The 265,573-nt window shown below is 47.8% G+C and overlaps 6 protein-coding genes across 13 annotated transcripts; 4 read left to right on the forward strand and 2 right to left on the reverse strand.

Moving 5' to 3' along the window:
* The first annotated feature begins 12,110 nt into the window (after positions 1-12,110).
* On the forward strand, positions 12,111-32,394 carry LOC138782950 (uncharacterized). Of its 3 annotated transcripts, none has more exons than XM_069956977.1 (8): positions 12,111-12,195; positions 21,473-21,546; positions 25,468-25,741; positions 26,873-27,051; positions 28,016-28,289; positions 30,129-30,307; positions 31,012-31,285; positions 32,150-32,394. In XM_069956977.1, the coding sequence occupies exons 2-8, from the start codon at positions 21,474-21,476 to the stop codon at positions 32,325-32,327; spliced, it is 1,431 nt and encodes a 476-aa protein (XP_069813078.1). In that variant the 5' UTR covers positions 12,111-12,195; position 21,473; the 3' UTR covers positions 32,328-32,394. The 3 variants fall into 3 exon arrangements, with proteins under 3 accessions (XP_069813078.1, XP_069813077.1, XP_069813079.1); XM_069956976.1 differs by having other exon boundaries at positions 12,112-12,234; XM_069956978.1 differs by lacking the exon at positions 12,111-12,195 and adding an exon at positions 12,653-12,763.
* A 51,202-nt stretch (positions 32,395-83,596) lies between these two features.
* Positions 83,597-212,449, forward strand: LOC138782896 (uncharacterized). Its single transcript, XM_069956838.1, has 21 exons — positions 83,597-83,930; positions 106,065-106,138; positions 109,561-109,834; positions 110,563-110,741; positions 111,901-112,174; positions 137,531-137,706; positions 138,675-138,948; positions 139,866-140,044; positions 140,704-140,977; positions 141,871-142,002; positions 174,081-174,365; positions 175,753-175,935; positions 192,283-192,362; positions 194,191-194,473; positions 196,755-196,929; positions 198,807-199,852; positions 200,126-200,245; positions 201,802-202,511; positions 205,366-206,002; positions 211,900-211,973; positions 212,325-212,449. Exons 2-21 carry the CDS (start codon positions 106,066-106,068, stop codon positions 212,447-212,449), a joined length of 5,553 nt encoding a protein of 1,850 aa, XP_069812939.1. The 5' UTR covers positions 83,597-83,930; position 106,065.
* A 2,232-nt stretch (positions 212,450-214,681) lies between these two features.
* LOC138782944 (oocyte zinc finger protein XlCOF7.1-like) lies at positions 214,682-225,419 on the reverse strand. Its single transcript, XM_069956960.1, has 9 exons — positions 225,245-225,419; positions 222,740-222,886; positions 221,025-221,177; positions 219,866-219,989; positions 219,697-219,788; positions 219,374-219,440; positions 218,812-218,894; positions 217,223-217,343; positions 214,682-216,181 (listed from the first exon to the last, which is right to left on the reverse strand). The coding sequence occupies exons 2-9, from the start codon at positions 222,845-222,847 to the stop codon at positions 214,782-214,784; spliced, it is 2,148 nt and encodes a 715-aa protein (XP_069813061.1). The 5' UTR covers positions 222,848-222,886; positions 225,245-225,419; the 3' UTR covers positions 214,682-214,781.
* Positions 225,420-225,589: 170 nt separating this feature from the next.
* NAPRT (nicotinate phosphoribosyltransferase) lies at positions 225,590-243,504 on the forward strand. The gene is made up of 13 exons (XM_069956975.1): positions 225,590-225,868; positions 227,446-227,573; positions 228,405-228,487; positions 228,592-228,722; positions 228,909-229,024; positions 229,603-229,799; positions 230,382-230,522; positions 230,634-230,718; positions 235,509-235,589; positions 235,679-235,781; positions 236,245-236,402; positions 238,375-238,482; positions 243,300-243,504. Exons 1-13 carry the CDS (start codon positions 225,676-225,678, stop codon positions 243,366-243,368), a joined length of 1,593 nt encoding a protein of 530 aa, XP_069813076.1. The 5' UTR covers positions 225,590-225,675; the 3' UTR covers positions 243,369-243,504.
* Positions 243,505-245,323: 1,819 nt separating this feature from the next.
* EEF1D (eukaryotic translation elongation factor 1 delta) lies at positions 245,324-262,746 on the reverse strand. 6 transcript variants are annotated; one of them, XM_069956965.1, is made up of 9 exons: positions 262,742-262,746; positions 252,455-252,584; positions 250,738-250,809; positions 248,285-248,356; positions 247,673-247,766; positions 246,943-247,043; positions 246,385-246,600; positions 245,986-246,180; positions 245,324-245,407 (listed from the first exon to the last, which is right to left on the reverse strand). In XM_069956965.1, exons 2-9 carry the CDS (start codon positions 252,578-252,580, stop codon positions 245,369-245,371), a joined length of 915 nt encoding a protein of 304 aa, XP_069813066.1. In that variant the 5' UTR covers positions 252,581-252,584; positions 262,742-262,746; the 3' UTR covers positions 245,324-245,368. The 6 variants fall into 6 exon arrangements, with proteins under 6 accessions (XP_069813066.1, XP_069813065.1, XP_069813067.1 ...); XM_069956964.1 differs by lacking the exon at positions 262,742-262,746 and adding an exon at positions 262,247-262,346; XM_069956966.1 differs by lacking the exon at positions 262,742-262,746 and adding an exon at positions 256,812-256,828.
* On the forward strand, positions 262,671-265,567 carry TIGD5 (tigger transposable element derived 5). The gene has a single exon (XM_069956972.1). The coding sequence runs from the start codon at positions 262,887-262,889 to the stop codon at positions 264,555-264,557; it is 1,671 nt and encodes a 556-aa protein (XP_069813073.1). The 5' UTR covers positions 262,671-262,886; the 3' UTR covers positions 264,558-265,567.
* The last annotated feature ends 6 nt before the right edge of the window (positions 265,568-265,573 follow it).

Below are 265,573 nucleotides of genomic sequence, written 5' to 3' on the forward strand. Positions count from 1 at the left end.
GGGGAGCAACACAAGGGGGACAACATGGGGACATATATAAGGGGGACAACACGGGGGGGCATCTATAAGGGGGAAACATTGGGTGCCATCTATAAGGGGGATTACACTGGGGGGCATATACAATAGGGTATGCAAAGAGGGATGCATGTACTATAGTGGTCTACAAAGAGGCGGTGGCATATACTATAAGGGGGATCACATAGAGTCAGCCTACCCACTAAATGATGGTGTAAAGGGGCCAATACAGATGTGCAGTGTGTAGAGAGATTAGGATGGTGGCAGAGTGAGGAGCCTAATATGTCTGTCTGGAAGATTCTGTGGATTTGTGGCTCAGAGAAGTCCTCATAACGGCCCAGGGCAGATGGAGAAGATGAAAAGGGAAGAACTCTGATCAGAGAAGACGTCTCCTGTGAGTCACTTGATATAACTGCACTGTAATTTATACAGTGTACAGAGCCTGTGTAGAGTTGGGCTACCTCTATATGACTGGATCAGTGATAGTGTGTACAGTGGATTATTCAGTAGCAGCAGTGGTGATAATATGTGGTGGTGTTAGTCAGTATGTGGTGGTATTAGTCAGTATGTGGTGGTGTTAGTCAGTAAGTAGTGGTGTTAGTCAGTATGTGTTGTTATTTGTTACTTGTTATCTGGTACTGTGTTTTAATGGATTTAGTATACTGGATTTGGTCAGTAACAATATGGTGGTGATGGTAGTATTTGTGGTGGTAATATTTACCCCTTGTATATTGGTATTATACAGTATACAGGATTTGGTTAGTAACACTATGGCGGTAATATGTATGGTGATAATATTTCCTGTATACTGGTATTATTGGTAATATAGGTCTTGAGATATACCAATATCACTTGGTCAAGGAAGGGGGTAGGGGCAAGTTGACCTCTTGCACCAGGGCCCAAGAGACATTAGCAATGCCCCTGTCTACTATGCAGTGCTAAACACTAAAAAGAGAGAAGAGTCTGGGAACATCCTAGCCCACACCGTGAACCAGTCTAAAAAGTGCAGGGCAGTATCCTGAGAACAAGATGAACTAGCCTGAACTAGGACAAAGCTACCAAGGAAGGTCAACATATCCTATCTCTCAGTGCAGGTAACTTGGACACCCCCGGGAACTTAGCTTGACCCTGATAACCACAACTGCGGCTTGTATCACCCTTTTTGGACGGGTCACTCAACAATGTAGGGCAGAAGATGGTCAGACCAAAGTCTATACAAGGCTACAAGGACAATATTCACTCTAAAGTATTTCTCTAACGATTAGAGATGAGCGAACCGGGTTCGGGTTTGAGTCCATCCGGACCCGATCATTCGACATTTGATTAGCTGGGACTGCTGAACTTGGATAAAGCTCTAAGGTTGTCTGGAAAACATGGATACAGCCAATGACTATATCCATGATTTCCACATAGCCTTAGGGCTTTATCCAAGTTCAGCAGCCACTGCTAATCAAATGCCGAAAGTTCGGGTTCGGATGGACTCCAGCTGCTCCAGGTTGCTCATCTCTACTAACGATCCAGCAGAGCACATTACTACATTGGCTTGGGACCCCCTCGACAAACCCTTCTCCTCACCTCTACTGTTAACTCTTCAAGTACCGCTACAACTACCTCTCTTCCCTTTAACTTCTTCAAGCACAAACGAGCTAAGCACTAAAGTCTATGTGAAGATCTATTTTGTCAAAGTGTATTGTATTGCTAACAGAATGTACAGTAAAGCTGTTATATTTTTCCATCACTGGGACTCAGTCATCCTTTCCTCCGCACCAGCACCCATACACACTAGCCACACACCTTGGGTTATTTTTCCCCTTTCTGTGGGTGGCGGTACCAATAGTCCGGGTGGGTCAGTTGCCACTCAGGACAAGAGCCCAAGGGACCCATCACAGCCCGGCAGGACTATTTCAGGGGAACACAGCCAGCCACAACACAAAGCAGGTACTACTACCACACCTGCCTGCATCTCTGGCTGATCTGAAAGGCAAGTACCACCTAGCGCCCCAGCACCTACCACATGACTAGTTCAGATAGAAGCCCCGCCCTGATGACTACATAACAGGTCAGTCATTAGCATACAGCACAGGAGATGCAGTGCAGCATGTAGAACACTATAGCGCAGCTGTACATAAGGAGACATCGCATTACATGCTTTTATGCTGCATTTTTACTTTATTACCCTGAATTATTGTTATTATAGTTATAGAAAATATAGACTTCCAATCCAAGTGGCAGATACAGCTAGCCTTCCTCCCGAACCATCATCTACCTCAGGGACACAGTGACAGCTTGGCCATGGCCGTTCTCTCTCCTGGAAGATGTAATATCAGATGCCACTTACCTATAGAGGGAACGGAGAGCCGGAGTGCGGGGTGGATGTCACAGTCTATGATGGAGACGCCTCCGTGCCGGACAGTTATATCTTATTACACTCCAGCCCCCCACCCCCACCCCGGGCACTGCGGCTTTTCTGTGACCTTACCCCCTAAAGTGAAATATTTCTTGGGAAATAATAATAATAATAATGTTCTTTATCTAAGAATCAGCGACGCGCTCCAGAGAACATTATACTACAGAGGACGTCAGAGATTAAAGATTAAAGCAGGACTCCGGCGACAACATTATTCTTACAAATCACCTGGTGTCAGAAAGTTATGTAGATTTGTAATTTACTCCTATTAATAAATCTCCAGTCTTCTAGTACCTATTATCTGCTGTATGTCCTGCAGGAAACGGTGTATTCTCTCCAGTCTGACACAGTGCTCTCTGCTGCCACCTCTGTCCATGTCAGGAACTGTCCAGAGCAGGAGAGGTTTTCTATGGGGATTTGCTGCTGCTCTGGACAGTTCCTGACATGGACAGAGGTGGCAGCAGAGAGCACTGTGTCAGACTGGAGAGAATACACCACTTCCTGCAGGACGTACAGCAGCTGATAAGTACTGGAAGACTGTAGAATTTCAAAATAGAGATAAATTACAAATCTATATAACTTTCTGAGATCAGTTTATTCGATAGAAAAAGATTTTCACTGGATAACCATTTAACAAAGAAGATCGAGGGCCCAGTGCACAAGAGCTTACAATCTATGAGGAAATAGGAGACACAAGAGGAGTGAGGAGGAACCTGGAAAAAACTGAGTGACAACCACACATCTTTATTTTCTGCGGTTGTGCAGTGATTCCCATGTTATGCAGTTCTCATATTGGCCACCAGAGGTCAGTAGAGGCCACACACCTTTTCTGCTGCTCAGACTGGATGTTTCCTCCAGGTTACAGAGACAAAGTGGCGGCCATAGTAAAGAGTGTGTAGATAAAAGGCCACCGACACACACACAGAAGATGCTGTGGTTGAACAAAGTATGAACAAAATATTTCTCTCCCACCTTTCCTATTCTTTATTCTTTAGTGTTTACCTTTGTATAATGATGAATATATTATATGAGCTCTCATTTTTTTATATTGTCTTTGAATATCTGGTACCACATATTAATTATTTTACTTTAAGCTACTGGTTAGTATTTAAGTTTAAGTTACTGGTTAGCAATAATTCTCTAAATCCAAAAGAAGGGCAATGCTTTAGCCATGGTTGTCTAGAGGTTTCCTCCACACTGGGGTTTTTCATACCCTGAGTGCTGGAGGATGTCTCTTTGTGAGTTGTTGATTTGCTGTGTTTAGGTTTTTTCTATGTATGATGCATTTGATTAAACGTGGGAAATGTTGTATATAGAAACACATTGCAGCTTTGGTTTTGCGGTTTAGGAGTCAGGTGGAAGATGCAGCCCAGCTGAAGTGGACTCATAACTCATAGAGGATATCACACATTTACACTTGTGCACTGTCTGAGCCTTGTCCAGTCTTAAGGATATCCTAATGGCAGGTATGATGGTTAGGCATGGGAATGAGCATATTTTATTAGGGTTAATGGATTCCCATCTGGCGTAGTTATGCCTGAAGATACGGGATCTAAAGATCCGGGACCCCAAAATCCCTGCAGATGTGCATCACAGCTCCATTCATTCTGCAGGTGAAGACTCATCCTGGACCCATCAGTGCAGAGTCCTGACTGATTAGCAGAACAACCATCGTTTTGACAGGTAATCTGCTTCTCTACAGCAAGCAGTGATCTGTAGATTGCTGCTTACTACCTGGCCTCCAGGGCATTCAGTGGTGATGCTGTGCATCCCCACTTTAAGAGGTTGTCCCGAAAAAGCTAACTTGTTGTCTCCAAGTAAGGGATTGCAGGGGGTCCGACCTCTGAACCCCCTGGCGACCTCCCTATCAGCCACGGGTACAGCACTTGACCAGAAGTTCTATTTATTCTCTATGGAGCTGCCGGAGCGAGATGAGTACAGCGCTCGGCTCTTCCAGCAGCTCCATAGGAATGAATAGAGCTGCAGGTCACGTGCTGTACCCGTGGCTGATAGGTAGATCGCCAGGGGGTCTGGAAGTCAGACCCCCTGCAATCCCCTGTGGATAGGGGACTGTATAATACTGGTATCTACTACTATATACTATATTGGCACTGTATGAGAGTGATTATTGCTCTTTGTATAGTATGGCAATATTATTTGCCCTTTGTATACTGGTATGATTGGTTATATTTGTCTGGGTATACTGGGTTTGGTCAGTAACAGTAATATGACTATGTGTATAGGATATTTTCCCCTTGTATACTGGTATTATTGGTAATATTGGTCTGGGTATACTGGGTTTGGTCAGTAACAGTAATATGACTACTGTATGTGTATAGGATATTTTCCCCTTGTATACTGGTATTATTGGTAATATTGGTCTGGGTATACTGGGTTTGGTCAGTAACAGTAATATGACTACTGTATGTGTATAGGATATTTTCTCCTCATATACTGGTATTAGTGGTAATATTGGTCTGGGTATACTGGGTTTGGTCAGTAACAGTAATATGACTACTGTATGTGTATAGGATATTTTCCCCTTGTATACTGGTATTATTGGTAATATTGGTCTGGGTATACTGGGTTTGGTCAGTAACAATACTATGGCTATGTATATAGGATATTTTCTCCTTGTATACTGGTATTATTGGTAATATTGGTCTGGGTATACTGGGTTTGGTCAGTAACAGTATTATGGTTATGTGTATAGGTTTTTTCTTCTTGTATACTGGTATTGCACAGTAAATTATCTTTATTATTTACAATGACTCATTTTCACCAGTTACAGAACCTGAAGGGCCGGTGCGGTTCTGGGGATTAGGGAAGGTTAAAAGCTGGGTGTGGGGTATTTGTCTAATGGCAAGGGTAACAAAACGCATGGGCCCTTGTCCTGGTTGGGGATGTATAATCATTCTTCAGACGTATAATCATTCATGTCAGGTATAATATGTATAATTCTTGTATACTGCAGGATTCTGACAGATATTATATACAGCCCCAGTCAGGAATATCAGGTTTATTCAGTGTGTACATACGTGACTCAGTCTCCTAGCTGCCCAGGGGTGGTGAATGTCTCCAGGCCATAAAACCTGCACAAAAGGCTGAAAACACTTTCTATAGTCAGAGACAAATAATATTCAAGGGTCACAATGTCATCAGGAGAAAAGACCGGACGCCAGGAACGTCCAAAGCTTCCCAGATGAGACATTGTCAGATCCTGTGAGGAGGTTGTGGTGTAATAACCAGAAGAGAAGAGGGGATAGAGAAGAGAAGAGGCCTGAGCCTCAGGAGTCTGATGGTCGCACAATATGGCGGCTGGCTCTACCAGCCCAGAACATTATTCCATTTCCATTACTCGTTGCATCAAATATGACAGAAAAAACGTCGGCTCCATCTCCAGGAACGGAAAACTAGAATCCTGGAGCAATTAGAAGACGTTGTACAGCGGCTGGGTGGACGAGGAGATTCTAGGCAATGGATATTCCAATGTCAATGGATCCGGAAAAATAAACCCCAATGGGGAGATGTCCCAGAAGATCCAGTGGATGGAGGAGGATACTGGATGACACCTCTCCATTGTACATTCCCTAAGTGTGGTGCGGTGTTCTATTACAGTGCTCGGCCAGTGATGGTGATTGTCGTGACGCCAGAGGTAGTCCAGCACACAGGTGTTATTTTGGTACCTGCTTTGTGTATGGCCGGTTTGTACTGTTCCCAATGGTCGGTGACCTGCGGGCTGTGATGGGTCCCTTGGGCTCTTGTCATGTTTTCCTGAGTGGCAAAATTACCCAAGGTGTGTAGCAGGGGTGTACAGGTGCTGGTGCAATGATGACTGAGTCCCAGTAAAATAAATATAATGACTTTATTGAACAGTCTCTTGGAATACAGAACACTTGTGTTCACTAGATCTTTGCTGGGAGATACTTATAAGTGCTGATATAATAGTGGTAGATGAAGCGGTACTTGTGTAGCTTAGAGTTGAGCAGTGAAGAGAAGGGGAGCTTGTCAAGGGAGTCCCAACCCAAGGTAGTTATGTGCTCTGCCGGAACTTTTAGAAATAAGAATACTGAAGAGATACTTGAGAGAACTTGTGCCCGTGTTGTCTGACCACCTTCTGCAATAAAGTGTCGTGTTACCTGCGTAGCTAAGTGTCCAAACTTTTCCGGTGTCACCCGCGCTGCGAGATAGAGTATGTAGACCTTTATTACAGTAACTTTGCTCTATCCAGGTAAATTTTGCTCTATTCCTCTGTAGCTAGGATACTGCCCTGCACTTTTTAGAGACGCTGGTGTGGGCTGGGTTGTTCCTAGACTTGTCCTCCTTGTAGTGTCTAGCACTGCATGGTTGAAATAGTAGATAGCCTGAAGAAGTGGAGTGTCTCTAGTTGCTCCATACATGTGTATTTTTACTTTACTTCACAGCTGGACTGTCCCGGACAGGGGTCCTGATAGAGCCAGGCCCTGGCTTAACTACAGCAAGGTTGCCTACTCTGTGTGTGTCCTCCTCCCACGAGAATCAGAGGAAAACTGACGCTATACTTCCTCCCACCAAGTGACTACTTCCTACAAGGGTGAGTAAGAGCCCCTGTGAGTGGTGGAGAAGAATGTGTGCAAAGAGAAAGAAGAATAGGGATAGACAGAAGAGAAAGAAGTACCTCCATTGGACAATAAAATAAACAATACAGAAGGAGCAGTAACCCTTTGTTCACTACAGCTGTGCAATATATACAAGTTCACATACAAAACACTGACATATGATGGTGAAACCAATAAATACCTTCATCACCACCTGACTTTCAGTGAAGGGCTTTTGCGACAGGTGTCGTACAAGAAACACCCGTAGTGGGACACCATGTAAGGACAAACTATAGGTGGATCGGCTATCGGGAGGTTTGGTCTGGATGATCCCTGTAAAGACTCTTTCACACAGGCTGGTGCTTATTGAACATTTCCCATCAGTCAATCAGTTACAGGCCAGGCCGATTGCTGGATCATTTGTAACAGGACGATGTGCGACTTATAACCACAATTTTAGTGTTTTCTCGTTCGTCAGCTAATCACTGATTATTGGGAACATGTTTTCCTATGATTGCCCATTCAGCTGATATCATGTGGAAGAGGTAGGGCCCACGACTCCTCTATATGTGGTACAGGGCTGGACCATATGACCAAATAATAATTTTTTTAAGATTATGGACAATTCTCGATTCAAATCTCTTTTTTTGTATTTAATAAAAAAAATATTATAAAATGGGGACAGCAACTATATTGCTTCACACAATAACAGTGCCCCAATATAGTAGACAAGCCCCCTGTGTGCCCCCATATAGTAGATAATCCTCCTCTGTGTCCCCATATAGTAGACAAGCCCTCTCTGTGCCCCCCATATAGCAGACAAGCCCCCGCTGTGCCCCCCATATAGCAGACAAGCCCCCTCTGTGCCCCCCATATAGCAGACAAGCCTCCTCTGTGCCCCCCCATATAGCAGACAAGCCCCCTCTGTGCCCCCCATATAGCAGACAAGCCCCCTCTGTGCCCCCCATATAGCAGACAAGCCCCCTCTGTGCCCCCCAATATAGTAGACAAGCCCCCTGTGTGCCCCCTTGTGGTAGACAAGCCCCCTGTGTGCCCCCATATAGTAGATAATCCTCCTCTGTGTCCCCATATAGTAGACAAGCCCTCTCTGTGCCCCCCATATAGCAGACAAGCCCCCTCTGTGCCCCCCATATAGCAGACAAGCCCCCTCTGTGCCCCCCATATAGCAGACAAGCCTCCTCTGTGCCCCCCATATAGCAGACAAGCCTCCTCTGTTCCCCATATAGTAGACAAGCCCCCTCTGTGCCCCCCCATATAGCAGACAAGCCCCCTCTGTGCCCCCCATATAGCAGACAAGCCCCCTCTGTGCCCCCCATATAGCAGACAAGCCTCCTCTGTGCCCCCTATATAGCAGACAAGCCTCCTCTGTGCCCCCCATATAGCAGACAAGCCTCCTCTGGTCCCCATATAGCAGACAAGCCTCCTCTGTGCCCCAATATAGTAGAGAAGCCTCCTCTGTGCCCCACATAGCAGACAAGCCCCCTCTGTGCCCCCCCATATAGCAGACAAGCCCCCTCTGTGCCCCCCATATAGCAGACAAGCCCCCTCTGTGCCCCATATAGTAGGCAAGCCTCCTCTGTGCCCTATATAGTAGAGAAGCCCCCTCTGAGTCCCCATGTAGTAGACAAGCCTACTCTGTGCCCCCCATATAGTAGACAAGCCTCCTCTGTGCTCCCATGTAGTAGACAAGCCTACTCTGTGCCCCCATATAGTAGACAAGCCTCCTCTGTGCCCCCCATATAGTAGATAAGCCTCCTCTGTGCTCCCATGTAGTAGAGAAGCCTCCTCTGTGCCCCCATGTATTAGACAAGCCTCCTCTGTGCCCCAATATAGTAGATACGCCCCCTCTGTGCCCCAATATAGTAGATACGCCCCCTCTGTCTATGGGGTCACTCTCCTTCTCATCCCTTCTCATTTGGTAGTTGCCCCGGCATCTCCTCTGGGCCGAGCTGCTGCTGGAGGGTCTCGCTTCTGTGTGCAGGTGGTAAGGGTGAAGCAGAGTCTGCTGCAGCGCTGGATCCAGCAGGGGGCGTTCTCCTGGGGCTCTTCTAGCTGCAGCTCTAGGCCTGACTCCAGCAGCTGGAGGCTGCCAGTAACTGCGTCATCCGGGCCCTGAGCTCTGCTGCTTCCCCTGCAGTCTTCTAAAGAAATCAAATCATGAACCCCCCCTGGGGGGTGGGGGTGGTAAATTCATTTGACTAATCTCCCAGCCCTAATGTTATTTATATATATATATATGCCTGGAGCCCCGTAACGTTGATTATTTCGGTTAGCCAATGAGGGGATCCTATCAGCTCTCGGATGGATAGAAATAGTTTGGATAGTAAGGGCCGGGTGTAGAAGACTCTGGAATTTTCCCTAGAAATAGGTGAGATGTCAGTGATCCCTGCCTGACTGGTCGGACCAGACGCCTGGGGGAGCACTTACTGCACACAGCGACCATCATCCTCCACCTCTCTCATACAACCTGCCGCCCTCCGGCTGTTTCAGGACTACTACTCCCATCATACATGGATGGCCAGTACCAAAGATCTGGCTCTCTGAGGATGATGGGAATTGTAGTTTAGCAGCAGCTGGAGGGCGGCAGGTTCCCCATCACTGTTGTAGTAAGATGAGGCTGAGGTTTATGGAGACATTAAGGTCATCAAGGGGAACGTTTACTTATAACCAGTGATGAGCTGACCTGGGAATATTCAGACTCAACCAGTTCATTAGAACCCAGGACCTGAACCCCCTTGAAGTCAATGGGGACCCAAACTTTTGGCTACTACTGGGGTAGGGATAGGCAACTAATGGGGCAGGGATGGGTAACTACTGGGGTAGGGATAGGCCCCCCAGTATCTATCCCTGCCTACCCTGATCTACCCTCAGCTTCTATCCCTGCCTACACGGATCTACCCTCAGCCTCTATCCCTGCCTACCCTGATCTATTCCCAGCTTCTATCCCTGCCTACACGGATCTACCCCCAGCCTCTATCCCTGCCTACCCTGATCTACCCCCAGCCTGTATTCCTGCCAGCCCTTATATACCCACAGCTTCTATCCCTGCCTACCCTGATCTATCCCCAGCCTCTATCCCTGCCTACCCTGATCTATCCCCAGCCTCTATCCCTGCCTACCCTGATCTATCCCCAGCCTCTATCCCTGCCTACCCTGATCTATTCCCAGCCTCTATCCCTGCCTACCCGGATCTACCCCCAGCCTGTAATTCTGCCAGCCCTTATATACCCACAGCCTCTATCCCTGCCTGCCCCGACCTTTCCTAAGCCTCTATCCCTTCCTGCCCTGACCTTCCCTCAGCCACTACCCTGCCTCCCCTGATATACCCCCAGCCTCTATCCCTCCCTGCCCTGATCTACCCGAAGCCTATATCCCTGCCAGCCCTTATATACCCAAAGCCTCTATCCCTGCCTGCCCTTATCTACCCCCAGACTCTATACCTGCCTGCCCTGATCTACCCCCATCCTCTATACCTGCCTGACCTTATCTACCCCCATCCTCTATACCTGCCTGACCTTATCTACCCCCAGGCTCTATCCCTGCCTGACCTTATCTACCCCCAGCCTCTATCCCTGCCTGTCCTTATCTACCCCCATCCTCTATCCCTGCCTGTCCTTATCTACCCCCATCCTCTATCCCTGCCTGTCCTTATCTACCCCCATCCTCTATCCCTGCCTGTCCTTATCTACCCCCAGCCTCTATCCCTGCCTGCCCTTATATACCCACAGCCTCTATCACTGCCTGTCCTTATCTACCCCCAGCCTCTATACCTGCCTACCCTTATCTACCCCCAGCCTCTATCCCTGCCTGCCCTTATATACCCCCAGCCTCTATCCCTGCCTGTCCTTATCTACCCCCAGCCTCTATCCCTGCCTGTCCTTGTCTATCCCCGAGCCTCTATCCCTGCCTGCCCTGATCTACCCCCAGCCTCTATCCCTGCCTACCCTGATCTACCCCAAGCCTCTATCCCTGCCTGTCCTTATCTACCCCCAGCCTCTATCCCTGCCTGTCCTTATCTACCCCAAGCCTCTATCCCTGCCTGTCCTTATCTACCCCCAGCCTCTATCCCTGCCTGTCCTTATCTACCACCAGCCTCTATCCCTGCCTGCCCTTATCTACCCCCAGCCTCTATACCTGCCTGCCCTTATCTAACCCCAGCCTCTATCCCTGCCTCTCCTTATCTAACCCCAGCCTCTATCCCTGCCTCTCCTTATCTACCCCCAGCCTCTATCCCTGCCTCTCCTTATCTACCCCCAGCCTCTATCCCTGCCTCTCCTTATCTACCCCCAGCCTCTATCCCTGCCTCTCCTTATCTACCCCCAGCCTCTATCCCTGCCTCTCCTTATCTACCCCCAGGCTCTATCCCTGCCTCTCCTTATCTACCCCCAGCCTCTATCCCTGCCTGCCCTTATCTACCCCCAGCCTCTATCCCTGCCTCTCCTTATCTACCCCCAGCCTCTATCCCTGCCTCTCCTTATCTACCCCCAGCCTCTATCCCAGCCTCTATCCCTGCCTCTCCTTATCTACCCCCAGCCTCTATCCCTGCCTCTCCTTATCTACCCCCAGCCTCTATCCCTGCCTCTCCTTATCTACCCCCAGCCTCTATCCCAGCCTCTATCCCTGCCTGCCCTTATCTACCCCCAGCCTCTATCCCTGCCTCTCCTTATCTACCCCCAGCCTTTATCCCAGCCTCTATCCCAGCCTCTATCCCAGCCTCTATCCCTGTTGATCTTGCTTTAGGCTGCAAGTATTAAAATAAATAACACTGCAATGAACATGTGCAGTGAAATGACGGGGACATTTCTGTCTGCTGGGGATGGTTTGAAAGAGAAATCTGCCTGTAGTGTCCAGTACAGGGGTCACTAAGTTCTAACCGTCTGTCAGAATGTAACTCTCTCAGTTGTCACCCCAAGAGCTGGCAGTTGTGCTTTCCTCTCCAGCCACCAGGTGTCTCACTGAAGTCCTATAAGGGTTTAGCTATGCTGAGTAATTTAGCCAATCACAAGTCCAGACACTCTACCCTACTCTTCTTCTCTACCCTGTTCTCTTCCTGTCACATGACCCTATATAGGATAGGGGTTTCCTGTCAGGAGGGTAGTAGGGATTAGTTTGAGTCTACAGTTGAGATCAGACAAGGAACTCCTTCTTTTATCATTATACATTGGACAATACGACGTAATTGGCCTCTCACTCTTTTCCATTATCCTAGCTGTGGTAATTTTCATGCTGCACACATTTTTTTTTGGGGGGGGGGGGGAATCCATTAGGGAAGACTTTGTCGCCGTCCTCCTGTCTCACAGCCACCGGCCCCTCAGCACAGATGACCCGACCATTGTGCCATTTTAAAGCTTTTCAGCCTACCTAGCTATCCCAACCTCTCCGTACACTAACCAGCAGGAAAATGGCGGCAGGAGGAGGCGTAACCAGCATTATTATACCTCAGGGTCACATGTCCTGCCTGACCAATCCCAGAGTGCCAGGGCAGTGTGACATGTACAAGCTTGCAGCCTTTCAACAAACTTTATTGACAACCAACAAACATATACACAAACTGTGTATCGGTTTGCGTGCATGAACATGTGGGTTAATGCACGTACTCAAGCTTGGTGGTCCCAGTTTGCTCATCCCTACTCTTAACATCAAGTTTTAGAAAAACTTCAACACTATGAGATTGGTCAGCTCAACTAACATACATAATCTCATGGAGGAAGCGGTAACACTGATGTGTGACATACGGGTATATGTACGATACATATTGGATGTGGTAGTAAAGTGATATGTGCGCCCTCTACTGACAGCTAGTGGCCAATGCTAAAACTGCAATACCTGGCGATCAGTGCACAGCAGGATTATAGGAATGCTGGGATATGACCCCTGTGTGACCTTTGATGGCGGCCATGTTGGTTGCCACACAGCTTTTCCCGATGATTTTTCTGCAGGTCGGAATGGCCCGCGCAGTTTGTTTGTTGCTTTGCTGATCACTGGCCCTAATCCATGACCAATAATCAGCCCGAGTAATATGACTGCCGATCTGCATTGCGGTTATTGGTCTCAACAATTGGACTCACGAGTCAATACTATAAGCACCCTGCAGGAAACCTATAGTATTGCCATACAGTGACCATATAGTGATCAGATATCAGGGATTAATATTACTAATAACAGTGTGGTATCCCTTTATAGAGTGCTGTTCCTTGTCATCTGTGTAAAGTTTTCTCTCAGGTTAACCACTACTCACTACTGTTTTTGTGTCTTTAATGCACCAGTCACAGGTGCTCTCTCTCCTTATCCTATCCTTCCACCACTCACAGGAGGGTTTAGATTAGCCCCTGTAGGATGAGTTAGTTCTGTGTGGGAGGGAGTAGAGAGAGTTAGTAGTCGGAGGTTTGAGGGGATAGGCGTGTGAGAAGCTGGCTCTTAGAGAGACTTTATTCTTTATGCAAGTAACTACCACAGTTATGCAGTGCTAAGCTCCACTTAGGGGAGAGAAGTCACCTAGGATCACACCAGGAACCTCTCAAAATAATTCAGGGCAGTCTCCTGATACTAGAGGAACGGACTCAAGCAGGACAAAGCTACCAAGAGTAAAAGGTCTACGTATCCTACTGCGCAGTGCAGGATGACTGGGTAATTTTGGAAGTCTACTACAACCAGATAACCGACAACTGGGGCTTGTGCTACCCTCCTAGGATGGGTTCTAATCAGCTAGGATGCAGAAGACGGTCAGATTATAATCTATACGTGAGTACTAGTGTGGTGTCCCACAAGGGGTGTTACTATTATTCAAACCCTTCGCAAAAATCTGTACTTTTTGTGGTAATTTTACGGTGAGAGTAGTATTAAGGGTTGACCACTAGATGTCGCTGTATTATGTATGGATGTATGGAAGCTGCACAGTTGAAGGTTCGCAAAAGGTTATTGTGTTTGTGTGTACCAGAATCACCTCTTCTCTCTATTCTTCTATTGCACTCTTTTCACCCAATCACAGTGCACCCTACATGCTGTACAGGAAGTAAGTCCCTTGGGTAGGGGAGGAGCAAGAGCTTTCCGTTCGGGACGGTGTGGAGAAAGGACGCAAGCTAGATAGCTCTCCAATGCAGTCTCGTCCGGGCCCTGGCCCTCTGCCAGGTCCCCGAAGTTTAGTCTTAGCCAGTGCCCTGCATGGGTAGGACACAGGATAGCACACTGTCACCAACTTTCCCTCAAGTACCCACATAAAGCACTATGCAGTGTTAAACCTCTTAGGAGAGGACTAGCCAACAGATAACCTCAACCCACGCCGTGGACAAGGAGAAGTCACAGTGCAGGACAGTATCCAATATAGAGCCAAAGAGCTAGAAACTGATCCGGGTGGAACAAAGTTGCAGTAAGCCTATGAACTCCATCTCGCAGCCCGGTTGTCAGCAGGGAACCCTCAGCATCCCGCTCAGCCCAGGTAACAAGGTCTGGGACCTGTGTCACCCATTAGTATGGTTTGGCCAACGCTAGTGGGCATAAGGTGGTGTGAAGACTAAAGTAAAGGTCAATACACAGGCATAGGTGTTCTTCTTCTCCTTCTTCTTCTTCTTCTTCTACTACAAGTTATCTTCTATTGTATCCTCCAACATACCGGCAGAGCACATTTCTAAATGGGTTAAGACTCTCACGGCATCCTCCTGTCTGCTACTCTACCTCTACAACTCTATCAACACAACTTTCTTCTACACTGCACTTATCTCACAGATCTGGTTGTCCTATGTTCAAGTCTGTATTGGAACTTTTGTTAAGTGTATATCAAATATCTTCGTTATTACCTGCTGCACATTTACGAGTAGTAAACCAACTCAACGTTATCTCTGTGATCATTTGTCATCACCACCTACACAGCATATACACCGCAACCTTGGGACCTTCCCCTTTCTGTGGGTGTCGGGTCCTGCTATCCGGGAGGGTCATTACACCGCTCTGGCCATCCGTGACTACATCATCTGTGACACTATCCCTAGGGACCCAGTAGCAACCGGCAGGACACTGACCACAGGGGAAAAGGGTACACCCGGCTTATCAACTAAAAGCAGGCGTGCCAACACACCTGTGTGCCCACCTGCCACTGGCATCACGTGGCAACACCATAAGGTCTGGCTGTATCTCGGCCATCCACCTCTAGAGTGGTGTCACACTAAAGCACCTAGCAAGTGACCGTCCGTCCCTCCGATATAACACCTCACGGGGGGCACACGACACTAGTATCCCTTATCTCTTATCTACACTCCTGTTTTGGTAGAGTACATATCCTACATTGGGCAGGGCTCCTCTGGCAATTCCTCTCCTCTTCCTTTTTTTCACAAAGCACTTACTACTACAAGCACCTACTTCTACTAAGCACTGGTCTTACTCTATCGTCAGCAACTATGTTTCAGTAACAAATTTGCACTACCTATATTAAGTGTACTGTTCACCTTCAACGTTGTCCAGTAAAGTGCTCAATTTTTATTCTAAACGCACAGGTCTTATCTATCTGCACCTGCACCCAAACACACCACTGTCTACCTTTTTTTTCCACTTCTCTGTGGGTGGCGGTACCGACATCCCAGGTGGGTCTACTACCACTCCAGGTTACCGTGACAAGTACCCAAGGGACCCGCAACACTCGCAGAGGCTACTGACCATTTGGGGACAACAGACCGGCCAAGCAGGTACCAACATTACACCTGTACTACCACAGAACTGGCATTACGAGTAACATCACAGCACTGGCCGAGTACCACTGCAGCATTATACAAGGGACAAATAATACCATGTCCATATAGTACCAAGTATACAGTACACATGTGGAGAGCCCCCGGTGTGGTGTTATATCGGAGGATCGGCCAGTCACTTGCTGGGTGGTTAGGTGTGAATCCATTCCGGAGGTGGTTGGCTGAGGTACAGTCGGACCTTGGAATGTTATGTCGTGACGCCAGTGCCTGGTGGGCACACAGGTGTGATGTCACACCTTCTTTTATGTTTAAAGGTGGGTTTTACCCTTTTCCCCTCCTGCCGGGCTGCTACTGGGTCCCTTGGGTTAGAGTGTTCACAGATGGCCAGAGTGGTGTAGTGACCCTCCCGGACTACAGGAACCGCCACCCACAGAAAGGGGAAGTGTCTCAAGGCTGGGGTGTGTGCCGTGTCCGTGGATCGTGAGAAATCACATGTGCAGCAGGTAATACAGAATCCAGTGCTTGGATAAAGCACTGGATAACACACTTGACAATAGTTCTGAATAAATACTGGGCAACATAGCAATCTGATCTGTAGTAGAAGTGCAATGTAGGATATAGAGGTGTTGACTGAGTAGTGCCGAGTAGTATGAAGAAACAGAGTAGCAGAGAGGAGGATGCCGTGAGAGTCTCAACCCATGTAGTACTGTGCTCTGCCGGGAGGTTGGAAGATGAGGTAGAATACTTAGAAGAAGAACACCTGTGCCTGTGAATTGACTTAGTCAATTGACTGAATTGACTGAATTAGTCTTCACACCACTTTATGCCCACTAGGCTCGGCTCAACCTTCCTAGAGGGTAAAACAGGCCCCAGACCTTGTTACCTGGGGTGAGCGGAATGCTGAGGGTTCCTTACTGACACCTGCGCTGTGAGATAGAGTTCATAGGCGTACTGCAACTTTGCTCTATCCGGATCAGTTCCTAGCTCTTTGACTTTTGTGGATACTGTCCTGCTCGGTAACATCTCCTTGTTCTCGGCGTGGGTTAAGGTCGTCTCTGTATTGTCCTCTTCTAAGTGGGATTTAACAGTCCATAGTGCTGTATAGTGTTCTTTGCCAGAAAGTTGTTAGAGGTGTACTGTCTTGCGTCCTTCCCATACGGAGTACTAGCTAAGACTGGACATACGAGGTACGTGGACCTGGCAGAGTACCAGGGCCCAGATAGGACCACTGTGGAGAGCTGTCTAGCGTGTGTCCTTTTTCCACAATGTCTAACTTGAAAGACCTTTGCTCCTCTTTCACCCATGTGACTTACTTCCCTAGCGTAACTAACGTGCGCTGTGAGTGGGTGAAGAGTGCAACAGAAGAAACAAGAAGAAAGGTGATAGGAGAGAAGAAAACAAGATTCCTACAGATTCAGGTGACACACAGAAAAATAATAACCCTTTACATCCTTCAGCTCTGCAGCTTCCAAATAAACATATATGATACAGCGACATCTAGTGGCAAACTTTAGTACTGGTTTCATCACCACAATAGTTCAATAAGTACAAACTTTTGCAAGGGGTGTATATAACCGTAACACCGGTGGTAGGACACCACACACAGCCACTCTGTGGAGTATTATCACCCTGCAGAATATATAAGGTGATCGGGCACTGAGCAGACGGAGACATGGTAAGAATCCATAACTACTATGTAGGATCCACCGCCTCCTACACTCTTGGGCTGGGTTCACACTATGTATATTTGAGGCTGTATTTGTGAGGCTGTATAGCAACCAAAACCAGGAGTGGATTGAAAACACAGAAAGGCTCTGTTCACATAATGTTGTAATTGAGTGGATGGCCATCATTTAATGGCAAATATTTGCTGTTATTTTAAAACAACGGCTGTGGTATTGAAATAATGGCCATTATTTACTGTTATATGGCGGCCATCCACTCAATTTCAACATTGTGTGAACAGATCCTTTCTGTGTTTTCAATCCACTCCTGGTTTTGGTTGCTATGAGGACCTGACTTGCGGACCAAATACTGCCTGAAATATACATAGTGTGAACCCAGCCTATAATGAGAATTACTGTATCTTATATTATAGTAGATGGTATGCCGGATGCCCCTGAGTTATACACCACTGAGGTCGCTTAATAATAATGACTGTATAATACCACCATACCGTTATCAAAAAATACCGCCACATCCTGCACACACAATAGTACTACCACATAGTGACTATATAATACCACAATACTGTTAGCCACTAATACCATCACACCCTGCACGCACAACAGTACTACTATGTAGTGACTGTTAATACCACCAAACTGTTACCAACTAAGACTGCCACATCCTATACAAAATATACCACCACATAGTGACTGTATAATACACCATACTGTTACTGTAGACAACCGATATACAGAGACCAATATTCTCTCATACAAAAACCATATAATGGTATATACTAGTCCTACACCAGCTCAGCAGACCATATAAGTGCAGTTACATCCAGTGACCATAGGGGGCTTCTTATATGATTAAAGTTGTTCTCTTTCCTTTCTTCTCTCCATCTGGTCCAGACCACCATGACGGCTTCTTCTATGCATGACTCCTCTCTGCTGACATCTGTGCCCCCCCCCCCCCCCCGATGCCATTAACCAGTTAATCCTACATAGAGATCCTGCTAGACATCTCCGTACACACACACACATGCACGCAGCTGCTCCTGTATCTGTCATTAAGAAGGTAAGTGACCCCAGCCCCCACTCATCCTGATATGGGAGGGAGGGGGGTGGATATATCAGAACTCTGTGGTGCTGAAGATCATCTGTCCGGTACTGCAATACTCGCAGGGACGTTCCGTTACCCGGCCGGGTCGCGGAACGGCCAGTCTCATAGTGTGTCTCAAGTGTGCACATAGCCTAAGGGTTAATGACCCCAGAATAAGACGATCTCCACCAGTAGATGGACGGGTCGGGGCAGTTTGGTGAGAATGTTTCCTTCGGGGTAAATTCCCTAGATGAGGGGGAGGGGGCACCGGGGTGTAATAAGGTATAAATACTCAGCAGTGAGGCTGCTGCGGGGAGACCGGCGGCTGCAGGACCCTTATCAGGTGAGAACTCCTCTATAGGCATTAGTCACTGACTACAGAGGGCGCTCCATCATTCATGCCCTGTTATGTGTGATATGTATATAGTATAATGTTATGTGTGATATGTATATAGTATAATGTTATATGTGCACCCTGTCATATGTATATAGTATAATGCTATGTGTGATATGTATAAAGTATAATAATATGTGTGATATGTATACAGTATAATGTTATGTGTGCTATGTATATAGTATAATGTTATGTGATATGTATATAGTATATGTGTGATATGTATACAGTATAATGTTATGTGTGATATGTATATAGTATAATGCTATGTGTGCTATGTATATAGTATAATGTTATGTGATATGTATATAGTATATGTGTGATATATATATATATATATAGTATAATGTTATGTGTGATATGTATATAGTATAATGTTATGTGATATGTATATAGTATATGTGTGATATATATATATATAGTATAATGTTATATGTGATATGTATATAGTATATGTGTGATATATATATATATATATATATATAGTATAATGTTATGTGTGCTATGTATATAGTATAATGTTATGTGATATGTATAAAGTATATGTGTGATATATATATATATATATATATATATATATATAGTATAATGTTATGTGTGATATGTATATAGTATAATGTTATGTGTGATATGTATATAGTATAATGTTATGTGTGATATGTATATAGTATAATGTTATGTGATATGTATATAGTATAATGTTATATGTGCACCCTGTCATATGTATATAGTATAATGCTATGTGTGATAAGTATAATAATATGTGTGATATGTATATAGTATAATGCTATGTGTGCTATGTATATAGTATAATGTTATGTGATATGTATATAGTATATGTGTGATATATATATATAGTATAATGTTATGTGATATGTATATAGTATATGTGTGATATATATATATAGTATAATGTTATGTGTGATATGTATATAGTATAATGTTATGTGTGATATTGCAGCGCCCGAAGCCCGGCGCGCGCGCTGAGAGATGAGTCCGATGCCCATAGAGAATGACGGAGCATCGGACTCCCCATTCATTCTCTATGGGCATCCAACTCTGCTGTCAGCGCGCACGCCGGGCTTCGGGCGCTGAAATCTCCGTGACCCGACCAGCTCAGGAAGCGGGACCCGGCGGGATCATGTAAGTATAGGGGGATCTAACAGGGGGTCGGGAGCCTGTCACCACGGCACGGGGAGTGACAGGTGTCCTTTAATGCAATGTTCCTCCCCGCCCTCTAAGAGCCATAGCGCTTTTATTTTCCACCTACAGGGCTGATTGGGGTCATTTTTTGTGGTATGATCTTAATACCTTATTGGTGTAACAGAAAAATTTTGATCGCTTTTTATTAATTATATATATATGTTTTGTTTTTAAATAAAATCAGCAATCCTGGTGTGTTTCGTTTTTTTTTTCGTTTACGCCGTTCACTCTGCGGGAATAATAACATTATATTTTAATAGATCGGACAATTCTGCACGCTACCATACATATTATGTTTATTTATTTACATTTTTATTTTTATAATGGGCAAGGGGGGTAATTATAAGGGGTTTTTAATACTTTTAAAAACTTTTTTTATTACACTTTTTTTCCCTGTAAAACATGCAATCTAGCATAACATAGATCAGTGTTATCGGCAATCTATGCATAGAGCTTGCCTGAGAGCAGACTCTATGCACAGATCGCTGAACCGACAGGATGGAGGTAAGAGGCTCAGCCCGTCGGTACATGCAATCGGGACCATGCCGCGGGGGTGCCGATCATTCATTGACAGGAGCTTCTATAGATATAGATCGCTATAGATATATACGTATTACTGTCGGGAAGGGGTTAAATAAAGGTTACGTTCTATACAAAAATAGCCACTGGGGAAACAAAGTGCATATTTCCGGAGTTCTCTCCCGAGAATACTTTAGAAGGATCCCTGGCGTGGACAAGGTGTACCCTAGAGGACGATCACCCCTCCTGAGGGTTTAGCACTGCATCTTAGAGTGTGGATAAGAGAGAGAAGAAGTGTAATAGGAAAGTGTGGGAAGCACCTGCACCCGTGATTGGACAACACAGTAAACCAGTGAAACAGAGGTTAACCCATTATCTCCTTCAGTTGTGTTCATATAAGACAGAGTTATACAATAGAGAGTGACACCTAGTGGGGAAACACAAATAAGCACCTTCATCCTCTTTCTGCAATACCTGAAAAAAGGACTTTACCCAGATGGAATAAAACTTAGTGGACCACCGGTACCAGGACACTAGACGTCCCTTAGTGGTAGTTACCCCACCTCTAGCACTGTATTCTTTGGCTGTAGAAATACTTGAAAAGAATCAGTTGCAGCATCGAGTCCCTGAAAAGGAACCTGCGTCCAGGCCCTGGGTAAGCTTCAGCAGGAACGGGCTCTATACTCTCTATACTGAAATACTAACTAGAGCCTTCTGGAAGCTTTATAGAAGAGGACGGCACTAATCTTTCTGGAAAGGACTAAACCCTGGATTGTTTTTAGTGTTGTGTGCTTTTTTTCTATCTTAGTAGTTTCTCAAGGCTTTTTTATTTCAGATGTTCAACATGAATTAACTTCTCCCTCCATCTCTCATCTGCTTATTCTTCCAGAATGAATCTTCTGTGGTCTCTGGTTCTGTCTGGATCTCTGTGCCTGGCTCTGGGATGTAGCCCCCCACCCGGAGGTGAGGAAACATCTGCATCCAGGAGTGCAGGGCTGTAATCAGGGCCGGATTAAAGGGAGGGCACCAGGGGCACGTGCCCAGGGGCCTCCACCAGCCTCAACCCCGAAGTGGTGTCTGGAAGCCAGTCCCACGCGCAAAAAGCATGTTGAAACCCGACCTGGACACAGCACTGGCCACACTGCATGCTGTCCAGGGAGGGAGGGAGGTGTAGGGTTAATCCTGTGTAAGCATCTCCCTCCCGGCAGGCTCAGACTCCCCCCTGGTGGGTCTTTGAATGGATTCTTCCTGTCAAGCTTCCAGGTGCTGGGACCTCAGCAAGGAAACCTGATCTCTCCAGTAGGGATTTGACATCATGGAGCCTGCTGGAGGATCTGTCACAGCAGGGGTATATACTATCGGGGCATATATTAGAGCAGGTGTATATACTAGGGGGGCATTATTCAGAGCAGGGGGTATATACAATAGGGGCATATATCAGAGCAGGGGTATATACTATAGGGGCATATATCAGAGCAGGGGTATATACTAGGGGGGCATATATCAGAGCAGGGGTATATACTCTAGGGGCATATGTCAGAGCAGGGGTTTTTACTATAGGGGCATATATCAGAGAAGGGGGTATATACTATAGGGTCATATATCAGAGCAGGGGCCTATATATGATATACAGCCTGTGTGCAGTGTATGGTATAGAGCCTGTGTGCAGCTTATGATATATAGCCTGTGTGCGGCATATGACATATAGCCTTTGTGCAGTGTATGATATATAGCCTGTGTGCAGCCTATAACATGTAGCCTGTGTGCAGTGTATGATATACAGCCTGTGTACAGTGTATGGTATATATAGCCTGTGTGCAGCGTATGACATATAGCCTGTGTGCAGCCTATGATATATAGCCTGTGTGCAGTGTATGACATATAGCCTGTGTGCAGCCTATGATATATAGCCTGTGTGCAGCGTATGACATATAGCCTGTGTGCAGTGTATGATATACAGCCTGTGTGCAGTGTATGGTATATATAGCCTGTGTGCAGTGTATGGTATATAGCCTGTGTGCAGCCTATGATATATAGCCTGTGTGCAGCGTATGACATATAGCCTGTGTGCAGTGTATGATATACAGCCTGTGTGCAGTGTATGATATATAGACTGTGTGCAGCATATGACATGTAGCCTGTGTGCAGTGTATGATATACAGCCTGTGTACAGTGTATGGTATATATAGCCTGTGTGCAGCGTATGACATATAGCCTGTGTGCAGTGTATGATATACAGCCTGTGTGCAGTGTATGGTATATATAGCCTGTGTGCAGTGTATGGTATATAGCCTGTGTGCAGCCTATGATATATAGCCTGTGTGCAGCGTATGACATATAGCCTGTGTGCAGTGTATGATATACAGCCTGTGTGCAGTGTATGGTATATATAGCCTGTGTGCAGTGTATGGTATATAGCCTGTGTGCAGCCTATGATATATAGCCTGTGTGCAGCGTATGACATATAGCCTGTGTGCAGTGTATGATATACAGCCTGTGTGCAGTGTATGATATATAGCCTGTGTACAGCATATGATATGTAGCCTGTGTGCGGCATATAACATACAGCCTGTGTGCGGCATATGACATACAGCCTGTGTACAGTGTATGGTATATAGCCTGTGTGCAGTGTATGATATACAGCCTGTGTACAGTGTATGATATATATAGCCTGTGTGCAGTGTATGATATATAGCCTGTGTGCAACATATGACATATAGCCTGTGTGCAGTGTATGACATGCAGCCTGTGTGCAGTGTATGATATACAGCCTGTGTACAGTGTATGATATATATAGCCTGTGTGCAGTGTATGATATACAGCCTGTGTGCAGTGTATGATATATATAGCCTGTGTGCAGTGTATGATATATATAGCCTGTGTGCAGTGTATGATATATACAGCCTGTGTGCAGTGTATGATATATATAGCCTGTGTGCAGTGTATGATATATAGCCTGTGTGCAACATATGACATATAGCCTGTGTGCAGTGTATGATATACAGCCTGTGTACAGTGTATGATATATACAGCCTGTGTACAGTGTATGATATATAGCCTGTGTGCAGCGTATGACATATAGCCTGTGTGCAGCCTATGATATATAGCCTGTGTGCAGTGTATGACATATAGCCTGTGTACAGCCTATGATATATAGCCTGTGTGCAGCGTATGACATATAGCCTGTGTGCAGTGTATGATATACAGCCTGTGTGCAGTGTATGGTATATATAGCCTGTGTGCAGTGTATGATATACAGCCTGTGTACAGTGTATGATATATATAGCCTGTGTGCAGTGTATGATATATAGCCTGTGTGCAACATATGACATATAGCCTGTGTGCAGTGTATGACATGCAGCCTGTGTACAGTGTATGATATATATAGCCTGTGTGCAGTGTATGATATACAGCCTGTGTACAGTGTATGATATATATAGCCTGTGTGCAGTGTATGATATATACAGCCTGTGTGCAGTGTATGATATATATAGCCTGTGTGCAGTGTATGATATATAGCCTGTGTGCAGTGTATGATATACAGCCTGTGTGCAGTGTATGGTATATATAGCCTGTGTGCAGTGTATGATATACAGCCTGTGTACAGTGTATGATATATATAGCCTGTGTGCAGTGTATGACATATAGCCTGTGTGCAGTGTATGATATACAGCCTGTGTACAGTGTATGATATATAGCCTGTGTGCAGCATATGACATATAGCCTATGTACAGTGTATGGTGTATATATAGCCTGTGTGCAGCATATGACATGTAGCCTTATATTCACATGTACCATATCCTCTATAGATATAGAATATAGCCTATATTCACATGTACCATATACTCTATAGATTATACACAGCCTTTAAGTACTTTCTGGGTGCTCTTTACTGCTTCAGGTAGTTTATATGGTTGGGAACTGAAGATGGGACCTAGATGTGCAAGTCCAGGTGCTGCCTGCGATTCAAAAGTGCATATGCTGCTGTGGGGGCTGACACAGGGGGCAGGAGAGCACAGAAAGTACTAAAATGCTGTGTTCTCGCATTGAATAAAGTGTGAACACACAGCGATGCTCACCCCTCCCCCATCCTGTCTCTAGGGCCTGGCATCTTCCTCTGGACTGCAGCCTCTAGGGACCATCATATGCAGAACAGAGGAGGATGCTGAGCCATACAGTCAGCAGTGAGGAGGGGTAGGTGCTAAGTCCCCTACAGTAATCAGCCACCTGTATAGATTGCTGTATGGTTTATTTGTTGGGGAAGAAAATGGGGGGGCCCCCAACAAAATTGTTGCCCAGGGCCTCCACCAACCTTAATCCGGCCCTGGCTGTAATATATGTATATCAGACATTGGGATGGATTATAACATGGGCAGCGGGTCATGACACCCTGTAACCTCAGGCACTCGGCACCCAAGAAGATGTAAACTAACATCATGGTATTATTTAGTAACTATTGTCACTGTTAGTAGTTCAGGCCCCATACGGCCCCATGTGCTCATTGTCTGGCACTGTTATGTAGGCACCAGGTCCAAGATACCAGTGTCCAATAATCTGAGCTGTTATTCCAGGATTACAGTGACTTCCAGCAGCAGACGATCAGCCTACAAGTTGCTTCTTGCTCCTTCCTATGTCCTGTCGGGTGGAGTCACATTGTTCTGTAGTAGGATAAACATGATGATAAAAATCTTTTTATGGAACCATCTTATCAATGTGAATGGCATCTTACAAGAACATCCACCTCTTTACATTTATTTCCCAGTCCAAGTTCTTTTTTCTAATGTTTTCTGTGAGTTATGAGGAGATACAGACAGCAGGAACACAGCAGATAAGGACTCACACAGCTCCATATACCTGACAGCTCTTCTGCTCTTATTTCCACAGCCACAAATATAGCAAGAGATGGAGAAGCTTCCCAGGATTCTATTGCAGTTGATGGAAACGCCAAAAATGCCATAGATGGGAACAAAGATGGAACATACAGCAAGGGCTCCTGCACTCACACCTCTGGTGCACAGAATCCTTGGTGGAAGCTCAACCTGAAAAAGAAATACAAAATATCAACTGTTGTCCTAACAAATAGGCAGGACTGCTGTCCAGAGAGGCTGATGGGAGCTGAGATCCGAATCGGTAACGACCCCAACAACAATAACACAGTGTAAGTTCATACTAGGCACCAATAACTCTTTCCTTTCCTGCAGACCAAACCAAAACTTGTCCTGTCTTGTGTTCCTCCACAATGTCCCATCGTATGTTCCTCCACAATGTCCCGTCTTGTGTTCCTCCTCATAGTCCCATCTTCTGTTCCTCCATAACGTCCCATCTTGTGTTCCTCCTCAATTTCCCATCTTGTGTTCCTCCACAATGTCCAGTTTTGAGTTTCTCCACAATGTCCCAATTTGTGTTCCTCCACAATGTTCCATCTTGTGATCCTCTACAATGTCCCATCTTGTCTTCCCCCACAACGTCCCGTCTTGTGTTCCTCCTCAATGTCCCATCTTGTGTTTCTCCACAATTTCCTGTCTTAAGTTGCTCTGCAATGTTCCGTGGTGTTCATCCACAATGTCCCATCTTGTGTTCCTTCACAATGTCCCATCTTATGTTCCTCCACAATGTGCCATATTGTTTTTCTCCTCAACGTACCATCTTGTGTTCCTCCACAATGTTCCGTTGTACTCCTTCACAATATCCCATCTTGTGTTTCTCCACAATGTCCCATATTGTGTTCCTCTACAATGTCCCATCTAATGTTCCTCCACAACGTGCCATATTGTTTTTCTCCTCAACGTCCCATCTTGTGTTCCTCCACAATGTCCCGTCTTGTGTTTCTCCACACTGTTCCGTTGTACTCCTTCACAATATCCCATCTTGTGTATCTCCACAATGTCCCATCTTATGTTCCTCCACAATCTTCTGTTTTGTTCTTTCACAATGTCCCATCTTGTGTTCCTCCTCATAGTCCCATCCTCTGTTCCTCCATAACGCCCCATCTTGTGTTCCTCCTTAATTTCCCATCTTGTGTTCCTCCTCAATGTCCAGTCTTGTGTTGCTCCACAATGTTCCGTCTTGTGATCCTCTACAATGTCCCATCTTGTGTTTCTCCACAATATCCCGTCCTGTGTTCCTCCACAATGTGCCGTGTTGTGTTCCTCCACAATGTCCTATCTTGTGTTCCTCCACAATGTCCCATCTTCTGTTCCTCCACAATGTCCCGTCTTTTGTTCCTCTGCAGTGCCACATCTTGTCAGGGATCTGATCATCAGAGGGTTTTACTGATTTTCTCTTTCAGGTGTGGCAAGGTCACGAATGTTACGAATGCCAACTTGTCTTTCTGCTGTGATGGGATGGAAGGTCAGTACATCAGCGTGGTGATCCCAGGACGTGCAGAAGCCTTGACACTATGCGAGGTCGAGGTTTATGGAGACCCAGTCACAGAGACTCTCCCCGCCTGTATCCCCCCACCTGGAGGTAAGAAAACATCTAGGCCCAGGACTGTAGATCTATAATATATATATATTAGGATGGATTATAGCATAGGCAAAGAGACATTACAACCTGTATTATTTAGTAGCTACTGTTGATATTTTGGGGCCTATATGGCACCATGTGCTCATTGTCTGGCACTGTTATGTAGGCACCAGATCCAAGATACCAGCGTCCAATAATCGGAGCTGTTATTCCAGGATTACAGTGACTTCCAGCAGCAGACGATCAGCCTACAAGCCGCTTCTTGCTCCTTCCTATGTTCACTCAAGTGGAGTCATAGGGGGAGATTTATCAAAGGGTGTAAAATTTAGACTGGTGCAAACTGCCCACAGCAACCAATCACAGCTCAGCTTTAGGCAGTGCTGAAAGGAAAGCTGAGCTGTAATTGGTTGCTTTGGGCAGTTTGCACCAGTCTAAATTTTACACCCTTTGATAAATCTCCCCCATATTGTTCTGTAGCAGGATAAACATGAGTGTTATTTCTTACTTAATCTATTGATGGAACCATCTTATTTATGTCAAAGGAGTCAAAGCACATCCACCTTTTTACCCCATGTGCTCATTGTCTGGCACTGTTATGTAGGCACCAGGTCCAAGATACCAGTGTCCAATAATCGGAGCTGTTATTCCAAGATTACAGTGACTTCCAGCAGCAGACGATCAGCCTACAACCCGCTTCTTGCTCCTTCCTATGTCCTGTCGGGTGGAGTCACATTGTTCTGTAGTAGGATAAACATGATGATAAAAATCTTTTTATGGAACCATCTTATCAATGTGAATGGCATCTTACAAGCACATCCACCTCTTTACATTTATTTCTCAGTCTAGGTTCTTTTTTCTAATGTTTTCTGTGAGTTATGAGGAGATACAGACAGCAGGAACACAGCAGATACAGGACTCACACAGCTCCATATACCTCACAGCTCTTCTGCTCTTATTTCCACAGCCACAAATATAGCAAGAGGTGGAGAAGCTTCCCAGGATTCTATTGCAGTTGATGGAAACGCCAAAAATGCCATAGATGGGAACAAAGATGGAACATACAGCAAGGGCTCCTGCACTCACACCTCTGGTGCACAGAATCCTTGGTGGAAGCTCAACCTGAAAAAGAAATACAAAATATCAACTGTCGTTCTAACAAATAGGCAGGACTGCTGTCCAGAGAGGCTGCTGGGAGCTGAGATCCGAATCGGTAACGACCCCAACAACAATAACACAGTGTAAGTTCATACTAGGCACCAATAACTCTTTCCTTTCCTGCAGACCAAACCAAAACTTGTCCTGTCTTGTGTTCCTCCACAATGTCCCATCGTATGTTCCTCCACAATGTCCCGTCTTGTGTTCCTCCACAATGTCCCCTCTTGTGTGCCTCCTCATAGTCCCATCTTCTGTTCCTCCATAACGTCCCATCTTGTGTTCCTCCTCAATTTCCCATCTTGTGTTCCTCCACAATGTCCAGTTTTGAGTTTCTCCACAATGTCCCAATTTGTGTTCCTCCACAATGTTCCATCTTGTGATCCTCTACAATGTCCCATCTTGTCTTCCCCCACAACGTCCTGTCTTGTGTTCCTCCTCAATGTCCCATCTTGTGTTTCTCCACAATTTCCTGTCTTAAGTTGCTCTGCAATGTTCCGTGGTGTTCATCCACAATGTCCCATCTTGTGTTCCTTCACAATGTCCCATCTTATGTTCCTCCACAATGTGCCATATTGTTTTTCTCCTCAACGTACCATCTTGTGTTCCTCCACAATGTCCCGTCTTGTGTTCCTCCACAATGTTCCGTTGTACTCCTTCACAATATCCCATCTTGTGTTTCTCCACAATGTCCCATATTGTGTTCCTCTACAATGTCCCATCTAATGTTCCTCCACAACGTGCCATATTGTTTTTCTCCTCAACGTCCCATCTTGTGTTCCTCCACAATGTCCCGTCTTGTGTTCCTCCACAATGTTCCGTTGTACTCCTTCACAATATCCCATCTTGTGTTTCTCCACAATGTCCCATCTTGTGTATCTCCACAATGTCCCATCTTATGTTCCTCCACAACGTGCTAGATTGTGTGTCTCCACAATGTCCTGTCTTGTGTTCCTCCACAATCTTCTGTTTTGTTCTTTCACAATGTCCCATCTTGTGTTCCTCCTCATAGTCCCATCCTCTGTTCCTCCATAACGCCCCATCTTGTGTTCCTCCTTAATTTCCCATCTTGTGTTCCTCCTCAATGTCCAGTCTTGTGTTGCTCCACAATGTTCCGTCTTGTGATCCTCTACGATGTCCCATCTTGTGTTCCTCCTCAATGTTCCGTTTTGTGTTCCTCCTTAATGTCCCATATTGTGTTTCTCCACAATATCCCGTCCTGTGTTCCTCCACAATGTGCCGTCTTGTGTTCCTCCACAATGTGTCATATTGTGTTTTTACACAATGTCCCATCTTGTGTTCCTCCACAATGCCCCATCTAATGTTCCTCCACAACGTGCCATATTGTTTTTCTCCTCAACGTCCCATCTTGTGTTCCTCCTCAATGTCCCGTCTTGTGTTCCTCCACAATGTCCTATCTTGTGTTCTTCCACAATGTCCAGTCTTGTGTTGCTCCACAATGTCCCATCTTGTCTTCCTCCACAACGTCCCATCTTGTGTTTCTCCTCAATGTTCCGTCTTGTGTTCCTCCTTAATGTCCCATATTGTGTTTATCCACAATGTGCCATATTGTTTTACATTGTATTCCTTCACAATGTCCCATCTTGTGTTTCTTCACAATGTCCCATCTTGTGTTTCTCCACAACGTCCCATCTTATGTTCCTCCACAACTTGCTAGATTGTGTGTCCCCACAATGTCCTGTCTTGTGTTCATCCGAAATGTTCTGTTTTGTTCCTCCACAATGTCCCATCTTATGTTCCTCCTCAATGTCCCGTCTTGTGTTCCTCCACAATGTCCCATCTTGTGTTCCTCCACAATGTCCCATCTTCTGTTCCTCCACAATGTCCCGTCTTTTGTTCCTCTGCAGTGCCACATCTTGTCAGGGATCTGATCATCAGAGGGTTTTACTGATTTTCTCTTTCAGGTGTGGCAAGGTCATGAATGTTACGAATGCCAACTTGTCTTTCTGCTGTGATGGGATGGAAGGTCAGTACATCAGCGTGGTGATCCCAGGACGTGCAGAAGCCTTGACACTATGCGAGGTCGAGGTTTATGGAGACCCAGTCACAGAGACTCTCCCCGCCTGTATCCCCCCACCTGGAGGTAAGAAAACATCTAGGCCCAGGACTGTAGATCTATAATATATATATATTAGGATGGATTATAGCATAGGCAAAGAGACATTACAACCTGTATTATTTAGTAGCTACTGTTGATATTTTGGGGCCTATATGGCACCATGTGCTCATTGTCTGGCACTGTTATGTAGGCACCAGATCCAAGATACCAGCGTCCAATAATCGGAGCTGTTATTCCAGGATTACAGTGACTTCCAGCAGCAGACGATCAGCCTACAAGCCGCTTCTTGCTCCTTCCTATGTTCACTCAAGTGGAGTCATAGGGGGAGATTTATCAAAGGGTGTAAAATTTAGACTGGTGCAAACTGCCCACAGCAACCAATCACAGCTCAGCTTTAGGTAGTACTGAAAGGAAAGCTGAGCTGTAATTGGTTGCTTTGGGCAGTTTGCACCAGTCTAAATTTTACACCCTTTGATAAATCTCCCCCATATTGTTCTGTAGCAGGATAAACATGAGTGTTATTTCTTACTTAATCTATTGATGGAACCATCTTATTTATGTCAAAGGAGTCAAAGCACATCCACCTTTTTACATTTATTTTTCAGTCCAAGTTCTTTTTTCTAATGTTTTCTGTGAGTTATGAGGAGATACAGACAGCAGGAACACAGCAGATACAGGACTCACACAGCTCCATATACCTGACAGCTCTTCTGCTCTTATTTCCTCAGCCACAAATATAGCAAGAGATGGAGAAGCTTCCCAGGATTCTGTAGGATATGGGGGAAACGCCAAAAATGCCATAGATGGGAACAAAGATGGAACATACAGCAAGGGCTCCTGCACTCACACCTCTGGAGCACAGAATCCTTGGTGGAAGCTCAACCTGAAAAAGAAATACAAAATATCAACTGTTGTCCTAACAAATAGGCAGGACTGCTGTCCAGAGAGGCTGATGGGAGCTGAGATCCGAATCGGTAACGACCCCAACAACAATAACACAGTGTAAGTTCATACTAGGCACCAATAACTCTTTCCTTTCCTGCAGGCCAAATTGAAAATTGTCCCGTCTTGTGTTCCTCCACAATGTCCCGTCTTGTGTTCCTCCACAATGTCCCGTCTTGTGTTCCTCCACAATGTCCCGTCTCGTGTTCCTCCACAATGTCCCATTGTATATTCCTCAACAACGTTCCGTATTGTGTTTTTCCACAATGTTCCATGTTGTGTTCCTCCACAATGTCCCATCCTATGTTCCTCCACAAGGTCTCATCTTGTTTTCCTCCACAATGTCCCGTCTCGTGTTCCTCCACAATGTCCCGTCTTGTGTTCCTCCAAAACGTTTCATCTTGTGTTCCTCCACAACTTCCTGTCCTGTGTTCCTCCACAACTTTGCGTCTTGTGTTCCCCCACAATGTCCCATCTTCTGTTCCTCCACAATGTCCTGTCTTGTGTTCCTCCACAATGTCCTGTCTTGTGTTCCCCCACAATGTCCCATCTTGTGTTCCTCCACAATGTCCCATCTTGTGTCCCTCCACAACGTCCCGTCTTGTGTTCCTCCACAATGTCCCGTCTTGTGCTCCTCCACAATGCCCCGTCTTGTGTTCCTCCAAAACGTTTCATCTTGTGTTCCTCCACAACTTCCTGTCCTGTGTTCCTCCACAACTTTGCGTCTTGTGTTCCCCCACAATGTCCCATCTTCTGTTCCTCCACAATGTCCTGTCTTGTGTTCCTCCACAATGTCCTGTCTTGTGTTCCTCCACAATGTCCCATCTTGTGTCCCTCCACAACGTCCCGTCTTGTGTTCCTCCACAATGTCCCATGTTGTCAGGAATCTGATTGTCATAGGGTTTTACTGATTTTCTCTTTCAGTTGCAACAAGGTCACGAATGTTACGAATGCCAACTTGCCTTTCTGCTGTGATGGGATGGAAGGTCAGTACATCAGCGTGGTGATCCCAGGTCGTGCAGAAGCCTTGACACTATGTGAGGTCGAGATTTATGGAGACCCAGTCACAGAGGTCACCAAGGAGAATAAAGTCTGCTGGTAGCGCTTTGTTCCAGAAAGTCTTCAGAAAATCAGATCTTTTCTTTGACTTGGCCGGTTTTTCAGCATCTCCAGCTTTTTATTAAAACTAAAAAATAAAATTTTTCTCTTTACTTGAACCCAACCTCTACATGTGTGGATAGGGGGCACTTTATCTACACCAGCAGTGCAACATATGCCCTCTACTGACCACTAGTGGACAAAGTGAAACATAACATCTGGTGTATGACTGTATAATGTGACCTATTACATCACAGAGGGAGTGACATCATAGATGGGTGACATTATCCCTCCTGTGACATCGTATTTCTATGATGGCAGACATGCAGCTCATTTTTCTCCTAATGGGGAAGAGCATCATTGTGGTGACCCCTGGGATGTTATGTGGGAGGATCGTCCGGTCACTTCCTAGGTGGTGAAGTGTGAGGCCTCTCCGGTGGTGGTTGGTTGAGATACAGCTGGACCTTAAGATGTTATGTCGTGATGCCAGTGATGGTTGGGCAGACAGGTGTGATGGCACGCCTGCTTTTATTTTAGAAGGCCGGTTGTACCCTTTTCCCATGTGGACAGTGTCCTGCCGGGTTGCTACAGGGTCCCTTGGGATAATATTGCCGGGGCTACTACGCTAAGGGTAGTAGTAGTTGGTAGTACTGGGTAGGGACCCGGTTAGCCACTTGCCTGATGGTATGTCACTGTATTGGCATGAGGGATAGCAGCTGTAGACCGGGAACCTGACCAAGCGGAGGCCGAGCAATTCTTCGTTGTCCTTAGTCAGGGCACCAATTATCACACCAATGCCAAGGTTCAGAAACAACAGTAGTTGTATATTTATTGTAACGGTGGTAACTAGTAGCAACAGTCTCTCCGGATGCAACCGGGAATAAGGCAGACTTGAATAAAGCAGAGTAATGGGTGATGCTGCAATAGTCTGTGATGATAGCGTGCTGGATGATGGGAGTAGTAGAAATACTGAAGTTGCGAAGCTGGGCGGCATGAAACTGAGATGAATACTTGCTGTGGATGATTTAGAGAAGATGATGAGAGGAATGACTGAAGAACGGCACCCAGATCTTTGGTTGAGATGAGAATCTTTAGGACTTGAGAGGGAAGACACAGCCAGGTCCCAACTGGACTGGAACACCTCTAGTGACACTGGAGCAGCAGAGCACACGTGTCTCTCTCCTAGCAGTGGAGAAAGGTCACACACACCCTATCCCCTTGAAGGTAGGAGATAGGACTCAGGAACAGCAGAGCAACACACCCTTCTCTCCTAAAGGTGGAGAGAAGACTGAGGTAGGACAGGAAGTCACATGGTATTCCCAGCCAAAGCTCGATGGCCATTGGGGTTACCATGGAAGCAAGGGACAGTCACGTGACCCCAAGCCATTGCATCATCACCCCAGTAGGACATATAGGACCAAATATACATGAGAAATGAGTGAAACAGCAGACCTGAATACTGAGGCGGTGACACAATATACAGTTTGCTGTGGACCATAGCTTTCCAGAACAGAGGCAATAACACATTGACTGATTCAAATATACAGACACACTTCGAAGGCAACAATAAGGAAAGAAACTCTGTTCTGGGACACTGCAATATCATGGTTGGCCGGAGTGGTGTAGCGGCCTTCCCACAGAAAGGGGAAATATCCCAAGGCTGTAGTGTATGCTGTGTAGGTGTGAGGAGAAGAATCACAAAGTCTCTTTATCATAAATAACCTCTTTTTTACTTGAAAGGTACTTGTGTGCAGCAAGTTATACAGCTTTTCTTTAACAGTAGAAGTTTCTCTTGAGAAAGCACTTGATAATACACTTGATTATACTTGTAGACGAATACTTGACAATACAGCAACCAGATCTGCGATAGGAATGTAGTAGAGGGTACAGTCGTGTGAACTGAGTAGCGTGTTGAGAGATACAAAGGATCAGAGTAGCAGTGAGGAGGATGTTGTAAGAGTCTCAACCCAAGTAGTACTGTGCTCTGCCATGATGTTGGAGGATGTTGTAGAAGAATACTTAGAAGAGGAAGAAGAAAGAATATTTATGTCCGTGTATTGAACTTTGGGTCTTCACACCACCTAATGCCCACCAGTGTCGGCTGATCCGTCTTATGAGGGTGATACAAGGCCCCAGACCTTGTTACCTGGAATAAGTGGAATGCTGAGGGATCCCTGCTGACAACCACACTGCGAGATAGAGTTCATAGGCCTTAGCAACTTTGCTCTATCCGGATCAGTTCCTAGCTTACTGCTGTCTGTGGATACTGTCCTGCTCTCGAACTCTCCTAGTCCACAGCGTGAGTTGAGGTTGTCTCTGACTTGTCATTTCCTGAAAGGGGTTTAACACTGCATAGTGTTGTGTAGTGTTACTGAGTAGAAACTGTTAGCTGTGTCCTGTCTTGCTTTCTACCAATACTGGGTTATGGCTAAGACTGACCCACTTGAGGGTGGGGCACAGAGAGGACCACTGTAGAGAGCTGTCAAGTTTGCGTCCTTTCTCTACAATGTCCAACACATAAAAACTATGCACCTCCTCTACCCATTTGACTTCCTTCCTCATCGTAACCAAAGTGCGCTGTGAGTGGGTGAAGAGTGCAACAAAAGAAGTAAAGAGAAAGATGATAGGAGAGAAGAGAGAATTCCCATAGGTTTACAGATCCATGTGACACGCAGATATACAATAACCCTTTACATACTTCAGCTGTGCAACATCTATGTACATACATCTAATACGGCGACATCTAGTGGCGAAACTTTATCATTTACTTTATCACCACATGTATACAATAAGTACAGGCTTTTTCTAAGGGTGTAACCAATAGCAACACCCGTGGTGGAACACCACATCTTTATAAAGGGTTTGTTAGAAAAGTAATTTATGAATTCCACAGCTAATATTCAGTTAATAAAGTGGGTCCTTGTATTACCCCAAGAAGAAGACAACAACTGGAAAAAGCGTCCTCAATGAAGGACCAAAAACATGTGGATCCCAAAGCCACTTACCCATTATTCACAAACTTGCTCTTCATCGGTGAAAGCTCTAGTCACACACAGTATCTGGCTAGGTCAATGCACTTTTCACACACAGTCTCTGGCTATGTACGAGCTGCCTGTATGAGATGCCTGTATGAGAGTGCATGTACGAGCTGCCTGTATGAGAGTGCATGTACGAGCTGCCTGTATGAGACTGCATGTACGAGCTGCCTGTATGAGAGTACATGTACGAGCTGCCTGTATGAGACTGCATGTACGAGCCGCCTGTATGAGAGTGGATGTACGAGCTGCCTGTATGAGACTGCATGTACGAGCCGCCTGTATGAGAGTGCATGTACGAGCTTCCTGTATGAGACTGCATGTACGAGCTGCCTGTATGAGAGTGCATGTACGAGCTGCCTGTATGAGACTGCATGTACGAGCCGCCTGTATGAGAGTGCCTGTATGAGACTGCATGTATGAGAGTGCATGTACGAGCTGCCTGGATGAGAGTGCATGTACGAGCTGCCTGGATGAGAGTGCATGAACGAGCTGCCTGTATGAGAGTGCGTGTACGAGCTGCCTGGATGAGAGTGCGTGTACGAGCCGCCTGTATGAGAGTGCATGTAGGAGCTGCCTGTATGAGACTGCATGTACGAGCTGCCTGTATGAGAGTGCATGTACGAGCTGCCTGTATAAGACTGCATGTACGAGCTGCCTGTATGAGAGTGCATGTACGAGCTGCCTGTATGAGAGTGCCTGTATGAGACTGCATGTATGAGAGTGCATGTACGAGCTGCCTGGATGAGATGCCTGGATGAGAGTGCATGAACGAGCTGCCTGTATGAGTGTGCATGTATGAGCTGCCTGTATGAGAGTGCATGTACGAGCTGCCTGGATGAGAGTGCATGTACGAGCTGCCTGTATGAGAGTGCCTGTATGCGACTGCATGTATGAGAGTGCATGTATGAGCTGCCTGGATGAGAGTGCATGTACGAGCTGCCTGGATGAGAGTGCATGTACGAGCTGCCTGGATGAGAGTGCATGTACGAGCTGCCTGGATGAGATGCCTGTATGAGAGTGCATGTACGATCTGCCTGTATGAGATGCTTGGATGAGAGTGCATGAACGAGCTGCCTGTATGAGAGTGCTTGTACGAGCTGCCTGTATGAGAGTGCATGTACGAGCTGCCTGTATGAGAGTGCCTGTATGAGACTGCATGTATGAGAGTGCATGTACGAGCTGCCTGGATGAGAGTGCATGAACGAGCTGCCTTTATGAGTGTGCATGTATGAGCTGCCTGTATGAGAGTGCATGTACGAGCTGCCTGCATGAGAGTGCATGTACGAGCTGCCTGTATGAGAGTGCCTGTATGAGACTGCATGTATGAGAGTGCATGTACGAGCTGCCTGGATGAGAGTGCATGTACGAGCTGCCTGGATGAGAGTGCATGTACGAGCTGCCTGGATGAGAGTGCATGTACGAGCTGCCTGGATGAGATGCCTGTATGAGAGTGCATGTACGATCTGCCTGTATGAGATGCCTGGATGAGAGTGCATGAACGAGCTGCCTGTATGAGTGTGCATGTAGGAAATGCCTGTATGAGAGTGCATGCATGAGCTGCCTGTATGAGTGTGCATGTAGGAGACGCCTGTATGAGAGTGCATGTACGAGCTGCCGGTATGACAGTGCCTGTACGAGCTGCCTGTATGAGAGTGCATGTACGAGCTGCCTGTATGAGAGTGCATGTAGGAGATGCCTGTATGGGAGTGCATGTAGGAGATGCCTGTATGAGAGTGCATGTACGAGCTGCCTGTATGAGAGTGCCTGTATGAGACTGCATGTATGAGAGTGCATGTACGAGCTGCCTGGATGAGATGCCTGTATGAGAGTGCATGAACGAGCTGCCTGTATGAGAGTGCATGTACGAGCTGCCTGAATGAGAGTGCATGAACTAGCTGCCTGTATGAGTGTGCATGTAGGAGACGCCTGTATGAGAGTGCATGTACGAGCTGCCTGTATGACAGTGCCTGTACGAGCTGCCTGTATGAGAGTGCATGTAGGAGATGCCTGTATGGGAGTGCATGTAGGAGATGCCTGTATGAGAGTGCATGTACGAGCTTCCTGTATGAGAGTGCCTGTATGAGACTGCATGTATGAGAATGCATGTACGAGCTGCCTGGATGAGAGTGCATGTACAAGCTGCCTGGATGAGAGTGCATGTACGAGCTGCCTGGATCAGATGCCTGTATGAGAGTGCATGTACGATCTGCCTGTATGAGATGCCTATATGAGCTGCCTATATGAGTGTGCATGTACGAGCTGCCTGTATGAGAGTGCTTAAACAAGCTGCCTGTATGAGAGTGCATGTACGATCTGCCTGTATGAGATGCCTATATGAGCTGCCTATATGAGTGTGCATGTACGAGCTGCCTGTATGAGAGTGCTTAAACAAGCTGCCTGTATGAGAGTGCATGAACGAGCTGCCTGTATGAGAGTGCATGTAGGAGATGCCTGTATGAGATGCCTATATGAGCTGCCTATATGAGTGTGCATGTACGAGCTGCCTGTATGAGAGTGCTTAAACAAGCTGCCTGTATGAGAGTGCATGAACGAGCTGCCTGTATGAGAGTGCATGTAGGAGATGCCTGTATGAGAGTGCATGTACGAGCTGCCTGTATGAGAGTGCATGTACGAGCTGCCTTGATGAGAGTGTGTGTACGAGCCGCCTGTATGAGAGTGCATGTACGAGCTGCCTGTATGAGAGTGCCTGTACGAGCCGCCTGTATGAGAGTGCATGTATGAGCTGCCTGTATGAGAGTGCATGTAGGAGATGCCTGTATGAGAGTGCATGTACGAGCTGCCTGTATGAGAGTGCATGTACGAGCTGCCTGTATGAGAGTGCATGTACGAGCTGCCTGTATGAGAGTGCATGTACGAGCTGCCTGTATGAGAGTGCGTGTACGAGCCGCCTGTATGAGAGTGCATGTACGAGCCCCCTGTATGAGAGTGCATGTACGAGCTGCCTGGATGAGAGTGCCTGTACGAGCCGCCTGTATGGGAGTGCATGTACGAGCTGCCTGGATGAGAGTGCATGTACGAGCCGCCTGTATGAGAGTGCATGTACGAGCCGCCTGTATGAGAGTGCATGTACGAGCCGCCTGTATGAGAGTGCATGTACGAGCCGCCTGTATGAGAGTGCATGTACGAGCTTTGCTATGCTCGACCATCAGACTGCTGCATTTGAGCTCCACTTTGGGTGTTAGGAAAAGCTGGATACAGTCCTGGGAGAAGTTCCCCAGAGCTGTACCCAGATTTTCTAGACACCTGGAGCGGAGCTCAAATGCAGCCGGCTGACGGCCGAGCATAGCAAAGGGTTTCGCTAGAAGTGCGGGAGGTGAATGTGGGCAGGCGAGCTGTATGTGGTTCTGCAGCAGGCTGAGGTGTATTAGGAGGTTCTGCAGCAGCTGAGGTTTATTAAGAAAGGCTAGGGACACTCTTGTTGTATCTGTACTGCTGTGCAGACAACAGCAAAATGGCGCTACCCAACAGTACACATAATAGCACCTTTCCTCTCTTTGTTTCCCTGTGAAAAGAGGAGGGACAGCCTCTTTTTTTCAGCATTCGTCTTTCAGGCTGCTTTTACCAGCAGTTTCCTGCTGGAGCTCCCCCTGGTGGCCATCACTGGGAAATATGGAAAATTAGATTGTTAATTTTTCATATATACTTACATGAAAAAAAAATGAAAAACACTTATAAATTAACAAAGAAAAAAATAAATTCAGTTTTAACACTTTCAATTTTTTTTTTACTTTGCGACACATTCCCTTTAAAGGAGAAGAGGAGAAGTCCGGCAATTTTTTTTAAAGTATTGTACTGCATCCTCCCCCCCCCCCCCCAAAGTAATACAAATCCCCAATGTACACTTATTACAGGAAATGCTTATAAAGTGCTTTTTTTCCCTGCACTTACTACTGCATCAAGGCTTCACTTCCTGGATAACATGGTGATGTCACTTCCTGGATAACATGGTGATGTCACTACCTGGATAACATGGTGATGTCACTACATGGATAACATGGTGATGTCACTACCTGGATAACGTGGTGATGTCACTTCCTGGATAACATGGTGATGTCACTTCCTGTATAACATGGTGATGTCACTTTCTGGATAACATGGTGATGTCACTTCCTGTATAACATGGTGATGTCACTTTCTGGATAACATGGTGATGTCACTTCCTGGATAACATGGTGATGTCAATTCCTGGATAACATGGTGATGTCATTTCCTGGATAACATGGTGATGTCACTACCTGGATAACGTGGTGATGTCACTTCCTGGATAACATGGTGATGTCACTTCCTGTATAACATGGTGATGTCACTTTCTGGATAACATGGTGATGTCACTTCCTGGATAACATGGTGATGTCACTTCTTAGATAAAATGGTGATATCACTTCCTGGATAAAAATGGTGATGTCACTTCCTGGATAACATGGTGATGTCACTTCCTGGATAAAATGGTGATGTCACTTCTTAGATAAAATGGTGATGTCACTTCTTAGATAAAATGGTGATGTCGGGTCCTTAGAGGACATTCAGTCTCTACTGGGAATTCAGATGAGAATCTTAGGCTAATGGGAGCACATGGTCCACTCCACCTGCAGTGTCCTGGGGTTAATGACATTTCTGTATAATGTTATATTGCTGTAAGAAAATGATTGATTGGCAGCCACGTGTCACTCCCGCAGCCTATCAGAGGCTTGTTCTAGAGCATGGGTCTCAAACTCGCGGCCCTCCAGCTGTTGCAAGACTACAATTCCCATCATGCCCGCGAGTTTGAGACCCCTGTTCTAGAGGGTTCTAACCAATGGGATGTCGAGTTGCTTCAGCTATTTCCCACCACTAGAAGAATAGTCCCAGCTCCCTATAGAAGGCTCCCTGTAGTCAGTTCCTGGGTGGTGTAGTGCAGCGTAGTAGACGTGAGGAGCGTATTCTACAAGTTGTATCATTTCTAATAACTAGCAAGTATTATGGCCTACTACATCCTCACAGGGGGAACTACCACTAAAAGTGACCCTACCTGGGGCCACCGGCTCTCTACAAGTTGTCTTCAGGAAGTCCTTCAGCTGAGCAGGACTATCCTCAGCCATAGTACCCTACTGAACCTTACTCAATCTCCTTGGTCAGTCTTGAGGGATTAGCTTCCCCTGGATGTCCTAGTATCTTTTACTAAAATTCAAGTCGCTAGACCCTGACAGAGTTCCGTAATGCCTAGGCAGGTCCTTTGGTAGACCCCTAGCCTCAACTACAAGTCAACCTACTAAAACTACTTGAAGTGTCAATGTCGTTTTAACATGTCAAAGGTTTTGATCTGTCTGTGTGAGTGATCAGTCCCATAACGATGGGGAGAATGAGCGAGGACCTGTGTCACATGATATCAGTCGGACTCCGTACACTTACATAAGCAATCAGTCAGAGCCCTTCTCCTCACCTGACAGAGAATCGGGAGAGGATTGCGCTTAGCGTGGTCTTCTACCACTCGTTCTCCCAATCTGTAAAGGTCTAAACACTCGGACCGATCAAAACTATAGACGTCAATTTATATAAAGATCACTATTTTTCTCGTCTTTATAAATATGGTAATAAAACAGGAAAATTATTAGCTAACTTCGCAAAGAGTAAACGCCCTATCTCCCATATCAAAAATATGAAAGATCATAATGGTTTATTACATTCTGATCCAAAAACTATTTTTAATATTCTTCAAAAATTTTACCCATCCCTTTACTCTTCTGATCTTATAGATCCTTTAGCGGGTCAACAGTTTCTCCAGTCTCTGAATCTTCCCAAATTGGACGAATCTTCTCTGGCATCATTAAATGCCCCCATCTCTCCTGAGGATATCTCTAAAACAATATCTTCCCTTCATAATAATAAAACACCAGGGCCAGATGGATTTAGTGGAGAATTTTATAAAGTTCTAAATACTGATCTGGTTCCAACTCTCCAAAAAGTATATCAACATATAATAGATAATAAATGCATGTTACCTTCAGGGGAAATGGCTTATATTAGATTACTCCATAAACAAGGGAAAGACCCACAACTTCCATCCTCATATCGGCCTATTTCTCTTATAAATCAAGATTTAAAAGTTCTTACGAAAATTCTGGCTGACCGGCTTGCTTTATTTCTCCCTAAGTTGATTAGTAGCCACCAAGTTGGCTCTATAAAGGGCCGCTCAGCGATAACTCATATTAGGACAGTTCTAACCGTACAGGAAGTAGTACGACGAAGGGAAAATCCAAACCATTCACCAGGACTGCTTACCTTAGACGCTGAAAAGACATTTGATAATCTTAACTGGGAATGGATGGATATGACCCTCTCTCGTTATGGCATTACAGGACCTTTTATAGATCTTATCTACCATATACAATAACCCAATAGCTCGCATTCATACACCTCCCCATATTTACCCTGAAGGTATAGGTATAGCAAAACAAAACCTTTTATATTTGGGAATTAAAATTGGACGTACCCCTTCTTCTCTCTACTCATTAAATTATATCCCAATCTTCCAAAAAATAGAACAAGAACTTGATAGATGGAAAAATTTACCCCTTTCAATCTTAGGCCGTATTCATCCTATTAAGATGATGTCATTTGCTAAATTATTGTATCCCTTACAAATGATCCCCTTACTACTAAAACATAAGGATATTTCTCAACTCAGATCAGCCTTTACCAAATTTATTTGGAGGTCAAAACGACCAAGAATAGCATATGATACTCTCATCCTCCCCAAACATAAAGGTGGTGCCCAATTACCTAATATCAGATTCTATCATTTGGCCTCCATTTTCAGACACATCAGAGACTGGATTAACGGTACTTCTTTCTTTTCTAATTATTCCTTGGAGTCTGCTCTTTCTTCTCCTTGGCCTTTGGCTTCGCTTCTTCACTTCTCTATTTCAGAACTACCCTCACATTTAAAACACAATGTTATTATCGCTGATACCGTGGCCACATGGAAAGCTTTAAGAAAATTGTATAAACTCCCATTTAGTTATTCTAAGTTTTTCCCATTATGGGACAATCCCCTCTTTCTACACGGTAACACCAATCCTGACTATATGGTATGGAAACAAAAACAAATCACTCACTTAAGTAACATACTGGACTCAGATAAGGGAGAGTTGTTATCTTGGGAAAAATATAGAGACATGTATGATATCCCTCCCCATCACCAGGTTTTATTTGAACAACTGTGTTCTTTTACTAAACAACGAATGATTTTGATTTTCTATGCTCCAATTCTTCTCCCACCTTATCTCTTTCACAAATATACCGTAGGATAGGTGCTGATTCCTTACACAAATCTCCTCCCCCTTTTCTCCGGAAATGGGCTGCAGAAATACAAACAGATCATTTGGAACAAAAATTGCTAAATAGCATCGGATATGTTACTGCAGCCGCTCCCAGTGTGAGATGGAGGGAAATCCACTTCCGGCTACTCCATAAGGCAATTTACGCTTTTCACTTTTCTTACTCCGCCATGCCAGATGATTTCCTGACATATTGTCCAAAATGTAAAGAACCTAGCGCAGATTTATTACACTGTGTTTGGTCTTGTTCTCAAATTCAGACCTACTGGCAATTAGTACAAACCTTTATTCAGAATACATGGAATGAATCCATACCTCTAACTCTACTCAGTTATGTTTTTCATGTTGTGGTGGTCGGGGATGGAGATCTCTCTGAAAAACCTATAGCCTCACAATGTATTCATCTTACTCTGTTATTGGCCTTAAAGACTTACTAAACCACTGGATCTCTGACACTTCCCACTATTCCTGAGCTAACAACCTCGCTTAAAGAAACTCTTCATTGGGAAATGCTGGATGCAATCCGCAACAAAGATGTTTCCACAAAAAAATTCATTAAAAAATGGAAATTTTTTCTCATAAAGGTTATGTGGCAGGAGGAGAGGGAAGCTGTTATGAAACACTTTTGTAATACTGTTTGGTATCAGACGGCGGAGGCAAGGGGCACCCTAGGAGTACTCAGAGTTCCTTAATTATATTAGAGATAGAGATTCTTTATCTACATTTCTTTCTATCCTGTAGAGCATTCATTTTTGTTCTTTAGATTCTATTGTTTTTTATAGCAAAATTGTTTTCAAACTAACTTTATTGTATCCTATTTATGTCTTCCTTTGATATGTAACTGTATTGTTATAGATAAAATTTGAAAAATCTAATAAAAAAATTTGGGAAAAAAAACTATAGACGTCTCTATGATGTTTTTCTAAACGAATCTGAAGCTTAAAACCACCGTGTCTCTGTCACCAGCAATTTTCAAGTAAAGTTATTCAAGAACCTGAACTCTGTGATTACTACTCAAAGGCACCACACTACAAGGGACCCCAAGGACTACACAGACACCTTTATCGGGCATGTGCTGGGACCCAGGCAGGGCATCTACCACTCCGGGCACCATGACAAGTGCACCCCTGGGTTACCACACCCCTATACTTATAAACTCTTTGGGAAAGCTTTCTAATGGTGGAGTGTCACAAACTCGCCGGACGTAGGTGGGGAACAGAACAAGACAGTGAGCCCTAACCACTAGAACCCACCTTCTGACCCTACCTACTTGCCTCAACGGCCCTAAACGGCCGTGGACAACCACGGTGTCAGTCCCTGTCCTACACCAGGTGATACACAAAACAAGACAGACGAAACAAACACAATAATGCAAAGTCTACGGTCCGGGTCAGCAACGGCGGTCAGCGAGGTACAAAAACGTAAGGCAGAAGAAGAGTCAGAGACAGACAAGGAGGTCAGGGCAGGCAGCAGACAAAGCAGGTTGGAAGATCAAGCAATAGGTCAGGCAACAGAAGTAACAGAACCAGGAGAGCTGAAGCGCTTAGCTGAGTAACACTCAATAGCCAGCAGGGAAATGAAGAGCCTGCTGCTTTTTTATCTGGAATCAGGGACTGGGTCCAGCACTTGATTGGATCAGCCCTGATCGCAGCACCCAGCTCAGCTGGACAGGTCTATAAGGAGTAACCCCTGCACTGCCAGAGTGTAACAGGCAATGCGGGTGTGGCTGGGAAACTAAGACAGCATTCAGACAGGACTGCAAACAAAAAACAACCAGAGGCTCAGCGCTTCCTCAGTCGCCCAGTACGGACCGAGGAGCGCAAAGTCACATTCCTGACAGTACCCCTCCTCTTATGAGGGGCCTCAGGACCCTTATTTAAAGGACCCGGTTTAGAGGGGTTATGGTCATGAAACTTCCGGATGAGACGTGGGGCAAGTATATCCTTACTGGCAACCCACGTATTTTCTTCAGGACCATATCCCTTCCACTGGACAAGATATTGGATGGAATTTTGAATTTGACGAGAGTCCAATATCCTGTCCACTTCAAACTCCAGCTCCCCCTGGATGACCAGAGGAGCAGGGAGGACTGAAGGAAGCACAGGATTAACATATTTTTTGAGAAGAGACTTATGAAATACATTGTGAATTCTCATAGACCCAGGTAATCGTAATCTGAATGAAACAGGATGAATGATCTGTGATAACGTACGGACCAATGTACTTGGGTGCTAGTTTACCAGAGGGAACCTTCAATTTCAAGTTTTTAGTTGAGAGCCATACCTTTTCTCCTATACCGTAATCTGGGCCAGATATGCGTCTTTTGTTCGCCTGTTTCTTAGCTGTCTCTTGGGCTTTGACCAAGTTCTGAAGAGCTTGGGCCCAAACTGTGCACAGTTTAGAATAAATACCTTCGGCCGAAGGGTTTACGGACTCTGACGCACGTACAGAAGAATATCTGGGATTAAAGCCATAATTACAATAAAATGGCGACATCTTGAGTGACTGATTTTCACGATTATTTAGAGCAAATTCCGCTAAGGATAGAAACTCTCTCCATTTATCTTGGCTCCCTGCAACAAAACACCTCAAAAATTGTTCCAGAGATTGGTTCACCCTTTCTGTCTGGCCATTAGATTGTGGGTGAAAAGCCGACGAAAAGGATAATGAGATGCCCAGCCGACCACAAAATTCTCTCCAACATCTGGAGACAAATTGTACCCCCCTGTCAGAAACTACATTTTCTGGAACACCATGCAAACGTAAGATATGGTTTATGAACAATGTAGCCAAGGTACGAGCATTAGGGAGCTTACGCAGGGGAATAAGGTGACACATCTTAGAAAATCTGTCAACAACCACCCAAATGACTGTTTTTCCCTTAGAGGGTGGCCAATCGGTAATAAAATCCATAGAAATATGAGTCCAAGGTCTGGTAGGCACCGGAAGGGGATGGAGGAGACCTTCAGGTAGTCTACGCAGAACCTTGGATCTGGCGCAAGTTTCACAGGCGTCGACAAATGATTTGACATCTCTTGCCCATGAAGGCCACCAATAATGCCGTGAGAGTAAGTACTTAGTACCTGCAATTCCCGGGTGACCAGCCAACACAGAATTATGAATCTCCTCCAAAACCTTAAGGCGAAGGTTTGGAGGAACAAACAGTTTAGACTCAGGAGTGTTCCGGGGAGCCAGAGACTGAGATTCCGCAATCCGAGCTGCCAGATCGGGTTGCAAAGTGGCCACCACCACCCCGGGTGACAGGATGGTCTCTGGTTGCTCCCTGGGAACCGTGTCGATGTCAAAGCTGCGCGATAAGGCGTCAGCTTTAACATTTTTAGACCCAGGTCGAAAAGAAATTTCAAAATTAAATCGTGTAAAGAACAAAGCCCATCTGGCGACGAGGAGTGAGACGTTTGGCTTTATCCAAATATATCAGATTCTTATGATCTGTTAACACCTTAATTCTATGTTTAGCCCCTTCCAGAAAATGTCTCCATTCATCAAAGGCTAATTTAATGGCCAGAAGTTCTCTGTTACCTATGTCATAGTTGCTTTCGGCTTTGGAGAACTTCCTAGAAAAGTAGGCTATGGGTCTGAGGTTGGTGAGGGTCTCTGAACCTTGTGAGAGAACTGCTCCTACCCCAACCTCAGATGCGTCAACTTCAATGACAAAGGGTTGTTCAAAGTCAGGCTGAGTTAACACAGGAGCTTCAGCAAAACACCTCTTAAGCTTGTCAAATGCCAGGATAGCCTCAGGACTCCAATTAACCAGGTCTGCCCTCTTTTTGGTTAGATCAGTTAATGGTTTAGCAATAACAGAAAAACCCTTGATGAACTTTCTATAGTAATTGGCGAATCCCAGGAACCTTTGTAGGGCCTTAAGGCTACTGGGTCGCTCCCAATTTTCAATGGCTGTCACTTTAAGGGGGTCCATACAAAATGAGTTGGAGGTGATCTTATACCCTAAGAATGAGACCTCCTGTATCCCAAACTGGCATTTTGACAGCTTGGCGCAGAGGTGATTTTGCCTTAGCAATTCTAACACAGTACGAACATGCTGAACATGAGAGCACCAATCAGGAGAAAATATCAAAATATCATCTAGATATACCACCAAAAAACGACCCAGATGTTCACGGAACACGTCATTAACAAAATGTTGGAAGACTGCCGGAGCATTACATAATCCAAAGGGCATAACGAGGTATTCGAAATGTCCCTCAGGAGTATTAAAGGCAGTCTTCCACTCGTCTCCCTCCTTTACTCTTATTAGGTTGTATGCTCCCCGCAAATCAATCTTAGAGAACCATTTGGCTCCCACAATTTGGTTAAACAAGTCTGGAATGAGAGGCAGAGGGTGTTGATTTTTCACAGTGATCTTATTCAATTCTCGATAATCAATACAGGGGCGTAGACCACCATCTTTTTTACCCACAAAAAAGAATCCCGCCCCCATGGGAGAAGAGGAGGGACGGATGTGACCTTTACGCAAGCTATCCTTGATATAATCTCGCATAGCCTCTCTTTCTGGACAGGACAAATTAAATATTCTACCCTTAGGGTACTTAGACCCTGGTATCAAGTCAATAGTGCAATCATAGGGACGATGGGGAGGTAATCCATCCATCGATCTCTCATCAAACACATCAGCATAATCAAGCAGAAACTCCGGAATCTCCCCATCATCAGAAGAACATTCAGCAAGCGACAAAGAAATACAATGAGGAGCACACTCTGGTCCCCATCGAACCAGTTCCCTGTTGGGCCAGTCAAACACGGGGTTATGCTGGTCCAACCAGGGTAACCCCAGAATGATATCAGCAGACAAATTTTCCATAAGCAAAAAGTCAAGCTTTTCAAAATGAACTGATCCCACCTTTACCTCAAGATGGGGGGTAATGTAGCGTATATTACCCTGAGCAAAAGGGGCAGAGTCCGCTCCAGTCACATTCAACGGACATTTAAGCTGAAGCGGACATGCCCCCAGACCAGACCAGAAAACAGTATTAATAAAGTTAGCAGAAGCCCCAGAGTCAACCTGGGCATATCCCGAGATAAATTTATCTCCCAAAGTCAAAGAAATAGGCAACAACAACTTCTTTTTCTTGTCGAAGGTTACCTGTGCACCTGAATGACCCCCTCGATAATCATTCAGGCGCTGAAGTTTTCCGGCGGTGAACCAGGTCTAGCGGTACATTGTCGTACTTGATGCCCCGCTTTGCCACAGTAGAGACACAGATGGTTCTGGAGGCGATATGCACATCTGGCCTTGGCGTCAGTTGACCCGATCTGCATAGGTTCGTCTTGCGGAGGGGACACAGGAGAGGAAGAAGAAGGTTTAGGAGGTAAGGTCAAAGGACATGAACCAGAAGGGAATTTAGACGTTTCTCTCTCTTTGCGTCTGTCCCGCATACGCCTATCTACCCGTATGGCTAAGGTCATAGTTTCCTCCAGAGTCTCAGGATTAGGATAGGCTACTAACAAGTCCTTCAGTTGGTCAGACAAGCCCGCACTAAACTGGAAACGCAGAGCTGGGTCATTCCAAGCAGAGGGTACACACCACTGCCTAAAGTCAGCACAGTATTCTTCCACTGGTCTCTTACCCTGTCTGAGTGTCGTCAATTGGCGCTCTGCCTCTGCTGCTCGGTCTGGGTCATCATACAGAAGGCCCAAGGCTGAAAAAAATCTGTCAATGGTCATTAAATCAGGGGAGTCAGAAGGTAGTGAGAATGCCCATTCTTGGGGTGGGCCCTGCAGGAGGGACATAATAATGCCCACCCTCTGGGTCTCATCTCCGGAGGAGCGGGGACGTAGCCGAAAAAATAATCTGCACCCCTCCCGAAAGGTCCGGAAATTTTTCCTGTCCCCCTTAAATTTCTCAGGGAGCTGCACTGGGGGTTCAGGAGCCTGCGGGGGGGTCAGACACATCTGCCTGGGCAAGGACTCTTGTTCCTGCACACGCTCAGCAAGGGTCTGAACCAACGTATTCAGACCCTGCATCTGGGTCACCAGGGTGTTCATAGGGTCCATGATGCAGGTGACCCAAAAATCTTCTTTCTGGCTGGCTATTCTGTCACAAACTCGCCGGACGTAGGTGGGGAACAGAACAAGACAGTGAGCCCTAACCACTAGAACCCACCTTCTGACCCTACCTACTTGCCTCAACTGCCCTAAACGGCCGTGGACAACCACGGTGTCAGTCCCTGTCCTACACCAGGTGATACACAAAACAAGACAGACGAAACAAACACAATAATGCAAAGTCTACGGTCCGGGTCAGCAACGGCGGTCAGCGAGGTACAAAAACGTAAGGCAGAAGAAGAGTCAGAGACAGACAAGGAGGTCAGGGCAGGCAGCAGACAAAGCAGGTTGGAAGATCAAGCAATAGGTCAGACAACAGCAGTAACAGAACCAGGAGAGCTGAAGCGCTTAGCTGAGTAACACTCAATAGCCAGCAGGGAAATGAAGAGCCTGCTGCTTTTTTATCTGGAATCAGGGACGGGGTCCAGCACTTGATTGGATCAGCCCTGAACCCAGCACCCAGCTCAGCTGGACAGGTCTATAAGGAGTAACCCCTGCACTGCCAGAGTGTAACAGGCAATGCGGGTGTGGCTGGGAAACTAAGACAGCATTCAGACAGGACTGCAAACAAAAAACAACCAGAGGCTCAGCGCTTCCTCAGTCGCCCAGTACGGACCGAGGAGCGCAAAGTCACATTCCTGACATGGAGAGAGCATGGGAAGACAAGGAGTCTGGCCTCTGATAGGCTGATCAATACAGCACTTACATGGGGTAACCTCTGTAGGGGCTGGGGACAAGCCAACTCTCAGCTGGTGGTAGACAGTAAAACATATGCCTAGACTTATATACCATTATATAGACGTGTATACCATTAACCCTTTTTACACTTCCGTTCAGCTGTGCTTTATAATAATAGTGCAAAAGAAGAGCCTGTGTAGCCCACGGGTTCTTCTTTTGCATAATCATGTTTCCCAGGGAGCAATGCACCTAGGATTTCATTGCATTGAACGCTTTAACCGGCAGCCGGAAGTGTCATCGTTTGGCTGGTCTCCCTGAGATCAGCGACATGTTTCTCATATTTGTAATGATAGCAAATACAGGGGGACATCTAGTGGCCAAAATGCAGTAATACAGTTACCATCCACAGAATATCCAATAACATGTATACCCTCAGTGCCGACCTACATATACACAGACCACCAGGGGCACCTAGGTTCTGGGAGACTGCAGATTACATTCATGGGAAATATTCCTTTGGAAGGTGTTATTAGAGAGCGGCTTTATAAGCCAAGGAAGTATAGCCAACTCACCAATAGTAAGGTCCATCCACACTTAGCCGTAGTGTCCACGTATCAGAAGAAAAGGAGCCTTGGATCAGCGTTTTGAACGTAAACCAAACTTGAACTTTATTATAACCACCCATAAAATCCCCAGTCAGACATCAGGACGCCCCAGGTCAAGCGCCAACGCGTTTCTGGTAGTAACCACTCTTAGTCATGACTGAGAAGACACTGCCATGTTCAGATATATATATAGCTATATATATATATATATATATATATATATATATATATATATATATATAAGACACCAAGAACGGGATGACCTGTGTCCTGTTAATAGCAGTAATCAAAACATTGTACAGACTATTATAAAACGTACAGACAATTATAAAATATACAATCATAAAACATTGTACAGACAATTATAAAACGTACAGACAATTATAAAACATTGTACAGACAATTATAAAATATACAATTATAAAACATACACACAGTTATCAAGGATCATTCCAACACTCAGTCGTCCAAATCCAATTCCTTTATTGTAGCATAGCAAAAAAAAAAAACAATAAAATCCTGACAATCGCTGACATGTTTCAGTGTATTCAGACCTTAGGGTCCATTTACACAGAAAGATTATCTGACAGATTATCTGCCAAAGATTTGAAGCCAAAGCCAGGAATGGATTTGAAAAGGGAGAAATCTCAGGCTTTCCTTTATGACCTGATCTCTGTTTATAGTCTGTTTCTGGCTTTGGCTTTAAATCTTTGGCAGATAATCTGTCAGATAATCTTTCTGTGTAAATGTACCCTTATGGTGCGTTTACACAGAGAGATTTATCTGACAAATTTTTGAAGCCAAAGCCAGGAATGGATTTGAAAAGATGAGAAATCTCAGTCTTTCCTTTATGACCTGTTCTTAGTTTATAGTCTGTTCCTGGCTTTGGCTTCAAAATCTGTCAGATAAATCTGTCTGTGTAAACACACCATGATTGTGCGTTTACACAGGCAGATTTATCTGACAGATTTTGGAAGCCAAAGCCAGGAATGGATTTGAAAAGAGGAGAAATTTCAATCTTTCCTTTACGACCCGTTCCCTGTTTATGGTCTGTTCCAGCTTTTTGCTTCAGATATCTGACAGATAAATCTGCCTGTGTAAACGCAGCCTTAGGCTATGTTCACACTGCGTATATGTCCGGCCGCATATTTTCACGGCCGGACATATACGCGGTAAACTCTGGCCGGAGATTTACGCTACTTGTGGCCGGCTACGTACGGACCGCGAACTTACGCCCGAAGTCTACTTACGCTTCCCGAGCGTCCTACGTAGCGATCTGACAGCGGTCTTTTACTTGGAAAGCTTCGCCTAGCCCCAGACACCCCACATAACTTTTTGGATCGGCACAAAAAGCTGCAAAAATGAAGAAATCACCACTCTGTACGGGACCGCATGTTACTCTACGGGCGTAAGTTACGGCATTTTCATCCGCAAACAATGGTCTGGTTCATTTTTTACGCCACCGCGTACGATCCGGGCGTAAGTTCGTACATAGTGTGAACTGTGCCGCCGTACTTCGTATACTTTCCATTATACGCAAACTACGTAAGTCTCCGGACGCTTATTCACGGAACGTGCTACGGCCAGAAACTTACGTAGTGTGAACATAGCCTTAGTCATAGAATAGGTGTGAACAAGTCTCTCTGTAATATATAGTATTTACATACAAAAGAAATGAAAAACACCTGTTGTCCTGGCCGCACCCTCAAAAATGGGGGGGGGGCTATCTGACTGAAGGGTAGTAAGTATTTAACCCCTAACTGAACATAAGAAAATACATACAAAAATATACACATAAAGAAACAAAGAAAAAAAATGTATATATATGCATGTATGTATTCAAAAAAACAAACAGAAAAAACAGACTATACACATAGGGGGACATTTATTAAGTCCGACGTTTTTTACGCCGGACTTATAAATGTCCCCGCATCTCCGGCGCTACGGAGATTTATGTAGAGGCGGACTGCCCCTACATAAATCCTGTGCGCGTTGGTGCGCACAGCCGAAAACCTACGCCACCTGAAAGGTGGAGTAGGTTTTCGGCGTATCTTGTAGTGTTAAAAATTATAAATCGCTCGGACTCTGAGTCCGCGCCCCCCGTTACACCCGCCCCTCCCCGGGGGTAAGGGGCGATTTGCGAATATTTTATTCGCAAATGGCCGTTTTGCGAATAAAATATTCGCAAATCGCCCCTTTCCGCAAATCGCCTTGATACATGTCCCCCAAAGAGTATTACATGTAAGAATACAAACCTAAGCAGAATCTAGGCAGTTTCTCTTGCACAGGTATCGAACATATTGCCCAACACCCACGCGGCGGCGACAGATGTTCCACACATTTGTATTTTTACATGTAATACTTTATGTGCATAGTCTGTTTTTTCTGTCTTTTTTTATACATATATATTTATTTATTTATTTTTCTTTGTTTTTTATGTGTTAATTTTTGTTTGTATTTTCTTATGTTCAGTTAGGGGTTAAATACTCACTACTATTCAGTCATATATATATATATATGTTACAGGTCTGAATAGACGGCAACATGTCAGCAATTGTCAGGATTTTATTGTTAGTTCTTTTGGATTTGGATGACTGGGTGCTGTTGTTCCTTGGTGATTGCTCGCACCTCTGTGCACCACCAGCAGGAGGGGATATACGTGCAGGTGTGGTCAGCTGATCATCCTTTCTCCTTGTACACACAGTTATAGGCCATGTTCCCACTTAGTATAACACCGGCCGTTCTGTGACCTTGCCAGATCACAGAACGGCCAGTGTTGCTGAAGATCATCCTGGCTGGTACTGCAGTACCGGCCGGATGATCTTCATTTCCTCTAAATTCAGATGCAGGCACACCAGTGTACGCCCACATCTGAATCCACCGCTGCACACAATGGAGCATGCGGACGGAGCCGCACACTCCATTGTGTGAACTGACAGGCTCTCTATGGCCGCTATTTATTGAAAAGCGGCCGCAGAAAACTGACGTCAGATCCCGGCCGGAGTGTATACTATGTGTATATAAATACTTTTGGGGACATGTATCAAGCGGCGATATTTGCAAATGGGCACTTTCCGCCCAGTACACCAAAAAATAAGCAGGAAACCTACTCCAGCTCTCAGCTGGCGTAGGTTTCCTGCCGTCCACACCGTGTATACACTCCCGCCGGGATTCCATAGACAGCCGCACTATTTAAGTTCCACAGTAATTACGTCCATTGTTGCAAATTGGCAAAAACGGCCGTGATTATTACGAAACTCACTAAGTGTGAGCATAGCCATAAGACGTACACACAATTACAATACGTACATACAATTATAAGATGTACACAGAATTATAAGACGTACAGACAATTATAAAACTCACACAATTATAAGATGTACACACAATTATAAGACGTACAGACAATTATAAGACGTACACACAATTATAAGATGTACACACAATTATAAGACGTACAGACAATTATAAGACGTACACACAATTATAAGATGTACACACAATTATAAGATGTACACATAATTATAAGACGTACAGACAATTATAAGACGTTGTCAGGATTGTACCTGGTAAAACAACGTCCTCGAGCTCTGGTCGCCGACTGCGATCATGGTGGCAAAATTAGTTGTTTACTTGCATCATTTTATTAGTGTGAACACAGTTTTATTCTGCTGTGGCATTTCTATTGATTCAGGTTAACGCCCTGCTTATTGTCTGGGAAGATTTCTTCCAGCAGGTATACAGTTAACACCTTGCCTTGGATAATGACTGACAGCCGGGTCCTCCTGTCCAATCTCTTGTTTCTCTGCTCCAATCGTCTCTGAGACCGGGACCTGGTTTCAGATAAAGCTCAGTCATTCCCTAGGCCTGATGCCTGCTATAGGATTACACTTGCTGTACCTGTTTCATGCTTGCTATTCTGGTGTATTCTGAACTCCTGTTGTACCTGACCTCGGCTTCTGACTGTTCTTTGGCTCTGTGATTCTGGTCTATAGTTTGATTCTCCTGGTTCTGACCCATTTTTGCCTGACTATCCACCATTGTGTTTTGTCTGTCTCTGTTATAGTCCTTGTCTTGTTTCACGTGTCACCCTGTTGCAGTGCAGGGAACGTCACCTAGTTGTCCACCATCATTTAGGGTGGTCTAGTGGCAAGCAGGTAGGGGCAGTGGGAGTGGGACAGTGTCAGGGCTTCACCTTTCCTTGTGTGCCCTGAACTGTCCTGACATTATAGCAGGCCCAATATTCCAGTCAACCCTCTTGGCGGTTCACTATGAGTGCTGATCCGTTAGTCAGTGACCGCCTGGCTGAGTTGGCAAATCAGTGCCAGGGAATGGCAGGTGTTGTTGACCAAATTTCACAATGTCTAAATGCCATGAATACCCATTCATCTGACACTGCTGCCTCACCTGTTACTTTTTCAGCCCCTGTTCTCCCTGTCCAGAACCTCCAGCGGAAACCTAGCATGCTTCTGCCAGATCGCTTTGAAGGCGACCCTGATAGATTCTACACGTTTCGTGAATCATGTCGGTTGTTTTTTAGGTTTAATCAGTTCCCGACTGAAGCTGAGAAAGTTGGGGTGATAGTCTCTCTACTAAAGGGTCCTCCACAGGATTGGGCACTGTCTCTCCCTCCTGAATTCCCAGAATGGTTTTCAGTTGACCGATTTTTTTGAAACCCTTGGCCAAGTGTATGATGACCCTAACCGAGTAGCACTGGCAGAGACCCATCTCCTGTCCATTCAGCAGGGCCGTCGCTCTGCTGAAGATTATTGCTCTGAATTTCGCCAGTGGTGCTCAGTAACTGGGTGGCCTGACCAGCCTCTAAAGACATTGTTTAGACAAGGCTTGTCTGAGGCTATCAAGGATGCTTTGGTAAGCCATCCTACCTCAGACTCCCTCAGTGACTATATGGCCCTAGCAGTTAGTGTGGATAGGAGAATTAGAGAGAGACGCAGGGAAAAACATGGGGTCTCCCCTTTACCGTTCAGATCAGGTTTTTCTTCTAAGTCTGCTCTTGCCTTGTCTGTCGCTCCTTCTCCACCTTCTCCTCTCAGTGAAGAACCAATGCAACTGGGATCGACTGACGCTGCTGCTCGAAGGAAGCACCAAATTGAGAATTTCCTGTGTCGATATTGTGGAAAATCTGGTCATTTCATCCGGGCCTGTCCCTCCAAGCCCAAGCCGGTGCAGGAAAAACTTCAGTGCCTGAGTGGTGACCGGGGAAGCCACTCAGGCACACAGGTACCTCACGTTTCTGTGAATAACGTTTTGTTACCGGTTTCTTTGTCCACTGGTAGTAAAACTCTTGCTTGCCAGGCTATGGTGGACTCAGGGGCTGCAATTAATTTTATAAATGCTGTTGTTGCTCGGGCCCTAGGCATTGAGTTTATTCCTTTGTGTTCTCCTTTCTCGGTCACTGGGGCTGATTCCACTCCTTTGACAGAAGGAAGAATTAAATTTCGCACTGCCGAAGTCACCCTCTCAGTGGGGTGTCTTCACTCTGAAAAAATTTCGTTTTTTGTTATGGAAAAAATGACCTCTGATGTAATTCTTGGTTTGCCTTGGCTTCGTCTCCATAACCCGGTGTTTGATTGGGTGACTGCTGAGTTACTGAAATGGGGTTCTAGTTGTCATTCTCATCTGAGCATTGTACAGACCTTAGAATGTACAGCTGATTCTGGGTCTATTCCTGAGTTCATAGCTGACTTCCGAGATGTCTTTGACGAAGTCAGCTCAGACCATCTTCCCCCACATAGGCCATATGATTGCGCCATTGACCTTGTTCCTGGAGCGAAATTCCCTAAAGGACGTATTTTTAACCTATCTGCTCCAGAACGAGAGTCAATGCGTGACTATATTCAGGAAAGCCTCCGGAAGGGTCACATCCGGCCTTCAGTATCGCCTATGGGGGCAGGTTTCTTTTACGTCAGCTAGAAAGATGGGGGTCTTAGACCATGTATAGACTACCGAGAGTTAAATAAAATCACGGTTAAGGACCAGCATCCTCTTCCTCTGATCCCGGATTTGTTCAATCAAGTTGTGGGTGCCCACTGGTACTCCAAAATAGATCTCCGGGGAGCCTACAACTTGATCCGGATCAGAGAGGGTGATGAGTGGAAGACGGTATTCAATACTCCTGAGGGTCATTTTGAGTATTTAGTCATGCCATTTGGTCTCAGTAATGCCCCTGCCGTCTTCCAAAGGTTTGTAAATGATATTTTTCGTGACCTTCTGGGTAGGTTCGTGGTCGTATACCTAGATGACATCCTCATCTTTTCACCAGATTGGACTACCCATCAAGAACATGTGAGGATTGTCCTCTCTAGGTTGCGACAGAACTATTTATGTGCTAAGCTGTCTAAGTGCCAATTTGGTGTCCAAGAGGTAGGGTTCCTGGGTTATATTCTCACTCCTGATTCTATTGGTATGGATCCCCAGAAAGTTTCTGCCATACAGGAGTGGGTACGCCCCATTTCACTAAAAGAGATTCAACGTTTTCTGGGTTTTGCAAATTATTACCGGAAGTTCATTAAGGATTTTTCTGTTATCGCTAAGCCCCTTACTGATCTTACCAAAAAAGGGTCGAACCCCACTGCTTGGACACCAGAGGCAGAACATGCCTGCACTGCTTTGAAGAATTGTTTCTCTACCGCTCCTGTTCTGGTCCACCCAGATCCTGAAAAACCATTTGTTGTGGAGGTTGACGCTTCTGAGACAGGAGTTGGAGCGGTCCTGTCCCAGGGAGCAGAACCGTACACCAACCTCCGTCCTGTGGCCTTCTTCTCCAGGAAATTCTCCACCTCAGAGATTAATTATGATATTGGGAATCGGGAATTGCTAGCTATAAAGTGGGCATTTGAGGAATAGAGACATTTCCTGGAGGGAGCCAAACATAGGGTGGTTGTGTTAACTGATCATAAGAACCTATTGTATCTTGATAATGCCAAGAGGCTCAACCCTCGACAGGCACGGTGGGCCTTATCCTTTACAAGGTTTAATTTTATTGTAACTTATCGCCCAGGTGCCAAGAATGTTAAGGCAGATGCCTTGTCTAGGAGTTTCGGTGCCCGTGATGTCCCCAATGAGGAACCTGAGAATATCCTCACCCCAGGAGTTGTGGTCGCTACTCTTACTCCCGATTTGGTGTCTTCCATTACTAATTCTCAAGAATTAGCGCCCCCAGATCTACCTCAGGGTAAACTTTTTGTGCCAGGTCACCTCAGACTTAAAATCTTGGAGGAAGTGCATTTCTCGGTCTTGGCAGGTCATCCGGGCATTGCAGGCACCAAATATTTATTATCCCGTACTTATTGGTGGCCATCTTGGGCATGGGATGTTAAGGAATTTGTTATGGCCTGTGAAACCTGCGCCAGGGCCAAGACTCCCCGGAGACTCCCTGAAGGGTTGCTTCATCCACTCCCTGTGCCCAAGAGGCCATGGTCACATTTATCAATGGATTTCATCACCGGTCTTCGCCTTTCCCAAGGAAGGTCTGTGATATGGGTGGTGGTAGACCGTTTCTCAAAGATGTGTCACCTTGTTGCTTTAAAGAAATTACCTAGTGCTAAAGTTTTGGCAGGTCTGTTTGTTCGCCATATTCTCAGATTACATGGTATTCCTTCCAATATTGTATCTGACAGGGGAGTTCAGTTCGTGTCAAGGTTTTGGAGGACTTTCTGTGGCCAGTTGGGTATTGCTCTTTCATTCTCCTCCGCCTTTCATCCCGAGACCAATGGGCAGACAGAGAGATTAAACCAGTCCTTAGAACAATATCTCAGGTGTTACGTCTCTGAATGCCAGGAGAGGTGGAGGGAATTCTTGCCACTGGCTGAGTTTGCCCTTAATAATCACGAGAACTCCTCGACACGACTGTCTCCCTTTTACTGTAATTATGGTTTCCACCCAAGGTACTCGCTACCGGTCATGAATCTGATCATGCTTCCGTCAAATCTGTAATCCGTCGACTGTGCACAGTCTGGGCTCAGAATCGTAAGAATCTGGAAAAAGCCCAACTCCGCCATGTACAATATGCAAATAAAAAGCGCTTGCCTGGGCCTAATTATGCTGTGGGAGATAAAGTATGGCTTTCTGCTAAAAATCTTCGTTTAAGAGTACCCTCAAATAAGTTTGCACCTCGTTTTATCGGTCCGTATGTAATCGCCGAAATCATCAACCCAGTATCCTATAAATTGCAGTTACCCAGGTCTCTTCGTATTCACCCAGTCTTCCATAAATCATTGCTCAAAAAATGTTTCACCAGTTGTTTTTAAAACACCACCTAGTCCAGTTGTTGTTCAGGGAGAGTTGGAGTTTGAATTGGAAAACATTATTGATTCACGTAGAGTGCAAAACTCAATTCAGTATCTGGTCCACTGGAAAGGGTATGGTCCTGAGGAAAGAGTTTGGGTGTCTGCTAGAGATCTCCATGTCCCAAAACTCGTTCGATTATTCCATTATACATACCCTTCCAAACCTGGTGGTTCAAATGAGGGTCCAGTGGCCCTTCGTAAAAGGGGGGGGTAATGTCAGGATTGTACCTGGTAAAACAACGCTCTCGAGCTCTGGTCGCCGACTGCGATCATGGCGGCAAAATTAGTTGTTTACTTGCATCATTTTATTAGTGTGAACACAGTTTTATTCTGCTGTGGCATTTCTATTGATTCAGGTTAACGCCCTGCTTATTGTCTGGGAAGATTTCTTCCAGCAGGTATACAGTTAACACCTTGCCTTGGATAATGACTGACAGCCGGGTCCTCCTGTCCAATCTCTTGTTTCTCTGCTCCAATCCTCTCTGAGACCGGGACCTGGTTTCAGATAAAGCTCAGTCATTCCCTAGGTCTGATGCCTGCTATAGGATTACACTTGCTGTACCTGTTTCATGCTTGCTATTCTGGTGTATTCTGAACTCCTGTTGTACCTGACCTCGGCTTCTGACTGTTCTTTGGCTCTGTGATTCTGGTCTATAGTTTGATTCTCCTGGTTCTGACCCATTTTTGCCTGACCATCCGCCATTGTGTTTTGTCTGTCTCTGTTATAGTCCTTGTCTTGTTTCACGTGTCACCCTGTTGCAGTGCAGGGAACGTCACCTAGTTGTCCACCATCATTTAGGGTGGTCTAGTGGCAAGCAGGTAGGGGCAGTGGGAGTGGGACAGTGTCAGGGCTTCACCTGTCTTTGTGTGTGTTTCCTTGTGTGCCCTGAACTGTCCTGACAGACGTACAGACAATTATAAAACGTACACACAATTATAAGACGTACACATAATTATAAAACGTACACACATTTATAAGACGTACTTACAATTATAAAACACACACAATTATAAGACGTACTTACAATTATAAGACGTACACACAATTATAAGATGTACACAGAATTATAAAACGTACAGACAATTATAAGCCATACACACAATTATAGCCTCTAGCACAAAGTCTATCTGGTTAAAGTCCGCTCAGGATAGCCTCTAGCACAATGTCTATCTGGTTATAGTCCGCTCAGGATAGACTGTAATCTCTATCCCGGCTGACACTACATTCCTGTTGGAATGAGACTTCATTGCTACAGTTACATCTCACCTAAAGGGACTGATCGCAGCGTATGAAAAGAAATCTTGACATGACTTTAGTGCTGACACAGATAGGCTATGTTCACACTACGTATATTTGAGGCTGTATATTTGAGGTTGTATATTTGAGGCTGTATAGCAACCAAAACCATAAGTGGATTGAAAACACAGAAAGGCTCTGTTCACATAATGTTGTAATTGAGTGGATGGCCGCCATTGAATGGCAAATATTTGCTGTTATTTTAAAACAACGGCTGTTATATTGAAATAATGGAAGTTATTTACCGTTATATGGCGGCCATCCACTCAATTACAACATTATGTGAACAGAGCCTTTTTGTGTTTTCAATCCACTCCTGGTTTTGGTTGCTATGAGGACCTGACATGAGGACCAAATACTGCCTCAAATATACATAGTGTGAACCCAGCCATATACTGTAACCAGTGGTTCGCAGTTCGCAAAAGCCTATACTTAAAAGCGTAAGTGATAATGTAGAAGTACCAAAGGTTTACCACTAGATGTCGTTGTTATAAGTGTTTGTATTCAGAAATTGGACAGCTGTAGGAACTAAAGGGTTACTGTTTTGCTTATGTATCACATGGGTCTGCACACCAATGAGAGTTCTTTCTTCCCTTCACCTATCATTTCTCTCTTCCCTTCTTACTCACGCACTCCTCATCCACTCACAGCACAGTTTACATGCTGTGGCATTTTTAATGAACTAAGCCCATTGTTCTTTTGTGTTAATTCTTATTGTGTGATGTTTTATTGAAAGGGTGACATCTGGTGGTGTAGTGTGGTACTGCAGCCCAAGTTTTTAGATCACTCCGCTCCCCCTATCTCAAACCTATGTGTATAATTGTCTGACAATTTAGCCTGACTGGCACTCTTCCCTCTACCCCATCTACTAACTGTCTCCCAACTAGCTACTTCATCCTCCTGCACCTCCAACTTCAAAATGACTTGTTGGTGGTGACAGTGGACTGTCTGCAGGGTAGGGAGAGAGAAAGGTCTTGTAAAACAACTCGAGTAGGTTCACCACTCCATCATAATTGTGCTAAGAATCCATAATGGTTCATACCTGTCCACAAACGTGTGCTTTAGGATCCAGGGAGGTGCAAACGAAACCCAGGAGCTTGCTGGGGATAAAGTGCAAAAGCCCAATAGAAAAAATATCCGTAGCACTCTGTCCCATAAATTCACGGTCCTTTATTAGATACAAGTACAAATAAATCCACTAAAAGAAGATGTGTACAGCAGAAAGGTCTTATCCAGACCCTCAGGTTCTCAGCTGGGGGGGCTTTAGAGAAGAATTACCTTTGTCCACAGGTACGACCTTCCACCTAATGCTGTCTGTGGGCATAGAGTGACACAGATCCAGGAATGCAGGCCTCACCTAGTGTGTAAAGTAAGCCATCGGGAGGGACCCCTAAGGAAACCTAACACATTGCAGCAGAATTCTTGGCTGTAGCTGCGCTTACCAAACTGCTGTTTATATATTCCTGTCAAGTGTTCAGGATGAGAATAAGACAGCCCCACAGCCTTAGCGCAGGAGACACTAGCCTGATATGGCTAGGACTAAAGATACTTGAAGTAAAAGATAGTCAAATATGGTCCCCACAAATGGGTCCTGGCCTCCAGGCCAGGCCACAAACAGTACTCCTCAGTAAGAACAGCTCTTGTACATGCTTTCTTTGATACAATACTACATAAGACCTGCCCCAACTAGCTCTACCTCAAGTTACATATTCCCCTTAGGAAGCTATATCTATCTGACTGGGCAGAAATCTCTCTGGTTATAGGTTAGTGTGGTATCCCACCATGGGTGTTGCTGTTGGTTACACCCCTCGCAAAAGCCTATACTTATTGTGTGTAAGTAGTGATAAAGTTTCACCACTAGATGTTGCTGTTATAAGTATGTGTACTCAGATTCGGCACGGCTGAAGTATGAAAAGGGTTATTGTTTATTTGTTGGTCACATAGGTCTGTGAACCTATGGGAGTCTCTTCTTCTTCTATACTATCATCTCCCTTTTTACTTCTATTTGCACTCTTCACTAATTCACAGCGCATCTTACAGTGGCTGTAGATAGTAAATCACAAGGGTTACAAGAAGTGTAAGCTTCTTTCGTATTTGGCTTTGTAGGCGAAGGACACAAGCTAGAATGCTCTCTACAGTGGTCCCTTTGGGCCCTGGCCCTCTGCCGGGTCCCCAGCCTACAAGTGTAAGTCAGCCTTAGTTAGGTTTCTGTATGGTGAGGAAGCTAGAGAAGATGCAACTAACTAAGTTTCTTCTTACGTAACTCTACACAACACTATGCAGCGTTAGACCTTTCACCGGAGAAGACAAGTCAGAGATCATCTCAACCCACGCCGTGGACTAGGAGAGTCACAGTGCAGGACAGTAGCCGCTAAAACAAAAAAAGCTGGGAGCTTATCCAGATAGAGCAACCCTGGGAGCTTATCCAGATAGAGCAACCCTATCTCGCAGCACGGTTGTCAGCAGGGAAACCTCAGCGTTCCGCTCATCCCAGGTAACAAGGTCTGGGGCTTGTGTGACCCACTAGGACGGGTCCCCCAACACTGGTGGGAATTAGGTGGTGCAAAGATCTAAAGGTCAAAACACAGGCACAAGTATTCTCCTTTCTCAAGTATTCTTCTACCTCATCCCGGCAGAGCACAACACTACTTGGGTTGGGATTATTACAACATCCTCCTCTCTGCTACTCTGATTCTTTGTATTCCTCAGCACACAACTCAGTCGGCACGACTGTACTCCTCGCTATACTCCTGTCAAAGATCGGAATGCTGAGCGGAATGCTGAGGGTTCATTGCGGACACCCGCTCTGCGAGACAGAGTTTCTAGGCTTACTGCAACTTTGCTCTGCATGGATCAGTTCCTAGCTCTTTGGCTGAATTGTGGATACTGTCATGCTCCGTGACTCTCCTTGTCCTCGGCGTGGGTTGAGGTTGTCTCTGGCTTGTCCTCTCCTAGGAGGAGTTTAACAATGCATAGTGCTTTGGAGTGTAACTAGTGAAGAAGTTGGTAACAGTGAGCTGTCCTGCGGGGTACTAGCTAAGACTGACTTGAGCTATGGGGACCTGGAGAGGACCAGGGCCCAGACAGGACCACTGTGGAGAGCTATCTAGCGTGTGTCCTTCCTCCACAATGTCCAAAATGAAAAGAACTAAGCTCCTCCTCCATCCATGTGACTTACTTCCTCGACAGCATGTTAGGTGCGCTGTGAGTGGGTGAAAGAGTACAATAGAAGAAGAAAGCTAGACTCCTACTGGTCTACAGATTAAGGTGACACAAAGAAAACAATAGCCCTTTGCAATCCTTCAGCTATGCAACTTCCATATGCATATACATAATATAGCAACATCTAATGGCAAACTTTAGTACTACTTTCATCACCATAATAACACAATAAATACAGACTTTTGCAAAGGGTGTATATATACGCAACACCCCTAGTGGGACACCTTATACACACACTGCTTGGGACATTTCCCATTTCTGTGGGTGGCAGTGCCGATAGTCTGGGTGGGTCACTGTTTCACTCAGGACCACCGTGATAAAAACACAAGGGACCCAGTAGCAACCCGGCAGGACACCGACCACAGGAGAACAAGGTGTAACTGGCCCTTTAAACTGAAAGCAGGTGTGCCACCATACCTGTGTGCCCAACCTGCACTGGCGTCACGACACAATACCCTAGGGACCAGTTACATCTCAGCCAACCACTACAGAGGTGGTGTCACACCTCATCACCTAGCAAGTGACTGGCCGTTCCTCCGCCATAGCACCGCGGGGGCTCACCACACTAGGAAAAAGAGGAGCGACTAGTGGGAGGCGCCCAGATCAAGGATTGGTTCTCAGTCAGTGGAACATCAAGTGGTATACAAAGGAAAGTACATGGTGGGATTGAATACTATGGCCTTCATCCCACAGCATTTCTACATACATAGAGATACCAACCTACACATGCTAAACACAGCAGTATACTGTATACAAGTTCTCCCCACAGGCTGTTAGTCTCTGTAGAAATCCTTCTCCCTTATAAATGTAGGATCAGATTCCAGGATTTAATCCTTACTCCACAGCTGGTAGATTCCAAACGATCCCATGCTCTGAAGCTGAACTATGGAAGAAGGGAGATGAGATGTTCCTCATGTAGGGCACCCAAATGCATATGGAGGGCGCACACTGACTGCATGTAGCACCTCCATAGATGTCATTATTCCCCCTGCGTTTAGTTGTGCCGCAACACACACACAGGTTTTAGGGCCCATTGGAGCTGGTTTGCCCACCCTCCTCTTTGATTTTGCAGTTTACAAGTTCGCTTTTTTGAAGTCAATGTCACAGCTGGCAAAGAGCACCTGCCAGACAGGCACTGGGCAGCAAAGGGATGTGCCTGGCAGGAGTCTGCTGTAGCACACTGTTTACTATCCCAACATGCCAGTTAGGCACTGCTTGCCATTGGTTTATATGTTATAAGTTCTTAATATGAACTAGTAGCTACCTACTGAACTACCCACCTGGGGAGAACCTACCTACTTCATGAGGAAACCTACCTGCCTACCGTTCACCTATCCACTGTTACCATGGACACAAAGGGAGGTACTGTTACCATTTGGGGCACTTTGGGAGGACAAAGGTGAGAAGTGAGAACCGTAAAATTTTTGAGCAACAGAATTTGCAGCGACGAGTCATGGCTGAAAGAAGAGCATGACTTCTGATCAGAAAAAGTTCCCCCTGTGAATCACTGGATGTAACTGCATTGTAATCACTTACTGAGTCTGCAGAGCCTGTATAAGACTAGGATCTACCTAGGAACTGTTTGGGGGTAAAAATTGGTCTGTGTGTAGTATGGCAATATTATTTGTCCCTTGTATAGTGGTATTATTGGTGATATTGGTCTGGGTATACTGGGTTTGGTCAGTAACAGTAATATGGCTATGTGTATAGGTTTTTGTCGAGGTGCCTTCCCAAAGAAGGCCTACTGTTGTTGGCTGTCTCCTAATTGAGTTGGAGAATGGGTCCGGATCCCCTCTCCCACACCATGCACTTAGAATGAGGACACAGACTACGTATCTTGCAAACAAGTCTGGTGTGTTCCCCCATCTCTGAGAACCCACCTTTATTTATACAGGAAAAACCAATGGATATGAATGTAAAATGCAAAGTCATACACTATGCACGTCATCAACTTCAAAAGAACGAATAACTACGGATATATTTTGACACAATAAGATTAAATGTTCAATTAAAATTGTTTACATAAGGATGTTGATACAAAAACATTTGTTATCTGCATGTGAATTCTAGAATAACATTTATTATCTGCTGGGAACAGACGGTGGACCAACTGTATGTCCTTGAAAAGGATTCAGTCATGTAGGAAAGTTCGTGAGAAAAGAATTTATTTTTCTTCTATTTTATCCTGTTATATCTTCCTTCAAACTTTGGATGGATTAACTCATTCCTCTCAGTTTTTTTCTCCTTGTATACTGGTATTAGTAGTTATATTTGTCTGGGTATACTGGGTTTGGTCAGTAACAGTAATATGGTTATGTATATAGGTTTTTTCTCCATGTATACTGGTATTAGTAGTTATATTTGTCTGGGTATACTGGGTTTGGTCAGTAACAGTAATATGACTATGTGTATAGGGATATTTTCTCCTCGTATACTGGTATTATTGGTAATACTGGTCTGGGTATACTGGGTTTGGTGTATAGGCTTGGTGTATAGGCTATTTCCTCATCGTATACTGTTATTACACAGTAAATTATCTTTATTTTTAGGGCTGATTTTCACCAGTCACAGAACCTGAAGGGCCGGTGCGGCCGGTGCAGCCAGTGGGGGGTGGAGGAGGGGGAGAATAAAGCAGAATAAAAGCTGGGTGTGGGGTATTTGTCTTATGTGCCTAGAGGAGCACAATACATGGGCCCTTGTCCTGGTTGGGGATGTATAATCATTCTTCAGTTGTATAATCATTCATGTCATGTATAGTATGTATAATTCTTGTATACTGCAGGATTCTGACAGATATTATATACAGCCCCAGTCAGGAATATCAGGTTTATTCAGTGTGTACATACGTGACTCAGTCTCCTAGCTGCCCAGGGGTGGTGAATGTCTCCAGGCCATAAAACCTGCACAAAAGGCTGAAAACACTTTCTATAGTCAGAGACAAATAATATTCAAGGGTCACAATGTCATCAGGTGAAAAGACCGGACGCCAGGAACGTCCAAAGCTTTAGGCCATGTTCATACACAGTGAGATGGAAGCTAAATACGGCCGTCATTTTCAGTGACACTAAAACAATGTTTGAACAGGAGAAGAAAATGGCCGTATTTTACAAAATTAGGTGATGAATAATGAAGGTGTTCAGTATATGGACGGCCGTTATCAGTTACTGCCACTGCCGAACAATTTCGTATTAACTTCAGTGAAGTATAAAAAAGCCGTAATTGTAACCTCATTATTACGCTCGTATTAAAAAACAAAAAAAACTATGCAGTGTGTGACCATAGCCATAAAGTGACCAATGAGCATAGAAATCATCGCACAACAGGTGGCCGTCTGCAATGTATGAGGAGACCCCATAGTCAGGTCTTCCAGGATGACCCACACCCCACACTGATTTCACACAATCAGATCCCAGATGAGACATTGTCAGATCTTGTGAGGAGGTTGTGGTGTAATAACCAGAAGACAAGAGGGGATCCGGCCTGACCGTTAGGGGTCTGATGGTAGCACAATATGGCTCCCGGCCCCACAGCCCAGAACATTATTCCATTTTGCATTGTATGTCGGCCGGGTGGATGAGAAGATTCTAGGCAATGGATAATCAAATGTCAATGGATCTGAGAAAATAATGGATCAGAAAAGGTTCCCCCTGTGAATCACTGCATGTAACTGCATTGTAATCACTTATTGAGTCTGCAGAGCCTGTATAAGACTGGGATCTACCTAGGAACTGTTAGGGGGTAAAAATTGGTCTGTGTGTAGTATGGCAATATTATTTGTCCCTTGTATAGTGGTATTATTGGTGATATTGGTCAGGGTATAGTATAGTGAGTTTGGTCAGTAACATTATTATGGCTGTGTATAGGATATTTTATCCATGTGTACTGGTATTAGTGGTCATATTGGTCTGGGTATAGGTGGGTTTGGTCACTAAGGGCCCTATTACACCAACAGATAATCTGTTGGTGTAATAGGGCCCTAACAGTATTATGTCTATGTGTCAATGTCAATGGATCCGAGAAAATATAACCCAATGGGGAGATGTCCCAGAGAATCCAGTGGATGGAGGAGGATACTGGATCACACCTCTCCATTGTAGAGCTGGGGCCCACGACCCCTCCGTTGTAGAGCTGGGGCCCACGACTCCTCTGTTGTAGAGCTGGGGCCCACGACTCCTCCGTTGTAGAGCTGGGGCCCACGACTCCTCCGTTGAAGAGATGGGGCCCACGACTCCTCCGTTGTAGAGCTGGGGCCCACGACTCCTCCGTTGTAGAGCTGGGGCCCACGACTCCTCTGTTGTAGAGCTGGGGCCCACGACTCCTCTGTTGTAGAGCTGGGGCCCACGACCCCTCCGTTGTAGAGCTGGGGCCCACCACTCCTCCGTTGTAGAGCTGGGGCCCACCACTCCTCCGTTGTAGAGCTGGGGCCCACCACTCCTCCGTTGTAGAGCTGGGGCCCACCACTCCTCCGTTGTAGAGCTGGGGCCCACCACTCCTCTGTTGTAGAGCTGGGGCCCACCACTCCTCTGTTGTAGAGCTGGGGCCCACCACTCCTCTGTTGTAGAGCTGGGGCCCACCACTCCTCTGTTGTAGAGCTGGGGCCCACCACTCCTCTGTTGTAGAGCTGGGGCCCACCACTCCTCTGTTGTAGAGCTGGGGCCCACCACTCCTCTGTTGTAGAGCTGGGGCCCACCACTCCTCCGTTGTAGAGCTGGGGCCCACCACTCCTCCGTTGTAGAGCTGGGGCCCACCACTCCTCCATATGTAGGATATATATATATGTGTGTGTGTATATTTCTGTGTTCCTTCAGATCCTTTGTTATATACATCCTGGTGAAGAGCCCCGAGCTCCGTAACGTTGATTATTTCGGTCAGCCAATGAGGGGATCTGCGTGACTGCTCTTGGATAGATAGAAATAGTTGGGATAGTAAGGGCCGGCTGTTATCCCTGCCTGACTGGTTGGACCAGACGCCTGGGGAGCACTTACTGCACAGCAACCATCATCCTCCACCTCTCTCATACAACCTGCCGCCCTCCAGCTGTTTCAGGACTACTACTCCCATCATACATGGATGGCCGGCACCAAAGCTCTGGCTCTCCAGGGATGATGGGGATTGTAGTTTAGCAGCAGCTGGAGGGCGGTAGGTTCCCCATCACTGTTGTAGTAAGATGAGGCAGAGGTTTATATAGACGTTACTATCATCAGGGAGCTGACTTCAGTATGAGGACGGTTCTTAGCTAATGTACATAATCTCATGGCGGAGAATAATAGTGATGCTAAGTTGTATGCAGAGGTCCTTGCCACATGACTGGGTATGAGGACCAGTGTATGAGGACCAGTGCATGGGGACCAGTGTATAAGGACCAGCACATGAGGAAAAGCGTATGAGGACTAGTGCATGAGGACCACCGTGGTTTCATCCAAGACCCAATGTCGAAATGTAACATCAGACTCTACAGAGACATGGGTGGTGTCCCACCACAAGTGTTCCTTGTCTTTACACCCCTCGCAAAAGCCTGTACTTCAAAGTATTAGTGGTAAGGAGGTATTACCTATATTTTACCACTAGATGTCGCTAGTATATGTAAGTATTGCATAGCTGTAGCAGTTAAAGGGTTATTGTCTCTGTGATCTGTGCACCAATGGGAACTCTTTCTCTTTTCTACCTATCTCTATCCTTCTCTTTTTCTTGTAATCTCTTCTCACCCACTCATAACACATATTACATATGCTGTAGGAAGTTGTCACATGGGGAGAGGAAGTGTAGCCACACCTTTGGGAGTCTTACTCTGGATGCAAGCCAGAGCGGTCCCTGTAGCCGTTAAGCTGGGACCTGACTTATGCCAGGTCCCCTGTTAAAGGACTCACAACTAGTCAGTATGCAGTGTAGTCTGAGGTGTGATAGGGAACAGATGCACATGGAAAGCAAGAGCACTCTCTTCTTGAAATCAGCACTTCTAATAACTACGCAGTGCTGAACGCACACCTAGAGAGGACAAGTCAGGGATCATCCCAGCCCACGCCGAGAACCAGTCTAAAAGTGCAAGGCAGTATCCTGAAGAAATAGGAACTGATACGGATAGAGCAAAGTTGCTAGAAGCCTACGTACTCTGTCTCACAGCACAGGTGTCACCAGGAAGCCTTGGTCACTCTGCTCAACCCAGGTAACAAGGTCTGGTGCTTGTGTCACCCTCTAGGATGGGTCGCTCGACACTGGTGGGCAATAGGTGGTGCAAAGACCAAGAGAGTAAAAACATGGGCACAAATATTCTTTCTACTTTCAAGTATTTCTATCTATTCTATTTCTCAAGTTCCGGCAGAGCACAGTACTACTTTGGGTTGTGACTCTCTCAACAACCTCCTCTCTACGTCTCTTAACTTCTTCTACCACTCAGCACGCAACTCAGTCAGCACGGCTGTACTCTCTTTCAAGCTCTCAGCACAGATCTGGTTACTAAAGTCCAAGATATCTTATCAAGCCAAAAGCCTGTTGTGTATCACTGTATCAAGTATTCGTGCAGTATAGAAGAGTTTATTTATTGTAACGGGACTCTGTGATTCTTACCTAAGCACCTACACAGGCATTACACCTTTCCTTGGGTCATCTCCCCTTTCTGTGGGTGGCAGTACCAATAGTCTAGGTGAGTCACAATTCCATTCCGGACCACCGTGATAAACACCCAATGGACCCCCAAATAGTCCAGCAGGTTACTGACCACAGAGGAAAGGGTATAGCCAGCCTCACTAAAATAAAAGCAGGTGTGCCACCATACCTGTGTGCCCAACCGGCACTGGAGTCACAACAGCATAACACCTGGCTGAGCTATTCCACGCCCAACCACTACTGTAGTGGAGTCCAGGGCCGCTTTAACCAGAGGGCACATGGTGCACGTGCACCGGGCCCACTGGTTAAAGGGGCCCCCCCGAGCAGGCCGGCCGTTGCTATGTGCGACCAGTGCGGTCACACAGGGCTCCGGCCACCAGCCTGTCAGGGGGGAGCGCCATGGATGGCTAATCTACTTACCCCTCCATGGCGCCCCCTGCAGGGCCCCCCCGTACGCCGCTGCCCCCACCCGCCAGCTGCTGCTGCGGCGCTTCAGCAGCAGCGATACTGACAGAGAGAGAGTCATTGGCTCCCTCCCTGTCAGTCACTCTTGTGGCCGCACTTCCTGCGGTCACAAGAGGCCGCACTCTCCCTCTAGTGCCCGACGTCACTGGAGCGTAAGGGGAGTGCAGCCTCTTGTGACTGCAGGAAGTGCGGCCACAAGAGGGAAGAGAAGAGGAACGTGTGGACCTAGGTGAGTAAGTGTTTGTTTTTTTCAATGTTATATGGGAGGGGGAGCGCATATAGTATTGGGGAGCACAGGGGAGCTATATACTATGGTGGAGCACAGGGGGCTATATACTATGGGGGAGCACAGGGGAGCTATATACTATGGGGGAGCACAGGGAGCTATATACTATTGGGGAGCACAGGGGAGCTATATACTATGGGGGAGCACAGGGAGCTATATACTATTGGGGAGCACAGGGGTCTATATACTATGGGGGAGAGCACAGGGGGGCTATATATTGGAGAGAGCACAGGGGGGCTATATACCATTGGGGAGAGCACAGGGGGCTATATACTATGGGGGAGCACAGGGGAGCTATATACTATGGGGGAGCACAGGGGAGCTATATACTATGGGGGAGCACAGGGGAGCTATATACTATGGGGGAGCACAGGGAGCTATATACTATTGGGGAGCACAGGGGAGCTATATACTATGGGGGAGCACAGGGGGCTATATACTATGGGGGAGCACAGGGGAGCTATATACTATGGGGGAGCACAGGGGGCCATATACTACTGGGGAGCACAGGGGAGCTATATACTATTGGGGAGCTATATACTATTGGGGAGCACAGGGGAGCTATATACTATTGGGGAGCACAGGGGAGCTATATACTATTGGGGAGCACAGGGGTCTATATACTATGGGGGAGAGCACAGGGGGGCTATATATTGGAGAGCACAGGGGGGCTATATACCATTGGGGAGAGCACAGGGGGGCTATATACTATTGGGGGGATAGCACAGGGGGGCTATATGCTATTGGGGGGAGAGCACAGGGGAGCTATATATTATTGTGGGAGAGCACAGGGGAGCTATATACTATGGGGGAGCACAGGGAGCTATATACTATGGGGGACCACAGGGGGCTATATACTATGGGGGAGCACAGGGGGCTATATACTATGGGGGACCACAGGGAGCTATATACTATGGGGGAGCACAGGGGGCTATATACTATGGGGGAGCACAGGGGGCTATATACTATGGGGGAGCACAGGGGGCTATATACTATGGGGGAGCACAGGGGGCTATATACTATGGGGGAGCACAGGGAGCTATATACTATGGGGGAGCACAGGGGGCTATATACTATGGGGGAGCACAGGGGGCTATATACTATGGGGGAGCACAGGGGGCTATATACTATGGGGGAGCACAGGGGGCTATATACTATGGGGGAGCACAGGGGGCTATATACTATGGGGGAGCACAGGGGGGCTATATACTATTGTGGGAGAGTGCACAGGAGGGCTATATACTATTGTGGGAGAGTGCACAGGAGGGCTATATACTACTGGGGAGAGTGCACAGGAGGGCTATATACTACTGGGAGAGTGCACAGGGGGGCTATATACTAATGGGGGAGGGCACAGGAGGGCTGTATATAACTGGAGGAGCACATGAGGGTCTATATTCTACAGGGACACCTTAAAACTATACAGTAACTACTGTATAGGGGTACAAGGGACCTAACTACTGTATGTGTTGGAGCCTAAAATATTTGTCTGGCAGATTCTGGAGAGAAGATTCACAGCCAGGAGAAGACTTCAAGGTGGCCCAGGCTGGATGGAGAGAAAAAGAAAAGGTGACAGACTCTGATCGGAGAAGACGCCCCCGGTGAGTCACTGGATGTAACTGCACTCTGTTATAGGGTTGTAGCGTTAGGGGTCATGATGTGGCAGTATTATGTAATGGTATCATTGGTGATAGCTTTCTGTTTTGTTTAGTGCAGTTTTTATGTAATATGTAATCACTGTATGTTGGAAATAGTGTTATAAGGTAACTACTGTATGTATTGGGGCTCTTGATACAGTGTGGGGGCAAATTCAGTACATTATACAATGTGCCGAGAGGGAAGGGGGGGGGGGGGCACTCTTGAGGGCTGTGCACTGGGCCCACCAATGTATTAAAACGGCCCTGGTGGAGTCACACTTCACCATCTGGCAAGTGACCGGTCGTGCCTCCCAGTGGGGCATCACCACACATGCAGACTGTGAGAGGTGTGGGAGCCCACTCCATCCTGCAATTGGATGCCACCAAGGCCTTCGTCAGGGTGGAGGACCTTCAGGATGTGCTGAAACTGTTTGGTTTTGGAGCAGGATTCATAACCAAGGTCTATGATATGTTATAGCATCAGTTATGTTGAATGGTCTCCACTCAGGGGTAATTAATGTAAGCCGGGACACAAAACATAACACTTCCACCATTGAGAATACATTGCGTCTCAGCCAATCAGTGCGCTGCAGTAGTGCAACACACTGATTGGCTGACCGGGACGTCCGTCCGGGAGCCCCCGAAATAAGCTGGAGTGTGGAGCAGGTAATGTATGCTCCGGCTGACAGAGGGTTAACGAGGCTGTCATTTACATATGTATTCCCATAGAAACTAACAGGCAATGGATCCGCAGCGGATCTGGTAGGTGTGTTTGTACCCTCAAATGGTAGCTTTACCTAAACTTTTGTATCTTTTCGAGCTGTGACTATCTAGATTGAAGGTAAATGGTTTTGAAGAATTAAGGCAACATTTAAAGCCTTGATCTGGGGGCGTAAGAGGGGAAGGATTAAATTAGAGGGTTTGTGTAACCCGGTCACAAAAGGAGGGGTGGGCTTAACGATATATACAGGAACTTTATGGCCACACAAACTCTACAATGGAAGGAATAGAAGCTATTAGAGATGAGCGAGCAGTGAAATATTCGACTTTCGAGAATTTGAATCGAATAGGCACCAAGATTTGACTATTCGAACAAATATTCGATCCCATTATAGTCTATGGGAAAAAAATTCTCGGCACTTGGAAATCCAAATTCAACCACTTGAAGGTCACCAAGTCCCCCATGAAAACCTCCCTAAACGATGCAAACACCTCCGGAATGACACTGGGACATTAGGGGGAGCATGCCTGGGTGCACCCAACACCCCAAAAATCGCAGTATAATGCCACTCTCCGCAGTTGTGGAGGAAAAATATTTGCAAACACTTTAGGAACGTTCATGGCATTGTTCACACATTTCCTTCATATTTCTTGCGCAGCGTTACATACATAATTCCAATGTGCGTCCGTAGAGCGTCATGTTATTTGCGTATCACGCATTACGCTGTACGAACGCCTTTACTGGAACAGTATGTATAACGTGCCCTTAGTGGGCTACTGGAACAGTATATATCAGGTGCCCTTAGTGGGCTAAACCAGGGACACTATAAGTCACTTGTACACACAGGGTACTGGAATGAATACACCTGCTGCTGATGCTGTTATATCATCTATTTCTTAGCACTGAGAAGCTTTGGATGCAGAGATGACTTTTTCGCTGGATCTTCGCCCTGAGAAGGACTTTTGGGTTCTGTAGTAATCATGCCTGACCAAAACGCTACTAAAACCTGTCTCTCCCTGCTGCAAGATCTCTCCCTGACTAGACTGAAAGCGCATCTGCGGTCGAGAGACGGGAGCCAAGTATTTAAAATTCAAGGTCATGTGGTTCAGCCATCCAATGAGGGTAGACGCCGTTTTGGCGCTGCGTGCGTACTCCCAGGGTCCCTCATGGCCTCCCTGCATGGTGATTGGATTTAAAAAAGCGCCAAGTGTGATGGGAGGGCTTTCGAATGTTTCCCGCGTATTCGTCACACTACTCGATTGAATTTGAATCTTTGGAATACCGCAATATTCAATCGAATACCATCTCGATCGAATCGTATTCGCTCATCTCTATAAGCTATATGAAATATTGGCCAAAAATCTGGGAAGAGGAATAATGGATCTATTCAGAATATTGGAATCAGAGATCTTGTAAGAGAAACAATGGAAGGAGTGGATAGTGGTAAAAACTTTGGTGAGACTCTGGATAACCCTAAAGGGAATTCAGAATCTAGAAGGTGTGTTAGACGTACCCCTGCTTTGGCAGAATACTAAACTTGGAGAGGTAGGGAAATTAGGAGTATTCCATAGGCTGCATGGGGCAGGGGTTAGACATGGAAGGTGTTAGAGAAGGGGAGGGGGTGCACAGGTGGGAAAATAAAAAAGGTTTTAAACTGGAGAGTTATTTGTGGTATGATCGCAGCAGATGGAAACCCGCCTCCATGATATCTATTAGAAACAGTGATGAGGCTGTGGTAGACGGCACGGGACAAACCATATCCACACTGGTACAACAAGTCTATCAAATTCCTGAAGGTAATGCCAGGATAACAGTCAGTGGCTAGGTAAGAGCCAAAAACGCCACTGCAAGCTGCTAGGATGCGGGAAAACATTGTCTATACCGCCCAGGTAAGAAAGAAAAAGCACTGTCTATATGTTCATACAAAAGCGGAAAAATACTGTCTATACCACCTGTAAAGAGCAAGAAAACGGGGGGGCGTGGCGAACCGCCGATGAGAGCAGCAGCTTAGGAGGAGAGCTCCCGGCCATCCAGCTACATCTGCAGCCAGAACACAGGCTACCAGCGGCGAATTACCTCCGTGTATGGAGAGGAGGATCAGGGGGACCCCCGGACCGTCCTGTGAGTGCCCTGATACGGACCCCAACTCTCGGGTGCTCCCCCCGGACGCCGCACGTCCAGCAGTGGTGTTGCGCCCCAGGCCTCGCGACACGTGGCGGCGGGATCTCCTTGCCCCCGGCGGTCCGGGAGGTGCATCGAGCCGGGCCCAAGGCTTGTCCCGTGTCCGCCGCTCTCGGGGACCAGCGCGGTGCAGCGGCCGCCGCTCCAGCTCGCACGGTGACGCGAGTGAGGCCGGGCAAGGAAGTGAGGCGCCGCCATCTTGCGGCCTACGCCACATGCCTCTACTGCGACACAGCTCCACCGGTGTCCCCCCTGGGTCTTCTCCTGTTACCACAGGTACTCCCTCCGGCACATTGGAGATCTATAAAGATCTTGGTCCTCCTATACCTCCCCATCTCTCCACCACACCTGGGTCACTGCCTAAAGACTCTTCCGTCTTAAAGGGCCAGCAGCGCATATCACAGTACATGATGGCTGCCAATACTAAATCTCAGAAAGGGGACAAGGTGAAGAGAGGAGGACAGACAATGGCGTCTAAGTCATCTGAGCCCAATACCCGATCTGCCTCACAAAGAGACGCTGATTGGCCTCACACTGACTCTGACTCCGAGACCTCTGTGGTGGGATCCAGGTCTCAAGGAGAGATGCGTGACATTCTATCTCAACTGCCTACTAAGCAGGACTTTAAGTCCCTGATTTCTGAGGTAAAGGAGGCCTGTAGAGTGGAAATTGCGGAGGTCCGGAAAGATTTACAGCATATATCCCTGAGAGTTGATACTCTTGAAAATGACCATGATTCCACCAGGGACTACATCGGTGCCTTGTGCTCTACTATCTCCACCCAGGCTCTTGCCCTTGATGACATGCAGCGCCATATTGAGGATCTAGACAACAGGGGCAGGCGCAACAACATCCGCATACGGGGTCTCCCTGAGGCGACTCAGGATACAGATCTGATGGACACTCTAGAAGGCCTGTTCAACACCATACTGGGTGAATCACCCAGTCACAAAATAAAATTTGATAGGGCGCACAGAGCTCTCAGACCTAAGCCTACCAATGGGTCACCAAGAGATGTCATATGTTGCCTACATGACTATGCCATCAAGGATGCAATCATGGCAAAGGCGCGCTCTCTCCGCGACTTAGACTTTGAAGGTGCGTCATTACAACTTTACCCCGATTTATCGTGGATAACATTACAGAAGCGCCGCCTCCTCCGCCGACTCCTAACTACTCTACGGGATTACGACGCTTCATATCGGTGGAACTTTCCCTTTGCCTTATCTGCTCGTAGAGATGGCAGATCTGCTGTCCTACGTAACTTGGCAGACCTCCAGAAGTTTTGTGATCTCCTTGACATTCCTGTTCCCAAGATCTCGGATTGGACTGTTGCACCTCCACCCCCACCTCCTCCACCAGTGTGGCAGTCTACACGTCAGAAGAGGAGACGTCCACGCTCTGGAGATTCTAGACCTGACCCGGAGGCAGAACTGATTAATGCCCCATGAGACCTCTACATAGACCAGTCGTGCTACCTGTAGTCCCCTGCTGGTCCTCTCACCCTGCTGCCGAAAGGCTTTGTTTCCTTATTTCACCTGGCTTATTTTAGAGTTATAGAGTTCCTTCATAGCTGGATGGCCTGAGTTCCATACCTGAAGTTGTATATCACTATGTATCTTTTGTTGGTGATTCCTTCCCCCCCCCCTTATGGGGATACTGTTGCTCAACCTATTGGTTGTGTCTTATGTTATATTCCACACTGAGTTTCCACTATTTTTTCTGTTCTTCCCCACTTCCTGGCACCGTATACCCAGGACCTGAGCCGAGTGCTTTGAACCCTATGGGGTTCTTGTTTTGTTTGTCTTGTGCTCCTGTTGTCTTTGTCAATCCTTCCCTTCCCTCTTGTCTCCTTCCCTTCCTCTCTAGGGTCCCTGCCGCAGAGATTGCACTACAGGGCATGACACAGACGGGACTTGCCAGCCGTAAGGTATCCTCTGTATGGGTAAGCTACCACATTCGCTTGGTCGTTTCATCATGCTGTCCCTATGGCTAAGTGTGTGACACTAAATGTGAAAGGCCTTAATTCTAATGTAAAACGTAGATTGGCTCTGCGGGAAATACAACATGCGAAGGCTGATGTAGCGTTCCTTCAGGAAACCCACTTCGATAGGGATGCTACATTTGCTTTTGCTAAGCATACCTTCCCCACAGTCATAGCCGCATCTAGTGGCTCTAAGCGAGCTGGTGTAGCGATTCTCTTTTCCCGCTCGTTTCCCATCCAAATCTCCTCCTCCTTCTCGGATCCGGGAGGTCGCTTTGTTATAGTGGAAGGTCAATTGCATGGGAAGCCCCTTGTATTTTGTAATGTTTATGCCCCCAACAAATGCCAAATCCCCTTCCTCCGTAGGGTGCTCAATAAACTCGCAAAATACCCGCCAGCCCCCAGAGTACTAGGAGGCGATTTCAACTTGTCCTTCTCTGAGAAGTTGGATAGGCACTCGATTCTGGGTCGCCCAGTGCCTGCTGACCAGGCAAGGCTGTCTGCCGAATTCCGTAAGCTTATCCGCAGACACCATTTATTTGATCTCTGGCGTATTGATCACCCTACGGAGAGGGAATACACGTTTTACTCACACCCACACCGCGTGCACTCTAGAATTGACTACTTCTTTGGCAATGTCCCTACTGTACGCCTCCTCGAATGTGCCTCTATCGACCTGATTTCATGGTCGGATCACGGCCTGGTGTTGATATGCCTTAAAAGCCTGAAATCTCCCACCCGCCAGTGTCATTGGCGCCTAAATGAGAGCTTACTAAAATATCCACTTTCCCGTGATTCGATCAAATCATGCCTTGCCACATATTTTCTAGAGAATAGTGGGACAGTCACCTCTGAATCGACCCTATGGGAAGCCCATAAGGCTGTCATCAGGGGACATTGCATAGCCCTCAGTTCACGACTGAAGAAAGACTCCCAACTGGCAATGTGCAATGCTAAATGTGATATCCAGACCCTAGAACGCTCCCTTGCCCAGTCCCCCTCCCTTCGGACGCTGAGGAGACTTGTAGCTGCGAGAGCCCGCCTAAAGGAACTGTCACTCTCTAAAGTTGAAAAGCTCCTTGTTTACTCTAAACAGCGATTCTACGAGAAGGGCAACAAAGCGCATACGCTACTGGCGAGAATGCTTAATGATAGGGCGTTAGCTCAGTCTCCTCAGGTCCTTAGGGATTCCGGTGGGCGACTCCACTATAACCCTGCTGATATTTCCTCCCTCTTTCTACAATACTACACTGATCTTTATTCTCTACCCTCTACCCTACCCTCTGACCCGGATGCTCGATCTCAACGCATCGTGTAGTTCCTGTCTGACTGCAACCTGCCGACCCTGTCTGCAGATGCCTTGGAGACTTTAAATGCGCCTATTACGGAGGAGGAGCTCTCGGAAGTACTGAAATCTCTCCCGTCGGGACGAGCACCGGGGCCAGATGGCTTCACATACCTTTACTACAAAACCTTCTCCTCTGAGTTATCCCCTCGGCTTCTTTCACTCTTTAACTCCTTTATGCATGGCTCAGCTATTCCCACAACACTGTCCCACTCATATATTACACTTATCCCCAAGCCTGGAAAGGACCCTCTAGACTGTGCCAATTATAGGCCTATCTCCCTTTTAAATTCAGACTTTAAAATCTTTACTAAACTACTTGCCACCCGCCTAGGTTATTGGCTGCCTTCACTTATCAATGCTGACCAGGTGGGTTTTGTGCCTGGACGACAGGGAGGGGATAACACTCGACGTGCCATTGACATCATTGATGCAGTCAATCAGCAGTCAGAGAGGGCCCTGATACTCAGTTTAGATGCTGAGAAAGCATTTGACCGCCTAGGGTGGCCATTCATGTTCGAGACCCTCCGTTGCTGTGGTTTTCGGGGACCCTTTATGGCTGCGATTGAAGCCTTGTATGCACGACCTACTGCTGCCCTCAAATTCCCACATATGATGTCTGGGACCTTTCCAATTCGGAATGGCACCCGCCAGGGCTGCCCGCTATCCCCTCTTTTGTTCGTTCTCTGTATCGAACCCCTGGCGGCGGCCATTCGGAATTGCCCAGACATCCGTGGTGTATCAGTCCGAGGCAAGGAGTCCAAAATCATGCTCTTCGCAGATGATGTCCTCCTCACCCTGTCGTCCCCTCATACGACCCTGCCGGCGCTTAGGGCCTTGCTCTCCCGGTTTGGGGTATTCTCTGGTTATAAAGTAAATACCTCTAAATCCGAAATCATGCCCCTTAACCTCCCTAACTCCACAGTAACACACCTTCGATCTGTCTTTCGGTTTAAATGGTCTGAGTCTTCTGTTAAATATTTAGGAATTCATCTTACGCCTACGTACTCTTCTCTATATACGACCAACTATCCTGCTCTTTTCAAAGAACTCAGGGCTCTTTTGTCCAAATGGAACTCCCATTTCATCTCCCTCCTGGGTAGAGTGGCTTCGGTCAAGATGACGATTCTTCCGAAGTTGCTTTACTTCTTTGAAACCCTGCCAGTACGAATACCCCTATCCGAGATAAAAGCATTACAGCGGGACATTTTTTAATTTATTTGGGCGACGAAGCGGCATCGTATTCCAGCTTCGGTTATGATGAGTAGTAAAACTCAAGGAGGTCTTGCGGTTCCTAATATCCTACACTATTATTATGCAACTCATTTACGGCAAATCACTGCATGGTCTAAATACCTAGCCTATAAGAAATGGGCTGAGATTGAAAAAATATGGCTAGCGCCTTTCCATCCCAACTCCTTTCTTTGGCATCCCTCTCCGCCTTCTTTTTCCCATTTAAACCTACTTGGCCCCATTAACTTTACTTTGCACATTTGGTCCACCTGCTCCTCCAAATTCAAACTTTATTCCAAAACGTCCCCTCTACATTCTTTCCTTCTTTATCCTGATTTCCAGCCTGGTTTACAATCTCATACAGTTAGGCTATGGGGTTCCAAAAAGCTGTTCCAGTTCGCTGACGTTGTAGACCCGCTTACACGCACCCTTCTCCCCTTTCATAGGATTGTGGACAGATTTGAGCTACCGTCCTCAGAGCAATATACCTATTTACAGATCCGCCATTTTATGCTGTCTCGCCTGGGATCCCTCACAGTCTCAAAACCATCTGCCTTCGAACAATTAGTGAGAGGTGGCACTTCTACATCGGGTTTGATATCAGATATTTATCGAATTCTTAATTCACCTTCTGATGGCTCCCAGGCTAGACATCACTACATGGATAAGTGGGAGGCAGTATTGGGCAGACAACTCCCGCCAGAATGTTGGGCTGTAATATGGGAAAGGGCCGCAAAATCCTCTATTTGCACCACATATAAGGAATCCCACTATAAGCTGTTAATGCTATGGTACCATACACCGGAACTCCTCCATAAGCTAAATAATGCTATCCCTTCACTTTGTTGGAGGTGCACAGGTAGTATGGGGTCGCTCCTCCATATATTTTGGGACTGCCCCCTTATCCGTCCATTTTGGGTGGAGGTTTGCAGGTTGGCCTCGACAGTCTTGGGCACTACCATTAATAGGGACCCAGGAATTTGTCTGTTGAATTTGTTCCCTAAGACCCTCCGGAAAAAACAGACAAAGTTATTACTCACTATCCTAACGGCGGCCAAGTCCTTGATTGCTCGTGCTTGGAAGCAGACGTCCCCTCCTTCCCGGCCCTGTCTGCTCACCAGAATTCGGGAGTTGCGCTCCCTAGAAAAGCTTACTGCTTCCCTTAATAATGCCATTGATAAGTTTGAGTCCATATGGATCCTGTGGGATTTCTTTGATATGACTTCCTCTTCTGGCAGCAGACCCTAGTTTCCCCGTCTCCCCCACCTCTCCTCCTTTCCTTCCCTTCCCCCACCTCCCTTGTGTTGAGTCCTGTTCTAGTCTGTCTGTGTTGTCTGTTTGTCAAAGGGTTTCATTATTGGACTGTAGTAAGGTTACAACCCCTTACCTGGGTCATGAGTGGCAGTAATTCCTCATCTGCTGACAGCTGCTGCGTTATTCTCCTATCTTACCTTTATTTGTAGGAATACGCTTTGCCATTATGATTATGTAAGATCTAGCTGTCACCAATGTTGCTTTATACCCGTGCCTGATATGTTTTATACTGCTGATACCCCATTATTCTTCTGTTTCGTACATTATTCTATATGTGCCATGTATTCCTTTGTTATGTCTTTGCTAAAAATATGAAAAATCTTTTCAATAAAAATTACAGTTATAAAAAAAAAAGAGCAAGAAAACACTGCCTATACCACTCGTACAAAAGTGGGAAAACACTGCTTATCCGCCTGTAAAAGAGCAAGGAAACACTGTCTATACCGCCTTTAAAAGAGTGGGAAAACACTGCCTGTACCACCCGTCCAAGACTGTGAAAACACTGCCTATACCGCCCATAAAGAGCAGAAAAACACTGCCTATACTGCCCATACAAAAGCTGGAAAACACTGTCTATACCGCCCGTACAAGACTGTGAAAACACAGCCTATACCACCCATAAAGAGCGGGAAAACACTGCCTATACTGCCTGTACAAGACAAGGAAAACACTGCCTATACCGCTCGTACAGTAGCGGGAAAACACTGCCTATACCGCCCTTACAAGTGCGGGAAAACACTGCCTATACCACCCGTACAAGAGCGGGAAAACACAGCCTATACCACCCATAAAGAGCGGGAAAACACTGCCTATACTGCCTGTACAAGACAAGGAAAACACTGCCTATACCGCTCGTACAGTAGCGGGAAAACACTGCCTATACCGCCCTTACAAGTGCGGGAAAACACTGCCTATACCACCCGTACAAGAGCGGGAAAACACTGCCTATACCGCCCGTACAAGAGCGGGAAAACACTGCCTATACCGCCGGTACAAGAGCAGGAAAACACTGCCTATACCGCCCGTACAAGAGCAGGAAAACACTGCCTATACCGCCCGTACAAGAGCAGGAAAACACTGCCTATACCGCCCGTACAAGAGCAGGAAAACACTGCCTATACCGCCCGTACAAGACCAGGAAAACACTGCCTATACCACCCGTAAAAGAGCGGGAAAACACTGCCTATACCGCCCATAAAGAGCAGGAAAACACTGCTTATACCACCCGTACAAGAGTGGGAAAACACTGTCTATACCGCCCGTAGAGGAGCAGGAAAACACTGCCTATACTGCCTGTACAAGAGTGGGAAAACACTGTCTATATCGCCCATAAAGAGCAGAAAAACACTGCCTATACAAGACTGTGAAAACACTGCCTATACCACCCATAAAGAGCAGAAAAACCCTGCCTATACCGCCCCTACAAGACTGTGAAAACACTGCCTATACCACCCATAATGAGCAGGAAAACACTGCCTATACCGCCAGTACAAGAGCGGGAAAACACTGCCTATACCACCAGTACAAGAGCGGGAAAACACTGCCTATACTGCTTATACAAGAGCGGGAAAACACTGTCTATACCGCCTGTACAAGAGCAAGAAAAAACTGCCTATACCGCCCGTACAAGAGCAGAAAAACACTGCCTATACTGCCCGTACAAAAGCGGGAAAACACTGCCTATACCACCCGTAAAAGAGCAAGAAAACACTGCCTATACCGCCCGTACAAGAGTGGGAAAACACTGCCTATACCACCCGTAAAAGAGCAAGAAAACACTGCCTATACCACCCGTACAAGAGCGGGAAAACTCTGCCTATACCGCTCGTACAAAAGCGGGAAAACACTGCCTATACCACCCGTACAAGAGCGGGAAAACTCTGCCTATACCACCCGTACAAGAGTGGGAAAACACTGCCTATACCGCTCGTACAAAAGCGGGAAAACACTGCCTTTACCACCCATACAAGACTAGGAAAACACTGCCTATAAAACCCGTACAAGAGCGGGAAAACACTGCCTATACCGCCCGTACAAGAGCGGGAAAATACTGCCTATACCGCTCGTACAAAAGCGGAAAAACACTGCCTTTACCACCCATAAAGAGCAAGAAAACACTGCCTATACTGCCTATACAAGAGCGGGAAAACACTGCCTATACTGCCTATACAAGAGCGGGAAAACACTGCCTATACCGCCCGTACAAGAGCGGGAAAACACTGTCTATACCACCCGTACAAGAGGGAAAACACTGCCTATACCGCCCGTACAAGAGCGGGAAAACACTTCCTATACCACCTGTACAAGAGCGGGAAAACACTGTCTATACCACCCGTACAAGAGGGAAAACACTGCCTATACCGCCCGTACAAGAGCGGGAAAACACTGCCTATACTGCCTGTACAAGAGCGGGAAAACACTGCCTATACCACCCGTACAAGAGCGGGAAAACACTGCCTATACCACCCGTACAAGAGCGGGAAAACACTGCCTATACCACCGGTACAAGAGCAGGAAAACACTGCCTATACTGCCCGTACAAGAGCGGGAAAACACTGCCTATACTGCCCGTACAAGAGCAGGAAAACACTGCCTATACCGCCTGTGCAGTAGCGGGAAAACACTGCCTATACCGCCTGTGCAGTAGCGGGAAAACACTGCCTATACCACCCCTACAAGACCAGGAAAACATTGCCTATATCACCCATACAAGAGTGGGAAAAAATGAAGGAATTTCGAATACTTACCTACCGGGAAATTCCTGTTCCTGGTAGTCCTACGGCAGCACACAAAGGGTTAAGTCTAGGATCCCGAGTGCAAGGCAGAAGAGACATGCTCAGCAGTAACCAATCAAAAAAGGTCACATGGTATAAGAGGCAGCAATAACCACACCTACACAGAGTTTTTTTTCTTCTGCTGCATTGATAGAAGAGACATATTTTATTTCTCTTGCTTATATTATTTATTTCTTTCTCCTAGCTTGCCTGAGCAGTGTCTGCTGGCACATCGCTAGGACAGTCAGGGGCTCTAAACTACTGTGTGTGGTTTACCCTGCTCTGCCTTGCACAAAGTCTGTTTTGTGAGAATCTGGAGCTGGGTACAAGGTAGCAGTGTGCTATTTTCCATCTCCTGGGGAAAAATTCTCAGAAGCTTGCCACCGAGACTAGGGATGGATTCTGGGTTGCAGTGTGCCACCTTCCATCTTTCTACATGAGACTCTCGGCCACGGAACTGCCGGATAAAGTTTTAGAGCGAAGTCCGACCAAAGGTGAGCCCCTTATAATATGTCATTTATTGCCTTTCCGGTTTTATTGTGTGCAGTATATTGCCCAGTGTGGGGAATTTTTGCATTATTTGTGGTGGATTATTACCGGATGTAAGTCCACACTCAGACCGGATGTTTATACCTGCTTGAATCCCTGTCGGGTTTGCACGTGGAGCCGGCGTCCTGCGTTCACGCCGCCGAGACCGGAAGTCGTCAGAGCTAGACCGGAAGCGGCTCGCTGCAGAGTCCGGGCGGGAGCGTTTCCCGCGCGCTGGAGATACACGTGCGGCGGGCGTTCCGGATGTCGGGCGCTGTAGCGTCCATGCCGGAAGTGACGTCCTCCCCCTCCTGGTTCCTCATTGGTCTATATCCAGGAAGTGGGGCAACCTTTTCAGCAGGGCAATAAAAGTTTACAGGATGTGTGGCAATTACTAGGAAGGGGGAAGGTTTACCCCTTTAAATAGGAGGCGGTCCCAGGCTTCTGTGCACTGGTGAGTCAGTCGCATTGCCCGGTGACCGATGTAAGTACCTCCTTATTTCTACCACCCATTACCTTGGGATATATGTTGACACATACATGTATTGTTTTTTTAGTGCATTATGTCTTCTCCTGGGGGAAAAAGTGTGTCCAAGACCAAGCATAGGTCTTGTGTGAAATGTGATGGTTTATTACCTGATGACAACAGTGGGGATACCTGCATACTGTGCACATCAGTAGCTGCATCAGAAACACCACTACACACACCATCCTTGTCTGATTCAATTAGAGATGTGATCCGCGCCGAATTGCGCTCTATGTTTGGGGATTCAGGTCCATCGGCCAAAAGAATAAAGACCGGCAGGTCCAATACTTCCCCCGCACATTCGGCGGATGCTTCATCCTCTGACTCGGATGTATCACAAGGGGACTACTACATGTTCCATAGGGATGATGTGTCTGCGTTAATTAAATCCATTAAAGGGACACTGGAATCGGATAGGAATTTAAAGGACAAAGCCCCTAGGGATGCGCTGTATTATTTCCCGGTTTCTGACAGCAGGTGCTTCCCTCTCCACCCAGCCGTGGACAAACTACTAAGGAAGGACTGGGAAAAACCTGAGAAGCGATTGGACACGGGCTCCCGCTTCAAGGCGGTTTACAAATTGGACGAGGCATCTACCTCGTCTTGGGAGGCTCCACCCAAAGTGGATCTGGCAGTGGCCAAACTGGCCAAGAAGTCTATCTTCCCTGCAGAGGACTCCACAATGCTGAAGGACCCTCTGGATAGAAAGGCAGACACCTTATCGAAAAAGATATATTCTGCCGCAGCAGCTTCCTCCAAGATCGCTTTGTCATCTGTCCCGGTCGCCAGGGCTCTTAGAGTTTGGCTAAGCGACATCACTAAGGACCTGGCCTCTAATGTTCCTCGGGAGGAGATTCTTGAAAAGATGCCGACATTAAAGGCAGCCGCGGAGTTCTTATGCGATGCCCCTCTGGATGCATTGTCCATGTCTTCAAAGATCATGTCGGCAGCCAACTCAACTAGACGCTGTCTGTGGCTAAAACAATGGCCAGGAGATGTGGCCTCAAAAAATCATTTTTGTTCACTCCCATTTCAGCCTGAATCAATGTTTGGGCCCCAGCTCAAGGAAATCCTCAAGGATTTACATGAGAGCAAAGAGTCGACGTTCCCGATGCCCAAGAAGCAAACATATAAGCCTGCTCGTCGTCAGTCTAGATCTTCACCTAGACCAAGGAAGGATTACAGGGCGAACAGGTTTAGAAATTTCAGGTCTAAACAGACGGGACCGTCTTCGGCGGCTTTATCTTCTAAAGGGAAAGCTGGGGCGAAGAGAGAGAACTTATGACGCCACCTTACCAATTCCATCGGTAGGGGGCAGGCTGAGATTGTTCATTCAACAGTGGGAAAGAACAACTACAGACAAATGGATCCTATCCATAATAAAACACGGTTACTGCCTGGAACTACAGTCACCGCCCCCAGATATGTTTTGCATAAACAGAGCTTCAGATCCAAATCTTCTTTCTGCGATCAAAGAATTTATAGGCAAAGGAGCTTTGGAACCAGTACCTCATCAGGAAAGAGGAAGTGGATGCTACGCCCATATGTTCCTGGTGCCGAAGCAGAACGGCAAATTCAGGCTGGTAGTGGATTTGTCAAAATTAAATCAGTACATGACCAAATGTACGTTCAAGATGGACAACATAAAGACAGTCATTGCATTACTAAATCAAAACGATTTTATGGCATCCATCGACCTCACGGACGCTTATTTGTATGTGCCAGTGGCACCATGCCATCGCAAATACCTGCGAATAGCTCTGCAATCGGACAGTCAAGTTTTTCATCTCCAGTTCACTTGCCTGCCCTTCGGTCTGTCGTCTGCCCCTCGAGTATTCACAAAAATATCTGTGGCATTGGCAGCGGCTCTTCGGATTCAGGGTCTGACAGTGATCCCGTACTTAGACGACTGGTTAGTAATAGCCGAATCAGCTTCTGTATTAAAAGTCCATCTGAACTCGACATTACGTCTGTTGCAAGCACACGGGTTTCTAGTGAACCAGGAAAAATCTCAGCTGAATCCATCTCAAAAGATCCTTTACCTGGGATTCCGGGTAGATTCCGTATTAATGAGACTCTTCCTTTCTCAGGCTCGAATCGACCGGCTGAGGAAACAAGTGATGGCTCTGAGATCTCGCCCTACGGTCACCCTCAGGGAAGCAATGAGGGTCTTGGGGACCCTTACGTCAACATTGGATGCTGTGCAATGGGCCAGGGCACACGTGCGGTTTCTTCAAATGGAAATTCTTGCCTCTTGGGACAAAAATCACCTCGCCCTGGACCATCCTATCTCCCTCTCTCCAAGGACAAGAGAAGATCTAGCGTGGTGGCTGAGCCATTCAGTCCTGACTGCGGGGGTACCCCTGATCCAACAGGACAAAATAATTCTAACTACGGACGCCTCTCATTACGGCTGGGGCGCACACATTCGGGACCAATGGGTCCAAAAGAGGTGGTCATCCAGAGAGAGCAGGATGTCCTCGAACAGGCGAGAGCTGAGAGCGATAAGATTTGCTCTCCTTCATTTCAGCCAGCTGCTATCTGGCCAGAATGTCTTAGTACAGACAGACAATCTGTCAGCAATGTTCTACCTGAACAAGCAGGGGGGCACGAGGAGTTTAACTCTCCTACAGGAAAGTCAAAAGATCTTCACATGGGCAGAACGTCACCTTCAGGACATTTCCGTGATCCATATCAGGGGGACTCTGAATCATACAGCGGATTTTCTGAGTCGCCATCAGCTTCTTCCAGGAGAATGGGAATTGTCCCAGGATACCTTTCGTCTAGTGACGAAAAAATGTGGAACTCCGGAGTTAGACGCCTTTGCCACAAGGCAGAACGCAAAACTACCGAAGTTCTGTTCAAGGAATCTGGCGGATCGTCCAACGATACTGGATGGCCTATCCATCTCATGGAAGACGATCTACGTTTATGCCTTTCCTCCTCCGGCTCTAATAATGAGAGTCCTAAGAAAGGTGAAGGAGGAGAAGGCTCAGACTCTGATGATTCTTCCCTACTGGCCACGCAGACCGTGGTTCCCGTTAGCCCTAAGTATGGCGGAAGGAAGAATATGGAAACTGCCTTACAAACAAGACCTGCTTGTACAGGGGGGGTTCTTCCATCCGAACATCCGTCTACTCCAATTAACAGCTTGGAGAATGAACTGAACGCCTGGAAAAAAGGACTATCTGAAAAGACTATCTCTACTGTAATAAATGCCAGGCGAGCTAGTACCCGGAAAAAATATGAAGGGGTATGGAAGACATTCACCTCCACTACCACAGATTACTCACTTCCTTCAATTTTGAACTTTCTCCAGAAAGGATTGGATCAAGGTTTGAAGCTTTGTACTGTAAGAGTTCAGTTTTCAGCCATTAAAGGAGAAGTCCGGCCAAAATTAATTTTTGATATGTTGTTACTTATGAAAAGTTATACAAATTTCTAATGTACATTAATTATGGGAAATGCACATATACTGCTATTTCCCTTAATTTAGTAGATCAGGAAGTGTTAGAAATATCTCTGAAGAAGTGACGTCACGACCCAGGGTGTAATTCCTATGGAGTGTCCAGCAGGGGGCGCTCTCTATATAGAAGTCTATGGGACTTTATTGTTTCTATGGGTTTCTATGTAATGTAATGTAATGTAGTGTACAGTGCTTTATTGAATGAATACATCTATGGAATACTTTGGGGAGCAAGTGTCCTTGCTCCCCAAAGTATTGCATAAATGTATTCATTCAATACATTCAATACACAGTAAGCCCGCCGATCCGCCGAATTTCCGCCGCATTCCCGCCGATCCGCCACACGCTGATCCGCCGCATTCCCGCCGATCCGGACCATATACATTGAACTACAGCTCCCATCATCTGCTTCTAGTATGAACAGGTGATGGGAGCTGTAGCTGGGTAATGGATATGACATGCCGCCGGGCGCAGGGGGGAGCCGCTCAGTACACAGGAGCGCTCCCCCCTCCTCCTCCTCCTTCCGTAATAACTTCCGCCTATACCAATGCTCAGTCCCTGCCTGGCCGCCGCTCTCCGCTCACATATACCGGCTCCCGGCATCAGCGCGGACACCAGGATGCATCGGGAGCCGGTATGTATGGGGGGAGAGCGGAGAGCGGCGGCCAGGCAGGGACTCAGCAGTGCTATAGGCGGAAGTTATCCCGGAAGGAGGAGGAGGAGGAGGGGGGAGCGCTCCTGTGTACTGAGCGGCTCCCCCCTGCGCCCGGCGGCATGTCATATCCATTACCCAGCTACAGCTCCCATCACCTGTTCATACTATAAGCAGATGATGGGAGCTGTAGTTCAATGTATATGGTCCGGATCGGCGGGAATGCGGCGGATCAGCGTGTGGCGGATCGGCGGGAATGCGGCGGAAATTCGGCGGATCGGCGGGCTTACTGTGTATTGAATGTATTGAATGAATACATTTATGCAATACTTTGGGGAGCAAGGACACTTGCTCCCCAAAGTATTCCATAGATGTATTCATTCAATAAAGCACTGTACACTACATTACATTACATTACATTACATAGAAACCCATAGAAACAATAAAGTCCCATAGACTTCTATATAGAGAGCGCCCCCTGCTGGACACTCCATAGGAATTACACCCTGGGTCGTGACGTCACTTCTTCAGAGATATTTCTAACACTTCCTGATCTACTAAATTAAGGGAAATAGCTCTATATGTGCATTTCCCATAATTAATGTACATTAGAAATTTGTATAACTTTTCATAAGTAACAACATATCAAAAATTAATTTTGGCCGGACTTCTCCTTTAACTCTTATTTAGGTGGGAAGTTCTCAAATGAGCCTTTAGTAGCAACCTTCTTGAAAGGAGCAAAAAATCTGCATCCACCGACAAAAGCACCTATTCCAACATGGGACCTGCAGGTAGTCTTAGAAGGGTTGAAACTTCCTCCCTTTGAGCCGTTACTACAATCTACGCTCCAGTACTTAACATGGAAGGCCGCCTTCCTGGTGGCTATCGCTTCAGCCAGGCGAGTCAGCGAGATCCAAGCTCTCTCTTCCAGAGAACCCTATTTTAAGGATCTCGGTGATGCGTTGTACTTACGAACACTGCCAGGATTTACGCCGAAAGTTTCATCAACAATTGATCAGGAGATTATCCTGCCGAGTTTACCATCCTTAGAGTCAGGTGAAGACCCTTTGGATGTTCGGCGTGCGGTTCTGCTCTACGTGGACAGAACAAAAGAATTCAGGAAGGATGAGAACCTCTTTGTCTTGTACGAAGGAAGACTGAAGGGGTCTAAAGCCTCTAAAACCCACAGTATATCAAAATGGATTAGGGATACAATTCTATTCTATTATTCATCCCAAGGACTTCCAGGACCCTCAGCCCTAAAAGCTCATTCAACCAGAGCCATAGCTGCATCCTGGGCGGAATCTGCTAATGTCCCTTTACAGGAAATATGTCGAGCAGCCGCATGGTCCTCGTCATCTACATTCTTCACGTATTACCGCCTAGATGTCTCTACAGGGGCGGCCTTAGGCTCTAAAATACTTAAGAGCTAAAAGTGGTGATTGTTGACCCTCCCTATGTTGATTTATACTGCTTATAAGTCCCTTTGTGTGCTGCCGTAGGACTACCAGGAACAATGGAATTTTAATACTTACCCTGCCGGGAAATTCCTGTTCCTGGAGTCCGTAGGCAGCACAAGACTCCCTCCCTATGATTTATATAAAGTTATTTGCTGCATACGAACTCTGTGTAGGTGTGGTTATTGCTGCCTCTTATACCATGTGACCTTTTTTGATTGGTTACTGCTGAGCATGTCTCTTCTGCCTTGCACTCGGGATCCTAGACTTAACCCTTTGTGTGCTGCCTACGGACTCCAGGAACAGGAATTTCCCGGCAGGGTAAGTATTAAAATTCCATTGTTCCTGGCGTCCGGAGGCAGCACACAATGGGTTAAGTCTAGGTTCCCTAGAACAAGGCAGAAGAGACATGCAAAGCAGTAACCAATCAGAATTGGTCACTACACATATATAGCAGGAAGGACCATCCACAGCCAGAGTTCGTATGCAGCATAACAATTTAATAGGGAGGGTGTGTTGTGCTGCCTCCGGACGCCAGGAACAGGAATTTCCCGGTAGGTAAGTATTCGAAATTCCTTCATTCCTGGGTCCTTCGGCAGCACACAATGGGACTACGTAGCAGTGAAATTAAAGGGGGGGTATAAATCCAATACTTATACTTCTAGCACTTTCCTGCCCAAGGCTGCTTCGCGTGTGACATCCAGTCTATAACAGGATGTAAATGTTGAGGTGCTTGACCACGTCGCCGCCCTGCAGATCTCTTGCAGTGGAACATTTGCAATTTCCGCCCATGATGAGGACACTGCTCTGGTAGAGTGGGCTCTTATTCCTGCTGGTGCTTGTAGATCTTGCAGTGAGTAGGATAGTGTAATGGCATTACGGATCCAGTTACAGATAATTCTTTTAGAGGCCTTGAATCCTTTCATCTTCCCCTCGTAGAGAATAAACAAATTCTCTGCCAGTCTGAATGATTTTACTTTTTTGATATATTCCAAGACTGATCTTCTGACGTCCAAGGGATTTCCTTCGGGGTCTAATGAAGGCAGGCTTGGGAGAACAATTTCTTGATTTAGTGCTGATTGAGAGGCAACTTTGGGAAGAAAACCAGGCATAGTACGCAAGAATAGGGAGTCTCCCAGATCCCTAAGATACGGTTCTCGACAGGATAGGGCCTGTATTTCGCTGACCCTACGGGCCGAAGCCATGGCCACTAGAAAAGCCGTTTTCCAGGATAAGTGGTGTAGTTCAGTGGAACTCAACGGTTCAAAGGGAGCTCTCTTGAAGGCTTCCAGTACTATATGCAAATCCCAGGATGGAGCGGGGGATGTTATTGGAGGTCTTAAGTTCCTTGCTCCTTTGAGAAACCTCGTGATAAGAGGATTGCCTGAGTACTTTCCCGCCATAAAGGAATTGATTGCAGCAAACTGCACCCGTATAGTGCTGAACTTAAGACCTTGGTTTAATCCTCTTTGAAGGAAGTTCAATACGCTTGAGACCGAATGATCTGAGGAAAAAGCTTGAAACGTTTTCCAGACTCCCGCATATTTAAGTCTGGTGCTCTTCCTTCTAGCATTGACCATTGTATTCAGGACATCTTCTGACAGATTTTCTGTGTTGATGCCGTTTAGTTCATCCGCCAGGCTGCTAATTTTAGATGGTCCAGGTTCGGATGTAGGAACCCCCTCTGCAAGAGTAGATCTGGAACCATTGGAAGTTTCCATATTCTGCCTTTTGCAAGCGCGTTTGCAAGGGAGAACCATGGTCTGCGTGGCCAGTAGGGAAGAATCAGGATGCACTTGGTCCCTTCCATTTTCACCTTGGAGAGGACTCTCGGAATCAGGGATAGAGGGGGAAAGGCATAGACAAAATTCCCCTCCCATGGTGTCGCCAGACCGTCCACAAATGTAGGTCGATGAGTCTGGTCCCTCGAACAAAACCTGGGGAGCTTGGCGTTTTGCCGAGACGCAAAGGCGTCTAGGTCTTGGACTCCAAATTTCTGAGTCACTTGATGAAACACTTTCGGTGACAGGGACCATTCCCCTGGGAGTAGAGTGTGTCTGCTGAGGATATCTGCAGATTGATTCAGTATCCCTTTGATATGAACTGCTGATATCTGGGCCACATTCCTTTCTGCCCAACGAAAAATGGACTGGCTTTCTTCCAAGAGGGACTGGCATCTGGTGCCCCCCTGCTTGTTTAGGTAAAAAACAGCTGAGAGGTTGTCCGACTGCACCAGTATACTCTGATTCTTCAGTTGTGACTGGAAGTGAAAAATGGCCAGCTTTATCGCCCGAAGCTCCCTTCTGTTGGAAGACATCAGCTTCTCCCGGGCAGACCATTCTCTCTGTATCCAAGAGTTTTGGACATGTGCTCCCCATCCGAACTGTGAGGCATCTGTTGTCAACACAACTTTCACCTGCGGGATAAGGGACACTCCTCGAGACACATGAAGAGGTTTCAACCACCAGCCAAGGTCTACCTGAGTTGATCCCGAGATTGTCATGTACTTTTGCAACGTACGATGATCTCTGTTCCATGCTGTCAATATGTCCTTCTGTAATTGACAAATGTGAGCTCGTGCCCACGGGACTGCATCTAGGGTCGATGACAGGGTACCTAGTACTCTCATAGCAGTCCTGATGGTACAGGTAGTATTGCTCAGCAGAAAAGTGATTTGTTTTCTCAATCTCTTGATTCGATCTTCTGACAGATATAACTTCATCTGTAGTGTGTTGATTACAAATCCCAGAAGAATCAAGGACTGAGAAGGAGCCAGTTGAGACTTCTCGAAATTCACTAGAAACCCGTGTTGTTGTAACAGATGGATAGACTCTGTGACTTGATAGGACAGCTGATCTGTGGACTTGGCGATGATTAGCCAATCGTCCAAATACGGGACAACACGAATCCCTCTGATCCTCAGTATTGCAGAGAGGACTATGCAGACTTTTGTAAAGACTCTGGGGGCTGATGAGAGCCCGAAGGGGAGACAGCAAAACTGAAGATGTTGAATCTTCTGATCCCAGAGAAAAGCTACTTGCAGAAACCTCCGATGAGCTGGAGCTATCGGGATATGGAGATAGGCATCTATAAGGTCCAACGACGCCAGAAAATCCCCTCTGTCCAGCAGCGGAATCACCGACTTGATGTTGTCCATTTTGAATGGAATCTTCTTCATAAATTTGTTTAGGTGAGACAGGTCTATCACTAACCTGTGTTTCCCGCTGGACTTGGGTACCGTGAAAATCCGCGAGTAAAATCCCTGGCCTCTTTGGGAACTGGGGACAGGCTCCAGGGCGTTCTTGGAGATGAATTCCCTTACAAGGGGAAGAAGATGTGGATCCGAGGACTTATTGAGAAAGTACTGGTCCGGAGGGATTGTCCTTAGCTCCAGAAAATAACCGCTTTTGATGAGGGACAAGACCCATTTGTCTGTTGTAGATTTTGACCATGCTGTTATGAAACGCCCGAGTCTCCCTCCTACGCTTAATTTTGGAAAATTGGCGTCATAAATTCGAATCTTTCTTCCCCGGTGTTTTCTTGGAAGAAGATGATGCTGACCCGGACTGCCTCGGTCTGAAATTTTTGAACCTGTTGGTTCGATAGTCCCTTCGTCTTTGGGAGGAGACTTAGCTTGTCTCCTAGTCTTAGAGGATGGCTTCTTAGGAAAAGGGAAGGAAGTACCTTTTTCCTCGTGCAAGTCCTTTAGGATATCCTTAAGCTGAGGTCCGAACAAACTCTCAGGCTGGAATGGGAGGGAGCAAAAATGTTGTTTGGACGATACATCTCCAGGCCATTGCTTAAGCCATAGACATCTCCTGGTAGAATTGGATGATGTCATAATTTTTGAAGCCAAAGCCAGAGTATCCACAGGGGCATCGCACAGGAATTCTGCTGCTGCCTTCATTGTTGGCAATTTCTCTAGAATCTCTTCTCTAGGTACCTGAGAAGAAAGGACTTTGGTGATGTCACTGAGCCAAACTCTAAGGGCTCTTGCCACTGGAGTTGAAGCCAAAGCCACTCTAGAAACAGCTGCAGCTGCAGCATAGGATTTCTTTGCAAGGACATCCGCCTTCTTATCTAGAGGATCCTTTAACATAGAAGCTTTTTCTTGTGGAAAGAAAGACTTTTTGAAAAGTTTTGCAACCGCCAAGTCCAGTTTGGGAAGAGCCTCCCAAGATGAGGTCTGTGCCTCCTGTAGCCTGTAGACAGATTTAAACCTTGATCCCACATCAAGACGCTTATCTGGTTTTCCCCAGTCTTTTTGCATCCAGGACATAAGTAAGGGATGAGAAGGAAAGGTTCTGTCATCGTTAACCGGGAAATAATACAGTGCATCTCTAGGGGCTTTGTTCTTAACAGATTTATCAGACTCTAGAGTCCCTTTGAGTCTTGAGACTTCATCCTTATGAAACAAATAGTAATCTTTAGAGATATCACCATCAGAGTCTGATGAGGAGGATTCCTCCTTAGATGAACCCACAGGAGAATTATTTGCCTTAGACAACCTTCTGCGTTTGGCTCCGGGACCCCCATCCTCAAACATGTTAGACAATTCATTTCTTATAATGTCCCGAATAGAATCTGTGAGTGAGATGTTAGAAGATGGAACTGCGGAACTACACAGAGTACATGTGTCAGTAAGATTATCCTCAGGCAGTGGCTGTTGGCAGGATAGGCATAATCTATGCTTAGACTTGCTTGAATTTTTCCTAGCAGGAGAGTCCATGCTGGATCTAAAACATACAATTGAATACAACAGCTTGCAGCCATGACAAATGCACAAAAACATGCCCCCATAAGGTAGCGGTACTTACAGTTCTGTCACAAGCGAGCGGCTGCCTAGCAGAGGGCACAGACGCAAGGAATCCCCGGGATTAAAAAGGATTTACCTGCCGGCCACTCCGTTCCGCCCCCGGACCGCCCCAGTCCTGCCCCCACTCCTCCCCTTACCTGTATTGACAGGAGCTAACCAGCTGCTGAGTGGAGTAGAGAGATACCGTGGATGTTTGACAGCGCGCACGGCTCCAGAGGGCGCCAAATTCAAACAGCCAAGTAAGCGGGTAGCCACGGGATGAGTGTGACGTCAGCACTAATCTCCTATTATCGCCCGTGCAGACAACAGAACTAATAAACACCCCAGAGTCCATAATGGGAGTGATAGTAAAAAATAAAGAAAACAGTACCTGTAAGCAGTCCACGAGTGCTCCATTTAAAAGTACATCATTATGGCCGCCGGGGAAATAAGACACTTAACCCCTTGTGCCTTGTCGATGATCTTCGTCCTTCTGCCGGAGGCATCATAACATCCAACAGGGAACGGCTGTATCATCCCGTAAGCCTTGACCATAGCGTGCTCCGCCGGTCTCCAGGGTGATGCTCAGTATATATTTTAGGTCCGGACGGAATGCTCACCGCAACCTTGAGTCCCGCCTAACTTATACCGACATACAGTCATAGAAACCCACACACAGTGAGTTTTTCCTCTATGATGTACTGACCGTCGTACCCCCAGACACTGATAGGGTAATCTGGAACAACAAAATCAATATTAAAAAAGAATGCATGAAAAAACACCATAGTTTCTTCTTACCATGCAGAAGAAAAAAACTCTGACTATGGGTGGTCCTTCCTGCCATATATGTGGAGTGACCAAATCTGATTGGTTACTGCTTTACATGTCTCTTCTGCCTTGTTCTAGGGAACCTAGACTTAACCCATTGTGTGCTGCCGAAGAACCCAGGAACACTGCCTATACCACCCGTACAAGAGTGGGAAAACACTGCCTATACTGCCCGTACAAGAGCGGGAAAACACTGCCTATACTGCCCGTACAAGAGCGGGAAAACACTGTCTATACCGCCCGTACAAGAGAGGGAAAACACTGCCTATACTGCCCATACAAGAGAGGGAAAACACTGCCTATACCGCCCGTACAAGAGTGGGAAAACACTGCCTATACTGCCCGTACAGGAGCGTGAAAACACTGCCTATACCACCCATACAGTAGCGGGAAAACACTGCCTATACCACCAGTACAATAGCGGGAAAACACTGTCTATACTGCCCGTACAAGAGCGGGAAAACACTGCCTATACCACCAGTACAAGAGCGGGAAAACACTGTCTATACTGCCTGTACAAGAGCGGGAAAACACTGCCTATACCGCCTGTACAAAAGTGGGAAAACACTGTCTATACCACCCGTACAAGAGAGGGAAAACACTGCCTATACTGCCCATACAAGAGCGGGAAAACACTGCCTATACCACCCATACAATAGCGGGAAAACAATGCCTATACTGCCCGTACAAGAGCGGGAAAACACTGTCTATATCGCCTGTACAAAAGCGGGAAAACACTGCCTATACTGCCCGTACAGGAGCGGGAAAACACTGCCTTGTTAAGGTTAAATTTAGATGTTGACCTCTCTCTATGGAGAGAAGCCAAAAACCCAGGTAAAGGATGGTTTTTTAATTATATCTAGAGTTGGAATCTGCAGTATTACCAGCTCGTCACTTATACGTCATGGACACAGATAAGACAATGTATCATGATTATAAGCCTGGAGAATGGCCCAAGTTTTATTATGGTCATCACATTTTATAGACCGATAAAATATAGGGTGGTAACAAATGCTAATAAGGCATAGATGAGGCGATGCTAGTGATTTAGTATTCATTATTATTATTATTCAAAAAGGTCAAAAAGGTTAGAACAACACATTCTCTGCAATGATACTTTCACATTATTCCCACTGTAACAGACAGGCAGCTTTCCTCTGAGAATGGCCTTGAAAGCTGATAAACAGGTCTCTGAGGGAAATAGTTCTTGAGACAAAACATTCTTTCTAGTGTCCATATCAGAAGTTTTCCAAGGTAAGAAATGTTCCAGCTATATGTTAACCCTATCAGGGACTCTCTAATGTACTGGAGCTTCTAAGCAAGAGGCCTATATATATGTGTAGTCATATAGGTACGGTGCAGGTAGGTAAAATCGCATATCCTGGCCTTATCAGCCTATACCGCCTGTACAAGAGCGGGAAAACACTGTCTATACTGTCCATACAAGAGCAGGAAAACACTGCCTATACCACCTGTACAAGAGCGGGAAAACACTGTCTATACCGCCTGTACAAGAGCAGGAAAACACTGCCTATACCGCCTGTACAAGAGCGGGAAAACACTGCCTATACCGCCTGTACAAGAGCAGGAAAACACTGCCTATACCGCCTGTACAAGAGCAGGAAAACACTGCCTATACCGCCTGTACAAGAGCGGGAAAACACTGTCTATACTGTCCATACAAGAGCAGGAAAACACTGCCTATACCACCTGTACAAGAGCGGGAAAACACTGTCTATACCGCCTGTACAAGAGCAGGAAAACACTGCCTATACCGCCTGTACAAGAGCAGCAAAACACTGCCTATACCGCCTGTACAAGAGCGGGAAAACACTGTCTATACCGCCTGTACAAGAGCAGGAAAACACTGCCTATACCGCCCATACAGGAGCGGGAAAACACTGCCTATACCGCCTGTACAAGAGCAGGAAAACACTGCCTATACCGCCTGTACAAGAGCGGGAAAACACTGTCTATACTGTCCATACAAGAGCAGGAAAACACTGTCTATACCACCTGTACAAGAGCGGGAAAACACTGCCTATACCACCTGTACAAGAGCGGGAAAACACTGTCTATACCGCCTGTACAAGAGCGGGAAAACACTGCCTATACCGCCTGTATAAGAGCGGGAAAACACTGCCTATACCGCCTGTACAGGAGCGGGAAAACACTGCCTATACCGCCCATACAGGAGCGGGAAAACACTGTCTATACTGCTTATACTAGAGTGGGAAAACACTGCCTATACCGCCTGTACAAGAGCGGGAAAACACTGCCTATACCGCCCATACAGGAGCGGGAAAACACTGCCTATACCGCCTGTACAGGAGCGGGAAAACACTGCCTATACCACCTGTACAAGAGCGGGAAAACACTGCCTATACCGCCCATACAGGAGCGGGAAAACACTGTCTATACTGCTTATACTAGAGTGGGAAAACACTGCCTATACCGCCTGTACAAGAGCGGGAAAACACTGCCTATACCGCCCATACAGGAGCGGGAAAACACTGCCTATACCGCCTGTACAAGAGCGGGAAAACACTGTCTATACTGTCCATACAAGAGCAGGAAAACACTGTCTATACCGCCCGTACAAGAGCGGGAAAACACTGTCTATACCACCCGTACAAGAGCGGGAAAACACTGCCTATACCGCCCATACAGGAGCAGGAAAACACTGCCTATACCGCCCGTACAAGAGCGGGAAAACACTGCCTATACCGCCCATACAGGAGCGGGAAAACACTGTCTATACTGCTTATACTAGAGCGGGAAAACACTGCCTATACCGCCTGTACAAGAGCGGGAAAACACTGCCTATACCGCCCATACAGGAGCAGGAAAACACTGCCTATACCGCCCATACAGGAGCGGGAAAACACTGTCTATACTGCTTATACTAGAGCGGGAAAACACTGCCTATACCGCCTGTACAAGAGCGGGAAAACACTGCCTATACCGCCCATACAGGAGCAGGAAAACACTGCCTATACCGCCCGTACAAGAGCGGGAAAACACTGCCTATACCGCCCATACAGGAGCGGGAAAACACTGCCTATACCGCCTGTACAAGAGCGGGAAAACACTGTCTATACTGCCCGTACAAGAGTGGGAAAACACTGTCTATACCACCCATTCAAGACCAGGAAAACACTGTCTATACTGTCCATACAAGAGCGGGAAAACACTGTCTATACTGCCCGTACAAGAGTGGGAAAACACTGCCTATACCACCCGTACAAGAGCGGGAAAACACTGCCTAAATTAGCAGGAGACACCTGTGCACACATGTCAAGTACCTCCTATCTTTCCCTCTCTACCTGCAGGAGCAATGGTGAGTATAAGATCATATTCACACTTGTGTTGTTTGGCAGCAGCTTTCTCCACTGGTAGTGCCTGCTGGGTTAGCAGTCGCTGACTGACACAGTGTTAGTTTAGTGTTGGCACTCATGTGGGCCAGGAGACCTGCACGTGGTACATGGGGTAATATGGTCTGATCAAATTATATACCAACATCCTGACGTTGGTTTTAAATGTAGCTGAGCGGCATTAGTGTCAGCCATAGGTGTGAGGTGCAGCGCTCCTTCCTCTCCATGTCATAAAACACTGCCTATACCACCTGTACAAGAGCGGGAAAACACTGCCATCTTGTCAGGGGCCACCGCCATAGACTTTGCTGTAGTGTCTTCTGACCGCCTACTGGAAGTGATCTCAACTACCTCACATGCCTGCAAGCATTGCAGCAACTGGCGGGAACTCATTACCAGTTATCACCGCTGCAGCGCTCCAAGGATCCTCGCAGATGATTGGTGAGCTGGATGTGGAGCAGGAGAAAGAGATCTAAAGGTATGAGAAAAAATATGCAAATATAATGTGGAACAAATATAAGGCTTCAACCCCCAGTCCCGGCCACAGAATAAAAATGAGGAAATAGTACAGGAGAAAGCCAAAGCCAGTTGATGGGTTGGTGGAATCGACCGCTCTCGGGCACAGATAGCCTAACTGCTTAGTGACCAAGCCGATTCCTGTTTTTTTGCGCTGGTCCTTATGAGCTCTTATTTTCCGCGACACCAGTTGTAATTTGCAATGACATAAAATTTGCTGCAAAACTGAAAAATAAATTGCACAGGGAAAATGGGGCTTTTTGAGGCGTCGTTTTTGCCCCATGATCTGTCGTTTTTATCGGTATCTTGCTCACAATTGTGCAACCGTTTCAACACTTTTTAAGTATTTTTTTGATGTCTTATTTTGATGTTTCTGGATTTTACCATACGACATCAGGAATGTGATCACTTAATGGTTCGGGCGATTACACACATGGCTATAGCATGTGAAAGAACTTTTTTTTAACACTAATTTGTAGCCCCCCTAGGGGACTCCTATAAACAATACATTGATTGCTAGTAGGGATCAATGCAGCACATATATCCTGCATTGATCTATGTTATCTGAGCTTGATTGCTAAGCAGCTTGAAGCAATAGATGAGCCAGGGACAGCGCCGGGAACAAGAGTAGGGCCTGGGGCATTTGTGTTTTGAGCAAAGAAAATATAATAAAAAGATTTCAATCTAGAAGAAGTTGGTATGCCAGATGCCCCAGAGAAATACACCGCATACACCGCCGAGGATGGATTCACAGGAAACAGTCATGTCGCCGCTCCTCTTCTGCAGAACTTGCTCAGTATAAACAGCAGAATGTTTCATCGCATGATGGACAGGCGCCTTGTATGTGCGGAGTAATCTCAGAGCCTTATCCTGTAACTGTACTCGTGTCCTGTGGGGCAACAAATAAACCTCAACTCTAATGATTCTGCCTCTCAAGTAGAATTTTCCTAACAATACTCTTATCAAATAATACCAACTAATACCGCCACACCCTGCACACACAAGTGACTGTATCATACACCATACTATTACCAAAGACAACCGCCATGCACAGACCGATATTCTCTCATACAACAACCATATAGTGGTAGATACTAGTCCTACACCAGCTCAGCAGACTGTATAAGTGATTACAGTGCAGTTACATCCAGTGACCATAGGGGACGTCTTATGTGATCAAAGTTGTTCTCTTTCCTTTCTCCTCTCCATCTGGCCCAGACCACCATGATGGCTTCTTCTATGCATGACTCCTCGCTGCAGACATCTGTGACTCCTTATTTTCGTGGTGCCCCCCCCCCAACGCCATCAACCAGCAAATCCTAAATAGAAATCCTGCTAGACATCTCCTTACACACACACACACACACACACATACGTACACACATACGTACACACACACACACACTCGGCTCCACTGCTCCTGTATCCTGTGAGCCCAGCCCCCACTGATCCTTATATGGGGGGTGGGGGGTGGATAAGGGGCCCCTGGTTACAGCAGACTTACCATAGAAGCATAGTGGTGCTCCCTCCCTGACAAATAAGGGTTAACCCCAGAATAAGACGATCTCCACCAGTAGATGGACGGGTCGGGGCAGTTTGGTGAGAATGTTTCCTTCAGGGGGTAAATTCCCTAGATGAGGGGGAGGGGGCACCGGAGTGTAATAAGGTATAAATACTCAGCAGTGAGGCTGCTGCGGGGAGACCGGCGGCTGCAGGACCCTTATCAGGTGAGAACTCCTCTATAGGCATTAGTCACTGACTACAGAGGGTGCTCCATCATTCATGCCCTGTATGACACTTCACTTATATGTTATATGTGCAACCTGTGATATGTATATAGTATAATGTTATGTGTAATATGTATATAGTATAATGTAATGTGATATGTATATAGTATATGTGTGATATATATATATATAAAATAATGTTATGTGTGATATGTGTATAGTATGTTATGTGTGATATGTATATAGTATAATGTTATGTGTGATATGTGTATAGTATAATGTTATGTGTGATATGTATATAGTATAATGTTATATGTGCACCCTGTCATATGTATATAGTATAATGTTATGTGTAATATGTATATACTATAATGTAATGTGATATGTATATAGTATATGTGTGATATATATATATAAAATAATGTTATGTGTGATATGTGTATAGTATGTTATGTGTGATATGTATATAGTATAATGTTATGTGTGATATGTGTATAGTATAATGTTATGTGTGATATGTATATAGTATAATGTTATATGTGCACCCTGTCATATGTATATAGTATAATGTTATGTGTGATATGTGTATAGTATAATGTTATGTGTGATATGTGTATAGTATAATGTTATGTGTGATATGTATATAGTATAATGTTATGTGTGATATGTGTATAGTATAATGTTATGTGTGATATGTATATAGTATAATGTTATATGTGCACCCTGTCATATGTATATAGTATAATGTTATGTGTGATATGTGTATAGTATAATGTTATGTGTGATATGTGTATAGTATAATGTTATGTGTGATATGTATATAGTATAATGTTATGTGTGATATGTGTATAGTATAATGTTATGTGTGATATGTATATAGTATAATGTTATGTGTGATATGTGTATAGTATAATGTTATGTGTGATATGTATATAGTATAATGTTATGTGTGATATGTATATAGTATAATGTTATGTGTGATATGTATATAGTATAATGTTATGTGTGATATGTGTATAGTATAATGTTATGTGTGATATGTATATAGTATAATGTTATGTGTGATATGTGTATAGTATAATGTTATGTGTGATATGTGTATAGTATGTTATGTGTGATATGTATATAGTATAATGTTATGTGTGATATGTGTATAGTATAATGTTATGTGTGATATGTATATAGTATAATGTTATGTGTGATATGTATATAGAATATTGTTATGTGTGATATGTATATAGTACAATGTTATGTGTGTTATGTATATAGAATAATGTTATGTGTGATAGGTATATAGTATAATATGTGGGATATGTATATAGTATAATATGTGGGATATGTATATAGTATGTTATGTGTGATATGTATATAGTATAATGTTATGTGTGATATGTATATAGTATAATGCTATGTGTGATATGTATAAAGTATAATGTGTGTGATATGTATATAGTATATGTGTGATATGTATACAGTATAATGTTATGTGTGATATGTATATAGTATAATGTTATGTGTGATATGTGTATAGTATAATGTTATATGTGCACCATGTGATATGTATATAGTATATGTGATATATATATATATATAGAAAAATATTGTGTGATATGTATATAGTATAATGTGTGTGATATGTATATAGTATAATGTTATATGTGCACCCTGTGATATATATATAGTATAATGCTATGTCTGATATGTATATAGTATAATGTTATATGTGCACCCTGTCATATGTATATAGTATAATGCTATGTCTGATATGTATATAGTATAATGTTATATGTGCACCCTGTCATATGTATATAGTATAATGTTATGTGTGATATGTGTATAGTATAATGTTATGTGTGATATGTGTATAGTATAATGTTATGTGTGATATGTATATAGTATAATGTTATGTGTGATATGTGTATAGTATAATGTTATGTGTGATATGTATATAGTATAATGTTATGTGTGATATGTGTATAGTATAATGTTATGTGTGATATGTATATAGTATAATGTTATGTGTGATATGTGTATAGTATAATGTTATGTGTGATATGTGTATAATATAATGTTATGTGTGATATGTATATAGTATAATGTTATGTGTGATATGTATATAGTATAATGTTATGTGTGATATGTGTATAGTATAATGTTATGTGTGATATGTATATAGTATAATGTTATGTGTGATATGTATATAGAATATTGTTATGTGTGATATGTATATAGTACAATGTTATGTGTGTTATGTATATAGAATAAAGTTATGTGTGATAGGTATATAGTATAATATGTGGGATATGTATATAGTATAATATGTGGGATATGTATATAGTATGTTATGTGTGATATGTATATAGTATAATGTTATGTGTGATATGTATATAGTATAATGCTATGTGTGATATGTATATAGTATAATGTTATATGTGCACCATGTGATATGTATATAGTATATGTGATATATATATATAGAAAAATGTTGTGTGATATGTATATAGTATAATGCTATGTGTGATATGTATATAGAATATTGTTATGTGTGATATGTATATAGTACAATGTTATGTGTGTTATGTATATAGAATAATGTTATGTGTGATAGGTATATAGTATAATATGTGGGATATGTATATAGTATAATATGTGTGATATGTATATAGTATGTTATGTGTGATATGTATATAGTATAATGTTATGTGTGATATGTATATAGTATAATGCTATGTGTGATATGTATAAAGTATAATGTGTGTGATATGTATATAGTATATGTGTGATATGTATACAGTATAATGTTATGTGTGATATGTATATAGTATAATGCTATGTCTGATATGTATATAGTATAATGTTATATGTGCACCCTGTCATATGTATATAGTATAATGTTACGTGTAACTAGAAAATGTACCCGGCGCTGCCCGGGTATAAAGTGTCAGTGTGTTAATTAGATTTGTTCTAAGGTGCCCAGGAGGCCAAGCTAAAGGTATTGTTTCATCTGAGTTAATCAGTGGAATTAGTGTATACCTGTAGTGCATAGTTGGAGGGGTTCTGTATACCCACAATGTATAGATTTAGGGGTCTCGCATATCTGTAGTGCATAGTTGGGGGGGCTGTATACCTATAGTGTATAGTTGAGGGAGGTCCTGTATACCTGCAGTGTACAGTTGGTGAAGGTCCTGTATACCTGTACTGTATAGTTCGGGGGTCCTGTATACCTGTAGTATATAGTTGGTGCTGTATACCTGTAATGTATAATTGGTGGAGGTCTTGTATACCTGTAGTTTATAGTTTGAGGGTCCTGGATACCTGTAGTGTATAATTGGTGGAGGTCTTGTATACCTGTAGTATATAGTTCGGGGGTCCTGTATACCTGTAGTAAATAGTTTGAGGGTCCTGTATAACTATAGTATAGAGTTGTTGGAGGTCCTGTATACATGTAGTGTATAGTTTGGGGTCCTATATACCTGTAGTATATAGCTGGTGGAGTTCCTGTATACCTATAGTATATTTGGGGTCCTGTATACTTGTAGTATAGAGTTGGTGAAGGTGCTATATACCTGTATTATAGAGTTGGTGTAGGTCCTGTATACCTGTAGTGTATGGTTTTGAGGTCCTGTATACCTGTAGTGTATAGTTTGGGGTCCTATATACCTGTAGTATATAGTTGGTGGAGTTCTTGTATACCTGTAGTGTATAGTTTTGGGGTCCTGTATACCTGTAGTGTATAGTTTGGGGTCCTGTATACCTGTAGTATATAGTTGGTGGAGGTCCTGTATACCTGAAGTATATAGTTGGTGGAGGTCCTGTATACCTGTAGTATATAGTTTTGGGGTCCTGTATACCTGTAGTGTAAAGTTTGGGGTCCTGTATACCTGTAGTATATAGTTTTGTGGAGGTCCCGTGCACTTGTAGTGTATAGTTTTGGGGTCCTGTATACCTGTAGTGTCCTGTATACCTGCAGGGTTGTATTTACCCGTATGGCAGTGTTATTCAGTCACAGTGTGTCGGTATTGGTCATGTCTGGTATGGGGGTGTTATCCAGTCACAGTATGGCGGTATTGGTCAGGTCTGGTGTGGCGGTGTTATCCAGTCACGGTATGGTGGTATTGGTCAGGTCTGGTATAGCGGTGTTATCCAGTCACAGTATGGCAGTATTGGTCAGGTCTGATATGATGGTGTTATCCAGTCACAGTATGGTGGTATTAGTCAGGACTGGTGTGGCGGTGTTACCCAGCCACAGTTTGCCGGTATTGGTCAGGTCTGGTATGGCAGTGTTATCCAGCACAGTATGGCGATATTGGACAGGTCTGGTATGACAGTGTTATCCAGCACAGTATGGCAGTATTGGTCAGGTCTGGTGTAGCAGTGTTACCCAGTTACAGTTTGGTATACCTGTTGTGCCCTGTATATACATGTACTGTATGGATGGAGTAGGGGGCCCTGTATATACATCAGCCCTGTGAGGTCATACGAGACCATTATAACCGAATGCAGCAGACTTTCCGAGGTTTCCCAGAAGAGCCGTGTGTAGTCAGTAGGATACTTCAGCTTTCCTGCTATTTGTCTTACTGGGGATCAGTTCCTTGCTGTGCTAACTGTCCTGAGAATACTTTAGAAGGATCTAAACCCTGGATTGTTTTCAGTGTCGTGTGCTTTTTTTCTATCTTAGTAGTTTCTCAAAGCTTTTTAATTTCAGATGTTTAACATGAATTAACTTCTTCCTCCATCTCTCATCTGCTTCTTCTTCCAGAATGAATCTTCTGTGGTCTCTGGTTCTGTCTGGATCTTTGGCCCTGGCTCTGGGATGTAGCCCCCCACCCGGAGGTGAGGAAACATCTGCACCCAGGACTGCAGGGCTGTAATATATGTATATCAGACATTGGGATGGATTATAGACTGGGCAGCGGGACTGCAGGGCTGTAATATATGTATATCAGACATTGGGATGGATTATAGACTGGGCAGCGGGACTGCAGGGCTGTAATATATGTATATCAGACATTGGGATAGATAATAGCATGGGCAGCGGGACTGCAGGGCTGTAATATATGTATATCAGACATTGGGATAGATAATAGCATGGGCAGCGGGACTGCAGGGCTGTAATATATGTATATCAGACATTGGGATGGATTATAGAATGGGCAGCGGGACTGCAGGGCTGTAATATATGTATATCAGACATTGGGATGGATTATAGCATGGGCAGTGAGACATGACACCCTGTAACCTCAGGCACTCGGCACCCAAGAAGATGTAAACTAACATCATGGTATTATTTAGTAACTATTGTCACTGTTAGTAGTTCAGGCCCCATACGGCCCCATGTGCTCATTGTCTGGCACTGTTATGTAGGCACCAGGTCCAAGATACCAGTGTCCAATAATCGGAGCTGTTATTCCAGGATTACAGTGACTTCCAGCAGCAGACGATCAGCCTACAAGCCGCTTCTTGCTCCTTCCTATGTCCTGTCGGGTGGAGTCACATTGTTCTGTAGGAGGATAAACATGAGTGTTATTTCTTACTCAATATTTCAGTGAAACCATAATATCTACTTCTTGTTGTGTTAGTCAGGTGAGATTTATGGGAGGATTTACATTATCCCTAGTCATGTCCTCTGTTATGGGATTCTCCTTTGTGAATACAGTAGAGAAGAATGTATTTAGTAGATTGGCCTTTTCCTCATCCTCCTCCACCATTACCCCCAGATTATTTTTGAGGGGACCAACATTTTCGGTTTTAAGTCTTTTGTTATTTATATAGGTGAAGAACATGTTAGCATTCCTATTACTTTCTGTGGCTATACTTCTTTCTGTTGCTATTTTTTCTTCTTTTATTTGTTTTTTACACATTCTATTCTTCTGTCTATAGTTGCTCAATGCTTCCCCACCACCTTCTTGTTTTAGAAGTCTGAATGCTTGTTTCTTATCATTTATTGCCCCCCCCCCCCCCCCCCACACCACCTACAGCTGTAGTTACCACATTGGTTTTCTCCTATTTCTACTGAGTTAATTCCCATATGGTATGTGTCGATCCCACGATTTACCCAGGATGCTCTTAAATAAGTCCCTGAAATCGTTTTTAAGGACCCGTCACCTACAGTACCTCAAACTTTATCATTGGTGCACCATGACCGCTGGGTCATCGCCAGCCCCTCCCAGTACTCTGTCAACCCGATCCGCAATCTGACGAACTCAAGCGCCAGGTACACATTGAATCAACAGGTGATGAAGTAATGTAAAAGTTTTGCCACTAGGTGTCGCTAGTATGTATATTTATATCTGTATATTGCACAGCTCTAGTGAACAAAGGGTTATGGCTTGTTTATGATCTGTGCACCAATGAGAGCTGTTCTTCTCTTCCACCTATCTCTATTCTTCTTTCCCCTTGAACTCTCTTCTCCACCACTAACAGGAGCTGTTACACACCCTGTAGGATGTTGTCACATGAGGAGAGGAAGTGTAGACCCACACTTAGTCAGTCTTAGCCAAGTTTCTGTAGAGAGAGGACGCAAGACAAGACAATCCCTGCTGTAGTCCAGCTGGGCCCTGGCTCTGCCAGGTCCTCCTACCAAGCCAAGTGTACTCTACGGTGGAGTGTGGTAGTAGTCAGACATATGCAAAACACAGAGACTCTTTTCTTCTTCAAAGCAACACTTATTTTTACCATGCAGTATTAAACCCCTAAAGAGAGGACAAGTCAGGGATCACCCCAACCCACGCTGTGAACATCTATAAAGGTGCAAGACAGTATCCTACCAGCTAGAGGAACAGACCCGGATAAAGCAAAGTTGCTACAAGCCTGCGTACTCTATCTTACGACGCAGGTGACACCGGGAAACGCTAGGACACTTCGATCAACTCAGGAATCAAGCACTGGGGCTTATGTCATCCTAATAGGACAGGTCACCCGACACTATAGGGCAACAGGTGGTATAGCGACAAAAGTCAAAACAGGGGCACAAGTATTCTTCTTCTCCCAAGTATTCTAAAGTATTCTTCTTCTACTTCTTCTAAAGTTCCAGCAGAGCACAGTACTAAACTGGGTTGGGACTCTCAAGGCAAACTCATCTCCATTACTCTGACTCCACTTCTCTAAACTCACTCTATTTCCTCAGCACACAACCATGCCAGCACTGATATTCTACCTCTACGGTTCGCAGCGCATATCTGGTCCAGTCAAGTCAAAAGTCTATTGTCTGCTTGTATGCTAAAGTATTCCTTTAGTAGAGTTTTTTGTTATATTTTATTGCACAAGCACCTACACAGCAGCTGCACCGTCCTTGGGTCATCTCCCCTTTCTGTGCATGGCGGTACCAACAGTCCGGGTGGGTCATAACTCCACTTCGGACCACCATGATAAGCGCCCAAGTGACCCCTCAGAACCGGCAGGTTACTGACCACAGGGGAAGGGTATAGCAAGCCTCAAGAACTAAAAATAGGTGTGCCTCCATACCTGTGTGCTGATTCAGCACCGGCGTTACGACAACCTAATGTCCAGCTGGGCTATATTCCACCGACCAACCACCACAGTAATACCAAACCAAAGAAGAAACAAGCTAAACACCATAATATCGCACACCTCCATAATAGAGTATATATTCAAATTTTATTTATACATAATTCCAAAGAAAAACAAGACAAAAAAAAAGCACCATAACAAACATGATTAAAAAAAATTAAAAAACCATATAGGTATATAAGCAATCCAAAGAGTGAGAGGATATGATAGTCCTCTCACTACATCAGGACATCACCAGAAAAAACAAATCCTTCCTCATGGTCAGAACAATATATATACTGTATATATATAATAATATACAAAGACTCAATCTTATTGTGCAGTATAGTAAAATACACAGATTATAAATATATAATTAAACCCAAACGTCACAACTGATTCTCTAAATATCCTCTACTAATGTGTCAATGATTATCACAAATGCACAAGAACAACTTGGTCTAAAAAGTGCTGAAATACAAAGTGCTCAAGTGCTTCAAACTATAACATGGTGTAAATGTACAAATATAATAAAACGCCAGTAAGGTAAGCACAAATAACAAGAAAGCTCATCTGATCACCCTATGACCATGAGATCCGGTGCCCTGACTGAGACCCAACGCATGTCGTCGCCGCAGTGACTTCATCCACCACAGTAATGGCGTCAGACTGTACCATCTAGCAAGTGACCAGTCGAGCACACACCACACAAATACCTGACAGCTCTTCTGCTCTTTTTTTCTCAGCCACAAATATAGCAAGAGATGGAGAAGCTTCCCAGGATTCTATTGGATTCGATGGAAACGCCAAAAATGCCATAGATGGGAACAAAGATGGAACATACAGCAAGGGCTCCTGCACTCACACCTCTGGTGCACAGAATCCTTGGTGGAAGCTCAACCTGAAAAAGAAATACAAAATATCAACTGTTGTTCTAACAAATAGGCAGGACTGCTGTCCAGAGAGGCTGATGGGAGCTGAGATCCGAATCGGTAACGACCCCAACAACAATAACCCAGTGTAAGTTCATACTAGGCACCAATAACTCTTGTCCCGTCTTCTTTTCCTCCTAAATGTCCCATCTTGTGTTCCTCCACAATGTCCCGTCTTGTTTTCCTCCACAATGTTGTCTCGTGTTCCTCCCCATGTTTCGTTTTGTGTTCCTCCACAATTTTCTGTCTTGTGTTCCTCCATAATGTCCTGTCTTGTGTTCCTCCACAATGTCCTGTCTTGTGTTCCTCCACAATGTTCTGTCTTGTGTTCCTCCACAATGTCCCGTCTTGTGTTCCTCCACAATGTCCCGTCTTGTGTTCCTCCACAATGTCCCGTCTTGTGTTCCTCCACAATGTCCCGTCTTTTGTTCCTCCACAATGTCCCGTCTTCTTTTCCTCCTAAATGTCCCATCTTGTGTTCCTTCACAATGTCCCATCTTGTGTTCCTCCACAATGTCCCGTCTTGTTTTCCTCCACAATGTTGTCTCGTGTTCCTCCCCATGTTTCGTTTTGTGTTCCTCCACAATGTTCTGTCTTGTGTTCCTCCACAATGTTCTGTCTTGTGTTCCTCCACAATTTTCTGTCTTGTGTTCCTCCACAATGTTCTGTCTTGTGTTCCTCCACAATTTTCTGTCTTGTTTTCCTCCACAATGTTCTGTCTTGTGTTCCTCCACAATGTCCCATCTTTTGTTCCTCTTTAGTGCCCCATCTTGTCAGGAGTCTGATCGTCAGAGGGTTTTACTTTTTCTCTTTCAGGTGTGGCAAGGTCACGAGTGTTGCCAATGTCAACTTGCCTTTCTGCTGTAATGGGATGGAAGGTCAGTACGTCAGCGTGGTGATCCCAGGGCGTGGAGAAGCCTTGACACTATGTGAGGTCGAGGTTTATGGAGACCCAGTCACAGAGACTCTCCCCGCCTGTATCCCCCCACCTGGAGGTAAGAAAACATCTAGGTCCAGGACTGCAGGGCTCTAATATATCTGTATTGGTATGGATTATAGCATAAGCAGAGGGGCATGACAACCTGTATTATTTAGTAGCTACTGTTAATATTTTGGGCCCTATATGGCCCCATGTGCTCATTGTCTGGCACTGTTATGTAGGCACCAGGTCCAAGATACCAGCGTCCAATAATCTGAGCTGTTATTCCAGGATTACAGTGACTTCCAGCAGCAGACGATCAGCCTACAAGCCGCTTCTTGCTCCTTCCTATGTTCTGTCGGGTGGAGTCACATTGTTCTTTAGAAGGATAACCATGAGTGTTATTTCTTACTCAATCTATTGATGGAACCATCTTATTAATGTCAATGGTATCTTACAAGCACATCCACCTGTCAGGACGGGGAAGTAGGGACAAGACGAGACAGTGGGCCCTAAGTCTGAACCCACCCACTGTCCCTACCTACTTGCCTCAATTGGCCCTAGGCAGCCGCGGACAACCGAGAAGACGTGCCCTATACTCTATAAGTGTAACACAGAACAAGACAGACAGAAAAACACAACAAAGGAGAGTCAACAAGCCAAGTCAGAACCAAACGGGCAACGTAGTACCAAATCAGGGATCAAACAAATAGTCAAAGGTCAGGCGGGAGGTCATTTAACGAGTTGAGCAACAGAGGAAATAGGAATGGAGATCGCAGCAGCAGACAGGGGGAGCTGGGATAAGAGTATGAACCTTAATAGCCAGCAATAATAAACTGGCCTCTGCTTTCATTTATGAGGATCAAGAGCCCGATCCGGATCCCCATTAGACCAGCATTCTGATCCTCAAGGTTCCGGACAGGCAGAGGCATGTGTCAATGAAAAACACTGCTCAGCTGCAGCAATCAAGGCTAGCAGTGAGCAGTGTAACTCCTGCATCGTCAGGAGGCTGAAAGGCAAGCAGGTGTGTCAAACTAAAAGTTAAAACGGACCCAGTTCACACCAGGCTCATTGCACATTCCTGACACCACCTCTTTACATTTATTTCCCGGTCCAAGTTCCTTTTTCTAATGTTTTCTGTGAGTTATAAGGCGATACAGACAGCAGGAACACAGCAGATACAGGACTCACACAGCTCCATATACCTGACAGCTCTTCTGCTCTTATTTCCTCAGCCACAAATATAGCAAGAGATGGAGAAGCTTCCCAGGATTCTATTGGATTTGAGGGAAACGCCAAAAATGCCATAGATGGGAACAAAGATGGAACATACAGCAAGGGCTCCTGCACTCACACCTCTGGTGCACAGAATCCTTGGTGGAAGCTCAACCTGAAAAAGAAATACAAAATATCAACTGTTGTCCTAACAAATAGGCAGGACTGCTGTCCAGAGAGGCTGATGGGAGCTGAGATCCGAATCGGTAACGACCCCAACAACAATAACCCAGTGTAAGTTCATACTAGGCACCAATAACTCTTTCCTTTCCTGCAGACCAAATTGAAACTTGTCCCGTCTTGTGTTCCTCCACAATGTCTAGTGATGAGCGAGCTTGGTACTCGATCGAGTATTAGGGTACTTGTTGGTACTCGTTACTCGGACCAGCATCTCGCGATACTCAAGGGAATCTCATCATCCGTTTCCTGTAAGTTTGGCGCTTTTTCTCAGCCAATAAACATGCAGGAGACTCTTTGGTGCATCCTGCGATGACGTGGGACCCATACATGTCGATAGCAGCGATTGGTTGGCCAGATCAGATGACCCTGCCATATAAAACTCGGCGCCGGCAGTGCTGGCTTCAGACGCATGCGGTGAGAGATCAGGGACAGAGCTGCTGCTGGTCAGGGAGAGTGTCAGTGTAGGATATAGCCTTCCAGTAGGCAGGGTATATACTAGCAATACAAACAAACAGACCTTTTCAGGGCTTAACAGCTTTTATTAACCCCTTAACGGCCGCGGGCGTAAGTGTACGCCCCCAAAACCTGTGCCTTAACGCAAACGGGCGTTTACGCCCGCGGTTTCCCCGATCGCTGCGTGTACACACGCAGCGATGGGGGAAGATGGCCTGCTATAATGTATAGCAGGCCATCCCTGCTTGTCGGCACAGGGGGGGATTAACCCCTCCCGTGCTGACGATCGCCGCTATTGGCTGATCAATTCAGATCAGCCAATGGCGGCAATATGCAGATTACCCGGAAAGCAATGGCGGTCGGTGCTGTCCGAGAACGCCAACGACCACCATTACTGTTAAAAGTAATGGTGGCCACGGTGCCACGTCCCGATCGCCGTGACCGGCGATCGGTACCCCATATAAGTACCTCATGAAAGGGTTAAAAACCTGCTTTGGACAGAGCAGGTATTGACCCATACTCACCTGATCCAGCGTCCCGATCGCGTCTTCCGGGTTCCGATCGTGTCCTCATCTTCGTCGGCGTCTTCGTCTTTTTCCGGCGGTCCCCATCGGCAATCATCGGCTCCAGCGTTGTCAAACTTCGGCTTTTTCCGGAATTTGCGTTCTACTGCCCCCTAGCGGCTAATAAGTGTATATAATACACATATCAGTAGCTATATTGTTTTTTTTTCCGCACCCTATCGCCGCTGAGTGCTGATCAGCATCGCACGTAAGTGCGCCGCTGATCAGCAACTCCTCCTTTTTGGCGTAGGGTGTTTTTTTCCTGTATCCTACAGCCACGGTCTGCTGATAAGTGCCGCACATAAGTGCGGCATTTATCGGCAACTCCTTTCTTGGCGTAGTTTTTTTTTTATACTTAATGTTAAAAAAACATGTAAAAAACACCATTACACTACACGGAATAAAGTTTTACACTACACCACTACACATTTGCATACCCCATATACCAATCCCCGTATAAAGATGGCCCCCAGGGTGTTTTCGGTGTCGGATGCATATGGTATTATTGCCTCCGACACCGAAACAGCCAGTGAGGATGAATGGGGGGTCCTTCTTTCCTCCATTCATCCTCATCATCCTCATCATCCAGTGACATGTCTGGGGGTAGCGTAGCGTACGCTGCCCCCCAGACACGTCTTTCCCGCCAGTACCGTCCTAATAAGAGATGACGGTATGGCGTGAAATTCTACAAACTCTGTGAGAGTACCTCAGGGTACACTTACAGATTTAGGGTAGGTGCACACTGCGGAATGGAGAAGGATAACCCTTTGTGCATTCCGCAGCTGGCACCCGCCGACGGACTGATGCAGGCGTGTGTCATAGACTCCATCCTATGCATGGGTTGATTCCATCGTCCGTCCAAAGAATGAACACATTGGACGGAGAGCGGAATCCGCCCGTGCATAGAATGGAGTCTATGACACGGATGGAGACGTGCGCCTGCATCAGTCCGCCGGCGAGTGCCAGCTGCGGAATGCACAAAGGGTTATCCTTCGCCATTCCGCAGTGTGCACATACCCTTAGAGTGTATGTAGGAAGGGACATCCGAATCCAGCCCCCAGATGTCCCCAGATACCTCCCCCCCCCCCCCCCATCCTCAGAGTTAGTGGGAAGATCGTTCGGGAACTGATTTTCCCACTGCTGGATAAAGGTTACCACCTGTACGGGGATAACTTTTATACCAGCACCCCCTCTCCCAGTCCCTCGCTGCCCGAGCTACTATAGCTTGCGGTACGATCCGTAAATATCAGAAGTAGTAATAAAGCCCTAATATTTATCAGCCATGGAGCGGACCCAGCACTTCTGGATATGAAGGACCCCGTATCGCACCAGGGCAACATTCTCCAGGTGACGTCCCCCACACTGGAAAACAGGAGACCCCAGAAGAAGCGCAGAGTGTGCCGTCACAGGGGGATCAGGAAGGACACCATTTTCCAGTGTGACACCTGTCCTGATCACCCCGGCCTCTGCATACTGGATCGCTTCAAGGCGTACCACACGTCATTGGGGTTCTACATTTTCTAAATTCTGTCCCTTATTCCTATTTCAGGGGTCACGTTGATCCAGGGATTATTCTGATCGCCATTAAAGAGTCGGGAAGGAATTTTTTCCCAGTGATGAGGCTACTGTCGTCTGCCTCACGAGGGTTTTTTGCCTTCCTCTGGATCAACACAGGTTTAATTTGATGGACACCTGTCGTTTTCAACCTTATAAACTAATAATTGGCCTAATACCCCCAAATAAATTAGAATTGTCCCTTTTCCCCAGCTGGAATCTAACAAGGGGGGCAGCGGTGATATGGCTCCCTGGTGACGGCCACATTTTGGACGTGAAAATGAAAAAAAAATTTTTTTTTATTTTCACAGCACATGTTCTACATATGTGCCTGTTACCAGTGGGGTCCATATGCTCACTGCACCCCTTGTTAGATTCCTTATGGGGTGTAATTTCCAGAATGGGGTCCCTTGGGGGGGGTTTCTACTGTCTTGGCAGAACAGGAGCTTTGTAATTGCGACATGGCCTCCATCCTCCATTCCAGCCTCTAAATGGCGCTCTGTCCCTTTGGTGGCTTGCCCTGTGCCCATATGGCACATTATGTCCTCATGTGGGGTATTTTTGTACTCAGGGTAAATTACCCTACACGCTTTGCATTTATTTTCTTTTTTAACCTTGTGGAAATAAAAAAAAAAATTCAAGGCTAGACCAACATTTAGTGTAATTTGTTTTAAATTTTTACTCTAAATCATTGATCTTGTCTTGATTTTTTCATTTTCACAAGGGGCTAAAAAATAAAAAAAAATAAAAAAAGGGGTAGAGCAATTTCCCCTGAGTACGGAAATACCCCACATGTGGACATAAAGCGCCATGCGGGTGTAGGGTAAGCCTCCAAAGGGAAGGAGCGCCATTTGGTTTTTTGAGGCTGGATTTGGCTGGAATGGATTTCGAGGGGCCATGTTGCATTTAAAAGGCCCCTGTGTTGCCAAGACAGTTGAAACCCCCCACAAGGAATGTAACAAGGGGTGTAGTGAGCATATGGACCCCACTGGTGACGGGCACAAATGTGGAACAATGTGGCCTGAAAATGAAATATTACATTTTTTACACTATAATGTTGGTCTAGCCTTAAATTTTTCATTTTCACAAGGGGTTAAAAGAGAAAAAAACACACAAAATGTGTAGAGCAATTTCCCCCGAGTCCGTAAATACCCCACATGTGGACATAAAGCGCCATGTGGGTGCAGGGCAAGCCTCCGAAGGGAAGGAGCGCCATTTGGATTTTGGAGGTTGGATTTGGCTGGAATGGATGATGAACGCCATGTCGCATTTACAGAGCCCTCGTGCTGCCAAGACAGTGGAAACCCCCCACAAGTGACCCCATTCTGGAAACTACACCCCTTAAGGAATCTAACAAGGGGTACAGTGAGGATATGGACCCCTGGATGACGGGCACATTTGTGCCATGAAAGTGAAAAAATGAAAATTTTCACTTTCACGTCACATTTTTCCACATTTGTGCCCATCACCAGTGGGGTCCATATCCTCACTGCACCCCTTGTTAGATTCCTTGAGGGGTGTAGTTTCCAGAATGGGGTCACTTGTGGGGGGTTTCCAGTGTTTTGGCAGCACGAGGGCTCTGTAAATGCGACGTGGCCCTTGAAATCCATTCCAGTAAAATCCAGCTTCCAAAAGCCAATTGGCGCTCCTTCCCTTTGGAGGCTCGTCCTGCGCCCGCTTGGCACTTTATCGCCACATGTGGGGTATTTCCGTACTCGAGAGAAACTGCGCTACATGTTTTGTGTTTTTTTTTTCCTTTTATCCCTTTGTGAAAGAGAAAAATTGAAGGCTAGAACAACATTTTAGTGTAAAAAATACTTTTGTCTTTTTTCACGCCATATTGTTGGGAAAATCTGTGAAGCACCTGTGGGGTCCAGATGCTCACCGCACCCCTTGTTACATTCCTTGAGGGGTCTAGTTTTCTGAATGGTGTCCCTTTAGGGGTGTTTTTTAGGTTTTGGCACCCCAGAGCCTCTGCCAACCTGAAGTGGTACAGTCAAAATTACCAAATATAACGGAGGCGTTGAAATTCACTAGGCGCTCCCTTATATCTGAGGCTTGTGGTTGCGTCAAATAGCGCAATAGGGTCACATATGGGGTATTTCTATAAACTGCAGAAACGGGGCAATAATTATTGGGGTGCATTTCTCAGGTAATAGGTTTATAATTATGAAAAATATTGGATTACAAGAGAATCTCTGCACAGAAAATTTAAATTTTCAAATTTCTTACACACTTAGCTTTTATTTCTGTGACTCCCCTAAAGGGTTAAAAAACTTTCTGGATGAGCTTTTGCAGAGTTTTTGGGGTGCAGTTTCTGAAATGGGGTGCTTTGTGGGGCTTTCTAACATACTGGACCCTCAAATACACTTTTAAAAATATCTGATTTTGAAATTTTACAGAAAATTTGGAAATTTGCTGCTAATGTTTTACGCTTTCTATTGTCTAAAAAAAATGAAATATAGTTTAATAAATGCTGCCAACATAAAGTAGACATGTTGCTAATGCTATTTAATATATAATTTATGTGGTATAACCATTTTCTGTATAAGCAGAAAAGTTTTAAAGTTGGAAAAATGCATTTTTTTACAATTTTTCACGTTATTTTGGGTTTTTTCCATAAAGATTCATTATAAGTATTGACTCCAATTTACCAGAAATGTGAAGTACAATATGTCACGAGAAAACAATCTCAGAATCAGCCGGATAGGTAAAAGCATCCCGAAGTTATTAATGAATAAAGTGACACAGGTCATATTCATAAAATTTGCTCCGGTCCTTAAGGCAATTTCAGGCCCGGTCCTTAAGGGGTTAATACTATTACTACAGACTGCTGGCTGGGAGTTGTAGTGCTGCTACCGCGATGTAACCAGCACACTGTGGTGACCGGCTGCTGGCAGAAAGGGGACATTAGGTGTTGCATACACACCCCTAAGAAGTGCTCAGTGTACTCTTTATTTGATTTGGGGGCTGATAGTCCTGGTGTACTGCACTGTATAGCTGGGAGTTGTAGTGCATCTCGCATAGAACTTACTTCACAGTTCATTGTATTGGGGTGACAAAGTGTGTGTACAGTTGTTGCCCATACCAGATAGCACCGTCAAGCCCCCCCTAAACTAGTGTGTACTGCACTGTATAGCTGGGATATGTAGTGCATCCTGCATAGAACTTCACTGCTCATTGTAAGGGGGTGTCACAGTGTATGTGTATAGTTCCGGCCAATACTAGATTGTACCGTGCAGCCCCCCCTAAACTAGTGGGTACTACACTGTATTGCTGGGATTTGTAGTACACCTGCATAAAACTTCACTGCTCATTGTAAGGGGGTATCCCAGCGTGTGTCTAGGTCCAGACACTACCAGATTGTACCATACAGTACCATACAGCCCCCCTAAACTAGTGGGTACTACACTGTATTGCTGGGATTTGTAGTACACTACCCCTCAAGTGATGATCCCTTTGCATGAGACAATTGAAAGATCTTCAAGGATCAAAGTCAAATTCAAAATCAAAACAGCGGTGGGGGGAGAGGTGGTGAGTCACATTATGCAGGGAATGCAGTCAAATTGAAAATCGAAAGGGTGGTGGCGGGGGTAGAAGTCAGTAGTTACATTATGCAGGGAATGTTACCCCAACTGCTGCAGTCAAATTGAAAATCGAAAGGGTGCTGGGGGTTGTTGGCTACTTGTTGCCTTAACTGGCACCCATGTAGACTACTGGTGTGCCTGCCCTTGCCTCGTTGTTGCTGGGCCTTAACTGGCACCCATGTAGCCTACTGGTGTGCCTTCCCTTGCCTCGTTGTTGCTGGGCCTTAACTGGCACCCATGTAGCCTACTGGTGTGCCTGCCCTTGCCTCGTTGTTGATGGGCCTTAACTGGCACCCATGTAGCCTACTGGTGTGCCTGCCCTTGCCTCGCTGTTGCTGGGCCTTAACTGGCACCCACGTAGACTATTGGTGTGCCTGCCCTTGCCTCGTTGTTGCTGGGCCTTAACTGGCACCCATGTAGCCTACTGGTGTGCCTGCCCTTGCCTCGTTGTTGATGGGCTTTAACTGGCACCCATGTAGCCTACTGGTGTGCCTGCCCTTGCCTCGTTGTTGCTGGGCCTTAACTGGCACCCATGTAGCCTACTGGTGTGCCTGCCCTTGCCTCGTTGTTGCTGGGCCTTAACTGGCACCCATGTAGCCTACTGGTGTGCCTGCCCTTGCCTCGTTGTTGCTGGGCCTTAACTGGCACCCATGTAGACTGGTGTGCCTGCCCTTGCCTCATTGTTGAGGGGCCTTAACTGGCACCCATGTAGCCTACTGGTGTACCTGCCCTTGCCTTGTTGTTGCTGGGCCTTAACTGGCACCCATGTAGCCTACTGGTGTGCCTGCCCTTTCCTTGTTGTTGATGGGCCTTAACTGGCACCCATGTAGCCTACTGGTGTGCCTGCCCTTGCCTCGTTGTTGCTGGGCCTTAACTGGCACCCATGTAGCCTACTGGTGTGCCTGCCCTTGCCTCGTTGTTGCTGGGCCTTAACTGGCACCCATGTAGACTACTGATGTGCTTACCCTTTCCTCGTTGTTGCTGGGCTTTAACTGGCACCCATGTAGCCTACTGGTGTGCCTGCCCTTGCCTCGTTGTTGCTGGGCCTTAACTGGCACCCATGTAGCCTACTGGTGTGCCTGCCCTTGCCTCGTTGTTGCTGGGCCTTAACTGGCACCCATGTAGACTACTGGTGTGCCTGCCCTTGCCTTGTTATTGCTGGGCCTTAACTGGCACCCATGTAGACTACTGGTGTGCCTGCCCTTGCCGGTAATGGCCACTTTATTTATTTATTTATTTTTCTAACCTTCAATTTAAATTTTTTTTTTTTTTTTTTATAAATTCTTTATTTAATAGCCACATTTTCCGACAAAGAAAAGCTGAACAATCAGGGATAAACACACCCCGAGCCAGAGAATTGCAAAAAAAGGAGAAACATTTGGACATGGGGGACACATGTAAATGTACACAGTAGAACAGGAAGGTAAAATTGAACATTCATGTCATATCGGACGAGAAAGTACGGTGTCCACATGTTCCATGAGTTATTGTGATGGCCCGGTGGCTACCCCCAACCGTCAACCCCTTCGTCCTTTCAGCTAAAGGACCAGATAGAGGAACTCCCAGCAAAAGACGCTGAGGTTCAGAAGGCAAGAAGATGGTGGGAGAAAAACAGAGGAGTAGGGATATGTGAAGAGGGGTAGAGGACAGGGGAAGAGGGGGGAGAGAGATCCACAGGGGAGACCGGGGGGGGGGGGGCCGGGTAAAAGAAGGGCGAGGGAAGGAAGGAACTACGGTAGAAAGAGAAGGAAAGAGGAGAGGAAGGAGAGAAGAAAGAAAGAAAGATAAAAATAAATAAATAAATAATAATAAATAAATAAATAAATAAAAAGGGGGGGAGAGAGGGAGGCGGAGGGAAGGAGGGGAGTAGAAGGAATAGTAGGGAAGGTCTGAGGGCAATGTCCAGGCCTAGGTGCCCTAACTATCGCAGGCCCGCAAGCACTCAGGGTGACATCTAAATCCCTCCAGTTCTCTGGGAGGGTTCTGGGCACAGCAAGGTTGCATATTCAGCCGTGTCCTGGAACTCCATCCAGGCTAGCCATGTACCTGTAAAACGAGCGTTCTGGTCGTGCAGCACAGCAGTCAGGTCCTCCATTCTCATAAGTTCATTCACCTTAGAGATCCAAAGAGAAACAGGTGGGGGGACTGTGCGCTTCCAGTAGAGAGGGACGCACGAGCGAGCCGCCATCACCAGGAAGCGCAGCAGGGAACGCCTGTACTTTTTTGTGGACAACTCAGTGTGGTGAAGAAGAAACAGGGCAGGCGAGAGGTCCACCGAGGGGCCAATGACCCGCCGGATGGTCTCCCCAACACTGTCCCAGAAAGCTGTGAGCACCGGGCAGGACCAAAGCACATGCAGGTGGGTACCCTCCGCAGTCCCGCATCTCCAACACATCGGATCCACCTCAGGCCAGATTGCATGCAACCGCACCGGCACCCGGTACCATCGTGTAAGGATCTTATAGCCCGCCTCTTGGAAGCGTGAGCTCACGGAGCCTTTATGGACCAGGGACATAATGTCGGTCCTTTGCGCCGGAGAGAGAGAGAGAGGTGGAGGTCATTCTCCCATGTCGTCAGATATGGAGGGGATTCCTGGTCGGGTGGGATCAGCAGGTCGTTGTAGAGAAGTGAGAGTGTATGACGCAGTTGGCCAGAACCCTCGCACAACGTCTCCAAATACGTCTTAGAGGTGGAGAATTGTACGGCAGGGGGGAGAGTGTGTAAAAAGTGTGTAAGTTGGTTAATACGCCATGCGCCTAGTGGTCTTGGGTCAGAAATGGCTTCCAAAGCCGCAGGAGACAGCCATGTTGCCTGGGATATGAAATGGGAGGCTCTAAAAATGTTGGCATTCGCCCACGCTCTGAAGCCTGGGTCCGAGATCCCAGGTACAAAATCCGGATGGCCAATAATCGGTGACTTAGGTGAGGTGAGTGGAAGCACGCGGTTGCGGACCAAAGCGTCGGCACAGGCTAGGAGTGTCGGGCCTATCGTCGGGTGTGAGCGTAGGTCTGTTAGGGAGGGGCCGGGGAGCCAGGGGATGCAGGCTAGAGGGATGCTGGTGGAGGACTGTTCTATTTGGACCCATGGCTTCAGTGCCGCATGTCTACACCAGTCCACGACCCGGGTGAGGACCGATGCCAGGTAATACAGATGGATATCCGGGAGAGCAACGCCACCTCTATCTTTTTTGCGACACAGTAAAGCTCGCTTAACCCGTGCCGGTTTACCGCCCCAAATGAATCTAGTCTGAGCGGAGGTCACGGCCTTAAGGAACGATTTCGGGACACGAACCAGCAGGCATTGGAAGGCATACAGCAACTTTGGCAGGAGATTCATTTTGAAAATGGCACATCTGCCGAACCACGTGAACAGTCCCTTGCTCCAATTGGCGCAACAGGACTGAACCGTCGCAAGAATTGGGGGGAAGTTAGCGGAGAAGAGCTCTTTCGGGTCAGCAGTGAGATTGATGACTAGGTATTTGAGCACCTTAGAGGCCCAGCGGAACCTAAAGGAGGCACAAAGTGACAACACCGTCTCACCGGGCAATGATATGTTGAGTGCCTCAGACTTTGCATAATTGATTTTAAAATTAGAGAGTGAGGCAAAGAGTTCCAACTCTCTCAGTATGACTGGTAGAGTAACCTGAGGGTTAGTAACAAAGAAGAGCAAGTCATCCGCATACGCGGCTACCTTGTGTACAGTGTTGCCCACTCGCAAACCCCCAATATCCTCAGTCCCCCGCACAATTCTCAAGAAGGGCTCTAATGTCAGCACAAAAATGAGGGGAGAAAGAGGGCATCCCTGTCTTGTGCCGTTGTAGATAGGAAAGCGGTCTGAGAGGACGCCGTTCACCCGGACAGTGGCAGAGGGGTTGGAGTAAAGGGACAGAATCCAAGATAAAAAATTTGGACCTAAACCTAAGGCCCGCAAGGTCTCCTCCATAAACGTCCAGTTGACACGGTCGAAAGCCTTTTCGGCGTCTGTAGAAAGCATGAACGGGGTACGGTGGGCCGAGGCATGATGAACCAGGTCAACTGCACGAATGGTATTGTCCCGGGCTTCAGGTCCCGGCAGGAATCCCGTCTGATCTAGGTGAACGGCGCCCCCAAGGAGGGGGGACAGTCTAGAGGCCAGGATCTTTGCAAACAGCTTCAGGTCAACATTCAAAAGGGATATTGGCCTGTAGCTGGCACAAAGGGAGTGGTCTTTCCCCTCTTTAGGGATGACTGAAATGACCGCCCTAGTGGTGTCAGTGGGGAGCGAGGTGCCCTCAGGGAGTGAGTTAAATGCCTCTAGGAAGTGGGGGGTTAGTAGTGGTTCAAGTGCCTTATAATATCCCAGGGAGAATCCGTCAGGGCCCGGTGCTTTCCCGGACTTGGAAGCCTTAAGGGCCGCACGGAGTTCTGTGTCAGAAAGCGGCTCTTCCAGAGCAGCGAGAGCCTCCTCAGGGAGACGTGGGAGGCCAGATCGGGCTAGATAGTCCCTGATACGGGAGCGAAAAGAGTGGCTGAGTGTAAGGGGATTAGATTGGTCTGTGGAGTATAAAGCAGCGTAGAAGTCGCGGAATGCCCGCGCAATGCCAGCCGGTAAGTGCTCCCGTCCTCCTGAGTCAGTAACGATTTGGGGGACATAGGTCCGGGTACGTTGAGCTCGCAGTGCCCTAGCAAGGGTCCGTCCGCACTTATTCCCAAACTCATAGAAATGGCGCCTACATTTCACCAATGTGGCTTTGGCTTTGTCCAGTAGATGAGTGCGGAGGGACTCCCGAGCAGCCAGTAGCCTCACCGTAATATCTTCCGTAGGGGCAGATTTGTGGGCCTGCTCTAGGTCTCGTAATTCTGCCAGTAAACGGGTCGTTTTAGCTGCTTTTTCCCGTTTAAGGCGCGCCCCGTGTTTCACCAGGATCCCTCTAGCTACGCACTTATGCGCCTCCCAGACCACCATAGCCGAGGGCTCCCCACCTCCAATGGTACTGAAATATTCGGTCAGGGACTGCCTAAGGTCCGCAAGGACCACAATATCCTGGATCAGAGATTAATTAAGCTGCCACTGCCATTGCACGGGGTACGGTTCCGGCAGAGCCAGAGTGAGAGAGATCATGGCATGGTCTGAGAACGTAATGGTATCAATCGCTGCATTTCTGAATAAGGATAAATGTCCGTGCTTCAACAGAAGATAGTCTAACCTTGAGTAGGTATCGTGTACTGGGGAATAAAAGGAGTAGTCCCTGTCCCTGGGGTGGCCAAGTCTCCATGTGTCAATTAACTGGTGTTCGTGTAGTAGGGCGTTCATGCGGGACAAGTGTGAGCGACTAACATGTGAGGATCCTCTAGAGGTATCCAAGGATGGATCCAACGCTAAGTTAAGATCTCCACCAACGACCAGTATCCCCTCCTTAAAGTCATCAATGGCATCGAGGTACGTCTGCATCGCATGTGCCTGGCCCGAGTTAGGAAGATAGAGGGAGGCAAAGGTAAATACCTGTGCGTTGATAAAAAAAAAGGGGAGGGGGGAGGGGGGGAGGAAGGGTTAAAGTAGGGAAGGTGGAGAGGAGGGACGGGAGAACAAACGGATGGGAGGAGGGAAGGGTCGAAGGGAAAAGGATGAAGGAGGAAAAGGACAAAAACCCGGGAGGGACAGAAGGGGGGGAAACCAGAAGGAGAGGACAGGTAGCACTAATACGTGTTCAACGGAGGCAGAGCTCCCAGAAGGAAATAAAGGAAAAGAGAGACAAAGACAGATAGAGTGGAGACGTAGAAAACCATGGGGTGAGGGGCCCCGAGCCACAACCTACAGATCCAACAAAACCCTTCAGAACAAAACGATCACTGAGCCTCCACATCCCCAACACAGCAATGGGTGTTAGGGTGCAGAGGGCCCAGGGCAAAGACTTAAGTTACAACTAAAAACAATGAAAAAACTTAATGAGGCAACACCAGAAGGCACCAGTGGGCACCAGAGTGCGAAACATATGCGGGTAAAAGTGAACCCAAGCAGATCGAACTGAGCAGTCCCCATGAGTGGAAACATAATGTGCGAGCAGACTAAAAACAGAAGTCCATCCCTGTGTCGGCCCAGCTATAGGGATGGCCGACGAAACCAGCACAGACAGAGTACGGATCCCCCATAAACAGATCCTCGCAGAAAGCAGGGAGGCAGTACGACTGTGTCAACCCCGTCGAGGCCAGGAAAGTGGACAAATAGCAGGGCCATTACAACAAGGACGGCTGATGACACGGTGGAAACTTGTTTCTAGTCAGCACCCGCGGGTGTATCTGGAGATGGAGACCGGATCGTGGAAAAACAGTAGAGGCGGATACAGTTGTGTCGCAGCCGCGACTTCTAAGCTTCCATCGGGAGTCCCAGAGAGAGGTCCACGATTGGTGGGGGCGAGACAGGTTGGGAATGGGGCAGATCGGTGGAGACTCTGGATCTGCGGCGGCGCAATTGCGCAATTGGTGGCGGCAGGTCCACAGCCAGCCAATCCGGAACGGAGATGGGAGGCCTGTCCAGAAAGGTGAACAGCTGCGGGAGATCCTCATGACATCTGAGGAAGAATGTAGCGGAGTCCTTGCGCACCATGACCTGGAAGGGATGGCCCCACCTGTAGGATGCCCCGGCCTCTTTAATTATTGTCAGGAGCGGCTGCAGAAGGCGTCTCATAGAGAGCGTGCGGGCGGAGACGTCAGGAAAGAGGCGCACTGTCGCGTTCTCATACTGAATAGTACCCGAATTTCTCATGGCCGCCAGTATGCTCTCCTTGTCTAAGTAGTAGTGTAAGCGGCACAAGACATCTCTTGGCTCGGCGTTTTCCCTCGCCGGTGCTCTCGCCACTCTGTGTACTCTGTCAATAGCATAAGTAGAATCCAGAGGTCTGGAGGTAGCCATGTTGAAGAGCTCAGACACTCTGCGAGGCAGTTCATCGCCCCCCGAAGCTCCGGCAGGCCTTTTATACGTACATTGTTTCGCCTCCCCCTGTTTTCCTGGTCATCTAGGAGAAGTGTGAGATGGCGGGAGTGTTGGCGGATGCGCGCCATGTCACTCTCCAGGAGATCCACCCTGGAGGACAAAATGGCGGATGATCCCTCCACTACCGTGGTGCGCTGGGCCAGTTCCTCCACCTCTGTGCGCACCTCCGCTATCGCCTGCTGGTGCGCAGATTCTATGCGGCATACAACCGCGTCCAAGTCCTGTTTCGTGGGCAGGGCCTGTATAAGCTCCCGCAGGAGCTGGAAGTCCGAGGGCCGCGTGTCACCCTGTGAGGAGGCCTCCCCTGACAAGTAGCGGTCGCGTGAGGGCTGCGGCCTGGAAGCCCCCGGCCAGTCCGTTCGTCCCGCATCATCCCTGGTATCGGAGTCTGCCCAGGACACCGGCAGGTGAGTTTGGCTGCTCGGGAGGGCACAGGGAGAAGGGGCCGGATGTGCAGCAGGCGCTATGTTGCCGCTGCCAGCGGCCTGTGGTCCGGATCCTGCCGGCTGGAAATACCTGTCTATGCGGGCGGACGCCACCGCCGAACGGGTAGCCGGGTGCTGGGATGTCCCCACTGTCTTTTCCTTGCGGTTTGCCATCTGGAGTGTGCTGTAACCGGCTTATGTAAGGGTGGATCTGCGTGCGGTGGCCCGGAGCTCCGACAAGATGCGTCCTCAAGGATCCATAGCTAAGCCACACCCTTCAATTTAAGTTTTAAAATCAAATCGACTTCAATAAAAGTGCAATTTTCACTGTTCAAAGAAAAAGACAGTGATAATGGTGGATCCTAATTTAGCATCCTTGTGTTATCCATTTCAAACCATATGACCTGTGGATGTAAACTTGTGGGTGTTCTCTACCGTCCTTTCATTTTTTAGCTCGGGGCCTCTGTATTGTTATTCTTCGTCCCTACCTCCAAAGAGATGCCTATCACGCACAACTGCATGAGGGTGTGAGGCTAAATCTAACCATAATCCGGCTATTTTACTTTTAGGCGCAGCAGCACTGCCGTGGGTAAGCGCCAACAGGCGGTGCTCAAACTGCTGAACAGCACCTTCTACCTTCCTTGGATGTTTTAGCCGTTTTGAAGGCAGGATTGACCAGGTCTTTTTACCAGTAGCTTCTTTCCTTTCTTGGATGTTTTAGTAGCCTTTTTGAAGGCAGGATTGACCAGGTCTTTTTAATACACAGGCTACCGCACTTGCCGTCTCTTAGAGACTCTTTAAAGGATTGAAAGTGTATTTGATCAAATTCCTAGGCCTCTTAAGCAGACTGTATTGTTCTCTGTGTCCTCACTGCCATGCTCTGACATCACACTACGTCTGCGGAGGAGCGGGACTGGTTGACGGGGGCCCGCCAATCCCGCCCACGCCAACCAGCCTGCTGTTTTTTTGTTTTGTTTTTTGTCTAGCCGTGGCTGGGGCCTCACCACCCCTGGTCGAGAGGCATCAACTCTACCCTTGATGGTGAGTGCTGACTGACAACTGGCCTAGCCAGTTAGCTGTCAGCACCCGGGTTCATGTCCACTATATATCCCAGCCCCTGGACTCTCTCCAATTTTTGGGTGGACTCACTTGTAATGGCTCTCTTTGTCTGGCCTAATTTTTGGGAGGCTCACTAGCTTCCTCACACACTTGTAATGGTTCTCTGTGTGTTCAAGGCCCTGCAGTGTCTGGCCTAGTTTTAGGGAGCCTCACTAGGTGTGCCTGCCCTTGCCTCCTTTTTGCTGGCCCTTAACTGGCATCCATGTTGACTTTTCCTGGGCCTTTACTGGCATCCATGTTGACTACTGCTGGGCTATAGCGCACACAGATTCCGCAGCGCTTCACCTATCTGTATGTTTTTGGGTGTGAGAGGAAACCGGAGTACCCGGAGGAAACCCACGCAAACATGGAGAGAACATACAAACTTTTTGCACATGTTGTCCTTGGTCGTCTTTGAACCCAGGACTCCAGCGCTGCAAGGCTACAGTGCTAACCAATGAGCCACCGTGCTGCCCTTGCCTCCATGTTGGCTACTGCTGGGCCTTAACTGGCATCCATGTTGACTACTGCTGACTACTGGTGTGCCTGCCCTTGCCTCCATGTTGGGTACTGCTGATCCTGCCTGGCCTCCATGTTAAAGCGTAACTGTCATGTTTTTTTTATTGCAGAAATCAGTAGTATAAGCGATTTTAAGAAACTCTGTAATAGGTTTCATCAGCCAAAAAAGCCTCCTTCTGTACTCAAGAAGCAATCTCCCAGCCTCCCCCCCCCCCCCCCCCCGACTTCTTATCTGTGCATTATCAGGCAAACACGTCTTCATTACAGAGAAGCCAGTGAAGACGGGCTCTGCTCTCTCCATTGTACGCCTATGGAGGGGGGAGGGGCCGAGGGAGATGAGGGAGCAGGAAGAGGTGACATGAAGGTCAGCTGTTTGTAGACTCTCTGGGCTCCTAAAACGCTAAATTCAGGTGTCAGAAAGGTCAGTGCTTATCTATGAACTTACTGAGAGAAGATTGCAGGGTGTTGTGCTGTGCAGAAATCCTCCGTGCTCAGTCACTCCTAACAGCCCCTCCCCTCTCCATAGCCACATAATGGAGACAGAAATCCTGCTTCATTTGATGTGAGGGGTAAGGCTGGGAGATTGCTTTTTCAGTACAGAAGGAAACTCTTTTGGTTTATAAAACCTATTACAGAGTTTCTTAAAATTGCTTGTACTGGTGATATTTAATGTTTTCAGAAAAATGGCCCTGAAATGACAGTTACGCTTTAACTACTGTTGCTCCTGCCTGGCCTCCATGTTAGTTACTGTTGCTCCTGCCTGGCCTCCATGTTGGTTACTGTTGCTCCTGCCTGGCCTCCATGTTGGCTACTGCTGATCCCGGCAGTTCTCTGTGTGCTCAATGCCATGCAGTGTTTGGCCTAATTTTGGGGAGGCTCACTTTCTTCCTCACTCACTTTTAATGGTTCTCTCTGAGTTCACTGCCATGCTAGGTCTGGTATAATTTTTGGAAGGCTGACTGGCTACCACTTCTACCTTGTTGACTCTGTCCTCACCGCTATGCTGTGTCAGGCTGAATTTTTGGGTGGTTCATGATAAGCTACCTCTGTTTTAATGGTTCCCTGTGTTCTCACTGCCATGCTGTGTCAGGCTGAGTTTTTGGGTGGTCCCAATGCCTACCTCTGTTTTAACCAGGCTGTTTCACAGAATTAGGCATAATGGTGCCATTAGGCAGCCTCAGAGGCATCCATACATGCTGCCCCTACTGTTTCCTCTCCATTTCCATTGTGTTTCCATCAATTTCTGAGGTTGACAGGTTTTCACACGACCTTCTCTCTACCGAACTTGAGTCCCCTCAAAAAATGCTTGAGTCTCCCATTGACTTCAATGGGGTTCGTTACTGGAAACGAGCACTTAAGTATCAGGAAATACTCGGCTCGAGTAACGAGCACCCGAGCATTTTAGTACTCGCTCATCACTAACAATGTCCCATCTTGTGTTTCTCCACAATGTCCCATCTTCCATTCCTCCACAATGTCTCGTCTTGTGTTCCTCCACAATGTCCCGCCTTGTGTTCCTCCACAATGTCCCGCCTTGTGTTCCTCCACAATGTCCCGTCTTGTGTTCCTCCTCAATGTCCCATCTTGTGTTCCTCCACAATGTCCCATCTTGTGTTCCTCCACAATGTCCCATCTTGTGTTCCTCCACAATGTCCCATCTTCCATTCCACCACAATGTCCCATCTTGTGTTCCTCCACAATGTCCCATCTTCCATTCCACCACAATGTCCCATTTTCCATTCCTCCACAATGTCCCATCTTGTGTTCCTCCACAATGTCCCGTCTTCCTTTCCTCCACAATGTCTCGTCTTGTGTTCCTCCACAATGTCCCATTTTGTGTTCCTCCACAATGTTTAGTCTTGTGTTCCTCCACAATGTCTCGTTCTGTGTTCCTCCACAATGTCCCATCTTCTGTTCCTCCACAATGTCCCATTTTGTGTTCCTCCACAATGTCTCGTTCTGTGTTCCTCCACAATGTCCCGTCTTGTGTTCCTCCACAATGTCCCATCTTGTGTTCCTCCACAATGTCCCGTCTTGTGTTCCTCCACAATGTCCCGTCTTGTGTTTCTCCACAATGTCCCATTGTGGTGTCCCACAGATAAGTGCTTTAGCCACCAGTCAGGTAGTTATCTCTTTAGTGGTAATTAAGTTGCATTCTTTATTTTTACCACTAGGTGTCACTGATATGTTTAAACATTGTTTTATGTTGCACAGCTGTAGTCACCTAATGAGGACCTGTCACCCCCGGTGCCGGGGTGAAAGGCTCCAGACCCCCCGCTAGGGCCCACTTCTTCGGCCGGGACCCGGCGCGGTCAAGTGAGTATGAGGGGCTCTAGCGAGGTCGGGAGCCATTCACCCCGGCACCGGGGGTGACAGGTCCTCTTATGGGCTACTGTTTATGTATCACCTGATCTGTACCAGCCAATGAGAGCTGCTCTTCTTTACCTACCTATTTCTGCTCTCCTCTCTTCTGTGCACTCTTCTGTACTTACACAACATAACCCCTGGATAGTGACTAAATCCCATACCGTAAAGGGACCTTGCTGGGGGCGGACACACAGCTCCCAGACAAGCTCCGCCCCAGATTTCATTGGCTGCTCCACTCCTGGCATCCTAGCAGTCAAAATCAGACCCTGCCGGACCCCCGACCCTAATCCAAACGTTTAGTATTCGGGTTAGGGTTGGGGGTCGGATTAGGGTTACTACATGACTTAACTATCCCCTTCCCACACAACAACCCTAACCCTCGGAGTTGGTGCTAATCAGGAGGGTTAGGGTTACCGTTGGGGTTGGGGCTGTGGGGAGGGTTAGACATGAGAAATCAGTGGGACGTAACCCTAAACCAACCCCCAACCCTAATCCTAATACTAAACGACTGGATTAGGGTCGGGGGGCCGGCAGGTTCTGATTTTGACTGCTAAGAAGCCTGGAGTGGAGCAGCCAATGAAATCCGGCCGGCGCGGGGCTTGCCTGGGAGTTGTGTGCCCGCCCCCAGCAAGGTCCCTTTACGGTATGGGATTTAGTCACTACCATAATCCCTGGGGTCAAGTTAGTCTAGTCTGGAGTGTGGAAGTAGACAGACACTTATGGAGAACACAGAGACTTTATTCTCTAAAGCAACACTTCTACCTACAATGCAGTACTAAACACCTAAAAAGGACAAGTCAGGGTTCACCCCAACCCATGCTGTGAACATCTCAACACAGTGCAGGACAGTATGCTAGAGCAGAGGAACTGATCCAGATTGAGCAAAGCAGCCAAGAGCCTATGTAATCTCGCAACGCAGGTGACACTGAGACATGCACAGATACTTAGCTCAACTCAGGTTACCAAGACTGGGGCTTGTGTCACCCTGATAGGATTTGTACCGCGAGACTGCAGGGCAAAAGGTGGTATATTGACAAAGGTCGAAACACAGGCACAAGTATTCTTCTTCTTCTTCTTTCAAGTATTCCTCTTCTAAAGTTTCGGCAGAGCACAGTACTACATTGGGTTGGGACTCTCAGGACAAACTCCTCTCCACTACTCTGAAATCTCTACTCTTCTCAACATGCAACCAAGTCAGCACTGCTATCTAACTTTCTGCCTCGGTATCTATCAGTACAGATCTGGTGAACACAAGTCTGTATCTCAACAGTCACTATTTATCTTGTTTCACAGCGACTTGCTAGTAAAGAAATTTACTATTTATTTATTTTACTAGCACTCAGTGGTTATTGCACCAGCACCTACACACACAAGCCACACCGTCCTTGGGTCCTCTCCCCTTTCTGTGGGTGGCGGTATCAATAGTCCGGGTGGGTCCCAATTCCATTTTGGACCACCGTGATAAGCGCCCAAGGGACCCTTCACAGCCTGGCAGGTCACCGACCATTGGGGGAAAGTATAGCCACCCACAGATTAAAAGCAGGTGTGCCTCCATACCTTTGTGCTGAGTAAGCACTGGCGTCATGACAACCTGCCACCTGGTTGAGCTATATCCCACAGGCCAACCACCACAGTAGTGGCGTCACACAGTACCATCTAGCAAGTGACCGGTCACAGGTGCAACAGAGCAGCTGTAACGCCCGGAGTAGTGGATCCACTGGACCGGCACCAGCGATGGCACAAACCTCACCAGGGAGCGGAGTCTAAGGGGCCGCTGGTTTTCACCAGAGCCCGCCGCAAGGCGGGATGGACTTGCTGCGGCAGGCGACCCCCAGGTCGCTACCCCTGGCTTGGTTGCTGGTGTCGGCAGGCGAGGCGTGGCTGGAGATGGCACAGGCAATAGTCTGCAGATGAGAGAGCACGTGACAAGCTGGACACAGGAACAAGTGGAGTGACAGGGGAACAGGAACCAGGAACAGGGACTAGGGACCAGGTAACGGACAGGACTCAGGAACAGGGACTAGGGACCAGGTAACGGACAGGACACAGGAACAACAGGGAGCTGGGCCAAACGCTATGGGAAGCATGTAGAGGCTCCAACACCTGTAGTGGGGCAGGGCTGGAATTTATAGGGAGTGATTGTGCACATGGACCAATTAGGAGAGCACTGCCCCTTTAAATCTGAGACAGCCGGCGCGCGCGCGCCCTAGGAGGCGGGGACGCGCGCGCCGGCCGACACAGCGACGGACAGGAGCGTGGAGAGGTAAGGCGCCCCCCAGGGCCGAAGTGACAGCAGCGCCGGGTCCCTGCCTACGGACACCGGCTGCTGCATGGGGCAGTGGGGAGTCGCGGCGGCGGCCCGGAGCACGGGACGCCGCCGCGGCCGTGACAGTACCCCCCCCCTTTGGCCTCCCCCTCTTTCTGGCCTGTAGGAACCTCTTGATGAGGTCTTGGTCCAGGATGTTAGCCTCGGGTTCCCAGGACCTCTCCTCAGGACCAAATCCTTTCCAGTCCACTAGGAAGGATCGTCTCCCTCTGACAGTTTTCATAGCCAGAATGTCTTTGACAATGTAAACGTCATCAGAGACGGCTTGTGGAGCAGAGAGCGAAGCCTTATCGGAGAACCGGTTGAGGACCACTGGCTTTAAGAGGGAGACATGGAAGGCGTTTGGAATCCGCATCGTAGGGGGTAGGCGGAGTTTGTAGGTGACAGGGTTGAGGCGTTTTAGCACCGAGAAAGGACCGAGGAATCGAGGACCCAACTTGTAGCTGGGAATCTTGAGTCGGACATATTTGGCCGAGAGCCAGACTTTGTCACCAGGGAGAAAATTCATGGCGGGTCTTCTTCTCTTATCCGCCTGGTCCTTCATGCGGACAGATGCCTTGAGCAGAGATTGTCGAGTCTGTTCCCAGATTGACTGCAGGTCCGATAACAACTCCTCCACGGCTGGGACCTCAGAGGATGGAGAGAGAGGCAGAGGAGGACGAGGGTTACGTCCATAGACCACATAGAAGGGTGACTTGCCTGTGGAGCTCGAGTCCAGAAGATTGTAGGAAAACTCTGCCCAAGGAAGCAGACTGGACCAGTTGTCCTGGCGAGCGGAGACGAAATGTCGAAGATAATTGCCAAGGACCTGATTGACCCTCTCCACTTGCCCATTGGTCTGAGGATGATAGGCCGAAGAGAAGTCCAGCTTCACTTGGAGTAGAGAGCAGAGAGCACGCCAGAATCTGGAGACAAATTGTGAGCCTCTGTCAGAGACTATATGAAGAGGAAGACCATGGAGGCGGAAGATATGCTGAAAGAACAGCTGGGCCAGGCGAGGGGATGATGGTAATCCAGGAAGAGCCACGAAGTGGGACATCTTGGAGAAGCGGTCCGTGACAACCCAGATGACTGTGTTACCCGCAGATGGAGGTAAGTCTGTGACAAAGTCCATGCCTATATGACACCAGGGGCGGTCTGGAACTGGCAAGGGCTGAAGTAGGCCGGCAGGTCTTTGATGAGAGGACTTGTTTCTGGCACAGATGGTGCAGGACGCCACAAAGTCTTTGACATCCTGGAGTAGGCTAGGCCACCAGTAGTGGCGGGAGATCAGTTGCCCGGTCTTTAGAACTCCCGGATGCCCGGCCACCATAGAGGAATGACCCCATTTCAAGATGCGTTTACGGAGTGCGGGGCGCACATAAGTCTTACCGGGAGGCAACTGCTGCAGAGTAGAAGTGGCAACTGGTACTAGGCGATCGGGAGGTATTATGTGTCGAGGAGATTCCTCTTGCCCCATAACATCGGATGCTCGGGATAACGCATCGGCCTTGATATTCTTCTCGGCTGGACGGAAATGAATGGTGAAGTTGAACCGAGAGAAGAAGAGGGACCACCTGGCCTGCCGGGGATTGAGGCGTTGAGCCGATTGGAGGTAGAGGAGGTTCTTGTGGTCCGTGTAGATGTTAACGGGATGTTTAGCCCCCTCTAGGAGATGACGCCACTCCTCCAGTGCCAGCTTAATAGCCAGGAGTTCCCGATCTCCTATAGTATAGTTCCTCTCGGCAGGGGAAAAAGTCTTAGAAAAGAACCCGCAGGTTCTGGTCTTGCCTGATGTGTCCCTTTGCGAGAGGACTGCTCCGGCGCCCACAGAGGAAGCATCAACTTCAAGAGAAAACGGCTTGGAGACATCCGGGCGGACTAGAGCAGGAGCGGAGGCAAAGGCAGACTTTAGGCTATTGAAGGCATGTTCGGCCTCGGGAGGCCAGCGTCTAGGATCCGCCTTCTTCTTTGTGAGAGCCACTATGGGTGCAACCAGGGTAGAGAAGTGAGGGATGAATTGCCGATAGTAGTTGGCAAATCCAAGGAATCGTTGGATAGCTCTAAGTCCCTCAGGACGAGGCCACTGGAGAACAGCTGAGAGCTTGGCAGGATCCATCTGTAGGCCCCGGTCGGAGACAATGTATCCAAGAAACGGCAGGCTGCGCTGATGGAAAACGCACTTCTCCAGCTTGGCATACAAACGGTTGGCCCGTAGTCTCCGTAGAACCTGTCGTACATGGGACACGTGGGTCTGCTGGTCGTGGGAGAAGACCAGGATGTCGTCAAGATAGACAATGACGCAAACGTAGAGGAGATCGCGGAATAAATCATTCACGAATTCCTGGAAGACCGCTGGGGCGTTGCATAGGCCGAATGGCATGACCAGATATTCGTAGTGCCCATCTCTGGTGTTGAAAGCGGTCTTCCATTCGTCTCCTTCACGAATACGGATCAGGTTATACGCTCCCCTGAGATCCAACTTGGAGAAGATCCTAGCTCCACGGAGACGGTCGAATAGTTCTGGGATTAGCGGAAGAGGATAGCGGTTCTTGACAGTCACCTTATTTAAGCCCCGGTAGTCTATGCATGGGCGGAGGGAACCGTCCTTCTTCTGTACAAAGAAAAATCCAGCGCCAGCGGGAGACGTGGATTTACGGATGAAGCCCTTCTGTAAGTTCTCCCGGATGTAGGAGGACATAGCTTCCGTCTCAGGCACAGAGAGAGGGTATACTCGACCACGTGGGGGAGAAGTTCCAGGAAGAAGGTCTATAGGGCAATCATAGGACCGATGAGGTGGTAGAGAGTCTGCCTCCTTGGCCGAGAAGACATCAGTAAAGTCTTGGTATTCGTGCGGTAGACCAGACAAAGGCTTGGCATTAGCAGGTGACCTCGTAGAGCACTTGGGTTGAGGAGGTCTCAGACACCTATTAGGACAGTCCTGGCCCCAGCTGAGAACCTCCCCAGTTCTCCAGTCCAGCTTAGGGGTATGTAATTGCAGCCAAGGAAGACCCAGCAAGATGGCGGAGGAGGAATGGCGCAAGACATAGAAGGAGATCCTCTCCTGATGTAAGGCGCCCACCTGGAGGACTAGGGGTTCAGTCTGGCAGTGCACAGCTTCGGTAAGAATCTCGCCCGTGATCGAAGAGATAGACCGGGGTTGGGCTAGCTGTATCACGGGTAGCCGCCATCTTTGGACCAACGAAGCAGAAATGAAACTGCCAGCAGCGCCAGAGTCGATGAGGGCCGTAGTCTGGAGAACTTGCCCTGAGGGTGTCAGGATGGAGACTGGCATAGTCAATCTTGGAGAGGTGGCATTCACACCTAGGGAGACCTCTCCCACTGGACCTAGGTGCGAGCGTTTCCCGGACGCTGAGGACGTTGGGGACATCTCTGCCGAAAGTGATCAGCGCCACCGCAGTATAGGCAGAGATTCAGCTCTAGTCGACGGGCCCTTTCTTCAGTCGTCAAGCGAGCTCGATCCACCTGCATAGGCACTTCTGGAGACGACTGGGGCATAGGAGCAACGGGATTTTGGAATACCGGTGCCAACCGAGGATGGCGACGGGGCAGACTCAGACGCCGTTCTTGTTGGACCTCCTCCTCTCTCTCGGAAAACCTGGTGTCGACTCTGGTAGCCAGTAGAATGAGTTCGTTCAAGGAGGTAGGAAGGTCTCGGGCAGCGAGCACATCTTTCACTCGAGTGGAAAGGCCCTTCTTGAAGGTGGCTAATAGGGCGGCCTCGTTCCAGTCCAATTCAGCTGCCAGGGTGCGGAACTGGATGGCATAGTCACCAACAGAGGAGCTCCCTTGAGAGAGGTTGAGGAGAGCTGTCTCAGCTGAAGTAGCACGGGCAGGTTCCTCAAAGACGGAGCGAAACTCGGCCAGGAAGGTTCGGAGATTGGCAGCAACAGGGTCATCTCGGTCCCACAGCGGCGTAGCCCAGGCCAGAGCTCTACCCTCCAATAGGCTGATGATGAAAGCCACTTTAGAGCGCTCGGTGGGAAACTGACTACTTAAAAGTTCAATATGCATGGTGCACTGAGCCAGGAATCCCCTGCACAACTTGGGATCGCCTCCATATTTAGTCGGGAGGGCCAGTCGAAGTCTCGAGGTAGCTGCTGGTGGTGGTGAGCGCTGGGCTGTAGCATGCTGCTGTAGGGCGGCAGTCAATTGCTGGATTTGCTGCGACTGTTGCTGGATTTGTTGAGCCTGTTGCGCGACCACTCTGGCGACGTCACGGAGATCAGGCACCTCGCCGGGATCCATGGTTGGAGCCTACTGTAACGCCCGGAGTAGTGGCTCCACTGGACCGGCACCAGCGATGGCACAAACCTCACCAGGGAGCGGAGTCTAAGGGGCCGCTGGTTTTCACCAGAGCCCGCCGCAAGGCGGGATGGACTTGCTGCGGCAGGCGACCCCCAGGTCGCTACCCCTGGCTTGGTTGCTGGTGTCGGCAGGCGAGGCGTGGCTGGAGATGGCACAGGCAATAGTCTGCAGATGAGAGAGCACGTGACAAGCTGGACACAGGAACAAGTGGAGTGACAGGGGAACAGGAACCAGGAACAGGGACTAGGGACCAGGTAACGGACAGGACTCAGGAACAGGGACTAGGGACCAGGTAACGGACAGGACACAGGAACAACAGGGAGCTGGGCCAAACGCTATGGGAAGCATGTAGAGGCTCCAACACCTGTAGTGGGGCAGGGCTGGAATTTATAGGGAGTGATTGTGCACATGGACCAATTAGGAGAGCACTGCCCCTTTAAATCTGAGACAGCCGGCGCGCGCGCGCCCTAGGAGGCGGGGACGCGCGCGCCGGCCGACACAGCGACGGACAGGAGCGTGGAGAGGTAAGGCGCCCCCCGGGGCCGAAGTGACAGCAGCGCCGGGTCCCTGCCTACGGACACCGGCTGCTGCATGGGGCAGTGGGGAGTCGCGGCGGCGGCCCGGAGCACGGGACGCCGCCGCGGCCGTGACAGCAGCCACCACACCATCTTGTGTTCCTCCACAATGTCCCGTCTTGTGTTCCTCCACAATGTCCCGTCTTGTGTTCCTCCACAATGTCCCGTCTTGTGTTCCTCCTCAATGTACCGTCTTGTGTTCCTCCACAACGTCCTGTCTTGTGTTCCTCCACAATGTCCCGTCTTGTGTTCCTCCACAATGTCCCGTCTTGTGTTCCTCCTCAATGTACCGTCTTGTGTTCCTTCACAACGTCCCGTCTTGTGTTCCTCCACAATGTCCCATGTTATGTTCCTCTTTAGTGCCGCATCTTGTGTTCCTCCACAATGTTCTGTCTTGTGTTCCTCCACAATGTCCCGTCTTGTGTTCCTCCACAATGTTCTGTCTTGTGTTCCTCCACAATGTCCCGTCTTGTGTTCCTCCACAATGTCCCGTCTTGTGTTCCTCCACAATGCCCCATGTTATGTTCCTCCTCAATGTTCCATCTTGTGTTCCTCTTTAGTGCCCCATGTTATGTTCCTCCACAATGCCCCATGTTATTTCCTCTGCAGTGCCACATCTTGTCAAGAATCTGATTTTCACAAAATGTTACCGGTTTTCTCTTTCAGGTGTGGCAAGGTCACGAGTGTTGCCAATGTCAACTTGCCTTTCTGCTGTAACGGGATGGAAGGTCAGTACGTCAGCGTGGTTATCCCAGGACGTGGAGAAGCCTTGACACTATGCGAGGTCGAGGTTTATGGAGACCCAGTCACAGAGACTGTGAGATGTATCCCCCAACCTGGAGGTAAGAAAACATCTGCACCCAGGACTCAGGACTGTAATTTATATATATATGATTTTGGCATGGCTTATAGCATGGACAGAGGGTCATGACACCCTGGAGCCTCAGGCACTCAGCACCAAACATCGTAGTATTATTTAGTAGCTATTGTTACTGTAAGTATTTTTGGCCCCATAGGGCACCATGTGCTCATTGTCTGGTAATTGTCCAGGATTAGGCTATGTTCAGATGTTGTAAGACACCAGACGTTTTGTGACCCAGCCGGGTCATAGAATGGGCAGTTTCAGATAAGATCATGCCTGCTGGTACTGTGGTAGCAGCCGGATGATCCTTAGCGCTGCTGAATTCTGATGCAAGCGCATCCGTGCACACCCGCATCAGAATTCCCGACTGCTCACAATGGAGCGTGCGGCCGGAGCCGCACACTCCATTGTGAGCACTACCATGGTTTTCTGCGGCCGATATTTAATGCATAGCAGTGGCACCGCTAGGGATCCTGGCCGGAGTGTATACTATGTGTATACACTCCGGCCACGATTGCATTGAAGCCAGCGCTACATAAGCTATGTAGTAATCATGGCTGTTATTGCAAGTCGGCAACAACAGCCGTGATTACTATGTAGCTTATGTAGTGTGAACATAGTCTTACAGTGACTTCCAGCAGCAGACGATCAGCCTACAAGCGGCTTCTTGCTCCTTCCTATGTTCTGTCGGGTGGAGTCACATTGTTCTGTAGGAGGATAAACATGAGTGTTGTTTCTTCTCAATCTTGTGATGGAACTATAATATCCAATGCAATGTGAATGGCATCTTACAAGAACATCCACCTATTTGCATTTATTTTTCAGTCCAAGTTCTTTCTTCTAATGTTTTCTGTGAGTTATGAGGAGATACAGACAGCAGGAACACAGCGGATACAGGACTCACACAGCTCCATATACCTCACAGCTCTTCTGCTCTTATTTCCTCAGCCACAAATATAGCAAGAGATGGAGAAGCTTCCCAGGATTCTGTAGGATATGGGGGAAACGCCAAAAATGCCATAGATGGGAACAAAGATGGAACATACAGCAAGGGCTCCTGCACTCACACCTCTGGTGCACAGAATCCTTGGTGGAAGCTCAACCTGAAAAAGAAATACAAAATATCAACTGTCGTCCTAACAAATAGGCAGGACTGCTGTCCAGAGAGGCTGATGGGAGCTGAGATCCGAATCGGTAACGACCCCAACAACAATAACCCAGTGTAAGTTCATACTAGGCACCAATAACTCTTTCCTTTCCTGCAGACCAAACCAAAACTTGTCCTGTCTAAGGGTGCGTTTACACAGAAAGATTTATCTGACAGATTTTGGAAGCCAAAGCCAGGAATGGATTTGAAAAGAGGATAGATCCCAGTCTTCCCTTTATGACCTGATCCCTGTTTATAGTCTGTTCCTGGTTTTGGCTTCAAAGATCTGTCAGATAAATCTGTCTGTGTAAACGCACCATTACGTTCCTCCACAATGTCCCATCTTCTGTTCCTCCACAATGTCCCATCTTGTCTTTCCCCACAATGTCCCATCTTCTGTTCCTCCACAATGTCCCGTCTTATGTTCCTCCACAATGTCCCGTCTTATGTTCCTCCACAATGTCCCGTCTTGTGTTCCTCCACAATGTCCCGTCTTGTGTTCCTCCACAATGTCCCGTCTTATGTTCCTCCACAATGTTCTGTCTTCTGTTCCTCCACAATGTCCCGTCTTATGTTCCTCCACAATGTTCTGTCTTCTGTTCCTCCACAATGTCCCGTCTTATGTTCCTCCACAATGTCCCATCTTCTGTTCCTCCACATTGTCCCGTCTTATGTTCCTCCACAATGTCCCGTCTTGTGTTCCTCCACAATGTCCCGTCTTGTGTTCCTCCACAATGTCCCGTCTTATGTTCCTCCACAATGTTCTGTCTTCTGTTCCTCCACAATGTCCCGTCTTATGTTCCTCCACAATGTCCCATCTTCTGTTCCTCCACAATGTCCCATCTTCTGTTCCTCCACAATGTCCCGTCTTATGTTCCTCCACAATGTCCCATCTTCTGTTCCTCCACAATGTCCCGTCTTTTGATCCTCTTTAGTGCCACATCTTGTCAGGGATCTGATCATCAGAGAGTTTTACTGGTTTTCTCTTTCAGGTGTGGCAAGGTCACAAGTGTTTCAAATGCCAACTTGCCTTTCTGCTGTGATGGGATGGAAGGTCAGTACGTCAGCGTGGTGATCCCAGGGCGTGGAGAAGCCTTGACACTATGTGAGGTCGAGGTTTATGGAGACCCAGTCACAGAGACTCTCCCCGCCTGTATCCCCCCACCTGGAGGTAAGAAAACATCTAGGCCCATGACTGCAGGGCTGTAATATATGTATATCAGACATTGGGATGGATAATAGCATGGGCAGCGGGACTGCAGGGCTGTAATATATGTATATCAGACATTGGGATGGATTATAGCATGGGCAGCGGGTCATGACACCCTGTAACCTCAGGCACTCGGCACCCAAGAAGATGTAAACTAACATCATGGTATTATTTAGTAACTATTGTCACTGTTAGTAGTTCAGGCCCCATACGGCCCCATGTGCTCATTGTCTGGCACTGTTATGTAGGCACCAGGTCCAAGATACCAGTGTCCAATAATCGGAGCTGTTATTCCAGGATTACAGTGACTTCCAGCAGCAGACGATCAGCCTACAAGCCGCTTCTTGCTCCTTCCTATGTCCTGTCGGGTGGAGTCACATTGTTCTGTAGTAGGATAAAAATGAGTGTTATTTCTTACTCAATATTTCAGAGGAACCATCTTATCAATGTGAATGGCATCTTACAAGCACATCCACCTCTTTTCATTTATTTCTCAGTCTAGGTTCTTTCTTCTAATGTTTTCTGTGAGTTATGAGGAGATACAGACAGCAGGAACACAGAAGATACAGGACTCACACAGCTCCATATACCTGACAGCTCTTCTGCTCTTATTTCCTCAGCCACAAATATAGCAAGAGATGGAGAAGCTTCCCAGGATTCTATTGGATTTGAGGGAAACGCCAAAAATGCCATAGATGGGAACAAAAATGTGGACTACCACAAGGGCTCCTGTACTCACACCAATGCAGTACCTAATTCTTGGTGGAAACTTAACCTGAAATATACATACAAAATAGCAACTGTTGTCCTAACAAATAGGCAGGACTGCTGTCCAGAGAGGCTGCTGGGAGCTGAGATCCGAATCGGTAACGACCCCAACAACAAAAACCCAGTGTAAGTTCATACTAGGTACCAATAACTCTCTTTGCTTTCCTGCAAACCAAATCAAAACTTGTCCTGTCTTGTGTTCCTCCACAATGTCCCATCTTGTGTTCCTCCACAATGTCCCATCTTGTGTTCCTCCACAATGTCCCATCTTGTGTTCCTCCACAATGTCCCGTCTTGTGTTCCTCCACAATGTCCCGTCTTGTGTTCCTCCACAATGTCCCATCTTGTGTTCCTCCACAATGTCCTGTCTTGTGTTCCTCCACAATGTCCTGTCTTGTGTTCCTCCACAATGTCCCATCTTGTGTTCCTCCACAATGTCCCATCTTGTGTTCCTCCACAATGTCCTGTCTTGTGTTCCTCCACAATGTCCTGTCTTGTGTTCCTCCACAATGTCCTGTCTTGTGTTCCTCCACAATGTCCTGTCTTGTGTTCCTCCACAATGTCCCGTCTTGTGTCCCTCCTCAATGTCCCATCTTGTGTTCCTCCACAATGTCCCATCTTGTGTTCCTCCACAATGTCCCATCTTGTGTTCCTCCACAATGTCCCGTCTTGTGTTCCCCCACAGTGTCCCGTCTTGTGTTCCTCCACAATGTCCCATCTTGTGTTCCTCCACAACGTCCTGTCTTGTGTTCCTCCACAATGTCCCATCTTGTGTTCCTCCACAATGTCCCGTCTTGTGTTCCTCCACAATGTCCCATCTTGTGTTCCTCCACAATGTCCTGTCTTGTGTTCCTCCACAATGTCCTGTCTTGTGTTCCTCCACAATGTCCCGTCTTGTGTCCCTCCTCAATGTCCCATCTTGTGTTCCTCCACATTGTCCTATCTTGTGTTTCTCTGCAGCGTTGCATCTTGTCATAAATCTGATCATCACAGAGCCTTATTGTTTTTTTCTTTTCCAGGTGTGGCAAGGTTACGAGTGTTGCAAATGCCAACTTGCCTTTCTGCTGTAATGGGATGGAGGGTCAGTACATCAGCGTGGTGATCCCAGGACGCACAGAGTACCTGACATTGTGTGAGGTTGAGGTTTATGGATACCTAGTCATGGATGTCACCAAGTAGAATACAGTCTGCTGGTAGCCACTTTCTTCCAGGAAGACTTCAGAAAATCAGATCTTTTTTGTGACTCTGCTGATCCTTCATCTCAAGCTTTTTGTTAAAACTAAAAAATAAAGAAGTTTTCTGGGTATTCCTGTTGATTTCCATTTGCTCTATGTTCAAAGTTCCCTTCACCCCCTTCACCCCCCTTTATGTGGTACCCTTTGTCTTCTGTCTTTTGTGCTACGGTGTTAGAATGCTTATACAGTTTAGAAGTTCCGTTGGGTTTTTGGGGTCAAAACTATTTGTATGTCTAGATGGAGCCAAGCCAATGTTTGTGAGGATCCGTTGACATTTTTTCTCTATCTTTGTACAACTTGTGTTTGACATCTGACACTGATAATTTGTGTTTGTTCTATGCTTGTGAAAATGTAATAAAAATTACATAAAAAAAATGATTACAGAAGTTTTCTTTAATTCAACCCAACCTCTATATGTGTGGATAGGTGGCACATTATCTAAACCAGTTGTACAATGTATGTCCTCTACTGACCACTCAAGGACAATGTGAAACACAACATCTGGTATATGACTGTATGATGCGACCTATTACATCACAGAGGGAGTGACATCATAGAAAGGTGATGTTATTCTATCCTATGACATCAAATCCAATTCTGCAAAAGGACGCTGGTTGGCCTCAGGGAGGTCAACCAAAACGCCGCAGAGACACCATCCCGTGTCTCGACGTCAGTGTATTCTAGAACATTGCCCCATGGGAAATCAAATATGCAAAAGAACACTGCAGAGACACCATCACATGTCTCGATGTCAGCGAACTAGCCAGACCTTCCTCCGGGAAGAAACAACCAAGCCAAGGAATGTCTCCAATCAAGGAAATTACCCAAGCAAGGTATCCATCCACAGACAGCTGTTTCGGAGTATTTGCCCCTCATCGGTGTGGAGTAGGATTCTGGCTTGTGGGTGTCTCTGCTGTGTTTTAGTTGATCTCCCTGAGGTCAACCAGCGTCCTTTTGCATGCACTTACTAGGCATTGCTCCCACTAGCCAGAATCCTACTCCACACTGATGAGGGGCAAACACCCCGAAACAGCTGTCTGTGGATGGATACCTTGCTTGGGGGGTTTCCTTGATTGGAGACATTCCTTGGCTTGGTTGTTCCTTCCCGGAGGAAGGTCTGGCTAGTTCACTGACGTATATTGCATATTTGATTTCCCAGGGGGCAATGATCTAGAATACACTGACGTCGAGACACGTAATGGTGTCTCTGCAGTGATCAAATCCAATTATGGCAGCCAATTAGCTCACTGTTTCCCTTAAACCGGAAGAGCATTATTAACGATACCGATGTCCCTTTCCTAAAAAGCGCTTGTTGTAAAATTCATACCACAATAGATCATTTTCATTTTATAAAGTGGGTTCATGAATTACCCAGAGGGCAGCTGAATATAGCCTCTATATCAGTGAAGGACCAAGAACATGTGGATCCCATAGCCTCTTGCCCATCATTAGCAAACTTACTCTTACTCTTGGTCAGTGAAATCTCTTGTCACGCACAGTCACTGTATAGACCATAGTTCCATGGGTGAGGGTGATCTTTTCTACAATGTTTATGCACCCTATTATAAGGAACGTATCCACCACAGCACCCATGCTTGGTCTCCTGACCAGGTGAAGTACAGATTTGTGACTCCTTTAATTCTCCCTCGCCAGTGTGATGTCAGCAAATGGATGTTTGACCAAAAGGGTAATATTTCTCATTGAGGAGAGCGTCATGAGGACATGGGGAGACTCACAGGACATTCAAATATGCAAAAACCCAATCACGTGTTTCTCAGGGTCAGTGAGCTAGCCAGACCTTCTACCAGGAAGAAACAACCAAGACAAGGAAGGTCTCCAGTCAAGGAAACCACCCAAGCATTTTCCCGCACCTGATTTATCATGATTTATGCACCCTTGCAGGTGTAAAGGCGCAGCTCCCGACGGCTGTACTAAGAGGCCTACACCTCTTATTACAGCCAGCCAGGTATAAGGGGACAGGGTCTTATTTAAGACTGGCATACGAGTACACCAGTTTTTATAAATGTCCCCCATTGAGATCAATGGACTGAATGTAGTTTACTAGTGAACATGTTAGGACCAGTACCAGAATGTACATTTATTTTGCAAAAGAGCTGAGGACATCGCTTCTAAGACCATCAAAATGAAGGTAGATGTTTTGGAAATGGGCCTAACATGATCACAAGTAGACTATGTTAAGTCTATTGATCTCAATGGGTCTGTTACCAATATGGCATGGTATATGTCAGCATCCTTTCAAGATAGATGGTTGATGTATATCCAGAATGTATTAAAAATTATATCAGTGGAACATAGCCTTATTTTGATGTTGCCTATTTGTCACCTTAATATCCTGATAACAGAGGTACTAGCCTTGATCGGACAAAGCAGCCAGTACAGAAGGCCTATGTATCCTATCGCGCAGTGCAGGTAACTGGGACACTTCGGACACCTAGTTAGACCCAGATAACCATGGCTGGGGCTTGTACTACCCTACTGGGAAAAGTTCGACAATACCAGGGGGCAGAAGGTTGTCAGAGCAAAGTCTATACACAAGTGCAAGTAACACTTCACTATTGAAGATATCTCCAGGTTTCTCTTCTGTGGGTGGCGGTACCGACAGTCCGGGTGGGTCAGTTGCCACTCAGGACTACCATGACAGAAGCCCAAGGGACCCATCAAAACCCGGCAGGTTACCGACCATTACCGGCTATATACAAACAGGTACCAACATCACACCGGACTGGACTAGCACTGGCGTCAGGACAACTAACATCACTAGCTGTACACCACAGAATTGGCGTCACGGACTATCTCAACTATTGGCCGAGTACCACAGCAGTGCCGTGCTAAGATGTTTCTTTGAAACTTCAGAGGGCCCTGATGGGGGCAGAAACTGGCAGGAGGGGAGTATGAAGTGCTGGGCCTACTTATGTGGTAGGTGGACCCAACTACAGTACACACCATCCCTGGTTACCCAGTCTCAGAACAAAGGTCCTGCATGGCTGACACTGCATTACAGGGCTGACCAGGCCACAGGTCCCCTGATGTGGTGGGCCCCATAATAGCCGCTATGGCTGCTGCAGCGGTTTGACCTATGGATGAGGTACACAGACCTCCCTAAAAGAACCAGCCATAGCAGCAGACGTCAGTCCTTCTCCCATCCCCGCAGCCTTCTTCGCTATAGCTGGCTGCACCTATAGCATTTTGTCACTTCTCTGATTTGCATCTCCCTAGAATGTAGCAAGATAATCCAACCACTTTGTTTTCTCATAAATTCTCCAAAAGTCAATCTGAAACCTGGTGAAGTAATAGAGAAATGCATCCCAATGGCGGTATATCAGCAAAATGCAAAACGGGTGGATAAATTGTCTCCCCTCTAGACGGAGCATCAGACATCTTCATATAACATATTGTGGGGTATGGGAGGAGCGTCCTGATCGTACCAGAGTGGAGGGATTATATCATGGGGAAGAGTCAGAACCTATGGAGCACAAAGAGGCCCCAGAACCTGTGTGCCACTCTTGTATTTGTGTGTATGTAGGTCCGCACTGAGTCTATGTACCTTTCAGGGTAATATGTGGATAAAAGATGCTTGCTGAATTTTGGCCACAAGATGGCACTAACTTTTACTGAACAGCCAACACATGCTGAATAAGGGGTTAATTGCTATGTAATAATTGTACGTGTGTGAGACTAAGCTTGTCAGCCACCTCCCTACCTTTGGGCCTATCACAACTCTGTGTAAAGCTTCCCTCCAGTTTTGTCCTATCAAATACCAAGGTACATCAGGCTGCTATTCACCAATAGAAGAAAAGTCCTGGTTCTTACCCATAAGTCTGGTGGAGAGCCCCATGTGCCCAGATTGTTCTGCTGTGCTCTTATCTCTGGAACTAATCAGGAACTAAAGTTGCTGAGGTTGTGCTTCTCAGGGCCTGGACGTAACTTTAGGTTATTGCAAACCAGGCTATGGCCTACTGGAACACTAAAGGGGGGACTACCACAGGCAATGGCATAACACCTGTTCACTTTGTGGGGAATTTTCACTCTCAAGTATCCTTCAAGTCTAAACACATTTTTTTCTAAAGTGGTTGGAGAAGTGCAACTAGCCTACGTACCCCATTGTCTCCTGACGGCTCTCTCAGAATAAGGTGAGGGGCTAGCTCTGCCCGGGCCTGTACCACTGAATCTGGCACTGTGATCTCTTCCAGCACTAACAGATCAGTCATTGCCATTGTAGTGTCCCAGTACAGGTGTGCCACTACCTCTGTATTTCCAGCTGTCAAAAGCTATCTCTGTCAGGTGTCACACTCTGGGATGATGGGTGCCGTTCCCCACTATCACCACTAGGTGTCTCACCCTCCCTTGTTCTTACTGCAAGGCTGAAGGTACAAATGGTTAACTTGTTTGTACGCTGTTATGTTGTTGTCCAATCAGTGGCTTAGATGCCTCCCACCACATCACCTATCCTGTCTTCACACTCCACCCTTTCCAGCAATTTTGGGAGAAGATGACACCCGGCAGGATACAGAGCCCGGTGATGTGGCGCTGCGTGGGCACGAGGGAAGGTGAGCATATATGGGGGTTTTTCCTTTCCTCCCACCCCGGCCCATAATGATTTCTTTTACTGTCTATAGAGTTACTCTCCACCTATATTCCTCTCTCACCCAGTCTATGACACCACAGAATTCTTCTTATCAATAAAAATAAAATTTTGCTGGTTCTCTACTTTCTGACAAGTTTCTGATCAGACCCCGATACGCAGCAACCACTCCAACCAATGTACAGTATACAGGGTAGGGGATGTGCTATTTACTGCCTTACTGTAATCTTTTTACTTTTCTCTGAAGATATTTACCTGTTTACTTACAGATCCTTACTTATTCCTTATTATTTCTGTGGCCCATTTTCTCTACATTCATAAGGGAACTTTGCTTTTTTATCAGGAATATAGATCCACTGGTGTCCAGGTGTCCTCCAATGTATCACAAAGAACACTGCATAACCAGCTGCCTTGTATCTCATGCAGTGAAGCTATGCTCAGTATATGCTCAGTGAGGCTATGCTCAGTATATGCTCAATGAGGCTATGCTCAGTATATTCTCAGTCAGGCTATGCTCAGTATATTCTCAGTGAGGCTATGCTCAGTATATGCTCAGTGAGGCTATGCTCAGTATATTCTCAGTGAGGCTATGCTAAGTATATTCTCAGTGAGGCTATGCTCAGTATATTCTCAGTGAGGCTATGCTCAGTATATGCTCAGTGAGGCTATGCTCAGTATATTCTCAGTGAGGCTATGCTAAGTATATTCTCAGTGAGGCTATGCTCAGTATATGCTCAGTGCGGCTATGGTCAGTATATGCTCAGTGAGGCTATGCTCAGTATATTCTCAGTGAGGCTATGCTCAGTATATTCTCAGCGAGGCTATGCTCAGTATATTCTCAGTGAGGCTATGCTCAGTATATTCTCAGTAAGGCTATGGTCAGTATATTCTCATTAAGGCTATGCTCAGTATATTCTCAGTGAGGCTATGGTCAGTATATTCTCAGTAAGGTTATGCTTAGTATATGCACAGTGAGGCTATGGTCAGTATATTCTCAGTCAGGCTATGCTCAGTATATTCTCAGTAAGGTTATGCTCAGTATATGCTTAGTGCGGCTATGCTCAGTACATTCTCAGTGAGGCTATGCTCAGTTTATGCTCAGTGCGGCTATGGTCAGTATATGCTCAGTGAGGATATGCTCAGTATATGCTCAGTCAGTCTATGCGCAGTATATTCTCAATAAGAGTGGGTTTATATCTGCCCGTGGCATAGACACCATTCTGACAGTTTTTTTTAGCATGTTTATTATGCAAATAACGTCTTTGCACTTTACATTGAGGAAATGCACGTTTTTGGAGGTTAAAGTGTAACTGTCATATTTTTTTTTATTGCAGAAATCAGTAGTATAAGCGATTTTAAGAAACTCTGTAATAGATTTTATCAGCCAAAAAAGCCTCCTTCTGTACTCAAGAAGCAATCTCCCAGCCTCCCCCCCCCCCCCCCCCTGACTTCTTATCTGTGCATTATCAGGCAAACACGTCTTCATTACAGAGAAGCCAGTGAAGACGGGCTCTGCTCTCTCCATTGTAAGCCTATGGAGGGGGGAGGGGCTGAGGGAGATGAGGGAGCAGGAAGAGGTGACATGAAGGTCAGCTGTTTGTAGACTCTCTGGGCACCTAAACTGCAGGATTCTGGGGTCAGAAAGGTCAGTGCTTATCTATGAACTTACTGAGAGAAGATTGCAGGGTGTTGTGCTGTGCAGGACTGCTCCGTGCTCACTCACTTCTAACAGCCCCTCCCCTCTCCATAGCCACATAATGGAGACAGAAATCCTGCTTCATCTGATGTGAGAGGGGAGGCTGGGAGATTGCTTTTTCACTACAGAAGGAAACTCTTTTGGTTTATAAAACCTATTACAGAGTTTCTTAAAATCGCTTGAACTGTTGATATTTAATGTTTTAAAAACAAAATGACCCTGAAATGACAGTTACGCTTTAAGTGACCATATTACATCCACTTTTTATGGATGTGGTAAAAAAAAAACTGCATAAAAACCTACCTGTGCAGCATTGTCCTTGTAATTTCAATGGGAAAACAACATATAAAACAGCTGTATTGTGAGTCGTAAAATTACAATTTTATGCTTCTAAATGGCTCATTTCTTCCCCGGTAACTGTGTGCAGTATACATGATGCTTGTAGTATTGGGTGCGGGGGGGGGCAGGTGGACGTGCTTCTCTTACTGGCATCGTACACGTCTCACACTCTATTACCTGCTGACAATGAGAGTACAGGTCATAAACTTTCAGTTAAAGGAGAAGTCTGGTGTTTTCTAGAAGCCGCCAGCCTGCAGGGCTTAGCATTAGGATAATAATCCTGACTAAAGTAGCGGTAAGGGATAATGGACCCAAAAAACTTGCAGCAGGTTTTTCCACTTTTTTTTAATAAATCTGAATGTCACAGCTGTGGTCCTGTAGTGTACTCCGCTGCACCCTCTCCCCCTACTGTTCACGCAGACGCCAGAGCCCACATGGCGGGGCATGGGTAGCGGCCTGGGGTCTGTTACTGGTAACCTCTTCCCTGGGGCCAAATCTACGCCTGGCATTGCCAACCAAGTATGGTGGACATCCCAAGATGTGCGGGTGTTTTGTCTCCCAGTGTACCATGCGGATGGAGCTCATGGCCGACCAGTTCACTATAGAGCAGTCCAAAGTGGTATTTGTCATCAGCCTCCTAGAGGGGAAGCCTGGGCTACACCACTGTGGAATCGTAATGATCTGGTCACTGCCAACCTCCAGGCCTTCCTGTCTGAGTTCCATTGTGTGTTCGGTGAGCCAGCATGAGCGTCTTCTGTAGAGGCCGCCCTTCTCAATATGCGACAAGGAAACTCTTCTGTTTGTGACTACGCAGTACAATTTTACAATCTGGCTGCTAAGCTCAACTGGAATAATGTCCTTGTTGCTACCTTCAAGAAGGGTCTTTCCTGTCGAGTGGAGGACATGCTTTCCAGCTAGGACCTCCTGTCCTCCTTGAACGCCTTGATCCATCCGATAGCCACTTGGATTGACGTTAATTTCTCTATTAAGAGGAGGAGGAGGTTTGTAAAGAACGCCAGTCGGTCCATCCTCGCAGCAAGTTTCGACTGACAGCAGCATTCCAGAAGCAACCCACTTCTTCATTCCCAGTGTCCGAGTCTTTATAAGGATGTCAAGGACTATGCGTCTTCTTGTACCACCTGTGCCCACAACAAGTCTTCCGGATAAATCTAGTCAGTCTGCTCCAGCCTCTGCCCATCCCAGATTGCCCTTGGGAGCATATTGCCATAGACTTTTCCTCCACCAACAGTTAACTCCGTCATCTGGGTCATTGTTGACCGGTTTTCTAAGATGTCCCATTTTGTGTCTCTCCCTGCTTTGCCCTCCGCTCCTCGTCTAGCCAGTCTTTCCCTCCAACACATCTTTCAGTTGCATGTGCTGCCACTACATTTTGTTTCCAGGATTTGGCGTGTTCTCTGTTGCCATCTCCCGCTGTAGCTAGACTTTGTATCGGCCTACCACCATGAGACCAATGGACAAGTGGAGAGAGTTAACCAGGTCCTAAGAAATTATCTCTGTCACTTTGTCTCTGTTCGCCAAGACAACTGGTGGAGTCTGCTTCCGTGGGCAGAGTTTTCCCATAACCATCTGGACTCCACTGGCACATCACCATTCTCTTCCTCCGTTACCTCTGTCATCATCCTCCAAAGTACCAGATGTGGATGAATGGGTCAAGGACTTTTCTTCAATTTGGGAACAGACTCGCCAACCCCTGATGCATGCTTCTGGTCGGATGTAGGCCCAGGCAGACAAGAGGAGGAGACCTGCCATAACCTTCACTCCAGGTGACAAAGTCTGGTTATCTGCCAAGTATGTGCAACTCAAAATCCCCAGCTAAACGTTGGGCCCACAGTTTCTTGGATCTTTTATGGTGCTAAAAGCCATCAATCCAGATACCTATAAACTCTGTTTGCCTCCCACCATGCAGATCCCAGAGTCCTTCCATGTCTTTCTCCTAAAGCCGGTGGTCCTCAATAGTTTTTCTAGGAAGCCCATCTCTGTTCCTCCACAAGCTGTGTCCTATGATGTCAACGCTGTCAAAGACATCCTGGCCATGTAGACGCTCAGACGTTCTTTTTGGTTGATTGGAAGGGTTTCTGTCCTGAAGGGAGATCCTGGGAGCCTGAAGCCAACATTCTGGATCAAGCTCCTCAATAGAGTCTTACAGGCAAGAAGAAGGGGGAAGCCAAAGGGGGGGGGGAGGTACTGTTGTCCTTGATATCCATCTCATCATTTTTACCGTTGCTAATAGATGTCCAGAACTGGATCCAGCAAAGACTGTGCTAGCTCTGTTATGGTGAGTTCTGCCTCCCCAGTCTGTGCCACATGCAGCTTCTTATTAGAGACACTTCATACTGTATCTCCTATAACTGGAGAAACTGCCTTTCCAACCTCATAACCTTCCAATAAATTCCTGCAAAGTGTTTAGACAGTGTGTGTAGGAGGTATACATGGGGTATAGCACGGTATATAGCGCGCTGTGTGGAGACACCCATGTAATGTAAATATGACCATTTGTAATGGTATGTCATGGTATATATGTTTATATTGTGCCCTCGGTTCACTAGAAGAACTTCTATTTACTTGTGAGTCATTAGGAATGTTGCACATAGGAGGTCACAGTCACTTATTCTACCAGTCATTGCCGAACCATGGAAGAACCAAACTCCTTCCACTCCTTCTCTGTATGCAAAGTGCAGCTAAAGATATTGTTTCTGCCCTGAGGGACCAGGAGTGCAGCAATATAGTAGGTGAGTTTGTGGTGCCCTATGGTCGACCAGTCACTTGCCAGATGGTGCTGTGTGAGGCCACTACTGTGGTGGTTGGTCGACCAGTCACTTGCCAGATGGTGCTGTGTGAGGCCACTACTGTGGTGGTTGGTCGGAGTATAGCTCAGCCAGATGGTGCTGTGTGAGGCCACTACTGTGGTGGTTGGTCGGAGTATAGCTCAGCCAGATGGTGCTGTGTGAGGCCACTACTGTGGTGGTTGGTCGGAGTATAGCTCAGCCAGATGGTGCTGTGTGAGGCCACTACTGTGGTGGTTGGTCAACCAGTCACTTGCCAGATGGTGCTGTGTGAGGCCACTACTGTGGTGGTTGGTCGGAGTATAGCTCAGCCAGATGGTGCTGTGTGAGGCCACTACTGTGGTGGTTGGTCGGAGTATAGCTCAGCCAGATGGTACTGTGTGAGGCCACTACTGTGGTGGTTGGTCGGAGTATAGCTCAGCCAGATGGTGCTGTGTGAGGCCACTACTGTGGTGGTTGGTCGGAGTATAGCTCAGCCAGATGGTGCTGTGTGAGGCCACTACTGTGGTGGTTGGTCGGAGTATAGCTCAGCCAGATGGTGCTGTGTGAGGCCACTACTGTGGTAGTTGGTCAGAGTATAGCTCAGCCAGATGGTGCTGTGTGAGGCCACTACTGTGGTGGTTGGTCGGAGTATAGCTCAGCCAGATGGTGCTGTGTGAGGCCACTACTGTGGTGGTTGGTCGACCAGTCACTTGCCAGATGGTGCTGTGTGAGGCCACTACTGTGGTGGTTGGTCGGAGTATAGCTCAGCCAGATGGTGCTGTGTGAGGCCACTACTGTGGTGGTTGGTCGGTGTATAGCTCAGCCAGATGGTGCTGTGTGAGGCCACTACTGTGGTGGTTGGTCGGTGTATAGCTCAGCCAGATGGTGCTGTGTGAGGCCACTACTGTGGTGGTTGGTCGGAGTATAGCTCAGCCAGATGGTGCTGTGTGAGGCCACTACTGTGGTGGTTGGTCGGAGTATAGCTCAGCCAGATGGTGCTGTGTGAGGCCACTACTGTGGTGGTTGGTCGGAGTATAGCTCAGCCAGATGGTGCTGTGTGAGGCCACTACTGTGGTGGTTGGTCGGAGTATAGCTCAGCCAGATGGTGCTGTGTGAGGCCACTACTGTGGTGGTTGGTCGGAGTATAGCTCAGCCAGATGGTGCTGTGTGAGGCCACTACTGTGGTGGTTGGTCGGAGTATAGCTCAGCCAGATGGTGCTGTGTGAGGCCACTACTGTGGTGGTTGGTCGGAGTATAGCTCAGCCAGATGGTGCTGTGTGAGGCCACTACTGTGGTGGTTGGTCGGAGTATAGCTCAGCCAGATGGTGCTGTGTGACGCCACTACTGTGGTGGTTGGTCGGAGTATAGCTCAGCCAGATGGTGCTGTGTGAGGCCACTACTGTGGTGGTTGGTCGGAGTATAGCTCAGCCAGATGGTGCTGTGTGAGGCCACTACTGTGGTGGTTGGTCGGAGTATAGCTCAGCCAGATGGTGCTGTGTGAGGCCACTACTGTGGTGGTTGGTCGGAGTATAGCTCAGCCAGATGGTGCTGTGTGAGGCCACTACTGTGGTGGTTGGTCGGAGTATAGCTCAGCCAGATGGTGCAGTGTAGTGACGCCAGTGCCGGTTGGGCACACCGGTATGATGTCACATCTGCTTTTATTTTAAGGTGGCTGGCTATATCCTTTTCCCTGTGACCTGGGGGGTCCCTTGGGTACTTATCACAGTGGTCACAGTGGAACACAGTGAAGCTGAGACCCACCTGGACTATCGGTACCGCCACTTACAGAAAGGGGAGATGACCCAAGGGTGGTGTAACTACGGTGTAGGTGCCGGAACAATAATCACTGAGTCCTGTTACCATGAATAAAATCTTCTTTACTTTAGGAATACTTAGTACAGTGGCTGATAGATTTCTATTATCAAGTCTCAGGCTTTATGGTTATGCTGACAGGGTTCTGAACTGCAAAGACAGGTCACCCCGGTAGCCCTCTATATACTCTGCAGGTCTGCTACTGTGGGGACTGCTGGGTAGCTGGTGGTTTAGTACGCTTCCCTGCCGGTATGAGGTGGCAGACGGCCGGTCACTAGTTAGATGGGACAGTGTGACTCCACTGGTGTAGTGGTTGGCAAAGGTACAGCCCTGCCCGTGAATGGTTTGTTGTGACGCAAGTGCCAGTTGGACACACAGGTATGCTGGCACACCTGCTTTTAGTTTAGGTGGGCTAGCTATGGCTTGTCCCCTGTGCACAGTGACCTGCCGGGCTGTTTGGGGGCCCCTTGGGCAATTATCACGGTGGTCCAGAGAGGAGTATTGGCCCACCCAGACTATTGGCACTGCCACCCATAGAAAGGGGAGATAACCCAAGGAAAACATAATTTCTGTGTCGGTGCTTGGTGAAGAACCACAGAGTCCCATTAGAATAAATATAATCTTGTTTACTGTGAAGATACTTGATACAGGTAGCAGATAATACAGCTTTGCCTTGATACGGTACTTTTTACTTGATAGGCCAGATCTGTTCATGCTGAGAGGTAGAAAGTTCAGAAGAGTAGAGTGGAGGATGTCAAATGTGTCCCAACCCAAATAGTACTGTGCTCTGCCGGAACTTCAGGGGTAGAATAAGTAGAATACTTGAAAGTAGAGGGAATACTTGTGCCTTTGTTTTGACTCTTTGGTCTTTGCACCACCTATTGCCCACCAGTGTCGGGCGACCCGTCCTAGAGGGTGACACAAGCCCCAGAACTTGTTACCTGGGATAAGCGGTATGCTGAGCGTTCCCTGCTTACACCTGCGCTGCGAGATAGAGTGCCTAGGCTTCTGGCAACTTTGCTCTATCTAGATCAGTTCCTTCACTTTTTATGGATACTGTCCTGCACTGTGTTCCTTCTGGTTCTCGGCATGGATTGAGATGATCCCTGACTGGTCCTCTCTAGTAGCGACTTAACACTGCATAGTGTTTGGTAGTGTTGCTTGAGGAAAAACTGTGTCTACGTCTAGCGTGTGCTATGCACAACGTCTAGACCACAACTAACGACAATTCCTCTACCCATGTGACTTCCTTCCTACAGCGCATGTAAGCTGTGCTGTGAGTGGGGATCGCGTGTGAAAGATGCAAAGAGAAAGGTGATAGGAGAGGAGAAGAAATAACTCTCATTGATGTACAGATCCACGTGATACATAAGAAAAAACAATAACCCTTTAGCTTCTACAGCTGTGCAATATCTAGACATACATACTTGCAATAATGACATTTAGTGGTAAAACTATGGTACTCATACATTACCACTTACACAGACATTTGCAAAGGGTGTAACCAATATCAAGACCTGTAGTGGGACACCACACCACTTAAATCCTAAAACTAAAGAGACTCTTACAAGCCTATGCTATCGAAAACTATCCTCAAGTAATCCAAGTGGCATATTCAAGCACAAGCTGCTGTATTTAAACTTGACCTTAACAAGTAACCTCGTACTGTCACTTTAAGAACTGTTCAGTAAAGCATTTAAGTGGTTAAGTTACTTTGGACCCTGTGGTTCATCTACACTGCTACACACTGCAGGAACTACAGCTACAACCTGGAAGGAGCGAGTGTTTGGAACCCAGGGAGGGCATATACCACTTAGGTCTCATATAGTGCTAAGTACAACTCCCCCCTCAATCAGGCCCACAAGGAGTTAATTAAGGGGGGGGGCACCATTACTTAACCCTTTTGGGGCTAGACTGTGCTGCATCTGCTGTGCACTAGCAAGGAAGGGGTTAAGTCACTTAACTTCCTGGTGGCCAGACAGTAAGCAGCTATCTGTACTGATGATGGATGTTCCGCTCTTGCCTTTTTTGCCTTTTTTTTTTTTTATGAAGTGGTCAATGAGGGGTGTGGGGTGTTTTTCAGTAAAGAAAATTCTTGTATGTATTCATCATTTGCATTAAGAACTTTACAGGCTTAGTAGTAGAAGCTGTCTGATAGATGATGTCCATTAATAAGCCAAGGCTTAGTGTTAGCTTTTAAAATGGCTAACACTAACCCCCACACTAATACCCCAATTCCCACTGCACCGGGGTTACAGGGAAGAGCCGGGTACCAATAGTCCCAAAGCGTCAAAAAATATTGCTCCTAGTCTGAGCAGTAGCAGACTGGTGGTATTAGGATGAAAAGGGGCAAAAGTGGCCTTACCACCCTGGTAATACAAGGCTGCTGCCATTTGGTTTTTACCCGGCTGGTAATCAGAACTCCTACATGTTTTTTGTTTTAAAAAAAATCAGTAGCAGCCTAGCAGTACCAGAGAGGGAAGGACCATTTATTTTGGCCCTGCTTAAAACTAGTAATACCAGCCTGCTACTGCCCAGACCAGGAGCGCTATTTTTTTGACGCTCTGGGATTACTGGTACCTGACTCTTCCCTGTACCCCTGTGATGGTGTGTACTGGGGTTATATGGGGGGGGGGGTGTTAGTGTTAGACATTTTATGGGCTTAAGCCTCAGCTTAGTAATAGATTTCGTCTTTCAGATAGCTTCCACTACTAAGCCTGTAAAGTGCTCAATAAAAGACAATACACACTAGAAAATACTGTTTAGAATGCATAGCGCCCCAACTAACCTCATGGTAGCCAGACGGTGCTATGCTGGGGGGGAGGGGGATTATATTTTACCCTCCGGACATTGCTGCAGCCAATGCTGAGGACAGAACAAGTGAGCTGAGCCTCAAAGGGTAAGGTAGAACCCCGCCCCCCCCCAACACCCCCTACCCACCCCCGCTTATCACACCATGATCACTACAGTGAAGGAATAATACCGCTGTTCTCTTAGAGGAGAGAACACAATATACAAAGACAAGAGGGGGTAGATACAAGTTGTACACAGGCTCTGCAGCCCAAATAGGCGAGAATGGTCACATTCGATCTTCTCTAATCAGAGATGTTCTCTTTTTCTTTCCCTCAAGTCCTCTATGTCCTTCAGGTAAGCATCTCAGTCCCTGCACTTTCCCAGCATTACACTCGCCTTCCCCCACTGATAGTGTCCGAATGGCAATAATGCAGCCTTGTGCTCAGCTTGGCCTGCACTTCTCCCACACTTGTTCCTCTCTTTTTCTGCACCTCTCCTGCACTTCCCCCACACTCCTCCCGCACTTCTCCTGTACTCCTCCCACACTTCTCCTGCATTTCTCCCGTACTTTTCCCGCACCTCTCCCACACCTCTCCAGTACTTCTCCCGCACCTCTCCTCTCCCGCGCTTCTCCTGCACCTCACTGTCACTTCTCCTGCACTTCTCCCGCACTTCTCCTGTACTTCTGTACTTCTCCTGCACTTCTCCTGTACTTCTCCTGCACTTCTCCTGTACTTCTCCCGTACTTCTCCCGCACCTTTCCCACACTTCTCCTGCACTTCTCCCGCACTTCTCCTGTACTTCTCCCGCACCTCTCCTGTACTTCTCCCGCACTTCTGCACTTCTCCCGTACTTCTCCTGCACTTCTCACGCACCTCTCCCGCACTTCTCCTGCACTTCTCACCATACTTCTCCCGCACCTCTCCTGTACTTCTCCCGTACTTCTCACGCACCTCTCCAGCACTTCTCCTGCACTTCTGCACTTCTCACCATACTTCTCCCGCACCTCTCCTGTACTTCTCCCGTACTTCTCCTGCACCTTTCCCACACTTCTCCTGCACTTCTCCCGCACTTCTCCTGTACTTCTGTACTTCTCCTGCACTTCTCCTGTACTTCTCCTGTACTTCTCCCGCACCTCTCCTGTACTTCTCCCGCATTTCTCCTGCACTTCTCCCGCACTTCTGCAATTCTCACCATACTTCTCCCGCACCTCTCCTGTACTTCTCCCGCACTTCTCCCGCACTTCTCCTGCACTTCTCCCGTACTTCTCCAGCACTTCTCTTGCACCTCTCCAGCACTACTGCACTTCTCCTGCACTTCTCCCGTACTTCTCCTGTACTTCTCCCGCACTTCTGCACTTCTCACCGTACTTCTCCCACACCTCTCCTGTACTTCTCCCGCACTTCTCACGTACTTCTCCTGCCAGGGCCGGTTTTAGGCTAAGTGAGGCCCTGGGCAAAATTAATAGTGGGGCCCCAAAAAGGTACCATGTTTGCTGTAGATTGGATGTGGTGTTTCGTCATTCATTTTCACAGCATAGTTCACAGTGTGAAATCTGTAGAGTAAAGGCTTCAGCAAACATAGTACATGTAAATGTCCCCTTGAAGATACGTTCTCATGGAACAAGTTAGCAGCGGATCTCACGCTGCAAGTTTCTCAGCAAATCCGCTGGGATACTCGGTATCATTATGTTCTCTGGCCCTGCATTCTGAATATCTGCTGCTAGCATGTAGTGACCGCCATGTTTACCTAATTACCTGCCAGTAAAAATAATAAGGCTGCATTCCCACGTTCTGTGATCCGTTACGTGGAATGCATGTACCGGAGCCCCCCCACGCCCGGACAGCATCTGTAATTAGATGCTGGGAGAGGGGGAGACTGTATTCATGAGCGCCGCGCTGTAGTAACAGCACCGCGCGGCTGATTCATTACAGCGCGGCGCTTATGAATACAGTCTCCCCCGCTCCCAGCAGCTAATTACAGATGCTGTCCGGGCGTGGGGGGCTCCGGTACATGCATTCCACGTCCGTGATCCGTTAGGATAACGGAACGTGGGAATGCAGCCTAAGGAGCAACTGCTTACCTGCCCGCACTCCCTCCAGGAGTCTCTGGGTCTCTGCACTCAGCCAGTGTGCTGTCCTGCGGCGGCCTGTGATTGGCTGAGCGGCCATCAGTGAGCAGGACTCGGGCAGTTAAGCACGAGCAGGTACGCTTGGGCTGGTTATTATTTTTACTGGCAGCTAATTAATTAAATATGGCCGTCACTACATCCTCATAGTGGAATGAATATCCATTGTAAGAATCCAGGGCCATTGACTATAATAATACTGAGTATCACAGCGGATTTGCTGAGAAACTTGCAGCGTGAAATCCACTGCGAACTTGCTACATGTGAATGCACCCCAAAGGAGATTTGTTCCACTTCGTACAAAGCAAAACTAATCTGCTTTGCTCCTCTCTAGTACCTGCATTAGATGGTTTGCTTGGCAGCTGTGCCACATGGCGTGCAGCAGTTTCTCTACATACCTAATGTCAAATTGGGCAGAAAAGTGCTGCGCTGCACAGCGGTATTGTCACTTATCTAAACCTCTGACATGTCGGGGAGAGACCTGCTGAAATTGTCAGTTATAAGTGGGTGAAGCACAGAGTAGTGCACTTCACTCCCTGGCTGATTCACTCACTCCACAGACTAGAAATCAGACCTTGCAGCCGGCCTAGGAGTGGCGCACACTGCTGCGCACATCACCCGCTTATAACTGGTGATCGCCATGGGTCTCTGAATGACAGGTCACAAGATAAGACAAATGAAAGCACCACTTTAATACCTCAATATATTATAAATATAATACAATACACCTTACACAGTATATATATATATATATATATATATATATATATAGTGCCACTTCCTATAATACTCATGTATTGAGGACCTTTATATTTACTCCATATTGAGGTGTTACTAGCCAGGTGCACTACATTGTATTATATCCACTACGCATTGTGATGTTTACTTGTACATGAGAACACAGACATACACAGTCTCAGGCTATGTTCACACAACCTATGTTTTGTATCAATCACGGCTGTTGTTGCAATTTGCAACAATGGCCGTGATTTATACAAAATACACGTTCTATTGAAATTAATGGAATCCTGGCCGGAGTGTATACACATAGTACATATATATACATACACATGGTATACATCCGGCCACACTAAAAACCCACATGTCAGTTTTCTGCGGTCGCAGAGAACCTGTCAGTGCACACAATGGAGTGTCTGGCTCCGGCCGCATGCTCCATTGTGTGCAGCGGTGAATTCGGATGCAGGTGCACACAGGTGCGCCCGCGTTTGAATTCAATAGAAGTGAATATCATCCAGCCGATACTGCAGTACCATCCGGAATGATCTTCAGAAACACCGACCGTTCTGTGATCCAACCGGGTCACAGAACGGCCGGTGTTATACTTAGTGTAAACCTGGCCTCACACATACAATCTCACACATATTTAAACACACAATATTATGCATAAATATCCAGTACACACAGACACACACCATACACACTGAATATACATTATATATTAGTACACCCCCAAACACATGATATAACCGTACACACACCCCCATACACATTATATAACAGCTACGACCCCCCAAACATGATATAACTGTACACACACACCCCCATACACATTATATAACAGTACGACCCCCCAAACATGATATAACTGTACACACACACCCCCATACACATGATATAACCGTACACACACCCCCATACACATGATATAACTATACACACACACACTTCATACACATTATATAGTACACACATATACAACCTCACACATATCTAAACACATATTATGTATATGTAAACCTCCAGTACACACACATTGACCATACACAATGGCGGATTATAATGTAGGCGATTTGGGCGGCCGCCCGGGGCCCGAGGCTCCGGGGGGGCCCATGCCTTGCCGCCCACATTATAATGCCGCCTGGGAGGCCCCCTTCCCCCCGCCACTGCACTCTTGTGACCGCAAGCATTGTTTCGCTTGCGGTCACAAGAGTCTCCGGCTGCCTCCGTCCGATGCGCGGCTGCCGGGGGTGTCCGGTCCTCTCCCCGGCAGCGTGCGCATCACACAGCTCCTAGTGCCGCCTGGGCCCTGACTTCCGGTACGTGCGCTCCAGTACCGGAAGTCAGGGCCCAGGCGGCACTAGGAGCTGTGTGATGCGCGCGCTGCCGGGGAGAGGACCGGACACCCCCGGCAGCCGCGCATCAGACGGAGGCAGACGGAGAGAGGATCGACGGGGGAACGCAGGGTAGGTGAGTTATATTTTGTTATTTTTGTGTTATTTACTCACTGGGGGGCAGCTATAAAGGGGGGGAAGAGGGGGACCATCTATAAAGGGAGGGGGGGAGAGGGGGACCATCTATAAGGAAGGGGGGGAGAGGGGGGCCATCTATAAGGAAGGGGGGGAGAGGGGGGCCATCTATAAAGGGGGAGAGGGGGACCATCTATAAGGGAGGGGGGGAGAGGGGGACCATCTATAAGGGAGGGGGGAGAGGGGGCCATCTATGAGGGAGGGGGGAGAGGGGGACCATCTATAAGGGGGGAAGAGGGGGACCATCTATAAGGGGGGAAGAGGGGGACCATCTATAAGGGGGGGAGAGGGGGACCATCTATAAAGGGAGGGGGGAGAGGGGGACCATCTATAAGGAAGGGGGGGAGAGGGGGGCCATCTATAAGGAAGGGGGGGAGAGGGGGGCCATCTATAAAGGGGGAGAGGGGGACCATCTATAAGGGAGGGGGGAGAGGGGGACCATCTATAAGGGAGGGGGGAGAGGGGGCCATCTATGAGGGAGGGGGAAGAGGGGGACCATCTATAAGGGGGGAAGAGGGGGACTATCTATAAGGGGGGAAGAGGGGGACCATCTATAAGGGGGGAAGAGGGGGACCATCTATAAGGGGGGAAGAGGGGGACTATCTATAAGGGAGGGGGGGAGAGGGGGACTATCTATAAGGGGGGAAGAGGGGGACTATCTATAAGGGAGGGGGGGGAGAGGGGGACTATCTATAAGGGGGGAAGAGGGGGACTATCTATAAGGGAGGGGGGGGAGAGGGGGACTATCTATAAGGGGGGAAGAGGGGGACTATCTATAAGGGAGGGGGAAGAGGGGGACCATCTATAAGGGGGGAAGAGGGGGACTATCTATAAGGGAGGGGGGGAGAGGGGGACTATCTATAAGGGAGGGGGGGGAGAGGGGGACTATCTATAAGGGGGGAAGAGGGGGACCATCTATAAGGGGGGAAGAGGGGGACCATCTATAAGGGGGGAAAGAGGGGGACCATCTATAAAGGGGGACTATCTCCTATAGGATTAGCACCCTCCTCTCCTGACATTCTCTGTGCTGCTGTGACCTCCCCTATAGATCAACACCCTCCTCTCCTGACATCCTCTGTGCTGCTCGGTCCTCTCCTATAAGATCAGCACCCTCCTCTCCTGACATCCTCTGTGCTGCTGTGACCTTGGGGGGGGCAACATCAGGGGACCAGGTGAGGTGGCGATATGTTTATTGGGGGCAGTGGAGGTGGGGTGGGCAATGCTTACTGGGGGTAGCAGCAAGGGACCAAACATTATGTTTATTGGGGCCAGCAGGGAGGGGAGGCAGGCAGTGTTTATTGGGGACAGTGGGGGGGGGGGGACGACGACGCAGTAGCAGATTATAATGTGGGCGAATTGACTGGGGGGGGGGGGGGGGCCAGGTTGGGTGGACAGCCCCGGGCCCAGAGTACATTTAATCCGCCACTGACCATATATTATATAAGAATACCCATACACATTATAGAACAGTCCCCCCCCTACACATTATATAGCAGTACACCCATACACTATATACACTATATACACATATACTTACATTAGTAGTTGGTCGTTAATAATTCAGCAGCTGATGACAGGGCCGGACTGGGAGCCTCATGCTGCTGCTGCTGGTTTCTTCCTCCTCTTTCCTGTTGTCCCGACTGCCAGCAGTGTAACATCACAGCAGCTGCAGCAGCAGGACAGGAAGCCAGGTGTGTACAGGACCTCAGGGAAGGAGAAGGAGGGGGAGGGGAGGTGTCGGCTCCAGCAACAGGACAGGACCCTCAGTGTAAGGAACCTCAGGGAAGGGGGAGTGTGGGCTCCAGCAGCAGCAGCAGCTCCTCAGTGCAGGGGACCTCAGGGAAGGAGGCGGGGGAGGGGGGTGTCGCTCCAGCAGCCGCTCTGTCAGCCTGTGCTTAGAGCAGAGCTCCCTCTGCCCTGGTGCAGGCTGCTGCCATGTATTCCTGAATCTGATACCCAGGAATCACGGCAGCTGCAGGGGGCCCCCTGGGGGATGGGGGCCCTGGGCAACTGCCCTCTTTGCCCCCCCCCCCTAACGCCGGCCCTGTCTCCTGCACTTCTCCTGCACTTCTCCTGCACTTCTCCTGCACTTCTCCAGCACTTCTCCAGCACTTCTCCCGCGCTTCTCCCGTACTTCTCCTGTTCTTCTCCCGCACTTCTCCCGCACCTCTCCTGCACTTCTCCTGCACTTCTCCAGAACTTCTCCTGCACTTCTCCCGTACTTCTCCCGCACCTCTCCAGCACTTCTCTCGCACTTCTCCCGTACTTCTCCTGTACTTCTCCCGCACTTCTCTTGCACCTCTCCAGAACTTCTCCTGCACTTCTCCTGCACTTCTCCCGCACCTCTCCTGCACTTCTCCTGCACTTCTCCCGTACTTCTCCCGTACTTCTCCCGCACCTCTCCAGCACTTCTCCTGCACTTCTCCCGCACTTCTCCCGCACTTCTCTTGCACCTCTCCTGCACTTCTCCTGTACTTCTCCCGTACTTCTCCCGCACCTCTCCAGCACCTCTCCCGCACTTCTCCCGCACCTCTCCAGCACTTCTCCTGCACTTCTCCTGTACTTCTCCCGCACTTCTCCAGCACTTCTCCAGCACTTCTCCCGCACTTCTCCCGTACTTCTCCCGCGCTTCTCTTGCACCTCTCCAGCACTTCTCCTGCACTTCTCCTGTACTTCTCCCGTACTTCTCCCGCACCTCCCCAGCACTTGTCCAGCACTTCTCCCGTACTTCTCCCGCACCTCTCCAGCACTTCTCCCGCACCTCTCGTACTTCTTCTGCACTGATGATTAGAGGTGCAGTAACTATTGTGCGTGCGTCTGAGCAGGGAACAGGGTACAGAGATTCTGCACTACTGCCAGTACCCTGTATACTACAGGACTAAGTGAGCCAGTGGCCTACAAAGCCTTAGGATGCTAGTTCAGGGTGTTAGGGCCCAGGCACTAGCAGTGGTTGGCAACTGTGCCCCCCTGGGCGGGACAGGCAGTGGCGCCTTTGGCAGGTACCTACTCTGCCTATCCCTGCTCCTGGTTTGAAGACCTCCTGAAAAAACAGCAGGTGAATCTGGATGGTTTTCTAAATATAAAGAATAGTTCACTTCAAGGAATTAACTAGAGAATTCAGAGGGAGGGCGGGAGAGGCTGGAGCGTAATAAGGTATAAATACTCAGCACTGAGCGAGCTCCAGACACAGCGGCTGCAGGAACCTTCTCAGGTGAGCACAGACCTCTGTATAAGAACACTGCAGGGACTAGTCACTGACTATTGGGCGGCTCTTTGAATATTATACTATTTGCTGTGTATATAGGTGCCTTCTGTATCGCCCTGTTATCAGCCAGTCCAGTCTGAAGAGAGAAAATTCTATCTATCGCTCACTGTTATCAGCCACTGCAGGCCACATGTATAGTAGCTGTATAGTAGTATATAAACTATAGTAGTGTATAATGTATAGCGGTGTATAATGTATAGTAGTATATAATGTATAGTAGTATATAAAATATAGTAGTGTATAATGTATAGTAGTATATAATACATAGTAGTGTATAATGTATAGCAGCTGTATAATGTATAGAAGTATATAATGTATAGTAGTGTATAATGTATAGTAGTGTATAATGTATAGCAGCGGTATAATGTATAGTAGTGTATAATGTATAGCGGTGTATAATGTATAGTAGTATATAAAATATAGTAGTGTATAATGTATAGTAGTATATAAAATATAGTAGTGTATAATGTATAGTAGCTGTATAATGTATAGAAGTATATAATGTATAGTAGTGTATAATGTATAGTAGTGTATAATGTATAGCAGCGGTATAATGTATAGTAGTGTATAATGTATAGTAGTGTATAATGTATAGAAGTATATAATGTATAGTAGTGTATAATGTATAGTAGTATATAATGTATAGTAGTGTATAATGTACAGTAGTGTATAATGTATAGCAGCGGTATAATGTATAGTAGTGTATAATATATAGCAGTATATAATGTATAGTAGTATATAATATATAGTAGTGTATAATGTATAGTAGTATATATTACATAGTAGTGTATAATGTATAGCAGCTCTATAATGTATAGTAGTATATAATGTATAGTAGTGTATAATATATAGCAGTATATAATGTATAGTAGTGTATAATGTATAGTAGTATATAATGTATAGTAGTGTATGATGTATAGTAGTATATAATATATAGTAGTGTATAATGTATAGTAGTATATAATGTATAGTAGTGTATGATGTATAGTAGTATATAATATATAGTAGTGTATAATGTATAGTAGTGTATAATGTATAGTAGCTCTATAATGTATAGCAGCTCTATAATGTATAGTAGTATATATTACATAGTAGTGTATAATGTATAGCAGCTCTATAATGTATAGCAGCTCTATAATGTATAGTAGTATATAATGTATAGTAGTGTATAATATATAGCAGTATATAATGTATAGTAGCTGTATAATGTATAGTAGTATATAATGTATAGTAGTGTATGATGTATAGTAGTATATAATGTATAGTAGCTGTGTATTGTATGATAGTATATAATGTATAGCGGTGTATAATGTGAGAGATATAGTCTGACAAATATCTATATATGTATATGTATACTCAGGTATAGCTCGTACTGCCATATGGTAATCATTATATATACTAGAATGTGTCTTTGTTCTCTTAGGACTTGGGAGGAGGGGGGGATACGAGTGGTCTTGAGTGTCAGATAACTTAGGAACTCATCAGCATAAGACCCTCCCGAGTAGGCAAATAGCCAATTGTGCCAGTATTAACCCATGATGTAACCACCTTTTCCTGTACGTCATAACTAGTATAAGAACTGTTGTTTGTGTAATAAAGCAGAACCTTTTGCATTGATACCAATTGCTATTGGTGTCTGTGTGAATCTGGATGAGCGCTCATACTATTATTTGATATAATTTGGATACCGCACAAAGAGGAAGAAATCGCTATTAGTGCGATAACAATAATATATAGCAGTGTATAATATATAGCGGTGTATAATGTATAGTAAAGTATAATGTATAGTAGTATATAACGTATAGTAGTATATAATGTATAGTAGTATATAATGTATAGTAGTGTATAATGTATAGTAAAGTATAATGTATAGTAGTATATAACGTATAGTAGTATATAATGTATAGTAGTATATAATGTATAGTAGTGTATAATGTATAGTAGTATATAACGTATAGTAGTGTATAATATATAGTAGTATATAATGTATAGTAGTGTATAATATATAGTAGTGTATAATATATAGTAGTATATAACGTATAGTAGTGTATAACGTATAGTAGTGTATAACGTATAGTAGTGTATAATGTATAGTAGTATATAATGTATAGTAGTGTATAATGTATAGTAGTGTATAATATATAGTAGCTGTATAATGTATAGTAGTATATAATGTATAGTAGTATATAATATATAGTAGCTGTATAATGTATAGTAGTGTATAATGTATAGTAGCTGTATAATGTATAGTAGTGTATAATGTATAGCAGTGTATAATGTATAGTAGTGTATAATGTATAGTAGTATATAATGTATAGTAGTGTATAATGTATAGCAGTGTATAATGTATAGCAGTGTATAATGTATAGTAGTGTATAATGTATAGCAGTGTATAATGTATAGCAGTGTATAATGTATAGTAGTGTATAATGTATAGTAGTATATAATACATAGTAGTATATAATGTATAGTAGTGTATAATGTATAGTAGTATATAATGTATAGTAGTATATAATGTATAGTAGTGTATAATATATAGTAGTATATAATGTATAGTAGTATGTAGTGTATAATGTATAGTAGCTGTATAATGTATAGAAGTATATAATGTATAGTAGTATATAATATATAGTAGCTGTATAATGTATAGTAGTGTATAATGTATAGCAGTGTATAATGTATAGCAGTGTATAATGTATAGTAGTATATAATGTATAGGGGTGTATAATGTATAGAAGTATATAATGTATAGTAGTATATAATATATAGTAGCTGTATAATGTATAGTAGCTGTATAATGTATAGCAGTGTATAATATATAGCAGTGTATAATGTGTAGTAGTATATAATGTATAGTAGTATATAATATATAGTAGCTGTATAATGTACAGTAGTGTATAATGTACAGTAGTGTATAATGTATAGCAGTGTATAATGTATAGTAGTATATAATGTATAGGGGTGTATAATGTATAGTAGTATATAATGTATAGCAGTGTATGATGTAGAAGAGATCACTGGGATGGAATCTCCTTATGACTCAGAGACACATTGTAAATCCCTCCCCTCATCCAGTACTCAGTCACGTTATATTTTAGTCACTTTTACAGTTGTTTGTTGCTCACGCCTGTGCCCTATAACCTGAGAGCATAAAAAGGAGCGTGTGACCACAACCTTATAAACCATTATCATTATCTATGGGCCAGGAATCTCAGCTCGACTAGACATACATCCCCTCACCCTTCCCTGAGCTAGACTAGACGTACATCCCCTAACCCTTCCCTGAGCTAGACTAGACGTACATCCCCTAACCCTTCCCTGAGCTAGACTAGACGTACATCCCCTAACCCTTCCCTGAGCTAGACTAGACGTACATCTCCTCATATATCATTGAGCTAGACTAGACGTACATCTCCTCATATATCATTGAGCTAGACTAGACGTACATCTCCTCATATATCATTGAGCTAGACTAGACGTACATCTCCTCATATATCCCTGAGCTAGACTAGACGTACATCCCCTAACCCTTCCCTGAGCTAGACTAGACATACATCTCCTCATATATCACTGAGCTAGACTAGACGTACATCTCCTCATATATTACTGAGCTAGACTAGACGTACATCTCCTCATATATCCCTGAGCTAGACTAGACGTACATCTCCTCATATATTACTGAGCTAGACTAGACGTACATCTCCTCATATATCCCTGAGCTAGACTAGACGTACATCTCCTCATATATCACTGAGTTAGACTAGACGTACATCTCCTCATATATCACTGAGTTAGACTAGACGTACATCTCCTCATATATCACTGAGCTAGACTAGACGTACATCTCCTCATATATCACTGAGTTAGACTAGACGTACATCTCCTCATATATCACTGAGTTAGACTAGACGTACATCTCCTCATATATCACTGAGTTAGACTAGACGTACATCTCCTCATATATCACTGAGCTAGACTAGACGTACATCTCCTCATATATTACTGAGCTAGACTAGACGTACATCCCCTAACCCTTCCCTGAGCTAGACTAGACATACATCTCCTCATATATCCCTGAGCTAGACTAGACGTACATCTCCTCATATATTACTGAGCTAGACTAGACGTACATCTCCTCATATATTACTGAGCTAGACTAGACGTACATCTCCTCATATATTACTGAGCTAGACTAGACGTACATCTCCTCATATATTACTGAGCTAGACTAGACGTACATCCCCTAACCCTTCCCTGAGCTAGACTAGACGTACATCCCCTCACCCTTCCCTGAGCTAGACTAGACGTACATCTCCTCATATATTACTGAGCTAGACTAGACGTACATCTCCTCATATATCACTGAGCTAGACTAGACGTACATCTCCTCATATATCACTGAGTTAGACTAGACGTACATCTCCTCATATATCACTGAGCTAGACTAGACGTACATCCCCTAACCCTTCCCTGAGCTAGACTAGACGTACATCTCCTCATATATCCCTGAGCTAGACTAGACGTACATCCCCTAACCCTTCCCTGAGCTAGACTAGACGTACATCTCCTCATATATCCCTGAGCTAGACTAGACGTACATCTCCTCATATATCACTGAGCTAGACTAGACGTACATCTCCTCATATATCCCTGAGCTAGACTAGACGTACATCTCCTCATATATCCCTGAGCTAGACTAGACGTACATCTCCTCATATATCCCTGAACTAGACTAGACGTACATCTCCTCATATATCCCTGAGCTAGACTAGACGTACATCCCCTCACCCTTCCCTGAGCTAGACTAGACATACATCTCCTCATATATCCCTGAGCTAGACTAGACGTACATCTCCTCATATATCCCTGAGCTAGACTAGACATACATCTCCTCATATATCCCTGAGCTAGACTAGACGTACAAGGGAGAGAACACTTTATACAGCAGTTGACCGTAGACGTGACAGAACAGAATCTGCGCTGAGAGCCATAAATAGAAGAGCTGAGTTGACTTGGTTGTGTGTTGAGAAGTAGAGTGAGCTGAGAACAGTAGAGAGGAGTTTGTGCTTCAAGTTCAGAGCAGTGAGAGGAGTCCCAACCCAGTGTAGAAGTGTGCTTTAGAACTTTAGAAAAGAAAAAGTAGAATACTGAAGACTTGAAAGTAGAAGTATACTTGTGCCCGTGTTTCGACCTTTGTTGTCGTGTACCACCTGTTGCCCCACAGTGTCGGATGACCCAGCCTATGAGGGTGACACAAGCCCCAGACCTTTTAACCTGAGTTGAGCAGAGTAGTCAGTATTTCCTGGTTACACCCATGCTGCGAGATAGAGTACGTAGGCTTCTAGCAACTTTGCTCTATCCGGATCAGTTTCTCTTGTTATTAGGATACTGTCCGGTACTGTTAGAAATATTCACGGCGTGGGTTGGGGTGTTCTCTGACTTGTCCTCTACTGAGTAGCTTAACACTGCATAGTGTGTACAAATGCTGCTACCACTGACTATAATACACTAGACACTGACTAGGTGGGGACCTGGACTACAGCTGGACATCTTGTGTCCTCTCTCCACCAAGACTTAGGTAAGACTCACTAAGTGTGGGTGTGTACTTCCTCTCCCCATGTGACGACTTCATACAGGAGGTGTAATGTTCCCTGTGAGTGGTGGAGAAGAAAGTATAAAGAGAAAGGAGCATAAAGATAGGTAGAGAAAAAAAGAGGGCTCTCATTGGTGCGCAGATTATGACAAACAATAACCCCTTAGTTACTACAGCTTAGCAATATACAAGTACAGTTACATACAGTAGCGACATCTTGTGGTAAAACTTTGGTACTTCTTTATTACCACTTTTACTTTAAGTACAGACTTTTGCAAGGGGTGTAAAATTATATTAACACCCATGGTGGGACACCACACATACAGCTGACCTAGACTAGATGTACATCCCCTTGTCCTCCCGTGAGCTAGACTAGACGATCATCTCCTTATCCATCCCTGACCTAGTCTAGACGTACATCCCCTCAACCTTCCCTGAGCTAGACTAGACATACACATCCTCATCCTTCCCCAATCCTTTATGTCACATGTGTTGTACATCTACTCATAGGTACAGGTTCTCTCTCTCTCTCTCTCTCTCTCTCTCTCTAGGTCTAGGTATTTCACTGCACAGTGCAGGACGACAGGGAAGTCTTAGAAGTCTGCTTAGCCCAGATAATTAGGCCTGGGGCTCGTACTACCCTGACAGGACAAGTAGCATGCAACTGTAGGGCAGAAGGCGGTCAGACACAGTCTAAACGTAAGTACGAGTGTTCTCTCTATATATTCTCTCCAACTCAAAACTGTTCAAGGCAGAGTACATTACTAATTGGGCAAGGCCCTTCAGGCTCCCTCTCTCCTCAACCTTATCTTACAACTTCAAGTCCTGTATTGTACTGAACTGTATTGTTGCCAAACACAACTGAATTGCACAGTTTTTGTCAGTAAACTGTTCATATTTTTTTTTAAGTGTTGGACTCCAGCCTATTCTTGCGCACCCGCACCTCCACACCTTTACACTTGGGTTAAACCTATCATGCAGGCGGAGCACCAAACTGTCTAGGGTGGGTCCTATATCACTCCAGGCTACCGTGACAAGTGCCCAATTGACCCCAGACTAACTCAGCTACCACACCATTGTATAAGCTGACCCAGCAGTGAAACCAGACCCTGGGTGCCGCAACAATGCACATATAGTAACTCTCTTGTTTCTCTTCTTCCTCCAGGATGAATCTCCTGTCGTCTCTGGTTGTGCTCGGATCTCTGGCTCTGGCTGTGGCTCTAGAATGTGGCCCCCAACCTGGAGGTGAGAATGATAGATATGTAACAAGCTCTAAATCTGCTTATTGTAGAGTGAAATATCTTAGATAACTGAACTAAGAACTTTGACTCCAGAAAAGTTTAAAGGGAATGTACCACCACACCCGCCCCTCTATGATACGGCTCCATTGCTTCTAATAGAGCAGTGTCATAGAGGGGCGGGGGTTTCCTCCCACTGGGGGTGGATTGGCCCGCCTCCAGTGCTTTAGCCCAGGCTTGATGGTACATTCCCTTTAAAGAAGAAGACTCCAGTATGACATCCAATCTTTACACTGCAGACTTCAAACAGCGGACGTTTTTTATCAGTTGTTCACGCACAGTTTTTCTTTTGTCAGCGTTCCTTCTCCGTTTTTACTATTAAATTCAATGGACTTTTCCATTAAGTTACACCCAAAGCCCAATTAGTAACCAAACTAGGATAACGTACAAACACCAGGGGACTCAGGGGAGGTCAGGCTGCTAAATGACGTCCGTTATTTTAGACTGAAAATGATGGACGTAATTTTAAACGGAGCTGAAAAAACGTTGTGTGAACATAGCCTTCAGGACTTTACCCGAGGTGCGCCAGTTCTATGGAATGCATTGCCCAAGACTTTCAGACTTACCTCCAATACCCAAAAGTCAAACCAGCCCCCAAAAATCATCTTTTCAAGCAGCTTATCAGGTTCCTTATGTGGTGACTGAGGGGTCTGCCAGGTGGTGTAAGCAGGAGCAGTACCCCTATTGCACTTGTCATGGGGCCTACGTGTAATGCTAGTGTGCCCAAGGTTCCCACAGCTACTTTGTGAAATGTTCCTATTACCCTCTTTCCACAATGTGTTGACGCAGGACACAATCCCAATAACTTCAGAACTTTACTTGAAAAGTCTTAAGGTGCAGTGACAGTATAACAGTCAAGACAATCCTTAAAGGGGAGGCAATGGTAGTATAGCTTGGGAGTGGGTCTGTCAGGTGATTCCCCTTTAAGAGTTAAAACTTCTGCTTTTATTTCCATCAAGGGAATCGAACCCAGGAAAAAACTGTTAATGGTTTCTAGACAGGAGATTTACCCCTAGAACACAGTTTCTAGACAGTTAGGGGAAGAGATTCAGACTATATGTGATTGCAGATCAGTCCTCTGTAGGCAGTTTATGTCTGAAATAAACACTTAGAGACAGTGGCTGACAGCTGAGCGAGCAGGAGGCCGGGCAGCAGAGACACTGGCTGACAGCTGAGAGAGCAGGAGACTGGGCAGCAGAGACACTGACTGACAGCTGAGAGAGCAGGAGACTGGGCAGCAGAGACACTGGCTGACGGCTGAGCGAGCAGGAGGCCGGGCAGCAGAGACACTGGCTGACAGCTGAGAGAGCAGGAGACTGGGCAGCAGAGACACTGACTGACAGCTGAGAGAGCAGGAGACTGGGCAGCAGAGACACTGGCTGACGGCTGAGCGAGCAGGAGGCCGGGCAGCAGAGACACTGACTGACAGCTGAGCGAGCAGGAGGCCAGGCAGCAGAGACACTGACTGACAGCTGAGCGAGCAGGAGGCCAGGCAGCAGAGACACTGACTGACAGCTGAGCGAGCGGGAGGCCGGCAGCAGAGACACTGACTGACAGCTGAGCGAGCAGAAGGCTGGCAGCAGAGACACTGACTGACAGCTGAGCGAGCAGGAGGCCGGGCAGCATTGATTATTCATTAAGAAGAGGGAGGAATAATGAGTGGTGAGGTGTGCTACTGTGCGGCATAAATGCACAACTCCTCTTTGACTCTTCATTACAGTAGGATGTGTATAATCCAGTGCACGGACAAATGACCAAATGGTAACATGTTCAATAGAGGACTGCCACGTAGGTTTGGTAGTGGGACTGGTCATTCCTTCATCACTCCAATATGCACCTTGTCCAAAAGTCAAATCAAAGCGTAACCGGCTGCTCAGAGTGCACAGTAAGGAGTCATTCACACGTCCGTAGAATTCCCTCCGGACATGGTCGGTATTCTGCAGACTGGACCTGGCAGCTCCTAAACAGTTCACGTTACTGTACTGACACAGCCGCACAGTGAATGACCCCTAATGCTGAGAGCCTGGAGACCACAATAACCGGTGACCTGCTCCTATATACTGAGTGAGGTCAGAACTCATCTGTATAGTTAGCACCCAGCCGGCCAGGTATCTGTTTTGCAAATTGTTGACGGACTTTTTCAACGAAAAAATGTCGCCAAGTAAGTCAAGGACATGGCTGAAAGCAGAGATCCTCGACCATTGTGGAGTCACAGCTGCCATCCATCCCTGGACGGTCCACAACAAGCCAGCCAGGTGCCAGATATACGACCTCATTCACCTGGCAAGAAAATGGCTGGAGCCAGACACCTCTACTTCTTGGCAGAGCCTGGAGAAGGTCATAGTTCATTGCTACATCAGAGCCCCTCCTCCAGAGTTAGAATGATGGGTCGGGCAAGGTGACCCCCAAGGATGCCGACCACCTTATCAGCCTTGTTTAAAGGACCCCTGGCTAGAAAGAAGACATCCCGCCGAGGGATATTACACGGTCAGAACACCAGGACGGGTGAGAGGTGGTGAATTGTACTTTCATCCCCTGGTAACAACGGGCACATTACAATACGGACTTTTTGGAGAATTGTAGCAGTTGGATTGCAGCTGTAATGTTGTATAGTTTGTATTGTAAGACGCAATGCCCTCCCGTACCCGGAAACAATGAGCACCAAGTCTAAGCCGCTAATGTTTGGTGGGATGGATGCAATATATCCCATCATTTCCAGTACATCTGGTAATAATCTGCAGCTGACTACATTGGCAATTAATCTACTTGAAGCTGTTGTTGTGTTATAACCCTGGACAGACCACCGGGGCCTGCGGCATTGTCTTTTATGCTACATACATTGTTATTATGCATGAGTTTGTAGAGAATTTTTAACAGGTCTCTCGTATATCACATATAACTATAGTATACTGCACTTCTAAGAAGGAATAAAGAACATGATGAAGCATCACAGGATCCTGGATCTGTATTAAATGGGCACTGTCACTTTAAAAAAAAAAAAAAAAAAAACTTCTCAAAAGTTCTGATCGGTTGGGGTCCACTGATCGTGAGAACCATTGGGAAATAGTGTGCGGCAGCGAAGGGAACAGCCATATGTCCTGGGCACAGAGAAGGGGGAGAGAAGTCCTGAGCCACAAGCTTCTCCACACTCACCCCAAACACCCATAAACCAAGTGACTGGCATAACTCTGCAGCAGTTTTATAAGGGACTGCAACCATTGTCTTGTAGGGCAGCTACCTCCAGAAGGTGCAGAAGGTCCGCTCTGCATATCCTCCTGTCCATATTCCTGACACTTATTGGGATTAATGGGGAGAACAGAAGGGTAGGACAACCACATATGAAAGGATAAAACGGACGTCAGGTCCTACATTCCAGCTCCATATACCTTACAACTCATCTATTGTTATTATTACAGCCACGAATATAGCGAGAGATGGAGAAGCCTCCCAGCAATCTGACTATCAACATGCAGTAATGGGGTACGCCAAAAACGCCATAGATGGGAACAAAGATGGAAATTACTTCAAGGGATCCTGCACTCACACCAATGCAGTACTGAATGCTTGGTGGAAACTCACCCTGAAAAAGCCCTCCAAGATATCATACGTGGTCCTGAAAAATAGGGAGGACGCCGGTAAGGAGCGGCTGCTGGGAGCTGAGGTCCGAATAGGGAATGACCCCAACAACAACAACCCAGTGTAAGTTCATATCCTGATCTCCCAAGATACTACAATGTCCCGTCATGTGTTCCTCCACAATGTCCCGTGTTCTGTTCCTCCACATTGTCCCATCTTGTGTTCCTCCACAATGTCCCATCTTGTGTTCCTCCACAATGTCCTGTCTTGTGTTCCTCCACAATGTCCCATCTTGTGTTCCTCCACATTGTTCTGTCTTCCGTTCCTCCACAATGTCCTGTCTTGTGTTCCTCCACAATGTCCCGTCTTGTGTTCCTCCACAATGTCCCATCTTCTGTTCCTCCACAATGTCCTGTCTTGTGTTCCTCCACAATGTCCCGTCTTGTGTTCCTCCACAATGTCCCGTCTTGTGTTCCTCCACAATGTCCCGTCTTGTGTTCCTCCACAATGTCCCGTCTTGTGTTCCTCCACAATGTCCCGTCTTGTGTTCCTCCACAATGTCCCGTCTTCTGTTCCTCCACAATGTCCTGTCTTGTGTTCCTCCACAATGCCCCGTCTTGTGTTCCTCCACAATGTCCCATCTTGTGTTCCTCCACAATGTCCCGTCTTGTGTTCCTCCACAATGTCCCATCTTGTGTTCCTCCACAATGTCCCATCTTGTGTTCCCCCACAGTGTCCCATCTTGTGTTCCTCCACAATGTCCCGTCTTCTGTTCCTCCACAATGTCCCGTCTTGTGTTCCTCTACAATGTCCTGTCTTGTGTTCCTCTACAATGTCCCGTCTTGTGTTCCTCCACAATGTCCCGTCTTCTGTTCCTCCTCAATGTCCCGTCTTCTGTTCCTCCACAATGTCCTGACTTCTGCTCCTCCATGATGCTCTGCCTTTTGTAGCTGTTTTTTGTGTCTTCTCAGTCACTCATGCTATTGTCTTAGCAGTTGACTGTCTTAAAGGGGTATAGCGGCGCTATAAGAAATTATTCACATAATAACACACATTACAAAGTTATACAACTTTGTAATGTATGTTATGTATGTGAATGGCCCCCTTCCCCGTGTTTCCTGACCCCCGCCCGTGGACCCAAAATGTAGTGCATTATACATAACTGATTTGTGTCGACCCCCGTCCGCGTTATGCTCAGCCAATCGCGGCTGAGCATAGTTATGACGCAGTAGAGGGGTCCGGCATGAGGGACGGCAGGAGCGGGTGGGCCGACCTCCCGAAGATTACATCACTGTCAGAAGAAATGCGGACGGGGGTCGACACAAATCAGGTATGTATAATGCACTACACTTCTGGGTCCACGGGCGGGGGTCGGGGAACACGGGGAAGGGGGCCATTCACATACATAACATACATTACAAAGTTGTATAACTTTGTAATGTGTGTTATTTTGTGAATAATTTCTTAGCGCCGCACTACCCCTTTAAGGTTTTGCTTGTTTCTCCTCCAGGTGCGGTAAGGTCACAAGTGTTGCGTCTCCTGACCTGCCTTTCTGCTGTAACGGGATGGAAGGTCAGTACATCAGCGTTGTGATCCCAGGACGCACAGAGTACCTGACACTATGCGAGGTCGAGGTTTATGGAGATGCTGCCACTACAGACGATGATGACGCCAAGAAGAACACAGTCTGCTGGTAGCCGCCAGATTCCAGATCTCTCCTTCTTTGTGCGGCCGGTTCTTTAGCATCTCCTGTTCTGTTCTCCACTGTATATACTCTGGTTTCGGGATTGTTATTAACTAGACATTAGCGCAACTGGAGCATGCTGGGGTCAGATCGTCCGGCATTTGGTTACTGAAGATGTTGGATGCCACCCTAGGTCATAGGCTGTATCTATGTTTTCCACGACTCCCAAGGGCTGCATCCACCTTCAGCCGCCAATAATCGAATGCCGAACGATCCGACTCCAGCGCGCTACAGTTGCGCTCATCTACAGTAATGACGTTCTCTGCTAATATTTCTGCATCAGATAAAAACCCCAAAATAAACCAAAAATAAAGCTTTTTTTAATTCGACCCTCATGTCTTTACTTTATTAGTCATCAACTGCAGGAAAGAAAGTGTGGAGAATCATAACCCCCCACACACACACACACACAGACACACACACACACATACACGCACACACACACGCACACACATACACGAACACACATGCACGCACACACACACGCACACACACGGACACGCACACACGCGCACTCACACACACATACATGCACACATACACACACGCACACACACGCACACACATACACGCGCACGCACACGCATGCACACACACACACGCACACACACACACACACACATACACACACACACATACACACACACATACACGCACACACACATACACGCACACACACATACACGCACACACACACACATACACGCACACACACACACATACACTCGCGCACACACACACATACACGCACACACACATACACGCACACACACACATACACGCACACACGGACACGCACACATACACGCGCACACACACATACACACACATACACGCACACACATACACGCACACACATACACGCACACACACACACACGCGCACACACATACACGCACACACACACATACACGCACACACACATACACGCACACACACAAGCACACGCATGCACACACACACGGACACACACACGGACACGCACACACGCGCACTCACACACATACATGCACACAAAGTTTTGGGTTGATCCCGGGGGCTATGCGCTGCACCCCCCACGATCAGTCAGTCGCGACCCTGCTGCAATAGTCGGGAACAGAAAGCAGTCTTTTCCCGACTGTTTAACCCTTTACATGCCATAGCTAATGGAGACCGTGTAAAGAGAATGACAGTGGGAAGGAGCTAGGGACAATGGAAGTCCTGGACCGCTAGCTGGGGGATCCTCCATGTGACTGGGATCTGCGCTCAGCTGCCACAGCCTAGGGGTTTATGTCATTGTTCGGGCGCTGCTGACGTGAAGAGAAGTGAGGGCCTGGCGGGAAGCAGACATCGGCCGATCTGGTGAGTGACAGCATGGTATCCCAGGCTGCTGGTGGGGGCAGGCATGTCACATAGCTGGTGCCTTATGGGGGGGGGGGGGCATCTGGTGGCTTTCTGGGTCTCTAGGAGATGAATGTACAATCCCAGGTCACACTGGCACCATGTTCTAGTGCTGGGCCATGGCCACCTGTCCTGTGTTTATGTGAACTGTTTATAGGCTTCACTGCACCAGGGAAGAGGTAGAACTGCCAGGAACCGAGGAGAGTCCATTCCCAGCAGTTACTTAACCTGCTAGTGATGGGACGTCATGTGAAGGATCTGACTGTGAGAAAGCTCCCCCTGTCCCCAGGTACCTGTCGGCACATGGTAATAGAAGTTGCTGTGTACTGTAGTTGGCAGTCCTACGTGAGCAGGTTACCTATGCACAATCTTAGGTCTCGTACTGTAAGGAAGAGTCAGAGAGGAGTTGTGGCTCAGTGTATGTGCCTCACTATGGCCGCCTCACCACTGCTTCCTCCTCCCTCCTTTTCATGAATAACCTCTCTGCTGTCCGGCCTCCTGCTCGCTCAGCCATCAGCCAGTGTCTCGGAGTGTTTCTATCAGACATAAACTGCCTACAAAGGGCTGATCTGCAATCACATATGGCTGTGTTGGTGCCGTGGCCCGGGTTGCTGGTACTGATGTTCAGTTCTGGTGTTTTGGGGGCTACTTGTCATGGTGGCCAGCCACCCACGTCCAAAAACATAGCAACCGAACCTTGGTTTGGACAGGTGTGAGGTGTGGATTTTAGGTGGAGGTGCGATGTTGGAGATGAGTCCCACTTTAAACAACTTGGAAATTTTACTTGGAAAAAGGTATCCAATCTCCAAAAGGCACAGTGGCCCGCAACATGGTACCGAGGAGGCTCTGGTGCAGGGTGATATCCAACAATAGCAAGAAAACTGCAGATGCCGGGGAGTCCTTTCAAAAGTGTATAGGTCAATAAGAGTCCAATCCTTGCAGATGCAGCGCCCACTATACATCACAAGTGGACAACTTGAGTTCCACTTTGAGCTCCAATGGCATGGAGGATGCAGGGTAAGAGAACGTTCTCAGCAGAGCTGGGCACGGACTTCTATGAACAGTTGCAGGGATTTGGACTGAGGAAGCAGCAAAGTACAAAAGTGGCCAAAAGGGCCCCAACTTTTTCGTTTTAACAGCAGAGCGTCCCTTTTATAGCAGCAACGGCAATTAAAGGGGTTACCCAGTGCTACAAAAACATGGCCACTTTTATACCATTCGTGTCTCCAGATTGGGTGGGGTTTGAAACTCAGTTCCACTAAAGTAAATGGAGCTTAATTGCAAACCGCACCTGAACTGGAGACAAGAGTCGTGCAAAAGTGGCCACGTCGTTGAGTGGAAACTCTGCTTTTCCTGGGTCATGCAAGCCACAGCCCCCTTCTAGCCCCCCCCCCCCCCATCTTAGAAGTAACTATAGCAGGGTTAGTAGTGGTCGCGGGTACAGCAGACGTGGTGACCGCCACGTTGTAAGTTACTTGGGGCTGTACCTGCATGATGGTGAAGGCTCCTGTAGCATCCACAGTCCGGAAGGTTGGGCCTCTTAGCCGACAGAATCCAGCAGTGTATACCGACTTTTGCTCCTCCTGTCATCTGTGGTATGCCTCCCAGGTTTCGTCCCAGTGCTGAAACACTGTTGGCTTGTAGGATTCCTGGACAGGCTGACCATGTGTGGTTATGGCAGCAGCCTATTCTTCCCTAACCTGCAGGAAAGGGGTGTAGTCCATGATCGGATCATCATCTAGGCATCTCTGCCAGTAAATACAGCTTCATCCCATCTGGGAATCTTGACTGGAGGCTTCGGTGTGGGGTGTCCGCCCATGACAGGTCCCTAGGTGCCGGTTGTCATACCAGTGGTTCCGGATGTGCAGCAACTCGGTACGGGTCCAACTTGCATTCCTATGGGGTTGGTCTTCAGCAAGCTGGCCGTCACCGGTGACGTCAGTGTAGGGGAGACCAACTTACTCAACGCTCCCATGAGGAACTTTTCTTGACTTTTTGATTCCGCCTGTGTCACAGTTTGGTAGTTTGGCAGGAACACAGTCTCTTTGGCGGGAATTTTTGCAACTTGGTGGGAACTTCTGCAGCTTTTCCCGCATTGGAAAAAGTCCTTGTAATACAGCAACTTTTGTAGAATCTCCTGAGCAAAGTCTCTTTTTACAGGGGGCTCCCCCACTTGAGTAGTAGTTCGGTTAGCTTCCAGGCTTCTGTACACACCTGGGATGAGTTGCAGTAGAATATAGACTTTCTTGACGTTTTACAGGCGTCTTCGCAATAGTTCCAAAATAAAGCACCGTATAGGTTCTCAGCAGTTGGTTGAGCAGTTTGGTAGAGAAAACGTATTGTACCGCACCAAAAACTCACCTCACAAAAAATTGCAAAAACAACATTTTTACAAAAATCAATAAAGGAAGTCTCTGATACACTTTTGAAGGGGGTTCCTATTTGCACAAAAACAGACGAATCCTGGTTCGTGACACACAATGCCGTGGCCCGGGGGAGCTGGTACTGATGTTGGGCCTGCTGGTGGGTTCTGGTGTTTTGGAGGCTACTTGTCACGGTAGCCAGGAGTGGTAACAACCACGACCCCCCCCCACCCCCCGACACCGGACCTTGGTTAGGACAGGTGTGAGGTACAAGGTGTGAGGGCAGGTGCAATGGTAGAGATGACTTTAATCAACAGTTATAAACAGTGCTCAGGTGCTTTAGTGCATAAATGGTCAATAACAATAATCCAACAGGTAGATAGGTGAGTTGACAGAAGAAACAACACAGGAGATAGGGAGCGGATAGGAGGGACCCTGCGTAATGTATTATGTACTCTGCCGAGGTGTGGTGAAGTGTCTCTATAGTGTGTGAAGTAATTCTTGTACTCGTGTATGGATACCCAGTTATCTCACCTAATTGCCTTCTGCCCCACAGTGTCGGGTTACCCGTCTGGGGTGGTACAAGTCCCAGGTCTCTGCTCTGGGTGGAGATAGCTTGTAGTGGCCTTAGTAGAGTGGCTTCTGGCACTGTGCTCTAGTGCAGCTCCAGTCTTTTGCAATTAAAAATACTGTTAAAATATATATATATATATATATATATATATATATAAATAAATGTATATTTATATATATATATATATTTATTTTTTGACAGTATATTTAATTGCACAATGGTGGATTCGTTTATATTTAATTATTGAACAACGAAACTGATTTTATTACAACAAAAATGTGTTTTATTAATTTAATATTAATTAGTACAGGAAGCTCCATTAAGCCGTTAATTGATATTGCTGGTAAATAGAGCATTCTGTACTAATCATCACTTTACTTTAATTAAAACATCAAATGTTTCTTCTAATTATGTTATGACAATAGCATTATTAGAAGAAACATTTAGAATTATATGTGCGCTCAGCTGATTGGCTGTTCGGCTGAGCGCACATATAATGAGCCGGTCCGCAGCACAGTGACTTCATTGTGCTGCGGACCAGCGAAGAGGACACATCGGGACATCGGATGGTGAGTATAGAGCTCTCCCCACCCCCTCCCCGGCACTGCACCCCTCCCAGCAAGGAAGGGTATCCTATGGATTACGTCGGATTCGGTGGACTACGTCGATGACCAGTGGTTGTTTGGTGTTTTTGTTTTTTTTTTTATAAAATGGTCAATGAGGGGTGTGGGGGTGTTTTTATTTGAATAAAAAGAAATTTTCCACTTGTGTCTTGTCTTTATTTCTTTACTTTATAGACTTAGTAGTGGAAGCCGTCTAATAGACGGAATCCATTACTAAGTTGGGGCCTAGTGTTAGCCGGTATAAAATGGCTAACACTAACCCCCCCATTATTACCCCAGTACCCAATGCCACCAGGGGTACTGGGAAGAGCCCGGTGCCAGTGGTCCCGGAGCGTCAAAATTGGCGCTCCTGGACCAGGCGGCAGCAGGCTGGTAAGATTTAGGCTGGGGAGGGCCTAAACCAATGGCTCTTCCCACCCTGGTGTTACCAGGCTGCTGTCGATTGGTTTTTAACCCGGCTGGTTATAAAAATAGGGGGGACCCTATGCGCTTTTTTTTAAATAAATAAATAATTTTAAAAAAAGAGTAGGGTTCCCCCTATTTTTATAACCAGCCGGGTTAAAAACCAAGCGACAGCAGCCTGGTAACACCAGGGTGGGAAGAGCCATTGTTTTAGGCCCTCCCCAGCCTAAATCTTACCAGCCTGCTGCCGCCCCAGTCCAGGAGCGCCAATTTTGATGCTCCGGGACCACTGGCATCCGGCTCTTCCCAGTACCCCTGGTGGCATTGGGTACTGGGGTAATAATGGGGGGTTTTAGTGTTAGCCATTTTATACCGGCTAACACTAGGCCCCAACTTAGTAATGGATTCCGTCTATTAGACGGCTTCCACTACTAAGTCTATAAAGTAAAGAAATAAAGACAAGACACAAGTGGAAAAAATTTTTTTATTCAAATAAAAACACCCCCACACCCCTCATTGACCATTTTATAAAAAAAAAAAAAACACAAAACAACCGCTGGTCATCGACGTAGTCCACGGAATCCGACGTAATCCACAGGATACCGATATCTGAAAAACAAAAAGGGAGAAACACACAAAAAACACACAAACAGGAGCACAACACCCATCATTGTGAGCGGTGTTGTGCTCCTTACAGTATGCAGCATCTTTACAGATCGCTGCTTACAGTCTGGCCCCCAAGGGGTTAAGGGAGGATGTATTGTATCCCCCTTAACCCCTTGGGGGCCAGACTGATGTCAGACTGCACCCATCCCAGCAAGGAAGGGGTTAAGTAACCCCCCTTCCTTTCTGGGAGGGGTGCAGTGCTGGGGAGGGCGTGGGGAGAGCTCTATACTCACCCCGATGTGTCCTCTTCGCTGGTCCGCAGCACAATGAAGTCACTGTACTGCGGACCGGTTCTTTATATGTGCGCTGAGCCGATCAGCCAATCAGCTGAGCGCACATATAATTCTAAATGTTTCTTCTAATAATGCTATTGTGATAACATAATTAGAAGAAACATTTGATGTTTTCATTAAAGTAAAGTGATGATTAGTACAGAATGCTCTATTGCCGGGAATATGAATTAACGGCTTATGGAGCTTCCTGTACTAATTAATATTTAATTAATAAAACACATTTTCGTTGTAATAAAATCAGTTTCGTTGTTCAATTATTTAATTCTAACGAATCCATCATTGTGCAATTAAATATACTGTAAAAAAATAAATATATATATAAATATACATTTATTTATATATATATTTATTTTAACAGTATATTTAATTGCACAATGATGGATTCATAGAATTAAATTATTGAACAACGAAAGGGACTTTATTACAATGAAAATGTGTTTTATTAATTTAATAGATTAACTATTAGAGGCATCGGCATTCGGCATTATTGCCGGCTATTTTTGAAGTACTCCGTACGGACCGCCTGTCAATCCACGGCCGTGAATTTGCACATTTCCAGCCGCAAACAATGGTCTTGTTCACTTTTTACGGGTCCGTTTACGATCGGGCCGTAGGCTCATACATAGTGTGCACTGTGCAGCCGTATATCGTATACTTTCCAGCGTACGCATGAACCGGAAAAATACGGCCGATGATTTACAGCCCGCAATACAGCCGCACAGATACATAGGGGGAGATTTATCAAAGGGTGTAAAATTTAGACTGGTGCAAACTACCCACAGCAACCAATCACAGCTCAGCTTTAGGCAGTGCTGAAAGGAAAGAGGAGCTGTGATTGGTTGCTGTGGGCAGTTTGCACCAGTCTAAATTTTACACCCTTTGATAAATCTCCCCCATAGTGTGAACATAGCCTTACACTGGTTCCTCCTTCATTCTGCTTGTAAAGCCTGACAGGAGAAACCTATCCGAAGGATACAGGCTGAAGCTGCATCACCTAGGAACACACAGAGACTCTATAATAGGAGTAGGGGGCAGAACATTTGTGTCACTGATCTATTACTTGCTGCACTTAGATAAGACGTGCAGCCATTGACTCCACTGCTGTAAACCATACACCTGTATATGGCAGTAATATATATATATACCTGTACATGGCAGTAATGTGTACACCTGTATATGGCAGTAATATATATATACCTGTATATGGCAGTAATGTGTACACCTGTATATGGCAGTAATATATATATACCTGTATATGGCAGTAATGTGTACACCTGTATATGGCAGTAATGTGTACACCTGTATATGGCAGTAATGTGTACACCTGTATATGGCAGTAATGTGTACACCTGTATATGGCAGTAATGTGTATACCTGTATATGGCAGCAATATGTATACCTGTATATGGCAGTAATGTGTATACCTGTATATGGCAGTAATGTGTATACCTGTATATGGCAGTAATGTGTACACCTGTATATGGCAGTAATGTGTACACCTGTATATGGCAGTAATATATATACCTGTATATGGCAGTAATGTGTATACCTGTATATGGCAGTAATATATATACCTGTATATGGCAGTAATGTGTATACCTGTATATGGCAGTAATATATATACCTGTATATGGCAGTAATGTGTATACCTGTATATGGCAGTAATATATATACCTGTATATGGCAGTAATGTGTATGGCTGCGTTCACACTACGTATATTTATGTCAGTATATTTCAGTCAGTATTGCAACCAAAACCAGGAGTGGATTGAAAACACAGAAAGGATCTGATCACACAATGTTGAAATTGAGTGGATGGCCGTCATATAACAGTAAATAACGGCCATTATTTCAATATAACAGCCATTGTTCTAAAATAACAGCAAATATTTGCCATTATATGACGGCCATCCACTCAATTACACCATTATGTGAACAGAGCCTTTCTGTGTTTTTAATCCACTCCTGGTTTTGGTTGCAATATGAGGACCACAATACTGACTGAAATATACGTAGTGTGAACCCAGCCTATACCTGTATATGGCAGTAATATATATACCTGTATATGGCTGTAATATATATATACCTGTATATGGCAGTAATGTGTACACCTGTATATGGCAGTAATGTGTACACCTGTATATGGCAGTAATGTGTATACCTGTATATGGCAGTAATGTGTATACCTGTATATGGCAGTAATGTGTACACCTGTATATGGCAGTAATGTGTACACCTGTATATGGCAGTAATGTGTACACCTGTATATGGCAGTAATGTGTACACCTGTATATGGCAGTATTATATATACCTGTATATGGCAGTAATGTGTATACCTGTATATGGCAGTAATGTATATACCTGTATATGGCAGTAATGTGTATACCTGTATATGGCTGTAATATATATATACCTGTATATGGCAGCAATATATATACCTGTATATGGCAGCAATATATATACCTGTATATGGCAGTAATGTGTACACCTGTATATGGCAGTAATGTGTATACCTGTATATAGCAGTAATGTGTATACCTGTATATGGCAGTAATGTGTATACCTGTATATGGCAGTAATGTGTACACCTGTATATGGCAGTAATGTGTACACCTGTATATGGCAGTATTATATATACCTGTATATGGCAGTAATGTGTACACCTGTATATGGCAGTATTATATATACCTGTATATGGCAGTAATGTGTATACCTGTATATGGCAGTAATGTATATACCTGTATATGGCAGTAATGTGTATACCTGTATATGGCAGTAATGTATATACCTGTATATGGCAGTAATGTGTACACCTGTATATGGCAGTAATGTGTATACCTGTATATGGCAGTAATGTGTACACCTGTATATGGCAGTAATGTATATACCTGTATATGGCAGTAATGTGTACACCTGTATATGGCAGTAATGTGTACACCTGTATATGGCAGTAATATATATACACCTGTATATGGCAGTAATGTATATACCTGTATATGGCAGTAATGTGTACACCTGTATATGGCAGTAATGTGTACACCTGTATATGGCAGCAATGTGTATACCTGTATATGGCAGTAATGTGTATACCTGTATATGGCTGTAATATATATATACCTGTATATGGCAGTAATGTATATACCTGTATATGGCAGTAATGTGTACACCTGTATATGGCAGTAATGTGTACACCTGTATATGGCAGTAATGTATATACCTGTATATGGCAGTAATGTGTACACCTGTATATAGCTGATATATTCAGTGTTTGTATACCGCTCAGAGCCCTCAGTCGGCTTCTCTATCTTGGTGTTTGCTTTAAAAGCTGTCGGTCCTGTCTAAAGGAACGTGTAGCGATGGCATTTATTTAGGTGGGAGGTGAAGGCTATTGTCCTGCTGTGCGGGGAGGTGGGACACCACATATTACACCCCACCGCCCATCATCTCATATAGGTACCCGCACACTCTAAGGTATAACCATCCAGCACGGCGGCTGCAGGAACCTTCTCAGGTGAGCCCGATCCTGTATAGGAGAACACTACAGGGACTAGTCGCTGACTATGGGGGGGGGGTATTGTAGATGCAGGGTGAATATTACACTATCTCTCCTTACCACTGCAGTCCATGTATAGGCTGAACAGGTGGATACAAGCCGCACATAGATAAGAACACACACAGAGCAGTGTATAATGTATAGCAGTGTATAATGTATAGTAGCTGTATATAATGTACAGTCATGGCCAAAAAATTTGAGAATGATACAAATATTAATTTTTACAAAGTCTACTGCTTCAGTTTTTAAAATAACAACTTGCATATAGTCCAGAATGTTATACAGAGGGATCAGCTTAACAGCAATTACTTGCAAAGTCAATATTTGCAGAGAAAATGAACTTTATCCCCCAAAACACATTTCAACATCATTGCAGCCCTGCCTTACCAGGACCAGCTAACATTGTTTCAGTGATTGCTCCATTATCACAGGTGTGGGTGTTGATGAGGACTGGGCTGGAGATCAATCTGTCATGATTAAGTAAGAATGACACCACTGGACACTTTAAAAGGAGGCTGGTGCTTGGCATCATTGTTTCTCTTCTGTTAACCATGGTCATCTCTTAAGAAACACGTGCAGTCATCATTGCACTGCACAAAAATGGCCTAACAAGGAAGAGTATCGCAGCTAGAAAGATTGCACCTCAGTCAACAATCTATCGCATCATCAAGAACTTCAAGGAGAGAGGTTCCATTGTTGCCAAAAAGGCTCCAGGGCGCCCAAGGACCAGCAAGCGCCAGGACCGTCTCTTATAAGTGTGGTCAGCTGTGGGATGGGGCTACCAGCAGTGCAGAGCTCGCTCAGGAATGGCAGCAGGCAGGTGTGAGGGCATCTGCACTGTGTACTGTGAGGCGGAGACTCTTGGAGCAAGGCCTGGTCTCATGGAGGGCAGCAAAGAAGCCACTTCTCTCCAGAAAAACATCAGGGACAGACTGATATTCTGCAAAAGGTCCAGGGAGCGGACTGCTGAGGACTGGGGGAAAGGTCCAGGGAGTGGACTGCTGAGGACTGGGGGAAAGGTCCAGGGAGTGGACTGCTGGGGACTGGGGGAAAGGTCCAGGGAGCGGACTGCTGAGGACTGGGGGAAAGGTCCAGGGAGAGGACTGCTGAAGACTGGGGGAAAGGTCCAGGGAGTGGACTGCTGAGGACTGGGGGAAAGGTCCATGGAGTGGACTGCTGAGCACTGGGGGAAAGGTCCAGGGAGTGGACTGCTGAGGACTGGGGGAAAGGTCCAGGGAGTGGACTGCTGAGGAGTGCGGGAAAGGTCCAGGGAGCGGACTGCAGAGGACTGGGGGAAAGGTCCAGGGAGTGGACTGCTGAGGACTGGGGGAAAGGTCCAGGGAGCGGACTGCTGAGGACTGGGGGAAAGGTCCAGGGAGCGGACTGCTGAGGACTGGGGGAAAGGTCCAGGGAGCGGACTGCTGAGGACTGGGGGAAAGGTGCAGGGAGTGGACTGCTGAGGACTGGGGGAAAGGTCCAGGGAGTGGACTGCTGAGGACTGGAGGAAAGGTCCAGGGAGTGGACTGCTGAGGACTGGGGGAAAGGTGCAGGGAGTGGACTGCTGAGGACTGGGGGAAAGGTCCAGGGAGCGGACTGCTGAGGACTGGGGGAAAGTCATTGTCTCTGATGAATCCCCTTTCCGATTGTTTGGGACATCTGGAAAACAGCTTATTGGGAGAAGACGAGGTGAGCGCTACCACCAGTCTTGTCTCATGCCAACTGTAACCGGCATCCTGAAACCATTCATGTGTGGGGTTGCTTCTCAGCCAGGGAATCGGCTCTCACAGTCTCACAGCCTAAAAACACGGCCATGAATAAAGAATGGGACCAGAATGTCCTCCAAGAGCAACTTCTCCCAACCGTCCAAGAGCAGTTTGGCCACCAACAATGCCTTTTCCAGCATGATGGAGCACCTGGCCATAAAGCAAAGGTGATAACTAAATGGCTCAGGGAACAAAACATAGAGATTTTGGGTCCATGGCCTGGAAACTCCCCAGATCTTAATCCCATTGAGAACTTGTGGTCAATCATCAAGAGACGGGTGGACAAACAAAAACCAACAAATTATGACAAAATGCAAGCATTGATTGTGCAAGAATGGACGGCTATCAGTCAGGATTTGGTCCAGAAGTTGTATGAAAGCAGCCGGGGAGAATTGCAGAGGTCCTGAAGAAGCCGCAACACTGCAAATACTGACTTGCTGCAGTAACTCATCTACCTGTCAGTATAAACTTCTGTTACTCATAATATGATTGCAATTATATTTACGTATGTGATAAAAACATCAGACAAACACACATAAAAACCAGAGGGCAGAGGATCATGGGAAAATATAAGATTTGTGTCATTCTCAAAACTTGACTGTGTAGTAGATGTATAATAAATAGTAGCGTATAATGTATAGTAGTGTATAATGTATAGTAGTATATAATGTATAGTAGTGTATAATGTATAGTAGCTGTATAATGTATAGCAGTGTATAATATATAGCAGTGTATAATGTATAGTAGTATATAAAGTATAGTAGTGTATAATATATAGCGGTGTATAATGTATAGCAGTGTATAATGTATAGCAGTGTATAACGTATAGTAGTATATAATGTATAGTAGTGTATAATGTATAGTAGTGTATAATGTATAGTAGTGTATAATATATAGTAGCTGTATAATGTATAGTAGTATATAACGTATAGCAGCGTATAATGTATAGTAGTGTATAATGTATAGTAGTATATAATGTATAGCGGTGTATAATGTATAGTAGTATATAATGTATAGTAGTGTATAATGTATAGTAGTATATAAAGTATAGTAGTGTATAATATATAGCGGTGTATAATGTATAGCAGTGTATAATGTATAGCAGTGTATAACGTATAGTAGTATATAATGTATAGTAGTGTATAATGTATAGTAGTGTATAATGTATAGTAGTGTATAATATATAGTAGCTGTATAATGTATAGTAGTATATAACGTATAGCAGCGTATAATGTATAGTAGTGTATAATGTATAGTAGTATATAATGTATAGTAGTGTATAATGTATAGTAGTATATAAAGTATAGTAGTGTATAATATATAGCGGTGTATAATGTATAGCAGTGTATAATGTATAGCAGTGTATAACGTATAGTAGTATATAATGTATAGTAGTGTATAATGTATAGTAGTGTATAATGTATAGCAGTGTATAATGTATAGCAGTGTATAATGTATAGTAGTGTATAATGTATAGTAGTATATAATGTATAGTAGTATATAATGTATAGCAGTGTATAATGTATAGCAGTGTATAATGTATAGTAGTGTATAATGTATAGTAGTGTATAACGTATAGTAGTGTATAATGTATAGTAGTATATAATGTATAGTAGTGTATAATGTATAGTAGTGTATAATGTATAGCGGTGTATAATGTATAGTAGTATATAATGTATAGTAGTATATAATGTATAGCAGTGTATAATGTATAGCAGTGTATAATGTATAGTAGTGTATAATGTATAGTAGTGTATAACGTATAGTAGTGTATAATGTATAGTAGTATATAATGTATAGTAGTGTATAATGTATAGTAGTGTATAATGTATAGCGGTGTATAATGTATAGTAGTATATAATGTATAGTAGTATATAATGTATAGCAGTGTATAATGTATAGTAGTATATAATGTATAGCAGTGTATAATGTATAGTAGTGTATAATGTATAGTAGTATATAATGTATAGCAGTGTATAATGTATAGTAGTATATAATGTATAGTAGTGTATAATGTATAGCAGTATATAATGTATAGCAGTATATAATGTATAGTAGTATATAATGTATAGCAGTGTATAATGTATAGCGGCGGCGTTATCCTTAACCGTTAGGCGACCCTGGACGTACCCGTACATTCAGGGGCGCCTCACCGCGTTCAGAGCTCGTAGGCTGGGACCGTGGCCGTGCCCGCTAATACAGTAATCGGATGCAGCTGTCAAAGTTGACAGCTGCATCTGATTACCGAATGCAGCCGTTCCCTGGTGTCTAGTGGGGAGGACGTTGTCCTGGAGGAGCGATCCACACATCTTACCCCTTCCGGGGTCAGCGCCGTAATGGCGCTGATCCCGACTCGGCACTTGATTGCTTCCAGATGCAGCACAGATCTGAATGAGAGATCAGTGCACTTATACTAGAAGTCCTCCAGGGGGAATAACCCTAACCCCAGGGGGGGAATAACCCCAGGGGGGGGGGGGGGGAATAGCCCGAACCCCAGAGAGAATAACCCTAAACCCAGGGGGGGGGGGGGAAATAGCCCTAACCCCAGAGAGAATAACCCTAACCCCAGGGGGGGAATAACCCTAAGCCCAGGGGGGGAATAGCCCTAACCCCAGAGGGAATAACTCTAACCCCAGGGGGGGAATAACCCTAACCCCAGGGGGGGGGGAATAGCCCGAACCCCAGAGAGAATAACCCTAACCCCAGGGGGGGGGGAATAGCCCTAACCCCAGGAGGAATAACCCTAACCCCAGGGGGGGAATAACCCTAACCCCAGGGGGGGAATAACCCTAACCCCAGGGGGGGGGGGATAACCCTAACCCCAGGGGGGAATAACCCTAATCCCAGGGGGGGAATAACCCTAACCCCAGGGGGGGGGGATAACCCTAACCCCAGGGGGGAATAACCCTAATCCCAGGGGGGCTTCTAGTATAAGTGGTAGTATTTAGCCAAAAAACAGCATAAACAAAGGGCCACCACTGTTACATATAACAACTACTTAGTATCAAATGTCAATAAGTGGGTATTGGCCTGAGTCGTAAAGCTACCTCAATATAGCCCAAACATAAACCAAAGAAAAAACAAAATTGAGTAATGTAGCAAATATTATTTATTTAAGTACTCTTAAAATACAGAAAGAAAAAATAAATCAACACTATAAAAACAGGGTGGCAATCCTGGAGAGATATCACAAATACATAAATAACTGGGAGCAACTCATAAAAAGAACACTGGGACCGGGTATGAAGTGCTATGTGCAAAGGATTGTATTACATGGGGAGCAAACCCCTATATCAAATAAAAACACCCTTCCCACCCCATACAGGAATCGCTCATATTACCAATGTGTCACAAAAATCCGCTCACTCTCCAGGACGCCACCACCCCGACGCGCGTTTTGTGTCCTTCGTCCGGGGGATTGCCACCCTGTTTTTATAGTGTTGATTTATTTTTTCTTTCTGTATTTTAAGAGTACTTAAATAAATAATATTTGCTACATTACTCAATTTTGTTTTTTCTTTGGTTTATATAAGTGGTAGTAGTATAATAAAAGTCTGAATCACCCCCCTTTTTCTAGGTTATAAATAAAAATAAACAAATAAATAAACAAACATGTTTGCTATCGCCGCGTGCGTAATCGCCCGAACTATTAATAAATCACATTCCTGATCTCGCACGGTAAACGGCGTCAGCGCAAGAAAATCCCAAAGAGCAAAATTGCACATTTTTGGTCGCATCAAATCCAGAAAAATTGTAATAAAAAGCGATCAAAAAGCCGTATATGCGCAATCAAGGTACCGATAGAAAGATCACATCATGGCGCAAAAAATGACACCTGACAGTCAGTTTTACCCCAGGGGGAATGGCGTAAAAACACGGTCCCCCCAAATAAAAGAAATGTGTCTTTAGGTGGAAAAATGCAAGTGCTATGGCCTTTTAAGCACAAGGAGGGAAAAACGAAAACGCAAAAATTGAAATTGGCTCCGTCCTCTAAGGATTAAAGTGTAACTGTCTTTTTTCTTTTTTTTTTTTTGGCAGAAATCAGTAGTATAAGCGATTTTAAGAAACACTATAATTGGTTTGATTAGGCAAAAAAAGCCTCTTTCTGTAGTCAAAAAGCAATTTCCCAGCCCCCCCCCCCCCCCCCCGACTTCTGTCTCTATTATATCCTATGGAGGGGGAGGGGCAGGAAAAGGTGACATGAAGGTCAGCTGTTTGTAGACTGTCTGGGCACCTAAAACGCTGGATTCAGGGGTCAGAAAGGTCAGTGCTTATCTAAGAACTTGCTTAGAGAAAATTGCAGGGTGTTGTGCTGTGCAGGACTGCTCCGTGCTCACTCACTCCTCTCAGCCCCTCCCCTCTCCATAGAGAATAATGGACACAGAAATCCTTCTTCTTCTGATGTGAGGGGGGAGGCTGGGAGATTGCTTTTTCAGTCCAGGAAAACTCTTTTGGTAAATAAAACCTATTACAGAGTTTCTGAAAATCGCTTGTACTATAGATATTTATTGTTTTCAGAAAAATGACCCTGAAATGACAGCTACGCTTTAAGGACTGAGTAGGGACTGAGAGATTCCTCAGCCACACAACAACATTACAGCACAGCAGCTGGGACCGGGTACCAGGACGCTGCTCTCACACATGAAGTAACTCTGTTGCTTCTCTTCTTCTTCCTCTAGGATGAATCTCCTGTCGTCTCTGGTTGTGCTCGGATCTTTGGCTCTGGCTTTGGCTTTAGAATGTGGCCCCCAACCTGGAGGTGAGAATGATAAATATGTAACAAGCTCTACACCCGCTTATTGTAACCTGGGATATCTTAGATAACTAAGCTGGGAACTTTAGCTCCAGAGAAGTCACTAGGTCAGCAGTGTCATCTGTGTCATCCCAGCTCTGCTGCATCCAGATTCTTCATTGCTGCATTCTCTCCTTTAATAATCTATCAATCCCATGATGCATCAGTACAGGATCACATGGTCAGCTAGAACCAGCACCATCTCTACCTGTTGAGAGGACAGAGGAATAAATCTCCTCTAACTAAACCAAGAGAGTCAGGGAGTCCAACCCGTCATCAGGTCCGTTATAACAGCCATATAGTCAGTAACTCTAATGGGGTTTTCTATCTTCCCTAAGTGGGATAGTCCATGAGGCTTCATCATACAGGAGGGTCTGAGATGGTGACCCCACTGAGAGCACAAAAGCACATGACCTTTCTAAGGGGGTCACCATGAGATCACATGACCCAACCGGAAAAAAACTGTTCCAGAAATTATATATATACACACTACTATATACTAGCTGCCTCATGACTAATAATACAACAATCCAGGCTTTTATAAATGCTGATGTGTCATTGTTGTACCCGGTGTTGCTGGTTATGCTGTTGTGTATTATATTCTGTCTATATTATACACAGTGATATGTCCATGTTGTATCTGTTGGGGGTTATTCGTGCGAGCTGTGTATACAGAAGGCTCCCCGCCCGCCGCACCTTCATGCATGGAGTTGTGGTGATACGGAGTGTGAGGAGGATTACTGTGCAGCCGCCCCCGCTCTATGGTGTGTATACAGATAGACTGGAGACATAAAGGGATTCCTCTGTGAAGGAGCGGATTGTGTATGATAGCAAACACTAAGGGCGGAGGTGAATGCCATACGGTGATCGTTCTGGTGGAAAGAAGAACACAAATAAGCATCATTGCCCCCTAGATCTGGTCCTAAATGGGCGCCGTCACTTTAAAAAAAAACTTTTGTCCAAGGTTTTGATCAGTTTGGATCCATTGATGGTGAGAACCGGCGAGGAGAAGTGTACACCAAGCGATCGTCTGCCCTGATCTGTACATGTGACGGAGACTCCTAATGGAAGCCTATGGGAGCATCTCATGGAGTGGAGAGAGAAGTCCCGAGCCACAAGCTTCTCCCTGCTGCTTCGGGAGATTAGTCAGAGTCTGAACACCCAGAACTCGGCTGAGTGAACATTCTTACAGATCTCTGCAGCAGTTGTATAATGGAGCACAAGCATTGTCCTGAAGGGCAGCTACCCCCAGAAGGTGCGGAAGGTCTGCCCAGCATATCCTCCTGTCCACATGCCTGACACTTATTGGGGAGAAATGGAGGGATTAAAGTGACTCCGTACCCACAATCTGACCCCCCACCACACACCCCCACCCCAACCACTTGTACCTTCTATCCTGGGGTCCGTTCGGCAGGTGACGCAGTTATTGTGCTGAAAATAACTTTTAAACTTGCAGCTCTGTGTGATGTGGCTTAGAGTGTCTGTGCCCTACGCCTGCATTGCTCCTCCGTCTCTCCTCCCCATCCACTTCACCATTAGGAATGCCCCAGGCAGGATTTCTCCCAATCATGACTTGTCTGAACACTGCACATGTACCTTAACAATCCTACATCTGTGCTGTGCTCAGAGAAGAGATGAAAAGAAGAAATCCTGGCCAGGGGCATTCCTAATGGTGAAGAGGGCGAGGAGGAGGGGCGGAGAGAACGGACTACAGAACAGATCTTGGGGGGTGGGGGGGGGTCAGATTGTGGCTATAGAGTCGCTTAAACTGACAGCTCTTCTATTATTATTACAGCCACGAATATAGCGAGAGATGGAGAAGCCTCCCAGCAATCTGACTATCAACATGCAGTAATGGGGTACGCCAAATACGCCATAGATGGGAACAAAGATGGAAATTACTTCAAGGGCTCCTGCACTCACAGCAATGCAGTACTGAATGCTTGGTGGAAACTGAACCTGAAAAAGCCCTCCAAGATATCAAACGTGGTCCTGAAAAATCGGGAGGATTGCTGTAAGGAGAGGCTGATGGGAGCTGAGGTCCGAATAGGGAACGACCCCAACAACAACAACCCAGTGTAAGTTCCTACTAGCTGCCATATCCTGACTTCCGAGATACCAGAATGTGCTGTTATTTTTCTCCACAATATCCCATCGTATGTTCCTCCACAATGTCCTGTCTCTTGTTCCTCCACAATGTCCCATCGTATTTTCCTCCACAATGTCCCATCGTATGTTCCTCCACAATGTCCCGTCTTGTGTTCCTGCACATTGTCCCGTCTTGTGTTCCTGCACATTGTCCCGTCTTGTGTTCCTGCACATTGTCCCGTCTTGTGTTCCTCCACAATGTCCCGTCTCGTGTTCCTCCACAATGTCCCGTCTCGTGTTCCTCCACATTGTCCCGTCTCGTGTTCCTCCACAATGTCCCGTCTCGTGTTCCTCCACAATGTTCCGTCTCGTGTTCCTCCACAATGTCCCGTCTCGTGTTCCTCCACAATGTCCCATCGTATGTTCCTCCACAATGTCCCGTCTTGTGTTCCTCAACAATGTCCCGTCTCGTGTTCCTCCACAATGTCCCATCTAATGTTCCTCCACAATGTCCCGTCTTGTGTTCCTCCACATTGTCCCGTCTCGTGTTCCTCCACAATGTCCCGTCTCGTGTTCCTCCACAACGTCCCATCTCGTGTTCCTCCACAATGTCCCATCGTATGTTCCTCCACAATGTCCCGTCTCGTGTTCCTCCACATTGTCCTGTCTCGCGTTCCTCCACAATGTCCCGTCTCGTGTTCCTCCACAATGTCCCATCTTGTGTTCCTCCACAATGTCCCGTCTCGTGTTCCTCCACAATGTCCCGTCTTGTGTTCCTCCACAATGTCCCGTCTTGTGTTCCTCCACAATATCCTGTCTCATGTTCCTCCACTATGTCTCCTCTTCTTTTCCTCTACAATGTCCTATCTTGTGTTCTTCTCCAATGTTCTGTCTTTTTTTTTTTTATCAGATTTTTTTTATTGAAAAAAGATTTTTTACAAACACAAAAAGTGTTTTCACAGCATGGGCAATAAGACTGGGGGCCTAGTCAGATATACCGGAGCCCTGCCTCCGGAGTGTTGCTGAAGTAGTAGCCCCGTAGGAGCCATGTATTCCGATCCACCCCAACCCCGAAGCTGCTGAAATTGCGCAGCAAGATAATATAAATATGGGTTAGGGCCGGCAAGGCCGGCTCTGTCTTTTCCCCGTTGCAATGTGTCCAGCCTAATTCTAGGTGTCCTTCCATCTCATATAAGTTCTCTAAATAGGGACTGTATACGCTTAAAATGTACCATGGGCACCCAGACTGGCGCATTATGGAAAATATAAAGGAGTTGCGGAATCAAAATCAACTTGATCGAGTTGGCTCTACCCGCCACTGAAAGAGGGAGTTTTCGCCAAAGTTTTACTTTCTGCGCAGATTTTGTTAATTGTGGAAACAAATTAAGAGAAAGATATTTAGAAACATCTGAGACTATGTGGATGCCCATATACCTAAATTGGGACACAATAGGGACGGAAACATCACCCACTTGTAACTGGCCGGGCAGGGGATCTAAGGGTAGGAGCGCAGATTTATCCCAGTTGACTAATAAGCCGGAGCATTTTCCAGAAGTCACTATAAGGTTCATGACATGTGACAAAGCGATGAACATCTCCCAAAAACAGCAACAAGTCATCAGCATATAACGCTATACGGTCCTCCATGTCACCATGTCTGAACCCAACTATGTCATCTGAGGCTCGAACCAAAGAGGCCAATGGCTCTATCGCTAGGGCGAAAAGAAAGGGGGATAGGGGACGCCCCTATCTAGTTCCCCATTGTAAGGGAAAGGACTTGGAAAGAAGACCATCCACCTGAAGACGAGCCAATGGTTCAGAGCACAACAACTTTATCCATGAAATGTAATTGGGGCCAAGACCCATACAGGTAAGTACGCACCAGAGTTATTCCCACTCAACGCTGTAAAAGGCTCTGGGAGCGTCAAGTGAAAGCACAGCACGTGCGCCCCCCGCCCCCTCACGCGGAGCCTGCAGGTTATAGTACAACCATCTGATATTATCAGCAGTACATTTGCCTGGCATGAAGCCTGTTTGGTTCCCGGTGAACAAGATAAGATATAACCTGAATGAGTCTATTGGCCAAAGCTTTAGCAATTAATGTTCTGTCTTTAGTTCTTTCTTGTATCTTCTCATTCATTTATGTTATTACCAGTTGACTGTCATAAGTAGAGATGAGGGAACTTGCCAAAAGTTTGGGCTCACGCAATCCTGAAGTTTCGGCCACTTCGCTCCTCTCCAGTCTTAAGGTTTTGCTTGTTTCTCCTCCAGATGCGGTAAGGTAACCAGTGTTGCGTCTCCTGACCTGCCTTTCTGCTGTAACGGGATGGAGGGTCAGTACATCAGCGTTGTGATCCCAGGACGCACAGAGTACCTGACACTGTGCGAGGTCGAGGTTTATGGAGATGCGGTCCCTACAGACGATGAGGACACCAAGGAGAACACAGTCTGCTGGTAGCCGCCAGATTCCACAACATCAGATCTCTCCTTCTTTGTGTGGCTGGTTCTTCAGCGTCTCCCGCTCTGTTCTCCACTGTATATACTCTGGTTTGGGGTCAGGACATGCCGTTCTCCACTGATATTTCTGCATCAAATAAAAACCCAAAAATAAATAAATAAAAAAATTTTCCTTCTTCTTTTGAGTCTTTTTTTTTTTTTTAAATCATCAACTGCAGTAAAGAAAGAAAAAATTAAGGAGGATTATTAAATCTCCCACCACCTCTATGTCACCCCTGGCCCCTCCCCTTCACTTCTATATCCCGCCCAGCAGCTCCTTCTCACATTTTTATCACACCTAGCCCCTCCCCCTCACATCTATAGCAAACCTAGCCCCTCCCCTCACATCTATATCAAACCTAGCCCTCCCGCTCACACCTGTATCACATCTAGCCCCTCCCCCTCATCTATCACACCTAGCTCCTCCCCCTTACATCCATCACACCTAGCCCCTCCACCTCACATCTTTCACACCTAGCCCCCCTCACATCTATTACACCTGGCCCCTCCCATCTATATCAAACCTAGCCCCTCCCCCTCAACTCCTAGCCTCTCCCCCTCACATCTTTTACACCTAGCCCCTCCCCCTCACATCTATCACATCTAGCCCCTCCCCCTCACATCTGTATCACACCTAGCTCCTTTCCCTCACATCCCAAAATCAGCAATAAATACTTCTCTACCAGAGATAAACCAGAACCACGGTGCTGCAATAATGCTCCACCTTTAGTAATCCAACACCACAGTGCAGAAATCAGTACTGCTCCACCTGTAGTAAACCAACACCACACTGCACCAATAAATACTGCTCCACCGGTAGTAAACCAACACCACACTGCACCAATAAATACTGCTCCACCGGTAGTAAACCAACACCATACTGCACCAATAAATACTGCTCCACCTGTAGTAAACCAACACCACACTGCACCAATAAATACTGCTCCACCGGTAGTAAACTAATGCCACACTGCACCAATAAATACTGCTCCACCTGTAGTAAACCAACACCATACTGCATCAATAAATACTGCTCCACCTGTATTGTGTTTCTCAGATCTGTTGTGTTCTTTTTTGGTCACAAGATGTTGTCTATGTTGAAGACCAGCACATTGACAGTCTATTGGGGAATAATGTATCATTTGTTTATACTATTTTTACATAAGTTTATACTATTTGTTTTCAACAGTATGATACCCTGCTAAACCCTAAAGAGGGGCAACTACCATTAAGGGGTCATACTACTACAAGTGTTTTCTCTCAGGGAGTTCTTCAACTGTCCATCACTCTAAACCTGTGTAAAGGTTACCTTGTACTGTCACTTTAAGAACTATTCAGTAAAGCATTCAAGTAGTTAAAATTATTCTGGACTCTGTGGTTCATCTTCCCTACTACGCACTGCAGGGACTACACCTACAACCTTTAAAGGGTGCGTCTGGGATACAGGGAGGTGATATACCACTCAGGCCCTGTGACAAGTGCTTAGCGGTGCACAAACACCTGCCTTAGCGCCCCCTGGGTCACCACAATTAGTCAGAGTTTAGCGCTGGCGCCCCCTTTTGATTGATGGGATGATACTCTGTATATGGTTGCACAGGTTGCACACCCCTAAGGCCGGCCCTGCTGAGGATTGGTTTATGATGGTTATTTCCTGCTTAACGCCTTAAAAATGTAAAATTTTATATTCCCATTTAATTCAGTGGAAAATCACAGGAACAATACGACCATGCGAAACACCAGAAAAATAGCCCAAAAGCATAAATATACCTGGAAAGACAGCCTCCATATGAGATCCACTCCGGGCCTCCATAAGAGATCCGCTCCCAGCCACCGTGTCCGATCCGCTCCGGGCCTCCATATGAGATCCGCTCCCAGCCACCGTGTCCGATCCGCTCCGGGCCTCCATATGAGATCCGCTCCCAGCCACCGTGTCCGATCCGCTCCGGGCCTCCATATGAGATCCGCTCCCAGCCACCGTGTCCGCTCCGCTCCGGGCCTCCATATGAGATCCGCTCTGGGCCTCCATATGAGATCCGCTCCCAGCTACCGTGTCCGATCCGCTCCGGGCCTCCATATGAGATCCGCTCCCAGCCACCGTGTCCGATCCGCTCCGGGCCTCCATATGAGATCCGCTCCCAGCCACCGTTTCAGATCCGCTCCGGGCCTCCATATGAGATCCGCTCCCAGCCACCGTGTCCGATCCGCTCCGGGCCTCCATATGAGATCCGCTCCCAGCCACCGTGTCCGCTCCGCTCCGGGCCTCCATATGAGATCCGCTCCCAGCCACCGTGTCCGATCCGCTCCGGGCCTCCATATGAGATCCGCTCCCAGCCACCGTGTCCGATCCGCTCCGGGCCTCCATATGAGATCCGCTCCCAGCCACCGTGTCCGATCCGCTCCGGGCCTCCATATGAGATCCGCTCCCAGCCACCGTGTCCGATCCGCTCCGGGCCTCCATATGAGATCCGCTCCCAGCCACCGTGTCCGCTCCGCTCCGAGCCTCCATATGAGATCCGCTCCCAGCCACCGTGTCCGATCCGCTCCGGGCCTCCATATGAGATCCGCTCCCAGCCACCGTGTCCGCTCCGCTCCGAGCCTCCATATGAGATCCGCTCCCAGCCACCGTGTCCGATCCGCTCCGGGCCTCCATATGAGATCCGCTCCCAGCCACCGTGTCCGATCCGCTCCGGGCCTCCATATGAGATCCGCTCCCAGCCACCGTGTCCGATCCGCTCCGGGCCTCCATATGAGATCCGCTCCCAGCCACCGTGTCCGATCCGCTCCGGGCCTCCATATGAGATCCGCTCCCAGCCACCGTGTCCGATCCGCTCCGGGCCTCCATATGAGCAGGGCCGTCTTTCCCATTGGGCAGGGTAGGCGGCTGCCCGGGGGCCCATGACTCATGGGGGGCCCCAGTGGCAGTCGCGTACTCTGCAGACATGTCATGTTCAGGGAAGCTGATGAGCCACGCTGTGCCCCCCTCTCCCCATGAACACTTATCAGGGCCATTTCCAGGCCCAGCTCCTGCCCTGACCAAGTAATTGGCGCCCCCTCCGCCTCCCCTCCAGACCTCACTGATGATCTCCTGTAAGCTGCCGACGCCAGCCTCCTCTCCCCCTGCGCGGATCTCACTGCATCTCTCTCAGACAGATCCTGCAGCAGGTCAGTGATGACGTCATCGGGCCTGCTGGAGGATCCGTGCGGCAGCTGACAGGCGGGAGAGGAGAAAGGAGAAGAGAAGAGAGGAAGATCGGGGCCAGGATTAGGTGAGTATATTGGTTTGTTTTGTTTTCTTGTGTTGAGGCAGTGCAGGAGGTCTCTTACTATGGGGGTCGTGCAGGGTGTCCCCCATACTGTGCTCCTGTCCCCATTTTCTATACTATACCCAGAGAGAGATCACTGTGTTATCTGTGCTGTTACACAGGACTGCAGGTGACATCTACATTATCTGTACTCAGAGGGATATCACTGTGTTATCTGTGCTGTTACATAGGACTGCAGGTGACATCTACTACATTATCTGTACTCAGAGATATCACTGTGTTATCTGTGCTGTTACATAGGACTGCAGGTGACATCTACATTATCTGTACTCAGAGGGATATCACTGTGTTATCTGTGCTGTTACATAGGACTGCAGGTGACAGCTACTACATTATCTGTACTCAGATTTATCACTGTGTTATCTGTGGTGTTACATAGGACTGAAGGTGACATCTACCATATTATCTGTACTCAGAGATATCACTGTGGTGTTACATAGGACTGCAGGACACATCTATTACATTAACTGTACTCAGATATCACTGTGTTATCTGTGCTGTTACATAGGACTGCAGGTGACTACTACATTATCTGTACTCAGAGATATCACTGTGTTATCTGTGGTGTTACGTAGGACTGCAGGTGACTACTACATTTTCTGTACTCAGAGAGATATCACTGTGTTATCTGTGGCGTTACATAGGACTGCAGGTGACTACTACATTATCTGTACTCAGAGATATCACTGTGTTATCTGTGCTGTTACATAGGACTGCAGGTGACTACTACATTATCTGTACTCAGAGATATCACTGTGTTATCTGTGGTGTTACATAGGACTGCAGGGGACATCTACTACATTATCTGTACTCAGAGTTATTACTGTGTTATCTGTGGTGTTCCATGGGACTGCAGGTCTTACTATGGTGGGTACAGCAGGCGCATTATTACTATACAGGCATAGGGCGCAGCAGTGGAGGCATTTTACTGTTTTACTATGGGGAAACACATAGCAGGAGACATTATTACTATATGGAGGGTACAGCAGTAAGCAGCATTATTACTATATTCTTCCTAGTAGCCCGAGTAACCCGTCCCTTCCTTCCCCAGGGCTGAACTGACCGGGGGGGGGGGGGGGGGGGGGGGGCGCTTTTATCAATATTCGCCCTGTTGTCAAAATGACCTAGAAACTGCCCTGACACTTATGGACCACTGACTTTTAAATTCCTAGCAGGCGTGCCACGCACAGGGACGTCCGCTTCCCTGACGTCCCTTTCGGCGACTGACGTCACTTCCTGGACGTGCCGCTGAGGATCCAGGAGCCATCGCAGCTGCTGGGCACCGGAGCTCCTGAAGGAAGAAGACTTAGCTGGGGAGCAATGTTTGAGGTGATGGTTAGGGGGGAGGGGGGAGGGGGATGCGGGGACTTGATCTTGGGTCAGGGGGCCCAGTTCACAGCTGTGCCCAGGGGCCCATAGTTTTATTAAGACGGCCCTGCATATGAGATCCGCTCCCAGCCACCGTGTCCGATCCGCTCCGGGCCTCCATGTGAGATCAGCTCCCAGCCACCGTGTCCGATCCGCTCCGGGCCTCCATGTGAGACCCGCTCCCGGACACCGTGTCAGATCCGCTCCCGGACACCGTGTCAGATCCGCTCCCGGACACCGTGTCAGATCCGCTCCCGGACACCGTGTCAGATCCGCTCCCAGACACCGTGTCAGATCCGCTCCGGGCCTCCATATGAGATCCGCTCCCGGACACCGTGTCAGATCCGCTCCCGGACACCGTGTCAGATCCGCTCCCGGACACCGTGTCAGATCCGCTCCCGGGCACCGTGTCAGATCCGCTCCCGGGCACCGTGTCAGATCCGCTCCCGGGCACCGTGTCAGATCCGCTCCCGGACACCGTGTCAGATCCGCTCCCGGGCACCGTGTCAGATCCGCTCCCGGGCACCGTGTCAGATCCGCTCCCGGACACCGTGTCAGATCCGCTCCCGGACACCGTGTCAGATCCGCTCCCGGACACCGTGTCAGATCCGCTCCCGGACACCGTGTCAGATCCGCTCCCGGACACCGTGTCAGATCCGCTCCCGGGCACCGTGTCAGATCCGCTCCCGGGCACCGTGTCAGATCCGCTCCCGGACACCGTGTCAGATCCGCTCCCGGACACCGTGTCAGATCCGCTCCCGGACACCGTGTCAGATCCGCTCCCGGACACCGTGTCAGATCCGCTCCCGGACACCGTGTCAGATCCGCTCCCGGACACCGTGTCAGGCCGCAACAGGGAGCAGGGGGATGAAAACAACTTTTTTGTTGTTTTTATTTTTTCTTAGTCTCCCATCTACCATCCAGGCTTGCCAGTAAATCTTGTGTCTATTCGAGGGGGAGGGGATTAAGGTCTGGAGAACGGGTGGCCAGTCCATAGCCTCACTGCCTCCATCTTGTAGGAACTGCTGACACACTCCAGCCACATGAGGTCTAGCATTGTCTTGCACAAGGGCTCTGAGGGTCTCGCTACCTAATAGCAGTCAGGCTACCTCAGGCAACATATGGAGGGCTGTGCAGCCCCCCAAAGAGATGCCGCCCCCCCCCCCCCCATTACTGACCCCCTGCGAGACCGCTCATGCTGAAGGACGTTGCAGGCAGATCGCTCTCCATGTTACGTCTGTCACATGTGCTCAGTATGAACCTGCTCTTATCTGTGAGGAGCACAGGGGGCGCCAGTGGTGAATCTGCCAATCCTGGTGTTCTCTGGTAAATGCCAAGCGTCCTGCACGGTGTTGGGCTGTGAGCACATCCCCCATCTGTGGACGTCAGGCCTCATACTGTCCTCATGGAGTCGGTATCTAACCGTTTGTGCAGACACATGAAGATTTGTGGCTGCTGGAGGACATTGTGCAGGGCTCTGGCAGTGCTCCTCCTGGTCCTCCTTACACAAAGGCCGAGGTAGCGGTCCTGCTGCTGGGTTGTTGCCTCCTATGGCCTCCTCCATGTCTCCTGGTGTACTGGCCTGTCTCCTAGTAGCCTCCAGCTTCTGGACACTACGGCCTCCTCCATGTCTCCTGGTAGCCTCCAGCTTCTGGACACTATGGCCTCCTCCATGTCTCCTGGTGTACTGGCCTGTCTCCTAGTAGCCTCCAGCCTCTGGACACTACGGCCTCCTCCATGTCTCCTGGTGTACTGGCCTGTCTCCTAGTAGCTCCTCCAGCCTCTGGACACTACGGCCTCCTCCACGTCTCCTGGTGTACTGGCCTGTCTCCTGGTAGCTCCTCCAGCTTCTGGACACTACGGCCTCCTCCATGTCTCCTGGTGTACTGGCCTGTCTCCTGGTAGCCTCCAGCCTCTAGACACTACGGCCTCCTTCACGTCTCCTGGTGTACTGGCCTGTCTCCTGGTAGCCTCCAGCCTCTGGACACTACGGCCTCCTCCATGTCTCCTGGTGTACTGGCCTGTCTCCTGGTAGCCTCCAGCCTCTGGACACTACGGCCTCCTCCATGTCTCCTGGTGTACTGTCCTGTCTCCTGGTAGCCTCCAGCCTCTGGACACTACGGCCTCCTCCATGTCTCCTGGTGTACTGGCCTGTCTCCTGGTAGCCTCCAGCCTCTGGGCACTACGGCCTCCTCCACATCTCCTGGTGTACTGGCCTGTCTCCTGGTAGCCTCCAGCCTCTGGACACTACGGCCTCCTCCACATCTCCTGGTGTACTGGCCTGTCTCCTGGTAGCTCCTCCAGCCTCTGGACACTACGGCCTCCTCCACATCTCCTGGTGTACTGGCCTGTCTCCTGGTAGCCTCCAGCCTCTGGATACTACGGCCTCCTTCACGTCTCCTGGTGTACTGGCCTGTCTCCTGGTAGCCTCCAGCCTCTGGACACTACGGCCTCCTTCACGTCTCCTGGTGTACTGGCCTGTCTCCTGGTAGTGTCTCCAGCCTCTGGACACTACGGCCTCCTCCATGTCTCCTGGTAGCCTCCAGCTTCTGGACACTACAGCCTCCTCCATGTCTCCTGGTGTACTGGCCTGTCTCCTGGTAGCCTCCAGCCTCTGGACACTACGGCCTCCTCCATGTCTCCTGGTGTACTGGCCTGTCTCCTGGTAGCTCCTCCAGCCTCTGGACACTACGGCCTCCTCCACATCTCCTGGTGTACTGGCCTGTCTCCTGGTAGCCTCCAGCCTCTGGACACTACGGCCTCCTCCATGTCTCCTGGTAGCCTCCAGCCTCTGGACACTACGGCCTCCTCCACGTCTCCTGGTGTACTGGCCTGTCTCCTGGTAGTGTCTCCAGCCTCTGGACACTACGGCATCCTCCACAACTCCTGGTGTGCTGGTATACACTGTAGGTCCTGCCACATGCGCTAAGGAGCTGAGGCTGCACACACATCATATAACAGCAGATAGACCACCCCTCATCCTCCTACTCTTAATATCACAGAACTGGAATCTTTATGCTATATGAAGCTATGCTATGGGTAGGGAGGGGTCAACACCACCATCACCTTCATCCAACACCACCAGCACCTTCATCATCACCCTCAGTCAGCTCCACCATCACCCTCAGTCAGCTCCACCATCACCCTCAGTCAGCTCCACCATCACCCTCATCCAGCTCCACCATCACCCTCATCCAGCACCACCATCACCCTCAGCCAGCTCCACCATCACCTTCATCCAGCTCCACCATCACCCTCATCCAGCACCACCATTACCCTCATCCAGCTCCACCATCACCCTCATCCAGCACTAACATTACCCTCATCCAGCACCACCATCATCCTCATCCAGCTCCACCATCACCCTCAGCCAGCACCACCAGCACCCTCAGCCAGCTCCACCATCACCCTCAGCCAGAACCCCCAGCCAGCTCCACCATAACCTTCATCTAGCACCACCATCACCCTCAGTCAGCTCCACCATCACCTTCATCTAGCACCACCATCACCCTCAGTCAGCTCCACCATCACCCTCATCCAGCTCCACCATCAACCTCATCCAGCACCACCATCACCCTCATCCAGCTCCACCATAACCCTCATCAAGCTCCACCATCACCCTCATCAAGCTCCACCAACACCCTCATCCAGGTCCACCATCACCCTCATCTAGCTCCACCATCACCCTCATCCAGCACCACCATCACCCTCATCCAGCTCCACCATCACCCTCATCCAGCTCCACCATCACCTTCATCCAGCTCCACCATCACCCTCAGACAGCACCACCATCACCCTCATCCAGCACTACCATTACCCTCATCCAGCTCCACCATCACCCTCATCCAGCACTAACATTACCCTCATCCAGCACCACCATCATCCTCATCCAGCTCCACCATCACCCTCAGCCAGCTCCACCATCACCCTCAGCCAGAACCCCCAGCCAGCTCCACCATCACCTTCATCTAGCACCACCATCACCCTCAGTCAGCTCCACCATCACCCTCATCCAGCTCCACCATCACCCTCATCCAGCACCACCATCAACCTCATCCAGCACCACCATCACCCTCATCCAGCACCACCATCAACCTCAGCCAGCACCACCATCATCCTCAGTCAGCACCCTCATCTAGCTCCACCATCACCCTCAGACAGCACCACCATCACCCTCATCCAGCACCACCATCACCCTCATCCAGCTCCACCATCACCCTCATCCAGCTCCACCATCACCATTATCCAGCTCCACCATCAACCTCATCCAGCACCACCATCACCCTCATCCAGCACCACCATCAACCTCAGCCAGCACCACCATCATCCTCAGTCAGCACCCTCATCTAGCTCCACCATCACCCTCAGACAGCACCACCATCACCCTCATCCAGCACCACCATCACCCTCATCCAGCTCCACCATCACCCTCATCCAGCTCCACCATCACCATTATCCAGCTCCACCATCATCCTCATCCAGCACCACCATCACCCTCATCCAGCTCCACCATCATCCTCAGCCAGCTCCACCAGCACCCTCATTCAGCACCACCATCATCCTCAGCCAGCACCACCATCACACTCATCCAGCACCACCATCACACTCATCCAGCTCCACCATCACCCTCATCCAGCTCCACCATCACCTTCATCCAGCTCCACCATCACCCTCATTCAGCACCACCATCATCCTCAGCCAGCACCACCAGCACCCTCAGCCAGCTCCACCATCACCCTCAGCCAGCTCCACCATCACCCTCAGCCAGCTCCACCATCATCCTCAGCCAGCTCCACCAGCACCCTTATCTAGCTCTACCATCACCCTCATCCAGCTCCACCATCACCCTCATCCAGCTCCACCATCATCCTCAGCCAGCACCACCATCACCTCATCCAGCTCCACCATCATCCTCAGCCAGCTTCACCAACACCCTCATCTAGCTCTACCATCACCCTCCTCCAGCTCCACCATCATCCTCAGCCAGCACCACCATCATCCTCATCCAGCTCCACCATCACCCTCATCCAGCTCCACCATCACCCTCATCCAGCTCCACCATCACCCTCATCCAGCTCCACCATCACCCTCAGCCAGCTCCACCAGCACCCTTATCTAGCTCTACCATCACCCTCATCCAGCTCCACCATCACCCTCATCCAGCTCCACCATCACCCTCATCCAGCTCCACCATCATCCTCAGCCAGCACCACCAGCACCCTCATCTAGCTCCACCATCACCCTCAGCCAGCTTCACCAACACCCTCCTCCAGCTCCACCATCATCCTCAGCCAGCACCACCATCATCCTCAGCCAGCACCACCAGCATCCTCAGACAGCACCACCATCACCCTCATCCAGCTCCACCATCACCCTCATCCAGCTCCACCATCACCTTCATCCAGCTCCACCATCACCCTCATCCAGCTCCACCATCACCCTCATCCAGCACCACCATCACCCTCATCCAGCTCCACCATCATTTTCATCCAGCTCCACCATCACCCTCATCCAGCTCCACCATCACCATTATCCAGCTCCACCATCACCATTATCCAGCTCCACTATCATCCTCAGCCAGCTCCACCAGCACTCTCATCTAGCTCCACCATCACCCTCAGCCAGTGCCCACATCAAGTCATCACATGGTGACAAAAGGGCTCTATGTCCCAGGACAGTGATAAAAGATGTCAAAGAAGCTACAACCAGCATAGCGAGTGCAGCTCTGGGTGTTACTGGAGCATCAGATATAACTCAGGATCAGTAAGATAACATTCTGAATGTTTTCCCTTAGTCCCATCAGCAGCACAATGGGGTATTCTCACCCCTGTGTGCTGGGCAGGACAACAGAATTTGTAATAGAATTTAAATTAAACAAAGATAAGCTCCTCCCGCCCCCACAGATATAAAGATGAGACCCCCCCACCCCGGATAGTGATATAACTATGAAGACAACAGAATAAATAAGGGGGGGGGAAGCTTGTGCTGCTGATGGGACTAAGGGAAAACACATTAACATTCAGTGTTATCTTCGCTTACACAGCGACACAATAACAGAGATTTGGCACAAACAACCCCCAACCATCATGCAAAGTAGGCTAAACTACAGACTTAGAAATGGCTGTAGAAGAAACAACTGATCCTATAATGTTTGAAGAACATCTTAGGAGTGGACCAGGAGATTAAAAGACAAATGTTTTCTAAGGAAGAGATGGGGAACCTTCGTCCCTCCAGCTGTTGCAAAACTACAATTCCCATCATGCCTGGACAACTAACGCTTTAGCTTTGAATATAGCTTTTAACTACCTCTTTTTGGAAGAGAGGATTTTCTCTGAGGATGAACAGGTTCCTTGAGCTATTTAGGTCTCCTATGTGTTCCTCCAATCCTGAGCCTGATGAGTCTGTGATAAGGACTACCTATGGTGGATCTTCTAGGCTGGCTCCATCCCATACCACTGACCATCACTGAAGAGTAGAGCCTGATCTTCCTTTCCAGCTCCCAAAATCTCTTGTACCAAGTCTGAAGAAATTCTGCTTGAAGTGTTCTCATGTGCCAAAGCACCCAGGGAAGTGCCTCTGCAGCTGAAGACAATAGGCCCAGAAAACGCATCAGATTTCTGAGGGACACAGGACAAGGAACTTTCAGAAACAGATACCCTTCCAGTATTCTCATCTTCCTCTCTGGGGTGAGGATCAGTTTCATCTCTTGGGAATCTACAATGAAACACACGAACCTTTTTACCTTGGAGAGCTCTTCCAATTGACTACCCATCCTAAAGAGAAGAGTAGGTTCAAAGTATTGGAAACATCCTGGTATAGATGTTCCACCGACCTGGCTAGGAGAAGCCAATCGTCCAGATATGGAATGACATTTATGCTACTACAGAGGCTACAACCTTTGTAAATATAAAAGGCGGCAGGGGTGATCCTGAAGGGAAGCACTCTAAACTGGAGGTGGTGTAGTAGACCCTTGATGTATAAAGCTATCTGGAAGAATTTATTTCATAATGGGTATAATCTTCGTAAATGGGTATATGAAACTACACGTCTTTTAGATCTAATGACGACATGATAGTCTCCATCCTGAACCTGTTCTTCATCATAACCCGGTTGAGACACCTAAGGTGTATGATCGTTTTCCCCCTGCGCAAGGGCTTTAGTACCAGGAAAACAGGAGTGTAAACTCCCATACCTATCTCCCCAGGAGGTACCAGTTCTAAGGTCGCAATTAGGGATGGTCCGAACCCTCCGAGGTTCGGGTTCGCATGAACCCGAACGCTCAGCATCAGATTCCCGCTGTCTGCCCGCTCCGTGGAGCGGGTGGATACAGCGGGAGGACCGCCTGGAAAACTGGGATACAGCCTATGGCTATATCCCAGTTTTCCAGGTGGTCCTCCCGCTGGATCCGCCCGCTGCACGGAGCGGGCAGACAGCGGGAATCATTACCGAGGGTTCGGGTTCGTACGAACCCGAACCGAACTCTGTTCGGACCATCCCTAGTCGCAATGTCTGTGAGTTAAAAAAAATGGAGCCATCCAGGTTCTTCTTTCCAGTGAGAGAGACGTAAGGAAATGAGAAAACTTTCTGGAGGCAGGGGGTGAAGGGGTAAAACATAGGTTCTCTTATTATGTTTAACACCCAAACTTCTGAAATTAAACTTTCCTAGGCAGACAGGTGATAGATGACCCCTAGCACTATGTTGGCGTCAGTCCTTCCTGGATGGACTTCCTCTTCTAAAGGTTCCATAACCTCTGGCACAAAACTGATGTCTGCTGAGGAGACCTTTTCTGTCTCCTTCTAAAGACTTGGGGTAAAGATATCCTCTTCTTGTTGGAGAACCTTTACCAAAAAAACCTACCTGAATTAAATTCCAGGTTACACAGATGGTACTTGGAGGGACTGTCCCCAGACCATGGATGTAACCACAATGCCTTACGAGCAGCAGAGGTTACAGCCATAGCCCTAAGGGCCAGTCTAGCTTGATGCAAGGCCAAGTCAAATAAGTAATCGACTGCTAGAGAAATTTGCTTAAATGAGGACAGAATAGTGTCTCCATTTGTACCAAAGTCTATACCATCCTGAACCTTCGAAAGCCATTTCCTTAGGGTCTTAGAAACCTCATGGTTGCAGAGTAGGCGCTCTTCAAAGAAATCTTGATTCTACAATTCATAGAATCTCTTCAATTAGACCCATCTTCTGCAGGTACTGTGGTCCTTCTGGATAATTTAGCCAGGGCCATGTTGACCTTGGGAGCTGGATTGGGAATAGGAACTTATCCTGCTCCTCTTCTGCAGATTACTCTATACTCTTCTCCCGACAGAGAAGGAGAGGAATGGTGGCTGCTTCTGGCTTTTTTCTTGGCTACTGCGGTTAAGAACTCTTCTCTTAATTCTTTTCACCGTCTCTGCAACAAAGATGATGTCTTTTTGCAGAATTTTTTCGTCTGGATGACATGCTAGATAGACAGCAATAGGTAAGTATACTCCTAAGCTGAAGGACAGAGAAACCAGTAGAGACAGCCTTATAGTGAATGTATATCAGATACATCGCTAAATATTATTATTTTTTTTATCTTAAAGGAGAAGTCTGGGGAGGGGGAGGATAAAAGAAATAACATGCCATTTCCTTCCCCCGCTCCAGCGCTGGTGGCCGCATACAGCAGTTTGGGTTCCCAGACGCTTCCTGGTCCGAGCTGAACCCGGGTCGTGAAGTGTGCGGTCCGCTCAGCCAGTTAGTGTGATAAAACCCCCTCCCCTTTGTGACACAGCTGCATTCGAATCAATGGAACTGCGTCACCGAGCGGAGGAGATATTGCCACAATGGGGGGCGCCGGGCCTGCCTTAGTGCTCGGGAAAAGACTGTCTCCGAGTGCGAAGACAAGGCAGTGTTTAAAAAAAAAACAAAAAAAACGCACCATCGTGATCCCTGCGCTGGTAAAGACCGGTTAGGATTTTTATTAAAAAGCAGCAATGTACCTGAGGGTCAGTTCGCACGTACAGACTCGCAGCGTAAATCAGTCAGGTCCTGGCAGTTCACTGTCACTACATAAGTATGTTATTCTGCCGGCCCCTTAACCCCTTCGGCTCCCGCCCCGCTGTGTCTGTATATACGTAACCTGTCTCCTGCACGGGGTCCTGGCGTCCTGCTCTCCCATCCAGCCAATCAGTGTGTTGCCCAGCCGCAGCCACTGATTGGCTGGGCGGGAGAGCAGGACCGCGGGACCCTGTGCATCAAGGACAGGTAACGTATATACAGACACAGCGGTTAAGGGGGTTAAGGGGCCGGCACATGCAGCGGTCGTTCAGACAGCTGCGAGTATGTAGTGACAGGGAACTGCCAGGACCTGCCAGACTTGCAGCGAGATTTACGCTGCGAGTCTGTACGTGTGGATAGACCCTAAGGAAGAAAAAAAACTGCAGTTTGCAACATAGAACCAAGGTGGCAGCCTTTAAATTGAAGCCGAGTGAGCAGCTGAGTTAAATAACCACAACTTGGAGCTAACTTCACCGTTCAGCTGCCTTAGTACTGCTAAGAACCCAACTGGGTCCCTGGTGGACTGGAGGAATGAAATACCTGCAAACAGTACATAGGAGACAATTCTCCAGCTTCTCCGGACGCGAAGAGCCCAGATCCCAACTCTGGGACTTACTTCCGGTTCGGAGAGCTGGGGGAGACGACTTGGAATGAGGCACTTTCTGTCCGACGCTGTCGTGATCCAGGCCGAAGGATGTACAATGTGGCACTTCTGCCCCACTGGGCATTTTGTTTTGTTTTTCTTCTCTTTTGTTTTCCGCTGGGCATCCCGGCACACGTGTAACACAGAGTGCGCAAAAGAAGGCGATAACTTACTAAGCAGACGCAAAATACAAAGGAAAGATACAACATGTCCAAGGATTCACCCAGAAGTAATGACCTAAAACATAGGATTAGAAAATATAGACATAAAAAAGGGGGTGGGGGGGGCCGGGGGGTCCTGCTTCCAACACAAAAATAAACTACTATCTGGGGTGTGGGGGGAGGGAGGTCCCCTTTATTCCTGTGGGGGAGGTGCTTATCTCTAATTAATTTGGGTTCTATCCAGCCCAGCACACAGGGGCGAGAATACCCCATTATTGTGCTGCGGTGGGACGTAAGGGAAATGATGTGACGAGTCTTTCCTTATTATACAGATTATTACACACAGTGACTCTCTTGGGATCAGTATAATTCTCTGTCTCTTCTTCCTCCAGAATGAAGCTTCTGTTCTCTCTGATTCTGCTTGGATCTGTGAGTCTGACTCTGGGATGTGGACTCCAACCTGGTGGTGAGAATTTTATGTCTATCGTGGGGTTCGAGTGTTTAGATTTCAGTGACTGCCCAAAAATCTACCTCGGCTCCAGTTGTTGCTATAAAACTCTTCGGGGTCAATCCAGAAAGCGTCTCCATCCTGCGAGGTGTCCATACAGAACGTTCCAGCCCGCCGCACCTTCATGCATGGAGTTGCGGTTCTCTGCGGCAGGAGAGTGAGGAGGATTATGGAAAGCTCTTTTGTTCTTATTTTTACAGCCAAAAATATAGCAAGAGAAGGAGAAGCCTCCCAGGACTCGGACTATAAAGAGTCAGTAGACAAATGTTGTGTCTCCTCACTTGTCTTTCTGCTGTAACGGGACGGAAGGTCAGTACATCAGCGTTGAGATCCCAGGACGCACAGAGTACCTGACACTATGTGAGGTCGAGGTTTATGAAGAAACGGTCACTAGAGACAATGATGACAACAAGGAGCACACAGTCTGCTGGTAGCCGCCAGATTCCACAACATCAGATGTCTCTTTCTTTGTGTGGCCGATTCTTCAGCGTCTCCTGCTCTGTTCACCACTGTATATACTCTGGTTTGAGGATTGGTAATAACGTACTCTGCCGATATTTCTAATTAGGGGGCCACCTACCATTTGGGGACTGCACAGAGGGGGCCACCTACCATTTGGGGACTGCACAGAGGGGGCCACCTACCATTTGGGGACTGCACAGAGGGGGCCACCTACCATTTGGGGACTGCACAGAGGGGGCCACCTACCATTTGGGGACTGCACAGAGGGGGCCACCTACCATTTGGGGACTGCACAGAGGGGGCAGTCAGTGAAAACCGAGAAAACCTTCTCAAACCACAAAGTGGAAGAAGAGGAGTAGGAACACACTGAACGCTGTCAGAGGTCTCATCCTCCTCCTCCTGGATTAGGATGATCCCGCAGCCGTTCAGTCCATAATGTCATCCACTTCTTCTATAATACGTGAGAAGTGCGCAACAAATCTACAGCAGTTTTGGATCATTATTTACGCCTCCTCCCTTCGGGCGAGCGGAGGAGGGGCATATGCCGGGGAGGAGGGGCGAATCTACACACTGTAAGGAGTGGTGCATGATGCAAGCCAAGAGGAGGTAAGGGATGAGGCTATTGCGTCACCCCTTAACTCTTTACGCTCTGTTGGCCGGGTGCTCTGCACCCATGGAGTGTAAAGAACAGAGGTTATTACTGTACTTATCCAACTCACGATCATAACTGGAGAAACACAAATCCAATGAGATGAGAAATTACATCTGTTATGATTTTCCTAGAAGTTTGGGATCTTGGCGACTCTTACAAGATTTTTGAACATTGAATGAATTGTAAGGAAACTCACCATTTTCTAAGATCTGTGATACTGGGGGGACACAGGGGACAAAACACAGAGGATAAAGTATCCCAGAGGTTACCGCACAGAGGAAGATGCCACACAGAGGGGACGACAACGCACAGGGGACAACACCGCACAGAGGACGACGCCACACAGAGAGGACGCCGCCGCACACGGGGGACGACACACAGAGGATACCGCACAGAGGACAGCACACAGAGGATAAAGTATCTCAGAGGATACTGCACAGAGGACACCCCACAGAGAGGACGACACCGCACAGAGGACGACGCCACACAGAGAGGATGATGCCGCACAGAGGATAAAGTATCCCAGAGTATACCGCACAGAGGAAGACGCCACACAGAGAGGATGATGCCGCACAGAGGATAAAGTATCCCAGAGTATACCGCACAGAGGAAGACGCCACACAGAGAGGATGACGCCGCACAGAGGGGACGACACACAGAGGATAAAGTATCCCAGAGTATACCGCACAGAGGACAGCACAAAGAGGATAAAGTATCTCAGAGGATACCACACAGAGGATAAAGTATCTCAGAGGATACCGCACAGAGGACAGCACACAGAGGATAAAGTATCTCAGAGGATACCGCACAGAGGACAGCACACAGAGGATAAAGTATCTAAGAGGATACCGCACAGAGGACAGCACACAGAGGATAAAGTATCTGAGGATACTGCACAGAGGATAAAGTATCTGAGGATACTGCACAGAGGACAGCACACAGAGAGGACGACAACGCCGCACAGAGGGGACGACAACGCCGCACAGAGAGGACGACACGGCACAGAGGGACTGCAAACATCTGAATATACTGAGGGGACGAGAATTAGTAACTGATCACTCAGGTCACCGCTACCTTCCCAGGTCACCCCCACCCCCCACCCCCCCGCCCCCCACCCCCCGCCCCCCGTCTCTTCTTTCTACCTCTGAGAGAAGAGGCCAATCCGGCTCCAACCGAGAGGGCAACTAGCTTCCCTTTTCTGCAGCAGCCATCCCCCCCTGCCCCGCCCCGCCATGTCTTATCAGTATGATTGGTGGGGGATTCTTGCATAGCAATTCTTCATCCGTACAAGTTACATCCACTGCAGTTTTTTGGCGCAGTCGTTGGTCACGATAAACTGCGTTTAAACTGATGAAAAAAACCTGATGCATTTTGATTTGTTTTTCCACTGATTTTCATGCTTTTTGATCCGTTTTTTCTTATCATAGAAGTATTGGAAAAACTAATCAAAATGGAGGCACAAAATGTATCTGTTTTTTCATCAGTTTTTTTTTTTTTTTTTTTTTTTTTTTGCAAAAAATGCATTCTGGTTAATATCAGGCAAACAATGAAGCGCTCTTATTGGTCTTTTAATGTCTTGTTTTGGGATGTGTGACAGCGAACAAACAAAACAGCTTTTCCCCAGAGCTTTAACATTTCCCACATACAGAACATTAAAATGACATTACTCCTGTGTGACTTCGCAGATGATTCCTAAGTTTCACTTTAGTAATAAAACATTTCCCACATTCTGAACATGAATACGGCTTCTCTCCTGTATGAATTCGCTCATGCACATACAGATGGGCATTTTGTACAAAGCATTTTCCACACTGCGAACATGAATATGGCTTCTCTCCTGTGTGAATTCTCTGATGATCCCGGAGTCTGGTTTTAGTAGTAAAACATTTTCTACATTCTGAACATGCAAATGGTTTCTCTCCCGAGTGACTTCTCTCATGCACATCTAGATTTGATTTTTGGGTAAAACATTTCCCACATTCTGAACAGGAAAATGGTTTCTCTCCTGTGTGACTTCTCTGATGTTGAACAAGATTTGATTTATATGTAAAACATTTCCCACATACTGTGCATGAGTACGGCTTCTCCCCTGTGTGACTTCTCTCATGAGTGTCAAGATTTGATTTTTGTAAAAAAGTTTTCCCGCAAAGTGAACATGAAAAGGGCTTCTCTCCTGTGTGACTTTTCTTATGTATAACAAGATACGATTTACTTATAAAGCATTTCCCACATTCTGAACATGAAAAGGATTCCTCTGCTGTGTGACTTCTCTCATGTATAACAAGACCTGATTTCTGTGCAAAACATTTCCCACATTCTGAACACGAATAGGGTTTCTCTCCAGTGTGAATTCTTTCATGCTGAACAAGACCTGATTTAAGTTTAAAACATTTCCCACACAGTGAACAGGAATAGGGCTTCTCCCCTGTGTGACTTCTCTGATGCGTTTCAAGATTGGATTTTTGTGTAAAACATTTACCACATTCTAAACATGAATATGGCTTCTCTCCTGTGTGAATTCTCTCGTGTCTAGCAAGGTTTGATCGTTCTGTAAAGCATTTTCCACATTCTGAACAGGAGAACGGCCTCTCCCCTGTGTGAATTCTCTCGTGATTAACAAGAACTGCTTTATCTGCAAAACATTTTCCACATTCTGAACATGAATAAGGCTTCTCCCCTCTGTGAATTTTCTCATGTATAACAAGTTTTGATTTTTCTGTAAAGCATTTTCCACATTCTAAACATGAAAACTGCTTCTTCCCACATTCTGAACAGGAGTATGGCTTCTCCCCAGAGTTTCCTGTGAACAGTTTACCACATTCAGCACATTCGAACCTTTTTTCCTCCTTCTGATCTGTACTCCTGGTTACAATCTGTGATCGGTCAGGGGACAGCTCCTCGGGATTATATGGGAGATCCGTACTCTGGAGACCTGAATGCACATGAAGAGGAGTGATGGCGTCTCTGAGGGAGTGCTCCGTGATGTCCTCATCTTCTTTGTTAGATTTAAGAGATAACGTGAAGTTTTCCTCGAAGCTCGTACTGGGATTATCTGTAAGGATTAGAATGGATTCACTGATTATGGGTTTAAAGGGATTGTTCACCCCAAATGTATTTATTTTTAATCAATTGGTGCCAGAAGGTGCCAGAGATTTGTAATTTACTTCTATTAAAAAAAAATATCCAGTCTTCCTTTACTTATCAGCTGCTGTATGTCCTGCAGGAAGTGGTGTATTCTCCCCAGTCTGACACAGTGCTCTCTGCTGCCACCTCTGTCCATGTCAGGAACTGTCCAGAGCAGGAGAGGTTTTCTATGGGGATTTGCATATTTTTCCACTTTTCCATCTATATTATAAAATAATCCTGATATCTTGCAGTTCTCATTCTCACCCCTGGGGCTAAAACTAAGCTGAGACAATAGCAGCTCCCTGTGAAATCACCTCTTCACAGGTCACAGAGCGCGCTCAGTAATGTCTCACATTCATCTCAAGGGGACAGAGTCTGTCTATTATCGTCTATGTCCATGAGCCTGGATGTACAGCGTGTAACTAAATGCTGTTAAAAACAGCCCAGGCAAGATGGCTGCCCACATAAGGCTAGGTTCACACTGCGTTTTTGCAATCCGTTTTTTTTCATCCGTTTTTTGGAAAAAAACCGGATGCATTTCTGTGCATCCGTTTTGATCCGTACTTCCATTGTAAAAAAAAAAAAAACGGATCCGTTTTTTTTTTTTTTTTTACAATAGACGTCAATGGAAAAACAAATCAAAACAGATGCACACAAATGTATCCGTTTTTTTTCAAAAAACGGATTGCAAAAACGCAGTGTGAACCTAGCCTAACAATGTACAAAGAGTGAAATAAAAAAAATGACAGTCAGAAAATAGAAACAGATTAATAAAAAAAACAAAAGAATAAAAGAACAAGCTTCATTATCTGACTAATCAGAACAGAAAATCTAGGTGACACAATCCCATTAGCCCCGTGACCTCCCTATATCCTCCGTGTGACCTACCTGAGTACTCCCTGCGTCCTTCATGTGACCTCCCTGTGACCTCCCCGTGACCTCCCTGGGTGACTCCATTCCCTTATACCTGGGGCAGCAGCTCCCGGCGTCTCCTCCTCCTTCACCTCACTCATACATCGGGGATCGCCCCTCATCCTCTCTTCTTCTGCTTCATCTTCCACTTTAATATTAGTCACCTGATCTCCCCCCTGATGGGACATAGAGAACAAGTCAGAACAATCCAGCAGACAGGAGGGAAAACCAGCAGAATGTATGAGGGGGCCACTGGGGGCGCTATAGGGATCAGTGCTATATAGGGATCAGTGCTATATATAGGGATCAGTGCTATACGGATGTCAGTGCTATATATAGAGGTCAGTGCTATATATAGGGATCAGTGCTATATATAGGGATCAGTGCTATACGGATGTCAGTGCTATATATAGAGGTCAGTGCTATATAGAGATCAGTGCTATATATAGGGATCAGTGCTATATAGGGATCAGAGCTATATATAGTGATCAGTGCTATATAGAGGTAAGTGCTATATATAGGGATCATTGCTATATATAGGGATCAGAGCTGTATATAGTGATCAGTGCTATATAGAGGTAAGTGCTATATATAGTGATCAGTGCTATATAGAGGTAAGTGCTATATATAGTGATCAGTGCTATATATAGGGATCAGTGCTATATAGAGGTAAGTGCTATATATAGTGATCTGTACTATATATAGGGATCAGTGCTATATAGAGATCAGTGCTATATATAGGGATCAGTGCTATACGGATCTCAGTGCTATATATAGAGGTCAGTGCTATATAGAGATCAGTGCTATATATAGGGATCAGTGCTATATATAGGGATCAGTGCTATATAGAGGTAAGTGCTATATATAGTGATCAGTGCTATATAGGGATCAGTGCTATATATAGGGATCAGTGCTATACGGATGTCAGTGCTATATATAGAGGTCAGTGCTATATAGAGATCAGTGCTATATATAGGGATCAGTGCTATATAGAGGTAAGTGCTATATATAGGGATCATTGCTATATATAGGGATCAGTGCTATATATAGGGATCAGTGCTATATATAGGGATCAGAGCTATATATAGTGATCAGTGCTATATATAGTGATCAGTGCTATATAGAGGTAAGTGCTATATATATAGGGATCATTGCTATATAGGGATCAGTGCTATATATAGGGATCAGTGCTATACGGATGTCAGTGCTATATATAGAGGTCAGTGCTATATATATGGATCAGTGCTATATATAGGGATCAGTGCTATATAGAGGTAAGTGCTATATATAGGGATCATTGCTATATATAGGGATCAGTGCTATATATAGGGATCAGTGCTATATATAGGGATCAGAGCTATATATAGGGATCAGTGCTATATATAGTGATCAGTGCTATATAGAGGTAAGTGCTATATATAGGGATCATTGCTATATATAGGGATCAGAGCTATATATAGAGGTCAGTGCTATATATAGTGATCAGTGCTATACATAGTGATCAGTGCTATATAGAGGTAAGTGCTATATATAGTGATCAGTGCTATATAGTGATCAGTGCTATATATAGTGATCAGTGCTATATATAGGGATCAGTGCTATATATAGTGATCAGTGCTATATATAGGGATCGGCCTCCTCTACCTGATGATAGTCGGGGACTTCTCCCTCTGGACAGTCCTGGGGATACAGAGGTCGGGGACATCCCTCTGGCTGATCTGATCCATCTGTAAGGTAATGAGAGGGATGATGGGAGCAGTATACAGGTATACGGGGGACCCTCAATATAACTGACACATATTAAAGAGGATTTACCACCAGGAATCATTAGAATCAATGGAGCCGCGTCATAGAGGGAATTCCCTCCCACTGAGGGCCTGGCACCGCGGGATAGAACGCCGCCGTACGCGGGAACCGGGACGAGGTTCAAACAACGGACTGCGGCACCGGCTTCCCCATGACGGCGCCGATCTATTGGTGTGTTAAATTCAATTGGATGTACCTAGTGGTGCATCCTCTTTAAAGTGGCACTCCGGTGTAAAGATTTTTCTTTCAAATCAGCTGGTCCCAAAAAGTTCTATAGATCAGTAATTTACTTCTCCTTATAAATATCCAGTCTTACAGATCTATAGAACTTTCTGGGACCAGTTCATTTGAAAGAAAAAGATTTTGGCTGGAGTTCCCCTTTAAGGTCTCCCCTCCTTACACTGCTGATCGGCCCCCAAATCCGTCTCCTCTTCTGCTCCATCTATACAGTCAGCCCGAGCTTCACCCTGGCCAAAGGAGAAGAGCAGGAATTACTCCTCACTGGTCCACCAAGGAGAGCAGGTCAGTGCGGCGGGAGAACGCAGAGCGCGGCGGGAGAACGCAGAGCGCGGCGGGAGAACGCAGAGCGCGGCGGGAGAACGCAGAGCGCGGCGGGAGAACGCAGAGCGCGGCGGGGCACACAACCTTTTTTGTGCTTCCTGCTCCTGTCCTATCCTGTTTTGTGCTTTCTGCTCCGCCATGGATGGGTATAGCGCCCCCTACCTGATGATAGTCGGGGACATTTCCCTCCGGACAGTCCTGGGGATACAGAGGACAGGGACACCTCTCTGGAGGATTCTCATCACTGCCGCCATCTATGAGAGACCAAACACCGGACATATAGCCATCTATATACTGCACAGAGGAGGGACGAGGCTCTGTATCCTCTTACCATGTGATACGAGGGGTTGCTGATCCTCCATCTTGATGTCCCAGTACTGATCCTTGTGCTCCTCTATGTACTCCCACTCCTCCATGGAGAAATATACCGCCACATGCTGACTCCTTATAGGAACCTGACACACACAATGGTCACAGTCATCACCTTCACCCTCCTGTATTACTGTATAATGTCCCAGCAGTGTCACCTCTCCAGTCATCCCCCACACTCCTGTATTACTGTATAATGTCCCAGCAGTGTCACCTCTCCAGTCACCCCACCCCTCCTGTATAATGTCCCAGCAGTGTCACCTCTCCAGTCACCCCACCCCTCCTGTATAATGTCCCAGCAGTGTCACCTCTCCAGTCACCCCACCCCTCCTGTATAATGTCCCAGCAGTGTCACCTCTCCAGTCACCCCACCCCTCCTGTATAATGTCCCAGCAGGGTCACCTCTCGTCACCCCCCCCCCCCTCCTGTATAATGTCCCAGCAGTGTCACCTCTCCAGTCACCCCCCCACCCCTCCTGTATAATGTCCCAGCAGTGTCACCTCTCCAGTCACCCCCCCACCCCTCCTGTATAATGTCCCAGCAGTGTCACCTCTCCAGTCACCCCCCCCTCCTGTATTACTGTATAATGTCCCAGCAGTGTCACCTCTCCAGTCACCCCCCCCTCCTGTATTACTGTATAATGTCCCAGCAGTGTCACCTCTCCAGTCACCCCACCCCTCCTGTATAATGTCCCAGCAGTGTCACCTCTCCAGTCACCCCCCCCCCCCCATCCCTCCTGTATAATGTCCCAGCAGTGTCACCTCTCCAGTAACCCCCCCATCCCTCCTGTATAATGTCCCAGCAGTGTCACCTCTCCAGTCACCCCACCCCTCCTGTATAATGTCCCAGCAGTGTCACCTCTCCAGTCACCCCACCCCTCCTGTATAATGTCCCAGCAGGGTCACCTCTCGTCACCCCCCCACCCCTCCTGTATAATGTCCCAGCAGTGTCACCTCTCCAGTCACCCCCCCCACCCCTCCTGTATAATGTCCCAGCAGTGTCACCTCTCCAGTCACCCCCCCACCCCTCCTGTATAATGTCCCAGCAGTGTCACCTCTCCAGTCACCCCCCCACCCCTCCTGTATTACTGTATAATGTCCCAGCATTCCCGGCAGTGTCACCTCTCCAGTCAGCAGCTCAGTCATCCTATGGATGAGTTCTAGGATCTTCTGCTCATGTATTAGTGATGGAGGTTCCATGATTGGGCTCCACCCTCCTGACTCCTGGGGGAAGGCCACACCCTCCCCCCATGTCTTCTTCACTATGGTGTAATCCTGGGGATGGAGAGAGACAATGAGGGGGCTGAGCGCAGTATAGAGACCTCCGGCAGACACAGGCCGATTACCAGCTATCACACTCGGCTACATTTGAAAAAAAAATATTCTGCCGACCTAAATATTTTTGCTGATTTGACCGAAATGAAAGGGGCCGATTCCAGATTTAAAGGCAAAAAAATCTGCAATTCGTCAATTCTTCTGATTATTGAGACAATTTTCATTTTGTCTTCCATGTTTATACGGCCGCAGTGCTTGCTGTTCTTTACCTACAGACCCACATGAGCTCCTTATTTTTTGTGACACCAATTATACAGACTTCAGTATTCCATAAAATATACAGTAAAAAGCAGAAAAAAGTTACTTGTGCACAGAAATTGTAAAAAATGGTTTTGTGTTTCCACCATTCACCCTATGGTATAATATAATATAATGTTATAATGTTCCTCTCATCGGTCTGATTACAGCCATATGTAACTTGTAGAACATTTTATTTGATGGCTTTTTAAAAAAAATTAAAACTTAAAAAAAAACAACAACTTAAAGTTCTTCAAATTGCCCTATTCCCTCTTTTATTATTGGTGTATGTGGCCGTGTGAGGTCTCAATTTTTACGCCATGATCTGTTCCTTTTATTTTGCTTTCATATATGAGACTTTTTGATCAATTTTTATTACAATTTTTCTGCATTTGTTGTGACCGAAATTCTGCAATTTTGCACTTTGGCGGGTTTTTGTGCGAGATCAGGAATGTCATCTTTTAATTGTTCAGACTATTACGCACGCGGCGACACCAAACATGTTTATTTATTTATTTTTGTAAAATGGGATTTAAACTTACTAGGGCATGGGATTTTTTATTAATAAAAAAAAAACTTTTTTTTTTATTTTTTACATACATGGATTTAAATTCCCCCTGGGAGAATTGATCTATCATAGAGATCAATGCAGCATACATAATACAGCACTGATTGATTAGATCAGTGCTGTATTACTCTGGGCTGCTGCAGCCCAGATCTACAGATTGCCAAGTCGGGATGAGTGCGACTGTGAGGCCCGGCCGGGTGACTTGATGCTCTGGAATAGTTCTGGTCAGGGTTGTCAGGCTGTAGACACCAGTAGTCGGCCATCATGTTTGTGTTCCATCTGCCCTGATATCTATGTTATATATATATATATATATACAGCCACAAAATGCCACGTCAGCCATATTAAACCACTTCTCAGTATTTTTCCATGTAGCTATGCCTGCTGCAGATCTTTCTGCTCACTATTATCTTTTCTCACACTCGGCTTTTGCAAATAATTATATACAATGTTACGTTATAACTGTGAAAGTTTACTAGTAAACAGCGTTTTGTGGAAAAACTGGACGTGACTGGAGGAAACGGATGTTATTTTTGGATTCAGCGCCCCAAAATACATAAAGATCACATGTTATCTTGTAGTCAGCTATAGTGATGTATAGCAGAGTGATAGATGTGGCGGTATAACTGTGTCTAACCTGACATAAGGTGCAGATGCTCCGAGGAGCCCCTCCCCCCTGACTACATAGAGCCATCACCTCTCCAGTCAGCAGCCGGATGATCTCCAGGGTGAAGTCTAATATCCTCCCAGTGATGTCCCTCCTGGCCGTGTCTGTCCTCCGGGGGTCATTCACTAGAAGAACCATGGTGGGTGATATGGAAATCACAGGATCGGCTGGAGGGACCTTCATAAAGAACCACAGAGTCATGTGACACACAGAGCATTGATAGAGACTGTACATACCCCCCCCTCACATCTCACTGTACATACCCCCGATACCCCCCTCCTCCAATCACACTATACATACCCCCCTCCCTGAAACCCCCCTCACATCGCACTGTACATACCCCCTCCCTGATACCCCCTCCTCACATTACACTGTAAATAACCCCCTCCCTGATACCCCCCTCCTCCGATCACACTGTACATACCCCCTCCCATACACTGTACATACCCCCTCCCATCACACTGTACATACCGCCTCCCATCACACTGTACATACCCCCTCCCTGATACCCCCTCCTCCCATCACACTATACATACCCCCCCTCCCTGATACCCCCTCCTACAATCACACTGTACATACCCCCTCCCTGATACCCCTCTCCCTGATACCCCCCTCCCCAATCACACTGTACACCCCCCCTCCCTGATACCCCCTCCTCCCATCACACTGTACATACCCCCCTCCCTGATACCCCCTCCTCCCATCACACTATACATACCCCCCTCCCTGATACCCCCTCCTACAATCACACTGTACATACCCCCTCCCTGATACCCCTCTCCCTGATACCCCCCTCCCCAATCACACTGTACACACCCCCTCCCTGATACCCCCTCCTCCCATCACACTGTACATACCCCCCTCCCTGATACCCCCTCCTCCCATCACACTGTACATACCCCCCTCCCTGATACCCCCTCCTCCCATCACACTGTACATACCCCCCTCCCTGATACCCCTCCTCACATCACACTGTACATACCCCCTCCCTGATACCCCTCCTCCCATCACACTGTACATACCCCCCTCCCTGATACCCCTCCTCACATCACACTGTACATACCCCCCTCCCTGATACCCCTCCTCACATCACACTGTACATACCCCCTCCCTGATACCCCTCCTCACATCACACTGTACATACCCCCCTCCCTGATACCCCTCCTCACATCACACTGTACATACCCCCCTCCCTGATACCCCTCCTCACATCACACTGTACATACCCCCCTCCTCACATCACACTATACATACCCCCTCCCCGATACCCCCATCACACTGTACATACCTCCTCCCTGATACCCCCCTCCCCCATCACACTGTAGATACCCCCTCCCTGATACCCCCCTCCTCACATCACACTGTACATACCCCCTTCCCTGATACCCCCTCCCCATCACACTGTACATACCCCCTCCCTGATACCCCCTCCTCCATCACACTGTACATACCCCCTCCTCGATACCCCCCTACTCCCATCACACTGTACATACCCCCTCCTCACATCACACTGTACATACCCCCTCCCTGATACCCCCCTCCTCCCCAATCACACTGTACATACCCCCTCCCGGATACCCCCTCCTCCCATCACACTGTACATAACCCATCACTGATACCCCCCTCCCCAATCACACTGTACATACCCCCCTCCCTGATACCCCCTCCTCCCATCACACTGTACATACCCCCTCCTCACATCACACTATACATACCCCCTCCCCGATACCCCCATCACACTGTACATACCTCCTCCCTGAAACCCCCCTCCCTGATACCCCCCTCCCCAATCACACTATACATACCCCCCCTCCCTGATACCCCCTCCTCCCATCACACTGTACATACCCCCTCCCTGATACCCCTCTTTCTGATACCCCCCTCCCCAATCACACTGTACACACCCCCTCCCTGATACCCCCTCCTCCCATCACACTGTACATACCCCCCTCCTCACATCACACTGTACATACCCCCCTCCTCACATCACACTATACATACCCCCTCCCCGATACCCCCATCACACTGTACATACCTCCTCCCTGATACCCCCCTCCCTGATACCCCCCTCCCCAATCACACTATACATACCCCCCCTCCCTGATACCCCCTCCTCCCATCACACTGTACATACCCCCTCCCTGATACCCCTCTTTCTGATACCCCCCTCCCCAATCACACTGTACACACCCCCTCCCTGATACCCCTCCTCCCATCACACTGTACATACCCCCCTCCTCCCATCACACTGTACACACCCCCTCCCTGATACCCCCTCCTCCCATCACACTGTACATACCCCCCTCCCTGATACCCCCTCCTCCCATCACACTGTACATACCCCCCTCCTCCCATCACACTGTACATACCCCCCTCCCTGATACCTCCCTCCTCCCATCACACTGTACATACCTCCTCCCTGATACCCCCCTCCCCCATCACACTGTACATACCCCCTATCCCTGATACCCCTCCTCCCGTCAGACTGTACATACCCATTCCCTGATACCCCTCCACCCATCACATTGTACATACCCCAACTAGTAAGTGCGCGGGCCCACCACTGCCGCGATGTCATGTGATCACTCAGTCAGCAGTATACAGTATAACTAGCGGATAAAGCTCCTGTAATATGATCATGTGACGTGGGGGGGCGGAACTGAACGTGTGAAGGAGCTGTAGTTACGCTGGTCATGTGACATGAGGGGGAGAAGCTCAGCCGTGGAGGAGGGTACTGTGGTGATGGAAATCATGTGATATCAGTGGGCGGAGCTCAGCCGTAGAGGGGAATCTTTGTATCTCCTCTTAATGCGGGGGTCACATGACTGGAGTATGTCACGTGACCCGCCATTCGCTTAGGAGAAGTTCCAACTACATTTCCCAGCAGGCTGTGGGCGGCGAGAGGCGGGACTTCCGGTGTTTAGAAGCCCTGACATTGGCTGCCCGGTGACAGCTCCTGGTTCAGCATGGAGCTCCCGTTACTTACCGATCTGTATCAGTTCACTATGGCGTACGGCTACTGGAAGAGCGGGCGGCACCGGGAGGCGGCGGAGTTCGAGATCTTCTTCCGGGACGCCCCGTTCAATGGCGGCTTCACCCTTTTCTGCGGTCTGGAGGAGACGGTGCGGTTCCTGCGCGAATTCCGATTCTCCGCGGAGGGTGAGAACTTCAGGAGGGTGCCGGATCCCGATAGTGATGGAGTCCTGCCCCGCCCCCATACCGAGTGCCCTGCCCCGCCCCCATACCGAGTGCCCTGCCCCGCCCCGCCCCCATACCGAGTGCCCTGCCCCGCCCTGCCCCCATACCGAGTGCCCTTCCCCGCCCCCATACCGAGTGCCCTTCCCCGCCCCCATACCGAGTGCCCTTCCCCGCCCCCATACCGAGTGCCCTTCCCCGCCCCCATACCGAGTGCCCTTCCCCGCCCCCATACCGAGTGCCCTTCCCCGCCCCCATACCGAGTGCCCTGCCCCGCCCCCATACCGAGTGCCCTTCCCCGCCCCCATACCGAGTGCCCTTCCCCGCCCCCATACCGAGTGCCCTTCCCCGCCCCCATACCGAGTGCCCTTCCCCGCCCCCATACCGAGTGCCCTTCCCCGCCCCCATACCGAGTGCCCTTCCCCGCCCCCATACCGAGTGCCCTTCCCCGCCCCCATACCGAGTGCCCTTCCCCCCCCTATACCGAGTGCCCTTCCCCGCCCCCATACCGAGTGCCCTTCCCCGCTCCCATACCGAGTGCCCTTCCCCGCCCCCATACCGAGTGCCCTTCCCCGCCCCCATACCGAGTGGCCTGCCCCGCCCCCATACCGAGTGCCCTGCCCCGCCCCCCCATATACCGAGTGCCCCGCCCTCCCATATACCGAGTGCCCTGCCCCGCCCCCCATATACCGAATGCCCTGCCCCGCCCCCCATATACCGAATGCCCTGCCCCGCCCCCCATATACCGAGTGCCCTGCCCCGCCCCCCCATATACTGGGTGCCCTGTCCCGCCCCCCCATATACCGGGTGCCCTGCCCCGCCCCCCCATATACCGAGTGCCCTGCCCCGCCCCCCCATATACCGAGTGCCCTGCCCCGCCCCCCCATATACCGAGTGCCCTGCCCCGCCCATATACCGAATGCCCTGCCCCGCCCCCCATATACCGAGTGCCCTGCCCCGCCCCCCCATATACCGGGTGCCCTGTCCCGCCCCCCCATATACCGGGTGCCCTGCCCCGCCCCCCCCCATATACCGAGTGCCCTGCCCCGCCCCCCCATATACCGAGTGCCCTGCCCCGCCCCCCCCATATACCGAGTGCCCTGCCCCGCCCCCCCATATACCGAGTGCCCTGCCCCGCCCCCCCCCCATATACCGAGTGCCCTGCCCCGCCCCCCTATACCGAGTGCCCTGCCCGCCCCCCCTATACCGAGTGCCCTGCCCCGCCCCCCCTATACCGAGTGCCCTGCCCCGCCCCCCCTATACCGAGTGCCCTGCCCCGCCCCCCCTATACCGAGTGCCCTGCCCCGCCCCCTATACCGAGTGCCCTGCCCCGCCCCCTATACCGAGTGCCCTGCCCCGCCCCCTATACCGAGTGCCCTGCCCCGCCCCCTATACCGAGTGCCCTGCCCCGCCCCCCTATACCGAGTGCCCTGCCCCGCCCCCCCATATACCGAGTGCCCCGCCCCCCCATATACCGAGTGCCCCTCCCCCCCCGTACTGAGTGCCTCCTTGCCCCTCTGATGTTGCCCCCTGTGTTGCAGACCTCCAGTACTTGGCGTCCGTCCTCCCGTCCTCTGTGGACCGCGGTTTCTTTGATTTCCTGGGGACAGTAGACGCCTCGGAGGTGACGCTGACGTCTTTTCCAGAGGGATCGGTCGTCTTTCCCAGAGTAGGTATGACCACGGCCTGCTGTGTGTGCCCACCGGGGGCGCCCTCCATATACAGCTGTCCTATGTATCTGTGTTACACCCACGGCTGGGGGACATTATTCTGTGTTACACTGATCTCACCCCCGGGGGACATTATTTTGTATTACACTTGTGGCCGGGGGACATTATTCTGTGTTACACTCGTGGCTGGGGGACATTATTCTGTGTTACACTCATCTCACCCCGAGGGACAATATTCTGTGTTACACTCGTGGCCAGGGAACATTATTCTGTGTTACACCCATGGCCGGGGGACATTATTATGTGTTACACTCGTGGCCGTGTGACATTATTCTGTGTTACACTTGTGGCCAGGGAACATTATTCTGTGTTACACCCACGGCTGGGGGACAATATTCTGTGTTACACCCATGGCCGGGGAACATTATTCTGTGTTACACTCGTGGCCGTGTGACATTATTCTGTGTTACACTCGTGGCCAGGGAACATTATTCTGTGTTACACCCACGGCCGGGGGACATTATTCTGTGTTGCACTGATCTCACCCCGGAGGACATTATTCTGTGTTACACCCACGGCTGGGGGACATTATTCTGTGTTACACTGATCTCACCCCGGAGGACATTATTCTGTGTTACACCCACGGCCGGGGGACATTATTCTGTGTTACACTGATTTCACCATGGGGGACATTATTCTGTGTTACACCCACGGCCGGGGGACATTATTCTGTGTTACACTGATTTCACCATGGGGGACATTATTCTGTGTTACACCCACGGCTGGGGGACATTATTCTGTGTCGCACTGACCTGTGTGATCCGCTGCAGGAGCCGCTGGTGAAGGTGAGGGGGCCGCTCCTGGTGGTCCAGCTGCTGGAGACCACCCTGCTCTGCTTGGTGAATTACGCCAGGTAGGTGGCAGGGAGGAGGCAAGAGGCGGAGCTTTAGGGTGTGTCACATGACCGCGCGCTGGCCCTTTAAGTCCACCTATTTATCTTCCTTCCTCTTCCTCCAGCCTGGTCGCCACCAACGCCGCCCGTTTCCGCCTTGTGGCCGGTCCGGACAAGAAGCTGCTGGAGATGGGTCTGCGGCGGGCGCAGGGGCCGGACGGGGGGCTGTCCGCTGCCAAGTATTCCTATATAGGGGGTGAGTGCTCCGGCCAGGGGGCGGTACCTTCACAGGCTCCTCCCACTTCTGCCATGTTGCGGAGATGACGCTGTCATTGAGCAGGAGTGACCTCAGCACTTGTGGGAGTATGTGGGAGGAGCCGCCATGTTTTAGTGACTCCTCCCCCTTGGTAGTCGCTGACTTCTCTGATTTTCTGTCTTCCAGGCTTTGACTGCACCAGTAATGTGCTGGCCGGGCGGCGGTTCGGCATCCCAGTGGCGGGCACGGTGGCGCACTCCTATGTAGCGTCCTTTTCCTCTATGGATGAGGTGCAGCACCAGGTAAGATCCAATGAAGCCCCGCCCCTCACCTGTCTCCTCACTCCTCCCCTTACTCCACCCCTCACCTGTCTCCTCACTCCTCCCCTTACTCCACCCCTCACCTGTCTCCTCACTCCTCCTCCTACTCCACCCCTCACCTGTCTCCTCACTCCTCCCCTTACTCCACCCCTCACCTGTCTCCTTACTCCGCCCCTCACCTGTCTCCTCACTCCTCCCCTTACTCCGCCCCTCACCTGTCTCCTCACTCCTCCCCTTACTCCGCCCCTCACCTGTCTCCTCACTCCTCCCCTTACTCCGCCCCTCACCTGTCTCCTCACTCCTCCCCTTACTCCGCCCCTCACCTGTCTCCTCACTCCTCCCCTTACTCCGCCCCTCACCTGTCTCCTCACTCCTCCCCTTACTCCGCCCCTCACCTGTCTCCTCACTCCTCCCCTTACTCTGCCCCTTGCCTGTCTCCTTACTCCGCCCCTTGCCTGTCTCCTTGCTCCGCCCCTCGCCTGTCTCCTTACTCCGCCCCTTGCCTGTCTCCTTGCCCTCCCTCATCCTCCCATACTCACTGCTGACTCTCTTCCCATCAGTCTTTGCAGCCGGCCGGCGGTCAGGGAGGCGGGGGTGATTTCCTGGCGCGGTCGCAGTGGTGGCTGCAGAGAGTGTGTTGTCTCCTGTCATCTCCTCTGGGCGGCACCAATGCCGGAGAGCTGGCAGCGTTCGTGTCCTACGCGGTGGCCTTCCCGCTACATTTCCTGGTGGTGGTGGACACCTATAACGTGATGATGTAAGAAGGGGAGGAGCCGGCTGGGGGTGGTAGTGATGTTTTAAGAGGGGGAGGAGCCGGCTGGGGGTGGTAGTGATGATGTAAGAGGGGGAGGGGATGGCTAGGGGTGGTAGTGATGATGTAAGAGGGGGAGGAGCCGGCTGGGGGTGGTAGTGATGATGTAAGAGGGGGAGGGGATGGCTGGGGGTGGTAGTGATGATGTAAGAGGGGGAGGGGCCGGCTGGGGGTGGTAGTGATGATGTAAGAGGGGGAGGGGACAGCTGGGGGTGGTAGTGATGATGTAAGAGGGGGAGAAGCCGGCTGGGGGTGGTAGTGATGATGTAAGAGGGGGAGGGGCCAGCTGGGGTGGTAGTGATGATGTAAGAGGGGGAGGGGCCAGCTGGGGGTAGTAGTGATGATGTAAGAGGGGGAGGGTACGGCTGGGGGTGGTAGTGATGATGTAAGAGGGGGAGGAGCCGGCTGGGGGTGATAGTGATGATGTAAGAGGGGGAGGGTACGGCTGGGGGTGGTAGTGATGATGTAAGAGGGGGCGGGAATGATCTTATCTCTTTGTTATGACATCATGGCTTCTCTCCTGGGCAGGAGCGGCATCCCTAATTTCTGTGCGGTTGCGCTGGCGTTGCAGGAGTTGGGGTACAGCGCGGTGGGGGTGCGGCTGGACAGTGGAGACCTCGCCAAACAGTCGGTGGAGATCCGCATGGTGTTCCGGCGGTGCGCTGAGAGGTGAGGGGGGGGCGGTCATGTGACAGTGCTCCGCCCCCAGTATATGGTAATGCCCCCCTGCTGGGAGAGGAGTGGTTTACCCCGGACATCTCACCCCTCGCCATCTTGCAGGTTCCAGGCTCCGTGGTTCGGGACGTTGTCCATCGCCGTTAGCAACAACATCAGTGAGAAGAGTCTGAAGCTGCTGATGAAAGCGGTGAGCCCCCCCTCCCCACCCCCCGTGGGTCACGCTAAGTGGTCTTCCAGTATTTATCAGCTGCTGTATGTCCTGCAGGAAGTGGTGTATTCTCTCCAGTCTGACACAGTGCTCTCTGCTGCCACCTCTGTCCATGTCAGGAACTGTCCAGAGCAGGAGAGGTTTTCTTTTCAATCTTTATTTATTGAAGTTTTTTAGTTTTTACAACAATACTTTAGGGAATACAGAGAGAAAAAGAGGGGGGAGGGGGTCCGGGACCCCATTATAGATTCAGTTCAAAACTATAATACATAATGTAGATAGAAGTTACAGAGGCATAAGTCTTTTCTAGACATAAAATATAGAGGGGGAATAGGAAACAGAGGAGAAGAAGAGAGGGAAGTGAGGGGGGGGGGGGGGGAGTCCTGCGTCCCACCATGTCAAAGACTCAAGAACAAAAATGTAAGTGTAAAATATCCATATACAGATATGTATTGTACATTATAAAACATACTACTCAGGATCGGTGACGTTTCTATAGGGCTATCCAAGGACCCCACACCTTTAAGTAGGCATCATGGGAGAAGTTCTGCCAACTAATTTCCTCCAGCCTTTCAATCCAGTCAGATATTGATGGGGGGGGGGGGGGGTCGGGGGTCAGTAGACCTCACATGGAGGGGGATAAGCATTTTGACTACAGCCACCAAGTGGGTAATAAGAAAACAATTATTGGGACAGAGAGGGGGTTGGTGCCCATAGGAGGAGAACATATTCCGGGGAAAGTGGGGGATTGGAGTTGGGTAGAAGGACACATGTTCCCAGAAAGGGGGAATGGCGCCGTAAAACCACCAAATGTGGGATAGTGAACCTCTTTCTCTACCGCATCTCCAACATGTGTCCTTGGGTGTGGGGGGCGGCTGGGGCTCTATACCACCTAGCAAACAGCTTGTAGGAGGCCGCTTGTACTCGGACACATGTGGAGAAGCCATGAGAGTGAGTCGCCATAAATGTTCCTCGGAGAAGACCATCTGGAGCTCCTTCTCCCAGGCTAAAATACTGCGCCGTTTACTATCATTATTCGTGGAGGTAAGGTGGTGATAACGTTTAGAGATGGCCCTTTTAGGGGGGCCGAGAAAAGTGCCAGTGTTTCTAACCAGTTGTTGATTTACTGTATGTGTTACAGATTATTTGTTGGGCTTGGGAATCATTAGGAGGCAATAAGGAAACAAGATTGGGTGAGGGTTGTTGTTTAAGTAAATCTTTGAATCGCCACAACGGGGACTTCTATGGGCCTAGATCCTAACACTACTGGGAGTAGATGTAAAGGGGTAATGGGGGGGGGGCAGGGAAACTCAGGGTCTCTTAGCTGAAGGGATTAATGGACAAGGAGAGTGGCTGGTAATGTAGGTGGCAACACCGCTCTCGTATTGGTATTAGGCTCAGCGCGCCACAACTGAAATTCCCTAATATGACTTAGTAGAGAAAGTTCAAGGTCAATGTGGGGTGGATAGGATTCAGGTAAGTTCCTAGTCAGGGCGAGCCATCGTGTGGAGCTTCATAATAAGCTCTGAGGTCGGGGGGGGCAAATCCTCCTCGGGATTCCTGAGGTGATAGTCGTGCGTATGAGAAGCCCGGTTTCTTGCTCTGCCAAAGGAACTTAGTGAATTCTTAGCGCACTGAGCAAAAGAAAAATGTAGGAATAAGTATAGGGAGGCATTGTATTATGCTGCGTTTACACGGAGCCATAATTGGCCCAATCGTACGATTAACGATTTAGAAGTAACAATTTTTTTTTATAACGATCAGCGTTTAGATGGAACGATATATCGTACGGAAAAATCGTTTCTGTATTTAGGTAGGAGAAAGTCTCAAAATGTTTTATAATAAGTGATAGGGTGATCAGGGCCGGGGGATTCTCCAGAGGGGATAGAACAAAGTACTTTATCTGCTTCGGTGCAAGAAGAGATGATTATTGGGTGGGAGAAAGTACCGGAAGCTCCAGGGAGTCCAGAAACTCACTAATCGGCTCAGTATGAGATTTCTGTTCTTCTGGGGAGTTTATGGATCGCAGATTATATAGATTGTGATAAAAGCGTCTGCAATATCTTCCATCTTGGTGAGGAGAGAACTCATTCATTTGTCGCGTTGGTTTTTCCTTTCTGAGCCCAAAGCGATCAGTTCTCTTCTCAGAACTACTTTATGTGTTTCCCAAAGAATAGGAGCTGAGATGTCAGGGGTATCATTCTCCGCAAAGAAAAGAGAGAGACCATCTCTGACCTTGTCTACACAATCGGTGTCACTGAAAAGGGTCTCGTCCAGAGACCAACGCATCGGGAGAATAGGTAATGAGGAAATCTAGACCGGGGCCTGGTCCGAAATAGTAATATTGCCTATTTCAGCTGATGGACCTCTGCAGGCTTCTCTGAGATATAAAAATATAATCAATGCGGTGGTAAGTGCCTCTTGGACAAGAGAAAAAAGAATAATCTCTTGTGGTGGGATTTGTAAGTCTCCATATGGGGGAGAGTTATCAAACATGGTGTAAAGTGAAACTGGCTCATTCGCCCCCGGCAACCAATCAGATTCCACCTCTCATTCCTCACAGCCTCTTTGGAAAATGAAAGGTGGAATCTGATTGGTTGCCGGGGGCGACTGAGCCAGTTTCACTTTACACCATGTTTGATAAATCTCCCCCCATACGTCTACCAGATGTAGTTCTGTTAGAGTCTTTTGAAGCTTACCTAATTTTTTTTTATAGGAGACATGTTGTGCATTTGAAGTTGAGTCTAATAGCGGTTCAATGGCCGTGTTAAAGTCTCCTCCTACTATACTCATCCCTTCGGCGAACGTTGAGAAGGATGATAGCGTAGAGCACAACCAAAGGGTAGGGTTGGACTTAGGGGCATTTAAACACGCAAGACACACCACCTCCGAGGCAATATTTCCTTTAAGAGAGAGGTACCTTCCTTCGGACCAATCTGCTGAGCGGTTAGGGTACTATTACACGGAACGATAATCGGCCCGATTCGGCCAATTATCGCTCCGTGTAATAAATACAACAATCAGCCGATGATATCGTTGATATAGGTTTGGACCTATTTACGTCTACGTGTACTAGCAGTGTGCGGCCGGCGACTGACGATATACATTACCTATCCACGTTCCAGGGCTGCTGCTGCGGTCGTCTTCTCCCCGGGTCCTGCGCTCTAGCTTCAATCACAATCACAGGCCATGACAGGCCACTCTGAAGCTAGAGCGCGCGGGACCCGTGGAGAAGCGGACGGCAGGAGCAGCCCTGGAGCGTGGATAGGTAATGTCTACAGTTTAAGCAAGGGCTACAAGGACATCAGTAACGATGTCCCTGCAGCACTTTTTTAACGATTATCTGGCCGTGTAATAGGTCCATTAAACGAGCGCCGATCCAGCAGATCGCTGCTCGTTTACAGGTATTATCGGGCCCCCATTGGCCCGTGTAATACCACCCTTAGGGTAAAGGTCAGATTCTTCTGGATTCCCACACTGACTCCACCTGCTGCCTTACAGGGGTCGGGACTATTAAACCATTGGAAAACAGATGTGGGCGTTTTAGAGATGTTGGATTCCTTGAAATGTGTTTCTTGGAGGAATAGTATGGAAACATGTTCTAATTCTAATTACTTGGGTCCTTTTCTGCGGAACATTCAATCCTTTTGCATTAAAAGAGGCACATATAATCTTAGCCATAACTTAGAGAAATAGAACATATACCTCATAAGTGCATAACACTTAAAGGGATACTCCGGCGGAAATCTTTTTCCCAGTAATTAAAACACATTACAAAGTTATATAACTCTGTAATATGCTTTAATCACCTATCTGCCCCCCTTCCCTATTTTTTCCCACCTCAACCAGGAAGTGAAGTAAACTCATTCTTATCTAATGACTGTTGACCCCAGGGAGCCATTTTGTGACAATGACATCATCAAGAGGGAGGCTGGTCTAAGCCCTGTTAAGCCAATGATTGGTTGAGAAAACTGTTAGCCATCTAACAGTTCTACAGAGTCAGTTAGACATCACAGGAGAAAAAGTGCATCATGGGAAAGCCCAAACCAGGAAGTGAAGAAAAAATGAAGACACCAACTGAATCTTCAGCTCAGTTTATTTTTATCAGCACTGGAGTTGTCCTTTAAACCATACAGGTGTATATGGAGTTGACATGTAGTAGGGTAGCATGGCTTGGGAAGGGGGGGAGGGGTGGGGAGGTAATTTAGGGAAGTGGTGGGGGAAATAAAAACTATATACAATAACCATTGCCACAAAAATAGTGGTCTAGTAAACAGTTGGGGGGGGGGGGTATATACCCAAGAAAATGTAACAGAAATTGCATAGTTAGGGGGGAGAGATGACTCAGTGGATAGAGGTGGCAGCAGAGAGCACTGTTTCAGACTGGAGAGAATACACCACTTCCTGCAGGATATACAGCAGCTGATAAGTACTGGAACACTGGAGATTTTTTTTAATAGAAATTAATTACAAATCTATATAACTTTGTGTCATCAGTTGATTTAAAAAAAAAAATGTTGGAGGGCAGCTACAAAGAGTGTCTCTGGCTCTGGAGGACCCAACCTGTCCTGCATTACAGATAATATAGTGACTGTGTGTAATGCTCCATCTCTCCTGCGGGGGCAGCACCCTGATTGTATCCTGGAGCTCTGTGCCGGAGGGTGGGCGGTAGGAGCTGGGTGCTGTTCAGATGCTGTACAGATACTTTGGCAGCTGAAGTTTTGTTACAGTGTTTCAGGTGACTGATCGTGTATCTTCTGCTCTGACAGGAGAATGAGATCAATGTGATCGGTGTGGGGACCCACCTGGTGACCTGCCCCCTGCAGCCGTCCCTGGGCTGTGTCTATAAGGTGAGAGGGGGGATCTACAGCTCCGCAGCAGCATCCGCCAGCCGCAGCTCCTGCTCCCCTGTAACAGCGGCAGCTTCTTGTCCTTGCAGCTGGTGCAGGTGAACGACCAACCGCGCATGAAGATCAGTGAGGATCAGGAGAAGAGCACAATACCGGGGAGCAAAGCCCTGTACAGACTGTACGACCGCTCCGGTGAGCTCCCACATCTCCCAGCATCCCCTGCTGCCTCACTGTGACCCCACCAGCAGAATAGTGAGCGCAGCTCTGGAGTATAATACGGGATGTAACTCAGGATCAGTAATGTAATGTATGTACACAGTGACCCCACCAGCAGAATAGTGAGTGCAGCTCTGGAGTATAATACAGGATGTAACTCAGGATCAGTAATGTATGTACACAGTGACCCCACCAGCAGAATAGTGAGTGCAGCTCTGGAGTATAATACAGGATGTGATAGTGTTATTGTGGTGTTTGCAGGTGTGCGGGATAATACAGCGGTGTGTGGTGAGTGTGAGGCTGGAGCAGACAATACATCTATGCACTTGTGTATATTGTACAGTTGTGTTATTTATATTGTTGGTTTGTTGTTATGTTTTATATTTTTAAATAAAAAATCTACAGGCTGTGACTCCCATTGCTTTGTCTTTGGTGACAGATCAGCCGCTCCTGGACCTGATGACGCTGGAGGATGAGTCTCCACCGCAGCTGGGGAAGGAAGTGAAGGTTTATGAATTGGGGAGAAGTGCTGAGGACGAGTGTGTGACACCGATCAGAGCAGAATCCTTGCATCGCACTTACTTCCAGCATGGAGAGGTGAGAGCGCGGGACGAGAGGGGGGTTATCAGAACAACCCCTCACATGATCCCTGACATGCGGTGTCCGATTACCCCAACACCGACTCCCCCCCCCCCCCTGGATCAGTGTGATCTATGCGGTGCCCTATCTCCTCCTACCCCTCCCCGGATCAGTGTGATCTATGTGGTGCCCCATCCCCCCCCCTGGATCAGTGTGATCTATGTGTGCCCCATCCCCCCCGGATCAGTGTGATCTATGCGGTGCCCCATCCCCCCCCGGATCAGTGTGATCTATGTGTGCCCCATCCCCCCCGGATCAGTGTGATCTATGCGGTGCCCCATCCCCCCCCAGATCAGTGTGATCTATGTGGTGAGAGGACGGGACGGGAGGGGGGTTATCAGAACAACCCCTCACATGATCCCTGACATGCGGTGTCCGATTACCCCAACACCGACTCCCCCCCCCCCCCCTGGATCAGTGTGATCTATGCGGTGCCCTATCTCCTCCTACCCCTCCCCGGATCAGTGTGATCTATGTGGTGCCCCATCCCCCCCGGATCAGTGTGATCTGTGTGGTGCCCCATCCCCCCCCCCTGGATCAGTGTGATCTATGTGTGCCCCATCCCCCCCGGATCAGTGTGATCTATGCGGTGCCCCACCCCCCCCCGGATCACTGTGATCTATGCGGTGCCCCATCCCCCCCGGATCAGTGTGATCTATGCGGTGCCCCATCCCCCCCGGATCAGTGTGATCTATGCGGTGCCCCATCCCCCCAGCATCAGTGTGATCTATGTGTGCCCCATCCCCCCCGGATCAGTGTGATCTATGCGGTGCCCCATCCCCCCCCGGATCAGTGTGATCTATGTGTGCCCCATCCCCCCCCGGATCAGTGTGATCTATGTGTGCCCCATCCCCCCTGGATCAGTGTGATCTATGCGGTGCCCCACCCCCCCCGGATCAGTGTGATCTATGCGGTGCCCCATCCCCCCCCAGATCAGTGTGATCTATGTGGTGAGAGGACGGGACGGGAGGGGGGTTATCAGAACAACCCCTCACATGATCCCTGACATGCGGTGTCCGATTACCCCAACACCGACTCCCCCCCCCCCCCGGATCAGTGTGATCTATGCGGTGCCCTATCTCCTCCTACCCCTCCCCGGATCAGTGTGATCTATGTGGTGCCCCATCCCCCCCGGATCAGTGTGATCTGTGTGGTGCCCCATCCCCCCCCCCTGGATCAGTGTGATCTATGTGTGCCCCCTCCCCCCCGGATCAGTGTGTTCTATGCGGTGCCCCATCCCCCCCGGATCAGTGTGATCTGTGTGGTGCCCCATCCCCCCCCCTGGATCAGTGTGATCTATGCGGTGCCCCATCCCCCCCGGATCAGTGTGATCTATGCGGTGCCCCATCCCCCCCGGATCACTGTGATCTATGCGGTGCCCCATCCCCCCGGATCAGTGTGATCTATGCGGTGCCCCATCCCCCCCGCATCAGTGTGATCTATGCGGTGCCCCATCCCCCCCGCATCAGTGTGATCTATGCGGTGCCCCATCCCCCCCGGATCACTGTGATCTATGCGGTGCCCCATCCCCCCCGGATCACTGTGATCTATGCGGTGCCCCATCCCCCCCGGATCACTGTGATCTATGCGGTGCCCCATCCCCCCCGGATCACTGTGATCTATGCGGTGCCCCATCCCCCCCGGATCACTGTGATCTATGCGGTGTCCGATTCCCCTCCCCTCCCGGGATCAGTGTGATCTATGTGGTGCCCCATCCCCCCCGGGATCAGTGTGATCTATGTGGTGCCCCATCCCCCCCCCCCCGGATCAGTGTGATCTATGCGGTGTCTGATTTACCTCCCCCCCTCCAGATCAGTGTGATCTATGCGGTGTCCAATAGGTGTGATCATGTCCTGCAGTTAGCGCTGATCACTATTACGAGACTGCTGATCCTCCTCATCCTGCTATCCGCCATATTTGCTCCTTTCAGGTTGTGCAGCCTCTTCCGACACTCGCCGAGATCCGGTCTTATGCCCAGAAATCCCTCCGCAGCCTCAGGCCTGAGCAGCGGCAGCTGGACGACCCCCAGCCATACCGGGTAAGTGGTCGGGAATGAGCAGCTGCGGTGGCCTGTGGGGGGGGAAGGGGGGAGAGACGGACAAACTAACATGTTCATCCACCAGACATAAACAACAAAACTCCCCATCTGCTGCAGCCATGTTGTCTCTTCCATCATATATACAGGACAGATGCCAGCACTGATGTACAATGGGAGCTATTGCTCGCTGCTGTCAGCCATTCCTGGCCAGGATGAGCGTTCCCTCTGTTGGCTGTGGCCGTTCATGTATACTCGGGGATAACACCCAGTATCCGCCATCAGGCCATTAGGGTGCGTTCACACTGAGAAGGCAAAGAGGAAAGTTTCCCGCTTGAAATTCCTCCCCTATTCAGCTCTAGCGGGATTCAAGCCCCATTGACTTCAATAGGATCCCTCTAGTGGAATCCGCCCAAGGAGTTGATGTGTCAAAGTGGATCCACGGTGGAAAATTCCAGCGTGTGAACAGCAGAGCGGAAATCCCATAAACCACAATAGGACATTGCTGTGTACATATAATATGGGAGGAGAGCGGATTCTGCTTCAGATTCCTCAGTGGTTGGTCAGGAGATGGTCGGCTATATAGAGTCCGTATAGGCGGAGCCGGCCTCAGCCAGCCAGTGGTCGGCGCTGGCTTCACACAGCATTTTTTGCAGTATATTTTTCATTTTTTATTTTTTTAGCCAAAATCTGATGTATTTGTCCACCAAGAAACATCACCTCGTTCACACTATGCGGCAACAATCTCATTCACTTCTATGGAAGCTATGGAGTAATGTGGAAAGGCACGCGGCGCTGCTCAGCACATAAAGAGAGAGGGGGAGGTTATCAGACATGGTGTAAAGTAAGACTGGCTCTGTCGCCCCCGGCAACCAATCAGATTCCACTGCTCATTTTCCAAAGAGTGTGTGAGGAATGAAAGGTGGAATCTGATTGGTTGCTGGCGACTGAGCCAGTCTCACTTTACACCATGCCTGATAAATCTCCCCATTGAGTCCAGCAAAATTCTTCAAATACAAGAAACAGTAGAGCAGCGGCACTCACCCCGTCTTCTCTTCTAGCTTTATTGAAGTACAAAAAACATGATATTTGTGCCGATCAGCAGACAGGTGACAAACAAAAGTGCACAAAGTGACGGAACATTTCAAGCGCATGCAAACTTCGGCTACAGCTTGACAAAGCTGTATCATGCGTGCAGCGGGTCATGTGACTGATCCTGTATCATGCGTGCAGCGGGTCATGTGACTGATCCTGTATCATGCGTGCAGCGGGTCATGTGACTGATCCTGTATCATGCGTGCAGCGGGTCATGTGACTGATCCTGTATCATTTAGGTGGCGGGGCCCTGTGACTGATCCTGTATCATTTGTGCAGTGGGTTATGTGACTGATCCTGTATCATGCGTGTGGCGGGTCATGTGACAGATCCTGTATCATTTGTGCAGTGGGTCATGTGACTGATCCTGTATCATTTGTGCAGTGGGTCATGTGACAGATCCTGTATCATTTGTGCAGTGGGTCATGTGACTGATCCTGTATCATGCGTGCGGCGGGTTATGTGACTGTTCCTGTATCATGCGTGCGGCGGGGCCCTGTGACTGATCCTGTATCATGCGTGCAGCGGGTCATGTGACTGTTCCTGTATCATGCGTGCGGCGGGTTATGTGATTGATCCTGTATCATGCGTGTGGCGGGTCATGTGACTGATCCTGTATCATGCGTGCGGCGGGGCCCTGTGACTGATCCTGTATCATGCGTGCGGCGGGGCCCTGTGACTGATCCTGTATCATGCGTGCGGCGGGTCATGTGACTGATCCTGTATCATGCGTGCGGCGGGTCATGTGACTGATCCTGTATCATTTAGGTGGCGGGGCCCTGTGACTGATCCTGTATCATGCGTGCAGCGGGTCATGTGACTGATCCTGTATCATGCGTGCAGCGGGACATGTGACTGATCCTGTATCATGCGTGCGGCGGGTCATGTGACTGATCCTGTATCATTTAGGTGGCGGGGCCCTGTGACTGATCCTGTATCATGCGTGCGGCGGGGCCCTGTGCCTGATCCTGTATCATTTAGGTGGCGGGGCCCTGTGACTGATCCTGTATCATGCGTGCGGCGGGGCCCTGTGACTGATCCTGTATCATGCGTGCGGCGGGTCATGTGACTGATCCTGTATCATGCGTGCGGCGGGTCATGTGACTGATCCTGTATCATGCGTGCGGCGGGTCATGTGACTGATCCTGTATCATGCGTGCGGCGGGTCATGTGACTGATCCTGTATCATGCGTGCGGCGGGTCATGTGACTGATCCTGTATCATGCGTGCGGCGGGGCCCTGTGACTGATCCTGTATCATGCGTGCGGCGGGGCCCTGTGACTGATCCTGTATCATGCGTGCGGCGGGTCATGTGACTGATCCTGTATCATGCGTGCGGCGGGTCATGTGACTGATCCTGTATCATGCGTGCGGCGGGTTATGTGACTGATCCTGTATCATGCGTGCGGCGGGTCATGTGACTGATCCTGTATCATGCGTGCGGCGGGTCATGTGACTGATACTGTATCATGCGTGCGGCGGGTCATGTGACTGATCCTGTATCATGCGTGCGGCGGGTCATGTGACTGATCCTGTATCATGCGTGCGGCGGGTCATGTGACTGATCCTGTATCATGCGTGCGGCGGGTCATGTGACTGATCCTGTATCATGCGTGCGGCGTGTCATGTGACTGATCCTGTATCATGCGTGCGGCGGGTCATGTGACTGATCCTGTATCATGCGTGCGGCGGGTCATGTGACTGATCCTGTATCATGCGTGCGGCGGGTCATGTGACTGATCCTGTATCATGCGTGCGGCGGGTCATGTGACTGATCCTGTATCATGCGTGCGGCGGGTCATGTGACTGATCCTGTATCATGCGTGCGGCGGGTCATGTGACTGATCCTGTATCATGCGTGCGGCGGGTCCCTGTGACTGATCCTGTATCATGCGTGCGGCGGGTCATGTGACTGATCCTGTATCATGCGTGCGGCGGGTCATGTGACTGATCCTGTATCATGCGTGCGGCGGGTCATGTGACTGATACTGTATCATGCGTGCGGCGGGTCATGTGACTGATACTGTATCATGCGTGCGGCGGGTCATGTGACTGATCCTGTATCATGCGTGCGGCGGGTCATGTGACTGATCCTGTATCATGCGTGCGGCGGGTCCCTGTGACTGATCCTGTATCATGCGTGCGGCGGGGCCCTGTGACTGATCCTGTATCATGCGTGCGGCGGGGCCCTGTGACTGATCCTGTATCATGCGTGCGGATCCTGTATCATGCGTGCGGCGGGTCATGTGACTGATCCTGTATCATGTGTGCGGCGGGGCCCTGTGACTGATCCTGTATCATGCGTGCGGCGGGGCCCTGTGACTGATCCTGTATCATGCGTGCGGCGGGTCATGTGACTGATCCTGTATCATGTGTGCGGCGGGGCCCTGTGACTGATCCTGTATCATGCGTGCGGCGGGTCATGTGACTGATCCTGTATCATTTAGGTGGCGGGGCCCTGTGACTGATCCTGTATCATGCGTGCGGCGGGTCATGTGACTGATCCTGTATCATGCGTGCGGCGGGTCATGTGACTGATCCTGTATCATGCGTGCGGCGGGGCCCTGTGACTGATCCTGTATCATGCGTGCGGCGGGGCCCTGTGACTGATCCTGTATCATGCGTGCGGCGGGGCCCTGTGACTGATCCTGTATCATGCGTGCGGCGGGTCATGTGACTTATCCTGTATCATGCGTGCGGCGGGTCATGTGACTGATCCTGTATCATGTGTGCGGCGGGGCCCTGTGACTGATCCTGTATCATGCGTGCGGCGGGTTATGTGACTGATCCTGTATCATGCGTGCGGCGGGTCATGTGACTGATCCTGTATCATGCGTGCGGCGGGTCATGTGACTGATCCTGTATCATGCGTGCGGCGGGTCATGTGACTGATCCTGTATCATGCGTGCGGCGGGTCATGTGACTGATCCTGTATCATGCGTGCGGCGGGTCATGTGACTGATCCTGTATCATGCGTGCGGCGGGTCATGTGACTGATCCTGTATCATGCGTGCGGCAGGGTCCTGTGACTGATCCTGTATCACGCGTGCGGCGGGTTATGTGACTGATCCTGTATCATGCGTGCGGCGGGTTATGTGACTGATCCGGTCTCATTTGTGCGGCCGATTAAATACATTACCATCAGCCACACATCCCATTTACACGGCCACGTGACTGATACGCGATGATTTTCGGGCCTGCTCATGCGGTGGGCTTAGCTGTTCCTGGAACCAATTGTGCAAAATTCCCTGTTCCAGCAATAAATAAGCTTCTCTGGTTGCCGGCACATTTCCAAGTCACGGCCACGGAGGGGACCATCAGGGTTGGTGGCAGTCTCTGTCCTGCATGCAGCTGCTCTGCAACAGATGGTGCAGGTAGGGGACAATGGTGGCGGGCTAAGAAGCAGTCTGTTCGGCAGCCATGTTTCCAAACAAAAACTTTGCTAGGTCTTACTTTCAGGGGAGATCTTAGATTTGGCAAAACCTACTAGGTCTGATTTTCAGAGAAACTGTATTACACAGCAGCATGTAATCCTCTATACTTTACACTGCGGGGATGGGGAATCTTAAGCCCAGGCATGATGGGAGTTGTAGTTCTGCCACCATTGCTGGGCTGAAGGTTCCCGGTCCGTTTTACACGACGAGACTATGATTAGTTTTTTGGTAATCTCATGTAGAGACGTGAAGGAGTGCTGACTCAGCTGCCTCTTCTCTTCTTGTATACAGGTCGCAGTTACTGAGAGACTACACAGCCTCCTGTGCACCCTGCGGAGGAGCAGCCGCCATCTGCAGTAGCTGAAGCACAGGCCACGTGTACAGTGCAGGACAAGCAGCCACCAGTATAGCTATACACTGCCCTCACCTCTCTACAGGATACATCACATCAAATTAAAGGGGTACTCTAGCAAAAAAAAAATAAAATTCATATCAATTACAGCCAGGAATTTCTAATTTACTTCTATTAAGAAAAAAATCTCCAGTCTTCCAGTACTTATCTGCTGCTGTATGCCCTGCAGGAAGTGGTGTATTCTCTCCAATCTGAAAGTACTCTCTGCTGCCACCTCTGTCCATGTCAGGAACTGTCCAGAGCAGCAGCAAATCCCTATAGAAAACCTCTCCTGCTCTGGACAGTTCCTGGCATGGACAGAGGTGGCAGCAGAGAGCAGTGTGTCAGACTGGAAAGAATACACTACTTCCTCCAGGACACACAGCAGCTGATAAGTACTGGAAGACTGGAGATTAACAGAAATAAGTTACAAGTCTCTGGCACTTTCTGACACCAGTTAATTTGAAGAAAAAAAAAACATTTTCACTGGAGTGCCCCTTTAAGGAGAGATCAGTCCTTGCGGAGCAATAATCAGCATTTCCTCCATACAATCCTGCAAGTCCTTGAGTCGTTCTCTAACTAGGAAAGCTGGGTGATCACTCATTGCTGCTATCAACGTCTGGGGATGGTCCGCAGCTTTTCTAGATACCTGGTTCAATGACTGTATAAACATCAGAGATGACCCTGCACTAGTCTGTACAGCAAAGCCAACAAGTCTATTGTCTGGCCAGTGTGAACACTATACTAAGAGCACCAAATACACCTGCAGCTGACATCACGTCTGCTTTCTTGGTGTATAGAGGTTCTCCAGCATTAGTGAGGCTGCTTTCTTCAAGAGAGCACCGCTCTGGTCTCCAGGTCAGGAGAGGTTTGCATTTAAGCTCCATTCACTTCAATGGACCCAAACAGATCAGTGTATTATTTACATCATTCTGTTCAGCTGGTCTCCTAATATGCAGAATAGAATTTACACCCCCCCCCAGATGATTGACAGTTAACTGACAATCAGCAGCTGGTGGAGTTTTCTGCTTCTCATGAATATCCAGGACTACTGAGCACATGCACATAATGGAGAGGACTACTTATTGTCAATGTTATTCAGGAGATCTCTGGATCAGCTGCACAGAGCAATGTAAGTGATCCATCATTCTGTTCAGCTTCTCTGTCACTAGTGTATACTACCCTGAGAGGACACCATAATCCTGCTGACAGTCTCTTTAAGCCAATGGAGTATATAGACAAGCTTTGTGTTCCAGACCACCTTCAGCCGGTAAGAGTCCTCACTGTGAGGCAGGTTCAGAGGTGGTACCCACATATAGGGGATAGCTATGATCTATGCCATTACCCTCATATAGGGGATAGCTATGATATGTGCCATTACCCTCATATAGGGGATAGCTATGATATATGCCATTACCCTCATATAGGGGATAGCTATGATATGTGCCATTACCCTCATATAGGGGATAGCTATGATCTATGCCATTACCCTCATATAGGGGATGGCTATGATATATGCCATTACCCTCATATAGGGGATAGCTATGATATGTGCCATTACCCTCATATAGGGGATAGCTATGATATATGCCATTACCCTCATATAGGGGATAGCTATGATATATGCCATTACCCTCATATAGGGGATAGCTATGATATATGCCATTACCCTCATATAGGGGATAGCTATGATATATGCCATTACCCACATACAGGGGATAGCTATGATATGTGTCTGCATAGATTAACCCCTTTAACACAAAAACCAGGTGGACAGGACAACTCGAGGACTTGTGACCAGAGAGGATTGTGGGTAGATGCTCCCCAGCAGAGGCAGTAGAAGCCATGTATTAATTCCACTGTGAATATTTTAATAAACCAGAAGTGATTTTGTGCGATTGTGTGAACACTAGTGACACAGGCCTGAGGTTACACACGGCTCTTTATTGACAAGTCTGTACAGGCAGGGCTAGATCTTGTTGAAAGCGGCGATGTCCACACTCTGCACCTGGAAATACAAGTGGAAACCATCAGAAGCTGCACACCATCAGGTAAGGACTCATTACATCATATACACCTTGTGCGGCAGCTGGAGGCCACGGCCCTGCGTCAGGAGCTACATATAGGCCCAGATTTACCATTACAGATGCACTGATGTTCCTATACTGCCGGCTGTACATGTACACAGGATTATTAGAGGGTCGGTCCAGTGATTCGGTCACATGGAGACACAGCTTGTGCTCAGCCGTCTGGTTGCTGCGTGACGCCCAGATTTTATCTGACAGATGGCCAGGAACGGACTATAAACACAACAGGTCATAAAGACGGAGATTTCTCTTCATATCCATTCCTGGCTTTGGCTGCAGATAAGTCTCTGTGTATAAGGTCTTTGCAGGTTTATGGTCTGTTTGAGGGACGTTCTAGTGTTGTGGTGGTAATTCACTATCCGTAGATCCACCTCCCACAATGCATCTGTACTGGACCATGTGAATGCATTTACTAATCTATGTGCAGTGATTCTATCACACAGACCAAGTCTCGACAATACTGTGTACAATCCACACTGGATGCACCGTGATTACTTACATAGTCCTCAAACTTGGTGATCTCCTCCTCCAGTATGTCCGTGCCCACCTTGTCGTCCTCCACCACACACTGGATCTGCAGCTTCTTGATACCATAACCCACGGGCACCAGCTTGGAGGACCCCCACAGCAGCCCGTCCATGTGCACCGAGCGCACACACTCCTCCAGCTTGGCCATGTCAGTCTCGTCGTCCCACTACAGAGAACAGTCAGGTTAGGTTACACTGAGGAGCAGAGCAATGGGTCATAACCAGATCGGACCAAATAACTGGCACGTAACATTACCACCGCCATCTTGAGTCATCATGTATTGGTGAACCACTAGTGCAGACCTGAATATTCAGCTGTTGTCCGAACATGGATGGACGTGACCTATACTGTACACAACTACGCCACTTACTGGTTTCACATCCAGCAAAATGGAGGACTTGGCAATGAGTCCGGGCTTCTTGGATTTCTTCTCAGCATACTGACGCAATCGCTCCTCTCGGATCCTGACAGCTTCTGAGTCTTCTTCTTCATCGCTACCAAACAGATCAATGTCGTCATCATCATCCTCTTCTGCCTTCTGCTGAGGTGCGGCTGCCGGAGGGCGGGCGGGGGCAGCTGCAGGAAGCTAGAGGAGAAAGTCAGTAAGAGACAGCTTCTTCCTTGCCACTTCTTTTCCTCACTGTGAATTAGGTCCACACACACACACACAAACACACACACAAGCCCTCGCTGGAAGGGTCCTCTTCCCTCACACCCCCCCACCCCACCCCACCCCACCCCCACGCAAGCCCTCGCTGGAAGGGTCCTCCCTCCCCCCCATGTAGAGCCCTGGCATGTACCAGTCACCGATTTACCCAATTCATATACACCATGTTTTGATCTTGTAATGTTCCTGTACAGTGCTCTGGAGTTGGGGCGCTTTGTAAATAATAATGGATGCCATCATCAGCCTGCCAGTCCTTCTTACCTTGCACACAGCTGGAGGCCGGGGGGCTGAGGTAGCAGACTTCTCTAACGTACTGATCCGACTCTCCAGTTTGGAGATGGCCGACTGAAGGTCTTTCACCACTAGAACAGAGAAAACAAAAACCCATCAATATGTGAAAGACAAAAGATCATAGATCGCGGCCTCCAGCCCTAACCATTCACTCATCACTTCCAAGCCTATAAATGCACATTTTCTATTAAAGGGGAACTCCAGAAAAATTTTTTCAAACAAACTGGTTTCAGAAAGTTAACCAGAAATGGAAGTTATTTCTATATAAGAATCTCCAGTCTTCCAGTACTTATCAGCAGCTGTATGTCCTGCTGGAAGTGGTGTATTCTCTCCAGTCTGACAGTGCTCTCTGCTGCTACCTCTGTCCATGTCAGGAACTGTCCAGAGCAGCAGCAAATCCCCATAGAAAATCTCTCCTGCTCTGGACAGTTCCTGACATGGACAGAAGTGGCAGCAGAGAGCGCTGTGTCAGACTGGAGAGAATACACCACTTCCTGTAGGACATACAGCAGCTGATAAGTACTGGAAGACTGGAGATTTTCTTCCTAGAAGTTACAAATCTATAACTTTGACACCAGTTGATTTAAAAGACATTTGTCTATATATCGACCCCCAGAGTTGTGAGATGCTGTAGAATAAGATGGCAGCAGCACAGCAGAGGGATGACATGTGAGGATCTGCTAGGAGTAAGTGCCGGCACCTTTCTGCAGGTTCTGGTTCTCGTGTTCTAGACTGGCGACCCGTGACAGGAGCTCACTGTTCTCTCCGCTGTTGTTGGGGGCTGCGGCCGTGCTCTGAGATTTAACAAAGAAAAAACATTAAAAGCAAAAAATATAAAATTATACAGAAAAAACCTTACTAAACTCTAAGGTACGGAAGATGGAAAGTGGCTGTGATGTATGAGGAGAGGGTGTAATCTACCCGGCTGCCGCCCAGTCTCTACTATTATAGGAAGGTCAGGGCATAAAGCTGCGATCTGAGGAGGCAGAAACCCGGCAGCCCAGAGCAGCAGCATGCGGGACGGCTCGCCCTATATATACAGTATCTGATGTATATAGCCTGTATACGGTTAGAGGTGGTACGTCTACATCAGGATATAATACACATACAATGCCAAGCCACTCCGCTTTACTGTGGGACAGTCTACTCCAGTCACAGTCCAGGTGTGTAACTACATCCCCCACAGCGCAGGCACTATGCAGCAGCAGAATGGTGAATGCAGCTCTGGAGTAGAAGTCATAATGGAACCCAAATCATCTGCGAGCGCTGGAAGCGACCCCCTTGTCTCAGGAGTGATTGGCAATAGACTTACAGTACAGGACCCTGAGTGGCCCGGGGGAGGGGGAGCCTGGCCTTCCTTAGGACTATTCAGGACTGTCCTCAGCTAGAAGAGGGGAGAAACGTGGATTTGTTTAATGACTGGAAGAAAGGACAGGAGGGATGCAGGCAAAGGGATGAGGAGGAGAAGCCATGCAGAGGAGTAATGAGAGCAAGAGCTCATGCACAGGAAGCCGGACCAGCAGCGGCAACTAGATCCTACACTCCGTATAGACGTGTAACATTCATCTGCTCATCAACGGACATCCAACGCCACTTAAAGGGCTTCTCCAGGCTTAGAAATACAATTCAGAAACAGCGCCTCTACTGTCCTCAGGTTGGTTGGTCCATTAAAGAGAATATAGGTAAATTGTAATATTGCACATAACCCGAGGACAGGGGTGGCGCCGTTGGTTTGTTTTTCTTAACAAGAAATAAGCCATGTTTTTTTCTAATCCTGGATAATCCCTTTAAGGCATTACTAGTTGGGCTGAGTGCTGACAGGTGCTCACTTTCTGAGGCTATTACACAGCTTGGCAATCATGTGGTCAGGGCTACGTGAATCGCTCCATTCTTCTCGAGTCTCGGCCATCAGCTGCACGTCTCCTATTACACAGGGACGTGTGCCACCAATGGCGACTAAGCATGTCCTGGATTGTGTGATCAGCCAACAGACTGGCAGGTGCTCGTCTCCTCAGCTGATCACACTATTACACCGGGCCATATCTACTGGTGTGGACAGGCCTTAAAGGGGTTGTCCAGATTACAAAGAAAAATAAATATGGCCACTTTCTTCCAGACACAGCACCACTCCTGTCCTCAGTTCCATTGAAGTAAATGGAGCTAAACTGTAACACCACACATATCCTTATGACTAGGGTGGCGCTGTAGCTGTGCTCTGTAATACTGGAGAACCCCTTTAATGGTCGGTGCAGATCTGAATCCTTTTCCAAATCATCAATTAGTTACATTTTAACAAAAGGTCCATTACACCGAACATGCGCCCTGCCCCCCTCTATGACGCGTTATACAGTATAATGTGATCTACTCCAGTCACATCCAAAGCTGGATTTACAGCCAGTTCCCTGATGAGGATCCCCTCCCCCAGATTACCTCCATGTTAGTCTATATGTCATATACAAAAGCCAATTGCCCATAACACTGCTCTTATATACAGAGAGGGACTGCAGAACTATGAATACAGCTCCGGATGTGACTGGATTATAAAACACAGCATCTATTATGTGATATCCCAAGTTATACATCTTATCCACAGAATAAAGAGCTTTTATTATAGCTTACCAGTGGTGGTCCGACCGCTAGGACCCCCCAACCATTCACAACAGCCGTTCTATGGCCTCTGAGTGATCGGTCGCACATGCTCGGCCACCGCTCCAGTCACTCATTATGGGACTTATGAATCACATCTGCCTCCGTCCACTCAGCCGGATGTTCTATTTTACTATGGACATTAATGGATCCCACTGACTTAATGGGTCCATCCAGTGAACGGTTCGGTGGCCAGCCATGTCTACTGCTGCTCCATTAGGAACTCTGTTCTCATGATTAGGCGGGGGTCCCAGCGGTCAGAATCCCACCCATCAGCTAGTTTTGGGATAACACCAGAGTTTAGAGGGAGCCTCTGATCATGTCAGACACAGTGTAATGCTTTACTTCCCCCTGTGGGGGCGCTGCAGGAGAACTAAACACTCCCTGCCAGGTTTCTGCACAGATCACAGCTGATCGCTGGTAGTCACTGTAGACAATCCCATAATGGTTAGAAGGGTCCTGGAGAATCCCTTTAAAGGGGTTATCCAGTGTTTGAAGAACATGGCCGCTTTCTTCCAGAGACAGCACCTCTCTGGTCTCCAGGTCAGGTGCAGTTATTAATCTTCAGTCACTTCAATGGAACGGAGATACAAAACCTGCACCCAAACTGGAGACTAGAGCGGTGCCGTCTCTGGAAGAAAGCCGACATGTTTTTATTTAATAGAGAGTGACCCACTAGGCGAATATAATCAGTTACAAGGATTTTCAACATTTTAAGAAAAATTATAGGCAAAACTCAATCTGAGCGCTGTATGCGGGGTCCCCAGGATCAGTGAATGGTTGTATACCACACCAGATGATATTGTGGTGTTTATACAGCCAAGATTTAATCAGTTTCTGAGCTCCCGGCATCATATTACACAATGCAGGGAGCTCCGATAATTCCTATATACAGAACATGGGAATAAGGCCCAACAGGCCGGTTAGTGGTAGTTTGAGTTTTGCTGGGAATTCTCCTTCAGACATTGTCAGCACAGGATTCCTCTCACACACATATATTAGTTATGAGGGATGAATGGCAGCTGTCCAGGCGTCACACAGGTGTTAGGACACACAGGAGAGGTTAGAGGGCAGCCGGCTCGGGGTTATGGGATGGCAGCACCGCCTGCTGGTACTCACTCCGGCCAGCGATTTCTGGATATTCTCCCTGGCTCTTGCAATGTCCCTGAGGATTGTGCTCGCTCCGTCATCCTGTAGGCCGTGCACAAAGAACCACACACACATTTTACATGTTACCAGGAGGGAAAAAGCAGCAATCACTGAAAAGCCTGAAGGGTGGATCTAGCTGATTGGGGTAAAGAGGTAGTAATCTGAGGGTAAAAGGAATGGCGGCCAGTCAGGGTTCCTATACTGCGCTGGATCAGGGCTGCACAGAGGCTCCGGCTGGGGGGGGGGGGGGGGCTGCACCCCTGTCAGAGACATAACGTCTCACTGACCATTCCCTGAGAGCAACCGGTGCAGGAAGACATCTCAGACGTAACGGATGCAACCCAAGGGCCTGTAACAGATGCAACCCAAGGGCCTATAATATGCTTGGGAGCAGAAGCCGCTGTACAGCCCTGATATACAAGTACCACTCTGGAACCAGACTATGAAATAAATAGCTGGGGCCAAAGCGACAACCGCCACCACAGGAGCAGGACACACGGCCAAAGGCAAGAGAAGCAGATACCACACCGGCCATAAGGAGGGAGCAGCAGCCATAGGACAGTACAAGCATCATAACACCACAATAACCATCTATACAGGACATCAGGGTAATACATATAGGGGGCATCACAGCATCTATAGGGTGTAAGGAGCCTAGAAGGGCTATTTCAGGATTGAAGTGTATGCCCCTGCTGTGCCATCCCTCCTCCTATACTACAGTGTATGTCCCTGCTGTGCCATCCCTCCTCCTATACTACAGTGTATGCCCCTGCTGTGCCATCCCTCCTCCTATACTACAGTGTATGCCCCTGCTGTGCCATCCCTCCTCCTGTACTACAGTGTATGCCCCTGCTGTGCCATCCCTCCTCCTATACTACAGTGTATGCCCCTGCTGTGCCATCCCTCCTCCTATACTACAGTGTATGCCCCTGCTGTGCCATCCCTCCTCCTATACTACAGTGTATGCCCCTGCTGTGCCATCCCTCCTCCTATACTACAGTGTATCCCATCCCTCCTCCTACACTGGCAGGTAAACATTAGAGCCTCATCCAGTATGACTATAATCACAACTTTTATTAGTTTAAAGGGACTGTCACCTCCAATCCACCCTCCTCAAAACCCTTAACCAAAGTCATCTGTGAGTAGGATAAAAGATAAGAATCCCAAATCTGTAATATGTAGCTTTCTACTCCAGAGTTGTAACACCACACACAACCTGTGCACAGGGGTGGCGCTGTTTCTGCAAGAAAGTATCTGTGCTAATCTTAGACAACCCCTTTAATAGTCAGACTCCCTCCAAGGGTGAACGATATCTGGGGAGCGCACAAGGAGTAAGACAGTGGTCCGGCTGGGTCTGGGAACACATGGCAGAATCTAAACTGGTGAATATAATGTGAACCTATGAGCCAGGCTTCAACGTTTAAGCAGGAGCCACAATAGAAAGTGTTTTTTTTTTTGCTGCACCTAAATACTAGCAGTAACAGGCCACTAATGGGTGAGGGGGTTGGAGAACTTGAATGTAGGACACAAACTCTGTCTTCCCTGTAGTCCTGCATCACACATTGGCCTGTATATTATATACCCTACTGTGTTTATTATATACCCTTTCCCCCTCTGCTGTGTGTATTAAATACCTAGCCCCCCCCCCCATGTGTATTATATATCCCCTCCCCCGCTCAGGACTCACCTGGGTTTGGTTGTGTGAGTTCAGGACAGATTTCTGGCTCAGGTTCTCGTAATACTGCTTCTCTGCGTCATCGTACTTGTACTTATCAAACCAGATCTTCTCTGTGCCCAAGAATGAAGCCGCCATGTCTCTGCAAAACACACACGCAGATAGGTGAATGAAGGTATCATGTAACAGCCATATATGTGTACAGCCGGCTATGATGGCGCCCCGAGCATAAGAGACAACCCTGGCATGAGAACTGCGATACCACAGTGAGGGGCAGACATCACGCTGAAGTATATACAGCTCCTATATAATGCCATGTATACCACAAGGGTAGCTTCACACGTATGGTTGCAGATTTGACTAAATGAATGAACAAAGCAGTAGACCCCCACTGTTAAATCTGCTGCGGACCCGCATGGTGCAGATTTGATGCTGTGTTCATTCATTTAGTCAAATATGCTGCGGGTCTGCAGCAGAAAATCCGCTGCGATACGATACGTGTGAAGCTACCCTAACACGTAACCAGAGAGGCTTCAGCTACTCCATAGGGTCAGCACATCCAGTACAGAACGTAACAGGTCAGGAGGGGGGGTGGGGTGGAGTATTTACACCTATACCCTGAATACCTTGTAATATCTTTGTAAAACCGATGGCCTAACCACAATATAGGATTGGCTGGGGTTGAATCCCTAAAAATCCTCTGACCAGCTGTTCGCAGGAGCTGCACCATGTTCTGTTATCAATGGGACAACGCTGCAGTACCGCTTACCACCACTATTACAGGTGCAGCGGTGAATGAAGTCATTATGCTCCTGTGAGCACTGCAGTACCACTCACCACCACTACAGGTATGGCAGTGCAGAGCAGCAGTGAATAAAGTTACAATGCTCCCACAGTCCCCTCAAACAGGCGATCAGAGGGAGCACTAATCCCTGAACCGCAGCCTAATGGTCTACCCTGAAAATAGGCTGCTAGCTCTACAAATATACCACCTTCTGCTGGACAGACCACTACCTATAGGGGGCAGAATGGGGTCTTAAGGGAAGGGGAAAATCAAGGTCTTGAGAAGCTGAACAGTAAATCAAACATCTCACAACACAAGTGTCACGTGACATCACTACAGAGGTATATAGAATATAGAATAGGCTCCTACTTCTTGCCACCAGGCCTGGCTTTTACCAGCTTGGTGTGTCTGGCTACAGACGGCGTCTTGTAGGGTTTCACAGTGTTGGGCGTCTTATGGCTCCGAGCAGAGTAGTAGTTCTCCTCGGCTCGGTCGTACACGCTCTTATCCAGCCACACCCTCTCGCTGTCGGCATGCAGGTAGTATGTGGGGTAATACAGGGCGTTGGCGGTCTCTTCCGGGATACTGGCGAGCTCCTTCCTCCGTGCAGATGGCTGCTTTCCTGCAGATTTCTTGCTCCATTTATCCTTCTTGCCCCTTTTGCCCATATTGTGGCTCCAGTTATTTGGGGTGGAGTGTGATGCCATCTGTGCCGCATGCTCGTAGTAATGTCTCTCGGCCTGGTCATACAGGGACTTGTCCAGCCACACCTCGGATAGTAAGCTCTGCAGGCCGGTCCAGTGAGGCTTGCCATTCACAGTTGGGTCCAATACTACAGAATTTACAGTGAGGGGATTGGGTGCGGAGGCCGGGGTGGGGGTGGCGCTGGCATACCCTTCATCGGGAGTCTTCTGCCAGGACCTTGGCACAGCGTGGTCGGGGGAGGCCAGGTCAAGGTTCAGCACACGAGGGGCTAAAGGGGAGGAATACTGCATAACAAACTGGCTCTCGGCATCCTCGAAGCTGAACTTGTTGACCCATACGCCCTTGCTTACGTGGTGACACGCCACCATACTGCTACGGCAGCAGCCACCTGTGGCATTGTTCTTTGGAGCCCCCTTATGTTTACCGGTTACCGCTTTGGTTGACGGGGACGGCTCCGGTGCTCTTGTCTGCTTTGCAGCCAGCCAGGCATGGTAGTAACATTCAGCCTCATCATACGTAGACTTATCTAACCACACGGCATCTGCCATCATGCCGAGGAGAACAGAGTCCACCTTGGGTGGAGAAGCTTTGTTTCGGGGGGACCTTCGCCTCTTTTTCAGCTTTTTGCCATTGACCTTCTTCTGGTCGGGGGAGTTGTCGGCCGGCTCGGACTGGTTCCCGTTGGCAGCTTCGATCCTCTTGGAGATTGGTGCAGCCGTCTGGGCCTCACATGGGAGACTGGCACCGTCCTGGCACTGCACCCAGCTGGATTCGGCAGGGCTCTGATGCTTCCTCGTCCTCATCTTCACCATCCAGCAGCATTAAAAGACAATAAGAGCTGTAACGCCGGACAGACATACACAAGAGACACAGGGCATTTACCAGAGAAGACACCGGGGGCAGGTCACAGGGGTAAGTAAGGTAAGAGGCAGATTAACCCCTCAGTGAGGCAGCGCTATGTGCTGGAGAGGACAATGAGGATTAATCCACCAGGGTCAGTCATGCAGCCACTCTGGACACAGTCACATTACACACATTGTCATTGTTCATCCCTATGGATGGGGCCCCTGGATGACAGCATCCCCGGCCTGTCAGATGTCAGGAATAAGAGCACATACAGACCAGGGGGGCATGGTTACTGCAGATCACCACCCAAGAGTGGCATTGTTTCTGGAAGAAAGCAGCCATGTTTTTCTATGGCAGGATATCCTCTAAAGAGAATTTATCAGCAGGTTAGATAACTCTAGTAGAGGTTTCCATTTAAGCAACTCATGACCAGCTCCATACAGATGAGGACCCTGCGGCTGCCTGAGCATGATGGGGGAGCAGAAGAGTTAGGGGGATCAGTCAGATGTCTTTTCTGGTAAAGCCACATTTCCATGAAGCCGTATCATGCAATGATCCGCAGAATGGAGATGGAATAAACGTGAAAAACCAACAGGAGGCAACGAACACTGTTCCAGCTCCATCTACAGAAACAAGCAGATCCGGAGGAGGTAGAACGGGATTCAGTGCCCTCTATCGGAGCAATAGTCCAAGCAGACGGGCCACATGAACGCCCTGCGTTACTATAGAAGACAATGGATGATATCAGCTCACTGATTGTATGGACGCAACCATCAAGAGGAGCAGGACGCTGCAGCAGGCTGTATACCAGGAGGAAGAGCCAGCTACCTTACATTTCTATAAGAGGGGTACAAACAGATTGGCTCTAGGCTGAGGACTGCCACATTCACAATGGATAAAGCAGGTAACCGGATGCCAATGCAGGGAACACATAGGTCCCAATATGATGCACGGGATTCATGTTCTGCCATTATACCATCACAACACCTCGTAGTACCATCCCGCAGAGACTGGTGGTAAAGTATATAATATATAGTGTCAGCCGGGACGTCCTTCACGCCTAGTAATAGTTGCTTTATGTTGTGTTACATTTTCAGTGGTGGTTCAGATAGCGGCATGCAATGAGGAGAGTGTATAGGAGGCAGACAGATGCAGAGCGGCCATACTAGCCTATATAGCCAGCAAGGAAAACTGGTCATAAGCGACTTGGTGTCCATGTGGCACTAATCCCTAAGACTATGACAAGAAAAATCTAACCTGCTGATATGTCCCTACTGCACAGGAGATACTGAAGAGGAGGAAGGTATGTCTCATAGTTTGTCTCTTACCTTCCTCCTAGGTATCGTTCCAGTGCAATTAGTCATGTGCTCCACAACCTGTTAAACCATCAGCACTGCCCCCCCCCCCCCCCCAATTAGGAGCACTACCGGCATACATAGCGCTGATCTGGCCCAATCCATTTATCATCAGTAGAAAAGGGTGGGTTAGGGGCAGGCAGGGGGCGGATTGGCACTGTGAGGGCGGGCAGCGCTCGTTACTATCTCTCGAGACCATGGAGCACACGACAAAGCGCAACGGAGCGGCCACAAGGAGGAAGGTAAGAGACATACTATAAAGAGACCTGCCTTCCTCCTCTTCTAACTCTTTGCAATAGGGACACAGCAGGTTAGAGAAGAACGCACCAAGCATCTAATGCCTGCGGCTCCACAGATCCCTCCATATCACTGTACAAAGGGAATCTAGGTCCTTCTGTAGCCTGGCACACTGCAATCTACTGCCAACACCTATAGGTCACAGCTATAAATGTACAACAAGACTATGTACCATTTACTATAATAGGTGGTTACAGTAAGATCAACTATAAAGCCGGCTCTGCTGCCTGTCTGCCTCCCCAACTCCTCCGGAAATAGCTGAAAGAGAGAAGAGGATGATGGAGCAGTGGATGAGATGACTGAGGGATGGATGAGATGATGGAGCGACGGATAAGATGACGGAGCATGCAGATGGGGCAGAGACTACATGGAGCATACTCACTATGTACCGCAGGAGAACTGCGCAGCCCAGTCAGCAGGAAAGAGAAAGCAGCAACGTTAGAAGAGAAAGCAGCAACCTGAGCGATGCTGAACACTCAGCACAGGAATCACAGGACACATAGGACACAGGAACCACAACCACTTATACTGCACATATAACTGTCGTTCCCCCATATACTCTGAGTCTATAGGACATAGGAGGGGGACTCTGTGGGATACAGAAGAGTCTCCTACATACAAGGGAACGGACATTGTATTATAAATCTGAAGCAGTAAACACGAGCAGAACCTTCATGTATATGGGGAGAAAGGGTTGTCAGCCGTCAAGTGTGTGATAAGCCCTCTAACCACATGTATATACCAAAGGGTCAGAGGTCAACCGTCTCTCCACTATAGGTAGAATTACTGCAAGTGCCCAGAAGAGACGGCCAACAGTGGTCACATGACTGGAATCACCAGCGGTCAGCCTCACCCGCTCTATACAGGATACTAAACCACAAGGCTGAAATAATAATAAATTATATATATATATATATATATATATATATATATATATATATATATATATATATATATATATTATATATATACACACACCCATATATCATATCCTCCGCCAGGTTACTATCAGCATTTTACCCGAACAAGCACCGAGTGCAGCTCTGAAGTGTAATACAGCCAGGATATACACAAAGATATCATAGAGGCAAATCATTCCTGAGCAAAACAGCACTGAAAACATATCCCTGTTACATATGCACTAACAAATATATAATCTATACTATGAGTATTATATATCTCCCTGTTACATACTCGAACATAATCACACACACATATCCAGCCCTGCCCCCCATATCAGGCATCACTGGCAAACTCACATGTGGGACATTGCAGCCAGCTGCCCGGCCTTATCTCTGTATGATATACAGCCTGCAGGACGGACATACATACATACACATATATATATATAATTATATTATACACACACAGTATCCCCCCCACATATACAGGGTGGTCCAAGAGTAGGTGGACAGATAACATTTATTTGATTCATACAATTATAGTTACTAACAAGCAGAAAGAAGACTGACAATTACGTTATTCTGGATACACAATCCCTTATTGTTACCAGCGCAGGAGCTCAGACCGTTTCCGTTTCCCATCACACTTTGCTCAGACGGTTTGGGGTGGAGCAGTTTATGGAGCATCAAGGACGGAGCCAGTGGCAGCCAATGTGTCATGACTGCGGTAAATGGTCTCCAGCACCCGGTGGTTCAACCCAATTTGCTCTAACGATTTCAGCTTTTTGAGATTTCCAACACTCTTAAAATCCATTTTCTTTGATCTGTATGTAAATTATTTGCCATTATGTGATCTCAGAAGAGAAAACAGATTTGGGGGAGATTAATCTGTAAAACCGTCCCAGCCGCCAGGGCCGTCTTACCCATTGGGCATGGTAGGCGGTTGCCTGGGGGCCCTTGCGTCATAGGGGGCCCCTGCCCGCTGTCACAGCGGGCAGGGGCCCCCTAGGACGCAAGGGTCCCCGGGCAGCCGCCTCCCATGCCCAATGGGTAAGACGGCCCTGCGCGCCCCCCCCCCCCCCTTCCCCTTCTCTTGCGACCGCAAGCACTTTCTTGCTTGCGGTCGCAATAGGAAATCCGGCCCCGGCTGATGCGTCGCTCCCCGGGGGATTCTTCGGGAACGCACGCATCAGGAACCTCAGTGCACGTCGCTGGGGCTTCCTTTATCGGAAGTCCCGGCCTGGGCGCACACTGAGCTTCCGGATGTGTGCGCTCCCGGAGAATCCCCCAGGGAGCGACGCATCAGCCGGGGGCAGAAGAGGAGAGGAAGCAGCGACGGGGGAGCGCTGGTAGGTGAGTTGGGTGCTTGTTTTTTTATCTGCTGTGCAGGGGGGAGCCATCTATAGGGGGGGGGGGGATACAGGGGGGAGCCATCTATAGGGGGAGGGGATACAGGGGGGAGATACAGGGGGGGGAGCCATCTATGGGGGGGGATACAGGGGGGGGGAGCCATCTATAGGGGGGGGATACAGGGGGGAGCCATCTATAGGGGGGGATACAGGGGGGAGCCATCTATAGGGGGGGGATACAGGGGGGAGCCATCTATAGGGGGGGGATACAGGGGGGAGCCATCTATAGGGGGGGGATACAGGGGGGAGCCATCTATAGGGGGGGGATACAGGGGGGAGCCATCTATAGGGGGGGGGATACAGGGGGGGAGCCATCTATAGGGGGGGATACAGGGGGGGAGCCATCTATAAGGGGGGGAATACGGGGGAGCCATCTATAAGGGGGGGGAATACGGGGGAGCCATCTATAAGGGAGGGAATACGGGGGAGCCATCTATAAGGGGGGGAATACGGGGGAGCCATCTATAAGGGGGGGAATACGGGGGGAGCCATCTATAAGGGGGGGAATACGGGGGAGCCATCTATAAGGGGGGGAATACGGGGGAGCCATCTATAAGGGGGGGAATACGGGGGAGCCATCTATAAGGGGGGGAATACGGGGGAGCCATCTATAAGGGGGGGAATACGGGGGAGCCATCTATAAGTGGGGGAATACGGGGGAGCCATCTATAAGGGGGGGAATACGGGGGAGCCATCTATAAGGGGGGGAATACGGGGGAGCCATCTATAAGTGGGGGAATACGGGGGAGCCATCTATAAGGGGGGGAATACGGGGGGGAGCCATCTATAGGGGGGATACAGGGGGGAGCCATCTATAGGGGGGATACAGGGGGAGCCATCTATAGGGGGGGATACAGGGGGGAGCCATCTATAGGGGGGGATACAGGGGGAGCCATCTATAGGGGGGGATACAGGGGGGAGCCATCTATAGGGGGGGATACAGGGGGGAGCCATCTATAGGGGGGGATACAGGGGGGAGCCATCTATAGGGGGGATACAGGGGGGAGCCAACTATAGGGGGGATACAGGGGGGAGCCATCTATAGGGGGGGATACAGGGGGGAGCCATCTATAAGTGGGGGATACAGGGGGGAGCCATCTATAAGTGGGGGATACAGGGGGGAGCCATCTATAAGTGGGGGATACAGGGGGGAGCCATCTATAAGGGGGGGATACAGGGGGGGAGCCATCTATAAGGGGGGGATACAGGGGGGAGCCATCTATAAGGGGGGGTACAGGGGGGGAGCCATCTATAAGGGGGGGTACAGGGGGAGCCATCTATAAGGGGCCAATACAGATGTGCAGTGTGTAGAGAGATGAGGATGGTGACAGAGCGAGGAGCCTAATATGTCTGTCTGGCAGATTCTGTGGATTCGTGGCTCGGAGAAGTTCTCATAACGGCCCAGGGCAGATGGAGAAGAAGATGAAAAGGGAAGAACTCCGATCAGAGAAGACGTCCCATGTGAGTCACTTGATGTATCTGCACTGTAATGTATATGGTGTACAGAACCTGTGTAGAGCTGGGTACCTCTATATGACTGGATGAGGTGATAGTGATCTGTGTACAGTGGATTAGTCAGTAGCAGCGGTGGGGTTAGTCAGTATGCGGTGGTAATATTTGTTGCTTGTTATCTGGCATATATATAGAGAAGGTCAAAACAACATGTCTCATATAGACAGAGGGGCAACAACATGACTATTATATTATATATGAACCATGTTGTTTCCCTGTATTCTGTATACAGGGAAACAACATGGTTCATATATAATATAATAGTCATGTTGTTGCCCCTCTGTATATATGAGACATGTTGTTTTGCCCTTCTCTATATATAAGCCGTGTTGTTTCCCTGTATATTGTATTATACAGTATACATACAGGGAGACAACATGGTTCCCATATATAATAGTCATGTTGTTGCCCCTCTGTATATATGAGATATGTTGCACTGGTGTGACAATAAACCCTGCAGATTGCTGTTGGAAGTGCCGTCTCCATTGCGTTTTTTGGATACTTTGAAGCCAACCTGGTCTGGTTTGGTGAGGCGGCACGCACGGTTATTTTTTGTTTTTGCGCTGCTGAGAGACTGTATTGTGAATTAAAGTTTATGTTAACAATAATTAGTATTTTTTATTGTACGTAATTGTACTGGCTAGGGGCGGGGTTGCAAAGATGGGGGTTTTTGATGGCGGCGGCCGCGGGGGGTGGGGCCCAATTCGCACCTCTGCCCAGGGGCCCATAATGCTGTTAAGACGGCCCTGCCAGCCGCCCCATCAACCAGATTCCAGCTTTCATTTTTCAGAGAGTCTGTGAGGGATGAAAGGTGGAATACACACTGACCACCGACTTTTGGACTAACCTGTATACACACACTATAATATTATATATATATATACATACACACATATACACACACACACACACACACACACACACACACACACACAGAGTACAGTCCACCCTGACATGATATGTGGAGACAGCAGTCAGGGCTGTATATATCACATACGGTGCCCGGACCTGCACAGGCTGCACCCGCGCGTCCCTCCAGCTGACACCCCGCCCCCACCATCCCTCCAGCTGACACCCCGCCCCCACCATCCCTCCAGCTGACACCCCTCCCCCGCCATCCCTCCAGCTGACACCCCGCCCCCGCCATCCCTCCAGCTGACACCCCGCCATCCCTCCAGCTGACACCCCGCCCCCACCATCCCTCCAGCTGATGCCCCGCCGACCCTCCAGCTGACACCCCCTCCCTCCAGCTGACACCCCGCCCCCGCCGTCCCTCCAGCTGACACCCCGCCCCCGCCGTCCCTCCAGCTGACACCCCGCCCCCGCCGTCCCTCCAGCTGACACCCCACCCCCACCGTCCCTCCAGCTGACACCCCCTCCCTGCAGCTGACACCCCGCCCCGGCCGTCCCTCCAGCTGACACCCCCTCCCTGCAGCTGACACCCCGCCCCCGCCGTCCCTCCAGCTGACACCCCGCCCCCGCCGTCCCTCCAGCTGACACCCTACCCCCACCGTCCCTCCAGCTGACACCCCCTCCCTGCAGCTGACACCCCGCCCCCGGCCGTCCCTCCAGCTGACACCCCCTCCCTGCAGCTGACACCCCGCCCCGGCCGTCCCTCCAGCTGACACCCCCTCCCTGCAGCTGACACCCCGCCCCGGCCGTCCCTCCAGCTGACACCCCGCCCCCGCCGTCCCTCCCTCGCCGTCGCTCCAGCTGACGCCCCGCCGTCCCTCCAGCTGACGCCCCGCCCCCGCCGTCCCTCCAGCTGACGCCCCGCCCCCGCCGTCCCTCCAGCTGACGCCCCGCCATGTTTCCTGTGACAGAACCCCATTGGTGTGCCCCCTCCTTCCCTCACACCATACACATCAGCTCCCGCCATACGAAACACCGCAGACAACACACAGAACGGACCCCCAGACCCTCCGGTTAGTTACTAAGCCCCGAATACCCGTCCCGGAATACGCGGAGCCCCCGGAGCCCGGCCCGGTACTCACGCTGCAGCCGCTGCCGTCTAGAGAGAGAGCGGGAGGGAAAGGGCGTACCACGTGCTCGGCGCTACCAACCAGCGCGCAGGACTGCACCACAGCACACGGAAGGGGGGGGACGCTGAGAAGAAAACCGGCTTCGAGACTAAAGCTCACTGTCAAAGCCACCCGTTACCGGTAACAACCCCGTCGGTAATATCACACTCGTCCCTTTACTTGTGTGTGAGCGGCTGGTGTTACCTCGTTTCACTGCCCTGCTCCATTGACTGAGATGGACGCGCCCCTGACGTCACCAAAAAATCCAACGCATACAGCGCAACGCGCATGCGCATTTATATGACAGAAGGTGACAGCTGGAAGTTGAGCGTGCGCAGTGTGCGTGTCAGGCTGTGGGTACAGCGCATGCGCAGCTGTCTCTGACTGGGCAGAGTTTGATTTCTGGAGGGGAGGGAGGGATGTGACAGGAGAAGAAACAAAAGGAGGACAGGACTGTGTGTCAGCACAGCTGCAGCCGGGCACAGCCTGGCACCCCTGCCGCATGCCATGCATCATCCTGTAGACTCGCAGCATTGAGGGCATGCAGGCAAGGCTATGTAATGGGCGCCTGAGTGAGGTGCGGTCCTGTGCCAGCACCTAGTGCCCAGCTGCCATGTCCTGCCAGGGGCCGCAGATCCTGGAGACCAGACTGGGCGATGCAGAGTGTACACCCACCATGGTCAAGATGGCGTTCCGTAAGGCGTACTCCATCAAAGACAAGCTGGAAGCCATAGAAAGAGTCAAGAACGGCGAGCGGCAGGCCAGCGTCTCCAGAGATTTCGGGGTGCCAGGAGGAACTCTGCGAGGGTGGCTGAAGGACGAGCAGAAGCTACGATGGTTTCTGGACCAGCTTGGCGGTGACGTAGGGACCCAGAGGAAAAAGATGCGTCTGGCCAACGAAGAAGAGATTGACCGTGCCGTGTACTCATGGTTCATCACACTACGGCAACAAGGCGTCCCTCTGTCCGGGCCCATCATCCAGGCCCAAGCCGAGACGTGTGCCAAACAGATCTATGGAGAGGACTGCACCTTTAAGGCCAGCCATGGCTGGTTCTGGCGCTGGCAGAAGAGACACGGGATCTCCAGTCAGCGCATCTATGGTGAACCCGAGATCAGACCGTCAGAGATGGACCCGGTCCTGGTCTACCCAGAAGAACAACCCAAAACGGCACCAAACGACGGCGGCTACGGAGATGAACAGATCTACAATGCCAACATTACCGGATTGTACTGGAAGCTTCTTCCAGACCAGACTCATGATATCTTAATGGCGAAGCGGCCGGGCGGTTACCGTAGAGTCAAAGATAGAGTTGCCATTCTTCTGGCCGCCAACCTTACGGGTAACCACAAGCTAAAACCATTGGTTGTCGGAAAGCTGCAGGATCCACCAAGTCTTCGATGCCACAATCCGGACACATTCCCGGCAACCTACAGATACTGTCCGAAGGCACAGCTGACCCCAGACCTTCTCAGATGCTGGTTCTTCGAGGACTTCGTGCCCAGTGTGAAGCGTTACCTGAGACGGTGCTGTCTCCAGCAAAAAGCAGTTCTCCTAGTCAACCAGTGTCCTGGAAGCCCCCCCGAGAAGGAGCTGCAGACCCCCGATGGCAGCTTACGCATCTTGTTTCTTTCCAAAAACACAAGAAGTAAGATCCCATCCATGGACCAAGGAGTCATCGCTTCCTTCAAGCAACTCTACAAGCGTGAGCTCCTGAGGATGGCGGTGTCTGCTAAAGGGTCGCCTTCACAATTCGTTAAGTCCTTTCTAGTGAAGGACATGATCTACCTGTGTGGGCAGGCCTGGGGCATGATACAGGCCGGAAGTATCGAGAAGTGTTGGCTCTATGGCCTCAGAGCTGCTTTCGAGAGTGGTGCCATGGTGGACTCAGTTGGTGAGGACTACAGCAAGGTCTTCTCGGACTTAACCAACCTGGCTGCTCTTGTTTACAAACAGCTGAGCCCAGAGGATGTTACTGAGTGGGTGCACCTGGATGACTCCATGCCCGCCATGCTGGAATCCCTTGATGGGAGGAACCTAGACCCCACAGATGACAACTTCATCAAAGAAGAAACCAGTGATGATGAAAATTACATAGAGGCTGATGTAAACCCGACAGCAGCTGAGGCGGTCCAGGGTCTGGAGACTGCTCTGCGATGGTTTGAAGCCCAGGGCCCGCAAAAGGTGCCCCCTGTAGACATAGCACATCTTCATTCATTGATCGCAACGGCGCAGCGTCTCCAGCAAATACAACAAACCAAAGACGCTATCCGTGGCGGCTCCTGACTGATGACATGATGGTGAGGGGCTGAGATGACATCAGAGGTTATAGATATACACACAAGTTACCCCCTGTATACCGTCATGTGTCATGGTAGGTCCTCAGGAAATATTGCACTATATATGTTTCTCCTGTGATGTCGCAGTCTCACCGGTCGGACATCACTCTTGCTTCATTATATATAGGGAAATATGTTCATTTTTTAATTCACCTAATTCAGACATGTTACGTCCATGACCATCCATCTCAGATCTGTGGGGTAATAAATCGGCTTGTGGGGTGATATCTCAGCTTGTGGGGTAATATAACAGTCTGTGAGGTAATATAACCTTATCTGTGAGGTAATACAACAGTCTGTGAGGTAATATAACCCTATCTGTGAGGAAATATAACATTCTGTGAGGTAATATAACCTTATCTGTGAGGTAAAATAACATTCTGTGAGGTAATATAACCCTATCTGTGAGGAAATATAACATTCTGTGAGGTAATATAACCCTATCTGTGAGGAAATATAACATTCTGTGAGGTAATATAACAGTCTGTGAGGTAATATATCCTTATCTGTGAGGTAATATAACAGTCTGTGGGGTAATATAACCCTATCTGTGAGGTAACATTGTGGCCTGGACACACGTCCATATTACACGTATAGCCAACTCGTGTGTGAGCGGCCTATAGGATATCTGTCTACTACAGGACCCCCACCCCATATGGCTTTATGCTTCCCCTATGTATATATGAGGAGGGGTCTCATATGTTCCTATAGACGTGTACCTTCCTGTATACTCCACCTATGCGTCCCCTCCTCCACCCAGCAGGGTAAATAGTGAACGTGACCTCACACAATACTAGTGGTATAGACCGAGGGGCCATGACACTGGTGGGCCGGGCCACATACAGGATTTATGGAGCACAGGGGATGCGCTGTTATTATCTTATGTCTTCCATAGAGATGAGCGAAACCCGGGCGTGCAGCATTGGATTACCGGTGGCTGAAGAAGATGGATGCAGCCATAGG

This window comes from Dendropsophus ebraccatus, chromosome 2, assembly GCF_027789765.1.
Source record: "Dendropsophus ebraccatus isolate aDenEbr1 chromosome 2, aDenEbr1.pat, whole genome shotgun sequence".
NCBI classification, from domain to species: domain Eukaryota; kingdom Metazoa; phylum Chordata; class Amphibia; order Anura; family Hylidae; genus Dendropsophus; species Dendropsophus ebraccatus.

Coding starts and splice junctions, on each gene's coding strand:
- LOC138782950 (XM_069956977.1), top strand. CDS start 21,474: ATGAATCTTCTGTGGTCTCTGGTTCTGTCTGGATCTCTGTGCCTGGCT. Junction 27,052..28,015: donor CTGTATCCCCCCACCTGGAG/GTAAGAAAACAT, acceptor TTATTTCCACAG/CCACAAATATAGCAAGAGGT. Junction 28,290..30,128: donor CCCAACAACAATAACACAGT/GTAAGTTCATAC, acceptor TTTCTCTTTCAG/GTGTGGCAAGGTCATGAATG.
- LOC138782896 (XM_069956838.1), top strand. CDS start 106,066: ATGAATCTTCTGTGGTCTCTGGTTCTGTCTGGATCTTTGGCCCTGGCT. Junction 200,246..201,801: donor AAGATCGGGGCCAGGATTAG/GTGAGTATATTG, acceptor ATGTGAGATCAG/CTCCCAGCCACCGTGTCCGA. Junction 206,003..211,899: donor CAGCACCACCATCATCCTCA/GTCAGCACCCTC, acceptor TTCTTCCTCCAG/AATGAAGCTTCTGTTCTCTC.
- LOC138782944 (XM_069956960.1), bottom strand. CDS start 222,847: ATGGTTCTTCTAGTGAATGACCCCCGGAGGACAGACACGGCCAGGAGG. Junction 217,344..218,811: donor AAGTCCCCGACTATCATCAG/GTAGAGGAGGCC, acceptor ATGTCCCATCAG/GGGGGAGATCAGGTGACTAA. Junction 216,182..217,222: donor GCCGGGAGCTGCTGCCCCAG/GTATAAGGGAAT, acceptor TAATCCTTACAG/ATAATCCCAGTACGAGCTTC.
- NAPRT (XM_069956975.1), top strand. CDS start 225,676: ATGGAGCTCCCGTTACTTACCGATCTGTATCAGTTCACTATGGCGTAC. Junction 229,025..229,602: donor TGGATGAGGTGCAGCACCAG/GTAAGATCCAAT, acceptor TCTTCCCATCAG/TCTTTGCAGCCGGCCGGCGG. Junction 229,800..230,381: donor GACACCTATAACGTGATGAT/GTAAGAAGGGGA, acceptor TCTCCTGGGCAG/GAGCGGCATCCCTAATTTCT.
- EEF1D (XM_069956965.1), bottom strand. CDS start 252,580: ATGGCGGCTTCATTCTTGGGCACAGAGAAGATCTGGTTTGATAAGTAC. Junction 247,767..248,284: donor GCCACTCAGGGTCCTGTACT/GTAAGTCTATTG, acceptor GTTAAATCTCAG/AGCACGGCCGCAGCCCCCAA. Junction 246,181..246,384: donor TTTTGCTGGATGTGAAACCA/GTAAGTGGCGTA, acceptor TGTTCTCTGTAG/TGGGACGACGAGACTGACAT.
- TIGD5 (XM_069956972.1), top strand. CDS start 262,887: ATGTCCTGCCAGGGGCCGCAGATCCTGGAGACCAGACTGGGCGATGCA.